Source organism: Myripristis murdjan, chromosome 19 (genome assembly GCF_902150065.1).
Source record: "Myripristis murdjan chromosome 19, fMyrMur1.1, whole genome shotgun sequence".
Taxonomy (NCBI): domain Eukaryota; kingdom Metazoa; phylum Chordata; class Actinopteri; order Holocentriformes; family Holocentridae; genus Myripristis; species Myripristis murdjan.
The window spans coordinates 16,645,713-16,889,505 of record NC_043998.1 but is presented as its reverse complement, the minus strand read 5'-3'; the positions used below and the strand labels follow the sequence as shown (position 1 = coordinate 16,889,505).

The following is a 243,793-nucleotide window of genomic DNA, read 5'->3' as shown; positions in this document are numbered from 1 at the left end:
GTGAAATAGAATCTTAACACTCTAAAAACAGGGTTGAATGTCAGGGTTTTGGTGTCAGTTCCTCAGATTAAATAGTGCAAGGGTTTCTTTGTAGACTCACCATTTTTCAGCAGAGTTCAGCAGTCACACAGGGAGGGATCATTGTAGAATAGGCAGACACACCAATTTCTCCACTGATAGTAGCCACAATAGTCCTGAATGCAATGCAGCAACAAGATATGTTGTGTTCTGAGTCGGGGACACGACTCGCACTTTCTTCACATGGAAAAAAACTCCCTACTAAACTCGCTACTACTTGAGGCTATTTCTACTGCTACTGGTGGAGGAGCATAACTCTTGGAATGCCCTGAACATCACAAATTGATGATATGTAATAGAGTATCAGAAGGTGGATTTTTTTTCTTTTTCAGAGAGCAATGAAAAGAATATTTGTGTGTCACATGTGGTCTGAAAATCATGTGTGCATGTGTTTAACCTAAAGTTGTGTGTCTGCCGTGCTGGAGCCAGTGGCCTGGCAGGGATCACAGAGACAGTAGGGGCTGGCTTGGCTACCACACACGTCTGCAGAGATGAGATACGCATGGAGATGAGGAGCGAGGAGCTGAGGTTCATTCTGGGGTGTTCGGTTCTTACTGATGTAAGCTCATATGTATCGTCAAACTCACTCAGGCACACACACACACGCACACACACACACCTGAGATACAGTGTCTTTAGTAACAAAATTTTTGGGCAAGTTTGTTTCCCTCCAAGTGAGAAGCTAAGCTTGAACTGAGGAAAAACAGCAACTGCAGGACCTAGATAAACTTTAAATTAGTTGTTCTGTTTGAACTGCTTGACGTTTTTTCCTCCAATTTGTCACCACATCCTCCGAGGCTTCATGGCTGTGTGTGATACACAAGACAATCAGGCAAACAATGAAAAAAAACGTCAACCGTATCCTCATTTGCACGTAACAATCAATCCACCAAGGTCTAATGCTTGTGCTTAAAAATCCAAGCTCAGTTTAATGACTTGTTTTTATATATATATATTTATATATTATTCCTACAAATACATGATTTTCAGCACTTTGAAAAATGTTCACTTTCCTCAGTAAATCAAGAAAGCTAGAAATATCCTACAGTGAAAAACAAAACAAAATGACAGACAAACCATTTTTCGAACAAACAAGAAAAAAAAAAGAAAGGAAATCACAAAAAAGACATGAAAATAAAAATAGAATGAAATTAAAAAACAACTTCTACATCCTGTACAAACACTATGGCCCAATAATTTAAGAAAATAGTGTCTCTAAAACGTTCATATTGCTTTGTAGCTCCACTGATGCCCTTCGACTGGGCGAAGTCCACCCTGTGCAACACCAGGCAGTTCCAGTGGCGGCCACACAGGGCTCCGTCTACACATCCCAGGTGCTGATGTCATTCCAGAGGTCACGGGGTCAGCCTGCGGCCAGTGGCACGCAGGTGCAGTAGAAGAGAAACAGTCATATTTGTTGTCTTGTTTCGTCTTCAGGTTACCTGTGTTCTTTTCATGTTCTTGGTGTTTTGGCAGTAACAATACAAAGACAAGGGATGGTCACACTACTACAGTACTGCACTCCTTATGAAACCAAGGATGTTTTTACCGTTTGTTGTAGTTTTACCATTATTACTCTCTACGGCATTATTACTAGGACTATCACCATCACAGATACACCGAGTGCATCGTGTGTTTGAGTGTGTGTGGGCTTTGCACGTGTGTAGAGGGGTGTTGTTCGTCCAGCTCTGTGTGTGTGTGGTGTGTATGTGTGCGTGTGTGTGGATCTGTCTGTTTGTGTGTCAGTGTTCAGTGCTCGGAGCTTGTCTTCTCAAAGGAGAAACTGGGAAGAGTCAATAGCTTGGGGTTGGTGTTGGGGCTGGGCGAGCCGCCGTCCTGCCCTGGACCCTCGCCAACTCCCAGGTCAAAGGAGTCCTTGGAGTCACTGGAGGGCGCTCTCCTCCTCAGGCAGGTGTCCCGGCTGGGGAGGGTAGGGGGCATTCCTAACCCCCCCAGCCCCATGCCTCCCAGTCCTCCCAGGCTTGAGTGCAGGCCAGACTGGGGCTCCATCCCATCAGGAGGGTCCACAGAGATGCAGGGCGGGCTCATCTTCTTCTTGCGTCGTGGGGAGGGCAGGGAGGTCTGGGTGGGCGTCTGGCTCTGGATCTGCAGGCTGTCGGCCCGTGACACAAAGCCGGAGGAGGTGGAGGCGGTGCTGCGTTGGGGGCTGGACTCCACGGAGGAGCACACTTCCACCGAGTGGCGCCGTGGGTCGTCTAGCCAGGAGGAAGGGCGTGGGCGGGTCACCAGGGCGCTGCGGCCCTGCGTGTCTGCGCTGTGGAACCTCTTCAGCTGCCTCAAGCACGGGCTTCGGCCACCTGGGCAGCCTGCGTAACCACGGTAACCCTCGTCGCCGCCGTCACCACTGTCGCCGGCCTGCTCGGAGCCCAGCCCTCCGGTGGTGATGATGTCGTGACTGCCGGCCAACCCGGCCCGTGTAATGAGCGACACCTCCTGATCCACTGAGGCCTCCTCCTGTTGGTGCGGCCTAGGTGGCAGGAGGGAGGGAGGGGGCGAGGAGGGCGAGGAAGGTGAGGAGGGTGAGGAGGGCGAGGAGGGTGAGGTGGGAGAGTAGGAGGCGAGGCAGTGCTGGTCGTGGTGCTGAGTGTGTACGCTGCTGGGGCGTGAAGGTTTGGGGGAGGCGCCTGGCGTGGCGGGGACCAAGCGGAGAGCGGGCTGCTGATGATGATGCGAGCAGGAGGAGGGAGAGGTGGAGGAGGAAGTGGAGGCCGAAGAGGACAGAGGGAGGCCCAGAGAGGCTACGTTCACGAGCCCCTCCTCGCTCTCCGCTCCATCCGAACACAGGGCCTCCTGAGAATCAGTAGACACTGCAACCTGGAGGGGAGGGGGGGAGATGGCGGGAAAAGGGGGGGCAGATGTTGTTTAGGAGGGATGGGACAGGATACAGGGAGGAGATGGAGGTAAATGAGCATTGAGAAGGAGGGAGAGCGAGGGTTTGGGGATGAGGAGGAGATGGGGGGGAGACTCGTTAGTGAGAGGTGATCTGATCTGGTGAGGATGACCAATAGCAGTTTGGGTCAAAGTTCACAGTCTGACCAGCGTGCTCCCAGTGTCCTCTCTGACTCAAATTGGGGGGAAAGTTTATGTTGGGATTGCAGCGTATTTCCATGATATTTACAACATGGACATACAGAGGTCACACCGCGTTGCACAATGGTGGAATTCCAGATTTGAATTTGTCAAGAGTAAGTTGGGTAAACCTCTTGTGACGCCACTGGATTGTATTTTTTTTTTTTTTTTTTTTTTTTTTCTTTCCCGTGCAGTGCTGCTGTTGAAGCAAGCACAGTACGTTGCTGCATTCACATCAGATGGGAATAAAGGCTGGAACATGTTGAAGGTGAAAAGCAGTGACGCATTCTGACTCCTTTGACGACATCAAAGGAGTTGGAATGACTTTGGATTTTCGCCTGTGCCTTCTTCACATTGATATGCACTCATGAATGATACTGTACATTTGAGTTCTTGTTTTTCGGGTCACAAAATCATTAATTTTGTTACATCAAGCTGATATATAATCTCCTAAACTATACAGTTATTTCTGTGTGAGAGCAATAGTGTGTCTGTCGAGTTCCCAAGCAGTGTTTGCCTGATATTTTCCAGAAGGAAGCTCAAATCTCCCATCTTTCTCATTTGATATGAATGCAGCATGTGGCATCATGTGAGTTCACTCCCTGACTGCAGTCAGCGGGCCAGAGGGACTCGGCTTAGTGAGCACCAGCTGATACACTCAACTCTGAGCCAGATCGCTGACCCTTGCCCATTCACACAAACCCCCTGTGAACTGTCATCAACGTGATGTGCCTCCCGAAGGGCAGTCCACTTTTTCAGATGATTTACCAGATTGGATTCTCCTCAATATTTCTTAACTCTATACAAAACCACCCCCTTTTTTTTAAAAAAACTGCCACAGGGTGAGAGGGTAATGGGCAGAAGGTGCACAAAATATGTAGGTAGGAGAGGAAGGATTCGTTAGCACAATGGTTGCTAAAACTCATATAATGTCCCAGTGAACTCATGGCTTGATCTCATCCCTCTTAGACCACTGATTAGAGATCAGAGAGGAAATTAACGGCATTTGTATATAATTATGTTGAATATGATAATCCCAATAAGCTCTTAAATCTATGGAGATGAGGAAACAGGCCATGCATGAGTTTTAGAGCATTTGATAAATGTCTCAAATCATGAGTTCCTCTGCAAGAGCCTGAAACGGTGGGACCACAGGGACACCTAGTGGCCAGAGATATACCACAGCCACCCCAGACCTATCGCTTGCTATTACAGCACATATACAATAACCGTTTCTCACCATGTAACACAATAATCCATGAGAGGACGTAACAGCATGAAAAATCTGTTCTTTACAGAGACTGCCTTGTCCTACTATACATTTAGCTGCATGTACACATTTCAAACAAGTTTTCAAAACTGTACAATAAATACTATACCCAGGGTTTAACAGCTATGTATCATTCAACTGTTACTGAATTCTATTAAAAAAAACCTCACAGGTGCTCTACCACTGTGGCGCTATTTGTACAAAATGGCCAAATGGACAGAACTGTCGCTGTTCTGTTGCAATCCCCTGAGTTAAATAGTTTATTGGTGTAGTAAGTGCACTGTTTTGCGGGTTAAACTCTTCACCTCTCCCTCAAATTACATCTTCATCTGGCTTGAATACATTCCACCAGTCGTCTACTGAAGAACATGATGCAGCGTTACACAGACCTCCTGCTACTTGTAAACAAGAAATGAGACTATACAGAGTCTTGTGTGTGAATTAGGAAGTATGAATGAAAAATCCTATTTGTTTTATGGTTAAGTTTTCTACAAACAAAGCTTCCTGGCATGTAGATGGGATGCTTTGTGGCTGATGGTTAGCAGTAGACAGACAAACATCCAGATGGGTGAGTGAGGAAGGGGAGAGAGGGAGGGAACTTTTTGTCTGAGTGTGTGTGTGTGTGTGTGTGTGTGTGTGTTAAGAATCTGTCTTAGCGTGTCAGTGTGAGTGTGTTTGTCTGTCTGTCTGTTAGAGGATGACAGTGAAGTCCAGTGTTTCTGAAAGGCCCAGTGGTGGCTGTTTTAGTCTGCCGTGGTTTTGTGTTTCAGAAACAGGAGTATCTGTGTTTGAGCAGCAGCTCGGGGTCTGGCGGCTTTTGGACCCAACTGAGCTGAGATCAGTGAGTGACAGATACGGAATGGGAGATGATACCAAACAGACAGACAGAGGATCAGTTAGTAGCATATAGGACACGTAGGAAGAAGGGGAGAGAGAAGGAAAAGAGAAGAGTGAGTAAAAAATAGAAACAGTGGAGAGATTTAGGACAGGTTTGACCATTAAAACATTAATCAGTGACTCTCAGCCTGCAAGTTTTCATTGCAACCAAATACTTCAGCAGCTGATTGGAATGACAGCCTGCATGCTGCTGGACTGAGACCCGCTGAGATAAACAGAGCTACTATCACACAGACACAGACAGGAGGAGACAGGACACAGAGCCAAGACAAAAAGCCTGTGTGTGTGTGTGTGTGAGTGTGTGTTTCACCTGTCTGCGGAGCGTGCGGCTGAATGTGTGCGTGCGTCGGGGCGGCGGTAGGCGTGGTATACTCTCGGAGTCGGAGTGGCTGTGGGGGCTGATGGGTCTGAAGAGGTCTGTGGGGATGGTCAGCTGCTGGGAAAACTCCTCCGGCTGCGAGTGCACTGAGCTACTGGAGCCTGCACACCGACAAGCACAACACCGCCGGTTAACTCTCATTTTGAAAGGTTTTATTTTTCTTTTTAATTTTGTTTTCATAATTTTCTGGATTTTTTTTTTTTTTTTTTTTTTTTTGTTTATGTTTGTTTATGTAAATTTATTTTTTTCCCAAATTTAGGGTAAATAAATTTTTTTTGGCTTATTACCTAATTTTTTTATTTGTTTATTTTTTTATTGTTATTAATTAATTAATTGATTAATTAAGTCATTTATTTATTATTTCCTGGTTATTTTTTTTCCTTTTAATTTTTTTTTTTTTTTTTTTTTTTTGGTAATTTTATGGTAATCTTTCCTTTTTTAAATTTCTTGGGTAATTTTGCAGTAATTGTATAGTAATCATCCTGTACTTTCATTTTAAATATATATATATTTTTGGAAGAGATCAATTGAATTAACAGATAATGGAACAGGGGATGTTGCTTCTCAGAGGAACCAGCCTCTATCTTATGTTAACTTTTCATGCACTAAATGAAAAGTCAAGAAACATACTGGTGTCCTTTAATGTGAGTGTGCCTCTGTGTGAGCTGTCAGCCTTACCCCTTTGTCATAAACAAATTGCTGTTATTGCTTAATGGACAATAAAGTTTTTGAATCATGAAGAAATCAAGAAATGAAAATGTTCAAAAAATATTTACTGGATCAAACCTCATTCAAACATTCTGATCCTAATAATCTTCCACCAAGCAATACAGTCCTTTAGTAGTAGCTAAACAGAGTGGTTGCTAAGTGGCACATAAGTGGCAGTGTGGTGTAAGCCAATCAGAACTGAGGAGTAGAACTGTACATTTTATAGGTAAAATTGTTCCACTGTGTTGTGTTTTATTGAATTTCACTGCAGCAATAACAAAGTAAAACTGCTGACTCCTGTAGTAAAATTGTCTTTTAACTTGTGCATGGGAACAACATAGGGAAAAAAATCTGTGATAGTTTTATTGGTTGAAATGATTTTTTTATTATTATTTTTTTTATATATATGCACAAAACGGCTTTCAAGTAGTCACTAAAGATACACCATTTTCAAAGGAGTGAAAATAACATGATTTTGACATATAAATATTAGCATTTACTTTGTTAAAAAAGAGAAGATTTGTCATTTTATTGGGACTTGAAGTTGGGCTGGACTCCCCACATTACCTGATTGGGCCCTTTGGGAGCCCACTATGTGCTGGGGCCCCGGTGTCTGTGCTAGAAGCTGTGCTGGAGTCAGGCTCGGGTGGCCGAAGGGCTGCAGGGGCAGGAACATGTAGCTGTCGTTGGGCAGGGAGTGTGTGCGTCCCACTGCAGACTTCCTGACGCTCAGCAGGTTGTCCTCCAGTGGCTCCCCAGGATCCAGCTGCTCCGTCTGGGGAGAGAGAGACACGAGTCAGCCTCCCTCTGGAGCTGGACGGGCTGGACTTACCCTTTCACTCAGGCACTCTCTGACTCATTCCAACACACTCCATATATCTCTAGCACACACTGAACAGAGGCAGGAGTCATTAGCATACACACAGCAACAGATGGGATTGCTTTGCACATTGGAGTTGACTGGCACAGAGCTGGCACAGATCACAGAAACAAGAGTAAACTAAGCATGCCAAGTGCTTTCTTTCTGAGGCAAAATACAATTTGAACTCAAACCAAATAAAGATGATGACCACAGTTTTGTCCATATTGATCCCCTCGTTCTATGATAGTGTGTAAGCCTGCTCTGTGAAAGTGTGTCAGCTGGGGCCGCGTCCTGCAGCCTAACCCGTCACAAAACTCCCTCACATTCATCACAGAGCCAATGAGACTCTCCAGCACACTTTCCACTTCCCTATCAAACAGCACATACACAGCAACTAGGAGAAGAGTCAAAACCACTACAATCACTGGTCATGTTGGAAAAACAGAGGACAGTACAAACAAAGAGAAAGAGGACCGATAGGAAACAACTGTGAGAAGGGACGTGGACACACACATAAAGCACATAGGAAAATGACAGAAGACTGCAGAGAACAGAGGGTATAGAGGAAAGAGGAGAGAGAGAGGAGAGAGACGGTGGACTGCGGACTGGGAGGCGAGGAGGCGCACTACTCTACTGGACTGGACTGGACTGGACTGGAAAGTAACACACACCAGGCTGGAAAAGGTGGAATGAGAAAGAGAAAGGAAGAGGGCAGATGGTTAGATACTCCAGGGGCTTTCACCTCCACATGCACCCTTCCACCTCGTCCCTCCCTTCCCTTCAAGCATTAGTCACACCACAATTCAATTAGCAGTGATTTCACTTCATGTGTTCGGTGGGTGGGTGGATGGGTGGGTGGGGGGATTAGCCCAAGTGGAAAAGCCAGATTGAGCAGAGACGTTCATTTTTGAGACTGATGACATATCGATCGATCCGGCTGCATCAGTGGCTTCAACGTGTGACGAAAGCCAAGGTTGCAGTCACCCTCTCTGGGGGAAAAAAAAAAAAACATACGATGATGAGTGTTCATAACGTTAATGAGCCAAATTGGTCGTTAATTATTCCCCGTTGACCCAGATGACTTTGAATTGCATTTTTTTTTTTTTTTTAGAAGAGAGACGTCCTCTTCCTCAATGACGAAGTCTTACAGAACAAGAAATAGTACACTAGAGGAATGTAGGGCGAGGAACCTATCATATGTGGCCGTATGTTTAGTTCAAATTCACCTCAAACCCACATTTTTATATCCAGAACTGAGTTTACTTAGTTTTTAGGTGGTATAGAATGCCCATAAAGTCTTCAGTCAAAGGGATAGGTCTTTTGCTGTACCATTACTGCTGTTGTTTGTAGGCTTTAACCCACCTACAAATGAAAAAAAAACAAACAAAAAAAAAACTGCTGCTATGCCACACGTAGGCAAATAACTCACAGCTGACAGTGATGTGATTTCTTGTAAGATGCACAAACAAAGAAGAAATTGTCCGAGGACTTCATCATAGAGGAAGGGATAACAGCTCTTTGGGAGAAGTCTCACAACTTCTCCTTAAGCCGCCCACCACCACCACCAGCACCAACCTAAGCCCCTTCTACCCCAGTGGAGTGTGAGCATGGAGGGGGGCAAGCAGTTTTGGAAGCACCCTGGGAAGGAAACACTACAAGATACTGCAGAGGAGAAGAGGAAGAAGGATGGAGAAAGAGAGAGAGAGGAACTGTCAGTACATTGCATTCCAGACTGGTTAGAAAGAGGGGGTTAAAATCGTCGGGAGCCGAGTCGTCGGTCAGAGCTAGGGACCAGGATTTCTCAGAGGCCAGAGACAGAGCTTCCATCTCCGCTAGAGGGATCTAGGCAGGAAGAGACAATGCCCTGGTGAGCAGAGAAAACAAACACACACATTCCATGCAACACACAAAATAATGACGGTGCACAGCGATAAGACTTGTTACTAACAGGAAAATACACGTTTGAAACAACATATGGAAAACTGCAGTTAAGTAGCAGAGCTAAACAAGAAAAAAAAAAGACAGTGCATAATTTATTAGCACAGGACTAAAATGTGACTTGAAATTCATTTAAGTGTGCTACTATCCTCATCATGTGGGGGGTACAGACAGCAATATGGACACACCTCACAGTGGGTCAAGATGCATACACATATATAGTAAAATGTGTTTTGAGAACCAACAGGATGACACTGGACAAAACAGATAAAAACATATTGCAGAATAAAACGGTTTGATATTAGTTTGTGCTGCAGAGACAAAGACACTGCTCTCTGATACACAGAGACAAACAGACAAACAAACCAGAATACAATATGATGCTGCCATGGTTTATATACATTACATGTAATATGACACAGACACACATTCAGACGTGCAGTAAAGACAGTAATGCTGGATGATGGGGGCAGCAAACTGACAGGTGTGAGTATTAAACTTGGTGTACCTGTAAGTGTCTGTAGTGCTGAGTTAGCTGAATCCAAGAAACCACAGGTTGGTTTAATTGACGGGACACTGAACTACGCATCCGAGAGCACTGCAGAGTTTGGCTCCCGTCACTAAGTGTTTAGAAACCTTGCGTGTTTCTGGCTTCTGTAAAAGGAGCTGCTGTACACTTGGCCCTGTCCCAACAAGGAGACTTAATAGGCAAAATGCTTTCTGACAGGCAAACGGCTGGGCCAGCCGTGCTGAGAGAGGCAGGGGGCCTTAACTCGCTGGAAGAGGTTTCTGCTAACTTATCAGGAGCAGACACACAGAGAGAGAGGCGGCTTATTATTGCTGGGACAATAACAATGCCTCAATCCTATTTAAAAGCTTTTAGAAGACAGATTTTTGCAATGCTAATGTAATTGGTCAAAGCTATTTCCCTCCAAATGAGCAAATGAGGCACCCAGATGCATAATTCAGTGATTCAGTGATCCATAGCTTATTGATTGAGCCATTATGGCGAAGGTTTGTGTGTGACTGTGTGATATGTAGGAATGTCTTTTGTCAACTTGAACTGGTTTGATATCTCAAAGCTGTGGTTGAAGATTATACAGATACACAGACATGCACACACACACACGCACACACATTAACACAGACACACAAACATAGACACAAATTTGTGGAGAGCGCACTGAGTAAACTCTAAACCATTTCATTGAGGTTGCTGACCCAGACCAAAAACCTGTCAAGCATGGATGAGTATGAGGGGGTGAAGACATGAGAGAGGGAATGAGATCATGGCTGAGGCAGGATATGACGCACTGCACTGTGGCAAGCAACACGGCTGGTTAGTAAAGGAGCAAAATATCCAATGCAGAAGGATGCCAGTGCACAAATGGTAACAGCAGTAGTGCTGCACGATATTTACAAGACATTGTGTTTGCTGAACTCTGTATTTGTATGCGCCTGTGATGTGGACTGCAGGCACATAGGCACAAGTTCCTGTTCTGCATATCTGTCTTCAGCCAGGCAGGTCACAGACTCTATACAATTCAAAAATAGCCATCCTATCGAGCCATTTAGTATAGCATGAAGTCTTGCTTTTATTATAAAAAGTGAAAAAAATCTGCAAAAATGGAAAGATAACTTCTTGATTCAACTGCAGATCACCTAGGTTCAGCAACTGTCTTGGGTCAAGAGACTTTATCTTCAAACTAGTGGAGTGATCTGCCTTGTTTGAGGGTACTTAAAGGACCATACCAGTGATTCTCACTTAAAGGACCATACCAGTGATTCTCAATGCTTGGTTTTGGCCAAGCATTGAGAAAACCATTTTGTAAATCATGCAAACAAACTAAAGATTTCACAACATATAATCAAAATCCCTCAATTTCCAAATATTTTTGGTTGAAATAGCCACCTTATAATGTTCTGCTTCTGTGGCTGATGAAGTCCTCAAAATCCCCAAACCGCAGAACTGATAATTGACTGTGTAAAGGGAACTATTTCCCCTGGCGGGATGGTTTCACTGACCAACTTCAAGTCATCAAATCACGACAGAGCTGCTGCTTTTAGGAAAACTAATGTGGATGAATTTATTACAGTGATGGAATACTGGTGTGAAAAAAGTTTGAAGTTTGAAATACAACTGCTTGCTTTGGGAAAAGATCAGCAGAAACTTGAGGTATATACATTTTGTAGATATGACAGTAAACACCAAACCAAGGAAGAAGTGGCACAACTACCTTTTTTTTCTGAGCCTGCCGAACCCAGCTGCTGATTGGGTGCAGACTTAAGTCGAAGGATCTATCACTGCTCTGTCATTGATTTTCTGACAAGGCGGAGATGTTTACCAACCAGGGGCTGTGGAAGTGTCTGTTTGATTGGTTTGTTCTCACTGACACAAAATTTGGCAGAAAAATATAAACAAACTGGCACATCTCCTTGTTGGAGGGAAAAATATAAAAGGAAAGAGCCGTGACAGACAAGCGGTCCCCTCGACTCAGACTGAGTGACCTCTGGAAAAATTATGTTTGAAATGCAGATTTATGAATTTTTTTTAAAAAGGCGACTAGTGAGCTATATTAGGAGACGGATAAGAAGGTTTTATGTGAAAACTTTTTTTTGCCACCTGAATATTAACTCAAGCAGATAGAAATAACATGCACGGACGGAGAAATCTCTTCAATAATGGATCTATGCATAAGAGCATAGATTCTCTTCAGATTATGAGCTTTTGTCTTTGAACGAGCAGTCCTGCCTCTTTATCTGACAGAGTTGATCATCTCTACTGCACATCAAAACAATACCAATGACTGACACCAAGAGGAAGGTTGTATAGGACATGATGTCCAATTTGAAAATCATCAGCCTCATCGATCATCACTAGAAATTCATCAGTCAAAAGCAAGCGATAAATCAATACAGCTCCTGACAACAGGTGACGTCTACACATAAACCAGGCATGTAATAATCGAGAGAGATGAAGTACACCAAGTCTCTCTCCCTTTACATCAAGAACAGCGGTGATGTATTCTTCTCTGGTCAATAGTAGTAAACACTGTGGACAATTATGGCCCCTACAGTGAAACCTCTGTCCCATAAAGAGACAGACGGGAGTCCCTGCTATTCACCTCACTGAGGAGCTGCAGTGTAGATACTGTATGTACAACATCGACTGTAAGGAGACAAATATGTGCCTTGTGGCTTGGCTACTCTGCAAAAAATCACATTTCAATCTGAAGAGCATTAATTTATGGTCATTACAGTTCATAACAATGAAAATAATCATTAGCCTCACATTAAGGTGTGATAAAGCAAAGGAAACACCTTTAACAATAAGTAACTTGATTGCCTACGAGAAGCCTAATTATTGAGCTGCAAAGACAAGAAAAGAGTCACAACTTTACATCATGACTCAATAAATGTCCAAACTGGTTGGTTATTCAGAAGCCACTCTGTAAGGAAACATGAAGGACCAGTTATTTAATGTCTTTAATGTCAGAGGATATTCTTATATACAGGTTGGTACTGGTGTATTTCTTAACATGAAGAATCTGGTTAAATGTGTTAAGTAATTTAGTTAGATTATACTGAATTAATGTGACACCACAGTCACTCCAGTCTCACATTCTGATTGGCTGAGAGGCATTCTGATGAAAAATGTTGGACGTAATGTTGACCTCAAACTTTTGTCCAAAATATTGACTTATGGATCAAATTCATTTTCTATGAGGGGGAAAATCCATGGAGTTTTCACACAATCACAGTCTGTGATTTAAACTAGCATTTTACACATGTTTTGTGCATGTTTATCTGCAAACGTTTCCTTCTTAAATGGGACTGGATCCACTAAATTAATAATTATTTTAAATACTTATTTTGCTCAGAGAAAGCTAATGCTCCTCCTGGTTCTGTTAACTCAAGGACAGACACAACTGTGAAACCTCAACAAACACAAATATCAGTGACCCTGCGAGTGGATCATATTACAGAAAATGAACACCTTGTTCATTTTCGGTTTTGGTCATTTGACTGAATCAAGTCACACAAAAACATGAAATGTGCTACAAATGATGAAATATGTAGCAATAATGTGTGAATGTTTAGTTCTCTGGTTGGGCTGGGCTGCCTTGTGATGTTGACCAAAATCAGTGGATCAAAGTCAAGAAGGTGCTGTTACACCTGGCTGTGGACTGACCAAGACAAAAGACAGGTTTCAACCTCTGTTCAAATGTTGCCTTGTGAAAAGACTTTCCTATTTGATTACAACTGGATCAGTCTTGGCCAGAAAGCCCAGACATTTTCTCTGCTCATCTGTTGCTGAGCAGCAGAACCAAACAGGTTCTCAGCGAGTCCAACCGGCTCATTTCTGCTACCAGCATCAACTGTGTTGCAGTGCTTGTAATACCACTTTGTAGTTGCAAATTCCTGAAAGAAATTTTGACTGTTTGTTGAGATGTGGTGAACAAGAGATCAATGGACTGGATTGAGGGAGAAGACGGGGCCATCTACAGGCCCATCAGGGTATGTGATCATCTTTTAGTGCAGTGACATTGCAACGATTTTGAGCTGTAATTTTTCAGTTTTTTGTTTTTTTTTTAGTGATTTTGTTGTGTGTCATTTCCTTCATAGCCATTATTCTATGCGCCCGTATATTATCAGACCATAGAGATCTGCTGGGAGGAGAAATACTATCTCTCCCAGGTAAGAGATACTTTTGGCTTCAGGCTCACACCAAAATCAAAGACCTGATGAATTCCAGTCACTGTGTCTCTCATGCTTATACATTAAGAGCTCTGGTTTCTTCTGTTGTGTTGTAGAAAAAAATGATGGTGCACATGTTGCGGCTCCAGCAGCAGAACCAGCTCCTGTCCCACCTGACAGGCGAGGACATGACTGACTGCCTGGTGGATGTTCCATATATATAGACGTATTACCTCTTTCCTTCATTCTCTAACATACATATCAGTGTTGACACACACAGATCATTACTGTGGCAGGGATGGACAGACAATAAATTGTTTTCTTTATAGATATAAAGAAAACAGTCATTATAAAGTGGATTAAGTGACCAAATGTGTGAATATTGGCATTCATTGAGAAAGACATGTATAATGAGAGGCTGACTGACTCATCTGACATAAATACATGTTGAAGAAACTCCCTCTTTTAGTGTTTTCACTAACAACTGAATGACAAGATGTCAAGAAAGTTTGAAGCCTCTGAAAGTTCATTTTCACATTGTAGCAGAATGAATGGAAACCAATAGCTGGATAAAAGGGAGGAAAAATGATACTTGAGTATGAAAAAATACGACTGCTTTGGGAAAAGATTAGCAGTAACATGAAGTGGATGCATTTTGTAGATATGACACAAAACATGCATCACTGGAATGGTCCTTTAAGATGGGTTCTCGGGTGAAACCTCATTGGACACAAGACATTCACAAGATATATACCTTGCTTCGTTTTAGGGAAAACAAGGATCTAAAGCTCCAGAGACTACACCAAATAACTCACCAAGACAGACTTTTTTGCAGCTTGTGGCAATTGCAGTACTGTAACTTTGAGTTTTGTGTGATGAATGAATAAGGAGAAGAGCGAATGGCCCACTGGACAGAAAACATGGAAGAAATGCATTAGCAATGGTGCTGTTTGTGTCTATTGACCTTCTTGTCGGCGCTGTGCTTGCTGGGTTGGGGAGGCAGGGCGTAGTAGTGGCAGATAGAACCTGACAGGTTGTCCATCAGACTCAATTCCCCCTCCATCGAACCCTGGATGACCAGGGAGACGGAGTCAAACAGCGCTCTCCGCTGGGCATACATAGGAAGAAAGAAAGAAAGAAAGGAAGAAAGAAAGAAAGTAGAAAGAAAGAAAGAAAGAACGAAAGCATTGGAGTCGTAGTGACAATAGTTGTAGAAGAAGACAGGGGCAGGCAAAGAGAGGGACAGAAGTCCAGACAGAGATACATGGATAGATGTGGAGAAAAGGGAGGGGAGAGAAAGTTGTTCAGGAGGAGACAAACATAAAAACACAAATAAAACAAATGCAACACATCAGAGAAAGGAGGAGTAGATTATTCTGTTTTGTTTACTGCTGCCAAAAAACAGTCTTAACTTACTACCAAAGCTATCTCTTTACACTAAAAAAAAAAAAAAAAAATTAGCAGCAAAACAACAGCAGTCATTTAAACTTGGTCTCAGCTGTAAAAACCTTCAATTTCCTGAAACAAGTGAAAGAAGAAATGCAAATTAAGTGAGGTAATGTCACTTGTTTAGAATGCAAGCATGATTTCAAAATCAATTAAATCACATTTATCGGTCACTTCAGTGTGAAGTGTTCTGCCTCGTGTCATGACACTGACACCAGTCTACAAAAAAAAGAACATGCTTTGGAAACAAGTGGAATTATCTCACCCGACTTTGCACTAAAACACAAATAAGACTGACCATGAAACTAAATGCCTTTTTTTTTTTTTTAAATGTACTACTGCTGAGCAACTACAACCTCCTCTTCACCGTCATCCAGCTCTACAAGCTCACGCCTGTTACCATTTCAGCCCACAAGGGGGCACTACAATACCATAGTAGCACCCAGTTTTTCACAAGGCTCGAAGAGAGAGTGGGGCTTAACCACACACATGTTTTGGGAGAGCGGGAGGGGAAGATGGATAACATCTTAGAGAGGAACATAACGATAGCGAGACCTCTATTTCCTATCCCGAAAAGTTCCCTGCTGTCTGGAAATAGCTGTTGAAGTGAACAACAAGGCCCTGTGGCCCAGCTTTCCCATGGCACTGTGACCTATCTATGACTGGCATGTCCTCTACTGGGAGCAGCCAGACACACACACACACACACACACACACACACACACACATGCACACACACTTGGACCGGTTACTGTTACTGTAAAGGCAAAAAAAAAAAAAAAAAAAAAAAGAACTATAACTGCCATCATTATATGGGTCAGTAACAACACAACCCATATGCAAAACAATACTTTTGCATGCATTTTAGCATACATTATTACACATATGAATTCTACACAAATCTTTTAAACATATGTACATTTACAGTATATACATTATACGGAGACAGTATATGTCAATGTTGTAAAAATAGTCACTGTCATACAATATTTTTACATGCATGGTACCGGGATACGTATGACATGGAATATATCTAAATTTATGTATACCCAAAATATTTTACCCAAGAGTACAACTGTGAAATATGAGCTTATCCTAGGGTGTATTATACATTCAATACATCCACTGGTATTTTGAAAGGTATGTCAGACTAGGGTGAATATGGCCTTAAATGGACATATTCACCATGGTTCTTTTTTATTTGCTTATGGGTAAGAGTTGCTGCAGCGATGCACTGAGGAGCAGCTATTCATCTTAAACATCACCCCGAAAACTATTAATTTAGCTCCAATCCAACATGCTCAGAGTCGCTCAGCGTGGGCCAGAGAATTAACTAATGGTTTGGACCAGAGTCAACACTAATGACCAGAGACATGGGGGTCATCCGACTGGCCTCACAGCCTGGCCCTCAGCAGGAAATGACCTCAGAGCATCTGTCATGTCACACAGGATCCTTCCTGGCTGACTGAGCAGCGAACGGTCTGACCTACACATTATCAGAATGCGTCTGTGTGTGTGTCTACGATTGATACAACAAAAGATACTGGTTTACGCATGGATCATAATGCCACAGACGTCAGTGATTAAGTAAGTAAAGGTGTATTTATATAAAACTTTTATGGTGCAGAGAAGCTATTTGTGTGATTCTACAAGGTGCCACCTCCACTGATAGTCTAATTTAAGAGTGCTGAGTGGCTACTGAGTGTTCACATGGAAATCATAAAAGAATGACCCACTGCAGCAACATGTGGTAGGTCACAAGCCCACATTTAATGGTACAGTTCACTCAAAATACAATTTTTTCCCCACTTAGCCTGAGTATAGTCTCTCTATTGAGATCGTTTCTGTGGCATTTGGCGAGGTTTCTAGGCTGCCATGACCTTCCTCCTTGTCTCTCTATCCACTCCCAACAGGTGAATAGATAGTTTGCTGGTGTTCTTCAGCTACAAATAGTTCCCGACGAAAGCCTTTGCCCCCGAGGGATGTGGAACACACCAGGTGTATGTGTCAGTCTTTGGAAAAAGTTGTTACTAATCACAAAGAAACTGTCTCGAATCAATAGATGGCGTAAGAAAATCAGTTTTTTCTTTTCTTTTTTCTTTCTCTTGTATTTTAGGTGATCTGCTCCTTTAAGGAAATCTAATCTACACATACACTATTGTGATTATGTTCCCTCTGACTAAAAGCATATTTGCACAAACATAACCAGAATACAGTGTTTACTCCTGCTTCCCTTGCATTATTGTGTTAATCACATCACTGGTGCATTTATTTTCTGTGTGTAAATATGGCCAATGGGGGCGCTGACTTGAGGGGAAAACATGGTATATTGCCTCTACAAGCAAATAAGAAACACACACAGGCATGCAGGCACACAAATACACACACACACACACACACAATATATATATATATGCAGCTCCAGTCAAGTTCCTTACCTCCAGTGGTGGCTCTAGGCAGGGAGGGGGATCTGCTCTGATCTGTACCGAGTCTCTGGTTATATCAGCGGGTGGTGAGTCTGTTGGACCTCCCCTCTCCTGCTCCCTGTCTCCTCCTCCGGCGGACCTCCATGGGGACCCGCCTGAGCTCATCCGCTCCATGCCAAGGGACAGAGGGTTGAGCTGGGGCGACCTCGCTCCCCCGTCGCCCGCGTCCGTCTGCAGCTCCAGCTCCAGCTCGGCCTCCAGCTCTGCCTCCTCCTTGGCCTCCTTGTTGCTCTCTTCCAGGTGCTTCATCAGGACGGCGATGACCACGTTGACGAGGACAAACTGGGCAGTCAGGACGAAGGAGACAAAGTAGATTGGGGAGACCACGGTGTTGTAGCAGGTGCCGGTGTCCTGGGCGCAGTCCCTTAACGTGTCCTGGAGCAAGGATCAAAACACAACATGAGCATATGGGATACAGAGTCAGATACTGGTTTATGTGCTATATTTGTCATAATGAAGGAGGTCAAATTTAGATGTTTTGGAAAGATATTTAAAGGTTAGAAATGCTTTTCAATAATTGACAGTTTCAGACTGGCTCATACTATTTAAGCTGTTCTCATATTCGCATTTAGCACTCCAATGGGGCTAAAACAAAAGTTAAGATCTATTACCAACTACAATATCCTATTATTTGACAGGCTGAAAGATAATAAGTCTCCCTTTTTCAAGTTCTTCATTTTCAGCAATAGTGGATAGTGAGGATGTTAAACATTTCTGCACTCAGATTTGTAGTTGAGGGGTATGCTGCATAGCTTGAGTATATATAGATTATATATATTTGGATCCGAAATGGTGGCATCAGTTTCACCTTCATTATGCCATTCCAGTTGTCTCCGGTGGAAACCCTGAACAGCAGGAGGAATGCCATGCCAAAATTTTTGAATGTTGCATAGCGGCCCAGACCCTCACAGGGGTGGAGCTCATCACAAACTGAGAGAGGGAGAGAGAGAGAGAGAGAGAGAGAGAGAGAGAGCAAAGAGAGAGAAAGACATTTTCATGGCTCTGTAGTTGTCACAACAAGAGTGAGCTTTGCAATAAAATGCTTCATCTCATCGCAGTAATGCAATTTTTATTTTTCTTACAGCTAAAAGCCATAATTACAGGGATCAATATAATATTTCAAGAAGGGGATCAAGACAGCAACTAGCAGCAGACAGATTAAACCCACAAATGGGAGAATTTAACATTGTGCGCATGCCTGTGCTTGGCAATTTGTGTCTGATTTAGCGTGACTGATGTGCATGTGTCTGTGAATCCTGGCGTGTTTTGCCTGAGTGCAGCCCTGCGCATGAGTCCGTGTCCTTACTCAAGTCACCGAACAGCTCCACTCCCAGCGCTGCAAAGATAAAGAAGAGGAGCATGAAGAGAAGACCCAGATTCCCCACCTGCAGAGAGACAACAGGAAGAGAGAGGGATTAGTCAGAGGAGAGAAATCCCAGGCCAAATAAACCAGTAACGATGGACAACAAACAGCACATTCCAGCGAGAAAATAAATACAAGGCCGTGACAAATGGAAAGCAGCGAGGGAAAATGTGAGCTATGCTAATGAGGAGAATGAAACAGTGACGAAATCATAATAATGATGAGAAAATAGTAATATAATGAGCAAAAGAGGGGATTAACATAGTGGAGTAAAATAAGATAATCCTGAATTAGATTATGAGGCAATGTCGCTGATCCTGGACTGCACTAAGGGAGATAATAGGGAATAGCAGGTTTGATACAGAGGGGGGTTTAGGTAATGAAGAGCTTTAGGGTTTGCTGCTGCCGCTACTTGTCAATGCTAATCAGCGTGTGGCGACCTCGGTGCCCCATCCCCATTATCGGATTTATTAATTATGAACAGTTATGACAAGCTCTGCGAGGAATTAGCCTGCAACAACACTCAATCTCTCCCTCGTTCATTTGCGGAGACAGAATCAGAGGCAGAGGCAGTCACAGAGAACGCTTTAAACACACACACACACACACACACACACATCTGCTGGACTTTTATTGTCATTCTCCCTGTCCAAACACTGCAGAACTTTATTCTTATTTTTCTCAGCTTGTTACCGACCCATTCCCAGTTCTTGCAAATCCACCCACCTCCAAAACAAAAAAGAAAAAAAGAAAAGAAAAAAAAAAAAAAAACACAACCTGCACTTCCCAATCTCTGCAGGGGGTTGACTATGCAAATAAGGGCGCCTTGAGTCGGCAAAAAGCTCATGGGAAATGATGCCGAGAGGGAGAGGAGTCGATATTTGTGACAAAAAAAGAAATGCCTCTGGGATATAAGGATAGGCGTAGCTCCAGAGAGACATATTAGGAGAGGAGAGATCCAAAGACAAAGATACAGATGAGGAGGGAAAGGCAGCGTAATGGATGCAGTGGCTGTTTTCGAACGGGGTTGATTGTGTACCTGAGGCAGGGCTTGCATAACGGTGTCCAGCAAAGCTCTCATCCCCACCGCCATCTTCAGTAGCTTCAATACTGTGGAGACACACACACACACACACACACAAAATGAGAGAGCGCCCTAAGAATATTAACATTTCTCAGTCTTACATAACAGAACAGGGACTTGTGCCATCACGCCTTCTTTGAAATTGAAAGGACACTGATCTGCCAGAAAGCTCGAACCACATTTCCTTCACCTACAGTCTAATTCTGCTGGTTACTGTGGTCACAGATAAGGATGTCTTTGTATGGAAACAGTATGCTTTCACACAGCCTGATTGAGGTCACACACTCCTGATTGGGGTCGTGGTTTGATGAGGTCATCAGCACGGCGATGAGGTACTGATCAAGGACGGCTGTGACTTTAATTAAAAAGGCTGGCAGATAGTGCGCGATTATGCAGAGAGGGGTAAGCATGCACCCTGAGATGTGGGGAAACACACCAGCGGGGTAAACACTCACTCCTTTTCTGCGTGCATTAACATGAAAATGGGTGATCAAACTGCTGGCTGAAGAGAACAAAATCACATCAAATCCATTTGGAATTGCACAATACAGATGTGATCATCCAAACCAGCTCGAGAGGAGTAAGAGAAGCATTTGGGATGGATTCATAAATGGGACCAATAGTATGTTAACAGATATTTTGCACACAGGTCCAACCAAGTTGCAATCAGACAGGCGTCAGGGAGAAACATAGAAGCATACAGTATTCATCAAAAACGGATTGTCAGGATACTTGTGGATGTAGAACAAGCGGAATAACAAGTTTACTGTCCATTTTAAATGAAAAAAATATTATCAGAGGAAGTGACATGAGTGGCAATGCGCACTGAAAGCATTTGTTAAAGGGTTTTTTTAGGGAGTTGTTCCTCATCCGACGTGAGGGTCTAAGGACAGAGGATGTTGTATTTCCTGTAAAGCCCGTTGAGACAAATTTGTAATTTGTGATTCTGGGCTATATGAATAAATAAAATTGAATTGAATTGAATTGACGTAAACCTTGATTCTGCCTCTTAAGTATCATGCCATGGTGTCACATATAATGACTTCTACATTTTTGTGTCTTTGCTGTCAACCAGTGCTGGAAAAAAAAAAAAGTTCCGATAGCATAATGGAAAAATACTCCAGTAAACAAAAACATGTTTCGACAGTTTGCCTTCATAAGGGTGTCATTTTTTTTGATAACTATTTCTGGTGAACTTATTTTGCAGTGAAATTGCAGCATTCCTCATTTTGCTGAGGACCCCCTGGGGGCCCCTCAAGGACCCCTGGGGTTCCCCACACCCCACTTTCAAAAGGACTGTAGGAGTTTACATGCTAACAATGTGCCATATTTGATGTTTTGCATGTAAACGCTTATCCTGCAAAGTAAGCAGTAAGTGCAGCTGTCAGATAGATATAGTGCAGTGAAACTATAAAGCAGTGAGTCTCACTAAATGCAAATATCTTTGTCAGTGTTCTTTATCTTCTTCCTCTCACTTTGCTCTTGTATCACTGCTCTGGGAAGCACTTTGTCAATTCTGTTTTTGAAAAGTGCTTTATAAATTAAGTTTTCTATTATTGTTATATTATTATTAAGGACCAAAAAAAAAATGTAGTTAAGTACATTTCCATAGTAAATGTACTTACATTTAATCTCTGCTATGAGCACACTGTGAAATGGTGAAAAATGTATGCATTTGTCATCCACTAATGCATTTTTCCAGCATTAACAGGGATAATAAAGAGGAAAATGAAGTACTGATGACACCTACTTACTGTAGGTGTACCCTCAAGTCGGGTGTATCTATGCACACACACACACACACATGCACACACACAATCACACACAAGACACACAGGAGCAGGTGCCTGGTCTGCTGTGTGCCAGCACTCAATAAGGACTCCCCCTCTCATTTTTTCATTAGATGTTCAGTAATCACACCAAACAGATGATCTTCCAGCCTCTCTTCTTCTCCTCCTCCTCCTCCTCTCACTACTCCCCCCCTCCTCTTATCTTTTAATACCTGGATAGGAATCAGCAGAAAGCACAAGCAGCTCGGCTTTCCCCTTCTTCCTCCCTGCCCCACCCAATCCATCCCCTCTTTTTAACGCAGCCTTCCTAACTCTGTACCCCACTGATACCCTCCTCTGCTCCCTCCACCCGCCTGTAATCCTTTTACTGTCTCTGCAGATATGCCGTATAGGCTCTCTCTTGCACAGAGGCACCCGTACTGTTCTTCCATTCATTTATCTCCCCCTCATTCGCTTCATCTCATCTTTTTTTTTCCTCACTCTAACATCAATTCCTCTCCTTTCCAACTTCTTCCCATCTTCTTAGAAATCTATTTTCAGGTCAGAAGTTATTCATCACTCCTGCTTCCTCCTTTTACTTCTCCTCCCGCTGCTCCGAGTTCTCTCCCTCCTCCACCTGTTCTCTCTCCTGTGTTACGTGTTCCCTCCGTACCTGCTCTCCATTTCTCGCTGCTTAATTCACTTGCTTTCATAATAGCTTGGCTCTCGTCCACCGTCCGCTACCTTTCCTCACCTCCCTCCCCCTCTGCTTTTCCCTTCTGTCTTTCTGTCTCGAACACTTTGGCGAGGTCTCTCTCTCCTCTCTCCTCTCTCTTTCTCTCTCGGTGCTGTGTTCATCAGCTGACTCTGTTTCGTGGTGCCATCTGGTCGACTCACACCCCGCCCGAACCCTGCTGAGACCCGCCAAGCAAAAATGACAAAGAGGGGAGTCCCAGGGACGCCGCTGTTTTACAAGGCATCTTAAAACCACGGCACCGTGAATAAGACCAGAGCATGCGTTTATGTGAATGTCTGGGTGTGTGTGAGCGAGTGTGTTAGGGAGGGCCGGGCAGAATGGGCTACGCACCTCGTGCTATCCTCAGCACTCTCATGATACGGATGATAGTAGGGTTGATGGGCAGTGAAGCGTTGACCTCAATCTCCTCCAGAGTGATGCCCATGATGGACAGCAGCACGATGGCCAGGTCCAGCTGGTTCCACCTATACACACACACACACACACACACACACACATGCGCAGAGTCATTAGTCACTAGCACTGACTCATTTTTCTTTCCCTCCTGACTGTCCTAGCTCTGCAAACACAGATAAACACAGTATTCAAATTACTGCTTCACAGATACAGCGAGTTTTTTTCTTAAACTATCCCATCAGTCATTTTTAAGCTGCACCCAGTCTCCCATCATCTAGCAGCTTCATTTCTTACAGAAACAGCATGCTATTCTGTATCATATTTTGCATTCATTTTATCAGTTTTCTACATGGGGCAGCTTGAATTGACCGTACATTGTTTAAGATTGCTTACAATTTAGCTTTATAGCTGCTATAAGTTCTATTTTTCTCACTCTATGTTCTCATCACTTAACAGTAAGATTATATATGTTTATATATGTTTAGTAAAGCCGATTATTCTTTTTTCTGTTTTCATTTTGACAATGCAAATGCTTATTGTTTAATAGTATATATCAGTATGTTATTTTACTTAGTTGCATATTATTTATATGATTTAACCCCTCTCTGTCGTCGTTGTGAACATGTTTTGTGATTGTCTTGTTTTTGCTGTTGCTTTTGTTTTGAGTTATTGCATGGTGTAGTTGTCTGTTTGCTGTTTGTCCTTGTGATTTTGTATTGTTCTGTACAAATGCTTGTTTACTGTATAGTGTCTTTTTGTGCTGTATTTTCTGCTGTCAAAAATAATAATAAAAAAAATGTATATGATTTAATTCATTTACCGGCAGTACTCGAGTTGAGGGGGGATGAGGGTGGATGGCATCCCCCCCGAAATAAAAACGGTCAAAATCATCCCCCCTGTAAAACTGCCATCCTCACTTTTCATCAAGTGAAAAAAATTGACAATCCCCCCTGAATTTTTTTTTACAACTCGACTACTGTTTACAGGTGATTGGAAACTATGACTGATAGCTAAATTAACCTTTGCAGCAACTTTTAGAAACTCTAAATAGTCAAGCCAAAACTGTCACACACAGTGAACTAACCACATAAACTTAACTTTAAATTGCACATTACAGTTTACTCAGCTCTCCAGTTTACTCCTGCTGGAAACAGAGTGAAATCTTCTCCATTAAAGTGAGTGCATTTTAATTTAGAGGAAGCCCATTTTCTGGATGACAGTGCATGGGAGTGTGCAGATCTTTCAGATAGGTTTAGTCCTATGAGGCAGATCAAGAATAGTAGTCATGAGGCCCTGGGCGCCACTTAAATTTAAGGTGTATTATAAAGCAAGAAAGTACAGTCGGCCCAGAAATCAGCACACACACACACTCTTCCCCAGATAACTAGGGTTGAGATCAAAGTGTTGAGACCAGACCTGTTTTCCAACCCTTAAGCAATAAAGATGGACTGAGCAAAATGTTTGGAACAAGGCTAGTGTATAAAACCTCAGTGAGGATAATGGCTGTTTTTGAGTTTTTGAGTGTGGGATTAGTTGAGTGGGTGGTCTTTGCCTACTTGTCACACTAATCAGGTTTGTCAACCTCCCATGTTTTGAGTCCATAGGCAGGACTTTCTCTCTCTGCCTCTCTTTCTGTCTCTCTCTCTCTCTCTCTCTCTTCTATGTGGGCTGACCCCACATCATAGTTTATCCCTCACGTCCACATCTAAACACTCATGAATCAACACAAGAATACATCAACTTAAAATTCAATAAGATTTTCAAATTGATTCTGGGGGTCTTGGCTGGCCTAAAGTGTGTGTGTGTGTGTGTGCACTGTGGTAATATGAGACTGTGGACCACCTCCAAAAAAGGATAATGGTCCAGTCTGGCAAACAGAATGGACATCATGGGCCCCTCGGTGGCCAGCTCTGGTCCAAAATCACACACACACCTCTGTTGTGGTGTGTGTGCATGTGTGTGTGTGCGTCTATGTCTCTGCCTGTGTATTGTATGTTTGTGCTCTCATGTGAATGAGGCACACCGAAGTGTGTGTGCATGTTTGTGTGCTTTTCGGTGGGAAGCCAGGGATTTTAAAGCTATGATATCATCTGAGCAGAGTGTGTTTTATGGGCGTTTAACGAGGCCGTTTGTATTCATGCAGGCCTCACTGAGTGCCGTCCACTACAGCACCTTACTAAAGCGCACTTAAGCTCCGAAAACTGCCTCAGATTTTCCACATGACTCAGAGGTTGAAGAACGGTGCCCTCGACCGCCAATCTAGGAGACGATCATGTCCACTGAAATGTCAGAAGCCTAAACCGGGGAGGTAAATGTTTACTCTGGAATGGTGGCTTCCTGTTTGATCTGCGTCGGAGACATTTGGGAAAGCTCATTATGCCACTTCGGGGTGCCTGGGAGTTGTTTAAACACTGACCTATCCTTGAAGAAGCGTCGGAAGCCGAAGGCCACCAATTTGAAGACCGACTCCAGAACGAAGATGAGAGTGAAGATGTAGTTGCAAATCTTCAGTGCCTCGTCCAACTCCTGGGGATGAAAGGGCACCAAACAATAAATCATGAATGATTAATACGCTGATAAATATCCATCCTAACAGCACAGTTCATTTAGCATTGAATCTTAAACACTAATGGGGTGTCATTTCGGGCCATTTCACTTGTTTTCCAATGCAAATCTACTTGTGCCAAGAACTTTATTTAGGGTACTGTTTGAGTGAATTACATGTAGAACTTAGTAGACTCGACTTAATTAGTCTAAATGTGTTGCTACAGTGGATATTCTTAGCTGGGCAAGGGCAAAAATATACATTTTCCTGCATATATAAACAAGACCTTCATATTAAATACCAAACAACCCATATTGTAAACTCTGGCTGCTTCCCCAGAATTAGCCATTTCCACAAATAGATCCCCCTCACCTCCCCCACCCTCCCTCATTCTCATTGAAAAGGCCATTAAAAATCAAAGTGTTCATTTTTGCCTGTGGGAGAATTGACAGTGCCCATCTGCATGTAAAAACTGACCTTTAGCAGAGGGACATGTGGGGAGAGAAACGGTGGAGTCAGGAGGGATTTCACTCTCTGGTGGCCACCCAGCGACTCACAACCAGCTCCAGCTTTTGCTTTCACTTGCCTCTACTCCGCCACCTCTGTCCTAATTTAACACCCTCTGTCCTACCCCACTACCCTCTATTCAACCCCAGTCCTGTCTGTCACACTTCACCACCCTCTACTCTACCCCACTGCACCTCCCTCTATCATCCCCAGTCTCCCTGTTGCTGCTCTTTTCTTCAGCTTTCCTCGCCATCTGACTCTAGACTGTTGACCGAGCGGGTAGCCAACAATATGATAAACTGTAGTGAAGCATTTCTAAAATGAATGGATCACAAATCCCAGCTGGCGCGGCTACCTGGCTGTGGCGATTAACAAATGGGTTGTAAATCACAAAGTATCCACAAAGTATCCAAATAGTATTGAATAATAATTTGATTTAACGTGCTGGGACTATCAGAGGGGGGAGGTTTTGCGGCACAGGAAGACACCACATTCAGCTGGAAGGTCACTCTCTCCGAAAGTCAATTTAACACACTTTACTCACATTTATAGACTGCAGTGATCTTTTGTTAATGGTTTTGACTGCCTTTTTATTTTGTTACTACCTTTCTTGCCCTGCTTTAACATTTGTTACCTTTCATTGCTTTTGCTGTAGATGTTTTATCCATGTTTATAGCACTTTGTAAATATGTTTTTTTTGTTTGTTTGTTTGTTTTGTTTTTTGAAGATTATTGACAGCCCATAGCCCAGTAGGTTAAAACTAGAAATTAACCATTATATATTTTTGTGCTGATTTTGTATATTGTGCCAGTATTCAGCATGGTTGGAAAAACATCTCTCTCTCTCTCTAATTTTTTTTTTTTTTTTGAAAGGGGAAAACATCTCCCAAACAGATACAAAACTTGGCCCACGGGACCCATGATGATACACAAGTCAATGATGCAACTGTTTTTTGACCCGGCACTTCATTCCCTCCCCCTCATGTGTCTGACCTTTGGCTGCTGGTAGTGCTCCATCGCCATGGTGATGACATTGAGCCCAATGACGATGGTGATGAACAGGTCCAGGTAGTGGCTGGTGCACATCTTGTGGATGAGCAGGCGGGTGGGGGAGTAGTCGGAGTAGTAGGGCTTACTCTGAGCTTCTGTTGGAAGTGGGAGTGTATTGGGGGGGTGAGGGGAGGAGGGGGTGGAGGTGGGGTGGGGGGTAAGGACGGGGGAAGGAGGAAGGGATGGGGTGGGGGGGTCGGTTGAAAAGTGAGACAGGACGCACTGTACTGGCACGCTGCGCAGTAGACTGGCTGTGTTGAGACTGGCCGCTGCTGCTGCATACGGTATCTCTCGGAGAAAAGGCGATTAGTGAAGCAGAGTGTTATCTCCACACACACACACACACACACACACGCATGTATATTCACTCACAATAGGGGGAGGAAAGGATACAGAGAGGCAATAAGAGCAGGGAAAGCTAAAGAGAAAGGACTTTTATTGACACAGGATGAGAAGGATGACAAAAAAAATGAGAGCAGATGACCAACAGTGGAGAGCTGGAGTGAGAGAGAGGGAGGGAGAGAGAGAGAGAGAGAGAGAGAGAGACAGAGAGAGAGAGAGGGAGAGAGAGAGAACTCCAGCCAAGTTCCCCTGTGGCCTCTAGTCATGGCTTATCAAATCAGATCTCCCCTCCTCTGATCAACAATTACTTAAATTAAGTCTCCCATGAGACAACGTGATGAGGAGATAAACAGCATTGCTCACTGCACTGCATAGGTGTGTGTGCGTGTGTGTGTGTGTGTGTGTGTGTGTGTGTGTGCGTCCTGTCATGAGATTTGGATCTGGCTGATGGAGTCTGGTCTATTTTTGTGTGTTCGCTCTCTCCACCCTCCGTTCCTCCTTCAGTGCCTCTCTCTGTTTCTATCATATCTTGTACTCGGATCATGGCCCATCTCAGCCTTGCCAGATCTCTCTCACTTGCCCCCAACCCCCCCTTCCTTTTGGAGACCCCAACACAGCAGAAAAGTTTTCTGTCTTCATCCATCACTTTCTTCCACACCTCTTTTTTTATTCTTCTCTTCCTCCCATCCACCCAGGATGGATGAATGGACCAAGAGCTAGGAGATGAAGCTCAGCTCCATCTATCACCTCATCACTCTATCAGTGAAGGAGGGGGTCTAGGTCACAGCATGTAGGGAACAACACACACACACACACACACTGAAAGTCCTTTGGGTGTTGTGAGCTTTCTCTCTCTGCCCAATTAGCCCAGGTGTCCTGCTGCTGCAGCTGTGTTGGGCTTTGACAAATCCCAGGAGTGTGTGTGCATGTGTGTGTGTGAGTGCATGACTCATGGTGTCTGCCTAGTGGTTTCCCTGTAGTACCAAAGAGAAACTCCGCTGCTAGATCAGGGAATAAGATAGGAGAGCCGAGTAAGCGCTTGATAGCACAACTTTATCTATCCATCTCTAGCGTTATATATATCTTCGTCTTTCGGGAGGCAAACTTCTCTCCGGAGATAAACCTAATCAGGCGAAAAGTCACTATGAACTGCGACGACTAAAAGATATTCTCAGTATCCGTGGTGTGTTTAATTTCAGCCACTGTGCTGTCTGTCTGGCATTTTTAAGAGTATTTCACCTTGGTATAACATTAATATTTTGGATTTGGAGTTCATGAATAGTCGATCAACACCGGCTGTTGACATCTAGTCAATGCCATTCATTCTTATACAAAAAAAAAAAAATCTTTCCATAAAATAAATATTAATAAATACAAAGAAACAAAGAAACTGACACCCTCCATGAGTCTCTGGTCTCTCTGTTTCTCTGTGGGCCGATCAATAACAAATATGTCACCTTGTTTTGACTTGTAATAGTCACTCTTGGACTAGTCAGTGTAATTTTGCAATACAATGATGGGATGCATAATTTCCACAAGTTTAATCAAAATCAAATCAGTGGTGTGTGATACTGTGTGGGAAGGACAAATGTATGAACAAATGTAGTCCCCTGTGAAGGACAAAAACACTTTTAAATGCCAGTCCCAAACACAGCGAAGAAGACTCGGGCAATTACCCCGGCCAAAAACACTGGAAAGAAGTTATATTTTCACCCATCTGTCTGTGTCTGCATGCTCGCAAGACATCTCAAAATGTTATGAATGGGTTTGGCTGAAAGCTAGTGGCCTGGACCGATAGCTCTTGGCCCAAGAGAGTTGATCAGATGTTGGTCTTAGTCCAGATCTGGGGTTTAACTGTTATGCTGTGTTCAAGTGCTGGTGGGAAACTCTGACATCTGGGATTTCCAAAACAGCGACTAAACAGCGCTGCATTTGTGCTATTTTACTGGAGAATCAAACCCAGCAGACAAGAAAAAACAAACTGTTGTGTCAAGATTGATAATTATTCAGAGTTGGCAGAGGTTTGCACTCTACTAAAGGCTCTCTAGTTAATTATTTGATTCTGCGTTCCGGGGTAGTCTTCGCTTCGAGGTCATTTTTTGGCTGTTAGTAATTATCAAAATTGACAGCAGGGTAGATGAGCCTGAATGGTGGTGCCGGCTGAACCACAGGGCAGCTTAGTGCTGAAGTTTGACTGCTCCTGAGCTACTATGGAGGAGTGTGTGTGTGTGTGTGTGTGCCAGATAGTGAAATTATCGTGTGTAACATCGCCTCAAATCCACTGAGCTTCTGGTCTGCTTGGCTTGTCTTTTCGAATAAAGGCACTAAAACGGGACGCCAGCTCCGGTCACTAATCTTGCCTTTCAGCACCACAGGTCACATAATTGTCTCTAAAACACAAAACAGCACTTCCTCATGTTGCCACTTGCTTTTTATAAATGAGGCAATACTTTTGGAGGCCATTCCACATTTCACCATATGGCCCACCTAGTAGACAATGATGAAGCGGCATTAGAGCGTCTCGGGGGAGTCTGGCCTCATGTCATCGAATCAGGGCAGTTAGATGCAGCTCTTGTGGGAGACAACCCTCCTCCACGTGTAACAGCCCGCTCCATTCACTTCAGATCCACGCAACATCTTTTATCATTTTACCATGAGGGAACATTACTTTTCGGGCATGTTTTGCTCTGTTCTACTTACTTTTTGCAGGTGCACAGGTGGCTAAACACACATGCACACGAATCCTGAAATCATTGTTTTTCCGTCCTAATGTTAAATATATACCTCAACTTGTCCTAAAACTTTTGTGAAATATATTAAAGTACAGAAGCAATAATGAGTATTAGTGTGCCCTATTTCATAATCAGTAAATCCAAAGAAAAGGGCAACTGGGGTCAATGAAAGTGTTTATCAGCTAAAGTTCTGCTGAAGTCCAGTATTTAATTTTTATGGAGGCTAGGTAAATGTATTTAATGTGGAATAACCAAATCGAGTATGAGATGGCTGAATTTCTCCCTAAAAATTAATCGAGGCACTAATTTAAGAGAACTGTTAAATGTGCTAGGAACTGCCCTGAATAAAAAGGAGGGGAAGAGAAAGAGAGAAAGAGAGGGAGGGAAAGTGAGAGAGATCAGCATCTTGGCTAAAGTGCAATTAGTCTTCCACAGGGGAGGGAAGGGAATGAAGAGAGGGAAGGAGAGGTGAAAGTTTAGGAAGCCAAATTACAAATCCCCCGGCTTCCTCGCTCCCACTTGCAATGCTCTTTTCTGCTCCGAGGGGAAAAGAGCAAGGGCAGCTCTTAGATGAGGAATGAAGTTCATTTTGCTCTCGGCGCCAGAGACGCCTACTGCGATTCCATGCCAAGCCTTTGATTCCAGCCGGTGCCCAAATTAGAGGCTTTGTTGAGGTGTGCATGAGTAAGGGAGCGACTGAGGGAAAATGGGGATTAGGGTTGAAGAAATGTGGGAGAGTTCATTCTTTTCCCTCTACTTTCACTTGACCCTACTTTCTCCCGTCTACTTCCACCCTTACTTCCTTCCTGCTTCAAAGATCTGATTGGTAACCGTAGCTCTCATCTTTGTCATCCTTTTTGTGGGGACAAGGCTGGGTGCAGAGGTAAGAGAGCAGAAAGGTCCGTGACTTCGGAACGTCCCCATGCAGGTCACGATGCCTCCTCTCTGCAGCTCCATCCTCATGCACGCATTTAAAAGGCATTTCGTGACATTCATCCTGTGCACAATTAACAGATAATCCAGGAAAATCATTCTGTCGGGAAACCAGGGGTCTTAGATCTCATCTCATTATATGTTGCACTGAAAAACCTTTAAGAGATAATTATTGGTTTCTTGCAACTGCATAATAGAGGTTCTTGTTTTTTCAGGCTGGGATCCAAAAGGAATAAATTTAGTGTTGCTATTTTGAGATGACCCAAGAGAAACAGCCTGGGCTGCCCAGTTTGGGTCTCAGCATCACTGCTGTCTTCTTAGACAGTGTTTTGTTCTGCTTCCTATTAGTTTACGTCTACGTTGTCTCAAAGGAGATCTAAAACCCCTATGTCTGAGGTTAGCCATACATGAGAAGGGAAACAGAAAACATTGTTAGTAAAAAAAAGACAAAAAAACAAAAGATTCCCTGTCCAAAAACAACGCCTAGTGCCCCATATTCCTCTTTGTGTCTTCCACTCACCTTTCTCTCCTCGGATACCTGCAATTTTAAAGGGGGTACAGGGCCGAGGATGGAGCTTAGGAGTTGCTTTAGGACCCGGCCACACTCAAAAACATAATGCATACATTTCCGAGGCGGTCTTTGTTGGGAAATACAGACACAGAAAGGGTCCTTGGTTGTGGGACCAGTGAGTAAAAACACCACAGCACAGCACGATGGGTATACTGTGACCGTGTGGGTGAGCTCAGGTTGGGTTGGACTGGATATGTAGAGTATGGGTCTGGAACACAGCGCACCTACAGTATGTGGTGAAAAAGTGAGTGTCTATGTTGTGGAGTGGAAGGGGCGTCGTGAATGCTACTCCTGACCATGAAGCTCAAAAACAACACGAGACACTCTTATGAGTTTGATTCACTGGCGCACTGGCTTCCGCTTTGCTGGATGTCTTCTGCAAACTGTCTGCAAACTGTATGGATATGGTGGTTACACCAGGCATGACGGGCATATTGGGGTAAGGACTGAGCATTTGATATGGCTGAAGGTAATGACTGAGGGATGTTGGACTAAGGGAGAGAAAAAGCTTGAATCCTGGATGATTGAAAAAAAAAAATATATAAAGCTGTGAAAGCAAGAGCAGGGCATGGGTGGTAAAAGCAGCCATACTGCATTTTAGAGATAAAGACCAGGATGAAAATGAACAAATCGCTAAGGAGGGAATGTCCACATTTTCACATATCACTGGTAATGCTTTGGCTGGTTGCAGTGGCTGCTTTTATGCCCCTGTCCTTCATGGTAAATGGCTTAGTAGTAAACCTTGAGACTCAGTGTCTGCTGGGCAAAATGCTTTAAGCACCGCAATGTCAATGTTCAGGTGTCCAATTCATAAATGGCGACTTTACACCCTCCAAACACTGAGTCAAAAGAACAACCGTTAAAATAAACAATTAAAACAATTGAAAAAGTTTTGACTGGATTTCCCGAATGCTCTGCTGCCTTGCTTTGATATAAAAGAGAGAGAAAGTGAGAGACAAAAAAAAGAGGAAAGAGATAAAAAGGGGAATGAATTTGAATTGGAGCACAGGATAATACAGAGAGGAGGAGCAGCAGAGCAAATTGAGGAGTCCAGAAGAAAAGAGGCAAAGAAATAAGAAATCATGACATCATTCAAAATGACAGGGCGTGATAGCACACACTCTCCATTTCACCGTGTAGCACACATACTTTCACACACATACATTGTGCTGGTTCACATGGTAGACTGACACACTTCTTTCTGAGTCATACTTGAGCAGGATGGACCAATTGAGATGGGCTGAATGGTGACGACAAGCGATTGGACAGCGTGAGTGGAAGGCGGGAGAACAGGGATAACAGTGATGTTGACAAGTACAGACCGATGGGAAGCATTTTAACAGTATAATGACACAGCGCATTCCCCTTGCCTCCTCTGCTGAGTCCATGTCTTGTTTAAAATCCAGAGCCACAACGTCATGCATGGCACCTTTAATCTATTACTGCCACTCTCGACTACACCTGCCAAAAGGAAGATAGCTGTTTTTAATATCATCTCCAGCTAAAGGCTTTTTAAGCTCCATACTTGCCTAGACAAAGATTGAAGGAACCCATCTGAAGCCATAATAGTTCCTTTCTGTCATGCCTGCCAGGACGTCAAGCTTGAGGATGAGAACAATCTATCGCCACACACAAATAAGCACTGCAGATTAGTAGGTAAAATAATTAGTCTTGGCTTTTCCATTCATTCTGGTATAATTCTTTTAGCCTGGCACTAATCTGGTCCAGTCTGGTCTGACCACATGCATGGCTGATCTGCCACTTGGACAGTCTTATGCCTTTCCTGCTGCTGTCATGGCTTATCCTCGGATATAAAATTGCGCCGTGGTATCACACACATCCCCAGACATGTCCAGGGGCAGAATCAACAGGATTATATAATATAAAAGGGTACACACACTGCTAGGAGCCCTTGGATGCTGCAACATGCTGTGCAAAGGTAAACACACCTGCAAATGTAAAGACTCAGGCAGAGATACAAATACACAGACATTTACACACGTAGGTGTCTAACTTGCCAATTTGATCTTGCGAGCTTGTTTTATTATTATGATAGAGAGTAAAATGAAGCACAAATCACCAAGTAAGCCATATAAAATCAAATAAACAGCAACAACGTTCCTTTTTTATTGTGATTGTTTGGTGATTGCTGGTGCCAAGAGATAGTGCGGTGACCTAGATTTAATACGTTATAACACTCACCAAATAATAATATTGCGTACATTTCCACTGATGACAGTTAAAAACTTGACAAACTGACAAACTGCATATTTTAGCCTCCTACCCCTTCAATAATTTAGTACTCTGGACAAAATGATGAAACTGCATCAACGTAGCAATTTATCAAACTGGCTGAATAATAAAATCTTGTCACTCACCAGTCAGAAATTTAGTCAATATATGTGGATGTGGGGACTGCTGCACGCATGCACGCACGCACGCACGCACGCACGCACGCACGCACGCACGCACGCACGCACGCACGCACGCACGCACGCACGCACACACACACAGAGTAAGCTGTCCCTGTCTTGAGGTGAAATGGAGACAAAGTCCTGCTCCAGTCTCTGCCATCACTATATGCTGCTCTGTTCTTGACATTTCTGCAGATGAAATATTCATGGAGAAACTTTCCAACATGAAACATTCATGCTGAATACTGTTCCCCCTCCCCTCACAAATGACTTATAGCTTTTCAGTCAAAGTAAGTAATTACGTGCTTTCTGTGGCAGTAAACATAATAATTAATGTTACAACATTGCTTTCAGTATAAATTAATGAGCTTTATTACTTATTATATCACTTTTGATTTTCCCTTCAAAAGCACAGCAATAATCATGGTTATCCATCATTTTGCAAATTGTCACCTATTTACTGAATCATTACTTATTCACATCACCAAATTTATGGAAGGAAGTTGCATAGTGCGTGTGTGCAAATGTGTATTGTTAGGTATTCACATTAGCTAGTTCATCTAATTTCTGGACAAAAATGTAATATTTTGGGGGGTTGCTCATGAAACTACAGACATGACTAGAATGTCAGCTGGCATATACAGTTTATTCAGTCCTGACATCAGAAACTCTTTGACAAACTTTGACTCACACCCATTGGCAAAGCCCCAAGCTGTTAGAGTAACATGGCTTACACCCACTGCTGCCCCCTGAAGTTATAAAAGATTCATCACATTTAACACTTGCTCTCCACTTATCTGGTGGGTGTCTCTCGCTCTTTCTCTCTCACCCTTGTTTTCTACCTCTGAATTCCCCCTTTCTCTCTAAATTTTCTTTATCCTCCCCTGCTTCTCTCTCTCTCTCTCTCTCTCTCTCTCTCTCACTCCCCCTCTCCCTAATGGCCTGGTGTTATTAATTACATCCCTACAACATGGGGAATATAAACAAGAGGGGAAGAGGGCCAATGTAAAACTTTCGTGAGATTCATCTCTGTTACATCTGACCCAGATAGAGCTACAGGGATTGGCACCGGCAGGCTTGTGTGTGTGTGTGTGTGTGTGTGTGTGTGTGTGTGTGTAAATCACTGAAGTAATAGCTGAGCAACAACAAGTTATGGAAGCTGTCCTAAGTATGTGTACACCCACACCAAGTGTTTGGTGTGTGTGTGTGTGTGTACATGATATTAGAGTAAGGGATGTTAGAGGAGATGATCCTATTACCCTCGTGCTGTTGATGCCTCCTGGCCCTGTTCTGACAACACAGATTAACAGTAAAGCACAGTAAATGGCTCTGTTTACCCTCCTCAAGGTGATGAGGATTTATGAATCTACATTGAAAACACAGCAGCCACATTGTCTGACACAGCCGCTGCTGACTTCATTATCGGTGGTGATGTCAGCTCACTTGTTGGCAACGAGAAAACAGTCACATGTGCAAGAGCCCTTCTCTCACTCTGAAATGATGTAAGTGACCTGAGATATAAAGACTGGCAATATGTGATAGCTTAATATAGTATTTACATGCATTTTGACACTGTAAAAGGGATTGTTCAGCCATTAAAAACACATTATTTTATTTTTACCCTAAGTGCTATGTATAGTAGCACTAATGCCATCCATCATTCTTGCTGTGCTGAGTACTGGCTGGATGGTCCTAAAGCTGACTATTAAACTCCTATCTTTGGGTAGATTTCTTTAAAAATAACCACCTGAATGAATTCAACCAAGGTTTACCTGCACCTTTATAGGTGTGCTTTTACGATAAGAAAATGCAGTTATGATTACTGTTTATGCTCCCATGGAAATAAGATTTCTAGTTTGGGCAGGTTTTATAATGTTGGAAATGTTTGCAAGAAAGCCTGACGTGTGTTTTGAGTAATAACGTGTTAATTAAGTGTATTTTATCTCATCTAACCTATATGTGGGCATGAAGTAGCCTATTTATTTATTATAATGACTGTCTGGGATGAGATGTGTGTTTTGAGTGGAGTCATGAGGGGGCTGACCCAGCCAGAGCTGGTCGGGACACAGTGCTGATCTGTTTGGGAAGTCGAGGGCCATCTGTTAACATGGCAGAGCCGCAACTCTCTCAGACTGACACACACACACACACACACACACACACACACACACACAAACACACACACTACACAATCAGTGGGCATACACAAAAAATATGCATACTTTAACACACGCTTAGATGCACACAAAAACAAGTGTATATACACACAGACAGTCACAGAGAGAACCCTGTTCTAATCAGCCAGGTTACATAAGTTCTCCCCCCCTGCTGACAGACTCTGAGACTATCAATTGTTTCTCTGTTGCTCATCTGACACCCCCTGCTTTCTCTCTCTCTCTCTGTTTGTCTTTAATATCCTCCCTTCTCATCTCCTGCTTCTTTTTCCTCTTCATGCCTCCCTTCTCTTCCACCCTCCCTCCCTGCCTGTGCTTTGTCCCATCTCTCTGAGCGGGCTGACATCGCCATTATGAGGATCACAGCGAAAATATAAACAAGCATCCTCGGGATTTCTGTTCTTTTTATATTCGGTTATTGCTGAAATATGTACAGCGGCTCTGAATCGGGGAATGCAGCGAAGAGTAACCCCGCATGAACTCAGTTTACTGACATAAGATTGACAAGTCTTTACAACAAGGGGTATCATTTTGGTTTAATATGAATTGTGTGGGCCTGTGAAGACATTTGTGACTGTAAATAAACTTCAACTTGAACTCAGTGTAAATTACTAGTCACCAACCACTCACTAGCAGTGAGTCAATGCCCATTTTGAGATGAAACAGCAGGTAAACACAGGTGTTACTAATGATTTTAATGAAGGTTCTGTTCCACTGCGTTCTAACAGAGCCAGGGTCCTGCTGCTGTTCATGCTGACTCACTGGAAACACTCTGGTTCACTTATGTGGGTCACAACCTTAATTAACATTATGACGAACACCTGTGTTTACCTGCTATTTCATCTCGCAATAGCTGCGGTCAAAATGGTCTGCTAGCACTCTTGGTTTACTCACATTTTTATTTACTACTACATTGCTGCTCTAGTTAATGCATATGCATGGAGTTGCACATAAGTATTAAAAGAGATTCATTAAAAAAAAAAAAAAAAAAAAAAAAAAAAATTGAGATCCAAAATTTAATTGATTGCTGGCATAAAAACAAACAACTGTGCTAGTAAGGTTAAACAAGGAACTTTTCTTTCAAAACAGGTACAGTTTTAAATGTAGAATCATTCACATCTTTGAAATACTGTTTGGATGGGTGAGTGAGTGTGTATGTGTGTGTGTGTGTGTGTGTGTGTGTGTGTGTGTGTGTGTGTTAAAGACTGATTGAAATTTCAGCAACTGCTGCTGACGGACTAGGTGCCCCACAGCCTATATACCCCGACAGCACCACTGGAAGCATCATTACACTGATACAAGCTGCTGTCTGTCAAAATATCCAGCGTGCCATCTCCCAGAAAGCATCCTGACACCGGAAGGGTGGAAAGAATATGTGCAATATTTACAATTTGCAGCGTACGTCGTGTGTGGTGTAGCTTCTCCTCATGTGTCTGTCGCCGCCAGCTGACTCTGACTGCAGAGTGCACAGCTCGACACAACAAGTCAACTTTCACACTGACCCCGGGGAAGCCTAGCTGTCCTCTGTGTGTGAGTATGCGATGTGTGTCTGTGTGTCAACCATCTCTCTCTTTGTCTTCCTCCTGCATCTTCAGTCAAAACCTTAATACGCCTCTTCCATCATCTCCTCCTGTCTCTTTGTTCCTTTCCTTCTCGTGGCTGCCACAAATGGCTCCTTCAGTGCGGTGCAAGCTAAAGATAAGAGCTCACACACACAAACACACACACACACACACACACACACACACCTCTGTGCACAGGTGAACACCCTCCTCTCTTCCCCAAAGCTGACTACACCCATGCAATAATACAGTAACAAAATGAGCATGAGACTGTCTGCTGCCTCTGTCTGCCTGAGCATGTAACACATGCAAAAATCTGTGTGTGTGTGTGTGTGTGTGTGTGTGTGTGTGTGCTCCTTCCCATTCTGTAATTTATGTTTGGCCTTGGCCATTCTGTTATCACCTAAGGGTGAAAACATCAAAATAAGCAGTAATATTCTCATGTTTTCTCAACCACCGGGAATTAAAACGAGACAAAGGGATGGAAAAGAGAGACACAGTGTGCGTGTGTGTGTGTGAGTGTGTGTGTGTGTGTGTGCGTGTGTGTGATGGTGGTGGTGGTGGTGGGGTCTTTGCCTCCTCATGCTGACAGTGAGACAGTAACAAGACTGAAGAGGAGAGGGGATTTGGGGATGGAGAGCTACTCCTGCATATTTTACAGCCCGTTCTGCTACCATCTGCTCCCACTGACACACACACGCACACACACACACACACACACGGATGCACACACACATGGACGCACACACGAGAACACAGTCCAGCATTCTCAAGTTTACCTTGTTGTATTGTGCTTCTATTTACCAGACGGCCACAACTTTATTATGTACACACACACGTACATACACAAACATAAACATATTCATACACGCACAGCCTCCGCTACAATCTGGAATTAATCAGCAGGTCGTTTCCATCTAACACTCCTCGCAGCAGCTGCCACCTATCATATCAATATATTAACTGGATCACAGTCGAATGGACGCGCCATGTGGTGTCACAACAAAGTCACAGGTGCCAGCACACCGACGAGAGCTTTAACCGCACCAAAAGCCACTGATGCAGACAGCACTGTGCTCACTGGCAGCCATGTTGGCTCCACAAGCCTGTTCTTTGTCCACTGTCCACTCTTTGTTCACTGTGCTCAGTGTGTTGCTGTAAATCTACCATTAGATCGACATTAATCCATGCTATTTGGCAACACTCATAATTCTATTTCATAAACACATCATGATGCAATCATGGCATCCCACTGATGCACATCTTCCAGCAGAAAAAAAGACTAATTAACCCCGCCTGATGAGAAACAACCCGTTTGGGATGAGAGATGCGGAGATGAAAACACTCATGTGCCTGAATTGGTAAACCATATATTTTAATGTCAGATTAACATTGGATGTCTTAAATTAAACTTCTAGCATTGACTCCATGTGAAATTAACAGAATAACCTTGATTTAACTATGATCCAGTGCCCTTTAATAGAAAGTATTACTAGACAATGTTAACCACGACACAGAAATCCATTCTTTCAAGATAGTGTCCCTTGTGAAGCCTGACCAAACTATTCATCTTCCCTGGCTTTGATCCTACCCAGTACAATAAAAGCGGAGAGTTGAAAGTGCACGACAATGAGAGAGAAACAGATGAAATTAGTCAAGCTTATTAGTCAAACTTCTGCTGAGAGAATTATAAGAAGACTGCAGGGCTTTTGGCTTTAAAAGAAAAACATCCCCCTGCTGTGCCTCGGTTCCTAAATCCATCTCTTTTTCTCTTGAACCCCCAAAAAAAAAAAGTCTGACATTAACTGTTGCTCAGATCTCTGCCCTGTCTCACAACCTCTTTCTCCATCTTCGTTTCCCTGCCACCTTCAGTACAGACTAGAGCCTTCTCGTGGGTGGTGGTGGTGCGGTGCTGTGAGGATGTGAAGGACAAAGAGCCACGACAGAGAAACAGGTAACAGCATGTCCAGCGGACTGAGGGCTGATGGGAGAGAGGCAGGGGGGCGGGGACGCGGGATGGGGCCCTACCTCCCGTGAGCATTGAACTTTGAACCCTAGCCACCATGGTGGGTGGTCGTGGTCGTGGTGGTGTGGGGGGAAAGGGACACACAGAACATGCTGGAAACTCTGTACCTTTCAAAGTGCCTTCAGAGAGGGCCCAACTCACCCCTGGAACCATTATATCTAGAGGAATGAGACCACGTTAGTCAGTGAGAGGCAGAAGAAGAAAGCAAAGGAAGGAAGGAAGGAAGGATGGATGAGAGTGAGAGACAGAAGAGAGTCAAAGAGAAAGAAAGAGGAAAAGAGGGATGGAGTAAGACCAGAAGGAAGCGATGACAGAGTAAGCTGGTTTGTGTTCCTACTTTGTGTCTTTCCAGTGATTCTGAGTCCAATAATTTCGATTAACATGAGTCGAAGTTTTTGAACTTTTTTTTTAACAATTAGGTTGGGACACCTCTCATTCTCAAACCAACATCCTTGACTCTTCAATTCAAAGCATTTTCAAGCAACTTCAACTTAGAAACCCTGTCGTCAGAAATGAACCCATAGCGAACTTTCTCCTGGGTCGTTCTGTCTCACGATAGGCAACCTTGGATCTTTTCTGCATTGCTGTTTTGTTTAAAAAGCCAACATCATCATCAACATCTATCCAGTTCCCACCACAAATGGTATGTCAGTAAAAAAAAAAAAAAAAAAAAAAAAAAAAAAAAAAGTTTCCCAGCAACAAAAAAATATCAAGCCAAGAAGAAAGTAAGACAAATTCTACAACCGAAAACTATAGAAAAGCAAAAACAGGAAAAAAAAGGTAAATCAGTTTGGAAATATGAAGGGTCTTGTGTGGTTTGGGGCAAAAAGGGAAACACCTATTTGAAATATTCAGAAATTTTGATACGAGCAAAAGAGTGTGCGCGTGTGTGTGATTTTTAAAGTGTGCAAGGATCTGGGAGAGTTTCTCAGTCGGTCAGACACCTTTGGCAGGCGCCTCCTGAAAAGGGAAGATCCATTTCCATCTGTATTTCTCAAGAGTTGGACAAAAAAACATTCCCACTGTCAACCACCATTATCATCTAATATAGCAAGAAATCAAAAGCTTCTTCCTGCTTTAAGCAAAAAAACAAAAAAACAAAAACAACAACGTCCACTGCTCCTGGTGAAAATGTAAAGAAAAAAGCAGCAAGTGCCTTTGGAAGAAACAAGTAAAACACTAAGTGTAGGCACCAAAATCCCATTAAGTCCAATGCTAGGACATGCCAGTGCTTATTTTTGGGGGGGGCAGGAGGCAGTGGAATAAATAGAAATCAACCAAGCAGTTTCTCACCAACTCCTATACAGCCGGAGGGGAGGAGGTGCAGGCGGGGAATCAGCTCCAACTCCTAAAAATCACAGCCTTAAAAGCCCATAAAAAGGGGGAAGCCTAAACTGATCAAAGAATCAAAATCAGCTGAGGGAACTGAGAACTAAGGGAAAACTGAACCTCCTTTTCTTCCAGATTTTGGTACATTCCTTCCCCTCCGGCTGTACTACACCACATGCAGAAGAGAAGAAGGGAGGGGGGCTAATCTAATTTTTGACCGGGGAGATAATAATTGTAATATCTCAAACACCCCATTTAATGCCCCCTCACCTTCTAGCTCTTGATACCCACCACCATGCAAGCCCCGCTCTTCAGCACTCACTGGGCATGCTCCAAGGGGCCATCCCAAGCACGGCATCTACGGTAGACCAGGCAAGGGATGGGAGGAGGGAAAGAGAGGTCTAACACCGGTGGTCACCTGTCCTAGATCTGGAAACCCACAGAATGTGCAAACTTTTCTTAACGTCCAACTAATCAGCGAGACTCGGTGGGCTGAATGTGGACTTGAAGAAAAGAGTCCTCAGAGTCTTGAGAACCAGACTAGGTGACCATCGGACGGCACCAAAAACTAACGGAAGGACCTACAGTGAAGGGAAAGAGGGCGGTCGGAGGGAGAGGGAAGGATCTACCGCAGAATAGCATCTATTGTCAGGACTAGCGCGCTAATTGCGTTCCTCGGGCTTTGGTCAAACCAAAGCAAAGGAAGAAACAAAAACCAGAAAAAAAGTACAGGCTAAAATCAAGCAGGACTCAGAAAGATGTGGAAAGACTACCGACCAGCCAGCTCCTTCTCCTTACTCCGTCTCTTTTTCTCCATGCGTTTCAGTCTCTTCTCCTCCCTGCGCTTGGCCTCCTCGGCCTCCTGGTGACGCCGGCACTTGTGGAAGTTCTCCACCACGACGCCCACGAACATGTTGAGCACGAAGAAGGCCACGATCAGCAGGAAGGAGATGAAGTAGAGCAGCATCCATGGGTTGTAGTTCATGATTGGCTGGAGGAAAATGAAAAAAGGCAAAACTTTAATAAAAGTGGACAATAACCCCAGCAATGTTATTTTCAATTTCAAAGTGGCAAAGAATGTATCTTGGCAGTCTGTAGCAACCCAGATAGCACACATAAATCTTCCTGATGTAGGCTGAGGATTTAAGATTGTAAATTGACTGAATATCGGAAAAAGCATCTTGCCTATGTAGGTCTGACTTAGGTTTTTCATTGGAGTTTTGCTACAAAGGTGCGACATTAAAACAATCTTCAGACTACATCAGGAAGATATAGGGAAGATACCAGAGACATCAATCTGATCTAATCATTCATCAGTTTGATGTTGGGTAGTCATAGGGCCAATGAGAGAGTGATGCGAATGTGTGTGTACTACATGGGTGTGCATGTCTATACCTGTTGGTCGACTCCTACAGCGTCCAGTCCATCGTACATTATGTCCACCCAGCCGTCTTTTGATGCCAGAACAAACAGCGACATCAAGGCCTGCGACAGGGGAAAGGAAGGAGACACAATGCTTGACTAAACAAAACAAAACACAACAAAACAAGGCTTGTAAAGAACCTCACCCTCACAAAGTTCATCAAGAATTTAATAGTCTTCAAAGAGATGGCATATCTGAAGCCTTACCTGGCCCAGGTTGTCAAAGTTGTACTTGTGCCTGACCCATCTGTAGTTGGCCTGCAAGCAGTCGGACTTGTTGGTGATGTTTCTTATGTCTTCTCCGTGACAAATAAAGAACTTCCCCTTGAAAAGCTGGGGGGGGAGAAAGTACGGAAACTATTTCAGTGGAAACTGTCAAATGAAAAATATTTCTGTCTTTCTTAGCTTGTGTTGTACAGTAAACCTCAATAGACGGCAGAAATTTCACCCATAAACCTAATTAGGCTGTTGCTTGTAATAAAGGCTGCACTTAGTAGCATTGAGGAAATAATTTAAGTAATAATCCACAATATTTTCATGTAAATAAATGTCTGTTTTGCTACTCTTTATTGTCATCTGAAATAGCACAAGGGTGATTCAGCCTCTTTCCCAATTCATGAATGCTTTTAAATTGGCTGCTCTGAACACTCTGTGTCTGGTAGCTGTTTCCCAGCAAAAATACCTCTGCTGCAACAAAGCAATGCATTTTACATTTTTTTTACAGTGTTGTTTGGAATAAACAGAAGAACATGAACTGACTAGTTAGCATAAGCGTCCACGTCTGAACAGAGAAAGATACAGTAAGAGCGCCACCTACAGAAACTCAGGCTTCCTTAACAGAATACCCAAAGGAAAAAAAAAAGGGCATCAGACACTGGACACACTGTTTGACCGCCAGCTGAGCTCTGACAGAAACACTACAGTAATGATCACTTGGCAACAAAGACAAAAAACAAAAATGACGGATTTCGCAGGTGAAGTCAACGATGAGATATTCAGCTAACGTTTGTAACAGCTACAGGTTAAGGGCAGTGCAGTCACGTCTATAAAAGCCTCTTAACAAGTGGCAGCTTCCAGTCACCGGCCGGGCATCACGGCGGCCATTAACCGCCATGACACCGCATCACTTGGAACGATGGCCTGGACACGCACGCGGCCTGCGCGGGGCCAAGGACACAGCACTCGTTACTATAGATTGCTCCTCAGGCCGTTCGCCATGAAATCTCCATCATGACCCGATAAGCGCTGACATGTGTCCCGAAACATGAGTTATAATGTGGAAACCGAATGGAAAAGCTATTTTTTTTTTCCCACGGCGAGCTCCTGATGTATGACTGCAAGAGACAACCGCGTGAGGGAGCAGGAGAAAGTGGGGGAGTATCTGTGACATGTCGTTGAACTGTTGCAGCTTGGAAGGAGAGAGGAGGGGGGGATAATGTTTCTGTGTCAGGGAACCGTGCCATGGTTTTCTAGAACGCTATTTCACTGCCTCTCTCGCGTCTCAATATTTCTTTCCCCGGTCTCACCTGAACTCCCAGGATGCCAAAGATAATGAAGAAGGCGCAACAGATGACCACGATGTTGCCGATGGGCTTCAGAGAGGACATCAGGGTCTCCACCACCAGCTTCAGCCCCGGAGCTCTGCTGATCACCCTGGAACACAGTGTACAATAGGATATCAGTGCAACGTGAGTGTGTGTGTGTGTGTGTGTGTGAGAGAGAGAGAGAGAGAGAGTGAGAGAGTGAGAGAGTGTTTATGCAGGGCACTCTTAGGTCATTTACAGTACAGCCCAGACCAGATGGAGGAGGGATGCCTGTGGCGTTCCAATTCCCCCCAACGTCCTCAACCCCCCCGCACACACACACCCTGAGGCCCTCACCCTGTCTGCCCCCAACAACCACACACACACACACACACACACACACACACACACACACACACACACACACACACTATTCTGCTACAGTTTTGGCCTTCCCTTGGTTTGTCAACGGTCAGATACCTTCACGGCCTCTTCCTCCTAAGTCAGTCATTTACCCACCATGCATTTCAAACACCGGTAGGCTTGCACATAAACTACTGCTCTACTCACTCTCTCGCTTCTCTCCACACATTATCTTTCTTTCTTTCTTTCTTTCTTTCTTTCTTTCTTTCTCCCCCCATTCATTTTTGCAGTCAAGGAAACAGACACGTCTAATTAAGTCAATGGACTGATGAGGATGTTTAATTAGTAGCAGCATGGCACCCAGCGCTGCACTGCACTGCAGCTGGGCGTCTCTGAGAAAGGAAAACACACACACACACACACACACACACACACACACACACACACACACACAAACACACGCACAGGAATTGATCTGCACACGAACCCATACACACAACAAACAACTCTGTACACTCATTCACACGATCTCTCCCTGTCTCGCACATATTGCACATTCACATTTACGCACGCACTCACACCAGAACACACACACACACACACACACACATTTGCGGGCAGAAAACACATGCGTGAGCATACACACGCACATTCATTCAAACATATGCAAGCCTCTTTGATTCACACACTGAGTCAATAGAATCCAAGGATAAGATGAGACAGTCACATGAAAAGGCCTAAAAGAGATTAGCAGAGAAAACACACAGAGACACACAAAGAGACTGTTATCGCTTCTGTGTCTGTCCATTAAGCTCAGTCTTTGTCAGCATTGTATGTTTTCCAGTGTTTGCGCCCCTGAGCACACAGCTGAGTGTACGGAGAGTCAATAGCACATTAAGACAGGACATGAGATAATGAGGAGCCGGGACTGACAAAAGCCACTGATCGATAGCCCTGATCAGAGCCGATCAGCCACTCAGATACTAACAACAGTCCCCAGGCTGCGCTGCCCCGGTGTTGAAAACATACTGTTGTGCAGTACCTCTCTTGGCCTATAGAGGGCACTGGTGTTCAAGAGCCGCATGTGAATGTGACCTGCAGTTTTTGGACACTGACATGTGCTATGATGTCTTCACCAGCAGCATAAGGCGATGATGAAGCAGAGCCAGTTTTTTTACCTATTTCTGGAAGAAGGTTTACCCAACTTTTAAGCATGGAATAGATATTAATTATATTTTAGTAGTGGCAAACATATCGTATAACAGTGGTCTATAATTGCAAACATCAAGCATGGTGGATACAAGATTACTTGAAAACACGTTAACGCCAGGATTGCAGGCATGAATGTGTTTTCCCAAAACTTTTGGATAGTGTTCTTGATTTTCAGCAGTAAGTTTCACTGTATCTGGGGGGATTTGTTCTGTATATCTGGCTGTCACTCTCAACAAAGTCAAACAAATGAGAGGAAAAAGAAAAAGCCAACTTGAGATGAGCGACAGGCAGAAAGAAATGCGACTCATGGGGGAAGTCGACGCTGCTGCCGAGTTCACCGAGGACAGAAATGTGTCGTGCGCAGCCGTTTTCCAGCTCAGTCCTTGCGTCCTTGCTTGTGTACCACACATTTTTTTTTTTAAAAAAGTTAGGTGTTTCCACACAGCTCCACTTTGCATATGAAAACACCCAGTCAACCTCTTCCTGTCGTCTTCTTCTTTTGGGCTCCACTCTCACAAACATGGGAGAGCGGCGGCGCTGGGGAAGTGAAAAAGGCTTATTAAGGAGGGGGACGAAGAAGAGAAGAGCCTCTTATTATGAGTCAATACACTCTGATGATGCAGGACGTGAAGGACACACACTGTGATGGGCTCCTTTCCGTAATTTGCATATGACACGAAAGGAAGGAGGGGAAGGAGGTGGATGGAGGGAACAAGAGGGAGAAAAGTTAGGTGCAGTTCTTGCTTCTAATCTAGCTCTTTGCATAATTCCATACCAGCTCACAGCGTGTCCTCGTTTTGTGTGCTATACAAAGGAGCGAGGATGAGTGTGCCGCGAAGCACGACACCTGCACACAAACTCACGAGCATGCGCATGCACACACACACACACACACACACACACACACACACACACACTCTTCTCTTTCTCCTCCATCATATCCCTCACACCGAGGAAACGGAACAACAAGTAGGGCAATAAGTGGCAGGCTTGTTCCCACAGCGCAAACACTGGGTGTAATTAAAAGGGAAAGAGAGAGAGAAACAGGGAATACAGAGCGAGGAGGCGGCTTGGTGAGTTGGAAGGATATACAGGGAATAAAAAAAAAATTAGGCAGCTGCTATTTTCTTACTTTTTTTATTGAATAGATTTTTTTTCCCCCTCAACTTGGCTTCTCTCCATCTTCTCTTTTCACCTTGCGCTATCATTTTCCTCTCTTGTCTTCCCTCTCTTCCAATCTCCAACTGTCCTCTCTCATCGGCTGTCAAACTTTAACGCCGCGCCGTTCTCGTACCTGACACCGTAGCGCTAAATGAGGGGAAAGTAAATGTGCATCGCATGCTGTGTGAGTTTCAGAAGCGATCGGTGATAATGCAAGCTAATGAGGCCCCCTCGGCCCCCTCAGACACAGGGCGTGGCGCTGCACAAAACACAAAAAAAACGTGGATGACTACGACACAGGAGCCTCCGGATGAATGCATCATCGCAAAGTGACGGATGAGCTTAAAGACTGAGCCGACAGGGGGTCAACAGTGGGTGGGAAATAATACGGGATTTATCAATAAACAGCCGTGTGTGGCAGCCGTGACCCCATGCTATAATGAATGGATATACCAAGAGAAACGGGGGGAGGGGGTCGATGAGGTGTAGGTGGCGTTAGGTGACATAAAAGTGCCATTTGGTGACATGAGGTGCTAACTTCTGGACCTTCCCTGAGGCCGGCCCTCAGCTCAGGTGGTGGGCTTGATGAACGACTGGAGATGTGTGTGTGTGTCCCGGTCAACAAAGCTGATGCATCATCCTGTCACCCTCACACACACACACACACACACACCCATGGACCATCCTCTCTTGTGCTATGTAATGGCGTCATTAATATCTCTAATGGGAAACAAACACCCGCACACCCCCTGTGTGCAAACATACACACACACACACACACAGAGCAAACAAGGACTTACCAATGTGCCAAAATTATTTTCACACAACCATGTCGGCCTGGAAATTCGAGCATGAGCCGCAAACTCTTCACCTCAAATCATTTTCCTTCAAACTGAGCTGCCTAAATGACAGCTTGTCGGTGATTCGAGGGTGTGGCCATGCAAATGTTGTGCGTTGAGCGCTCTTCCCCGGTCAGAGTCAGAAACTCAGACGCTACCTCTGTGAAACCCACGTGCCCCTGTGTTGCCAGAGGGGGAAAAAACACAGCCAAACTCATATTTAATTCAAGCACCGCTGGACTCAAAGTGTGAGGCTGCAGCAGTCGAACACTGGTAACAAGCTGATGCTGAAATTTGCAACAGCTTATCAGTTTAGGCACGGCAAAGCTGTGTGTGTGTGTGTGTGTGTGTGTGTGTGTGTGTGTGCTGCACCAGTCTCTCATGGATAACAGGTTTTAAAAGTATAGCTATTAAGTGTACATATTGACTGAAGGGTCACTCTTGACAATACCAAAATATAGCTTCAGATACTGCAGCTAAATGTTCAAAGCTTAAAACATGTCTAATATAAAGTGTATTATATAACTGGGCAGCTATGGTTATATAAGTTCATCTTAGGCCAAGTAATCTGATTGAAGCTGTTTTCCAGCCATGTTGATAATTCCCGTTCTTTATAAAAAATGGAACTGGTGGCTGTTCTAACTCTTGTGGTGACCGGGGAGCTAGTTAGCGATCTTTCTTGGTTCTGTTTCCTGTGTTTTTTTTTCTGTTCTTATGCATGTGGACCCAAAGTGAAGGAAACTTTTCAGACAGCAAGTATTTGTCTGTGCTGTTATACCAAAGGCATCATGGTTACATTCATAATGACTGTAAAGGAAACCCTCCTTTGGGTATGTGTAACAGGCGTGCATGGTGTCCATTAAAGGACCATGCTGACTTTTTGAGACTTTGGCCTGTCACTGCAAAAACTATTCATCTAAACAAGTCATTAAGCCTCGTATTCAGCCTTAAAATCTTGTTTTTGTTAAAACAAGTGAAAAAATCTGCCAGTGGGATGAGCTAATCCCATTTGTTTCCAATGCTAATCAACATGTTTCCAGATTCCTCGAATCAAGTGTCATTTTCTTGATCCTACTGGACTGACTTGCCTTATTCTGCCTTGTCTCAACATAATTACACATGTTCAAAATTCCTATTCCTCCTTATACATATTAGAAAACAACTTAAACTACATTTGAAAGTATAACAAGTATGATTATCTTTTCCCACTGGCGGATAGTTTAAGAAAAACATGATTTCAACAGAGAATATGATACTAAATTATTTGCCAACATGGAGCTTTTCTGCAGAGTGGTTCCCTTCCCAAATATGTGGTGAACGATGGGCGCCAAAATCTGCATCAATCTTGCAGATAGCTCTCTCTGTCTTCAGCATATAACGCGTTCAGTAATTGTGGGTTGTAAACATTATCCTAAAAGAACAATGACCAACGGGCCAAACTCCCAAAAAAGTTGGTGTAGTCTTTTAAAGCCGTGTTGTTGTTTTTGTTCTAACAAAAGCACGACTTTAATGAAGGCCATGCAGTAGTTTTCCCCTCTGTTGACCACACTGAATTATCTCTGGCAGGGTTTAAGTACCCACAGTCCTCGACGACGGAGGCACGCACAAAGAGCAGAAAACTAATAGCTTGATGCTGCAGCCTTTAATACTTTGCTCCTCCTTTCAGAGTATAGAGGTTTGGAAGTTAATAACTACCCTCAAAAATGATATTACACTATTACTTTGCTTGTAGCTCATCTGCAGCCTCAGCGGAGGAAGAGGGCCATGTACCCAAGCTCAGCGATTTCCTCCTGTTCCCCCTTTGCTTCCTGTCTCTTCTTTCCAGTCCTGTCCTGTTTCTCCCTCACTCAGTCTTCCTCATGTCTTCCTAATCCTATTTCTTTCTCTGCCACTTCACATTTTTGCCAAATGCAGACATGAGGCTTTTAAAAACTATAGAAAAAAACCAAACAAACTTTCTGTTGCCCTTTGCTCCCAAGAATACTCGCCCCCAAACTTAAAATTAGTCCAATTTACTCCTGTAGCTGCTACATATTTTATAATCTGACTTTAAAACCTTCCTTACTGGACATTAATACAGCCTCAGCCTTGCCCTGCCCCCTGAGGATTAAATAAGTCGAGGCATAAGGCAGACAGAAAGTTAGAGATGGAATATTCAGCAGTTTGAATGAATAGAGCATTTTGTCGTTCAGCGTCTACTTTGTCACAATTGCTACCAATCTAATAAGGAAGCCTCGTCTCTGACAGCAGGGAAACAAATGTTGCTGGAAAGCACGGACGCTACAGGCGCATTAGCATTTATGCATTTTAATTTGTAAGTGAACAGGGTGGACACTGTGCATGCAAGAGCCTTATGACTAATTAAGCACCAACATTGCCACCAAAAAAACCCCCACAAATTTTAAAGTCTTTTGCTCCCTGAAACCCGGTAAGTAAACTTCCTCTGACATTAGATTTCAAAACCCCCTTTAGGATTCATCTGAAACATTTATTAGTAGCTAAAAATGTTAAGATTGGTGCCTTTATCCTCACATGTGGTCATCTCTTGTGGTTGGCGCGTTACAGAAAGAGGTGTTCTGGTGACTGGCACGTTAGACGGGGGAAACAAAAGTCCCCCAGGCATCCAGCAGCAGCAACAGCAGCGTGCACGGAATAAAAACAAGAAACCAGCTAATTAACATGAGCCGCGATAGCCTACAGCCACCATGGCTGAACAGACAAAGAAAAGAGTAACATTTTACATCAAATGATATCAAAGGAAAATCTAAGGAATGGCACAGTACTGGACACACCATTGGACAAACAAAGAACTCTGGGAAGAGTAGTTCAAAACCACCACAGCAAAAACTCATTAGCGTCAAAGATGCTGCCAAAATCAAATGAAATGAGAAACTCTAGGATTACCACTTCAAATCTGCAGCTCACATTCGCGGTTTTGTCATTGATGCGGCCGAGGTTTGTCCAAAGCCACAGGACTTTATTTTACATTTTAGCAGAGATCCCAAGGTTTCCAAAGATGCCAAACATGTCCTGCTGATTTACAAGGAAATGTGTATTAAATGATGCAGATGAAATCTAGATATTTCATTAAACAACGGTCCTAATGTCTTTGGTTTGAATATTTCACTCAATATAGGAATAATTTAGCTTCAAAGAAGCGCTGCAACCAGCAGATACAGAATATGTGTGTGACACTGCTGTACAATATGCAAATAAATGTATTTTTCTAACTCTGAAGCTATGTAGGTAGAGAAAATCCATCAGAGTTCAAGGAGTTAAACATCATTGAAAGGCATTTGTTAGAGAGAGTATTTGACAAAGAAATTTTATTCCATTATGAGGTTAATTATAGATGACTTAATACCATCACCCACAATGCCTCAGCCTGCCTGGTGATCACACTGTCCAACCGGACATAAAAACACTCTTTAGGCTTCCGTTTCCCTCAGGGTGATCTGATCTGACCGGATTGTTTATCTCATGTAAATCTGACATCACAGGGACCTGAAGCCTACTGTGCAGTGTAGGAGACACAAAAAACACCCGTCAGCACGCACAGATACCACATATACATGAACACACACTTCAGTGCTCACACACTCACAGAGGTTAGGAGCTCCAAGATGAAATCGTAGTTTGAGGCGAGTGAATATTTCACTTTCATGTGAAAGGTGAGAGTTAAAAAAAAAAAGGAGGTGAGTAGGGACTGAAGTAAATATCAGCGGCATTTTGTGGGTAAATTGGGCAGGACGAAAATGAATATTTGATTTTCGTGCTCTTCCTGAGAATGTTATAAATATTCAAGCAAGGGCAAAGCCTCAAGAGCTTCCCTTCCTGAGATGAGACACCGAGCATGTGCCAAGTCAAGCATACAGCCGTACACATGCAAATGGATCCACGTGCACACATACACACACGCACACACTCACAAACACACACACACTCACACACACACAAGCACATACAAACACATCTGGTGATGAAAGTACAAAAACAATCCTCAAATTGGAGATTTCCGCCTTCTTTTCACTCAAATAAACACGATTGTGTACCCGCTGATAATAACACATGCATGAATGCATACTAAAATAAATGTGCACACATACACACACAGACGCACACACACACATTCGCACGCACCTCCCTTTCAGTGCCTCCCGAAAGTTTTAAAAGGTGAAAGATATATCAGAGCTGAGAAAAAGGCTCGGCGGGTTCCCGGCTCATCCACTTGATGCTTGCGGTCACTTCAGTCAGCTCTCCTCATCCCACAAGTCTGAAGTCAAGTGTGTGTAATGGGAAGACTTGTACCTCAAGAGATCCAGAGTCAAGCATCATGGACATGACAGCGTGTGGCGTTTTGGGCAGCACTGTCAGGCACAGTGCAGTATTTACCTTGGGGCTAGACTGATATATGGGTTTGAGTCAGTATTGGTTCTTTAATAAAAATCAGATATCGGTAAGTCTGAGTGGAGGAAGATGAGGTGTAACTTTTATTCAACAGCATCAGAAGTGGCAGTCCAACACTATTATTTAGTCAATTTTCTGGTATGCAAGATGGTGGGAAGCCAAAATAAAAAAAATAATTTGATTGTAGAGCCCTATCCACAAAATGAAATAGATTAGTTCACCATAACACCATCAACAGTCCTCAAACTTCAAGCAGACAGCGCACATCATCCAAAAAAAAAAAAAAAAAAAAAAAAAAAAAAAAAACAGTTACACCTGCACGCCTTGCACCGATCACAGGGGACATCAAGGTTACGGCGAGTTTGTTGTGTGTGTCTGTAAATGTGTGGTGCCCGGGAGAGCCGCTCACCGCAGAGGCCGGAGGGTCCTCAGCAGCCTCAGCACCCGGAGCATGCCCAGGATCTTGGTGCCAGAGTTGGAGATGAGCGACACCAGGATGTCAATGACGGAGATCAGCACCAACATGCCGTCCAGAATGTTCCAGCTGCTCCTCAGGTAGGCCTTGTCCCCGAAGCACCAGCCCAAAGCTACAATCTGCACACAGGAGGGACATTTTGATACATCAGTGTATATAACAACAATAATAATAATTTATCTATATAGCATCACTCAAAACACAGTTATAAAGTGGTTTACAATAAAAAAAAACAAAAAAACATTAAAACACAGGAGATTTAAAAGGGTTTGGATGAGCTGGAGGCATATAAAGTATAACAAGTGAAACTGCATCCTAGCACAGACATTATAATGATATATCTGTCTCAAAAGCACAAAGGGCATTTCTGCAAAGGCCATCGACCTATTTTTGCTTAACTGGCTGCAGATTTATTTGATGACAGGACATCTTTTTTTTTTAAATTTATTATGTATACATTTTTTCTTAGATTAGATATTGTCGTTAAAAAATCTATGCGCAGAGTCCCTCATGCATAGCCTATTTACTTGGTAGTTTGACTGTTTATTTTGAGATTGGCAGCTATGAATATAAAAGTTTTGCACAGCTCATTTCTCATTCTATAGATATCTCGTTTTTTTATTCTGCCTATAAAGCAATTTGCATTCCAGAAAATAACACACTGATGTTTTTCTTTCTCTTTTCTCTTCCCTTCTTTCTTTCTTTCTTTTAGCTCAAACTTATTAAATCAGGACAAACAATGCAAGACAACTTTTTTTTTTTTTTTTTACTTTCCGCATTGCTAAACACCTACTGCAACTCAGCAGATAAGAGAGACAGACAGCAGACAGAGAGAGGGAGAGAGAGATGAAATGAGACAGGCAATGATAGAAGGCATGATTTGCATATGTTGTGGCTCATTGATGCATAAAAGCACATGTATAAATAGCATGGTGGAGGATCATCAAACGGGCTCCCACAGTCCTGACAGCTCTTCCTGACTCCTCACTTCCTGCATGCAATGCTAATTAAAGTGGTAATCCTCAAAATCTGCAGTTTTACATTTCTGGCCACATCTTTGGTGATAAGCAGTCATTGCCAGTCCGTGTGTGTGTGGGTGTGTGTGTGTTTGTGTGTGTGTGTTTATGGGGGCCCTAAGTCTGTTAGCTCTGCAATCACATCGGGACCAAAAATAGAGATTGAGGCTTTCGATGAGTGACACCCATGAACTTTCTTCCCCTCTGCCTCCACTCGCCGCTGCCCACGCCGGCATGGACCTCCATTCAGAGCTGGGCAATTTGAATACTGGCGAGACAATCCTCTGCTTAGCATTATGAAACAGCCTGGAGTGTGTGTGTGTGTGTGTGTGTGTGTGTGTGTGTGTACTTTGCATGTGCGCACACTGTTTGTGTCTCAGTTTCTTGCTCTGCATCCATTCTCTCTTTCCCTGTTGTGGTTATGGCTCTGTTCCAGTGATTGACCAATAAGAACACAGCTCTCATAATGACACAGTTCTCTATAATAATGTCATTTATAATAGTACACTGTATTATGTGTTAAGATTACATGCTACCTGACAGGATTTCCTTCTGGATAAATAAAATATTTATCTAGCAGAAGGGAGCTCTCCCACAAGTCCACATATCAAAAACACATATTGTTTTGCATATTAATTCTTATAACTTTGTTTTTCTTCAAGACCATGGGCATAACTTACCTAGTCGTTCATCAGTATCTGCATCTGAAGAAGACTTCACAGTTCAGGCCGATTAATCTGGCCTCCACCTGAACTGTTCTGATATTTTTTTCAAGCCGCTTCATTTTCAAACTTTATCATTTGCTGAGAGTGATACAGACAATATAGAATGAATTGATCAGTGCGACTAACGAACCGTGTACTTGTTCTGTCTCCATTGTTCAAGTTTATCTCCTTACTTTTCAGCGCTTTCATTTTTCCGGTCGGTAGTCATGGAAACATGACGCTCTGCCAGTGATGGCAGAGTGATGAAAACAAACGTGTGTGAATATGAACCGTATTGCTGATTATATGCGTGGTGACATCACCTCCCACCAACGATCAGGCACGCCTCTTTTCACCAAATGTACAGTATAATTGCTAGGGGCCACAGGTTACAGCAGGGGTTCCCAAACTTTTGTATGTCAAGGACACATGAGCAATAGACCACAGTCCAAAAGAATCCCTGCTGATATTTTTTAGTTTTAGATTTGTAGAATTCAGCAGTTGATACCTTACCTTTACTGTCATCTCGGTCACGAAGATCGCCGTGAAAATGTAGTTGGATAACGTCAGGAAGATTCTCTCCTGCAGAGGCAAAAGAGGGAAAGAAAGACGGATACAGATAAGAGAGAGAAGGAGAGACATGAGTGAGTTGAGGTACATGATAATAGCTTTGGTGACCAAATGAAACAAAACTTTATAAAACCAACATTTAAGCAGTGTAACATGTTTTTTCATGTTTAACCACGTACCTGCCCACTCTCTGGGCCAGCTGAATTTTTTTCACCCGTGTCTCAGTTGATGTACAAAATAACATTTTAACTGAGGGAGATAATTTACTCCTACACTGTGTATCTGAAATCATCTGTGTACAAACATCACAATTTTCCTCACTAATGATGGCTGGCATAAACTAATAGGTTTTTAAGTGCCGCAAAAAATATGCAGACAAGACATTTAATCTTGTATTCAGCCTACTTTTGTGAAGAAATCTGCCAGTACCGAGAGCTAGTCTCCCTTTTTCCAAATAAAAATTAACATGTCTCAAGAATTTTTGTGAATCAAGAGCAATATATATATATATGTACTTTTTTTTTTTTTTTTTTTTTTTGTTGGTTATTAGTAGTTTGGTTATTGATTGACTGAAAATGGCATCAACTAAGCTGAACTATCTTGCCTGTTAACTGGCAGAATATTTCACTAGTTTTGAGAAAAACAAGATTATAATGCTGAATATGAGACAAAACACCTCATTAATTTGAACATTTATGAAGACAAGAAAAATAGCATTTCCTCATTTCTTGTATTTCCGTCAGAGAAAGGCAGCTGTTCCAGAAAACAAGGGGTATATTTTTGTTTCTTGAGGGCTCAAGCAGCCCGGTACACTGTGAAGACCAAGTTATTAGTCTCACATCTATACCCACTCACATGCTGTACTCTGCTCCCCATGTAGCTCCCATAGCTCCTGCTGCCTGGGGCAGCATGGCTCAGCGGTGTGTGTGGAAGTGGGAGAGGATGGGAGCCTGTTTACTAAGCTAAACAAGGACTGAGGAGAGAAAACAAGCAGGCTAGCAGGAATGAGATTCTCTCACTGACCGCTTATTTACCCTACTTCCCTTGTGTCTGGGGAGACAAGACCCTCTCCTGCTTCTGTAAGTGTGTGTACGCATGTGTGTGTGTGTTTATGTGTGTGTAGGTGGTTGCCTTTCCCATGACCTTCTGCTACCATCACACACGCTCTGAAAAACACAAAATCACACACACACACACACACACACACACACACACACACACACACACACACACACACAGGGATGGCAGTGCTGCAGACTTGTGACTTATTCCTGAAGTCTATGGGAATGTGAGCCATGACATCACTGGGAAGTGCTGCAGTTTAGAGGGTTTATAAATTCCAGGCTTGACAGCGGCCATTCCGATCCGCTGCGAAAGAGCCTTCATGCTTTCATTCATTATAAACGAACAACCGGCATGCGGTATGGAATGAGAGAGCGGTGGGGAGAGGCAGAGGGCAGAGAGAGAGAGAGAGATGGAGAGAGAGTGGAGTGAAAATACATGGCTGCACACGGGACACAATTTCACCGGGCACAGTTCACCTCCATTCATTCTCAGTGACAGGTAAACAACTGTGTTTGCGTGGCATGATGGGTAGATGGCAATGGAAACCAGGTTTACCCGACATGATGAGAAAATTATTACTAATATTATGCAAAGGAGTGTGATGTCTGCAGCAGGAAACCAATCACATAAAGTGGGTGATTTGCTGGTCTTCTTTGTGTGTATTATTAGTGGAGGTAGGCTTTCAAAGGTTTCTGGACCCCCATTTATACATTTTTTGTAGCAATAAATCATAGTGAAATTGAACTAATTACTCATTTTGTTGAAAGTTTCCTGGAAGTCCCTCAAGGACCCCTGGGTGACCCCTGAACCCCACTTTGAAAAGCTCTTGCCTAAAATACAAGTAGTAATACAGACAGTCTAAACAAAATAAGTTGGCTTGCTCATCTGATTATCCCATCACAAATATTTGCAGTCACACTATCTTGCTATTTTGAAGCACAACACCATGATTACACGTACCATATGTATGTAATTGATCATATTACAAGATGATGAAGTAAATGATGAACATTAAAGAAAAAAATTAAGAATTTGCGCGGATGCTTGTAGCCAAATGCGCCCAATAAAACTAGTGCAGCAAGCCTTCACTGGTTGTAATGTATTCTGAGATGAGAATTGAAAGTTTTAGAGATCATAAGAGACACTGACAGGAATCCAGAGCTCCCTCAAAAGGCAGTGACACACCTCCCTCCCTGTTGCACTCATCTATTTCTCATGCCTCGCTCCTGAGGTGCTGTTATTCCCGGTCTAATGCCTGGCGTCCCGCGTCTCCAACCACAGCTCAGAGACCCAACGGGCCTGAGAACCTCATTCCAGCTAGGCCGAGTTTGAAGTCATTCTGAGCACAATGGCAGAAACCGAGCTATGACATAAACCCAGAGAGTCTTTGCTTAGTTACAAGCCAAGTGTCAGACAACAGCCAATATTAAACACTTCCAGTAGCAGCTACTGGTATCCTTGCATGAGTGGTTAAAGCTGCACTAGGCAATTTCACACACTAATGGATCCAAATGGCAGCAAGAGGTCTTCAAAACCCTGAAATCAAGCATCATGACATGAGTGTCCCTTATTCCAGCTATCACTGGTGACTCTCTGTGAAATAAGAACAATGATAAAAATAAAGCAAACAGTTTACAAATAGGGTGAATGTGTGGATACTCTTTTCTATTGCATTTTTTAGGCTGCTAAGAAATGCATTACATTTTAACATTAAAATCTTGCCTAATGCCGTTTTAAATTATGCAATCACAAGCCCGTCTTGTATTTCTGAACAACAAAAAACACAGACACCCCACACTGAGAGTATCTTTTGCTGGCGAGCCTTCATCCTGGGCTGGTCCCTTCACAGATGAATGGGAGGCTTGTACGGCCACCTCTCTGTCTTCACATTCTCTGGAGAAGATGACGCGGTCGCTGAAAGCTTAGATTGATTGTAATTTGTGAACTTGATGCTGATATAATTCAATTTAGAGCTCGAGACAGTGATGTATTATCCCCCAGCTCAATTAGGAATAATAAATCATAATAGGTGGTATAATCATCCTCAATCATCTCTGCTGAGCTTCAGGAAGGGAGTATCCAGGCAACCTCCAGCACCAAACCAAAACAGCAGAGAACTGAGAGCCAAAGCCAAATTGTCTGACATCACTTCCAGGACAATAAACAAATTATGCAGGCTGCATTCCACACTGAAATGTCACGACGAAAACATTTTATCTCTGTAACAGTGAGCACATGTCTATTTAAAGTAAAATATAGTGTAGCATCTTTGATTAGTGAAGGCACACAGGACCCGTGCAGCAGGTACTGCAAAACAGTAGCTGCACACCAGCAGTGGAGTGATAAATTGCACATGTTTGGCTGTTACACGCTGCCAGAATGGCATCAGCGAGTGGAAATTGACTTACTATCAGCCTCATTTATTCAAAGCAAGCCGTACAGAAAAACAAATAGCGTCTTGCGATGACCACCTGGGCAAATGAGATCTGCAGCGATAAGCATCGGGGCTTGAAGTTGTAATGACTGCTCACTCTCTTGTTTCTTACTACTTGCTGCATCATACATTTCCATCTCATTTCAATAACAGCCTCGGGGCGCAGGCTGGACATGACAGCCAGGGAGGAAACCAGCAAAATACAAAATACATACCCATCCTGAAAAGCTGCTGTCTGATCACAATTTCAGTGTAGCTAGGGTGCGCACTGTACATAGGTAATCGTGCTCGTATATAAGAAAAAGACAGGGAGAGAAAATGAAATCCCATCTGATCTGCAGTATGTGCGTCTCATCGTGCTGCCCTGATGAGCTGGAGCGGCCTGTAGGGCAGCTCCCATTTGTTAAACATCTCCTTTTCTGGACATTAGCCACGTACGCCAGCCCACAGATAATTGAATCAATTACAACAGCGCTGTCTCCTCCGTGTTTCAGTCGCAAAACAAGCAGAACTGAGCGTTCCGGAGAGACCGAACCGCAATTAAGGGCCCGTCCGTGGGAACACTTGCTACCTTGCTCGGTGAGAGGGAAAAAAAAAAAAAAAGAAGTGATAATTAGTGTGTTTATGCATGGAGCGGCCAGGCTGTGTTCAACTGCTGCTTTCACTGCGGCTGCTATTGCGAGAAATAGGAAAGGACAGGAAGGGCGGTCGATTTGTGTGTATCTGTGTTTGTGTGTGTGTGTGTGTGTGTGTGTGTGTTTTGCAGCAAGGCATGCAGCCAACACTCCCAGGCCTGAGGGGCTGGTGCATCAGCCAAGGAGGTGATGGTGTTGATGATGCAGTGCAGCAGCATACAGAGGTATAGCACACATTACCCAAAGCTACTGGCTCACAATCAAACACTAGCGGTTCTCGGCTTACAGAATGTTCTGCTTCATTGCCCTTAGAAGAACTAAATCGCATTTACACTGTTTGTGTGTGTTTGTGTGTGTGTGTGTGTGTGTGTGTGTGTTTTGTCAGAACAGCCATTACGGTTGCAAACGATGACAGGTAAGTGCACTCCCTCCTTGTCTTCCCCGCTTCTCCTCGGAGTTTTGCGAGCTGGTGCTGAATATTCTTTGCGACTGACTTTGTGTGCTTGTTTATCTGTCTGTCATTCAGTCTGTCTTTCCACCTTTTTTTTTTTTGTCTTTTTTATCTCTTTCTGTATTTGTCATTGAGGCCCGTGAAAGCATCGCAATCAATTCATCCATTTTTGTGGAGTTTTGCAGAGTTTCTCTGACTTTCAAGAGTGTGTGTGTGTGCTTCGACACTCACCGCGCTGGTGGGGTCGATGCGCGGCCTCTCCATGGCAATGGTGATGCAGTTGAGGAAGATGATGACCAACACCACGTGATCGAACATCTTGTGGGTGATGATCTTATTGCATGCGATTCGAAACCTGTCAAACAACAGTGGCAAATTAAATGTACATCCTAACAAAAAAAAAAAAAAAAAGAAAAGAAACAAATTCATGCTGCTTTGCATTTATAGTCACAGTCGCAAAATCCTCTCCAGGTATATGGTTCAGTGATCATGACAATATAAATGTTTGCATTGCAATAGGACATGTACTATAAATCCTAAAAGAATACCTAACATAAGGCGAGGGCACTTCCTGAAACGCCCTGTACAGATACTGCAAGTAATGAAAGATCCCATTCAATTTAAGAAAGCCTGTTCCGCATACGGTAACTTGGTAATGAACCATTGTAGAATTAAGAGTCATTAATTATGCTTGACTTTCATTACAAGACATGAAAAGGTTCTTCTAGGCCTTCAGCTGAAGAGAACAGAGAGGAAAGGGCTGTGATATACGGCACTGGAAGGGATTAAACCGTGCATCAAATCCGCTTTGATGGCTCATATCTGTCTGAGTGTACAGCAGGGGACAATACTGTGAGCTCTGGATCTGGATTTTTGGCTTTATTTGGCAATGCAGACACCATTGTGCCAACACTTGCTGAGGTTGTGTGTGTGTGTGTGTGTGTGTGTAAGTGTCATCAGAGTGCAGAGATCATTGTTCATACAGTGCAGGCTGGATGAGTTAATTCCCCTTTGATATCTGCATGCCACAGCCTTGATGCTAAAGAATTTATGCGCTCTCCTCAAAGGGAGGGAAGACACATGGCACACAGGCAAACACACACTTCTCGTGCCAGCTCCACTCCCATGGATGCAAGGGCCATCGCCTGGCTGAGGACTTTAATGTCAAGTTCAAATGCCCCCCCGAGACACACAAACACACATAGAAACCTCAGTTGAAGCACAATTGTTCGCACACATTCAAAAGCACAAACGCCACACCCCGTCGGACCTGAGATAAAAACATGAGAAAGGCCGTTGACGTTATCTTGATGCGTGAAAAAACCAAACGTTTGAGACGATATTTACTGACCTTTTGAGCGCTCTGACATCAGTGCCTCTGAGTGACAGTTGGCATAATTAGCCTAAACATTGGCACAGTGGCTAACTTACAATGGCACTATACTGAGCAGCATATAATGTAATATTTGCATGTCTGGACATATGCACATCTGATTTATATCCCTCAAACAGCCAGTATTTCACAACATATATGGACACATCTGCTTCAATCTGAACATCTGTTGGTCAGAATGTATTTTTGTGCTGATTTATTGTGGCATCATTACTCAAATGTCAATTTTTGCTACATCTTCCTGCACTGCTCTTCCAAGAGATGACATACTAAAAACTAAAAACTACCAAAAACTGTTTGATGTGTCATTTTTTTTCCCTTGGATTTTTGTTTGTTGATTAAGTTTGTGGTGATTCTTGCTCATGCTAACTACCCAGTTCTTCTCCCTTTTCCAGAAAAGATTAGCAGACCCTCTACATTTAGAACAGCAAATGTAGAGGGTTTATGAACTGAGAATAGGTTGAGTAACCATTGTGTCATACTGTAGCAGGAAGTGATACAATGTGGCACAACAGACAGTGATTACTATCAGAATGACACAGATTATTGTGTTTAACTATTTATCATTGCTGATATCTCAGCTGCTCTCTGTTCTGTTTTCATCTGTATGTGATTCTGTGCTGCTGTGATGACCCATTTTCCCAGGAGGATCATCATATCTAGACATAATCTACTGTGATCATGTATCAGGACCTCCTGTGCCAGCGTCAAGATCCCCTGACAGACCCCAGCCCCCACATCGACAGTCTTTTCTTGTGGTGACCGCATGCCATCGGAGCTACTGGATCACAGTATGACCGCACATCCGGCTCGCTCCTCCTCTCATTAAAAACGTCCTCTGCAGTAATCATCAGCAGCAGCAGCACAAAGGCAGGTTGAGGTGAACTCAGGTCCGTGTGAAAGCTGCTTGACTCCGGTCTCCCACCAGGCCGCTGTCTCTTGATGTGATTGTGAGCACAGGCATGCATCTGCGGTGGTTCGGGGCCAGAATGGACGCCACACAGAGCCTGTGTCCTCGGTGTCACTCAGCACTAGCCAAATGCTGCAGCCCGCTGCGCCTGGAAGCCGGCTAGAGGCCCAATTTCAGCCAAGCTCCATCAGTTTCCCTAATACTCTGACAGTAAAAGATTAGAGAGAGCTTTCTCTATTAACCTTTTCCAAATGATAAAATACAGCTAACAGGGGAGTGGTGCATCCGGAACTTTTGAGGAGGCACCAATTCCCACAAACACATCCCCACTGCAAGCTAACAGAGCACTGAGATATAAACATAGGTGTTGCTAGGGATTGCTCGCTCTTTATGAAGAACAGAGAAGGAGGAACGAATCAGGCGTAGCGGATGGTGGTGTGTATGTGTGTTCGGGGGGTTGTATTTGATGTTAATTAGAATAGTGTGGTGCTGCAGCAGGAAGGAAGGGGCCGACGTGTTGCACGGTGTTGCCTTCACAACCATATTCTCCAAACAGACAACAGAGCCACACAGATCAAAACCCCCGAGGGAGAGAGAGAGAAGAAGAAGGGATGGATTCTGCGTGTGGCTGAGAAAACGTGAGGCACACAGGAGGAAAAAAAAAAAGCTCCCTCCCTGCACCCCTTGGCTCCTGCTTACTCACCCCTGACATGGCAGAAATACACAGATAAAAGAGACTTTTGAAGTGAAAATGTGGGAGGGAAAGAAATAATGCTGTATTCACACTGCAGCCTAAATAGCCAGTTGGCATGGCAGGGTGTCAGTCTGACGCAATGTGATTTTAACTAAAAGGTTCAGTCTTTCTATATACTGCACACTGATGGCAGGGAGTGGAAATCATTTTCAGCCTCATGCGTCAGACGACGTCATTCTCTAACTCTACTAGACAGTCACACTGCTACTTTCATTAGCACCAATAATTACAAGAGTCTGTTGCAGCTCTTTTGGTGGACTTTTTTAAATTTATTTTGCAATCAGTACTCTTTTTTTCCAACACATTTAATCTTCCTCTATGATTAAAATTACAGTGGCAGTAATCTGATTATTTATAGCGGTGACAGTCGAATTAAAGTGTCTGGTCTTGCATTTTGTGTACTGTGTGGCAGTTAATAATAATATTAATAAAAATATTAGACACAGCTGCGCATCTCTTCTCCACAGGATCCTGGCACTGCCTTATCAATAAACTGGCCCAATGCAAGATGCTGATCAGACTTAAAAAACAAACAAACAAACAAACAAAAAAAAAACAAGAAAAATATGATACAGCATTAAGTTTTAACATTGGATTCAGTTGCTCTCATCTTCTATCAGCATCCATGTGTATTGTCAGTTTTAGTGTGTAGGCTGTGCCTCAGATTGTTTGACAGCAAATGCAGGAGAAAGTAGGAGCAACCAGGGAGAGGTCAAAAAACAAGAACACTCAATAATTGATTAAAAATCAGTTCCTGACCAATCAGTGGCTCAAACAGCTCACCAGGAATCCTCCCCATTCTCCTGATTAGCCATTTCAGCAGTGATTGATACAGTCCAGACAGATGGGGGCAAACAGTGCTGTGTGACTTTAAATATTTCATTTCAAAATATCTAATTTATTATTTATATTCTGCAGTATATGTTGCAGTTATATTCTGCAGAAACGCTTTCCGATGATTCCCGCACTAAACAGAAAGCCACAAGAATTTCCCAGCTCAACAAAAATTTGGCAATACACTTTCTTCTCACTGAAAAAGTTTTAACTACATGAACACTTGAAATTTCTTGCTTATGCGCTACTATATCTTTATGAAAGATGGGAGGAGGAGAGCAGATGTTAAAATGCATGTGGCTGCATCCGTTTGCCTGGCTATTTCAACATCCAGCTTGTCTTTAGCATCACAACAGGAGGCAGAAGTAGGAAAAAACTTCAGTCACCAAGTTCCATTAACAGGCGCCCTGGGTGGCACCGATGCCACTGATGCCTGAACATTGAACATTTGGTTTGTCTACCACATACCGCCACAGTGTGAATATACCATGAGGCCGCCATACTAACAGCTGAAGAAGCTGCAAAACCGAGGACATGGCCGAGGGATGGAGGGACAAGGAGAGGTGTGAATCCTACCTGGAATCGGGAGGGAAGAGGTAGAGTGACCAGGTGTCTCTCTGCCGACACCAATCTGGCTGCTTCTTCTCCAACCAACGGAACAATCTGGCGAAGCGACCCTACAGCGAGTGACAGGCCAAGAGTTACACTCATGCATATGCAGTCCACCCATTATTCACACAGATTCATCCACCACCAGTCAGTCTTGTGCTCAATAACCATGCAGTTTGAAAAGGGGCTATACAGATAGAAGTTTTTTTTTTTAATTGTTATGACACACACCTACAGACATTAATATTTGTACTTCGACACTTGTCACATTCCTTTACTAAAATGTTGCTTCACCCCATATTATATGATATGGAATTAGTGTTACGATATCTAGTTTCATCTAGTTTCAGTATTGAAATAGTATTTAAGTCTTATCCAGCCTTAACTTAAACATACAGTTGTCCCTCGCTATAACGCGGTTCACCTTTCACGGCCTCACAGTTTCGCAGATTTTTTTAGTGCAATTTTGCATTCTTTTTTTTTTTTTTTTTTTTTACAGCGCATTGTGTTCTCCGTCCTGATTGGCTAAGGGACTGTAGACCATTGTCAATCAATCTCCTCCGTGCCGTGTCTCCTGTACAGTACAGAATGCGTTCATTCTATAATACTGGACTTATTTTTCTACGAAGGTTTGAACTTTGAGAGTGTTTAAACAAGAGAGAAAAGTGAGAAAATGTTAATGCCTGTCTGAGAAAAGTGTAGCTATAAAGTGTGTAGTGAGGGGGTTTACAGCCTTAAAACATCTATGATAACTGTAAAAAATAAAGCTGACTACTTCGCGGATTTCGCCTATTGCGGGTTATTTTTAGAACGTAACTCCCGCGATAAACGAGGGACCACTGTATTCCTAAATCTAACATTACAACAACAACCTTAAACCTAAAGCCAATTCCTAAGCAAGGTGTATTCCTTGTGGAGAATTTTCTTGTTCTTTATGTGCTTGTAAACACACCGGTCCTCATCAGGATAGACGTACAGGAACACACACAGAGACAGACACAGGGACTGACCAGATTGGCCTCCTCCTCTGCATTATCATCCTCAGTGTTGTCCTCCAAGGAGAGCTGTGTCGGTCCAAGGGCGGACGGAGAGCCCTTCCCGTTACAGTCACTGTGCTCTGGGGGCCGCAGGTGGCCCAGCGAGGGCGGCCTGGAGCTGTGCATGCTGGCTGAGCGATACAGGTAGGGCACCTACATACACAGAGACAGTCTGGGGTTAACTTGGGAAATACTATAGCAGCTACCATGTACGTGTAAATGGCAAAGGCTTTGGTTTGATAATCTTAAAGTAGTTACATGCAGTATTCTTAAAGATCAGTGTGTCGTTATCAAATCAACTGCAACACCTTAATCATAAACAGTTGAAGAGAAGATTGGTAACCTCTTTTTTCATACCACCAGTATTGCGAATGTTAGTGTTTTTGAAAGTTAAGAACACATTTTGCAGTTGTTTTCTAGGTCAATTTACCAATCATTTGCTTCATGTGGCCAGGTGAACTCTTTAACTCTACTTCGTTCAAGTGAATAAATGCATCAAATGGGTTGCAAAGTTGATCCAGATGCAACAGTGTTGTTGTGTTTGTTTCCACACTCATGCGTCACTTCTTGCATGCTGTGTGAGTTCAGTGTGGCATCCTCGGCTGAGAATAATACTGCTGTAAGTGCATCAACATGAACAACAAAGGATACCACAAAAATCTGACAAAGTGCTCTGACATTTTTCATCTTGTATCCAGATGGCAGCCTGTTGCTTCTCACTGTCACATCCTTCGGTGAGTAAAGTAACCCAACTATCAACTCAAATAAATTCATGTAAACTAGGGTTATTGATGGAAATTGCTTTAAATGAACTATCACCATACTCTGATTATTCAGAGTATCGGGGAGATGACAAATGAGGCGTGACAGAAGATGATGACTGGTGCACAGTGTCTACCTGCAGCAGAGTGTCAGGGGGCAAATCCATGGAGCTCCGAGTCTCCACTGACTCCATCCTCCGGTGTCGGCGGCCCGTCTGCGACTGAGACATTGAGTCCGTCCTGGCCAGGGAGGCATCATCATCATCCATCAACCCTCCTCCTCCTTCTCCTCCGCCCTCTCCATCCTCAGAGCTGGAGCCGCCCTCCCCAGAAAGGAGTGAGCGTCGCTCTCCGGACTGGTGCTTCTGGCGTTTGAGTGACGGGGCGCGGCCCAGGCTGTTCCAGCTGGATCGACGGCTGGTCCAGCCGCTGCCAGAGCTCCACGGTGCATAGGGGGAGGAGCTACGGGCGCTGGTCTGCAGTCAGAGGACAAGTTGAAATCAACAGGAAGAGGAGAGAGGAGTGAGTAAAATGAGGTGAAAAAATGATTGCTTCTAAAAGTCTTTCATGCTAAGAGTGCACTCTGCATGGAATTGAATTGGAAGTGAAAATAACGGAGCCGAACTGGACTGAACTGAATAGAAATTACTTTGAAATCGTATCACATCGTATCATTTTGTCCCATAATGTAGTGTCCTGTATTGTATCATATCATATGTCATTGCATTGCATCGTCCTACGTTATAGCATAGCATAATGCATTGTATTGTATGGTATCATTTATATTGTATGCCCCCGTGCCGTATTTTATCAACTTGTATTGTATCTTTATCTTTATCTTTATCTTTATTTGAATCTCCATTAGCTTTGGCTAAGGCCATTGCTATTCTTCCTGGAGTCCACACCCAACACAATTATCTTTACATTACAGTATATTACAAAAAAAAAAACACACCACCCAAACAACAACCAAAAACAACTCACACCAATCTACCAAATAAAAACAAAAACATATATACAGTACAGGACCTAGTTCACATTAATTGTACCTCTGAAATGTAGCTATTAACCTAATTCATAAATGGTCAGATGGTCAGGTATATATCAACATACGTTAGATGTGATTCCAGTATATTGCATTTACAAAAACATTATTTGGATTACATAAAGCTCCTCATCATATATCATATATGATGTATCATATATCGTATCAACCTCTATTGACTTGTATCATTGATTTGTTTAATATTATATCGTTTTGTCAAATATTATATTGTATTGTTTCATATCACATCGTGTTGCGCGGCATGGCATCATATCGTATCGAAATGTGTTGTATCATATCATCTTGTATCATTTCGTATTGGACTGTATCATATCATATTGCAGTTGAATTGAATTGAACTGAATTGAATTATATTTGAGCAGAAGTGAGATTCAGTTTGACAGACAGGAGCAGATGTAGAGAACTGGGCTTATTTTGCCAGGTCTTTATCCTGATCATCAGTAGTCTGTCAGATGGAGAGTGGCAGTGGCAGCAGTAAGTGGAGTGCGGGCACCGTTGAGTGTTGGTCTGGCAAGCCACATTAATCATCATCAATCATCGTGACCTCAACACATCAGCAGGACAGATACAATGAAGTAGGAGAGTCATGGGGGGGTATTTATCCTCTCACACACGATATTAATGGTAGCCTTGTGACATGCCTGGTGACTTTTCAAAAGACAGTTACAAATGTAAAAAAAAAAAATTAAATTAAATCGACTTAAACAGACAGCTTTGGTTGCTTTTACTCTCACAAGCAGTGAAAGTAAGGTAAGAAATTTAAAAGCAAGGCAAGAAACATGAAAGGAAACAATAAAGGAGAAGTCAAGGACAATTAATGACTGATCATTACAAAAAAACAAACCTATTTAAATGTAAAGGAGTCTAGAAGCTCTAGTGGTGAAAGCACTTCAGATTGCCACGTTTCTTTTCTCAGGCTTTGAAAAAGCCAACAGGAACCTCTTGTTTTTGATCTAGCCAGTGGAACAGCCAATAACAACCTGTCTTACAAGTCTTACTAGTGATTGTACAAGCTTAAAATCAATTTCTTCCATCGAATAGGTAAACAATAAAAGACGGTGAATCAGAAAGATGTGATGTTGTCTTTTTTGTTCCAGTGGGAAGCCTTGCTGCTACAGACAAGAGAATAAGGCAGAAACTCCAGGGCCTTGTAGTAATACAGATAAAAGCAGGGATGACAGAAAGGCAAGTGTGGATGGAGTGAGGAATCATGTAGAAAGTTGGTTTTAGACCATGGGGGGGTTAAGTGTAGAGTGGAGAAACTGAAAACGGTGGCTAAACATGGCACTGACCGGTGACTTGTCATAGCAGGCCGGCTCGATGGAGACGTTGCTGCCTCGTCGGGACTCGTAGCCCAAGACGGGGTCACCTCCAACAGGCAGCTTGGGTATGGGCATGGGGGTGGCCGCCGTGTGGGTGATCAGAGGAGGAGTCAGGCTGCTCTTCAGGTCCACATGACCGTTTATGGGCACTACTAGCAAAGGGAAAAGGAATGGGGAGAGTTATAGTCTAGTGGGGCGAAGCAAAGAGCAAAGCAGACGGGGGATAGAGGGGATTAAAGGTGACCGGGATTTAATGTAAAGAATTGAGGAGAGAAATGGAGTGTAAATGAGGTGAAAGGATTAAGGAGAGTGGAGGTGAGAACGGGGTCGTGCGTGCAGGTGAGAGAAAGACAAAACTGGGGGAAAAAAGGGAGAGAGAGAGGAGCGAGGGTGCCAAATTTAAAAACATGAGAAGAGTAGAAGCATGGAGGAGGAGCATCGTGGGGACATGAGGAGACCCTATGCAAGAAAACCCGGAGTAAGACGGCACGGCTTTCTAAAAAATGGATGCCTCATACTGTTATTCAGCAACATCAATATTTCAAAAGGGCCTTAATCTTATGGGATGTGTGCGAAGGAATATTGTGTTCAGTGGCAACATAAATACATGACGTACAGTGCGTGCGGGAGGGATGCAACTTTAATAACGCTAATTCCTCCGCCTTTCATTTTTTATCCCCAGCCTAGACGATGCAAATTAAGCTTTTTCGGCGATCTCAGCAGCTTTCCACAGTCCTTCCTAAGAGGGAGAATAGGAGGTGATGCATCTGGGAGTTCTGCTCTGTACAGTGGAGCTTCCACAGGGCCTCTCAGTCTAAAGGATCAGTAATTAGAGGCGATAGGAAACCACCGTATGAGGAATTATGGATGAGGCTGCTGTATGGTTTAATGCAATGCGAGGAGACAGGCACGTGCCCACCCGGCGCGATGGGAAACCAACAGGGAAATACACTGAGAGCAGGGCTGCACCAACATAGAAACAGGTGGGCAATGTTTTAAAAGTTATACTGCACTCCTGAGGCTTTGGGCATAAGTTGCAGTTTCTTGGACAGTAACAGAAAAAAAGGCGGGGGATATTTTCTTGAGGCTTTGGGTTTAATTTGCACAGTTTAACCTGCGTTTTTTAACAAACACAACACAGTATGCAATCTGCAGGAATCTAACAGAGATTAGTGAGGGGAAATGCCAAGCAGTTAACTGCGCAAATACAGATGGTGTAAGTTTTTGTAAAAGGAGCTTTGAGAAATCATAGAGGGCTGATTTAGATCATTTGCATTCCTGTTATAGCATGATTACATTCTTACAGAGTGCAGTCATGCAATGTGTGTGTGTGTGTGCATGTGTGCGTTTGTGTCTGTGTGTGTACCTCACCTGCGGAGGCCGATAAATCCTTCTTGCTGCCGTTCACATCCTCCATGCTGCGAGCGAAGGAATCTATCTCTGAACCCGATTTAGAAGCATCACCCTTTACACGCATACATACAAACACACACACACACGTGTACATGCACACACACACACACACACAACAAGAACAGTGTAAAGTTATGCAACAAAAACACCTGTGAAAATATCATTCTCCCGGGAGAGGGGGGTAAAAAGCAAGCGGGTCGAAGTTGCCTCTAAACACAGATCCCTGCTCAGTTCTTTTTCCTTCCAAGTGTAACTTCAATCGCGGCTCAGATCTGACCTTGGATCAGTCACTAGAGGCAACCTCCCTCTGTAAGCAGGCAGGTGAGGGGGCGGTCTCCCTGACTCCTAAGCTCAAAGGTCAAAGGTTACAGAGAGAGGGAGAGATAGCCCGTCAGTCAGCTCCGACTACACACAGTGTCATCATGCAGGTGGAACAGGTCAAAACCACACTGAAACACATGTGATAGGCAACATGGGGCACAGAGAATCTGGCGGATGATGCATATTGAGTTGCTTGTGTTGTATGGAGACACACACAGCCGTGGCAAATCTCCCAAGGCAACCAAACTGCAAGACTAAACAGAGATATTTATATTCCACTTGGTCACAAATTGACCCTGTACCCACTGTGGCCTGGTAAACAGCCGCCGCAGAGCTTCAGTGTGGTCGAGCACAGAATGAAACTTTCACACTCAGACACGTCTACCACACAATTACCTGCACACACACACACACGCACGCACGCACACACACACACCAAACATACTAAATTTACTTTAGTGTGGTGGAAGGCATGAATTGGAAACGCAGTATGAGTTTTGTCAAAGAGCAGCGCAGCAGCTTATGCCTTTTTTTTTTCTCTATCGTCTTTCAACAGAGGTGCCAAATACACCTTTCTCCTCTCTACTTCTTTATTTCTCTCCTTATTGTCATTCCATTGCACACTTTCCCTCTCCCCGCCCTCTATCCTTCTCCTCCAGCTTTAATTACTTCACCTCGCTCTACCTTGAACTTGAACTTGAACTTTGTTTTTGACACGTACCGCAGTATCAGTGAGCTCAGGGTTGCCTGTATTTGCTCTCTGCTGGAGCCTGCAGCCTCCATACCACAGTGTGTGTGAGGGAGCCAAGTGGATGCTGGGATTAATAGGATACCGACTCAGTGAGTCAGACCTCTGTGGTAGTAAAGTGAATAAACTGTGCGCAGAAAAGCCTCAGGATGCAATTGCCATCCACCTCCTCTTAAACTTTCTTGATACTTTCTGTGTGTGTGTGTGTGTGTGTGTGTGTGTGTGTGTGTGTGTGTGTGTTTGCAAGAAAGAGAGAAGAAAGGGTGTAAATTAGCATTAATTTTGTGTATATTTATATACAATGTGCATGAGTGCAGGCATGTATGAGTGCAGGCATGTGGTGTGTGTATGCATGTGTGTGTCTCTTGTGACTAAGCCACTACTGGTGCCCTAGACTGATTTCCCCAACCTGCTAAGTGAGGGAAAATTAGCTAAGGAGAGCCGGGTGCTAATGAGCTAGCAGGCCAATCAACTCAAGGGCTACTTGGAGACCGGTGTGGCTGCCAAGCTCATCACTTCCCTACTCCACATCTCCATATTCATCACACTGGCACTTTCCCATTTAAAGCCCATGGTTCAGCAGGGAGCAGTGAGAAACATCGAGCACCCTCTGGGGAAGGGAGAGTACCTGGGCATCTGAACTGAAATTGTAATAAATAAATAAATAAATCTCTCTCTCTCTGAAAGGCATTTCCCATAAAATAGGAGTGAAATTGCATTTCATTCCCTCTCCTCAGTTGTTAACCTTTTTACTATCAGCTTGAAATTTATTTTAAATTAAATATGTATTACTATATTCCTGGCGGCGGTAGTCATACAATCACTATTTGTAGTAATAGTCACAGTAATATTGTAATGATATCAATATCCCACGACTCACAAAGAAATGCACAGACAAATGCATGCATACAAGGAACGAAACACACAACCAAACAACAGCAAAAATGTACCACTGCAAATAAAACAACAACAACAACAAGAGCAAGAACAAGAACAAGACATTCAGTTGTAACTACAGCGAGAGCCCCTTTCCCACAGGGCTCATCAGCCCACACACAATCAATCAGAAAGGACAGCTGTGATAGGACAAACCCAGTGGAGCATCAGCGAAAAGCATTGTGGGCGCTCAACCTTTTCCCCTCTCTCATCGTCTCCGTCTCAGGTATGAGGAGAGAGGGGAGGGCGGTTGTCTCTTTAGTTTGGTTTCAGCCTCCTCCGGTGGCATGGTGGCTGGTTTGGAGCTTGTGTGTATCTAAATTAGCCTTGGGGTGTGTGTGTGTGTGCGTGTGTGAGCCTCCGGTCAGTGTGAATATGTGTGTGTGTGTGTACTCACAGAAAACCCAATGCTAGGCCAGGGGCTGTGTTGTGAGGGCCTTGTGGGTTGACCATGAGGAGCAGACCTGTGAGGCTCATGTGGAGACCAACGGGCCAACCTGACCCTCATCTCTCCTTTCTGGGGCACACAGACAAAACAGCTGCCTCAAAGGAATAAACCCAGCTTTAGGAGGTTGACCCTTAGCTAAGGAGAATGCCAAAATCTTTCATGTGTCCGTGGTAAATCTTTGCACTTCAGCAAACACCGTGTTGAATGACAGCAGGCAACTTAGCATTATCTCACGGGAGTTAATCAGAACATGTGGTGCAGTGGCACTGACACAAAATATAAAATATCATTCAAAATAATGTGTGTTTTTGAACTGGCAAAAGCTACTCCTTCCTGCTTCCGTAGAAAGTGAAGGTGTTGGGCAACGGGAGAGTGTACACAACTATCCCTGTGTAGTGAATGAATACATATTTACAAAAAACTAGCTAAGCCATGGCTACATCAGAAATAATCTTGGTTACACTGAGTTTATGATATTACATCATAATAAACATATCTGTTCTTTTATTTGAGCATCTAAAGATTCAACTAATTCAACTAATGATTCAAAAATGAGTCTTTTAGTACGGATGTTGCCAGTTGATCATTCAACATTTCATATGTTTAGGTGTTAGCATGGAGTGCCAGAGCCAATGATCTACTAGGGGTGGCTCTAGCAGATTGATTTTGATGTTTATATCATCATCACATAGCCGAAAAGATGATCAGTTTTCCAGTATCAAAAAAAAAAAAAAAAAAAAAAAAAAAAAAATGGGTGTCCCTTGAAGCATTTTAACTATAGTCCATTGCCAAAAACTGTAAAACATCACTTAATCCAGTATTGTGTCATGAAATGTCATGAAATCTTTGTTAAAGAAGGAAGAAGAGATAATTTCATTTATTTGCAATGTAACTGCTCTTTTGTCACCCCAGATCAGTTGTTTCCTCTTGTTTCAAGATAGTGTCATTTCATTTAAACAGTTGGAAACAACTGAAATCACTTCACCTCAGGCTCTTGTTTTGAAAGAAATGAAATTCTGATACAATACCAGATTGCATGAGCAAATGATTAACTTACAATAACATTTAAAAATATTAAATGAATTATTTGCAGTGTTGGATATTCACGCTATAGAGCAAAAGTACCAGTTCTATTCAGTTTTAGCCCTATTGTTAAGTATTGTCTGTATTCTGGTCTTTAGTCCAACCCAGTCTAGTCTGGTCTGTTTGTTGCAGCACTTTAAGTTTTAACTATGTCAACAGGTGGCACTAGAAGGTAAATATAGAGAGCAGATTAAAGACGCTGACTGTGGTCTGGGAAAAAAAAAGAGGAAGTTTATAAGACCAGGATGTGTATGGTCAGCTCCGCCCTAATCCCTTGATTGACAGGTGTGTACAGTGTGAGTTGGAGGCTGTTTGACGACTGGCTGCTGAGGTGAGGAGCTAAAGTCAGTGAGTGCTAAAGTAGACAGCTAGAGAGAGATTTAAGTCAGCTCAGGCTTGATTTTTATCTGCAAAGTCTCTCTCACTTTTTTTCCCGACTGGCTGCCTTTCCCATCACTGTCTTGGCTATCCCTCTATCTGTCCTTATCTCTCTCTCCCTGTCTTTCTTCTCGTTGTGTCTTTTTGTCGCCTTCTCTATGTATATCTTCTTTATGGCCTGGCATTAATTCTGCTTTCAGAGATCAAATCCTCTAAAAAAGGAACACCCGGCTGGATAAATTAAAATTCAGAGCTGGACCAAAATAAAATAATAATAATAATAATGATAAAAAAAAAGGGGAAAAAATCTTCATTTCCACGGAAGGGCATTTCAGGCGAAGACAGAATTAAATAACACTTTCAGGAGGAGCAATCAACAGAAAAAAAAAAAAAACACTTTTCACTTCGCCTCCACAGGATTAATGGTTTTAATGCTTATCTAGGGAGGGAGGAAATGTTAAATGGATTATATTTCTGACTGTACTCTTTTGGTAAGGCAGTGCGGAGTATCCCAGAATGTATGGGGCTGAGAAGGAAATCAGCCAAGATGGGAAAGGGGGAGGAAGGGATCTCAACCAGGATGGGTCACTGAGACAATGGACGTCTCATCAGAGCAGAGAAAGGCGGAGATGATAGCTTTTGGGCAGGGAGCGTCGGACCCGAGGGAAATCCCTGATCCTGAAATAGTCGGGTTGTTTGGATAGCTTGTTTACACTCTGCCACCCCAATTTGGGCATGGTGCTGGGAGCAGGAGATGGGCCAGACTGGGCCTGCTGCTGATAGCCAGACAATAATAGACACCAGTAGTTCACGGGGGGATCGCAATTACATTGCTTCAAAAAAGGTGTAAATGGGAGACGGAGGGTGGATGTGGATAGGGGAGTGAGTTGGGAGGAGGTTGTGTATGTGTGTGTGTGTGTGTGTGTGTCCACCAAAATTGCATCCTACCACAGCTGCTTCTGAGACTCATCATCCCAGACTTGGATTTGCTGCAGTATCAAATCACTAAACTAAGACCGGCACGTTAGAAATGACATCCACATCCACCAACACATGTGCCCAGTATCTACACGATATACAGTGCAGAGATAGAAATAACAGACAGTAATAAAAGAATAAAACTATAATGACAAGGTTAACTGATAGACCGGCCAGCAGACTCCACTAAAAAAAAAAAAAATCCCCATTCCAGCTCTCACTCAGGTCCCCAGCGAGCCACTGTATTTTCAGCAGATAAAAAAGCTCAGAACAATTTGGAACATTTGCCCATCGGAAAAGTCCTGGATCATTTTTGGATACCGCTCAACGGTGTAAAATTGGAGGACACGAGGACGAGACTTGCTACCATCTGCTTTTCAAAGGCTTCATTTCGCAGAGAGCATTGGCCTTGCCTTAAGTGACTGAGTCATGCAAACAGAGTTGATCTCCCCCGCTCTCTTTATTAGCTCTCATCCTCTAGTCCGGCAGGATTTGTCTGGCTGTGCCGAAGCCTCCCAAAAAGCCCGCGCTCATCCCCTTGTCCCTCTCCCCTTCCCCTCTCCCACTCTCTCCATCTTCCAGCCAGATAAAACACAGACTGAGAGGGAGATTCTTGGCAGCGTTGGCGCAGTGTTCTTACCCCGAGGCTGGAGAGGGAAAGAGAGGGGCGGAGGGTTGGTGGGAGGGGAACATTCAGTCTGAGCAGAGGGAGATTTTCAGTGGTGTCTGCTTTTAAAGAACACATGAAGAAAAAAAAAAGTACACAATGACAAAACCAAAGCAAGCGTTCGTGACATTAGATTTTCCCTCTTGAAAAACAGTCATTCACTGCGCTGGTTAGTCTCAGCAGGGAGGGTATCATGCAGGGTGGGGGTGGTGGGGTGGAGAGGAGTCATAGAAGGCTTTCAGGTGACATAAAGTGTCCTCTGGCTGCCATGTTGGAGGTCCTCAGCTCTGGCAACATGTGGCCTGACAGCATTTCTAAACTTAAGCCTCAACAGTTCGGACCAGACAGGGTTCATTTCTGTGCTGTGTTTAGTTTATTTGTGTGTTTGGTCCAATCGCTGCACAACTGTCACAGATTTGCAGGCTAACAGCTGACAGTAACACAGGCCTGTTGTCTCAATGACCTGAACGAATGTGTCCAAGGAGCTGGGGACCAATGACAACTGTTATTGGTCCTGGTGATGCTTCCACAATGAACTCCCTGCTTGTCAAAGCTTGTGCTGATGACTAAATGCCCTACAGACTGTACGTTTTTTCCTTCAATATGGCCATCTCAGACTACACTTGCCAAAATAAGACAGAGTTTTTGGTCCTTTAATGATTTGGGCCCTCTGCAACCAAAGACAGGCTAAGTCTCCCTTCTGACAGTGTCGGGACTTGTGTTCACAATCGAACAATAAGACTTGGCCATGACCCACGTTTACAAAGCAACCAACTGGAACACAGCATGGGATGACACAGGATATGCATGCCATCATATTATATATGGGGGGGATTTTAAGGGAAATGGGGTTAGAAAAACAAATCAGTTGCTTTTCTTTTGCGTGTGGTTTTTGTTTTTTGTACTAAGAAACAGAGACGGAGTGGAGACTCATCCTTCTTCTCCTCTCCGCTCCGCTGGAGAGATCATGTGGGTGAATCCTGGCCAGAACAGTGGGAGGCTAACGGGACGGTCTGACCGCGGAGATCTTCCTGACAGTGGAGGTCTGCAGACTGACCCTATTGGATCTAAGCGAGCCTCACATTTCACTAAGCTTTGCTGTAATGATTCAACAGGCTGACATACAGCAAACTCTGACTGTGGTTTAAGACAGTGTCAAAGTAAGCTATAGTTTTAAACAAATGTAACTTATTAAACCATTCCATTTTAATTGTAATATCAAACATTTCCTGTTACCTGCCCTGGACCTCAATGGTACCAGCTGTCATTGCTGAGACATTTGTAACTTTAAAGCCTCTATATTGGGGGGGTGAGGAAAATGGGATGGGGAGAAGGGGGTGCAGAAGGACGGAGGGTTAGTCATGAAGAGGAGAGGGAGGAGGGAGGGAAGAGCCGCAGTGCTGTACATACCCCTGAGTCTACAGGCAGCTGAATTAGGCTCAGCTGGGCATGCAAGTCCTCCCGCTTGGTCACTTCCTAAAGTGGAAGTGATCGGTACAGCCGGACAGGAGAGGGAGGAAGAGACAGGATAAAAGGAAGAGGAATACCGCAGCAGCAGACAAAAGCAGAAGAAGTCTGTTAAAGGAGATTCAGCCTACTATAACACTTGACTTTACCATGCAACAGGGCATTAAAAAAGCAGTTGTCCAGGATCACAGTGTGCAGTATGGGTGCTGCACATGTGTACTTTAGCAGCGCTGCAACTTTTTTCAGTCCAAGCAAGGAGGGCCAGGAAACACAAGGCAGCAGTGAGTAGAACTGAGCAGAACGGAGGCAGGTTTTACCCTCCGCTCGCTCCACTGGTGTATCCATTGACGTTGTGTAAATGTCATTCATTCAGAAAGCAGCAATGGAAATGGACTTGACTTATATGCGGCAGTCACAGATTTAATGACAGCGTCGTACAGTGACCAAGCTATGCATTGTTCGGGACACACTGCGCTTGGATGCTTGGAACAAAGGCGCAGACTCTGCAGCTGACACTTATATGAGAGTGTGTGTGTATCTCAAAGTTTATGTTTACTGTCATGCTGAGGGGTGTAGTGTAAAAAAAAAGAAGGGGCAAATAGCAACTTCTTTTTTCTCTCCTCTGTTAATAGGTCTCCATAAAGAAAAGGGCCAGTCTGGATGCGCTTCCTGCAGCGGATATTGGATTTTGTCACATGGACACACAGTCACAAGCTGGCAGAGAGAGAGAGACAGAGACAGAGACAGAGAGAGAGAGAGAAGGTAATAAGAGAAGAAGAGGAAGTAGAAGAAGAAGAAGAAGAGGAGGAGGAGAAAATATAGGAAGATAATAGGGCATTGACTGGAAGAGATGAAGAGGATGGAGTGAGGACTTAAATCAAGAAAATAAAAGCTGGCATAGAGGAATGAAAAACCTTCTGCCTAAGATTGTTTTCGCCGCCTGCCTTTACATCCAAAGCAATATGGACCTAGTAAGGCATGCTTTGTGTATGTGTGTGTGTGTGTGTGTGTGTGTGTTGCAAGTCTTGGCTCCAGAACCGTACATCTCTCCTGGCTTGGCTCACGTCATTCAACCGCGTGTTACCTAGCAACCCTGACGCAGGGAAAGTTTGGCCGACTAAAAATAAACTTGGTGTTTGCAGAAAAGGATGTAAGCTTGAAAACGGAGGGAGAGAATTAAGCAAACAGTTCTCTGATGAAACAAGAGAGCGAAGGGGGAGAACGGGAGAATGCGAGCTAAAAGACCTAAGGGGTTAGCTCTTTGAGACTGGGGGATCTTTTTTTTTTATGTTTGTGCATGTATTGTATGAAAGTTTTTACCTCGCTCCTCCATTCCCTCTCTCATCTGTTGCTGCCTTGCAGCCGAACTTAATGAAACACCAGTCAACTGAACTTTATTCACGTCTATTCAACTGCATTGTGCAGTCAACAAAAGTGCATTTACTCTCGATCTTCACCACAATTTAGATTCAGCGTCTCAGACAGCTGGGGTCAATGTGTCCGACCCCTGTGCGCCTTCATCCACTCTAGTTAAACACTTGCTATTTGTGCAGCCAATAGTCAGAGAAACCCATTCCAATTAATACATATTTTATGAGTCTGTCATCCTGTCTCTCCGCCACCACTCGCCTATTCTCTCCTTTCAGCCAAAGAGCCAAAGAGCTTCGGAGATCAAAGCATAGGTGCTGTCATCCCTTAAAGAACGAGAAAAAGAGAGAGAGAGAGAGAGAGAGAGAGATGACAACACCACACCAAGAGAAAGAGACAGGCTGAATACTCATGTGATTTACTCTCTCCATCTCCTCTCTCCTTCTCTCTCCCCATCCCTTTCGCTCTATCTGTCTAAAATGAAGCCCTATATTCTCCAGGCGGGCCAGGCCGAAAAAAACCGGAGCGAGACAGCTCATTGATTTCCACCCCACTTTACTCTCCGTAGCACCGAAAATGTTCCAGAAAACCTCCATTCTTCCCGGGCGCAGACGAGAGCCACGCCGCCTGTCTCTAAACAATAACAGCAATTAATCCTCCTTCTCTACCCTGTCGTTGCACTGTCTCTCGTTCCTTTTCTCTCCCTGGAAGAGTCACGGCCATGCAGGGGGCTGGATATATGCTGCATGCCTTTTGTTTTAAGCGATAAGAAGAGTTGTACTGTGAGAAGACAGGGAGCATTACCAGCAGGGATTTGAGCAGGAGGGTGAGGAGAGAGGAATGGAGGGAATCGTGGGTGATGTGGCTCCGATGTGCAGTCTAAACTAGTAGACATATTTTGCTTATGATGTGCTGTGTGGTGTGACTGCACTGGCGAATAAGCAGAGGAATAATTAGGATGGCTGCTGAGGTAGGGTGGGAAAGAGTGGGATGAGAGAGACTAAGAGTCAAAGGGAGATGAAAATGAAGAGAAAATGAAAAGTTGCGACTAGTGTGATCTCATGTCCTCACACACCTGCTGCAGAGAGCGTATCTATACAGTGTGTGTGAATATGTATCTGTGCGTGTGTATGTGTGTGTGTGTGGACAAGCACATCTATTCATATGTGCTGCTGTATGTCATTTAGTTGCATATTCATACTCGTCTTCACACTGATTTTTTCTCTAAAAAAATGCAGTTTCACTTCAGTCATTGTCTTGTGAAAACCTTGAAACAAGTCAGAATACAGTAGATCGCTCCTCTAGTATCAAAAAATAGCACTTGACTGAACAAGTGGATTTGCATTGTAAAAAAGTGAAATGATCTAATCCTCAAGGACATTCACTTCATTTGAAAAAAGCAAAACAAAAAAACATTGCACTAAGTAAAACTGCATTGAAGTGAAGACCAACTGGAAAAACAGTGAAACCTTCAATCAGCCCTCAGTTTTGCATAGTGCACCTTTATAGACTCATTACCAGATAATGCACTTTAAACTACATATTTCCTGCAGTACGAGTGCGAGTGTCTGCAGTATGCTTCCCTGTGTGCCCACATCCATCCAAAAATGTGTGCACATCATTCCGTTTAGCATGGGTCAGTCTGTCAGTTTGTGTGTGTGTGTGTGTGTGTGTGTGTGTGACTGTATGGCCAGCTACATTACCTCCGTCTGGAAGCCCTCAACCAAGATGGCCACCAGCAAGTTGAAGAGGACATAGTTGCCAAAGGTCATGAGAGCAATGAAGTAGAGGGCGGCTACTGGAGACGTGGACGCCATGCCGTTATACAAAACCTTGTTCCAGTCCTCCTGTGTTAGGATCTGGAGGGGAGGAGAGGAGAGGAGGAAAGAGAAAAAAGGAGAAGAAAGGAGACGAGAAGAGAAGACGGTAGAGTTGAATAAGTACTATTAAAAGGGCAAATATATAAACTAGCAGTAATAAGTTATACTTCCTTCTTTACAGTGGTTATCCTTTAGTGTTTTTCAGTTGTTTTTTTCTTTCTTTCTTTTTTTGTGTTAGTTTTGGTGATGTCCTTGGGGCTAAGTGATCATTGCTGTGGTATTTCATCACTGCACTTCCCAGGGCTTCAACTGTCTGTCAGTGTGTCCAGTACTGTGGCATCTTTTGAGTTTGGTGGAAGTGAGAATACCCCATCAGATCCTCTGTGTTCACTAGTGTGAGTCACTAGTGCGTTGTTGTGGATTATTACTTTGCATTACAACACACACAGTGCAACCAACTTATTGCAGAGTCAGAAAAAACTACATACAACACCATGATTACAATGTGCCAGTGTAATTACCACAGTGTTTGCTGCATTACAAAATTCAATTGCATGAGCACAGACATACAGTGTATCAGATGTTTCACTGAATAATGAATGGTTACTATTTAAGGGTGACACGGCTTGTAGGTTATGCAGCGATTATAGCTGGATGGATCCCGCAGGGAGGTGTCACACGGCTTCCATGTTAATCTGAGGTGACATGATGCAAGAATCAAGACTGCTTAGCCCGTTTAACATACAGGAGTTGGGTACGACATGGAAATTAGATGAGTAAGACAAGGGAGGAAGATAGGATGGAGGAAAGGCCAGTAGCTGGGCCAAAAAGGAGAGACCGAAGAAAAATATTCCATTTCATATGTTATTTATCGGGAGGTATAGTACGATCATGTGGGAATTAGCACTTTTCAGAATGGTGGATGGTCTCATGTGTTAGCCCATCCCGATGCCCACTTTTTTTTTTTTTTAGCTCATCTGATTCTAGAGTCAAGCATGTAGATATAGATAAATTGGCTTTATGATGGTAATATAGGAAAATGAACACAGAAGGTTGGACGAAGGGGTGAAATGGAGGGAGAGGAGGAGGAGGAGAGTTCATTCTTACCTGGAAGACAGTGACAATGGCCCACAAAAGCGAGTCAAAGTTCTTCCTGTCTGGCAGAGTGTCTCCATCTCTCTCTGAGCCAAACTTACAGCCGAACAGATGCATCCCCAGGATACTGACACCGAGAGAGAGGACGAGAAGAAAGAGATGCTCACACTGAGTGCTTGGCAGGCCAACTTGTTATCTACATTGAAATGGAAATCAAACTGAAACCACTGCTTTGGTTGTTCAATTAACTACTGACTGTACTGTTCCAAGGGGAAAAATCACACACTTGGGGGAGTTTCCAGTGGAAATCAGCTCGGTTCAAGAATTTTCTTGAATCAAGTGACATCATCTTGGTACTAGTGGAGCAATCCATTTTATTATCAACATACTGTCACTCATTTCGGAAAACTTCTTTAATCATTGCATTGGAAACAACAGAGATTATCTCACCCCCATTGGCAGATTTTTCAGCTGTGTTAAGGACATCCAGATTTTAAGGGTCAGTATTGGACTAAATGACTTGTTGACATGGATATTTTCTGCAGCAGGTATTTTTCAAAACTTTCAGAATTGGCAAGAAAGAAAGAAAGAAAGAAAGAAAGAAAGACAAAGTCATGACAAGGCAGAAGATGACTACTCGGGGTTGATATTATTCTGAATAAGCAGACAAGTGAGAGTGTACACTGGTCTTTCTTTTATTCAGAAGCGCAGACATTAAAGCAGAAGTGAAGCTGAAGAATGAAGGAACGGGCCTCCACTGTGTCAACTTGGCAAAACTTCACTCAGATCAGAGGGTGTTTATCTATGCACATACAAGAGCCTCGAACCTCTGCGTGTGCATCAGGCCGCTGCAGAGAACATCCGTACATCTGATTTCATTGAGCTCAGCCAGAAGCCTAACCAAGCAAGAAGAGGGATGCTGATGAAAAGCGGGAATCGCTTGTTCGCGTCATCCCACTGTTCTCATTCCTCTTGTCACATGTCCGTTCTGATCTCTGCTCCTCCACGCTATTTGCTTCCCATGTTGAAGTAACCTTGTACCCATCTTCCAATTCAAGTTTACGCCACACCTCCATGCTTTCAATTTCATCTACACAGCCTATTTCATGCTCTCTGATCCTCTTCTGTTCAGTTTACCTCTTCTGACTTGCAATGCAGCCTCATTTCTACCCTTTATTACACCTCATGTCATTTCACAATTAAGTCCAAAATGCAGACTTGAAACAAAGAAGAATGAAGAAGATCATTAGTAAAGGCAACATTCTAGATTTGGCGATAAGGTGAAATATAATCAGCCTCTGACAGCGATGTAATTCTGTCTCTCCTTCTGGACACCTACCTAAAGATGAAGATGAAGAGCATGAGCAGCATGCAGAAGGTGGCCACGTTGTCCATGGTCTTCATCAGCACCACCAGCTGCCTCTGCAGGGCCGGCATGAAGCGGACCAGCTTCAGCACCCGCATCAGCCGGAAGGTCCTCAGCACAGACAGACCCCCACCCTGCTGGCCCACGATCTCCCACACGCTGTCAAACACACATGTTGCATCATGAAATAGAAGTCGAGCTGTTTTTTTGTTCTGTCGGCATATAACAAAGCCAACTCTTGGCTAATATCCAACATCAATCACCATGATCATCATCATCATTGACATTATCATCACCATCTTATTATTACTATTAGTGGCACTAGTAGTACAGTAAGAGTGGCACTAGTAGTTCATTTGTCATTGATCATTCTTGTCAATAAAAGAACAGAGGAAAGCCCAAGAGGGAATCTCTGTGTGATATCAGATATTGTCAGTAAACCTTTACAGTGTGTCCTGCTGCTCACCTGATGACAACAATGATGCCGTCGAAGATGTTATACGGGTTCTTGATGTATCCAAAGGGCCCATAGACCAAAATCTTCAGCAGCATCTCCAGGGCAAACAGGCTGGTGAACACAATGTTACTGATCTCCAACGCATTGGTCAACTCATCGGGCTGGAGACAAGGAAAGAGAGGCAGACAGAGAAGATGGATGGATGCATTCGACTTGTTATCGCAGCCTTCACCAGATTCTTGTTTTGGAGATGCAGTTTTTCCAACTTTTTTTTTTTTTTTTTTTTTTTTAAATTATAATAATCCTTTACTGCAACTCTAAGAAAAACAGCCTTGTTTCAGTTTGACCACCGTGAAGTTGTGTTTACAGCCTGCAGTTTAACAGGATTTCAGAAGATCAAGGCTGACAGAATTTTCAAAACAGAGGAGAATGTAATCCGTCACTTGAAGCCAAAACACGGAAATTACCAAGACCAGAAATATGACGTTTTCTCATGATGACACCTGCCGGGAGTCGGGTGTGTACACTGCAAACTTTCAATGATAAAATACCTTTGAAAAACTGCATACATTACTGCATAGATTATAGTTGTGTGTGTGTGTGTGTGTACCCGCACACAAACATCCACATAAAGCGCCTATCTCGCACAGAGAGACAGACACATGCTGATTACAGTGCTGTTGAATGTGCTCAGGACATCTGCTTGGAGCTCATCAGAGAATTAAGCTGCCACTCACATCCAGATCAAACAAATGGTGTGTGTGCATTTGTGCCTGTGTATGCATGTGTGTGTGAGTGAGTGAGTGAGCAAAAAGGGGAAAACGAGGGAGGCACTAAGAACAAGCAGACAGACAGAAAAAGAACATGAACAAAAGATTTAACACTCTGTATGTATCTCGGACATCTATAATGAGAATCTATAATGACTGCGGGACAAAAATAGAGCCAGGAGGGGGGGAGTATTGTTGTGTGTGTGTGTGCATGTGTGTGTGTGTTGACTGTGTAACACCACTGACAATCTCCATGAGGCCTTTCATCTCCATGTGACAAACAGTTTACACAACCCTAACATGGTGTCATGTACACACATTTCACTGAGACGACACAGAGGATGGCTAGGTGTTAAAGGCCTAATCCGTGTTTGCGTGTCCCCCGTTCACAGCGAGTGTGAAGACATAGATGTGCGAGCAAATGTGTGTGTGTGTGTATGAATGCTTTTCAGAGTGCGTCATGCGGACACGTGCTCAGTTATGTCTATCTTTCAGCCTCAACATCCGAAAAAGTGTGGAGGGAGAAAGACGTCGTCCGGGCAGAAACATTAAACCCGGGCTGAACCGGAGAGGTAATGTAATGTAATGTAAACACAGCGTGTGTCATTAAGCCCGTCCCGGTGGTCTGCCACTAATCACTCTATACACCCGGGCTGTTAAAGCGCCGATTACTCAACACTATCAGGGATACACAAAGAGAGAACTACATAGATTAATATCGCCGCTTGGATAACAGCTCCTCACGGTGCATTATGGCACCAGTTTGTCTGGAGTACTCAGGCGGTAATGATGGTGAGCCGGTGGGGTATTATGAAATACTGTCACTGGTGTTGCTACGATGTGTTCAGGTCACGCGGGAAAAGTGGTAGACATGAGCTTCACAATCGAAAATGCTGCTCATCAACATCAGCTTTCCGGTTCCGTTCTTGGTTGGTAATGGATTTCTGTGAATTCTGATGTCACACTCAAGGAAATAACTGTGTAGTTCAATGTGGGGACTGATGTGCTGATGTGTATTCAAATTTAAAAAAAAAAATCCCTTTAAGCCATGCTGTGATCAAAACCTCTACACTGAAAAAAATCTGTGAAAAATTCAGTGTCGTATTCAGACTCTAATATTTTGTTTTTCTTCATACAAGACAAAAGATAATCCCACCAATGCAGATTCAGGATTTCTTCTGGTAACAAGTATAAATATGTTGTAACAAAGCAGAATAAGGCAGGTCAGCCCACTGGGAGCAGGAAAATGACACTTGGTTTGAGAAAATTCTTAAAAAACAAGTTGATTAGTGTTGGAAACAAGTGGAATGAACTCATCCCACTGGCAGATTTTTTTCACTTGTTTGAAGAAAACACAAGATTTTTTTTTTTTTTTTTTTACACTGAATATGAGAGCACATGAGTTAAGATGGAGATTTTTGCAGTGTAATACACCATGAAAGGATACTGTACAACAGCTTGCTGAATTCTTCGTTTGTGGATGACATTTGAAGTGTTTGGTTTGCTATAAAAGACGAACTCCAGCCTATCACTCACTAAGTGTGAAAAGCTGGTCAAGGGCAACCAAAGTCCACAGAAAAGTTAAGAAGAACTTAAGAGTAATTGTCAGAACTATGAATATGATGTAAAGGCATCATTAAGTCTTTTACTGATCATATTCATTTAATAACATTTGCCTGAACACAGCCATAAAACTGAATTTCACCGGCTTATGGTTAACTAGTCCCCTTTGTATCATTGGTAACGAGCTGTTGCTTCTGTGCCTAGGTGTGCACATGAGACACAGACATTATACAAAGTGATGAACAAAATATGAACAAGAGAAAACCAGGTGCCTCTGCAGGTACAGTATGAACCATCTGTTGTATAACAGAGATTGCTGTGGGAGTGGAAGGCGAATGAACAAAGCAGATCTTGGTAATAAATGGGAAAAACCTGGAACGATGGGAAATGGGAAAAACCTGGAACGGCAAACTGAGAGGCTGAAAGGCTCGTTGCTTATTATTATTAGGCTCCATAACGGATTACACTCGTCTTCTCTTTTTGCATCCAGTCTTATCTTAAAGTCATGATAACTCTGTCACCTCTCCTGTGATCTGGGATTTGAAGAAGTGAGAGTGCATCCATTTTTCATCAATTTCTCATCTAAGCCAGCTGTCAACTATGAGAATGATAGCTAATTATGCAGAAAAATAATTAGGGGATTAGTGTGGATTAATAGTTTTTGGATAATTCAACTTCAGCGTATTTTAGAGGGGGTGATAACAAAGGTGCAGATTGCTTTTTCACCGGTTGCAGTGGTGGTACTGAAATAGAAATAGTAATTTGTCACACCGCTCTTCATGGGGAAAGTAATCACTCTAAACTATCCAGTATCAAGAAATGCATCTGCCGTGCTGAAGGGAGATTGCAGAGGATGTGTGCAGGGAGGACGGCAACATCTTTTCCCTCCTGGCTCCTTGTTAAAAAGGAATGAATCGCCCAGATCCTGCCAGCGAATCCCGCTTTTTCTGAAAAACGGCTTTTCTCCGTTTCATCTCGCCTCTTTGTCGTCGTCTGTGTCTCTTGTGTCTGTCTCTGAGTTCACAGACACAGACAGACCTATTCCTTTGATGCCGCCGCTTCATTGTGTCCGTTCTTTTGTACACTGACGACTGTGGAAGCGACAAATCCTTCACAAACACACGCCGAGAAGCACATATTGCCGGATTAAGTAAAGTTCAAAGGGTGAACAAAAACAGCAGCGCTCAGATGTTGGCGTGTTCACATAAATGCTCACACACACACACACACACACACACTCTCACACACACACACAAACATACACGTCGAGCTCTACCCACACTCCCTCACACACAAAGCTCTGCACAACCTCACACTCACATCCATGCACATACACACATATACACACAGCTCCATAATAGATGCGGTTGATAAGCCAGAACAAGAAGTACAGTTTTTACGAGGTGAGAGTTGGACTGCAGACATCTGGCCTTGAGATTGAGGTTCAGGTCATTATTTTTCCCCCACTGTTTCTGTTCTGCTATTGTTTCAGCCCGTATATTAGACATTCCTCAGACATCATGCAAGATTACCGCTAGAGAATGGAACCATAAAAGCCTCTCTCATACTGACACACACACACGCACACACAAAAATACACAGAGAAACACACATTTACGGGCAGAAACATAAACCCATCATGCAATCACGCACACACACACACAGAGAGAGATATGGTTGTGGTGAAATGCACGCACGAACATTAGCATCACCAAAGCCTCACAGCTATTACCTTATCAAACAGGAGAAATGTCTTAATTGACTAATGGCCACTGAGGTGTGCTGACTACCTAGAGGGTGATAAATATGTGTGTACTGGTGGAGAGAGAGAGAGAGAGAGAGAAAGACGCTCTCCCTTTCCTAATTGCTTCCTAAGATGGCTGTTTCCTGGGTAATGAGACTGGAGGAGCATTAGGAGGTAGAGTGTGTTAGATGAGGAATAGTGTAATCTGGTTAGTGCTAATTTAATGTCACCTAATCTGATCTGATCTAATCTAAACGGGATGCTGCGCTCCACTCTGCTCCAGACTGTCAATGATGCTGCGCCCCACCTGGTGTGTGTGTGTGTGTGTGTTCAGTTCACAAAGATTTTTTTTTTTTTTGCACGAAATGGAAGAAGACGTTTCAAACATGATATGGACAGAGAGTTTCCATGATGACAGTTGTAATGTGATGACGGTGATTTGTGTGAAATAATTGGACAATTTGCACTGACATGCGCTGGCTAATGACTGCCTGTTGATTGTTGTGCCCGTCAGAGTAATGCTTTTATTTGACGCTGTCCTTAAGGACCATACCAGCTGAATTTACTACAATTTCCCCACATTTTATATTACAGCAAACCATTTTGTTAATCATGCCGGGGCGCTAAAGATTTCACAAGATATAATGAAAATCTCGAGATTTTCAAATTTAAATTTTTGGTTGAATCACCCACCTTATAATGTTTTTTTTTTTTTTTTTTTTTTTTTTTATTCTGTGGTTAACAAAACAATCAGCTTTCATAAACAGAGCTGATAATTGGTTGCATAAAGCAAACATGTCCCTAGGGACTATTTTCCGGTAGAGAGACCGTTTCACTCAGCCCAGTTTTAAGTCTTCAAAACACAACAGTGCAGCTGCTTTTAGGAAAACTAATGCGGATGACTATAGTGATGGAATACCAGAATGAATGGAAACTCAGGGCACCTTTACATGTTAATTGTTAATCTTTTTTTATTTATTAAATAACTGTTTTTTTTGTTTGTTTATTTGTTTGTTTTTTGTTTTTTTGTTTTTCTTTTCCCTTCCCCTGCGGGTTATTGTCTGCTGTTTGTTTTGTATCACCTTGTACCAGGATTAGGAAGATATAAAGATGGTGGTAGCTTTTACCGGTATCTGCTGGTACTTATTTACTTATTGTTCTGTTTATTCATTGTTACTTTATTGTATCTTACCCCTTCCTTTTTTCTTTTTTCTTTTTTTTTCTCCCCCCCCTCCCCTTTTTTCTTTTCTTATTTCTTATTTATTTATTTATTTATTCTCTTGCCTTACCCCAGTAATTTTTTTTGGTTTGTTTGTTTGTTTGTTCATCTGCCTTTTTTCCCGTTTTCTGTTTTTGTTGTCTGTCTGTATGCTCGAGTAAGGTCACATACCTCCCATGCATTTTCTGAGCAAAGCTTTAGTGAACTAGAAGATCTTTGTCGAGTTGTAATGAAATGCATCGTGAAGAAGGATGTCTGTTTAAACTTGATATTATTTATTTCTATTAGACCTCCTCATTAATCACTTTCTGTATTGTAATACCCACAGGGTGTTTCACTCACTTATATAACTATGTAATGTATGTATTAACTATGTAAAAAAAAGATGAAAAGCAAATGATGGCCACAAATGAAGTATTAGAATGAATGGAAACTACTGGGTGGATGAAAGTTGGAAAAATGATACTGGAGTTCTAAAATACCACTGCTTCCTTTGGGAAAAGATTAGCAGAAACATGAAGAATATACATTTTGTAGATATTATGATTCGTGCAAAATCACTGGGAAAAACACATGCTGCTCAAACAACTGCACATTGAGAAGGATAAAGTGGAGACTTTAACGTGAAGACTGAGCGGGGATGAGATAAAACACCAGCAGCAGAGCAAGAGGTGGAGAGGGGGATTTGCTAAATACAGGCAGCGTGTTATTTGGCATCTCGCTGAACCAGGAAATAATTGAATCCATCATTTGATCACTTCATTGATTCCTCCTTTTTGATTTCATGGCCTTTAGGGGTGGAAAAGCCCTCTCTGTGTAAACCAGGATTAGAGGCTGTTGTTTCGCTGTCTAAGTCTCACCACTGTACAAATTAGAAAAACACTTTTCTTAGGCCTATCTTGGAGGGAGGCCAGTGTCTTTACATGCCAGCTCTGCATTCTTTACACAGGGCAGGATAAAAGCTGAATAAATATTGTCTGTGCTTGCAGTGAGAAGCACACTGAGAGGGTCTTTCCACTGTCTCACTGGGTTTGGCAAAGGGGGAAAACAAATGCGTGCATGTGTGTGTGTGTGTGTGTATGCATGCACACACAGAAGCAATAGAATGAATACATGCAGATACACATAAATACCCTCCAACACAAACACACACATGAATACACAGGAGTTGGTATTAGTACACTTACGAGAACCTTCCATTTTCCACTGGAGAACACACCGAAGGAACACCACACCTAGCACGGTTATTGCATCCAGCTAGTTTTTGTATGATCTGGTGAGGTTTCCAGTCTGTCTCCCTTCACCCCAAAACCATGGAGCCAGATGGGAAATGTTTAGTGGAGCTCAAACTGACAAAGATTTACAGCAAACTGTGTCTAGCTGCCCCTGGTGAGCATGAATTACAGGCAGATAGATACAATTTGCTGGTGTTCTTTGGCAGGAAACAGTTCCCAACACAACCCGTCGCCCCTGAGGGCTGTGGATTACGCTGGGTATCCATGTCATTTTTTTATTTTTTTATTTTTTGGGGGGGAAAAAGCTATTGCTGTTGAGTCCTTCACATGTAAATATTTGATGGTGTGAGCCATCCTGCTGCATTGTGCCAGGGTGCCAGGAGACAGGGAAGATCACGGCAGACTGGAAACCTCACCAGATCACACAGAAACTATCTGGATGGATAGAGTACACTAGAGCTAAGTGGAAAAATCACTTTTTTGTATTTTGGGTTAACTGACCATAACTTCTACCTAGACATGCTTTTCAAATTCTAAGACACCACTACTGAGTGAATTTGCCTCTTCTAGCTGCTTCACAGAGCATTTAATTCAAAGAAGAGCAGAGGGGAGAAGTTTCCAAACCAAAGAAGTAGAAATTTTTTATTTATGACTGTTGGTGCAGCATGAGGTCACCATTAAAAATACATTGTTTTCCAAGAAGTAAAAGTATATGAGTTCATTTCACGGGGACTTTAACATGAGTCAGTTTCTCCTTTTTCAATGCACCACATAAGGATGAACAGGCATTGGGAATTTAATCTCCACAACTTTAAAGCCTGTAGGTGTCCAATGGATGTGATGCAATGCACAGCACAAACCGGGCAGTGAAGCAGCTTTCATTGATTTCAAACGGAGCCCTCAATAAGTGCAGCCCCTTAATCTTGAACCCAAGAACCCTAACCCTGAACTACTCGCTTCTACAAGTGAGAACTGGCAAAATGCCCTCACTTTGCAGGGTTTTTCTCATCTCTCTGTCCTTTCGTCCTCACAAGAACAGAAATGTAAGAACACACACACACACACACACACACACACACACACACACATCCGAACATCACGTTTGAGACGCTCTCAGAAGTTAAAAGACCGTCTACATGCACTTGCTCTTTTCAGCGAGCGGCTTTCAAGGTTAAGTTAACAAAGTCAAAACATCGCCGGTGGGAAATGTAGACTAAGTGACCCTAAAGTGACTTCGGATCACTTTGAGTCCATGCAACAGCAACACGCTGAATCAATATTCATGCCGGTGCTAAAAAGCTTCCACCAGACCAGCAGCCACACTTTCCAAAACAGAAGCCCCGCATTCCACCCCACCCTCCGCTTCTCCCTTGACATCTACCTCTCTCTTCTCTATCCCTTTAACTTCCCCTCATGCCTGAACACTTTTCGGCTGTGACGCCGTCCATCAGGGGAGCGCAGACACTGATGGAGAGCTGAAGGAGGAGAAGACGCAGGCGAGGAAAAGTAGCGAAGGTGAAGGTGGATGGTGAGAAGGAGGGCTTGGCTGTCTCGGTCGCTTATAAGACTAAGGGAAGCGGAACGTCTCTTATGTAAAGTGGGAGAGAGGTTGACCTCCCCGAGTAAATAGACTATGGGCTGTGTCACATAGTTGGCAGATGCACAACTATTCCATCAGCTGCACCATAAAAGGTAACACTCTTAAACTGCACAGAGAGATAAAGCAGACACCCTCTCCTTACTCGTCCCGCCTGTCCGCCTGCACTCCTCCACCCATCACCCCTTTCTGTCCCTTTACCCCAAAGTCCATCCACTCTGTCACCCCCGACCAAATTATCTCTTCATCCTTGCACCTCTCGCAACATTTCTGACTGCACTTGCCCTGCTTAGTGGGTGCATACATTAGTATTTGTGTTTGTGTGTGGCTTTAAGAGACAGGAAACAGAAAAGACGGCTCTGTTGAGTGTCAGTGACAGTGAGCCATACACACGAGTGGGCTGCAGGGCAACAGCAACCCGTCTGCGTTTGAACCACACGTGCGCGGATGTTTCTGCTATGCGCCGTCTACTCAAGAGGCCAGCGTGTGTCTCACAGGGGAGGTCATGGGAGTGTGTTTCTGCACGTGTGTGTGTGTGTGTGCGGTCAAGTTAATATATAGCGTGTCCTTAAGCGAGTGTGTCAGTCCCGCAGCTAGAGGGTGATTCTCGGGCTAATGAGTCAACATTAGGATGTATCAGGGCAGGATGTGAAGCCGGTGAGTCAAGGTGTTGCTCTCGCTCTTTAGGCACCAGTCACTGTGACGAGGATAGTTTATATTAGAAATGACTCTATTTGATTGTGTTATTAATAAAAATATTACATGAAAAGTACTGTATTAGACTATTACCTAGCTCATGAAAGTTAGTCTTGTTAAAAAAAGATGTAAGCCTAGTTGAAGCTGCAGCTTGAATCACTGAAAAAGATGCAGCGTGTCATTTCTGCTATTTCACGTTGCTATCATGTGCATGATTACCTTGAGATTGAGCACTGGGCAGGGACAGCATTGCCTACCGTCTGTCAGCCTGATTACTTTAGCCACTAAACAGCCTCTCTGCGGTTCAGTCACCTCCCTGCAGGAAAGTAGAGCCCATCAGCAGTCACTGAGTGTGGTCCTATAAAACTCGGGTCCCAGGACCTGGTTTATAGCAGCTTTTCAATTTGAACAGCAACAACTCTGTTTTATAAAGATTGTTTGTCTGGCCTGGCTCTGTCTTCAGCGTCCCCCCCGATTAGCTACCTACCAAGCCTAAGTACAATAAAGCAATGACAGCTCAAGATAGTAATACCCTTTTAGTAAATACAGCTACTGAACAAGCTGTAAATTCTGTCATCCATAACTGACTACATCCCTTCACATCCATACATAGAAGCAAACATGCACACTGAAGCATAAACCAGATGAAATTATGACTTACCTCCTCTATGTGCAGCCAGCTAGCCAAACTGTGTCAAATTCTACCTACATTTTCACACATGCATGCTTTAACAATGTGTTTTAACATTTTGTCCACAATATGTCAATCAGCAGACAAAAATGTTTGTCATTTGAGACGTTGCTTATTTCAAAAAAACACCCCTAAAAACATTCCCTAAATATTCACACAGCTCAGTAGATAAAAATATAAACATCCCAGAGCTGCAAGGCCAATCAATACTAATGCAGTGATGAAAATTTGTCTTATCTGTAACTACACAACTGCTGTCGAAGACTTATTTTCACTGACTTATATCATTTTTGTTGACTGAAATCATGAGCCACTCAGATGTGAAGTTCATTAAATGGAATCCGTATGACTTGACTAAAATCTGGCTGAATTTAAAAGGCATTTTTTTAGCACAAGACTAAGACCATGGCTGAACTAAAAAAGTGTGATATGGTAGTGTGATTCACACACACACACACACACACACACACACACACACAGCTGCAGGAACCATGGGAGTTCTCCAATTATGACAAATTGATAGCATAGCCTTTTCTGTCAGACACACCCATCCTGTTCATAACTATCATAATTCACCATTAATAAGCACATTATATCTAATTATTGCCAGCAGTAACATTGGTCGGCCTTTACAAAAAAAAGTAATGCATGAAGAGGCTTGATTCAGTGTGTGTGTGCTCGTGTGTGTGTCCTTATGTCCCTCTCCCACGGTGCCATCTATTATACATCAGGGTGAGTGTTTAATCTTGTCAAAATCTCCTTAAGACACAGTCAGAGCTCCGCAATCTTATTTGCAGCTGACAAATACGTCATATCAAATCCACTATGTGTGTGTGTGCGTGTGTGTGTCATCCATCCATATATCGGCACTGCAACACTGAGGGACAACTTCCCCCAAAACATAAAGTATTACAGACTTACTACTGATATCGCCATACATGAATACATGATACATGATAAGATACATGACACATGATATACATTAATTTAAAGTGCATATATGTGTCTGTATATGTGTGTGTGTGTGTGTGTGTGTGTGTGTTCATATATACACATTCAGACCTTAAAGAACTGAACAAAAAAATGAAAAGCATGGACATCACCCTCTTCATAACTGATAATTGTGAAAATTGCACATTTTTTTTTCCATCTTGCATCACTGATGTGCACAAATTAATTAGATGTCCAATTAAATTTTGCTCTGCTCGTACTACAGCAGCCAAGAACCAAATCAAATTTCCCCCCGCACACCTCCTGTGTTTTCTGCTTTCTCTCATGTTCATCCTACTTTAATTATTGCCACTGTCCATTCAGATTTGACTCACTGACCGACCGGCTCACACTAAGGAGGACACACACTACCCTCAGGACCCTCACACACTGCAACATCACCTGTGCAGCTGCTCCACTCTGATCTTTAAAATCAGCCTAGAAGTCATGTAGCATCAGACCCAAGGGTTAGGGTTACCCTGTCTGTCTGCTCGTGCCTCGTCTCCAGCGTTTTTCACAACGGCTTGGTTGCATGGGGCACAGCCTACATGCAAAGCTCCGACAGTAGACTTGGCAGGGGGATGCTGGGAAATCGAAGCCAGGTGGCGCCCAGCCTCCCCTCCGTATGGACACAGTTACAGAGAGAAACAGAGGCTTAGTGATCCCCGTGTCTACTGGAGGTTGATGGGCTGGAAATCAATGAACCATCTCGGTAAAGTTTTCACCAGCCTGTCTGGAGACCGGAGGGATCCGTGTTAGCCAGAGGATGAGAGAGAGAAAGAGGAGGGAAGAAGGAGGAGGTGGAGGAAGAAGAGGAGAAGGGAAAAAAAACAAGGAGTATAGAGGAAAAGTTGAAGCTGAAGGAGATGAAGGAGGAGAAAAAAAAACCTGGAGGCAGAGGAAGAGCTAAACACGACGGAGGAGGAACGAGTGGCGCTGGGGGAAGAGAGGGAGCGTAAGAACAAAAACAAAAGAGCAGCAGAAGAAAGGCGACGAGGGGAGGGGCAAGAGCAGAAGAAGAAGGATAAGAAGTAAACATATGTAATCAAGCAGAGCGAGGAGAAAGAACAGCAACGATGAAATGAAGGCAGAGCTGAAGGCTATAAAACCTCTTACTGTGTGTGTGTGTGTGTGTGGTGTGTGCATGTGTGTGTGTGTGTGTGAGAGAGAGAGAGAGAGAGAGAGAGAAAAAGACAACATGTGTGTGTGTGTGTGTGTGTGTGTGTGTGTGTGGTGAGGCTGTTTGGCATCTGGATGTGTTTATTGGGATTGGGTCAGGGACCGAAAGTAACCCCATAAAATCTGGCTAGTCCTCAGTTTTCTACTACACACTTACACACACCTGTACACAAACAACTACAACACACACACACACACACACACACACTCTCTTTGACTCTTCTCATATGTTATAGAGAGCTGAAAAGAAATAGGAGTGTTGCTCTAGCTGATTTATCGTTGCGTGGACTAAACTTTTGCTCCCTGCAGTAACTAAATGAAGAACAGGAGTTGTTGGGGGAGGATGCGATGAGGTTTAACAATTATGTCACTTGCTGTTGCATCTCTGTGTATGAAAACAGCCGGATGCCAAATATTGGGACAGAATAAACTCAAACACAATGACCACCTCAAAGGTTATAGCCGCACAAGGAGGAATTTTTATGTAGGCTGTAAATCACAAGGTGGCATTCACCCTATTTGCCCAAATGAAGTTCCTCTGTTGGGTTTGATCACTGGAGGAACATTTCCTCCAGAAAGTAACAAAAGTTAAAGTCACCTTGAAATCAGGTCCTAGTTTTACTTCCTGGAAAAAAAAGAACTCATGCTGCATCAATAGGGGTAAAACAAAATTTTAACCACTAAAAACTTCATAAATGTTTGAACAATCCCATCCACCAAACCAATCAAATAAAACAGTGATATCCTATTGATTTACACTTATGAATGATCCCTCCCCACATAATGTCCTGCCAAAACATCCAGTTATAACAGAAAATTATCCATCCAGTTATAATGGCGTTACAAAGAAACGGCGTTACTAACGCCGTTACTTTTATCAGTAACGAGTAATCAAAGAAATTACTGTTTCCCCCGTTACAACGCCGTTACCATTACTGACAATAAAATGCACCGTTACTAGCCATTACTTACTACTACTAATTATTATTATTTTCTTATCCTATTCAAAAAATGTGCGTCTTGTGGAGAAAAAGCGGTGTGTCAATTTTCAAACCGGTTTTTCGTAACTTATCAACATGCATGGAGAATGACTGAGCACAAATTACAAGGCACGTATGTGTTCCCCAACGGCAGAGCAGATAGTATCTCCGCCTGCCATACAGAAGACCGGGGGTTCAATTCCCCACCTGGACAAGCTGGCATCACTACTTTAAACTGTAATGAATTACTTTTTCAAAGTAACGTGCCCAACACTGACAATGATAGATGAAATCTGACAGCAATGTCCACACTGCAACAGCAACGCAAAAATATGTGCATTAATAAGAGGATTTAAGAAAAGAAAAAAAGTAATCGTAAAAATTACTTTCCCCAGTAATTGAATTACTCTTCTGCAGCAGTAACTGAGTAGTAATCAAAATTAGTTTTTTACAGAAGTAATTAGTAATTGTAACTTATTAGTTTTGTGAGTAATTGGTCCCAGCACTGGTTATAACAGACAAAAAAATTAAGGAAATAAAATGCCATTTCAGGGGATCATGAAGAGTGAAACACAAAAGTGTCTGCTGTACATACCAAAAGGTTTTGTGCAGAGAAATCTGCATGCAAAAAATGACTCAAAAACATCCAATCGCAGAGGCCACTAAGGCAAAGAATTCCAGTTTAATAACACTGTGTCACATGATTCCTGAGTAATGAAGTTGTCAGACTACTAAGTTAACTGCTGCAACCATTTGTGTGAAACTGCCTTGTGTTAACACTGACTGAAGTGTCTGAAAAATGGTGTTTTCTCACCAAAAATCCACCTTACCCTTCGAGCTGTGAGAAACAGGTTGAAATTGTTATATTGTGCGTGTGTGTGTGTGTGTGTGTGTGTGTGTGTGTGTGTGTGTGTGTGCATGTGTGAGTTGCAGCAATCCAGTGCTCCCTCGGTTGCATGCAGGCATTCAGCAGAGGAGTAAGAAGCACGGGAGTGAAAAACAAAGGACTGAATATGAAAGTAAGCGCAAGAAAATGTCTGTCAGATGTTATGGGGCCTTCCTCACCCTTTAAATCACCCATGACCCCTTTCTCTCTCACACTCTCTCTGTCTCTCATAATCCCTCTCTCTCTCTCTTTCCTCTCTTTTGTTTTTTTCCCCTCTCACATGGCTGTAATTACACTCATGTAAACAAACGAGACCAAAGAGAGACATCAGGAATTTCAGCTGGACCTGTGGGAGCAGTGTAACTTACACAGTCACACAAAATAATGACACACACATACATGCGTGCGTGTGCACACACACAACCTATAAGTTAACCTGACATCCTCCCACAATCTTTCTAAACTGACCGCCCGTTACACATCATTGTATATCCCCACCATGGACCTTCGGGTTTACTATTATCTCAACAGAGCAGATTTAGACTTCACACGTCCACACTCTTTTCTTAAAGGGTGTACAGGCACATCAAACACACCAAAGACTGACCTGCTCGTGATATTCGATCCCCATGCTCAGAGTATTGATCAAAATGGCGATCATGATCCCTCGGCCGAAGTACTTGCTGTCCACAATCTTCCTGAATGTGTCACACACCAGCCTCCAGAAACGCACCACTTTGGCCGCCGTGTGGCCTAACGTGCGGCGCCTCTTCTTGGGCTGCCGGCTGTCTCGCCTGTCCTTGTGGTGGAGGTCCTGGGTGAACTCGTACACGCCCTCGCTGTCTGAATCGCCAGGGGTCTCGTTGCCCCCGGTGCCCCCCTCCGACTCGTTGGCGAGGGCCTTGGCGCAATAGGGGCAGCTCTCGGGGTCGAAGGTGAAAGCGGTGGCATCCATGGCGCTGCTGGTGGTGCTGAGGTCCCGGGCAGACAGCTGGCAGGAGAGTTGGCCTGCAAAAGAGAGAAAAATGTCCGAAAGAGAGAATGAGGAGAAGAGAGGGAACTGGAGTGCGATCGACACAAATGTGATAAATTAGGTGAATGAAGTGGTTTAGACAAAACGACAAATCCAATGAGAGAGATCTGTTTTGAACAACAACATGTTTGGACAGTTGCATGTGTGTGTCAGAGGGAGTGTGTTTGATGGTGATGGGCAGCGTGCGCTGTGTGAGTAATGCCTGGTCTCCACACGCTGTGCTGTGGCCTGGCTGGCTGGCAGCCAGTGTTTCCACCATCTATACAACCTGAATGGACCTGGCTGGACTTTCACTGAGCCCATCGCATTTTAAGACTTGGCTAGAGATGGACAAGGCTGGCTGCAAGCTACGACATGCTGGATTAACAGTTTTTGACTCTAATTAGCACGCTTGCTCTCTCTCACTCTGAACACTCTGGATATAGTTCTATTTCCAAACTCAGTCACGTCAAATCAATATGTACTGTATTGTACTCTACCTAAGTGGTGATTTGGAAAAACAGTTTCACTTGTCCATTGCTTGGTTTGCTGTGCATAGAAATGAAACAGCAATTCATGGTGAATGAGACGCTATTTGCAAATGCATCATTAGTTCCAGTTTCTTAATCAAATGGTAAGTATGGGTGAAATATCGCCAATGGAGGCAAGCCAGAAATTTTCCATGTATTTGATTGTATTTGGATAAGCTAATGCTATGGAGCTGCATACCTGTGGGACTGTGGGTATCCACCAGGCTCTGTGGCCGTCTCTCCAGGGATATGGGTGGGATGTTGAGGTTGATATGTGTCAGAGTGCTGGCTGTAACACTTCCTTTGGACTCTGCCAGGGCTCTGGCCTGCAGCGTGGGGTAGTTCTTGTGCCCCGGAGCTGCAAAAGGTACTGAGTTCCTCTTCATGACCCGGGACATGGGAGCTGGGGCGAGGGAAAAGGAGCCTGAAGTTGGCCCCAGGATGGTGGGAGAGGGGGTACGGCGAAGAGGGTCAGACTGACAGTCCGCATAGTACAAGCTGTGCACCGAAGATGAATCAGTAGGCCCCGCTATGGGACTGGACAAAATGGCCAGATTTGTGTCAGAGGTTGCTGTCGTTATACCAGGAGGAGGAGCCAAAGCGAGATGGCCAGAGCAGGTGGTTGCTATCAAAGCCCCGCCGTTGTTATTATGGGAACCAGCCTCCACATCCCGAACATCCAGACCGCGAACGCTCCCTCCTCCCCTCACACTGCCATTCCCCAGGTGGTAGTGATGGTGGTGATGATGGTGGTGATGGTGCACCATGTGATGAACCGATACCGATCCCTGCCTGGATGCCTTTCTCCTCCTCCTCTGGTTCTGGCCCCGTTGAGGTTCCAGGGCGGGGGGCGACGCAGCAATGTTGAGGCCAGCGCGACGAGCTACAACCCTGCAGATGTGTGCCACCTGCTTGGCCCCCTTGCGGATGATGTGGACCAGGTACTTGAGCAGCTCATCGTAGCAGGATCCCGGCTCAGAGAAGGAGGCCAGGGTGCTGGCGTTGGACATGAAGCGCACTCGTTGCTCCTTCATAAGCTGACTCTCCCTCTGCTTTGTCTCTGAGAACTGGGTGGCAATGACAACCAGGCACAGGTTGATCATGAAGAATGAACCAATCTAGGAATGAGGAGCAAAGGGCAGATATTAAACATACACTCAGGCATTTGAGAAGGCACACACTCACGTTTACTGACTGACCCACTCGTTCAGTCATCAGCACCGGGAACACACAAGGACAAACACACAGCTGGTGGCGTCTTGAACTGGCACTTACAATGATGAGGAGGATAAAGTAGATGAAGTTGTAGAAGGAGTGAGCATCCATCACAAAGTACATGATGTCCACCCAGCCTTCCAGGGTGATCACCTAAAGACACAAGGAGAGAGAGAGAGAGGAGGGGAGTAGAGAGAGACAAGACAAAGAGACAGCAGCAAGACAAAAACAGAAGAAAGACAGAAAAGCCATAGGGAATGCAGAATTAAAACCAGAGATTAATAGAGACCATATTTCACAGTTCAGACTACTCCAAGCTCCAAGACTCAACAGAGTTGCAAAACACTAATCCCTGACATTTCTCTTTGTGTGCTTTACCCCACCCAGACAAAACCAAAGCAACAGCCAGACTTCTGGGAGAACTCATCTCCAATCTGGCTTTCGTCCCCCAAAATTACCCCACCCCACCTCCGCCAAGCTGAGATGAATGAACACTCTCACCAAAGGCTTTTCAGATGATGTGTAGATATAGAACAAATGGTGTGGAAAAATATGACTCCAGTTTGCTGGTGTGACTGCGTGACCTGCTAATCCTGTAAGTTCCCTGATACACTAGCCACTGGAGCAATTAGGCTCTTTGTCTCCCTCTTCTATTACCGCTTTGTGTCATCCATACTGTGCAATATATCTGTCACTGAGAAATATGTCTGTCTGGTTCCCAATGCTTTTTTTCAGTTTGAAGATTCTTTTTCCTCAATCAAGTGATATCATCTTGATACTATATTGGAATGACCTGCCTTATTTTGATCCACTGTTACCTGATTGCAGAAGTCAAACTGCATTGGAATCAAGTGGAACTATCTCACAGATTTCTGCAGATATATTTTTTAAACTTGTTTCAAGAAACATAAGATTTTAGGATTATAACAAAGGTGAACAACAATGACAATATCTGATTTTTAACATATCCTACATCCTACATTTACCTGTGAGGACGTTAAATCACGATCTCTCAAAAAAGACAACTAAAGCATGATTTCCTAAACCATTTCTGACCAGCAGCATAACTGTAACTCGACTTACAGGACTGTATGCTCACCTGAAAGATGGCGATCCACGCGTAGCAGATGTTGTCAAAGTTGATGGCTCCCTTGAAGGGGTTGAACTGACCAGCGGAGCAGTTGGTGTAGTACTGGTTCCAGTTGACGCAGGTGGTGTTGTCGGTGCTGTTGTAGGAGTCCATGTCCAGCTTGCACTGTAGGCCTCCCTCTTCATACAGGGTGGGCACTGAGCTACACTCCCGCATGCCATTCTCCCTGGGCTGAGAGCAGATAAAAGGGTTCTCGTCGTCGTTCTCGGTGTGGTAGTATTTCCCCAAGTCCACGGACAGAGGGCTGGCGGGTAGAGGAGAGGACAGTCATTCACAGTTACAGCGTTTACATGTGATAATGCAAGACAGGACAATAGTTATAAGGGCTCAGAAAGAAGGCCAGCAAACTGTTAATTGAATTGTTAAATATAATAGATTTTTGAGTCATCAGTTTTTACAGAAACTGGTTCTTGAGAAAGTCATGAAGTCAAGGTCATGTTGATAGGTGAAGTATTTAAAGAGTGACTAAACCCCAAAGCCAAATTGTGATATTGCTAGACTGGCAAGTTAACCTCTCTTGTTAAGTTTATTTGCTTTGCCACTGGTAGTTAATGTATTTTAAGAAAGTTTTTAAAGTGGGTCCAAGGACCCCTAGGGGTTCTTAAGGGGCCTCCAGGAGACCTTCAGCAAAATGATTGTTAGAATAGCAAAAAAGAGATTATTTTAACTTTATGTTTTAATCTCACCACTTCAAATCTATTTGTCAATGTTAAAGAGTAAATAGACCCCAAACCTAAATCCCTGGGAAGCCTGACCTCTAATGGTGAGTAGTGGCATGCCCGGTCTTTGGTGGCAGGTGATGTCACCGCTCACTGTACTCTATAGGTGGGATTTAGCCTTATAAATCATGAGGGGATGGGTCACACTCAAAGTGAATTTTCTTAGCATCAGTGTCTTAAGAAAGAGTAACCACTGTCTTTTAGGTGAGCATTCATCTGTGTCTGGGACAACTCTACAACCAAAAATGTTCTGTCATCACCTACCACAAAGGCCACCCTAATCTTCACCAATAGAGGTCAGGCTTGACAGAAATTTGGGTTTTACTTACTCTTTAAATTCTGCAATTCATTCTGCAGTCCTGGGGGCAGGGAGGGGGGGTGGGTTATTTATTTCTATTCTTATTTATGTTTTTTCTTTATTTTTTATATTATCTTATTAATGCACTTTCGATTACATGACATGAAGATTTTTTTTCTTTTTTTTGTACTCATGGAACGCTGTCTCTTTTTAGTTTGCTTGTTCTTTCATTTTCACTTCTCTCACAACATGGAGACACTATACCCATGGAATGCCAGTGACACGTTTTACACGTGTGTACATACTTAGATATATGTGTGCGGATATGTGTTTGTGCATATGTGCATGTGTATGTATATATTTATGTGCACATGCACATATAGTAATAGTGATAATGATGGTGATGTTAATGATAATTACTATCGTTTTGATTGCATGTGTGTAGTTATGTATGTATGTATGTGTGCGTATGCATTTACATATGTGTGATTGTGTACGTGTTCATATGTATATGTATATATGCATAACCTTTTTTTCTCTCTCGTTTCTTTTCTTTTTCTTTTGAGAAACAAATCTCATTGGCTTTTTATGTTGTAACTGCCTTAAAAAAAAGAAGAAATAAAATAAAACATTTGATCCCCCCAAAAAATTCTGCAATTCACAATGGCAGTCATCAGACCACTCTCCTAGTGTTAATGCCACCTCTCCCTCACCGAAAGAGCAACCTATCTATGGATTCTTCAGTTGATACTCTTCACATTATTCACATTATTTGCACTGTGTGTCATTGTAAGTGCATGTAAACGTGTGTGTGTGTGCCTGCGATGCCACACCAGGCATATCTCTAACGGAGCACTTCTCTGTCAGGGGATAATTGGGCCTTCTGTCAACACACATTCAGCTTACAGGCCATCTGACAGGCTGCATTAGCTGCATAAGTAGCCTCAGATACTTACTGGGACCAGACCCTCCATGCCTATTCACTACAGAGCACACCATCTCACACATTTAGCACCCATGCTTATATATTTATACAGTCTTAAAAGCTTTTGACACTCTGGGATGCACTTACATAACAACTTAACGGAACAGCCACAGCAACACCAATCTGCCTGGTGAGTGCACAGTGAGATACGCGCTCGATTTATCGCACCTCATGTGGTTCCCATCGGGGGTTCCCACATATCTGAATCCGACATACTGTAATTTAATGTAATAAACAGTCATCATCATATCACGTCAGCAAAGTTCATTGCTGTTACATTGCATAAGCTGTAAGACAAGTATCAACGACATAAGTTAAACAGAAATAGTCGCCTGTAGCTCTTCTGATATAAGGAGACATTAATACAGATACATTTATGCCCCAGTTTCCAATTTCCAGTGCCATCTGTAGTTTCTAATTTCTCTCTATACAAAATAAGTGCCAGATATCACTGGATGCAGACAGCTTCAAAATGCAAGAATATCTAAAAATGATGATGATGACAAAAAAAAAAAAAAAAATGCCAGCTCACAAGCCATTATGCATGAACTTCATTTGCAGCTATGAGCTGTCATAAATCCTATAGAGAGTAATAGAGCCAGGATGACACAGGGAACATGAATAAGTCATGTGTGCTCATGTTCCATATACTGCAAGCCGTATGGGGTCTTTCTCATTATCCCACAGCCTGTCTCTCCCCCATTCATCACTGTGATGGGACTCCATAATCTCTGAACTCATTGACTTGAGCATGTGACCTACATCAGCGAGAGGGGTCAGGGTGTACTCATTCTTTTTACCTTGACCTCCTCTAGACCTGTTTGCAATCTCATCTGCATTGGTTGTCACAGCTCTGGCAAGAGTTGGATCACAAAACCGTAAAGTGTCGCCTACAGCACTAATTTTCCAAAACCCTTACCAACATCCGTGTTTTGGGATTGTGGCTGTCAGTAGCCAATATCTCTGAATTTGAATCTGTTAACTCAAAACAATCCCCTAAATCCAAAGTAACACATATTTCCCTCGTTATTTTATTCTTGGCAGGCTTGGCAAGCCTTTGAAACATCATTTTGGGCATTGGAGAATAAAACTCCATTAAAAATAAAGACATCACTACTGTAACTACTATAATACTGTACACTTGCATGGAAGCCAATGAAAGTGTCACATTAGATTCAGTTCAACTTAAGAACTTCCCAAAGACAGCAAATGCAGCATTGATTAATTCTACAATAATCAAACCACATCATATTCATCTCATCAGAGGCAGATGATTGAGACTAGCCAATATCACATAATAAAAGTCCCACATTAACCCTAGAATAAACCCCAGAATAAGCTTTAAACTGGTTCTCAGTGTATGGCACAGACAAGTGTATACTCTCAAAAATCATTCAAAAACCTAGACACACTTAGACACATATACACAGACAAAAGAGGGACACTCACAAGGAGAAGTTGTCTTCCACAAAACAGCGGTTTCTGAGCAGGCCAGCCCACAGCTGGACGCCAACGATGCCGAATATGAAGAAGACGAAGAAGCAGAGCAGCAGCACGTTGCCCAGCATGGGCAGTGTGTCCAGCAGCAAGGTCACCAGGATACGCATACCTGGGAGGGGATGCAAGGACAAGTCAGACAGAGAGGCAGCAGACAAACATCCGAGCAACGCTGGGACCTAAAGCCATGTCGGAGAAATAGTTCGCTATAGTAGCAAGAGTTAGATTTGGCAGCTGATGAAAGTCATTTTTACCCCTGAGGTGCAGTGAGTATTTTATTTTAAGTAGATTGTTTAACACAAGCACCAGTCCAAGTACCTTCATTATAAAACAATTACAGGGACAAGTGCACCAATTGTGTTTCTTTATTCATTTGAAACTGCCCTGGCCATGCAATAACAGCCCTCAGTACAATAAAGAATAAACAATGATAAGTGGCACTAACAATATAGAAAATATACTACAAAACAATACTGTTTTTTTTATTTTTATTGACAAAAGAAGCACGCATCGACTAGTGAGGTGCTATTGACCGAGACATTAACCCTGAAAGCTGCTAAGTGGCCAACAGTAGAGGACTGTGGATCCAATGCATCCACTGTGCCTTTATTTATTTGTGGAAAGGTTGTTGAGGCTGGGCCCTTATTTCCAATGATGCCAATTACAGATACAATGCAAAACAATTCAATAGCATACAAACGTAACAATTCAAAACAATATGATACAAAACAAGTGAATTCGATATGTTACAGGACTATTCAATGTGATACAATACAATAAAATTGATACAATTCATTACAATACTATAAAACTCGCTGTATGACATGACACAATGCGATACAGTACGATACAATCCTTATTGTGCCATAGGTAAAATTAGTCTTGGTACAAAGAGACAGGAGGATACGAGAAAAAAAAAAAAAAAAAAAAAAAAGCAAGACACTAGTTGGCAGCTCCTCTGTGTGAGTGTGTGTGTAACTGTATGAATGTGAGATAGTGTACTGTCGAATAAAGGAGAATATGTGGTGCTTCCTTGGCTAAGTAAAGGTTAAAAATTCTATGTGGATGAGCCATAAATGCCTACCGCCCCCACTGACTCAAAGGGAAGTGCAGAGATTTGATAGCGTGTGTGTGTGTGTGTGTGTGTGTGTGTGTGTGTCTGTGTGTCAGTGGTTCTCCTACATGTTGGGTTGAATTAACACCACAGCACATTGAAAGTCCTGGTCTGCAGCTTTAATACAGTACACCCCCCTATTCTGTCTGCTCTGGACAGTGTTACCTCAACTTTCTGACAAAACACACACACACACACACACACACATACACACACGCACATACACTTCCGACCGCCCACACACTCCCTCTGTGTCGCTATATCTGGCTGTGTCGCTATGCTGCTGCCGCTCGCATTTTGCTTTCACTTACACATTGGTTTTCTTCACCTTTCTGTTGCTCACATTTTATCTATCTATCTATCTATCTATCTATCTATCTATCAATAATCCATTCCACACACTGTACGTTCACCCTGTTGCTCTCTTGCTCTCTCTCTGTCTCTGTCTCTCTCTCTTTCTGTCTATCCCTCTCCCTCCATCCCTGCAGGCTATCCTCCCAGCAGTAACCTGGTGAGTCAGGCGTCAATAACGAGGATAATTTTTCCGATCAGGGGTTTTCTGGGTAATTGGAGCGGCCGGGTCGATCTCCCTGTCGGAGTGCCAGCAGAGCTCGTCTGCTAGGCTGACAGCCACCAAGGAATAAGAGGAGATAGAGGGAATGGGTGTGTGTGTGAGAGAGAGAGGGAGAGAGAGAGACTGTCGATCAAACCCTCTCAAAATCCGATTGGATAAATTCAACAATGCACAGTGGTCAAGCTTTAAAACAAGACTAGTGTGTTGACATTTTGCAGGTTTTTCTATCTCGCTATACAAGTATATGTGAAATGTATTTTGGAAGATGGAGGGGAAAATATGGACGATTTTTTTTTACGAACTTGGGAAGAGAGAAGAAATGAGGAGGAGAAAGGAAGGGGAGGGAGGTGACAGACAGTACTGATGGTATTGTCTAGGGGAGAGGAGAATGAGAGACAAAGACGAGCGTCAGCGGGATAACATGAATGTCTACCGCTGGAGTTCACACCTTGCTGCAGTGTGCCTCTCATAGCCATCAACTACTCAAAGAAAAAAAAAAGATTGGGCGATGAAACCCAGCTGGGAGAAAAAAAAAACAATCTGAGCCACAACAATCTGACATCGGTGAAAACAGAGAAATCCTCAAAGAGCTGATGTGACGCCACGCTCCCAGAACAACACTGTGTTAAGCCGTTATGTTGTTTCACTTGGTGTAATGGCTGCCACTTTAGGCCCTGGATGCCATACTCAATTACCAGCGGAACAGTGTATACAATCACAGTGTGAGATGGAAGGCATAAAGAAAATATTTCTCCGAAGCGCTCGCGATCACGCTGTGAAGTTATTAGATGCTGTGCTACAATGATGTTTACAGGGGAAACATCCTGTCATGAGCGGCTCGGCGCAGGGGAAGTTATGTAAAAATGAAAAAGCGTGAGTCATCGGCTATAGTGATATGTTGGTGCTTGCCCTATGGTACGTCATCCGTTTAACATAATCGCCCTGAACTCTGCGAAAGAAAGAGGGTTTGCATAGATTGAGCTGGCTGCCAGAGAGGTGTGGAAGCTAATGCACTCTGACAGGCCTGACTTTCTGCCTACAACAGCACTTCTACCACCGCTCGCTCTCTCTCTACTATCGCTCTCTCTCTCTACTATCTATCCCTCGCTCTCTCCGGTCATTAATGAGGCGCGCGCAGACACACACATATCCCTTGCCTGAGCGTACACAAACAGAAAATCCACACACAAACACCGCAAATTAAGCATCGGCTCGTTCAAATGATGGCCCTCGCAGAGCGGTGTGCTGAGCTGTTAGGATGCTGCTTAGCGGTGCCTGAGCCGGTGACAGAGGCTGGGATTAGTGTCTGCCGCAGTCACAGGCAAACTGACTGCTCTCATTGGCTGCGATTTGAAGTTGAGATAGTCCTGCGCAACAGGGATTTAATACCAGAACTATCCCACTATCCTGATACAAACACTCAGAACTGGCAGGTTCTCGGGTAATAGCATTCCTTGGGTGGTTATAGCCATGCAGAATGTTTTTTTTTCTTTTTTTTTTTTTTTTCTTCAAATCACACTATGATCAGCCAACTCTGAATGTCAGCCATGGACGATACTGTAAATGTCTTTGTTCATGCATCAGCTTGTTTGAATCTTTGATAAGACAGTCCTTGGAATCCTTGAAAAGATACACTGCAAAAACACAAAATCTTACCAAGATTATTTGTCTTATTTCAAGTCAAAAATGTCTTATTTCTAGTCAAAATATCTCATTACACTTAAAATAAGACATGATCACCTCAGAAGTAACTTGTTTTTCGACAATTGTCTCTCGTTACAAGTGAAAATTTGCTTGAAACAAGTGAAAATTTGCTTGTTTCATTGGCAAAATTTGTTTCTTGTTTCTAGCTAATTTTCACTTATTTCAAGTGAATTTTCACTTTTTCTACTGGCAAATTTTGCCGATGAAACAAGCAATTGTCTAATAATTGTCTAAAAACAATTTACTTCTGAGGTGATCATGTCTTATTTTAAGTGTAATGAGATGTTTTGACTAGAAATAAGACATTTTTGACTTGAAATAAGACAATCTTGGTAAGATTTTGCGTTTTTGCAGTGTAAGTATTGATCATACGCAACTGGTTCATATGCAACTGGTCTGGGTGACACAGCTGGGTGGGACGTTGACGAAGCTCGCCTGTTTCCTTGCACCTCCGGTTTTACTGAATGGAGAGAATAATTTAGGTGTTTTCGTTTCCACTTCAGCCAACCCAGCAGAATATATTTCCCCAGGGAGAGAGTGGAGACAGAAAAAAAAAAGAGCGGTTGATGAAATATGGGACTCTCGATCATGCCATTGAAGACACTTATCATTGGAGCGATTGACAAGGTTCGCTTACCTGTTCAGATTTAGACGGACAAATCGAGAAACCAGTGGGTGATTCTTATTAACTCCCTTCCTGTTTTGCACCCTCTTTCAGGCTTTTCTTCTCTGCACAGAAGAGAAAGCCTGGCAATGAGATTAGCTGGGCTGGAAGGCTATGTCCATGCCAAGCCAGGCAAATTCAAAAATGCCTATTTTTTTTTTTTCTCTCTGTTTTGGCTTTCAATACACACTAAGCTGGGGTTTCCATTTGCAAAAACAAAAATCAAAAATGCTCTCCAAGGTGGGTACATTTGAAAATTCTGGCCTGGGGTTGTATTGAAGAGGGGGAAAACTGATCTTTTTGAAAATGATGACTGCGGATTTTCATGTGATCTAGGCAGTAATCTAGTATTGCCGTCTTAAAGCACTTTGGGGCATTTTTTGGAAAACAATCTAAAAGGTGTGATCAAGTGTAGATCAAACACTAAAAAAAAAAAAAAAAAAACATTTTCAAATTCAGCCGGCATCATGTGAACATGACCTAAGATGTAAAGCAATCACTCATGTCATGATTTCATCCGCTGGCTATAGGGCACACAGAGTGGGTCAGCACTTAGGGACCACAGTGAATTTGAAGGAAATGAGTGATGGCAGTTAAAGAGCAACTCAGCCCAGGGGAGGAGGGCATAAAATATTTGTGGTGGCCGAATGAGTTTTCGAAGATTGATTGTTATTTGTATGACGATATAAATCAAGCCATCATACTGTAGATCAGCTTGAAGACAGCCATGTGAGGACGACAGTTCACTCGGGCAAAATAATCCGAAAAAAAAAAAAAAAAAAAAGACACAAACATGAACATCCTGAACACAAAGTCTGTTTATCTCACAGATAATACAATCATTCCTCAGAGCCTCTCCCGGCCGGAATCGCGTGCTCATTCCAAGTGATCGACATTTCATATTCAATAACAATCATCTCCTCCTCCGCCTGCGCGCCCTCTCCAACCTCGCCGTGGGCGGCCACTCCATTCCAACATGGCTGGCAGGCGGGTGGCTGTGTGTGATCGGGGAGCCATCTGTTAGTAGGCAGATTAGGTCTGCTTCCTCTGCTCTCCTGTCCAGGTCCAGCTCGGGCCCAGCCAGCTTTGTAATCTGTGTACTGTGAACTAATGGGCTTTGTGAGCTGAGGGCTAGCGTACACCTGCGTCTCTTTACTATGTGCTCTGAATGGACGGTAACTAGCTTGATGTCTGCGGCTCCAGGAGGACGAAAAGGGTCGAGACGGTGATGACGGGCCGCTGCTGAAATGGAAATGTGTTTTTGCATAAGCACGTCATGTGGCCCGGAGATAAAATAAAAGAGCGGGGGTGCTGAGGAAGGAAAACCCACCTGAGATCAGTTTAGCCATTTTTTTTTTTTATTTTTTTTATTTGCAGAGTTGAGTTTACTGACCGTTTTAGACAAAAATAAATCTGTAAGGCATAAATTTATAGTTTAAGTAGAAACTGATGTGGCTTTTGTGAAGATAGGGTTTGTTAAGGGGAAACAGAAACATAATTTAATGCTTTTCTGAAAATATAATTGATTGTTTTTCCTATTAGTGGCTGTTTTTCCTGGTGATGATCAAAGTCTGGAGATTGTGCTTTAGCCTCCTTTTTTTATTTCCCATTACATCACCGGGACTACATCATTCCCTTGACCAAAAAACATTTTTCCACCATTATGTGTTTTTTTTGGTACTCAAGAGGAGCAGTTACAGTACTGCAGCTTCATCTCGCTTTCCTTTGATAATTCACGGTCGAGCGAGGGGAGACGCTTTTCTACCTGTCTGCGGAGACAATGGGAGAAGTGTACCAAGACTCCATGTGATCAAAGACGGTTTCATGTCTTATGATATTGTGGCATTTTAAAACTTTGAACTGAAAACAGCTTGCTGCTGAAAATGTCGTCCGTCACCTCCATATTTATATTCTCCTTGCAGTTTTTTTTTTTCTCTCTCTCTCTGAATGAGCTGTTGCTTCTTGGACTGAAAATGCTGAAGCCAAAAAGGAACAGGTTGCCTTCTTCCTTTCAGCAACAAAACATCATTTGCATGCCAAGAGCTTCCGGAGGTTGTGATTGTTGTATTGAGATTTGAGTAACAGGTTCTTTGTTTATTTAGTGAGCAATACACCAATGTACCGACAGCAGAGACTACAGTGTCATTGTGCGCTTTCATCTGCTGGAAAACACCCTCATCCTCCAAACAGGCTCTGACCTTTCCAGTCTGAACGTCCTCTTCGCTTCTCTCTCAGCTCCCTTCACACGACGAGCCCCTGGGATAGTCAGACCCCCCTGCTTCCTCCGAGCTCTCCCTCCAGTCTTCCAACCACAATACAAGACTGGAAGTCAAGGGGTGGCTTTGCTCTAAAACCCCTTCGACCTCCAGCCATCCCCGCCTCGACGCCTCAGCCTGGCTTAGAGATGAATGGCGGCTGGGACGTCCTCGTGAGCTCTTTAATTACAGTACCGAGTCTTGGCAAAGAACGTGCTGTGGAAGGAGAGCGCGAGCAGAGAGGGAGCCGAGAGGTCGATGATGATCATGTTGTTGTTGTTGTTGCCTTTAGGGCTTATCTGCGCGTACGTACAAGACAGTGTGTGAACCAGACGCTGCGTGAACACCGGGGCCTAACAAAGCGTGGAGAACACGATGAAACACTCCACATTACTAATGCCTGGTCGATGATAACAGCGCGTGCATGTGCATGCATGCTGCCCTGTGTGCATGTGTGTATGTGTGTGCTTGTGCTGGAAGGGTGTCTCTTAGTGTGTGGCAGTTCGATAAGGCTTGGGGAAAGGGCACACACTGTGGCTAAACAATGAGAGCGCTGCAAGGCCTATTCTGGGCCCGGGCTCATTAAGACAGCAGGATGGGGATGGGGTGTGTGTGAGCGCCTGGTGGTGGGGGGAGTTGATCATTCCGTACGTGTCCCGTGATAATCACCTATCGACTTGTGTGCTTACGCCGCTGGCTCTGGCCTATCAATCATCATCACCTCGCTCGGCCGGGGCTTTACTTCCAGCAGCAAGGTTTGATTTATCAACTCTGAGGTGGGAAACATGCTCGATGTTTCGTCTTCTGCTCAGCCTCCGGTCCTGTAGACCGTTCATTTACAGGTGCCGGGTAGGAGCCCCGTCACCTGTGACTTCCTCCCTGAAACTTTGGATTCACCTTCCCCACTTAGTCCGGTCTGATTCACAGCCTCCCTTTGTCTTCTCTGCCCCCTCACTCCCGGAAGTGTAGATTAGCAAAGTGGGAAAAACAGCAGCCAAATGAGGAAGGGTAAATTTTTCCTTGTGGCTGGCTGGTTTGCCGACTAGACCAGACACTTTGGCAGGGGCGGAACCATTATTCGAAGGACCTATTCTATTCTAAAAATGTGTTTGGCTGCGGAAAAAAAACAGTCAGTTTCCTGTGGATATTGGAATAAACTAGCCACTCTAGCTGGAGGGTAAAAAAGTTATTTTCCTACTCTTTGCGTAACAATAGCACAATTACCCCTCGATGTACACATGCAGCGAATACCAGAAGTCTTTTTCAGTCTATTAAAGCCGAGTTTTTAGCGCCTTGAGGTTTGGAGAGAAAACCCATTAAATTAGATTTTTTTAACTTTCATTTGCATTTCTAACAAGCCAAAATCAAGGTAAAATACTAATTGCTGACAATGTACAGCATTAAAAATGGAAAAGTGTACACTTACTTCAATTAATAGTTCGTAGAAGCACATTTTGCTTTGAAAACAGGATTAAGTCTATTTGAATGGGTCTCTTCCATTCCTCTTTGCATGCCATCCACTGTGGACAAACACATGCACAAGAATACAATTTCCAAACCAGCGACTAACCTCATGTCTGTGTTGGTGACATGACCAGTGTGTCTAATAAATGATTATTCCTCTCCACAGAGAGATTTTCTCCCCTGTCACCTCAAGGGACACACAGTGTATTCTGGACACATGAGTGACCAGCCGCTCTCTGTGAATATTAGGAGCCACACAGAGGCATGTCACAAGTTGTCATGTCTTGCCTTGCTGTGGCCAATGACAGGCCTGGTACAAGCTCCCTGGGGGCCCGTACAGGACGTGAGGGTAAAAGCCAATCAGGTGGCAGACAGTGGGTGGTGGTGTGGCGGTGCCGCTGCTGCTGCCACCGCCGCCGCTGGGATTTTTGGTTTGGTTGGCAGCCGGTGGACGAGGCCTGCGAAATGTATCTGTCACTTCCACTGGCAGGCCTGCCATGTTAGCACATCAATCAATGCCAAATCCCAGGAAGCGGATAACCGGGCCAGGAACACTGTGTTCATTAAGACAAGTCTGAGGGGGTGAGTGTGTGTGTGTGTGTGTGTGTGTGTGGGTGAGAGTGTCTTAAGATGAGCTCCAGCTTAGCCCTACCAGTAAAGACAAGGAGAAAGGGAAGGGAAGACAGAGGTAAAAGACAGAAGAAGGGAGACCAAAGAGGAATGGAGCGAGGCAGAGGGAAGTAAGTACTAACAGTTTATACATCTGCTGATCCAGGTTCAGGCGGCTCACATTGTTGGCAGCTTCGGGCAAATATCAACAAGAAATGAAACGTAGAGCCGAGAAATGGAAAGTTTATACCACCTTGGACGAACAGACTGAGTGAACCCTGTTAGCTCACAAATAGACACTGATTTAAGCTATTCAGGCTATCTATCAACCGAGTGGTATTTCGCACATCTGCCTTTTATGCGTCTTTTGCTGTATATCAACCTTGGCTGCCTTTTCAGCTGGCATTAATATATACTATAGCATCCAGATTGTGTCTAGATATGATTTAGCAGGATTACATTTTGGATTACGTTGTGATTTTGCTGGACCTGGTGAACAAACTAACTGCATTTCTCTTGCCTTCACCTCAAATTACCTCCTCTTGTCATATTAACTTCTTTTGAAAGTGCTTTTTCGCCATCGACCAGTAGCCTGTAGATCTCTGTTTTTGCAAGTGCAGACGATTAATTATCAATGCTGCCTGCTGCATGTTTCATTTGTGTGTGCCTCTGTGTTGAATTTGCACCTAAAAGTGAATTTGCCATTAGCATATAGTTGTTACATGCAGAGGAGACACTCTGCACTTTAGAACTGAAAAAAAAAAAGAAAAAAAAAGATTTGATTATAAATTTGATAACTGATTCATTGTTTCAGTCATTTAGCAAGTAAAAATCACACTTTCACTAACACTGGCTTATTTTTCCTATTAATCCTTTGGGAGTTTTTTTTGGCTGCTTGCCAGACTAAATAAATAAATAAATGACAGATAAGTTATCAATGAAATTAATTGTGATGCATTTTTGCTCTGTTTGAACACAACAGAATCTCACAGCACTCGTGGAAAAACACTTTAATAATTTTTTTTTTTTTTTTTTTTAACAATGCCAAAACTGTTGCACTGACGCTATTCTACAGTTGTGATTTTATACTTGCAGTGTGTTTAATTAATCTGCTGTCATACACTATGCCGTGCCTGTGCTGTAGGCCCTGTTACATTTTGTCCTGTGCCTCCTGTGTCAGCCTTAAACTGCAATTCTCCTGTAATGTGGCAGCACCAATTAACCAGGTCAAATTCCTTGTGCGCCCGCTGTTTTTCAAGAAACCGGCTCTTGAGAGTAGCTGTAGCCTTTTATTGCCTTGTATCTCACTTGCTCAACAGGTACAGCTGGCTCAAAAATGAAAAACATCTCAGTAAGTGCTAGACATACATCATGCAACATCTCGGACTGAAACGTTTGCAGGAGCTAAGAGCTAGAGTGCTGCGTTCAGGTGCAACAAAATGTACTCCAAAAAAAAAAAAAAAAAATGCCTTGACAATAAACATCCCCACCCAGGGTCATGATGGATGCTGAAAGCTTCTCCACAGGCCTTGATTAGGCTGTTAAATGGTAGGGGAGGAAGAAGACAGATATCAGCCAGGTATAATACCAAGCCCCCCTATGCACACACACACACACACACACACTCTACCCAATGACATTTTCCCTGCAGGGCCAGGACCAGACCAAATCATCCACACATTAATGCTGCTATTAGTCCTGTGATTAGGGTGAGGAATGGTAGGATGCCTAATGAGCGGGTGGAAATGTGTGTGTGTGTGTGTGGGAGCCCTGTGTGTGTGTATGTGTGTGACAGCCCAATGAGAGGTGGCGAACCCCTATGAGGGCTTTGATTGACAAGAGAGCTAGATTACAGAAGAGGTTTGGGGGCGCCACTAAGGGAGAGAGATGAGAGGGGGGTTGATGTCCCATTCACCCACCCGGGGTAAACACCTGTGTAGACATATATACACACACACACACACACACACACACACCATGGGGATCATTGCTCAGTGTGCCGGATAGAGTCAGACTAAAGTAGTCTCCACTGAGCAATTGAGGAGCTAATGACAGAATCAGGATCTGTATTTAAATGAATGCATTGCAGGGGATGGATCAAGGTAAGACTGAATGCACAAAGTGGACCGCTGGGTGGGAATAAAAGCACTTCTGATTTATTAAAACGCTAATGTGTGCTCTGGAAATTCAATCTGCCCTGATTAAAGGCTAATGGAGACCGATGGAAGAACGGGGATGGGAATGTGGAAGTTTTTGGGTTATGGGAATGTTTGTGTGTGTGAGGAGGAGCGAGGCAGGATGAAAGATGGAGCAAGCAAGTGAGAGAATTTGTGTGTTTGCATGGCAATGAACAAGTGTGATAGCCTGTGTGTGTATGTGTGTGTGTGTAACTGTGGTCCTTTAATAAAAGGCAGTGAGGGGGAAAATTACATATAAATCTGTCTGAGTCCAAACGTGGCTGGCTGGCTGGGGAAAGCCACAACAGAGAGACAGAGCAGAAGCAGAATACTAAGCATGGATCGGCTTGTCCCTGACCTACATTCCAGGTCTATGCAGGAATTCAGTCCACCTGCACAATGAAAGATTAGCACAAAGTGCCACCACAGCAGAGGCATCACTTCACTAAACCTTAAGGTATGGTAAGTTTGCACAGCTAATATCATCTGCTGCCAAAACCTCCTAAACCTGCTTACAGCAACTTGGGACTGAGACAACACTGCTACAAACTATCACGGGGGAACATTTGTCCTGAATTCACCTTGGATGCAGCCTCCAAGTTCATTTATGGTGATTAAAAATTAAAATTCAGAATTATTCAAGCTAAGGTATGGTGAATCACTAACTAAAGAAAACATACAGGTGCAGCACTTTTCTTTCCAAACTTTCGGCACTTTTCCCATGTCCTGCATTCACAGCTCTCATTGGCTATTGCAGGTCTCCATTCTGGTTTGACGAGCTGATCATCTCACATCATCGCAGGATATCAAAACCCATCCAGAATCAAACTAAACTTTAAACCAAATCTCTGTGAATCCTGGCCTCTACTGGTGAAAAGTAGCGTGCCTGGTCTTTGGTGGCAAGTGACGTGAGCATCCATAGAGTGCAACAGGTGGTGACATCACCTGTCACCAAAAGGCTAGGTACCTTACCTTTTCACCTATTACACCTCTTCCACACATGTAGCAAGCTTGTCATTATCAGACATCATCACCTTACAAGTGTCTTGATAGGATCCAACAGCGTCATAGTCACAAAAATGGAAACTAGTCGTTTTGCTGTATGGGAATTTACTTATACTTTACTTATTACTTTAAAATCTGCAATTTCCACCCATGCTTCCTTGCAACTTTTGCTGGACACATCATGAAGGCGGACACTTCGCTACCTCCCAGATTAGCATCTCTTTGTCCACCTGTGCTTGTGAACAACACGCAAGTTCAATGCAGTTTCCAGCCAATCACAGTGCTTTAGAGGCTTGGTACACCACGACATGCCGCTAACACAGAGGCAAAGTGGCGGATTTTTTAACCCAAAGTGGTGCCACTGGCTGCAAGTTTGGACATCTTCATCAAAAATAAATGGAAGCCAATATTTACTGGCTGCTGTTCATTTTTGTCTGTGCCGCCCATCCGTTTTCTGGCTCACTACATAACAGGTGTTATAAGTCAGACTTCACAGAGACTTGGGGTTTGGGGCTTAGTTATTCAATAGTTAAACAACTTCCAGCCTGGCTTTGCAAATCAGTCGCGATGGTCCAATAATGACTACAGCTGGCCTAGAAGTCACGTCGTGTGACCTCAGCTTTCAGAACAAAAGAAGCGTGTTTGCTGCTACAGAGAGCCAAAGGAGTCATAATATTCGAGGATTCGGATGCCTCCTTAGTTTGGTCAGACGGCTGGAGGGTGGAAAGCCAACAGGTCTGCACTCACTTGGCACTCTGTTGATGGCTCTCAGCGGTCTCAGCACACGAACCGTCCTCACGGCTGAAAAGCTGACGTTCTGCAGGTTGAGGGAGTACTCCAGCATCCTGCACCACATGGAGAGAGGGAGAGAGGAAGAGAGGAAGTGTGAAAATGTACAGCATCCGTGGCAAAGCACAGCAAGAGCAAAGCAAAGACTTCATTCACTGCTCGCACGATTTATGTACATAGAATCCGCTGCTTGTCATCTGGGAATAAAAACACACACAATATAAAGGCAATATTCTGTAGCCAATTATGCTGTGCATGTAATACATGTTCTCCCACTCTCACTGGGCAAATGGCAATTAATCCACTAATGTCCCAATTCACATTCGCGTACTTCTCTTCAGAGACAAATGTAATGCATGCGTCTTGGCAAACAATCCGCTTTCATACCAGAGCTAATTGGACTTCAAATAAAAGGCAAGATGGGAAAGAAAAGACACTGAATATAATGCAATGTTTGTATTTGTGCTTACAGATAAAGGCATACTGTATACAGCAGATGTGTTTGTGTATTCACATGCGTGCTCACACATGCACAAACGCACACCCTCAAAGGGGTGCATGGCATATGTGTCCCCCCCCACCCACCCACCCCCTTGAGACGTCAACAGTGAGTGAATCACTCGTCATTGAGAGGAGGATGTGGCATCCACAGCGCATAAAAGAGCAGCATCAGATCAGTCTGGCTCTTAACCTTGAGATGGCAGAAAGTCTGAACAGCCTTTTCAGCGGCACTTCAGAGGCTCTCACAGGGAGGTTAGAGGAGAGCTAAAGCACTGGCACGCTCCAGAGTCAAAAAAAGGTCTTTTTCTTGTTTCTTGATCAGTGTTTATCATCAGCTCCCCTCTCTCTCTCTCTCTCTCTCTCTCGCGCGCTCTCTCTTTCTCTCTCTCTCTCACTCCCTGTGTGTGTGGAGCAGATGCTGAGCACATGTGCAGCTTGAAGGGGCGTGCAGATGAAGGAATTCCCTCCTCGCACAAACTCCAAGTCTGTCTGTCTTACAAACTCACAACACATGTCCGACGGCTCATGCATGTGTGTGCGTGCGCATGCGTATGCGTGCAAGTCTGTGTGCCTTAAGTGCAAGAAACCCCCCCCTTAATGACTGAGTATGTGTGTGTGCTCTCCTTGAGGGTATGGGTTGTCCCGGGCCAGTACCAGTCTTTTTTTGTTCATCGTAGCACAGCAGGAAGGGTGCACCAAAACAAGAACACACACTCACATGCGCGCACGCACACACACACACACACACACAGAGAGCTGACAGATGGCCAGCGGGCCGCAGAGAGAAGGTAAATGCGTAAACAGTGAGCAGAAAAGTACAAAGTCGTCCTCCCTTTGCCAGTGGAGAGATACGGGGCTAACAGCGTCGAGCTGCCCCTGCGAGCAGGTACATCACATCGGCAGCTGTGTAATGTTCCGTAATGGCTGCCACCGACTTTCAGGTCAAAGGAAACAGAAGCCAGACTGGTATTAAACTTTTATGATAGGGCAATTTGGAAAAAAGGTGCTTTGGGAGCATGAGAAAGAACTAAAAGATAGTAATCCTATGATCATTTTTTGGAAGGATGCTATATCAAAACTATTGATCCCAACAGGAATACTATAGAAATATAATGATGGGGAAAAAACGCCATAAAGTACAATAAAGTCACTATAAAGTCACTACTGACTACTGCAGATACACTGCAAGTCACTTATACTTACTTATAGCTATCATAGAGAAATTATAGTCATACCATAGTGTAGGTGATAAAAGAAACACCATAAAGTGTAACTCTGAAAAACACTGCCAAAGATAGACTATATGTCACTATAGGGTTGTTATAGTGATATCAAATACCATAAGTCATGAGGAACTCACTATTTAGTTGCACAGACGCATTCCCTATAGGTATTTAATACCAATATAAGAGCAATTTTTCATTAGACTGAGTTATGTAAACACACTGAAAAGACAGATGACAAATGATTTCTATTGAAAAAATATTCCAAGCAAAAGCGCTTGCTGACTCTGATTAGAGCCAGATGAAGTTTGCTGTATTCAGTGAAAACTGACCCATCTGCCCTCATCTGGAATGGAGAAACAGCGGAGGAGAAATGGAGTGTATCAAACAAACGATGGAAAAGGACAGGAAGTCGTGTGTTGTTTTCGTCAGAGCCGGTGCCAATGTTGATGATGCTGATACAGGGAAGGGCGGCGGGAGGAGGAATCAGAAATGAGAAGCAGGAGAGGACGAGGGGAGGCCCAACCTCGGAGGGAGCTTGCGTGAGGAGAATTGCCAAACTAGAAAGTGCACGGAAAGAGATCAACACGCAGAGAAACAGTTGAGTAAGCGGGGGTGGGGGGGCACAGAGGTGTACGACTGTCCATATTGTTATACACGCTGTGATACAATAGCTGTATGCATGTCGTTATGGACAGACCCTTACAAGGACAAACTCAACAAAGCTATGTAATTAGATTCACATAAGTCATGCAATGAAAAACACTCAAAGACACGCACGCACACACAGGCATGCACCACACTAAAAACACACACACATGCACCAGTGTACACGCACTTTTCTGGGCGTGTAGCCAGCTCACTTCTTACCTTGTTTTCTCTTATCACAGAGGGTGAATGTGTGTGTGTGTGTGTGTGTGTGTGTGTGTGTGGCACAGCAGCCAGGCTCATGAAGGATGGTATACATGTACTTTTCTAGCTACAGTTCCTGCAAAACAAAGTCAACAGTAGCTTGGAATGGAATATGCACACATTTGCACATGGATACACACACACACACACACACACACACACACACACTAAATGCCACCCAGACTGCCCTATAATAGGAAAAGCATGAAAGGCAGCTCAGAAATGCAGACCAGTGTCTGCTGTCCGAAGTTTAACCCTTCTTATCCTCACCTAACCCCGATTTGTCTGTCTTTCTGTCGTATGTATCAGTCTGTACATCTTCTGTCTGGGTCTGTGTACCCAGAATCCACTGGGCCTCATATCGAAGATGAGATGAACCAGAACAAATGGACCAAAGACAGACTGTCGAAAATGCTAAAAGACAGTAGAATCAATGGAGAGACTATTGGCCTGGAGCGATGGAGGGATAGATGTGGATGGATGGCATCAAGGAGAAGGAGAGAGGGGAGAAAATCAAAGAAATTTCACCAATTCATCTCTCCGTCTCTGCCTGTTTCATCATTTCCATACCCGGGTCTCCATCTGACTTAACAACGTGCCCAATACAAATCAATTCTTCAAAGGCATTTTTCTTGTGGATGTTTTCTTGGAATTTAAGAAGCCTATTTATTCCATCCAACGCAGCTGATGGAAACGTGACAAATCTGCTGTTTTGTTATTCCCTGGGACGTTGCAAACGTCTGCCTGAATTTCAATTTCACACTTGTATGGAAACGTAGCTTATCTCCCTCCCGCTCCCTGCTTGTGTACAGCGATACACTCGCCTCGACAAAGCCGAGCAGCTAAAAACCGCTACGTCCTCAGTTCCTGTGGATCATCGTCTTCTTAGTCATATCCTGTGAGCAAAATCTTTGTCATTTGGGCTGTCTTTTCTCGAGTGAACAGCTCCAGTGAAAAATGACAGAGCAACAAAACAAACTTTAGCCTTGAGGGATAATTCAGTGAAACACCGCTTAAAGAGTTTATTTCCAAAATGTGCTACAACAACACTGAAAATAAAAATGACGCCTGCACTTGAAAAAAAATAATTGCTTGCAAAACAACACAGCTCATCATACAATGCTTTTGGCATTATTTGCCACACAAAACACTAACACCTTGGAGGCCAAAATCATCCATTAAGTTTCATCAGAATTTTCCAGTAATCAAAAATGATTACGACTGCATTAGCTGAATTTACTCTGCTTTGCCATACAGCTGCATATTTTCTCCAGTATTTTCTGTCCCCTCTCTCGATCATTTCTCACTTATGATAAACTAACCACCAGTCATCTCTCCTGTCCTCTGGTATTCTTTATGTCACGTATTGTTATCACTCTTTCTGCTTCTACTTCAGTGACAGCCAAGCTGCCGTCCTGGATGTTCCTTGGCGAATGAATTGTGACTGACAGATAGCTCTTTCTGTGTGTGTGTGTGTGTGTGTGTGTGTGTTGCTGAAAAGAGGATGACAGATCACTGTGTGCACCATCGATGCAACTCTCGTGTATCAGGAGGAATGAGGATGGGTGTTCCCCATCCTCCCTGCGATCAGAGTCATTACCCAGCATGATGTGAGACACACACACACACACACACACACACACACACACACATACAAATGAAGTGGAATGTTCTTGTCAGCGTATGGAGAGGAGCTATTGACAGGAGTTTGACAGGATTAAAGACAGTGCATGTGGGCTCATCAGAGAGAAGAGGAGAAATCATTGGGACCAGATGGAGTGTTTTCATGCTGAATCAGATTGAAATTCTTTCATCAGCGACACGTTCTACCCTCAGCCCACTCCATCGCTTATCTAACCAAAATGTCAACTTAGTCCTCATAATCACATTTGATTATAGACAAGGGAGGCAACAGAGCTAGCGCCGGGAAGTCCAGCTTTATTTGAATGGAGCACTCAACTTCTGTATTTTAAATTTCACTCGAAGAGCTCATTTGCAAAAACAGATATCTCCATTTGAATTTATTAAAACCTTTTTAAACCTTTTGGATTTTTATTAAAATTTACTTTATATTTATTTCTATTTTTTATATGTTTATTTAGCCTAGCATAATTTTTATTATCCTAAATCATGCTTTGTGTGTGTGTGTGTGTATGTGTGTGTGTACTCTAAGCAGTATCAGTGAAAAAGGTGTATTCATTTTAAGAATGGCTTTTATCTGTTTTTGCAAATGAACTCTTCACTCTTAAAGGAACAGTTCACACCAAAATACAAAAAAAAATATATAAAATATAATCTTTTCCCAAAGCAAGCAGCCATATGTTACAACACAATTTTTTCCCCCTGCCTTTTATCCAGCCACTGTTTTCCATCCATTCCTCTATACTATGATATGAAAATGAACTTTCAGAGACTTCAAACTTTCTTCACACCACTATCCCATCAGTATAATAAAGTCGTCCACATTAGTTTTCCTAAAAGCAGCAGCACTGCTGAGGTTTAATGACCTGAAATTGGACAGAGTGACACAGTTTCTCTGCTGCAAAACAGACCCCCAGAGAAACATTTGCTTTAAACAGCCAATTATCACTTCTGTGGTTTATCAATGCTGGTGACTTTGTCAGCCACAGAAGCAGATCACTGTGATGGGTGCTGCAACCAAAAATTTGAGTTTGAAAGTTAATCATATGCTGTGAAATCTTTAGTGCCCCCCATGATTTGCAAAATGGGTTGCTGCAATGTAAAATGTGGGTAAATTGCAGAAGAAAAGAGGCAAACATTCAAAATAACTGGTTTGGTCCTTTAAGGCTGATGAGGCGTCTTTATATCAAAATGTTGCTTCCAGTGCTGCTTTAAAGCATTCTGGTCACACTCGCGCTGAACCTTTTTCATCCACTACGTGCATCCCTCTATCTCCCTCCCTCCCTCGCTCCCTCTGACTCATAATCTACGGCCGATCTGCTGACCCACTTGTAGCGGAGAGATAATCTAGCTAATGGAGGAGAACCCAGGTGGATAAGGACACCCAGGACAAAAGAAAAAAAAAAACAACTCTGATGTGGTAACAAGAAAACTCATGTCTGCTGAAAGACGGAGGGAGTTTGTGATGGCCGCCCTGCTGCCACACAGGCTTTGAGTATCCCTACACCACACTGCCTGTCCCACACACCTTTTGTTTGGATCACCTTATTTTTGGTTATCTAGTTTATGCACATTTTTGCAGTCACCATGCACATACATACAGCTAACAAATAAATGACAGGACACATAAGACTTTTGTTCATACATCACACTCATAGCTTTATTAATATTTGACATTGCACAGTTTCTATTTTGTTGGCGCGCACATTTTAGTTACTGGTTAATGTCAATATGTTAAAGCATTTGTTCTGTTTAGTAATATTATTGTCTTTGAGTTACCTTTTAGTTCTTGGTGTGGGGTCCAGCCAGAAAAAGAGGAGTCTGTGGGTGCAGCTGCAATAAATCCCCTGAATTCGCTGATTGGGAGGAACCACCCGTGTCTCCCTCCAGGGGAGGGGAATCTCTCATTTCTGTTTTGATTTATTTTTTTCTGGTTTAGATATTAAGCTGATCTTTATTGTGTTGTATAATTTGTTACTAGTTATTTTCTGTATTTTCTTCATAACCTGAACTTTTGTCTATTCTGTTTTGTTTAGTTAGTTTGTCTTGTCTACCCCCCTTTTTGTGTTTATTGGTCTGATCAACCAGTATATAGGTTCACCTTGTGTGTCTAGTAGTAGGTCAGTTCATCTTTTGTTCAGTTCAGGTTAAGTTGCAATTCCATTGAGTTAAGTTCTGTTTAGTTGACCTCATTTTTAGGGCCCAGAACTTTGTGTTAAGTATTCTTGTTTTTTTGGATTATTGAATTGATTATGGATCCTTTTACCTTTTTGGGCTAAATAAATGCCTTTTTTGTCCAAAATTAACTTGCGAGTCCTTGTCCTGCCTGCTTGGTCCCTCACATATGGTGGCAGTGGTGGGATCAGCCAGTAAAGGACGCAAGTTTTTTTTTTTTTTTTTTTTTCTTCTCAACCTCCTCACTCTTCTGGCTCTTGCTGAATAATGAACCGTGGAGGAAGAGCAGGAAGAGGGAGAGCAGCAAGAGGCCGGGCAGGTTTTCTGGACCAACAGACTGAATTGGAGGAGCCTGCTAGTGGAGGGGAAGAAGTGGAGAATGCAGACACTGGAGGACCTCATGGCACTGAGGGTGAAGGTGGTGCAGAGCCAACAATAGCTGATCTGGCTGAAATCCTGCGAACCTATATGGGGCAACAGGAAGTCCGAGAGGCTCGCATGAAGGAGGACGCGGCGCGCCAGGAGCAGAAGTTTAGAGCACTGCAGCAGCAGTTCCAGCTTCTGCAGGATGAGGTACAAACTCTCACTAACCCTGTTCCTAGTTTGCCAGCAGAGTCGGAACCCTTGGAGTCAGAGGCCTATGACAGGCCTCCTGCACAGGCCCGAGCTCCTTCCTCATTAGAAAATGCACACCCTGCTGATGCTTTCTCAGGTCAGTCTCGATTCTCCCTTGAACCTAAGTTGGGAAAGCTGACAGAGAATGATGATGTTGAACATTTCCTTATCACCTTTGAGAGAATTGCAGTAGCATGTCGATGGCCTAAATCTGACTGGGCTTTCCGGCTTATCCCACTATTAACTGGGGAGGCAAGGAGTGCCTATGTACACATGGATATTGATGAATCACTTGACTATGAAAAAGTAAAATCAGCCATTCTAACTAAGTATGACATCAATCCTGAGACCTACAGGCAGAGGTTCCGCTCCCTGGAGGTGAAACCTGGCGAAAGTCCAAAGGAGCTTTATTGCAGGCTAAAAGAGCTATTTGGGAAATGGACCCAGCCCAAAGGTAAAACTGTACAGGAAATCAGTGAAATTCTTATTTTGGAGCAATACTTGAGAATGTTGTCTCCTGAGCTGCAGGTGTGGATTCGGGAGCATGGTCCTTCTTCAGCCTCGGAAGCAGCTGCACTGGCGGATGTGTTCGTGGCTGCCCGGAAGAAAAGCCAGCCCTGGAGCTATAATTCCTGGAAGGCAGGAAAGGAGGCACGCAGGCCAGCTCCCCCTCAAAACCACCAGAGGCCAGCCGCAGGTGTGGGTAAGCCCTCTATGAGGGACAACCAGCCAACCAATGTGTCCTCAAAGCCCCCTAATAGGGTTACCATCTGCTATCTTTGCGGGCAGGAAGGTCACACCAAACCTATGTGTCCTAAGAACCCATCAAAACTTACACAGATGTGTTTGGTGCCACATTGTAGAGCTGAACCCAAGAAAGAAGCTGAGCAATCTATAAAAATAGCATCTGTTGAGGTTAATGGCAAAGAACTCAAAGCCCTTGTTGACACTGGAAGCGATCAAACCCTGGTGCACAGAGAATTTGTACCCCCTAACATCATCTGCACACTTGACACCATCCCTATTTGCTGTGTGCATGGGGATGAGAAATCCTACCCCACAGCAGACATGTATATTACAGTGCAAGGACAGGCATATCTCCTGAACATAGGTGTAGCAGATAATTTGCCTTTTCCAGTGGTGTTGGGTCGTGATCTGCCAGTTCTCTTTGATCTGTTGAACCCAGGTCAGAAATGTAATGTTGCAGTCACCAGAGCTCGAGTGAAGCAGCCAGATGAGCCATCCCTGACTCTCAGTACCTTGCCTTTTTATGGGGCCGAGTTGGAGACAAAACCCGGGAAGTCTCGGAAACCACGCAGCCAGAAAAGACAGGAGAAGTTTAAGGGTACAGTGGTAAAGACACCTGTGGAGGCTGCTCCAGAGCTGCCTTTAGGCTTTGAGCTGCCAAATAATGTGATTGAGTTGCAACAGAGTGATTCCAGCTTGACTACTTTCTTGCAGAGAGCAAAGGAGAAGGAGACCAAGGCTGACACCAGCACAGAGGAATACTTCTTGCAGAATGGCATTCTCTACCGGCAGCATGGGCCAGTTGCACAGCTAGTGGTTCCTCAAGCAGCCCGAGATGCAGTACTTACCTTGGGCCATGCTGTTCCCTGGGCTGGCCACCTGGGGAAACACAAGACCACAGCACGCATCAAGCGGTACTTCCACTGGCCTGGCTTACGGTCAGATGTGGCCCAGTTCTGTAGGAGCTGCCCTCAGTGCCAGAAAACCTCAGCCAAATGCCCCTCCAGAGCTCCACTGCAGCCTCTTCCCATTATTGGCACTCCCTTTGAGCGCCTTGGGATGGACATTGTCGGCCCAGTTGAGAGAAGCAGAGCAGGAAATCGGTTTATGCTAGTGATCACTGATTATGCCACAAAATATCCAGAAGTTTTCCCTTTGAAATCAATTAAAGCCAGACACATTGCTTTTTGCTTGGTGCAGTTTTTCTCAAGAGTAGGATTTCCCAGAGAGATCTTGACTGATCAGGGCACTAATTTTATGTCAACACTGTTGAAACAGGTGTATCAGCTGCTCGGTATCAAGGGCCTGCGAACCACTCCTTACCACCCACAGACGGATGGGTTGACTGAGCGCTTCAACCAGACCCTGAAACAGATGCTTCGTAAGTTCGTAAATGAGACTGGATCAGACTGGGATCAATGGCTTCCGTACCTTCTGTTTGCATACAGAGAAGTACCCCAGGCCTCTACTGGTTTCTCACCATTCGAGTTACTCTATGGGCATGAGGTGAGAGGGCCCCTCTCTCTGCTAAGAGAGATATGGGAGGGAGACCAGGGGAGGGTTGGGCCTGTTAATATTGTCTCTTATGTTGTCCAAATGAGGGAGAGGTTGGAGAGGATGAATGAACTAGCCCAGGCATACATGGTGGAGGCCCAGCAGCGCCAGAAAGCATGGTATGATCGGTCGGCTCGTCAGAGGAGCTTTAGCCCGGGTCAGAAGGTGCTGGTGATGCTCCCCACTGAGGACAACAAGCTGCTGGCAAAGTGGCAAGGGCCATTTGCGGTCCAGAAACAGCTCGGGCCTACCACTTACCAGGTCTCCACTCCAGGCCAGGGGCGTTCCAGCAGGGTCCTTCATGTGAATCTCCTGAAGGAATGGGTGCCAAGACCAGAAAAGAGGGGTGAGGTGTTTTTGATCAAAAGTGTGCAGGAGGAAGAGGAAGTCGAAGACCAATACCTGCCAACACCAAGCCACACTGACTTTGATCTTGGCCACCTCTCGGAAGAGCAGCAGTCTCAGGTGAGAGCCTTGTGCAACCCAGAAATATTTCAAGAGAGTCCTGGTCGAACCAGTATTGTTGAACATGACATTGTACTAAGAGAGGGTGCAACTGTCAGACGTATGAGTTACAGGATACCAGAGCGCCTCCTGGTCTCCCTGAAGAAGGAGGTGGAACTGATGCTGGAGCTCGGGATCATAGAAGTGTCAAAAAGTGAGTGGTGCAATCCTGTTGTTCTGGTGCCAAAAAAGGATGGCACAATCAGGTTTTGCATTGATTTCCGATACTTGAATGCCATCTCAAAATTTGACTCTTACCCAACTCCTCGGATTGATGATCTGATCAACCGCCTGGGAAAGGCAAAGTATCTGACAACTATTGACCTTTGCAAGGGTTACTGGCAGGTCCCCCTCACGCAGCAGTCTCGGGAGTTGACGGCCTTCCGAACGCCATGGGGACTGTACCAGTTTACGGTTCTGCCATTTGGGCTACATGGGGCCCCTGCAACCTTCCAGAGGCTTATGGACCAGGTACTGTGTGACCTCTCTGATTTTGCCTGTGCATACCTGGATGACATTGTCGTTTACAGTGCCACATGGGAGGACCACATGAAACATCTGAAGGCAGTACTGGACCACCTCCACTCGGCTGGGCTGACCATCAATCCCTCGAAGTGCGTCTTTGCCAAAACTGAGACAGAGTACCTGGGCTTTGTTATTGGCAATGGGGTGATAAAACCACAGGTTCACAAGGTCCATGCCCTTGAGTCCTGCCCCTTGCCCAACACCAGGAAGCAGCTGAGGTCCTTCTTGGGGATGGCTGGTTTCTACCACCGGTTTATCCCTCATTTCTCCACCAGGGCGGCCCGACTCACAGACATGACGGGGTCAAGATCACCAAACCAGCTGCAGTGGACAGATGAAGCAGTGGCAGCCTTCCATGACATCCGTCAGTCTCTCAGTGAGTCCCCTGTTTTGCATAATCCTGACTTTGACAAACACTTTGTCTTACAGACTGATGCGTCGGAGAGGGGTGTGGGGGCTGTGTTACTTCAGGGTCCACCAGAGGACCGGCATCCTGTGGCTTACATAAGCCGTAAGCTTTTCCCCAGGGAGGCCCGCTACTCTACAATTGAGAAAGAAGCACTGGCTATCAAGTGGGCCCTGGACTCCTTTCGTTACTATCTCCTTGGGAGGGAGTTCACAATGGAGACAGACCACAAGGCACTTCAGTGGCTGGAGCGGATGAGAGACACCAATGGAAAAATCACCCGCTGGTACTTGGCCATCCAACCATTTCGGTTTGTGGTGCGGCACATCCCAGGCAGAGACAACCCCATTGCTGACTACCTCTCTCGCTGTCCCAGCGAGAGTCCAGAAGAGGGGGGACGTGTGATGGCCGCCCTGCTGCCACACAGGCTTTGAGTATCCCTACACCACACTGCCTGTCCCACACACCTTTTGTTTGGATCACCTTATTTTTGGTTATCTAGTTTATGCACATTTTTGCAGTCACCATGCACATACATACAGCTAACAAATAAATGACAGGACACATAAGACTTTTGTTCATACATCACACTCATAGCTTTATTAATATTTGACATTGCACAGTTTCTATTTTGTTGGCGCGCACATTTTAGTTACTGGTTAATGTCAATATGTTAAAGCATTTGTTCTGTTTAGTAATATTATTGTCTTTGAGTTACCTTTTAGTTCTTGGTGTGGGGTCCAGCCAGAAAAAGAGGAGTCTGTGGGTGCAGCTGCAATAAATCCCCTGAATTCGCTGATTGGGAGGAACCACCCGTGTCTCCCTCCAGGGGAGGGGAATCTCTCATTTCTGTTTTGATTTATTTTTTTCTGGTTTAGATATTAAGCTGATCTTTATTGTGTTGTATAATTTGTTACTAGTTATTTTCTGTATTTTCTTCATAACCTGAACTTTTGTCTATTCTGTTTTGTTTAGTTAGTTTGTCTTGTCTACCCCCCTTTTTGTGTTTATTGGTCTGATCAACCAGTATATAGGTTCACCTTGTGTGTCTAGTAGTAGGTCAGTTCATCTTTTGTTCAGTTCAGGTTAAGTTGCAATTCCATTGAGTTAAGTTCTGTTTAGTTGACCTCATTTTTAGGGCCCAGAACTTTGTGTTAAGTATTCTTGTTTTTTTGGATTATTGAATTGATTATGGATCCTTTTACCTTTTTGGGCTAAATAAATGCCTTTTTTGTCCAAAATTAACTTGCGAGTCCTTGTCCTGCCTGCTTGGTCCCTCACAGAGTTGTTGCATAGGAAAAGGGGAGGAGAGTGAAGATGAGAGAGAGGCTAAGGGCGAGTACAGCCCCCCCACCCCCCCACCACGACAGTGGACAGTTTGTTTAATGGCCATCATTGTTCATGGATGCTGTATCCTTGTCTGTGCCCTCTCTCTCCTCTGGACTGCAACACTTTCTCCCCAATTAGAATCTCTCTCTCTCTCTCTCTCTCTCTCTCAGTTTCTCTCTTTGTTTTTAAATGGACAGTTTTACGGACGTGATGTGCCTGCTCTGTGTTAAATGAAGCAACTTTAATAAAGGCCACTTAAATTCAAATTCAATTCTTTCTCTCCGCCTCCCACTCACATTCTTTCTCTCTCTCTCTCTCTTTTCCATTCTCACACTGTTTCTCCCGTCCTTCTTCCTCCTGTTGTACCCCAGTCGGGCTGGAGCTGGCTCGAAGTGACATAAATAAACCATAAGGAGAAGAGAGGGAGCTTGTACCTCTCTCTCTCTCGCGTCTCGAGTATGTGACTCAATCATGGGTCTTAAATTGAAGAGAACGCCTGTTAGCTACATGCTGCATTTTAAACATCGTTACTTCATGGTCAAACTAATTGTGACACCTTGGTATAATTTCCGTGAATAAATGACACAGTGGTCAAGACAATTGGTATATATATATTTTTTTTTCACACCTGTGGTATTATAAGGGCTGGTGTTTCTTCAAATGAAGACTTTGCACTACGTCCTCTGACAGGGAGGATAACAAATGTGCATCCCCTCCTGTTTCATAAAGAAGCTGTTCTTATGATTGCATATTATGTTGTCCTTGTGTTGCCATGGTTAAACATAAACAGATAAATTATCTGATCAGTAACAACAGAAACTGACTACAGAGAGTGAGGCAGCTTCTGTGATGACTTTTTACCTCTGAAATCTGGTCAGTTGGGCTGCTTCACTCCATCACCCAGTAAACAAGTTAGCCATTACAAGTGAAATGTTAGAAATAATTTTCTTTCATTTTTTTTTTCAGGATAAAAAAGTCATACAGCTTTTAGTAATATGACCTTCGCTTTGTTTTCTACATCTTAATTAGCAAATATTTTATTAAATACAGACACAATTTGCACACCACTGTACATAGTCCATTCGGCTGAATAACATAATTGGTAATTTGTAGCAGGATCTTAGGAATTCCATGGTTTATGATGAAAATTCTGTATTTTTTTGGTATTTTTAATGTAAAATGCTCCACAGAATTCCACAAAACCTCAAAAAGTTTTATGGACTCACATCCATAAAACTTTTTGTTTGCTTGCTTTGTAGCTTTGCTTATTTCATAAAAGTACGGTACAGAAGCAGAGCATTAGATCTCATTACTGACCTATCCAGCCAAAATCTCCATTTGCACTCGTGATGCCCTGCCTTGAACATCAGATGAGGTTAATTATTGAAGGAGTCTGATGGAACGATCGACCCAACTGCCTCTCCCTCTCTTCTCTTTTCTCTCTCTTTCTCCGTCAATCCATCGCCTTCCTCCTGATCCTCTTTTCACTCCTCCCTCTCAATCATCCCATCTCTCTCTCTTTCTCTCTCTCTCGCTCTCGCCAAGAAGAACCCTGCCAGCCATACAGTAAGTGTAAAGAGTCCGATCAATGCATGGATAGGTTACCCTGCCTGTTAAGTGCTTGCCTTAGACTCCCTCAGCTATCGACTGGGGCTCCACCGCAGCAATTCTGAGAGTCAGCAGGGAAAAAAAGAAAAGAAAAGAAAAGAAAAGAAAAAAACTCACTGCCAACTATCCATTTAAACAAGTCTTTGAATCGAGTATGAAGTCTTAAAAAGCATTTTTTATATGTATAAAATAAAGCAAAATACCTGCCAGTGGACTGAGATCAATTTCCTTCTTCCCAGTACAAATCAGCCTGTTTTAACAGTCTTCTTGAGTGAGGTGTTATTCTACCGATACTGATAAATAGAGTGACATGCCTCTTTCTGCCTTGTTTCAACATACTTACATTTCGGGCCCTATTTCATGGTGGCATTAAAGCGAGTAAAGCACATAATGACTTATACCAGTTTCGCAGCCTTTTCAACAGTTTGGGATTTTCATGGTATAAACTGAGCCTGCCAGCGTTGAGACGGGTTGAGTGGCACAGCGGGGCGTGTTTTTTTTTTAAGTGATGCTGTGCAATGCCGTGCACCGATAAAGCCGAGTCTGTCCGGGGTTAGATTAAGCTCTGATTCTTCCCCACTTGTTCTGAGTATCTGACTCCTCGTTTGTTAACTTTGTTACAATTCAAATGAATTACGCAATACACTACATTGCATTTTGGTGATGTCACAGCTCAGGAAGTATGGGTACACAGCCAAACTTACAAGTACCCAAGTCATATTTATCACCAATATGCTGACATGAACTTATACAGGTAGCAAGCTCTGATCTACTGTCCCTTCCTACAACGTGAGGGCAAAACTGATTCAGATTCAGATTCAGATACAGACGACTTTATTTGTCCTAAAAACTGCATCCCTGTTTCCCTCCATCCACCCATCACTGGGGAACGAGTCTTCTCCACCTGTGTGATAGAGCCATCCATCTACTCTTCAGTCCCTTTGTCATGCCCTGTCGTCTCTCACTCCTCCTGACAGTGAGGTGCTCAGGAAGAGAGAGTGCAGACCTGCTGAAAAAGTAGCTCAGCTGTAATTATCGCCTCGGAGAGAAACAAACAGTTCATCAGAGCCTTCCTCCGCAGACCTAACGACTGTTGCCAGGATATATCAAATGCCCGACAAGCAGCCGTTGCCTAGGTTACCATTGTCTCCGTACGGCTGGGGATTCTCCTTAAAGAGTGTTTTTTTGGAGGTCAGAAATGGCAACATGATGAAACACATAAAAAGCGGAATTCACGCACACACTCGTAAACATACTGCCTATAGACCGTGTAAATACACACATTTACATAGATACATTTTTAGACAGAAAGATACTTAATCTCTTGTCGTCAGGTTTTCTTTTTCATTTCATTTTCTTCACGCTCTGACACACACACACACAGGCATGGGAATATCTCTCTCACACACACATGCACACACACATTCAACCTATGTCACCTTAACAGACTGTCTGCAGGCTGTAGCTGTTGAGTTGCCAGTGAGTTTTGATACGAGGACATGAGTGACTGTGGTTATCCTTTATCCATATGCTCTACAGTCAGGCAGGAGTTTACATCCAAGAGGCTGCATGGCACAAGTGATGGGAAGATTCCCTGCTTAAACAATTCATGCATTCACATATCCATGCATGCAGGCAATCTGAGCATATTCCTGCACATATCTTTGTATTTAAACCAGTAAATATTGCCACTTTGTGAAGAGCCAGTAAATATTCATAAACACATCTCTGTACATATCTAAGAATACACATTTGCATGTACTGTGGGGACTCACATCTTCAAACGTGTCACCTCCTTCTGGTGCTGACAGTTCATAGATGCGTGTTCCTGTGATAACATGTATATGCTGTATATATTATCAGCAACGCTGCTAATCTGAATAGCTTACAATGTTACAATATATTTTTGGGGTCTGGACACATTTCTTATCCAGTGTATGGATATCTTTCAACATACACCTGCTAATGTAAATAGTTAGCGATGCAGATTTAAACCCTGCATCTGTCAACAAACATGCTATATTATTGTTTTTTCAAGGTATTATTTATTGTAGTACTGTCAATAAATATAATTATAGATTGTGCTATCTTCACCACTGGCTGTTATCTTGCTCTTATCTATACACTATTCTCTGCTGATGAAATGACCCAGTTTCCCCCAGGGGGATCATTAAACTTCGGTGTCTAAGTTAGAAGCCTCCATTCATCACATCTGTAATTTCATCTTAAATTTCATCAAACATTTTCAATAAAAGGCTTCCACTCTGATGCATGGAGGGGAGCAGAGGAACGAGATGATTGAGGGTTGTGGAAGAAGAAGAGTTCACCAATAATGAGGAGAGATGGGAAGCTCAGTGACCTTCACTGGCAGAGCACAGGTGCAGCTCAGAGTAAACCAATGGACTCAGCTCAGTAGAAGTGTGTTTGTGTGTGTCCAGAGTGTCAGGTGTGCCATAACTTTTATTACAAGAACTTGTTGAAATGTGCCCCACTTCTGCACCTGAAGGACATGCACACATTGCAGGGAAGCCGACGCAGACGTGCACACACAGTGAAGGAAATATGCCGTGTTCCCACTGACGGACAACAGAAGTTGTGGCAGACGGATGGCATTAAAAATCAGCAGGGGATGCAGTGCGATGAAAATGTCAGACCAAAACCAGCAGGCAATATTCAGTAACATGTTTAATCAAATTACAACGTGTGCATGCATGCATATGGGTGTGCATGTGTGTGTGTTTGTGTGTGCATGTATCTGTGTCCATGTGTATACAGTGTGGGCCTGTATGCTGTATGTGTACGCATGTTTATGTGCGTTAGTATGCATGTATGCATGAGCATGCGTGTGTGCCTGTTTGTGTTTGTGTGTATTGAGTTTGGATATCTAAGTGTTATGCGTGAACTCACCCAGCTACTACTATGAAGAAATCTAAGCGGTTCCACGTGTCTCCGAGGTAACACTTCTTCCCAAAGATCCCCAGAGCCACCATCTTGATCACCATCTCAATGGCAAAGAATGCAAAGATAAAGTCGTCAAAATCCTGCAGGGAGAGAGAGAGAGAGAGAGAGAGAGAGAGAGGGAAGATAATTCAGATTATTTTAATATAAAGTAGAACACTGGCTGTACTGAAAGGTTGTTTTGATTATTTTGTGTGATCCTTTGTTCTGTAAAAGAGCTTCAAGTGGAATCGTATCCTTAAAGGTACACTATGAAAAATTGCCAGGGTTGATTTAAATGAGGACTTTTAGACTCAACTGTCAAAAATGTGAAAACCACGTAGACTGAACCATCAAATTATGCACATTTTTTGTCTGCTGAGTCTAAAAGTTCTCACTTAGATCAAGACTGGCAATTTTGCACAGAGCCCCTTAAATAAATTATTACTACCTTAAAGAATAACTCAGTATTAAATCACATAAGGCAGAAAACTTCTGCTGCACTACCCTCTAGGGGCTGAAACTTTCAGGCAACTTTCACGGTGTGACACTTTTTAGGAGCAATCAAGTACCTGGTTTATGCTCGTGAGACATCGGTATAACTACCATAAACAAACAAGAGCATTACTTAGAGGACTTGCTGTTGCTGCTTGCATCTATACTGCAATTTATGTTGTGCGACACAGGGATATTACAAGAAATGTGCTGAATTGCTTTACAACACAAAGGCAATTGCTTTACGATACAGACAGGAGACGCTGCTGTTTTGTACAGTGCAAATGAAGCTAAATCTTTCACTTTCTGGAAATGGCAGATGGTGGGAGGAGTGACAGGCTGTTAGAAAAATCACTTCCAACATGTTTATTCTCCTCAGTGAGGCCAAAGAAAAAACAGGAAGCCAGAAAGCAAAAGGATTCAATGTGGTAATCCTTTTGAAAACCGCTAGCGGTGACAATACCACTAGCGTGCGACAGAAGCTACCAGTCATCTCCACTATGGTCTCATTTGTTTACAATAATTATACCAAGATGTCACAATTAATTTGACAATGGTGCATCATTGTACATTTAGAAGTCGTCCTCGTAGTACATTTAATAATAATGTGATACATTAGGATTCAGTGTCTGTCTTGCTCAAGGACACTTGAGCAGGACAGAAGCTTGCCAACAACACAAGTCGTCCAGCTGAAGGATGGTGTCTTTAACCACAAGGCCACCGCCCAAACACACGGTGAAATGACAAATGGCTTCCTATCTAGAGTATGTACTGTAATGTAATAACCTGGAACAAGCTGCTCATTGTTCTAATCAGTATTCCTGCCCTCATTACTGCCTGTCTGACTGTCTGACAACTCAGGGAGCTGCATCCCCCCAAATCATTACCAAGATCGGACTGGAGAAAACAAGGGAGAGACAAGGGAGCTGGACAGGGATCAAAAGAAGATAACCTTAATTCCTGAAATATGAAAATCAATAAATAAATCAACAAAGGCAGAATTGAGGGAATTGGAGATGGGGAGGAAAAGAATGCAGTGCGAAGTGAAGAAAAAAAGCAAATTCTGGAGAAAGATCAAGGCACAGGACACCCACTGGTGGATGAGTCATCCAAACACGAGTGGAGAAATGTATAAATATATCAAATCCTGTTAGCTTAGGAAGATAAAGTTACCCTTTTGCTCCTCAAAAGTACACCATAAGTAAAATGCAGAGGTTCACGTGGGAAAAGAGACAGCTCTGTGCATATGTATGTTTGTGTGCATGCGCATATGCGGCTCTCAGATCTTCCTCATCCGTCCCAGTGAGACTATCTTTAGAATGCATTCGGATAGTTTGTCTAGAAAATCCCAAAGTTTTTTTTTTTTTTTTTTTTTTTTTTACCCAACACTTTGAGCTAACATCAAGTGCATACAGTGTCAACACAAAAATACCCAAACAGTTTCTTTAGCAAAGAGCTGCCCAAGGCTAACTCCCTAATTTACCGATCATACATGGCTCCAGATGTTTTATACAGCATGCGCTTATGCCAAAGAGGCAGGGGAGGCGCAAAGCAGATTGTTCATTAATGCAAAGTCCCCCAAAAGAAGAGGAAGAAAAGCACATGGCTGTTCAGTCATTTCAGCAAAGTTTTCTTTGAATTGTTGAGTAGGCTATCTGAGGCTCTAGTCCTCAGATAGCCTAAGAACCATATTCTATTTCTTTCTATTTCACCAAAGAACAAAGGTACTAATGAAAAACAGTAACACAATGGTATAGATGCCACACTACCAAGAACTGTATTTATGAAATCCATGGTACAAACACATGTTGTACTGGTAGCATGTCTTAAATTAGATCATACGCTGGTTTTATTTTTGTTTTATATGGACAATGTCAGTGTCATGACTTTTCACATTGTACTACCACTGTTACTGGTTTATACAATGAGCACTACCATAGTAAATGTACAAAGAGTCCACTGTTCTGAAAATGAGTGCAATTCTGATCAGTGTTGAGTGTGAGTGTTTGTGTGTTTACTGGAGAAAAAAAAATGTCCCTCAGTTGTCCTCTTATTTGGTCTCATTTTTTTTTTTCTCACCTCATTTGCCCACTGGCAGAATATTCTGCTTTTATTTTTTTAGAGGCCAGTGCCAATATATTAAAACAAGCCAAAGTAAGGCAGATCACTCCATTGCTATCAAGAAAATGCTACCTTGCTTTGGAAACAAGTGAAATTATCACCCTTAGTGAAAGAGCTTTCATAGTTATTTCGTGGAAAAAAAAAACTTTAGATGCTATGATGATGTTACTTTTTAAGACATGTTTTTGTGGTGTAGTGTTCTCCCGAGGCAAAATAGTAATGATAAATAATGCACTCCCCCCAGGCCTCTCACCCCCCACATGACCCTGCCCCCCTTTATGATCAGGAGCAACAGAGATACAGTGGAGCTAATAGCTCTGGTCCAGAATCTGTAATAAAGAGTGTAATCAGAAGTGGGCGTAACCGTGTGTCATTTAACTCGTCAGCAGCTTCACACCGAGTCAGAGGACCTCCCACAAGACCGCCTTTAGAGAAACTGCAAAAACTGAGGTGGGTGTGGCCCAATCAGTGTGATAATTTAATATGTTTTTCCTTCGCCCAGGACAAACATTGAATCAAAGTTTTGCAGTGTTATACTAATCCATTGGAAAAATTCTGTGACTTTTTGTGGTAGTCCACGTCCACTACTATGCACTCTTTTGGTCATGGTTTTAAAAAGTTAGCTAGTTCTTCCTTCACCCATGACCAACCTCCCACCAAATCTTGGGGGGGGGGGCCATTTGGAAGTGATGGCACTGTGCGGCCAATGGACACACACCGATCATGAGCCCTCCCCCTCAAGTTCACTGGATGTGGGGTAAATACCAAACGCAATTGTTACATCATCTATCACTTCGGAAACCCAGCATGAGAGATAAGACAGCAAATCAACAGTCTGCTGAAAAAAATAACAAGAAACCCCAACTTTTGACAGATGTTGCAATCCAGTATGCGGCGGGTGCAGGGCTGGGGGAGGGGTTGGGGGTGGCTGTATGAAATAAAATCTCGGCATTGCTTTCTCCTACACTACTTCATCCTTCTCCCTCACCCCTCCTTTGTTTAATGGAGAGGCCATTTCTCTTGGCTCTGCTGGGAAGTAATTACTCATCTATTTTGCATTAGATAAAGCCTGCATGGCTGCAGACACCTTAATATAAGAAACCCCTGTGGCCTTGGGCGAACAGGACGAGAAACACACATGCACACCTTTGCAAACACATATACCTAAACGCATGCATGCACACACTGTTTCATACACTCTTTTACACCATATACAGTGCAAGCATGCATGCACAATGTACAGACACGCACACACACACACAAAAACTGCATAAACACCCAAGGAACATATGCAACATGGGACCGAGACTTCAGGCTGTGTTGGTAAATTGAAGCTGATGTCAGCCAGCTCAAGCATCCCGCCTCCCTCTCTCCATGCACAGACACACACATACACACAAACACACAAGCTTTACAAAGCTGGGACTCAATTCATCTAAGTCAACAGGACATTCTGGCCTGAGGCATTCCCATTGTGTGTACTGGTGGCGCAGCAGATGGATGTAGTACAACCTGCAATCATGATATTGATTCCCCTAAACTGATATCACACATCAGTGGAGCGTGAAACATGCAGCATGATCCCTGTGAACAACGTCTGTCTTTAATATCCCAACATATGCATAGCAAAAGCTACATCAAAGCTACCACATCAAACAGGCGAGCCTGCATGCAGATATGCGCACGCACACACACTCAGAGAAAAAAGGGATTCCTCTTCTTCTTTCTACCAGCCTCAAATCGACGAGGTGTCCTGCCACCAAGCTGAGAATTTACCAGAATGCTGAATAGTGTGCGTATGTGAAAGAGACTCCTTCGTCATGGTTCACTGGTTCTCTCCTTCCATGTGGAGAGTAGGGAAGCCTTAAACACACACACACACACACACACACACACACACACACACCCATGCCTGCCTCCAAGGGAACAGACACCAGTGGCCTGTGTTGAATGCTTCAACGCTCACACACTCTCTAATTTCTACCCTCCACTGCGTTCTCCCTCTCTTTGTCTCTGTCTCACTGGGTTACCAAAGGAGGTTTTTTTTTTTTGAAATCCTTTCAATTCAATAAAAATTGTCCACTATTTTGTGGCTCTTTTTGAACAAAAGGAAAATACAAAAATCTGAGTAGTCAAACTGTGAAAATGGAAAAAAAAAAATGTGTTATGCTATCACAGATAATCCCCATTCAATGCAGTCTCACAAAATTGGTCTTTATTTGGCATGACAGCCCCTCAAGTGTAAAATGGGCCAACAAATGAGAGAAGAGAACAACTTGTGGCGAGTCAATCCAATTTAAAACTGTTGAGACACTGAAAAATGACTCCACAGTAATTGAGAAGAGGCAAAATTAGGCGATGAATCAGATAATGAAAAGCGTGTCTGGTTATTGAATGTTCATTGGCAAACAGAAAATAATTTAAACGACATATCATCGCTCAAAATCACTTCAAAGTGGAATGCTCGTTTTCTCTTTTAATTTAATTTCTGTCTTTGGTGCTGACTGCTCATAGCTGTGGTGTTTTTGCACGGCACTTCAGACATCTCCTGCCAATCACACAGTTCGGGAGGGACTGTGACGTCTTTCTCTGTGGATTCTCTGTTGATGAAGTTTGAGTTTTTGAAGATGGTGCTCTGTTCTTGCTGGCTATCGCTGCTTGTGTGAACTACCAATTTCTTCTTCAAAACAAACCACTTTATCTGCTGCTGGGAGGAAAAAAAAAAAAAAAAACATGTCACTTCCTGCGAGTCAAAGGATTTTTTTCAAGAAAAGACCAACCAAAGAACGTGTGTGTCGGATGGCAAACAAAAACACAAATGCTTTCAGCCTATAGGTTGCCACAACGGAGAAAAATAGTTGCAGATTTATGCTTTAAAGGCTTTATTAAGGTCTTCATTAAAGGCCCTTTCACACCTACTTTGTTTGGTCCAGACTAAAAAACGGATCAAACTACAGTGTGAAAACAGCCCAACCAGTGAAAAGAGGCGGGCTCAGTCCAGATCAAAGTGAAGCACGATTCAGTTCATCTCTATTGTGAAAACATTTTTTTGGATGGTTTGGACTTTTGGACCAATTACAGGCTTTTGTCAGAACCAGAAAAAGGAAAATGAGCCGCGGTAGCACATAAGGAGAGGAGGAAACCAAGCTTTTAACTGAAATATGGCGCAAACTGCTGATAGTAACGCCATAATGATATTATTACAGAAGCAACAACATGAATGTGTTCATTCATTTTTCTTCATTAATTCAAATGGCAATAGAAGGCTCCTGCCAAACTGACAACATGCCAACACCGTCTACAGATTAATCAAGTATAGAGATGCAGTCACCATGTGGGCGATGACGACAGCACATAGTTATGTAAAGTTAAGCGTAAGTTACAGTGTGAAACCAAAATTAAATGGATCAAATTTGTATAGAATGTAACAAAAATATGAACCTCGGTTTGGACTTCCAGGTGTGAAAAGGCCCTAAAGCTGCCATATGTAATATTAAACATCAAAAAATCATGGTGGTGGGACATTGGTATAACTTTTTTTTTTTGGCATTTCTGCTTTATTTGACAGTCAAAGCAGAGTGAGACACAGGAACGGCAGGGGAAAGAGGGAATGATGTGCAGCAAATAGCCTGAGGCCAGATTCAAACCCAGGACACTGCAGTAAGGACTCAGCCTTAACAAGTGGTACACACTCTTATCTGTCGAGACACCGGGGCGCCCCGGGACATTCTTATAATTACCATAAACAAACAACACCTGTATAGCTGAGAAGACTGGCAGTCTCGCGCCACCTGCAATACTATAATAATATAAATATATTATTTGCCATCGAGTTGGATTTCACAGAACGTCTGCAGGGTTTTACAGCAGTAAGGGGAAACTGCTTTGTGGTACAAAGGGGGTGTGGCTTTACAGCATGAAACAGGAAGAGGACAGTGTTCTTCCAACACAAACAGAGCTAGAGGTTTCCAACATACTAACAACAATGACAGATGGTGGAGGACATATAGAGAAATCACTTCCAGCCTGTTTGTCCCCTTCAGTAAAGCCAAGGAGAAAACCAAATGTGCACAGAGGAACAAAATCACCCAGGTTGGGTTTATGGGAAATGTAGTCTTACTTTAAAGACAAAGTAGCACTGTTTTAATGCTATAATATATACCAAAACTACTACACATAGCGTCCTTACATTTTAGATTACAACACATCCTCTTTTCCAAATACATGCACTCTTCAAATATCCTCAAACTTCCTCTGGCTTTGATAAAACTCAAGTGGTGCGACACAAACTTTGTCTTTTGCTGTCATCCTCTTTTATCCATCACTCTTATCGCCTCTCCCACTCTCCTCTCCCTGAAGGAAGAAACAGCTGGATGGGATTCCTGTGTGAGCTACTGCAATCTCTCTCTCTCTCTCTCTCTCTCTCTCTCTCTCTCTCTCTCTCTCGCCCCTCATCTCTCTCATCTTTATCTCCTTCTTATCTCCTTCTCCCACTGCCCCGTTCTCTCTCCCACGGAAGATGTATCACTCCCCTATTACTGTGATTATGTCTCCCACAGTCTCCCTCATTGTGCAGGGCCACGTTGTGTGTGTGTGTGTGTGTGTGTGTGTACGTGAGTAATATAAGTTTGCGTCTGCATGTATGCGATATAAGTGCTTGTGTGTATATGTGCATGCATGTGTGAGTAATCAAATAGTTTATTTCTGTCTATGTTTAAGTGTGTGTGTGATCATGTACAGTAAGTGTGTGTTATTAAATGTCTATGTACATATGAAACCATGTAAGTGTATTTTTACGAGTGCACATTTGTGTGTGTATGTTTGTTTAACCTTATAAGTGTGTTTGTCTCTGTATGTTTGTGAATGAGTATGTATGCCTGTCTCTTTAAACTTGCATTTGACCCTACACACACACACACACACACACGGACACATTTATGCACTCAAGCATGTATGCAAATGCACATTCAAGTGCACACAAATGCAGTAATGCCATTACACACACACACATAAACACTCCCTGTGAAGTGGTACTTGGTCAGGCACGTGTGTTCAGTGTGTATGAACCTCCCACCCTAAAGAGTGACAGCACACACACCATCTTAACAGCCCTGTGTGTGTTTGTGCATGCGCGTGTATGTGTGTGAACGCCCATGTTACTTCTCACATTGCCTGAGAGTGAATGTAAACACTTGCGTCCAACAGGCACACACACACACATACACCAAAACACACCGAGCCGCGTTGCATGTTATCAATGTGCCACGCGAGTGCCAACATTTCACTCCCCCGTCGTCACCTCCTGAACTGAGCCTTTATGTTCTAAGTGCACTTAATCACTAATGCTGAGTGCACTTAAAATACTCCCTGATGACTCGTCTCAGCTCTCTCCAAATGCTCACTCCCTAAGTGTCAAAGCGTCTATTAGATACAGTATGTCGCTGAGTGAAAAGTGCGCCGACTCAAAGCAAGCAGTCAAGATCTGGGCATTAAAAACACACACGGGCTATAATAATTTAATATTAGTGCATGTCTCTGTAAATTAGCACAGTCTACTGTAGGTAAATATCCGGCAATGAATCCATAAAGGGTCGCTTTTGGCTTTTAGTTTAAGAGAACTTCCTGCGTAGCCTAAGAGATGGAACTTGTTTCTTTAAGGTGCACCACCCAAAACTATTGAGGGTTGATTGAAGTGACAAAAACATGTGGTAAGCACACAACTTAACTGTTGAGTCTATATGGTCAGACCAGTCACCAGAATAAAATGTTGCCCTTTTACATTTCTGTAAACCAACAAATACACTGGTATATCAATGTAAGCTCATTAGCACTTCTGCTTGCTTTTTATTAGCTTTGTTAAGCACCAACACTATTTGTTTAAGGTTAGGAAATGTTTGTCACTTAAACTAATATGATGCAGTATAAACACTCAGTTTATACTACATCATAAAACTTGCAAACGTGGCTTTCAACGTATTCTTGGTGTGCAGAAATGTAAAAAAAAAAAAAAATGCTAACATATTTTCCTGCTAGCTGGGCTGACCTGATTCTGACTGTGTAACTGATGGATAAATTATGTGTATGTGTGTTTTCGTCAGGTGAGTCTAAAGGGTCTCCACTTCATGTTCACTTCAAACATGTTCACTGATTGTTTTCATGTTTGTGGCTGGGAGGGGCTGGGTAAAGTTACTATCAAAAGTAATTAGTTACTTCACTTTCAAACCCTAAAATGTTACCTTCATTATGAAGTTACTCTTAACTTGTTATAGTCGAGGTTTTCAAAGTGGGAGGCTGTTTGACAGTTTTAGGGGAGACTCACAAAAAAAAAAAAAAAGGCTAAAAGGCTAAGAATCTCTTTTAAACTGATTTTTTTTATTAGTAATCAAAATAAACCTGCACAATATCCTAAATATCTGTCATTTGGTTAAAGAGATAGTTTACAGATAGGTCTGGGTAATTCTATTAACCTACAGTGGACCCTTTTTCTGTGTGCAGTTATGTTGAACAGCAATATTAGGCTCTTTTGGCTCAATTGTTGAATGTCTGTTGGATCAAATAGCAGCTACATGATCCCACAGACATCCAGGAATTCAGCTAAGATAAGAGGGCCACCTTTTTCTAAGATTTATTTGAGGGGAGGCCCACTCTGAAAATCACTGTGGTAAAGTGTTTTGGGGTTGTCATGTTGCTGTAGCAGCATGCCTTGTGCGGCCAAGTGTGCTGTTGATCACTAAATTAAAATGCAATGCAAGATGGTTGCTTTGTTTTTAAAACACTGAGGCAATCTCATTTATAGCTCATTTACACCAAGCAGCTTGATAAGCAGATTGTGTTTGTTTCAATTTCCATTGTGTTATCTGATCATGACACCACAGAATTTCAATAAGTCACTAATAACGGATTACAAAAATTTTAAAACTAACATCTTAAATTACTAATTACCGCAAAGAAGCTGAGCACTGCAACATGCTACACACTAATGCATTACCCCCGACACTGTTGCTGCACTGTTGCCTCTGTCTCGCTAAGTGTTCATTGCAGTGGTGTTTCTGCACTTCCCACAGATCACTTGTCACTCAACCAGTGTGGGTGAGGCTGTTTTTTCCTTGGATTTTCTGCTGATGAAGTCTGAGTTTCTGTAGGTGGCGCTCTTTTCTTTGCCTTCTCAGCCATGGTGGCAATCACTGTTCATGCTATCTATCCAGCTCTTCTGTTTATTCCAAACAAACTGCTGTTGTTGCCCAGGTGTTTAGAGCAGGAAGCATGAAAGCCTTTTTGAATTGGATATCGAATCCCTCTTGTGCTTTAGGCGACCCATTACATGACTCCCCTGAATCCACACAACTAAAGACCGAATCTAGTGAAAGTCTGTCTTTGTTCTTGGCTCACACACTTACTTTTGAAAGAGAATGTGATCCTTGGCCCTGTGTGACTGCTGTGCTCAATGTGATCTCAAAGAAATTTGTGAGATAATGTCTTCATAACGCATTAACTGGTTGCGTTACAATTCCATGCCATCACCATGCCAAAGAGTGCGCATGTGCATAGACAAAACACACAAAACGGCCCCAGTTTGATCAGGCTTAGGCATCAAAACTACTTGGTTAAGGATAGGAGAAGGTCATGGGTTGGTTAAAATACTTGTCATAGTGACAATAATAAACACACGGTTATGGAGAGAACACAGGAACTTTGTCTTGGCATTGCTTCTGTGCTGCTGAAATAAAAACCCACTGCGCGGCACCACCACGAAACGCGTTATTAAGACGTTGTGGTCATTTCTCACAGTTTTGTGAGATTTGGTTGGCTGTGTTCATCCCCCCATTTTAAGCAAAGGGCATCTTAAGAGATAGCACTGATTTTTTTTTTTTCCCTTTTCTTTCTCTTTTCTTTTCCTTTTATGGCTGAAACAAAAGGTGCCATCAATTCTGGGAAACATTTCCCTGCAGCCTTCTCCCCAAAATAAATCTCTGCCACTATGTATGCTAATTCTGCCTGTCGGAAGTCTGAATGCTATTATCACAGAGGTCAGATGCTTCAACATACGCACACGGCCACACACACAACACACACACACATACACACACTTGTAGACAGAGAGGCAGACACTTGTACACACTGATGAAGCCGGAGCATGCCTCATGTGGTGAGTACAATACGGCAGGGTAACTGTAATGTGCCATTCAGTTGAGATCCACTCCCCACAGGTGGAGGGAGATAATATTGTGAGACAGACTTTTCAGCTCAATCAGGCCCATTCATAGCTGCAGAGGTAATGACACACACTCCCATACACACACACACACACACACACACATAGACACACACACTCAAGCAACCATGCATAGACCCATACACCCTCAGACGAACCAAAATCTGTGCTTGCTTCATCCTCCAAACACGTGCCAGGCTAAAGTGGGAGTGATTCAGTATGTGTATGTGTGTGTGTGTGCCCATGTGTGTGTGTGTGCATTTTCCACTCAGGCTTGGAAGCTCCACAGTTCCCCATAACAGCAGCACTCTGGCTCCAGACAAATGTCACTAGCTGCATCTTAGTAGAGAATCTAAATCTACTGCTTCTTCTGCCTGCCAACTCCCAGCTCCTTTCTCTCTCTTTCTTTCTTTCTCTTGTGCGTGTGTGTGTGTGTGTGTGTGTGTGTGTCTGCTGTAACCCAGTGTTCCCTTTGTATTGCCAATGATTTCATTAGCTCTCCACAGTCATCGTCTTATACTGTAGCTGGGGGGAGAGCGGTGTAGGGTTAAGTGTGCGCTCTAACATTCAGAGCAGAAAGCATTCTGCTGAAATCTCTCCTGCAGGGGAAAAAGAGACTATCCTCAACATGAAAACTGCTACTGAGAGGTGACATTTCTTTGTAGCTACTCCATCGGCTAAATCTTTACTTATCCTGCCCTGCATTTTTATCATTCCTCCTCCAACGTGCTCTTTTCTAGTCTTTAGTCCTTCATGGTTTATTTATCAGTAGGGATAAAAGCATGAGAGGAGTGAGAAACCCTGAATAAATGCATGCACCATGCAGTGTTTTTTGCAAATACATGAGCAAGGAAGTGTTAGAACGTAGTCGCAGTCCTAATTTGAGCAAATGAAATCTAATCAAGATCAATCACTGACTTTAGAAAGCGTGGTGTTATGAACAGAAGAACAGATGGCAAGTTGTAGCACTTAGCTTAAGTGACTTCACATTTGAGCTTGTAGTTTTTATTATGGGAGCAAAGATTAATTTATAATAGAAAATCAGCAGAAACATATTTGGATACAGTATCTTAAGAGAAAAAAAAAAAATCTGAACAGTGGAGGGCATTTAGGACCAGTGTTCCATTTAAGCCGCTAGGTTGGTGACTCATGTTTAACCATTTATTACAAACAATTAAACAATAATCTATAGTCAGTCGCCAGCCACTGCTAAAAGTCATTTTGGTGGTAAATTATATCATAGGACTGTAATCCTCACATACAGTACAACTGACTCGCTTACTTTCAAAACTTACTTTCAAACTTGTGTCTTGAACAGCACTCATGCCATTTGATGAATATGTAATTTAACTAAATAAAGTCCCATAATAATCTCTTAGCTTACTCAGTCACATTGCCACTGATATTATCTGGACATGAAGTGATAGAGCTGAAAATAAATGAATTAAAAGTGATTTTCTGGTGGCATTTTAAAAAAAGTTCCATCATGCCCCAGGACAAACCTCCAAATATGCACACTCACACCGCGAGGGCCATCTTCCGCCCTGTCCTGCGGTCACACAAGGGCATGTGATCATTACTGTAACCATTAGCTGTGTCAGGAGATGAGAACTCATTTAGCTGCATCAGTGGAGGAAAGCTTCCTTTGCCATGAACTGGCCTGATTAAACTCCCTCATTAGCCCTGATGCTAACAGGGCCAGGTTGACAGCACAGACCACATCTAGGGCCACAGGCCTTTAATACTGCAGAGAAAGTTTTTTTTTTTTTTTTTTTCACTGCTAAGATAACTAAGTGACAAAGCAAAACAATTGAGCATTTTTTTTTTTCGGCCATTTGCTGATTTACTCATTAAGCAGTGAGAACAAAGACACCAACATCATCCATGTGTCCCTTTTAGATCATTTGCTCTGGTGCTCAACGTGAACATTTTAACATTCACATGTTGGGTGACAGTAGTGGTTAGCATCATCTAATGTAAGGAGGTTGACCTTTTGTGGCATTTGTTATATGCTCTGTAGTCTCATTAATTAAAAAAATATCATTAATCAATATAGCTGATGTTGCCAGGTTTATTTAGGGAATTATTTCAAATGAGCAAACACGAATCCATTCACTGCATAGTGATTTTGAGCTGTACACAGCCTGCCTTTGCCCGACAAGTTGATTTCCTGTAGAACCAGGGAAAGTTGTCTCTGCTAGTTTAAGATATGATAACACATTTCACCTAGTCTCTCTCTGCCTTCAAGTGCAGCTCAGAAACTCTTATTAACACTGGAACGCCTGCTTACAACTTCCCAGGCGTTCGCATGCTTTGGCCAGACATATTGGCTTGCCATAGCAACCTAATGTCAAAAAAAGGACATCATTTGAAACCCGATTTTGTTATATAATTACAAAAACACACACATTCTTGAGATGCTTTTTATATCAGTGGCAGAATGAAAAGCACAGATGACATATGGGCATCATTAAGCACTTTCCCATTGGTAATTACAAGTTTGAGGTTCATGTGCTTGTTAACTCCTAATTACTATAAATATGATATTGCCTACGAGTGCTTGAAGGCTATCAGTCATCATGCATGCATGCTAACATGTTAGCATAGAGCACCAGTGAACACAATCTACTGGGAAGACAGTGGTGAGTGTACTGTGTAAATTCTCATCCCATGATGACAGGACAAACTCCCAAAAAATGTGTTGAATTCCTTTAAGACCAACATGTAAAAGCATCTCCTAAACAGCAGCGAGAGAGCTCTCCATTTATAAGGAGCTGGACTCACCAAAGACAACTGAAACTTTTCATCATCTCCTGCAACAAATTTAGGTCAGAGGAGCGCACGGTTTAAAGAAGTGGCATTACATGATTTATGGCTATTGAGGTCCACAAAATTCAAACAGTTTCCCATTTGGAACCACCAACGTGCGAAACTGCCTAATGCAGCTTTGAAGTCAACCACAGCAGCCACTGAGATGGAGAGACTGGGAGGGCAAGCGATGAGAAAGTAGCGAAGGAAGACGAGGCAGTCAGAAAATCACACAGAGGGAGTGTGAGCGAGAATAGGAATGCAGACGTGTGTGGAGAAAGCAAGCAAAAAGGTGTGAGGGTACGCTCTTGAGAATGGGAAACTAATCAAACAAGCACAGGACAGAGGTGAGAGAGAGAGAGATGTGAGTGTGAAGGTTGCCTGTCTTGAAGATCTTGTCAGACATAGCTGTGGAGATGGCAAAGGGGTGAGGCAGAGATGGAAGGACTGAAAGGGAGGGAGGGTGGAATTGATGAGAGTGCATTTAACCTCTAGGCTGTACATTCATCTGCGCTCTGCAGAAGAGAACCACTGAATTAAATCAGATCTCATATCCTTGAGCGGAGCGATGCAGAGGGACGCAGGGTTCAGCCTGCCCTAGCAACAGCAGCCTCAAACCTCCACTTCTCTTTTTCTTCGCTGTTTCTGGCCTTTTTCTCCTCTCCGATGCTTTATTCTCCTGTTCCGAGCTCACCTTTCATATCCTCTGCTCTCCTGCTAGCTCCTTTTCATCGGCCCTCTCCTCGGATGTAATTTTTAACACCTTTTTCATTTCCTTTGCAATGGTTTGCCTCCTCCCTCTTGACTTTTTCCACTCATCTCCTTCAGTCTCATCTCCTCTCCTCCTTTAACTGGTCTAGTATGTGCTGAATGTACAAAATATCAGGCATTTTATGCAAAGTGTGAATATTTCTGACATGTCTGCTACTTTTTATCTGCGTGTCCTTTACAATTGATAACTCATTCTCCAATCAATTTTCCCTGAGGTAGTTTTAAGTTTAGAAAAAAAAAAAAATAAAAAATCCCATATTGGATGGAAGTGTCACATACAAATTTAGTATCTGCAGGTTGCAATGCTTGAAGTTAGATCGTGCTTATATTGAGTGAAATGGCTGCAGCATTACATCAAATAGAAAATATCGAGATGTCTTGTGCATCTTTTTATACACATTTCTCTGGAATTCAACAGGACATATTTGGTATCTTTGGAAGCCTCGGGATCTCCACTAGAATTTCTTGTAAAGCTCTGTGGGTTTGAACAAAGCAGCGTGCATTTCTAATGACGAACTCTCCAATGGGATGAGCAGTGTTGAAGAGGATAATGAGGGGAAATGAGTCAGGATAATGTCTTACACACACAGGTTTCAGTTCTGTCAAAGAAAATGATGAAGGATTGACATATCCATTAAAAAATAAAAACTTGTCAAAGTTAGAAATCCTGCTCGTCTGTCATAAAGGGTTTTTGTTTTAGCCAATAACTTCGATAGCACTTCATAGTGATTCATTTTTATGCCGACACTCATATTTTTGGCACAAGTCTCATTTAAAAAAAAAACAAAAAAAAAAACGATGGATATCTCATTTTAAAATGAAACTCCTCAATTTTACTGAGTCAGTGGACAAGAAAATAAGACGACTTTCTTCTGATTCAATCTATTTGGAAGCATGAATTATCCCTCCACTGCACAAGTTGAACAATGCCAGATAACACAGATCTATTCTGCTGCTCCTCATCCCCCCTTTGATTCCCTGATCCAACCCAGAAAGAAACGTGTTTTTCATCCTCTGTTTAAAAAAGAGTTTTTCCACAACAATGCCCTGTCATTTGAATTTGTAAGGCTTAAGGAGATCCATAAATGAATAGAAATGTCTGCACAGGATACTGTGATTTACTTTCATTTGAGATAATGGAAACGTAGCGAGCTGCAAAAGCCAGGTATGATGGAAAATATTGTTTGGCCGCCTCGTTCTGAGACTTTATCAAAGGCATTCTCTGTGACTATTTTACCAATATCTCTGAAACACAGAGTTTCAGTGTCTGTGCTTGTTATTTGCCTGTGTTGGCACACTGCAAGTGCTGCCTTGTGATCTACCATGCAAAATGGAGTGGTTTGCCTCACTGCAATGTCTGCTGTTTTCCAGTCATCACTCTGCTTTTGGCGCTCTGGTGATAAGTCTGTGTATCTGGTTGTGATGTCTCTAATGTGTGCTTTCTTTGAACATCCTCTCACCCCATTGTAAGACATCTTGCTTGAAGATTGGCAACCAGAGAAACATTCAATGCATGATACGTTAAGCCAAAGATGGGTCTTACCTGCAGGATCCTGCACCTCTCAGAGTCGCAGACGATGTCCTCACAGGGATGAAACATTCCCAGGGTCACACAGTTCAGCAGGATCACCAGCATGGACGCTCGCTCGAACCACGTGCAGGACAGCAGTTAAGGAATATAAGCAAATTGAATTGAAGCAAACATGAAGAAAACATGAAGCAAAAACACAAGATGATGCACTGTTGGCACCCACATTTTCATGATTACCAGTGCCAATATTCAGTTGGACAGTAGTACATGCATGTGTGCTGTTTGAGTTCACAGCGCTTGAGATGCAAGGGAGAGGCATATGCTTGCATTGACAGGCACAAAGTTGAACAAATATGTATTCCTCCAGGCTTTCTCCAGTGACATCATTATCCCATTCAAATTTCTCAGCCACTCTGAAGAGGAGGGCCTGTGACAAAGTGATGCACGATTATCTCCTCAAGCCCAACTAGCCACCAAAAAAAGTGTTTAAGGGGAAAAAACGAGTAGCAGAGGAATCCCGGGGCGAAGGAAAGCCCACCTCTGCCCATTCTTAGAGGCAGTCATTATTCCCCTTTCCCCCAGTTAACCAAAGATTTGTTTGCGAGGCATGTTGGAAAGTGTTCAAACTGTCGGTGAGGGCATTTTAAAACGACTGTGCGAGGCAAAAAAGACAATTGGAGCAGATGCTGAGAGACCGGTAGGCTGACTAAGAGGAGGAGGAGGCATCCGGTGTGTGAGTGAGCGCTCGTGAAGACATCTTGATGCATAGCACATGCAATTTATTGAGCGCGAAGTAGAAGTGGGCATTCCAAATGTGGTTAGGCTAAACGCCAGCCGCGCTGTGTGACACCAATCAATGATGAGACTAAACAGTTTATCTATAAAGCCACATTAAGCTGATATCGCTGAAATAAATGCATGCACACACACACACTCAGATACACACATGTTACACACATGCATACACACGTCCACACATGTTATAGACTGCTATTGCAGCCACACTCATAACCCTGGATAACAATGTTAAAAGGAACAGACTGTTTGTCATCCAAGCATGTGTGTGTGTGTGCGCACGTGTATGTGTGTGTTTGTCAGAAGTGTGTTAAAAGGGAAACTGTGTTTTTTTATCTGTATGTGTGAGTGTGTGCAGGCTGCGAGGACAAACGACCTGTCCGTCTTTTATCGCGTTAGCCGCCGCTGGCTCATTCATCGTGCTGACCCATAATGCAGCTGGGTCAGCACAGCAACACAGCCGCCACAAATACCGTCTGCCGGACGGGGCTGCTGCAGAACAACAAGACTGAAACCTGGGCTTTCAACTTCGCCCTTTCATGCTGATCAAACAAGCCAATGCATGCAGCTTGCTGGTTCACAGCAGAATATCAATCAATATGAAAATCCACATCCTGTTTTTGCGATTACTGATCCCAGTATTTGATCAGGAACAATTCTCTGCCGAAACCAGACACCATACAAGAGACTGAGTGGGGGATAAAGCCAGTTTTACTACTTTTTAAGGCTCATATACAGTAAATTCATAGTGGACAGCACAGCAAGTCATATCAAACTGATGGAAATGATATGAGGGCACAGATTTGTAAAGATCAAAAAGCATAAATTAATGCAATTTTGAAAATCTAAGTGATATAAATAGAAATAATGAGTGAGCTGTGGACCTCAGCATCTCCCCCCTTTTCTGACAAACACTTTTGTTGAATTTACAAAAAAAAATGTTGTGCATATTTTACAAGATACTGAAAGAGCTTTTGTTATTCTCTCTAAAAAATATATTTTGGAAGCAAACCCTTCTCTCTTTTGTCACTGAGGCTGCACGTCAGATTGACATCACAGGTAAAGGAGTGTGAAAACACTTCTTCCAGCAAATTCAATTCAAACTGAACTGTCACAGGGTATTGGCTTAGTGCAGAACACTCATTTCCATTGGTAATGCCACTACAGTATTCAGTAGGATTCATAAATAACAGAGACGGAGCTGGTGGTGAATTTGAATCTGTGGCCACAAGGAAAACACAGTCGCATTAGCTGGATAATGATCTGGGCATCTGGAAAACATTGTTGTTTGCAGAGGATAATGCAGCACACTGGAGAATGCACAAAACGCATCGTAAGCGTGTCCAAAGGGACACAATTAAAAAGCACAGTCAGGACGGGAGGAATTAAGCGCCTCATGGTCATCAAACAGGAACCAAAAAACTGAGGCCATGCAGAGCAAAGAGATGCAAAACGCCTGTGATGCCTCATTGGCTCTCCAGTTGAACAAGGATATATTTTCAGCATAAACAGCATATATATTCATCCTAAACATGAGCCAGGAGGCATTCGCACTGTCAAAGCCTGCAAGTTATTGACTACATTTTCCTCTTTCTCTGTTCAGTGATGAATCTTTGTTTTCCCCCGAGCTCTGGGAAAGTGTGCTGTAGCCCTTGAAGTTTGTGCTAAAAATGCACTCAAATCCTTCCTCTGTAGATTCCACAGCTGCCTCTATTTCTCACAACAGCAGGAAAATAGAAATTGTGCACTTAGAAAAAAGAAGAAGACGAAAACGAAATTGCATGCCAAGAGCAAATTAACTGAAATATCCAAGAGTTCAATTTGGATTAGCAAGGGACTCCTGACTTTACCAAGTCAATTGGCCTACTTTACAGTATAGGCCAATTGTGCTGGAATTTTTACTTTACAAATTAAAAACATTGCAGATTTACACAAGATTAAAAGCACAGAGACTTTTATTATTTTTATTACTACAATTATTAAAAAAATCACTGAATGTCCCAGCGTAGCAGTAGCTCAGCACAAATGATGCTTTTTGCTAAACTACCATTCCCACCTTCAGGAAGACGACTCAACCCCATCAACATGAGCGGGGTAAACGATGGCGTCAGTGTCAATATCATCACAGTAAACTACCAAAGGAATAATGTCATTCAGCGCCATTGCTGTGAATTGTCAATTAAAGTTAAGTGTCATCAGTGCCTGGTGTTCCTATCGACAAAGTGTTTCACTGAAGGCATTATAATGATCTATGGTTGAAAGCCTATTATCAGTCTGTCTGTCCGTCTGTCTGCACTCTGTGTCAATTAGCAAAGCTGGCATCTGGCCTGGTGAGGCCGCCCTAAGTAATAATCAATAGGCAGAGGCAGATGGGAACAAGAGGTGGACAACCTGTGAGAGAGGCCAGCTGACAGGAACGGACAACTTGTTTCACACATCTGTTGCACTAGCTGGTGCTTTTCAGATGGTTTCATACACCATATAGACACTTCTCCACAGCTATAGTTGGAGCCAGACTGTACACTCCTTCGCAGCTTTTGTGAGCCGATCAACACCATTAAAAAAAAAAAAAAAAAAAAAGTCATGGGAGCACTCTGATTTAGTTACGGAAAATCATGCAACAGTCACGAAATTTTACGCCAGGGTCAGGAGGGAACCCTGCCAAAGTGATGCATGGACCTATAAACCAAAAGAAAATCATTTTTCATCTCTTCCATACTTCGAGACTATAGCAAGGAAGCACAGTTTTTTTTTGTTTTTTTTTTCTTTAAGGCGGATGAGTTAAGTGCTGTGAACTTGGCAGACGCTCTCGCTGCCCTTGGGCCCACGTGTAAAAAGCAGACAGGTTTTATTGGTGTTGTTCAGGCCCTGCCGACTGATGAAATGTATTGTTTATTGGAGGTCTTACAACAGAGTAAAAGAGAATTTATTAAGTGAAACAAATTGTTCATTGAGAAAGGGACAGCAGAGTGTATGGGCTGAGGGATAGACAAAGAAAACATTAAACATGAATAATCGGACTAATTTAATCAATAACTCGCCTCCTCTCCCTCCCTTTTTACCTTCTTCCACCTCAGCTGGTGGGCTTTAATTAAACAACAAAAAAAGTGTTTGCAATGTTGGGCCTTCAGTGTGAAATGCACACACACACACACACATCAGCACACACACCTTCATGGTGTCAGCATATAAACAAATGGTGACGCCCTGAGGGATGGATTCAATTAGAGGCAAAATACACAAGGATATGCTCTGTCAAAACTCTGAAAGCAAGAGCCCTGCTCTATACTATACCACAAGCATACACACACACACACAGATGCATGCACACGCACAGCGATGCTATGCTTTCATCAGAGAGGCAACAGGATCAGGCTCTCATCAACACCTCAAAAACTATTCAGTGTCGCTCTCATGGGGTTCCTACAGCCTCCTCTCTCTCTCTCTCTCTCTCTCTCTCTCTCTCTCTCTCTCTCTCTTGCTCTCAAGTCCCTTTCTTGTTGCCTAATCAAGGCCAAACAATATGCAAGCCTTATGTCCTCTCTTGCCTCCCTCCATCTCTCCCTTGATTCACTCTGATTCTGCTCACTAATCCAACACCAGGACATAAACAACTGAGACCAAATACAGAGAGGTGTAGAGAGAAGAGACCATGTGCATACAGCCTGTATCTGTATGTAAGAGACGGAGGGAGGGGGGCAGAGATGGGGAGGGAGGCAGATTCCAAAGAGCACAAAGAGCAAAGTTTGATTTGTTTGGTTAGAGAAAGTTTCAACTGGTCTCTTCAATTTGACTCCACCTCTTATTTCTTTCATGAGAGCGGGGAAATGAATTCTCAGCAGGAAGAGATGAGGTGCGCACAGTCCGAGAGCAATCGATACAGACAGGCCTCTCTGAATACATATTATTCATTGTGTTTACTATATCTCACTCTGGACGTGGTTCTGCATCTATCTCTGCCATGCCTCCCTCCAGAGAGTCCGGTCTTGACTCTCCTTATGCTCTTTTCCTCGATCTTTATCTCACACAGAGAGGAGATGCATGACTTCATACTAGGGTTAGACTGCTGTAAAATATGTTTCAGTGATGAGTTTTGGTCTCCCACAATAGTCCAAATGTTGTTTCAAAGGCTTTTCCACTATGTTGAGAGTAAAAGTCTGCACAAAACTTTGGAGAGTTGGAACTTTTGGAAGCTTTCGGGGCATGAAAACAATCAAAAGTAAAGATATTTGCTGCTTCAATCCAAACACATTCACATCAGCCTTCAGAACCCCATGTCAGTGGAGCCCTAATTAATACAGAAGGTGAATACAGCTTACTCAGTACAGTATGAAGCCGAGCCTCTCTGGTTGATGCAACCCGGTGAAATTCTGGCTTAATACAGCCCAATGATATTCATGAAAAGAACTCAGATCAAAGCAATGAGGATTCTTGTGGAGGATGTGCACAGTCGCCTCTCCTTGATTGAAACTCACTGTGCCCTTACATTCAACTATGGCTTTAACAAAGGCCAAGTCCCACGTCAGCGAACCTGAGGCACTGGGACCCGTGGAACGAAGCTGGGGGTGGGGTGGGGCGGGTGCGGCGACATTCAGTCACAAGTGACAACGCGTCAGGTTCCCTCATTAAAATCTCTCACTGAGACAGGAAAGGGCAGGGTGGACTGGAACAGAGGGAAGAAGGACGAAACAGATGGAAGATGAGGCAGACGGATAGATAAAAGTCAGCTAAAAGATCAGAGCTGAGGTAAGGTAGTTGGATGTGAGCGGGAGGGATGAAGAGAGAAAAGATAGAAAAGGTTTTAAGGTGAGAAAAAAAAGCCAGACAAAACAGAGAGAAATTCGGGATTTTGGTGTTTTGACACGTTCTTCTTTAGTGATGTGGAACTTTGGCAACCCTTCAAGAGAAAGAAAGGAAAAACAAAGAACACAGAAGGGAGAGAGAAATGCATGGGAGGGCCCAACGAAAGCAGTAACGAGAGGGATTAGTGGGAGAATGGGAAGGAGCCAACAGTGTAATTGTAATTTTTGTCAACCTTATGTCAGAGGACAGAAAATCGTTGGGGAGGCGATTATAAAATGGCCTTCGTGGACCAAGTCAAGAGCGACGCTGACGCCATAATCGCTCGCTCCCCTTTCACAGCCCTTCCTCTCCTTTACCGCCTCACTATTTCATGAATTTTTTTCTCGCTTTTAAGGCTCATGATTTTTAGCCTTTGTTACTGTCTTTCCACGAGAGTACGATGTCTTCCACAACGCAAAGCCGCAGAAAAACACAGCAACGACACGTGAAGGTGTGCAAAACATCACAGAAAATAGCTCAAGGTGAAAAACAAGGTATGTATCTAATGTCTGACACAGCTAAGGCTACATCACCTTTGCTGCTCTCCTTCCATCAACGCTGCCTTTCTCCACAATCCTCCAAGCTCCTACTTCTTGATCACTTTCTTTTCCCTTTCCTTTCACTTTCTGACTGTGCCATCTTATCCCAGCTATTTTTTGGGGAGGAGACTGACAGAAATGAAACTCTTTTTTTGGAGGAAGAGTGCTGAACATGTCAGAATAAAGGAGAGAAAGAGAACTGAAAGAGGAAGGATGTTCATGAAATATTGACGGGGACTGGTTCAGCCCTTTGTTATGCAGGATCCATCACTGTCTTTGTGTATAAGTGTGTGTCTTGGTGTGTGTGCGCCAGCCTGTTCATGCATGCGTGAGTGCGTGTGTGCGCCGTCACGTCTTCATTCATTTGTCTATGTTTATGAGTCCCTGCATGCAAAAGAGTCACTTCACCAGGAAAAAAGGACCAGAGATCTCTAGCTGACTTTGTGTTTCTGTTCTGAGAAAGAGAACATCAAACCACCACTGATCAGACTCTGCATCTTCACTTGAAATCTCTCTCTCGCTTTCAATAAAGTTATCTGTCCTTCAACAAACATTTTTACTCCAGATGACTACAGCGATTAACATATTTCGTCATCCCAGAAGAGGCTGAACATCACAGAAACACATAAAAATAAAGATGCCAACTGGAACTGAAAATGGCTCTACAAGTGATGCCATGGCAGAAATGTTTCTGGCTCCACAAAGAACCTTTCAGACCAAGAAATACTGGTACCACTTTATCTGACGGGGTGTTCACAGGGGTGTCATTAATGTCATGGCAATGTCACATTAGCACATGTCACAAGGGGTCTCTTATGTCACTTTCAATGTCAAGATTATGATGACTACAGATTATGTTTCTGCTGTGTCAAAAATGTGGCAGTGCAGGCAGACTTACAGATGTTTGGATGCGGAGGGGACTCAAACAACGGTTATAGGGTCTTCACCAGAGTATTAGCAACGGTGACTCGAACTTGAGCACAAAGGGAATGAAGCTCAGCTGTGATGTAAGATCAAATGACACCAAGACAACACAGCAATTTGGGTGTTGTGCCAACATCACACTGACAGTAACTGGCTGATTTTGACTTTTTGACGTACTCAATTTATAGGAGAACCATTTCTGATTCCACAAAGAACCTCACAGACCACAATTCTTTAAATCCCTAAAAAGTGCTTCAAAGAGTGCTTCAAAAGTCCTTTGAGGTGGTGGTGTAATTATTCCTGAAATTTCAGAGACACAGACATGCCTACTCGGTTTGGAGTTTGGATTGCATATATCAAGAAGCAAGGACTGACCTGATAAGACAAGAACTCAGATAGCTCCATCATTGTATTATACATGTGTGCTGTATTGTGCCGTTAGATGTCTTTGTTAGTAGTTGATGAAGCCCGAGGAAGAGACAGACCAGCAATCATCAGACTGCTAGTGAGACCAGGCTACAAAAACACCTCCAAGACGCCAACGTGCATGTGTAACTGACTGAGTTCCCAGGAAAGGAAAAACTAATTGGGCCGGGAGTAGCCTAGAGGTTACAGGAGCACTCTCGTGATCAGAGAGTCACTAGCTTGAATCCGGGGACCAGCTGGGGAAATGTAGGCAGGCAAAGTTAATGAGTAGCACTTTCCCAAGCTTCAGCAATGACTGCTGATGTGCCTGTGAGCAACGTGTTTGATCCCCAACTGCTTCTGGGGAGCTGCCGAGTGGCCAAACTGTGGTTGCACTGGGCAGCTTCCAGGTATCAATGTGAAGCAAGGAATTGCTAGACAAGAACATCAGTTGATAAAAAAAAAAAAAAAAAAAAAGTTAACCCTTTATCGGGCAAGTGACTATTTTTGGTAATTTCAGAAATTTTACATATCACGCCCATCCCCTGTCTCAGTTAGTTCAATAATCATTTGGTCTTCACCCAGCCAATCAGCAAAGATCGCTCTACATCCCAGGTCACATGATTGGGGCATTTGACCAATCTCATTGGCTTTGATTTTCTATAGGAAAATGAAAATTTTAGAAAAGTAATAAAGTCCTGTCATGTTCACTAATAACAGTCTAGGGTTGTTTTTTTTAAATTTCAAAGTATTTCAACGAGTGCCCTATAAAGGGTTAAAAGAGGGGGTTAAGAGAAGCAGATTTGATTTAACCATCCCCATCATCCTTGTAACTCTGCGTCTATCAGCTCCAGTAGAACTGCTATAGTGGCGCCAAAACCCAGGAAGCACCAAGAGCGATAGGAAGAGTTTTACAAAACTCATGGGCCTGACCAAAACAGGATTTTCATTCCAATACCAATGTCAATAACTTGGTAGCAGCACTAAATGAAACCTCTGACAGTATGTCTCCCGGCGCGAAGCAATAACCTACTGATGACTGTATCACTGCAATGAGCACTTTGCTTGTGGATGAGCTGCCTCAGCGGCATACCGAGCGGCGCATCTCTTAGCAATAGGCGGCCATGTTACCACACAACGTCTCGACTTGTGGTGTGGAAAATCCAGCTGGTATAACAGTGTGCGCCCCAACTGGTTGCTGACACGGCTTATCAGCACCCTGAGTCAGGCGCCGGGGAGTTATGAGGCCAAGGGAAATAGCGGCATATTGTTACGCTGCCTGTATCAGTGCATACCATATGAGGGACGAGCTGAACAACGGGCAAGAGCCGAGAGGGGATAAGTGGCGGGAGGACAGGAGGAGAGAGAGGGATGAGGAGCGAGGGAGAGAGGGAGACAAAAGGAGAGCGAGAAGTAGAGATAGAGATGCCAGAAAAAAAAAGAGGGGCTGCAGACAAAATGTGCAGAGATGTACGAAAGAGTGAGGGGGAGGAAGAGAGAGCACGTGAGGGAGATAAAGCTGAATATTCACATCCATAACTCTGTAATGTCCTTACAAAGCATTTCCCCACCATTCGATACAGTGACTGCGCTATCAGTTGTGTTGGGTGTGTGGGTGTGTGTGCGGGGTGGGGGCGGGGGCAAGTGATAGATAGCTGACCTAACGATTCCCACAGGGAAACACTGACAACAGCAAACACTATTAAACTTTTACCGCCTTACATTATTGATACGCTCGCAGCCCTCACCCCACAATGCAGTTATACCTCTGTCCATTTAAATACGGAGCAACTTTGTTTCATGTTCCCCGCTCATGAATATGTATGCGTACAGCACTCTGGCTATTACACTGACACAATGGGGACTCTGAGAGGGAATGATATGAGCTGATCAATTTTTATGTGAGAGGGGCAGAAAGAAACAGCTGACTTCACATCCTGGCTGCTTTGTCATTATTCAGAACAAAACGAGTTTATCTTCAGAGTTGTCCCCTTGTGGATATGGTTCATAATTCTGGATGCGGTATGCTTATGAACTGCTGCCTAGTGCTTTTACAAATGAATTTAACCTATGAATTGCATGTGCCAAGGTGGGTGGAGGATTCCTAATGGGCATGATGCACAATCTCCTCCACACACACATGCACACACATACACACACACGGGCATCTCTCTCATCAGCCAGGAAACACCCCTGTATCTTGCTACTGCGGAGTGTGAGTTGCTAAGCAACGCAGTCTTTCATTGGGAAGTATTGGTAAGTCACATCTCTGTCACTGTAGTGTGTGTAGCTGCGGTGATAGGGCAGAGTTGGGGAGTGCTGTTGCCGCCACAAAACAGAACTTTGAGGCAGACATTTTAAAGTCTGTGGTTCGTCTGCCATTCAGTTCAGCAAGATATTTGCTCATCATAACCCTGCAGAACCTACAAATGGCTTCATCTTCTGTCTCACTGCATCAGCCAAGACTGAAACCCGGCTTTGCCATCTCAGTTTACTGGTACATGTTCCCTTCCTTCTGTCAGTCTGGTTGCTTGTATCTCATATTTCAAAAGCTCAGACTATCTGCAAAGACTCAGCATGATGGAAAAGGTGAACTCATTGCATGAACAAAGAGCAGACCCTAATGTGATGCTCCCATATCCGCGGAGGTGAGAGGAAAAAGAAACAGGAGAGTCCGGCCAACACCACAATTACAGCAGAAGGGAACAGTGCAGCCTCCTGTAGGTGCTGGCTTGGTGAAGTAACATTAGGAAGCAGGCTTTTCTCCACTTCAATAAGCAGGAAGGTGGGTGGGGAAGACTATCACAGTGTCAGAAAGGAGGTGCATGAAAAGAGGGAGCAGATGACAGATAAAGAGTGAGGAAAACAGCTGCAGAATCCCCTCAGATTCTATCAGCTATATGGGAAGCTCTTGCTGATAAAAGCAGGCAGTATAAAAATGTCCATCTTAATAAGGCTTTGAGTCTAGCATTGATCGTCCCTGCTGGTTCCATTGCAGATCAGCTTATTTAAAGGGATTTCTCCATTCATTTTCTTAAAATACACAGAGTAAGCTTCCTTAAGCTGTCTTGTTGCAAGATAGTGACACTTGTTTCCAGAAAATCCCTGAAACAAGCAAAATCGCATTGGGGGATTATCACATCCTACTGGCAGATTTTTTTCACTTGCTTTTAGAAAAACAAGATTTGTATATCTGCACGCCCATATTTAACTTTGATGTATGGTCACTATCATGAAACCTTCCTCACACAAAGTGATGAGTCAAAAAGACAAAACACGACTCGCTCCTGAGCAGCAGTGAGGGAGCCCTCTAGAGAAAGTTGGATTGACCGCCATTAGATTTCCTGCCTCTCTCATCTCAAATTTCTCTCAAATTTTCTAACCATTTTACGTGGCTGTCATTTCGAGCTGCCAGTGTACAACGATGTCTAATGCATCTTTAGAGTGAAGATCTCTGCTGTGTAAAAGCCTCCTCTGCACTGACGTCTGAATATCAAATCAGCAACTTCTGAAAAGTCAAAGCAACTTTTTGAATGTCACTTATGTTATGCTGAACAGTGGCATGTCTATAAGCCAGAGTGGATTCAATGGGAATTACAGTACTTTGCTGTTTAGGCAGAGCTGCTGATGGAGAGGAGCTGCATTTCTGTGTTCAGCAGTGACAAAGAACATAAAGTGTCGGTCCACTTATTGAAGCCATCAGCACCTTGGAAACAGACAAAACACACACACACACTCACACATACACAGAGCAGGGCAACAGAGACAAACACCAATATGAAGACACATGTTGCATATTGCACTTTGTACAACAAAATGCATACAGATACAGGGCTATGATTTGTTTTTTAAGTGATTCAACTCGATTCACAATTGCCCAGCTTGTGATTTAGGACATATTTTTGTTTTTTAGAATAATTCATTTTGAATTGGTTTTCTAAACTGTGATTCAATTCAACAACTGGTTACTTTTTCCTCAGAAATGTTAAAATCAGAAAATCAGACAGGATTGCTTAAATATAATTTTTTCTAAAAAAAAAAAAAAAAAAAAAAAAACAATGACAAAAAAGTTACATAAGATTATGCAAATAGCTAGATCAAAGCAAGTATATTTCTTTTAGCAGATCCATGCAGATGACCTGATAAAAGAAGAGTTAATACCTGAAGAATTAATAACTCAATACAGTGAATGATATGTTACACCTCTAATATATGACAGACACAAAACAGAAACACAGCCACGGAAAAACACAGAGAAAGCTCATACACACACACACACACACACACACACACACACACACACAGCACAGAGGAACACCTGCAGCCAGGAAGTGCTCTCAGGACTGTGTATTAGCAGCTGTGTGTCCGTCAGACTGCATACAGCACCAGATCTGTCACTGTAATTGACAGAGATGTATTGGCCTGAGCGTGTGTGTGTGTGTTTGTGAGGGTGAGAGCGAACGAAACACAGCCACAGGGAAAGGAAAAGCACATATTACGGATGTTTGAAGGCAGTACAAACTCCCACAAAAATCAGTCCAACATGTTTTCATGCAACCCATCCCAGGTCCGGTTTTTGGCACGCGCCTGTTTCAAGAAGCAGGAATCGACTAGGAGGAAAACGGGTGGTTGAGCGGAAAGTTATTACGATCTGAGATGCACAGGCTATCATGGAAGTGAAATGAAGCAAACAGAGATGGAGAGGTAAGAAAAGAGGAAATGAAAAAGGCAAAGGGGGGAAGATTAATAGAGATGGAAAAGACAGAAGACAGAGAAAGAGAGAAAGAGAGTGAGACAGAGAGAAATGTGGGGATGAATAATTGATTTGAAGGCCATGTGAGTCTTTAATCCACAGCAAAGTGGTTTTCACAAAACACACACAGATGAGGAGTGTGATACTACCTCTACTGCCTGCTACTGGCTGATCGACTGCATGTAGCTCTATATGACTCATCACTAACTGAGAGAGAGCGAGAGAGAGAGAAAGAGAGAGAGAGAGAGAGAGAGAGAGATGTTAAGCAAGGTCAAAGGTCAGGCAGTGTTTCAATTCTTGTTGCTTTTCATTAATTAAACATGGCTCACTTTTTCTCTCTCCCGCTGTATTTCAATGACGCTCGCCCTCTCTCTCCTTCAGTCTCGCCAGCAAGTCGAGACCGCCATTACTGCCATTCCATTCATAAGCAAAGCTATTTAAAGACCTCCATCCATTCGGTGAAATTGGCACCGAATGCACTCACTAACTCACACACACACACACACACACACAGACACACACACACACGACTGCCCAGAGGAAATCCAGTTGAGTTAAATGCCACAGCAAACAAATAAGCACTTAATCATTAGGGAGAAAACAGAAAAGAAATGCACCTTGCACTGCCCTGGCAGGTTACAGGGGTCATAAGGACAACGAGAAAAGGAGTAAAAGCTTGGAAAAGATGAACAAAAGCAAAAACAGGCAAGTCAGAAGAATGTCCTCAGTGGAAACATGCAAATAGAAGGAAATAACTACATGAGAAAAATGCAATGGAGCGCCAGAATCAGCATCATTAGCAGAGGTCTGCCTTATCAATGCTATCGAATCAGGCCAACAGAGCGCTGGCAAATATGACGGAAGTCGACGGAGGCACGCTACTGTGGTCTGCAAGCACACACGCAAACATGCACGCACAAAATGATTTGCAAATGAGCACACAGAGGCATGCACATACAGGATGTTCGTGAGTGTTAGATAGCGTTCAAATATTTAGGGCAGTCGGAGAAGCTAATGAGCAATCAGCGATAAGATCAGAAAGCAGGTCTAACCTTCTGCAATGACGGCACACACACACACACACACATGCACACAACATAATCCACACTCACACAATCCTCAAGGTCTAGCTAGTTAAAGAAAGTTGAGAAAGATGAGAAAAGTGAGGAAAAAGTTATATGGGACATAATATTTTCCAAACCCCGCCATTCCCTCATCTCCAGGAAGAGCTACATCTATTCTTTATAAGGCTCAGAGCTTATCCCATGCACTTACATCCAGCTCAATATAACTCCCTCATATGTTGCTTTATTATGCGCTGGACTGTCTACTATGACTGCAACCTACTGCATGTCCTGCAGCCTAAATGCACATAGTGACACAGCACTTTTTTGTATATATGTGGGGAAATATTTGTTGTGTACTATGTCTTGCACTGTTTTACTGCATGTGAGGTCCAATTCTCCCTATACCATGTGTTTGTCATGCATTTGTTTCCAAACCATGCATTGAGATTGGACAAAAGATGTTCCATATAATGGCAATAAATGAAATTGTGCTTTATGACTGACATTATGACTGTTAAGGTTAGTGTTAAGGCTAAGTCAGGCTAGTAATACAGATTGGTTGAGGTTAGGGTTAAAGGCAAGGTTGCAGTTAGGTGACTAAAACAGTTTGGTTAACCCTTTGAACTCTGATTTGTCCTTAAATTTTCAAAGTAAAGCAGCTTCAATTAGAAAAAACAGTGACACATCCACATTCTGTATATGCTGATTGCTTCAATGAAGCTACATCATGCTCACAATGACTATTATTCAACCCAAGACACCATTGTTTTAAAGCTGCAGCGTTACGTCAAATAGAAAACATCTTGATGTCCTGCGCATCATTTCATACACATTTCTCTGGAATTCAGATAAGCTTCCTGCTAAGGTTATTTGGGTTTGAACAAAAGGCTGCCATACATCAAGCACAAAACCACCCATATGAGCAGTGGAGAGGTTAATATTAGCGAAACATCAAAAATGGATCTGGGATCAGCATCATTGGGCAACTTCACCCTGAATCATAAAAAAAATGTTGTAAATGCTGGATAAAAGCAATAACATCACCTGTCACTTCATTATTATTGACAATGGAGTGTTTTATTGTGCTACTACATTACTTTTTAACATGTCTATGCATCAATACCAGCAAGTGAACTTAAACTTGAATTTTGTGCAACGCTGAACTTCCACTGACATGCCTTCACTTTTCCAACGCCGATGTGTGATCTGCACTGCTATTTCTTTGTTGTTGCATTTCCAAGGACTTTCAACAGAAAACAGAACAGCCTGTTATCACTGTCTTTATTGTATATATCCTCTCGCCTTACTCTGAATGGAAAGGAGTGGAAGAAATAAAAGTATATTCAAATGTATGTCTGAATGACACTTGAATAACTGAATGGCAGTCTTAAATCACTAACAGTAGGCCTTTTCGGGCCAGCCTGGCAGTGATTTTCCCGTGAGGTAAAGGCTGATTGGTTGGTGTAGCATGAGGAGACTGCAGACACATGGGAGAGATAGTGGAGAGAGTGAAAGCAGCTTATGTTTTTATTACTGGTACTAAAATACCTTTCAACAGTTGAGAGAGATATTACATTTGGTTCTGGGGTTTTAGGCACATCACTATGTGACATCCCCGTGTACACACACACACACACACACACACACACACACCCAAGGACTCACAAAGGGTGCTCACAGGTAGACATCTGTTGGTGTGAGCGTCGGTGTGCATGAGTGCATGCGAATGTGTGTGTGCACAGGTGTGTGCTGATGGCCCCAGGACCAGGTTTAATAGGTGAAAGAGAGCATTGTGCTTATGCAGGTGTGTATTCACCCACCACAGCAGTAAAATGTTTGGTTAAACAGTCAGTAGGGAGAGTTTGGCAGGATTTCCACAAGGATTAGACCAAGCCATTCTCATTATCAAATACCGGCACTTTGTCACACCCCTCTGCACCTGATACCAACACCAAAGGCATCTTTTGGCATCTGATACTGGCACATAAGGCACCCATTAGAGGACAATGGCATCCTTTGGCATCAGGAAGAGACGCGAGGGGTGGTGACTTAGAATGAGGACTGAGAAAGTCGGAGGAAGGGAGGTGGTTGGGGTGGTTGGCAGGCATATAAGACACGGGACCTTCAAGCAGGAGATGCAGGTTTGATTCCCTTTTCCAGAATGAGAAGTGAGACAGTTTCTTTCAAGTGAGACCGGTCACATGTGACTGAGACCACATCCAGTTTTACCAAGACATGGTAAAAGTGAGAAAGCCCAGTAAGTCACACCCTTTGGCATCAGTATGAGATGTAGAAGAGAGTGGCAGTGTTGGCATTTGACAACCTGGGAATGAGAATGTGTTGGTCCAACAGATATGGGCTTTTGACTGCAAATATGACATGAATAATGTATGTAGGTAGAGGGTGCTGATAGCTGACATGATCAGATATCCAGCATCTTTAAAGGGATGGTAAACCCAGATAAAAACAGGGATTTTGTTATTTAGAATTACTCCTGAGTTCTTTCCTCATCGTCATCATCAATTTGAGTTATCCTAAAAGTAAATAAGTGTAAGAAAATGAAGTTTTAGGAGTCACATTTTCTGCAGCAATCCATTCCTGTAGGACTGGGTGGGATTCAGTTCTCCTTATAGGGTAACCATATTGTCTGGGCCCCAGTAACAGCAACCAACTGTCCAGCAAAGTGAAAATATCCAATTTGTTGGAACTAAAAGAGCTACAGGTCTCAGTAGCACTGCAACAATATGTTGGTGCATATTTTCATGGCTACCATTGCTATAGAGCTCACTTGCTAGAAACTGAGAAAGTCCACGATGGTCGCCATCACCAGCTAAAGCTTCATATATTGAGGCTTTTGTTAGCCCTCGCCTATTCTGATACAACATTAGATAAAAAGGTAAAGGTAAAACAATCCTCAGCGTGCCGCGCTAACAAGCTAACAGCTAACCTGCTCTTCGATGAGCTCAGCTGGTTTGTCTCAGGAGAAATCAGCTGACAGTTCTCTCTCTGCATTGAAAGTACTTCTAATTCTTGCAAGTTTCTACACCCAGCAATGGCAATAAAATAAATTTCAATGAAAATTGCATAAATTAATTTAATGTAATTTAATTTGTATTTTTAACTGACAAGGATTTGTGGGTGCCAAGAATTTTCTTTTTGTAGAAAAGCTTCTGAAACAGCACAGTGCTCTACTGAAACCCATGCTAATGAACCTGATAACTTGTTAAGGCAAGGTGAGGCCGGTTTCATGGCAGATTCTATAGACTGAAGCTGATTAATAAGAAAAATGGGGAGCTCCATCATATTTTAGCAGTGTTAATCTTGTCACCGAAATTTTGGACACAAAAAATAGTCAATGACAACCCTTTTCTTCATGATAATGATGAAACAAGGACACTAATGAGTTGCTCTGAGAAAACAAAAAACAACACAAAATATGTAGAGAAATGTGCACTTTAATGCAAGCAAGAGGACTGGCAGGAAATAATAAGCAAAGGAAACTCAGAAAAATGCAACGCTATTTTCACAAGTGTCTTGTCATTAGACTAAATTGATTACAACACTTTGACTAAAAGTGCTTCTGAAAAAAACCTGACAAGGACTAATGTAAGATAAATGACTAAAATCTGACTAAAACAAAAACAAAATATTTCAAGAGATGACTAAGACTACAAGTAAAACTCAAATAATACAAATAAAATTAACTCTGGATCGGAGGTGGATGATTGACTGGCCGATATCCAGTGTATCAACAAATTGGTTCAATATGCTTTACTGGCATCAATATTGGGTGAAAAGTGTTGGCAAAGTTTCTTTGGCATACACAATTAAATTAAAAAGTATAACAATAAATAAGAAGTACAAAAAATTGAGGTCCAAGTCCATATTTTGTTCTCCCTCTAACGCTCTCAGTTCAATTCAGGTCAATTCGAGGCGTTTTATTGGTACAATGAGATCGTTATTACATTGCCAGGGCATTGGTACAAGATGCAACACCAATATATCTCAGCTTAGACTACACAAAGAAACAAGCAAACACGTCTCGGAAAACTGCAACTGTCAATCATGCGAATATAATCGGAAGCAAACCCATAGAAATCTGACTCATTTTCCATCTCTCCCTCTCTCTCTCTGTCTCTCTCTCTCTCTCTCTGTCTGTCTCTCTCTGTCTATCTGTCTTTGTCTAATAGCATATAATATGTGGGGCAGGCACGGTGGTGTAACGTCTGGTGTGTTCTGCGTTTTGTCTGGGTCTTGGTTCACTCAGAGCATCCCTCAGTCTCCGCTTGGCTGCCGACCGTGACCACTACTTCACACACACGCACACACACAGTCATTACAATAGAGACCTGGGGAACCTTAGGCCCAGAATAGCAGAATAAGCAGATCTCTGCTCCCCCCCATCCTCCCCTCGCCTCCTCTTTCTCCTCGCCTCTGGTCTCCCAGCTCTCCTCCCGGCCAAGCCAATCCTCTGGCACTGAGCAGCCTATTATACAAAGCAAATAAGCCATGGCTATAGGCTCCACTAGCACCTCCGAGAGAGAGAGAGAGCAACGCGGAGAGTGAGGGGGAAGGAGAGAGAGGAGAGAAAGCCCATAAACCTCCGTGATTCTTACAGCTTTGCCAATCTCAAAGAATGTCTTGCAGATATTAAGTGCTGGATGACTCAAAACTTTCTCTCTGGCTTTACAAAAACAAATCCCAGGTCGTCCCTGCATGGCCCTTCCAACAGCAGACAGAGACAGATTGAAACAGAAAGCGAGCGAGAGAGAGAAAGGGGAAGGGTGAGGGTGAGAGACTCTAAAGAAGAAGTTGCAAATGTGGCGACAGCATATTTAAATCTTCGGGCTAGAACCAGACATAAGCCTCTTTTTGACGATTTTTGAAGAGGTGGTGACGTTTTGCGTCGCAAAATCCGAGCGCACGGCGAAACCCAATATAAACAGTTATTGAACAATGACCCAAAATAACCTCCCCCCAGACCTGCACGCCAACACAAAGCGATCATCCAGAGCGCTCCAAACCACAACCTCCACAGTCCAGAGCATGTGGAGTCTGCTGGAGCATTCCTCGACCTAAAAATGCACCACACTGTGAGAGCCATAAATTGTTGTTGGTATTAATACGTTACCAAGCCCCAGACCTACTCTCGCTCTCTCTCTCACGCACCCTCAAGCATCCAAGTTCAAATAGACACACATATGCAGCAAAAGGCATTATAAAAATCACATACATGGCATGCAAACAGTCCACGTTCTTCCATGACAACGCGGGAAATGTTTACACTCCGGAGCACGCAGCTCCATCTCATTGGCTAGGATCCGGTTTCTATGGCAATGGTTGAAGTCCGCGTCTCTGTGTTTGGGCATCACAAGCTATGAGTGTGTTGATGTTATGTACAGTGCAGGACTGTACACATATGGCTGTGATTATGTAAACACACACACACACACACACACATTGATGTGCACACGCATAAATGCAGCATAAATATCATGTGTCTCAAAACAGGAAGCTTGACCGATGGAATCATCAGCAGCGAACGTTCTGATTGGCTGTTTTATCCTCTTAGCCAATCGAATGACCTCAGCCAAGGTTAGTGATCATTCACAGTACATTATGTGGCTGCATGCTCTTATTTAAGTGGTTCCATTTTTCTTAGCCTGTGAAAAAGAAAATACTTCTCTCTAAACTCATTTGCTAGTTCAAAGAACTCTCTAAAAATGAATCCTGATGAGGGAAAATCACGAATTTGCAAGAATTAGAGTCTGTGACATTTTTTTTTTCCCTCTTTCCTCCAAAATTTACTAATTACGCAAGTCAGCTTATTAGCTTGTCAGCCAACTGAGCCGCACTTGAAATACATGAACAAACATACAAATGTACACACACACACACACACACACACACACACACGAACACATCTAATCCCTGTGCAAACCCCATAGGACAGTGTGGTGGGAACTGGCCGCCAGTGAGCTCCTGTAATGAGGGAATGACAGAAAGCGCCAGGGGAAAAAAGCAGCGGATGGAAGGAAAGATGGATGGATGGAGGGAGCTGGGGAAAGAATCAGTGATGGAAGAAAATCCAAACAATAGGAAACAAACAAGAAAGGAGCCTCAACACACAGCTCTGTTAAAAGATGGACAGAGAGAGAATGAGGCACATGGAAAGGGTGGAGGAAGGGAAAAAAATGGGTAGTAACTTCAATTAGATCAATATGGGATTTGAAGGCCAGTGCTGCTATTTTTGGGTTTAAACTGCCGGTATCGTTAGCATCATTACATGTGATGCGGCCCATTTATTTCTTTGTCTATTGGTCATGAGCAATATTTCAGAGAGATTTTGACAAATCCTGGAGAAATGAAGCATTTCTGTGTATCAGAATTTTCAAAAATATACTGACGAACCCAAAGATGGTGCTATAATTAGTGGGTGAAGCAAAGAGATATATTTGTTATTTACTGAGTGGGAGCTGCATCATTCATTAGACAGGTTTCAGTATTGGGCAAATGAGTTGAAATGGGACATCCGTATCAAAAATAATTATTTACTGGTTTAGGAAAAAGCAAGGTAGTGCTAGAGAGGGGGAAAGGAGACAAGGGAGATGCGGTGGCGGAACAGAGTGGCAGATGGAGTCAGGACCAGGGGGAATCAAAGGTGGAAAAGGCTCGAGGAGCAGCAGCTCTCTGGGGGCTCCAAGTCGAACTGTGTGAAGTGGCCGAAGCCTTTCCAGGTGCACGCGGAAATAACAATGTGCCTTTCACACCGAAACAAAGAGAACAGCAAGAGAACGGGGCGAGAGCGAGCGAGAGAGTCAGATCTGTACCACAATTAGAGCACAAAAGAGTATTTCTCTGCCACTTTGTTGAACGCCAGGGAGCCAATATTCCTTATTTTCCAGAACGATCAAAAAACACTTCAGCGAAGTCATTAATGGGCTCCTTTAAATAGACGCAGTGGGAGCATATGAAACAGCCTGATCATATGAATTGTAATCTATCCACCGAGCACGCTCAGTCAGTTCACTTGCAAAGAACAAAACATTCTTCAATTTTAATATGGCTGTGTAATGAGCTTGCCTCATGTTTGAAGCAAACACAGTTGCTTCTAGTGGAGCCCTTACCACCTGGCATTAGTCTTGTGTCTGGATTGTGTCTAGATGATTAAGCTGGTTTACAATTACATCTGACATTCAAATGCTTCTCTGGTATACACACACTTAAATTGGATGGCTCGTCTCCTTGCCAAGACATGCACTTCACTTCCTCTCTTGACATTTACGTCCTTCCACACTCAGAGCACACACCTTGTCTCACCTGTTTCACATCCATAAAAATGCATCACGACAGCCCCATGAATTGATGTTTCTATCAAAGCTGGTTGCCACTGTTTGATTTGCATTGGTTTCAATCCAGGTTTGATCTGTTTCTGCAGCACTTATCTGTGAATTAGAGCAACATGCTGTTTATACTTTGAATTTCGGACCATAACATTGCAAAAGATCTCCATCTAAACAAGTCATTTTCAGTGTTAAAGTCTTGTTTTTCCTTCAACCAGTGGAAACAAATCTACCCATGGATGAGACAGTTCCGCTTGTTTTCACATTTTTCTTGAATCAATTATCATTTTTTTTTTATATTAGTGGGCTTATCTGTCTTATGCCTTGTTTCAACATAGATATTCTTGTTCTCCGAAAAAAAAAATCTTGCAATAAGTGCAATTACATTAGAAACAAGGGATTATCTCATCCCGCTGTCAGATTTTCTCACTTGTTTGAAGAAAAACAAGGTTTAAAGACACACTATGAGACTAAATAGCTTTGTTAAGGTGGGGATTTCTGCAGGACAGGGGAGATGGTGAGGTTGATTGGACCTTAACTTTTGTCCTATTTGAATACAGCTGAGTCATGTTAATGCCGTTTCAAAGTGGGTCTATGGGTCAATGACAGGCGTGTGGCCTGATGGCAGCTGACAGCATGGGATCAATAATGGACAGGCTTGAGAACACAAACTGGCCGTGCTGGTGTGAAACATCATTAGCGGCGGCGCTAACAGCCACCGAGCTAAACATGGGTGTCAACGGTGTTAGAGGCACATTACAGATGCATTTGCCGGCGTAGTGGCTGGCAGATAAGGGAACCTAATAACAGACAGAAAGAGCCAGCTGGGGAATGCTAATTAGCCACATAGGCTAGCAATCAGACCTAATGGGTGCTGAGTAAATACCAGCGGTTGGCTAATAGCTATTAATGTCCTACAAGAGAGCCAGCTAACTGTAGCATCAGGCTATCAGATGTGTACATTAGTGTGCATGTGTGAGTGTATGTCTGTGTGCTCCTGTACTTTCATCTATATGAGGATCAAATGTCCTCAGAACAATAGATGAGAGAAAAAGAATGCAAATGAGCAGATTTTGCCAGTCCACACTGAATCTTATCTAATAACACGTTTTTTAAGAACTTAGTTAGCAATCTTTCATGTACAAGAGGAACAGAGCTCAAGTTGCCATCAGAGTTTGTCTTGCCATAATAGGCTGTGTATGCGTTTGAACTATTAGGGTATCATTCATCTTTTTTGCGGTTGAAACTGCTATTCAGCAACAATAAATTCATTTCAAGCACTTTGAAACATCCACACGCTTAAATTTTCTCTCTTGCCAAGAGATGACAAAGGTTGTCACTGCTGTCAGTAGTACAAGGCAAAGAGACATCTTGGAGAGTCAGACACACTGATATATTGACGCAGCATACATATCTCAGGGCGGCGTTTAATTGCATTTAAAAAAAAAAAAAAAAAAAAAAAAGGTCAGGAGAAGTTCATTCAACTTGCAAAGGAAGAAGAGACATTTACCAGCAAAAGCCAATGTTAGTGTGATGTTGCTTGTCTTTGTGGCCCATTTCAGAATTACCCACATGTTGTGCTGACTGGACAACTAAATACAGTAGCAGTAATGACATGCAAACTGCCAGGTCTCCACTTTCCTTTCACATATCCAAGAAGTCCTCCCTCGAATTACAGTTTTTAAGACCAAGTGTTGTTTAAGTGACTCACACGGCTTAATTGGAGTGCCGGCAGCAGCTAGGCTAACCCCGTTAAGTTGTTTCAGATTAGCATCAGCAAGACGGCTTGATTGCAGCTAATTCACTGGGATCACACAACAGAAGACACTAATGGAGCTCCTAATGAGTGATCCATCTGTGAATGAGAGCTGAAGGCCACTTTGTTAACTTTTAAAGGGCTGTTGGCTCTGGAAAAAAAAAAACGAAGGGAGAGAGGAGGACAGGGGTATGACTGAGCAGCAAGGGATCTCTGTCAGCCTTAATCCACAGTGTCTTCCATAAAGATCAATTGTACTTATCATTCAAAGGTCACACCAGTGTTAACTCAACCTTTGGGCCATGACACTCGCTATCACTTATCATTCTTGGCATTGCAGTGCATAACCGCCCCATTATTGCAGTTCATCTGCAGACAGGGTAGATATTTTACCGTGCTTGGCGCTGGTGATGTGTGTGTTTTCAAACTTCCATGCATCTAATCAGTTGCATAACGACACACATCCAATGCTTTTCTCTCCCAGTGACACAAAGCATTGCGGAGCCATATTCGTGCTATCTGGGTCTCAGGGCAGAGATCTTTGTTTATTGTCAGTGGTACAATGGAGCAGATCGATCAACAGGGGCCTTGCTCCGGCGCCTTGTCTAAATGTCACACGGGGCCCCTCAGGAGCCATAGTCGGCTCTGGCTAACGCATGATGACAAGGCTGGCGCGCTAGACCTCGCACATGCACACACACAATTGCGCACACACTTTTTTTTTTTTCTTCCACTGGTGGCTCGTGTGCATTCGTCTGCATGCATTTGGGTGTGCATGTGCATGAATTTGATTTTGCCACATTTCTGAGGCACCGCACGCTCCAACAAGAGCGTCACAGCACATGTATGTAGAAGAGAGCATCAAAGGCATTGCTAAAAGCGAAACAGAAAGAAGTTAGATGAGACGCAGTGTTGAGCAAAAGACAGATGGACAACAGGTATACACACATCCCTGCCCACACACTCGCACAAAGAGACTAATTCTCCTCCTGTCAGAGTTGAGCATCTCTTGACAAGGCGGCAGGGGTGGTAATCAATTCCCATTTGCATTAGAGCCAAAGTTCTCATTAAACTACTGGTTCACACTTTCCCCACGGGAACTCTCCGTGCCTCTATCCCACTCTCCATCCCTCCTCCTCTCCTCCATCTCTTGTTAGAAAGGAGAGCAAGCCATTTGATCCCTGTGTCCAGGCTAGCAAACGGCTGGAGAGGCAAACAGGAGGAAGAAGGGAGCGGCCGGGAGGGAAAACTAATCTCCATAGAGACATGCAATTGATCTGCTCTCACACACACACACACACACACACACACACACACACACACACACAGACACACACATACAGAATGGTAATGTACATAGTTTTGGGAGACAAATGGTAGATGTGATATGGAAAGTGCTCTTTGTTTCCAGACGAACCCTCTCACACCCAGCCGCTATAATTCTAAACATCATCACATATGCACAGCGACCCATCTCCTCTCCATTAGTCTATTAAGTTATTGGCATGGGTTCCATGTTTAATCGATAATTCACTCACGCAGCATGGAGGCAGGTTTAATAGAACCACGCATTGCCTGTGTGATTCAGCCAGACCCAAAGTGCAGATTGTCTTAGCTCTGCAGTTTCCACACAGCGAGAAAATGAAATGAACCCCTCTTTTACACATATAATTAGGGATGCAGTGGAGCGTAAACCCACGAAAACGCAGTTGACCCGCCTTTTTAGACGGACAGAAATCCTTATGATCTGAATTATAGACTCTATATCTTGCTGAGTAGCGTCAAACTGATGTGGGGTAAATCGGGATGAGGGGAAAAAAAAGCCAAAATTAATGCATTACTGTGAATTGCTGAATTATGACTGCCACATGGAGGTCATTGTTTACCCAGCTTTATGTTTACTACTGCACCACTGCAAACAATACACTCAATTTAATCGTCTTTCTTATCTACAAGTAGCAAATGGGTGCAGGCTATCCAGGCCCAGTTACGCGGATGCAGCAGGTATGAAGCCACAGGGCCCTGAAGCATATACTTTGGAGGGATGAAACGTGCTTAGAGACTAAACTCTCTGTTCCATTAGCTCAACAAGCATTTGTTTCCACGCCGCAACGCCAGATTCAGAAAATCCGCCGCACACAAGGTGAATCCTAATTAACGGAGGATTCCCATAAAGCTTTGGGATTTACCGTCAGGCTTGTCGGAAACTCTGAAACCACGCTGGCTAACAAGCTGAAAGGAGAGCGCAGCATGTGACGGGAAGAAGGGAGGAGAGGACGGTGTGTACCGAATTTAATCTTTCCTTCAGCGCTGCCTCCTCGTGCTCTGTTTTTATTTTTGAAAATCAGCTAAAAACCACAAGGGGCCTCCGTCGGTTGCACGGAAAACAAACCTTGGAATCGTAAGCGAAAGCCTTTTTGTCGGCTGCATTCTCCAGGTAATATGCCTTAGAGGAGGCTGTCACTTCTTATGACTGGATGTGTGCAGTTTATTGAACTAGTGAGAAGATCCCAAGCCAGGCAAGTCCCAGCCCAGCATCCCCATTCATCATAGAGGGACAATAAAAGGGTTCCTGCTCATAGGGGAGGACTGCCCCGGGCCAGGATGATGCTATCAGAACTGCAACTGTTGCCTGTGTCCCTAAAGGGCTGGGCACCATTATGGCTCTTTACACATCACACGGAGAGGCTGACCACCTCCGAGCCTGTGCACACAGCACACGCTTTGCACAGATGTAGACAGCGTGTACACACATTTCTGTTCCAAGGGATCAACATGAAAGCCTATAGCTACTCCAAAACCCAGCTTGCCAGCTCTCTCACACACACACACACAAAACACATTGAAACTGTCCATAAACACACCACGCACACACACACACAGGCAAACAAGCTTAATGGAATCCTATGATCAATGTCAATATCACATGACATACCATGAAGTGAATTATTGCCAACATGCATTGATCAATATCTAATTTGCTTTAATGTCACCCTTAACTGGAGAGATGGCCGCCATTCTTCTGGGAGTCGAAAAAGTGGAATGTAGAGAAGGTGGAATTGTAAACGGAGGCTCCATATTTGAGAAATTTCCCCAGAAACAAGCAGCTTGCCAGGATTCAGGAAGACATAACCCAAGCAGACAGACAGGGAAGGGAATAATAATAATGCTAACAACAAAAAAAAAAAAACAATTTTCACACACTCACAAGTTCTTTGCCTCGGTCCAGAATCCATCATGAGGCAGCGTAGATGGAGGGTGAAGCCTCAAGTCCCCCCACCCCTAGTCTCTGATTGTCACTTTCTATCTCTGTCCCCATTCATCCCTCTCCCTCCCTTTTAACGCCTGTCTCTTTCTGTCCATCCTTCTCTACATCATTGTCCCTGCTGAAGTTCTCTGGGCGATCGCAGGGGTGGTCGCTCCTCATTTCAACGCATGCTAGCTTGCCTTGCTGCATCCTTACTCCCTCCATAACTCAAACTATCACTTAATATAAAGTGAATCCGATGACACACTAAGTAATTTACATCTAGGGAGATCCACTGCCAGTCAGATATGTGTGGCAACAAGGATGTGTCAGATGATTAATATTCAGTGCTGCTGACTGTTGCCATGTTGTTGTGCATCTTTGGAGAATCCGTGCTCACATGTTTAAAGGAAAGACGGTCAAACAAGATGATTATTGTTGTAATCAAAAACAGTTCAAGCCGTGGTCGGGCTACGGCAGGACACACGAAAAGAAAAAAGCTAAACACACACAGACACGCTCTCGAAGACAAACACAGATTGGCAGAGATATCAAGGGAGGGTGTTCCAACCACTGAATCGCGACTTCAAGCTGCTCTGAGGGACAGCAAGAGCCATCACATGCAAGCTTACAGATTTATGCATGTGTTTTGACGAAAACATCCACCTCCAGACACTGTTTTGGTTCAAATTGCAAATCTAGATGATGAGCTCCTAGTTCAATATTTCCTGCAGGCAGCCGACACATTCCCTGCACAGCCGAGGCACAGTGCAGTAACACGGCTGTGTGAGAAGCGAAAGTGAGAAAAAATTACTCTGGTGTTTATCTGCTGTCCTGCCACAAGTGTTGTTGTTACAAAAGTTGAGTATATCATTTAGTAGCATTTATGGGTATAATTTTTGTTGATGTGAAATCCAAACCTTACAAGTGGCCTCTGAGCTGAAAAAAAGCACAAAATGTAGTTACTGCTGTTTGCCCCTGCAGGGCAGAATAAATGGGATCAGCATTTCCCTGCATATCGCTACGAGTACGTAGGCGATGTGGAAAAGTCACAATATGAAATCTTGCCCGCGCCCATGCTGTGCACTCAGCTCCAAAAGGATCTAATTGCATGAAAGGAGAAAATGCGGAGCCTCTAAGAGCTCGGAGGAAAGCAATAACAAGTGTCTCCTATACATTTGACGTTAATTTTCAAAGCCATTGAACTCCTCCTATTTGGTGGAGCTAGGGCCGCGTTTTTATCGGCTTCAACCGGGAACGTCAGAAATGATTCTCCACGTGAAAAACACTGTAATTAGTCCTCAACACACACACACTTCAGAGCAAAGCTCATTAAGTGCAGTGTGCATGTGATGTTTCAGACAGGCACACTGGGGCCTATTGTGGTTTTTTGAGGATAGCAAGGAAGAGGATGAGGGGACACCTCTCATTGTCTCTCCATATTTTTTCTTTCATCTCACCTTTACTTAAATTCCAATAAATCCTATATACACAGAAACTTCCCCTGCAACTCCGCTTCTACTGAAACGGTAGAAATGCCCAATACATGCACAAATAGATAGTCTACATTCATAAAGAGATATTTGCACAGACACATACAGTGTATTTTAGCAAACACACACATACTCACACACACACACACACACACACACAGAACCCAACTGCATCTGGTTTGTGTTACCACGTCGACGGTGGGGAAGTGCATTGGCGCCTTGCTCCCATTGGTCCTTTGCTGCCGGCACTGGTTTTAATTGGTCGTCTTAGTGCCAGACCCTCAAGCTCATGCGCACACACACTCACAAACACATGCACGTAGACACACACACACACACACACACCCATCCCTAGCTGGGGGCTGCAAGGGGGAACATTCTAGAAGAAGGGGTAACGGCAGCCAAAGTTTCAAAGTTGAGCTAATTGGGAGCCATTTTCTCCTTGTTCCCTCTTTCACATAGACAAAGGCATTCCACTAAATATTCTACACAATTAGCAGAACTATTAATACCCCAAGGTGTGTGTATGTGTGTGTGCTTGTGTGTGTTTGAGTGAGAGTTCGAAGTAGGTAACAGGCGAGATGGGAGCGCAGGGTTAGAAGGGGGAAGAAAGACGGAAAGACAAAAAAAAAAAAAAAGAAAGAATATTTCCCAGCGTGACAGAACAAAGCTACAGAATGTCACAGGTTGCCCCCCCTTGTTAGGCGCACGTGCACACACGCACGCACTCGCACACATCCTACAGACACACACACATCCACGTGCACACACACTGGGGTCTCCCTGAGTCAAAGCCAGACGGAGGTTTTCCCTTCTGGTCGGAGAGATGCTGTTATGGAATACACACAGCTGGAGACCACATGGCGACCGGCTACACGCTGAACCGGGGATCAGGGATAACGTGGGAGTTCAAAAATGTAATTTAATAAACATGCTCTATATTCATGTGAAGGAATGCCGCTGTTGTCTCCGAGTTAGCAGGTACAAAAGGTGAATTAACTATGACTTCCAGTAGGTGATCGATTATCACATGGCAAATAATCAGCAATATAATCCAAAATTAACTGTATTTTGAGCATTGATTATGCCCAGTATTCCCTTTAATAGAACTTGCATCAGTTTCTACTAATAATGTGACATAATGTGGATTTATATCATATCCACCCTAAAAAAAAAAAAAAAAAACATGGTCAAATCTATTCTGCACTGTAGGTGGCTTTACACTCCACTACATCCCTGCTTCCATCTCCTACTATCACAACACATCTAGAGGAAGCCTGGCTCCTTCCTACAAGCCATGTTGTCATCCGCAGCTATGATTCACTGCGATCTGAATCAACCACGGAAATCATCCCATCAGAAATGCTCAACGCTGAATCACGGCACACATAATCTGTCCTCGGTACCCGGAGCGTTAGCCGCCACGCCTCGGCAGAGCCCGGAGTCCGAAATTCTTCCTCAGTGGAGCACTTAGAGTAGCCTATCACATAAAACTGCAGCGCTTGTCCGGCCGGCCATATTTCTCCGGGAACAATCCGGGGCAAGGATCAATCAATAACCGAGATCTGGTCGGCGGCCAAGTAGGGCTTGGTTCCCCCTGTCGCATCCCTCAGAGAGAGCTACAGATCTGGGCCTGTGAACCTCACTCGACCGCCTCTCCCGCCTCTCTCTCTCTCTCCTTGTCTCTCTGTGAGTGTAACCTTACAAAACAGGGAAACCAAAGGAAGACACAATTATGGCAGGAAGAGAGAATGAGAGAATTGTATTCCACATATTCAAACTGTTTTGCATGTCTTCGTGGTGCAGGGTATTACAATACTTGGCCGGACCTGAGCAACAGTGAATCCAGCTGTGTCCTTCCCCACATATAAAGCCATTCTGTCTGCAACGTTCTCTGATATGACACCCCATCACAGGGCTGTCCCGCACACCTGGCCACCAGCCAGGAGATTCCTCTAAAGATCACACAGAGAGAGAGAGAGAGAGAGAGAGAGCGGCGACTGTTTTCCCTCTGGTTAGTTTGGGCCGATCAACCGAGGGAATAAAACATCCCCATGACAGGACGCAGGAAAATACGCAGGAAAAAAAGAGGGTAGAAGAAAGAGGGAGGAATTAAAAAGAAAGGCACAGAGGGAAAGAAGAAGAAAACAAGCCCCAAAAATGAAAGAACAAGCATAGAGAGGAGAGAGAGAGAGAGAGAAAGAGAGAGAGAGAGAGACAGAGAGAGAGCTCTTTGAAGTGTCAGGCTGCAGGCTTGGCTACTGGTGGCACTTCTAATGAGGGCTGGGCTGCTGTTGGTGTGTGTGTATGTGTGTGTCAGTGTGTGTGTGTGTGTGTGTGTGTGTGTACGTGTGTGTGCATGCATGCCTGTGTGTTGGTGATGTGAACTGAGTCGACTGAAAGGTCTGTGCAGCGCTTGACTCTCCATAAAAGTTCAACAGCCACAGGGCTTTGGAGGAAGGCCATACTACACCACAACACGCTGGCCCCCGAACCTGCCTCATGCCTGCCACACACACACACAAATACACAGACACACACACACATATAATCACCCACGCACAAACATCAACACATGCAAAACAAACCCACAAAGCACGCAACGCTGAGATCATCTACAAAGCCATAAATATGGGTAATCAAACTATAAGTATGAAACACATTGATGCTGACGTGGGCGTGCACTGCCGCACACGTGCACACACACACATCACATACATGCTCACGCACGCATTCACATGCAGCGGCCACAACCTTGGCAAACTGCGACGATCTCATCATACGGCCGGAACCATAAAACTAATCCAAAAACGATGGAAAGTATGAGAATCACACATCCTGACACCCGGTCACCAAGGACAAAAAGCAATTGTGTAAAATGATGAAAATCTTAGCGGACCACTGACAGACAGCTATCTGCATTATCTTTGAGCAGGGAATGACTCAGTGTGGTGCTAACTAGACCATCATTCACTGGAAGGCCCAGTTATCTTCTCTGTCTGTGGTGCGTGTGTGTGTGTGTGTGTGTGTGTGTGTATGACCACCGCATTGCTTTGCCTCTGGCACTTAAGAGTGTCCTGGGTCAGCACACAAGCTCAACTGCTGCCCAAAACCACACACACACACACACACGCACACACACACACACACACACACAAATATTGCTTCACAGCATCTGCAGCTCAAAAATCCCAATAAAAAACATGCACAGTAACGTATTTGTCTTATAAAGGGAGAGAATCTGCGAGGGACCATACTAGTGATTTTTCAATCAATATCAATCAATCAATATAAAATATACAAAATGTATATACTCTCTGCTAATCTTTTCCCCAAATCAAGCAGTGGCATTTTAGAAAGTTTTATCCATTGGTTTCCATTCATTCCACTCCAACAGTGGTTCTCAACCTGAGGTCCTTTGACCCCCACGGGTCCTTAACCCTATAAAGCCATTTGTATCATATATGATACACGTTATCAGATAACACATTCAGTTTTCAGTTTAATCAATACTTGACCAAAATACTGTTGTATACCTTTGGACAGTTCCCCTGTTCACCCTGGACCAAACCATTGGCACTTCAAGTACATGTCATATATGATACAACAGAAAAACCGTATGTAACCGTATGTAATAATGTAATGTAATATTTTTGACTTTTTTTTTTTTTTTTTTTTTTTTTTACATTTTGTTATAGGACTAAATAAAGGGTTCAATTTTTTAAAAAATGGAATTTTCTGCCAATTCTTTCATAGTTCAGGCTTTATAGGGTTAAGTGAGTTCCATGCGGTCTGCAGCAAAATGGAGAATATTTTTATTTCACTATTAGAGGTTATCCCAGTGACAGAATGTGTAACTCTTGTCAGCGTCAGTTTGGGGGGCCTTGACACCAACGAGCTTGTGAAGTACTGCATTATGATATGAAAATGAACTTTCAGAGACTTCAAAACTTACTTAACACCGTAATAAAGACAATACCATTCGTTTTTCTAGTTTTGCTGTGTTTAATGAGTTGAAATTTTAACATCCTTTTGATTCTGTTTGTACATGTGAAGCACTTTGAATCTGTGTCTGGATGAAATGTGCTATAAAAAATAAACTGACTTGATTTAAACTGAAATTGGGCGGAGTGAAATGTTCTCGAACAATAGTCCCTGGGGAAACGTTTGCTTTGCACAGCCAATTATCAGGTTTGTGGTTTTGTGACAATATCGTTAGCAACAGAAACAGAACATTAGAAGGTGGCTGTTTCAACCAAAAATTCAAATTTGAAAATTGTGGGGTTTTGATTAAATGTTAAGCACCCCTGCATGATTTGCAACCTGGTTTGTTGCCATGTAAAATGTGTCATAAATGAGCAAAGGCATTCAAAATCACTGATGAGGTCCTTTAAAGAAACACACACAGACGCACACACACACATACGCAGGCATTCCCAAGGGTAAAATAAATAAGGATAGTATTCAACTATACATCAATGACATCACTCAGCTGTTACACACCTGTATTTATAACTATAACCCACCGAGCTGAATGGCTGCTCAGGGATATCTGCACAGCTTGTCAGTCTGTAACGGCACAGCACGTAACATTAGGATCTCCGTTCTAATAGCTTCCAACTGCACTTCAGAAGAGCTGCTTAGCCCTATCTTGTTGGACACACTCACTTTCACGCCTGCAATAGAGAAGCTTAAGATGATTCATGCGCTCCGGTGCCTTCGCTGCATACACCTTGATGCTGAATAGATGTAGATACAGCCTGCGCCAGTGTAAATATATTGACAAAATGAAAGTCGAGGTGACGCCAGCTGCTAGCTGCATCATTGTGTGAAATCGGGACCGGTTTATTTTCATGATATCACTTCAAATCAGTTGCCAAAGCTGTTTAAATAATTTTCACCGCTGCAACATTATCAAAATGGTATGCTTCTTTGGGTTGATGTTGAAACTGCATGTCATCTGAACCTTTACAGGCTTGACTTGGCCTCCTCCTGCACATCGCCATCCGTTAAATGCTCACTGGGTTATTTTGGATTAAGTCTTTATGACATTACCCAGAGATCTTAGTCTGCACTCACACTCGGCATCAAGCACGCACATACACACACACACACACACACACACACAAACCCACAAACACACTCAATCACTCACTAGCACATTGCCTGTTAACAGAAACAGATGCAGGAGATAATGGTGCAGTGGAGATCCTACAGAGCAGAGCGAGAGCGGAGAGACACTAATAAACGCTGCATAATAAATAACTCTGATGCAAGTTCAGACAGTAATGTAAAATGGAGGATGTGATTGGTGATGGAATAAAGAAGTGAGAAGGAGAGGAATAGACGCCATATGATGCAAGAATAAAAGTGTAGAAGGAAAAATATATAGAAGCAGGAGGGGAGTAGAAGTGTGGGAAGCTTCTGCCCCTCCAGGGAATAAAAATAATTAGGATAATTTGTAATCAGTCACCAACCACAACAACACCACACCCACTCCTCCTCCTCTTTAAAGCCTTCCTTTTTTACCACCCCTTTTTCCTAATCACCCGCCTTGCCTTGCACTGCCGTTTTTGTGAGTCACTCTGACAGGTGAGCAATTGACCTTGACAATAAAACCTTTTGTCTCAATTTCCTTTGTGCTTGTGTGTGCGCTATACCTTAGTGGGGAATGGGACTTTAATGTAGCCCTGAACCCACTGTAATATCATCATGGCTGACAAATCCATCTGCACATAATGGCGAGGTAAATATCATGTTGGCTGCAGCCAAACAGGCGCTGATTGTGAAAGGATGTCAGTGTTTTGAGACAGCAGCATCATGAACAATTCTGTTCGTAACTTATATTTGCAAATGTAAATCATCCACAATAAAGATACCAATTGTTCCTAAAATGCTCAATCATGGAGAAAACAACTGCCATAAAAAACAAGAGGCCTCTGTGTTTCCGGGCGTCAGCGCGTTAGTGCGTTGCGATGGACAGACACTCCATTAAGAAGAGCATTCTGAATGAAATGAGAACCGAGAGTCCCGTCTTTATACAGTTACTGAGGCTTGAAATTAAGATCAGTATATGATTCATAAACTGCAGTAATGGATCCTTCACTTGGTACTGTTTGTTCTTCCTGTAACAGCAGGCACGCGAATACACATACACACAGTAACCAGCCAGTAAACCACCCACAAATCATATTGTCTTTCTCACTGTTCTGCTTTGGTCCCCTAAGTGGTTTTAGATGGTTATTTACATATTGTTAGAGTGGGAGTCTGCAGGTGGGAGTCTCCAGCTAGGCCTGGAAGCCAGGGATTGCACTGATGAATGTGACCCACATGCAGAGACCAGTATCTGGGGTGAAAAGCCCGCAGGCTGTAGGCAGAGCAATGGAAGTCCACATGCTGAGAGTACAGTGCAGGATGGGAAAGGGGGGGAGGATGAGGAAAACAGCTATTGCTATGGATGCATGTGGCTTGCTTTTCCAAACACAAACACACAGTCGGACACTTAGTCCACGTGTGAGAGCAGTCAACCTCAGCAGTGCCACCCAAACAGAGCATCCCCTACGTCGGTATCTCAGGGTAACAGCACTAAAAACAAAGCCAACACAAAGGTGTTTGTATCTGGTTGCTATATCACTACCTTTCATGCCATCAAACAAGTTTTTTCCACCACAAGAACTGTCCTCATGACACAGGAACTCTTTTGAATCTGGACATCTTCCCACTATTTGCACCAGAGGAACCAGTAAGGGTTTAGCTCCTGACCCCAAAACTGCACAAGCAACTGAGGTCATACTAACTCAGAGTGGAGTTTTAGCACCAAACAAGCAGCATGAAAGTATCACCCAAAACAGGAGCGAGCAACTGCACACAAATTATTTAAAGATTGTTCTATCAAGAGATCGTTCCACTGGTAATAGAGAGAAAAACATTCCATTCGTCTCTGTTTGCAACTGATCTCTGCTACTAGAAGTAAAAGTAGTTACCTCTTTTCACCTTTATGTCGCATCCTCAATCTCATTTTTGACCTCCCCACATCTCTTTTCCAAAACCAAACACAACATCACAGTGGCACCATAGCAAGTAATCATGAAGGTGATGACAGCTTTGATCTTCCAGGTTTACTGTTTTCTTGTCAGTCACACACAGAATGACTTAACACTCTGCGCCTCCTAATTTGCATACTGCTTAGACAACCCCACCTGAACCCTCGTCCAGGCACAAGACCCAGGAACGTTTGGCAGAAAATGGGCAAAAGTCTTCACTAAGGACTGTATTCTCGCTAGGCCAAACTAAAAGGACAGACATACATCCAGCATGGTCATTGTACTTTGATATGTTACTACTAAACTATGTAGAAAGAGAGGAATGAAGGAAGGCATTAGAATCACATGGTGCACACCCTTAGTATAGTTTGCATGAGGAGTGCAGCCATCATCACATCATTATAATGATTACAGAATGAGGAATTAACCTGCATGATGTACCAATAAAAACGTAAAAGGGGTATCAGTAGCAATTAACTTTAATGATTTTGCCTTGATTATACAACAGATGCATCTTCCCTATGTTATTTTCCATTGCCACGCTTGCTGTATCTACAGAGGTAGACTGTAGGAGTGGATTAAAATGGTTGTTCTGGATCTCAGCTTGGTAATGCAATAATAGTGGATGTGGAGAGACAGTGCAATGGAGGTGAATGCTCAAAGAGATTGGAGGTTGTATAAAGGCAATGTGGTGAAGGTGAATGTATAAAGGCCAGCCCAAATTTCTTTACTATGAAGGGCCAATGATTATTCTGGATGGAGGGCCACATGCCAAAACAAAATGTTGATGTTATGTAACTGTAATTACATTACATTAAAATGTAAAATTATCATTACCGTAAAAATCAGATTGTGTACTTTTTTGCTGCACAAAATTTACGTTTTATAGTCATTGTGGTTAGGATTTTACAGCACTTTCAAAATAAGAAGAGAATAAGCTTTTCAAATGCCATGACAGGCCAAAACAAAGGAAGCACGGCCAAACATGGTAAAGACTGTGCAGTGGTGGTGAAATATAAAGGCACTGCACTGGAGGTGAATGCAAGCAGGCAGTGAAGGCAAATATGAGCCTGTAAAGACAGTGTACTGAATGTAGGGAAGGTAATTCAGTGGTCTTTGGACTGGAGAGGCTCACAGACAGTGCAAAGCGCCAGGAGATTCAGGGGGGAAAGTGCAGCTGGCAGCACTTCCCTTGCAGGAAAAGCTATTGATGTTCAGTCTGTGATTCAACCTAGCCTGTTTTTTTTCACTCACCCTCCCCTTTGTCTCACCCTTCTCTCTCCTGTCGCTACCTCTCTTCCTCCCTTGTTCCTGCTCCTTTTGTCAAACCGACTGCAAAGCTGTCACCACGCGGCTTTTTGGGAAGCAGCAATTAGAAGAGAAGAGAGATTTTTGGATTTTTGTTGCGTTGAGGTTTCAAGTTTTCTCTAACAGTGGTGTCACTGATGACCTCAAAAACTGTCTTCATCACTTTGAGATAATGTATTCTTAGAACAGAAATAACTAGCTGTGGCTCTGTGTTGTACTGGGTGCATACCATTTACATAAAACTCCACTGTTCCTGTGTGATTGTACAGAGACTGGTGTTACTTGGGATTTCTTGCAGGTCTTGTGATTTTGTGTATGGTGTCTATTCATTGGGAGTGGGTGTGCATGCACATGTCTCCATGCACATGTACACATGCTCCTTTGTCCGCAAGCGTGTACTTCTCTGAGCGAGTGTGCACCTCTTTCCCATACTGATGCACAGGTCTCCACCCACGCAGTCTCTCCATAGCTCTGTGTTATTGTCATAGGAAGTCAGTCGGGTCTCACAGCAGGGATGCAACATGACACATCATATACTGCTCTATAGTTTACCACACAATCCATGATTCATATAGCAGATGGGCTGCGAGCATGACCGTGCATTCTATATACATCTCACACCACTGGGTTAGTGCATTATCAGACAACACTGGAGTCAGTGGTAGCTGCAAGATTTCAGGTTTCTGCCACCACTTCTTGTTCATTTAATTACACGATGGAATAAAATGAGATGAATGTTGTTGATCTCTGAAGGGAAAATGGGTCACTGCCGCTGCAAAGAATTGAGGTGCAGGTTGGAAAACAAGGAGAAAAAATACTAATGATATCAACAAAAAATGTAATAAAGGATATAAATAAGTACAATCAAATAAAAAAAAATAATAAAATAATAATAACGACAGGGGGCCTTTGTGATGCTAATAGAGTTTAAAAATAATTCTCGCTTGGATGAATATTGACAGACTTCCGGAGTTATGGGTGCTTGTAGTGAGCAGGTTTACAAAATGAAGCCAGTAATAGAATGTATGTCTTTTGGTATTGAACAGTACTATAAATTCACGAGGGAATCCATTTATTGATTATCGCTAGTGACTCTACAGCCCACAAGTGATTACCTCATGAATGGGCAGCGGTACTGTGTGTGATGTCTCGATGGGGGCCCGCATGAAAAGAAATAAATTGAGTCAATAAAGAGGTATTCCACCTGTGTGTCCTGCAAATGATGTTTTCAATTTCACAGACAATGCTCGGGGTATTCTGGGATTTCTCCAAAGACAAAAGAGAGTGGGAGGGAGGACACCGCTCTCCTCCGTCTCCCCATAGGAGACTCGCTCTAATACAGTGTGAACATGCTAATGGTCTCACTTCCCCGGCTACACCTGGGCTTCACACCCACACACATACAGACCAGCAGGCACACATAATGCACAAAAACAATGTCACCGACAACAGCAAAAGCAACAGTGAATAGACATATCAGCATCACAATAACACCAGGCTTCCACTAAAGGAGAATTAGCTCTTTGAATCACAAATCGCATTCAAATTGAAGGAATATTTGTATATTTCATTCTTAAATCTGCACACTAATATGCAGAGGTGGAAAGAGTACAAAAACATGCTGCTCAATTAGAAACGGGCTGTTGATTAGCAAAAGCTTTGCTAGCAGTACAATTTCAAGTGAATAATGTTCATTCACCTAAAAAGTAGCTCATTATGTACATAAAGTTTGAGGCCATTTTTTTGTTGTTTAACATTACTAATATATTATAACATTACTATAACATGGCTAAATTGATGTTTCTTTTTCTACTAGCTGTCAATAATGCCAGCAATACTGTAGGTGAAAGTGTGGCTTTTTGGCTAATGTCAAATGAGCTATTGCCATGAATAAATTTGAGCTTTTAATGTTACAGTTAATTAATTTAATATCTCAAATTAGCAGAGGATTTCTGCACATGATGCAATGGACAGCTACCAAAATTTGTACTCTTTAACTGATAAGATGTAAAATGTAGCAAAAAATATAGAGATACTTTTGTCAAAACCTGCCCGAGTAAAAGTATAATTACTGACTTCAAAAATACTCCAAAATGTTCAGCCGTACAAGAGAGTGACTAAATTACAGCAACAGCAATAATCTGTTAAGTCCATCTTTGGAAATATATATCGTTTTGCATATTGCGTGTACTTTTAAAATGGCCCTCCAAATGTGAAACTAGTTCTGCGGAGAAGAGGAGAGGATGAGCACCACAGATGAGTTAAATGGAGACAAGTACTGATTCATTTGTTTTGGTTCAGCAAGTGAGGCAAGACCTTGACACACAAAAGATTAAAGCCCACTCCAGAGCGATGAGCTATAGCCAATTACTGCCATTAAAAACCATGAGATTCATGTGCATGCTAAAATATGCAGGGCACCTCCAAATGTGCAGAGCTGAAGCACATGAGGATGAAGAGGGGTGTGTGTGTGTCTGCGTGTGCATGTGTATGCGGCCACAACGGAGATTGCCCATATGTGTATGAGTGTGTGTGTGTGCGTGTGTGCAGCCTGCAGACACAGTAAACACAAGTTTACGGTGAAGGAGCATCTTCAGTAACCTACGGCAGGCTGACAATGTAACAGAGTTGAGTGCCTTTTGTTGAAAACAAAAGAGCAATTAAGAGCAAAATAATTCATCCATTGGCAGCCCATGGCTTTGTCTGCCACCCCAGCCTTTAGTGTATGAACAAACAACCGCTATTTATTCATCTGATTTCCCCTTCAACCCTGCCGACTAACAAAAGCAAACAAATATGAAACGCTACTGGTGCCTCTCACCCAGCAAAGAGCTAGAGATATGTGTTTTTTTCTATGCAAAACCGCCACAGGAGATGTTATCACAATGGCACAGAAACTGCAAACAAAATCCATGTCACTTAAAAGCCAAGTCATTTATTCTAGCATTGACTATTAAAATTGTATTTTTGTCCGCCCATGGGAAGAGATTCTTTCACTTGTTCCCAATGCAAATTCAAGGATTTTCTTGAGTCAAATGTCATTTTCATAAAACTATTGGACGATCTGCCTTGACTTGAAAATAATGACTCTTTTTTTCCCCCTGAACATTCCGGAAATGAAGGATGAAACTACAATGGAAACCAGTAGAATTATCTCACTGCAGCAGCAGAAGTTCTCATTTTTTTTTTTTTTCAACTTTAAGAATGAATAGGACCCTTATTTTTTTTTTAGTAGAGGAAAACACGACCAGGCACTGTGTTGGCAAGTGCTGAAAAATCAGGTGGGAGGCAGAGGGAGAGAGAGAGAGGGAACACAGCGGCAAAAAAGATGATAGAGGCTGAGAGTAGAAGGGAAACGAAGAGGAGAATGACGAGGGAAGAGATGATTTGGAGGCGAAAAGCTGTGGAGAGGAAGGAAAGGAAAACAGGCAGAAAGAGACAGAGAAACAGACGGAGAGATATGGAGAGATAGAGGAGAGCGGCAGAGGAGTAGAGTGGGCGTAGTGCCCCCTGCGCCCCAGTATGATTTGGTAGAGCAGGGCAAAGCTGGTTAGGGTGATTACGGTTGATGATGGGGGGCACACAGGGTTGATTACTGGGGCAGGGCAGGCAGGGATGAGCCTGGCTGCCTGTCTGTTTCCCTCTGCTGTCTGCTGCACCGAGGCTGCCAGCAAACGAGGCTGCTGCTCCGTAATGTAAATGCTTCCACTGTGGGCTCGCTTGGCATGGCTTCCAAACAGATTTCTGGCAACTTTGCTTGATCTTCGCTCTCTATTATGGTGATAAAACAAGATCAAATTTGTCAAGTGCAACACCTCGCCTTACTGGAGCGATCATCCAGAACTCGGATCATGACCCCCCGCACAAACTGTCAGTCCGCACGATTCAAACCGGTTTGCCAGTGCCAATTTTTGCAACAACACACATCTATTCGGTGGAGCATAAAGTGAGCATGATCTCTGTTTGCTGAAATTTGAGTAAGGCATTCATTGCTGGCCGGCTACTTGTGTTTTTCAGCCCCCTAAACAGTTTATCAGAGGGCAAAACTACAGTTTAGCAGAAATCTCCATCCCCATGGTAACAAATAGCGGCACGAGAAAGGAAGTAGTACCAGGAAAAGAACAAAATATTATCAGCATTATGCCGGCCAAGGTTGCATGACTGATAATGGACCCAGCAGTTTGACTCGAAGGTTATGGCCACTGCATCTGTAATCATCCAACACACAAAACACAGACATACTTTACAACAACAAACAATAGATACATGGATTTAGAGCCACTTTGACCTTTGTGAGCACTGTTTTTTTTGTGTGTGTGTGTTTATTCTGACAAATGTATTCAAACACAATGATACGTCTGTATTATTCACAGATATTTAGTGGGTTTTACTGTGCACAAATGCTTCCAGGTCAATCCAAACACAAGCGTATACTGTAAAATGGCATTGTGCAGAGCTGTGGAGACTGCAATTACTATTGATTTTGCTCGGTTTGATATTTGACAGTGAATGCGGCGCCAGCAATCGCAGCGGCTACAGAATATTACTAAACAAGCGCAGCGTCAATTTCTCTCGTCTGTAACTCAGTCCCACTGTGAATAATCAGGTGTCAGGTAAACAAAAACTTTCCTTTTAAATATGAGAGGAGAAAAGATGAATAATTCATACAGTGAGGTGTTTGCATGTGTATGGATCGTTGACCTAGTTGCCTTCCCCTGCTGTTCAAAGAGGCGGTACTAAGTAGTCTAACAATGTCTAAACTTTCCTATGAGATGCTGTGGTGGTTTGCTGTCCCACATAACACCACCACCTAGCATGTCACACCCAACCTGCTGTGTCCATCTGTATCAGCTCCAAGCATCAAGAGTTTTTATCTGTCCAGACACTGGAACATCACGAGCCATTTGGCCTGTGTATATGCAGTACAGGTTTATGTTTCTGGTGTTTGGAAATTTTGTTCAAAGACTGGTCAAAGGCTTTGCAATCTAAGGATTGCAGGGCTGACCGCAACAAGAAACATACATGTTGTGAAATTGTCTTTGATAGCCTGACCTGTCACTGTTATATAGCATCTAGTAACATTTCAATATCATGAAAGCTTGCATGCGCAGTCTGACAGTGACTCATAAAATCTTGTTTTTCTGAAACAAGTGAAAAAAAAATCTGCCAGTACAATAGTTCCAATGCACTTGTTTCAGGATTTTTGTCTGGGAACAGGAACAAATACACTCAAACAGGCAGATCAGCCAGCTAGTGTCAAGAAAATGACGATTGATTCAAGAAAATTCGGGACCAAGTTGATCAGCATGGGAAACAAGCTGATGTTTATCACTTGTTTCTAGGGGGGAAAAAAACAAGATTTTGACACTGCAGAGGAGACTAAATGACTTCTTAAATGGAGATTTTTTATTTTTTTTTTCAGTATTGAGTCCACTCTAGCTGAGGTAAAAAGAGAAAAACTGGCAGCACACCTCGCTCTCCAAAAGGAGATGGGCCTGCATATTTGAGTGCAGATAAGTACAAGAACATTGTGTTCATTTCCTTCCTGCGCTCTTAGACACACTAACTTTGCCTCCTTGCCATCTTTGTGTCTCACCTCATCTTCTCTGTTGTCCATATAAGCTCCCCTCGTTCTCATCTTCCTTACCCTGGGTTACCAGTAGCAACCACCAATCTTAACAATTCATTAACGTTATCGGCCCCTATCAACTTAGCCCGTTTTTTTTTTTTTTTTTAATTATGAACAACACACACTTTCATCGGCAGACGTTAAGAAATCAAAGCTTTGCCCCATGCTTTACTATTCATTAATAATATTTCATATTACTATTAGCCAAGGTGAATCAGCACTGCACAGCGGAGGCTTTGGGCCTGGGATTATTGTGAAAAAGACGTGTCAGCTGCTATTAAGTAAGGCAGCATTTAAATCCCTGTTCTCTGGTTGTAATGTATACTTGTCACTGCAGGCCTATTAAAGTAATGAGTCCATGTCCAGTGCAGGTTATATAATCAAGGCAGCTCAATAAGGGCACATTGACCATGGCTGGTAATTAACCGCTAGAGCAGCCACCAGGAATCAACCATACTGGGGTCACGTGGGTCAAAGGGCAGGGATCACTGAATATAGTGATGTAAAGGAAAAAGACGCTGCTCGAGAGGGGCTGATGTAGCTAGTGTGCACCAGCGCGCGCGTGCATGCTTCACGTGCGCGTTCATCCACGTTCGCCTGCATGAGTGTGTTTATGTGTGCGGTTGCATGTCTGTGTCTGCGCTCCGGCGAGAGAAAAACGTAGTCCCTAATCAGAACCACATGCACTGTATTCACAACATGCAATAAAGCCCCGCTTTCTAACCAATCGCAGGTCTCCAAAGTCATATATTACCCAATTTTGTGTCTTGTCTTTGCACGGTGGCTTACAGGGAGTTGAGAGACACAGCCACAGCTACTGACTACATGTTAATCAACTGGGACTGCACCACAATGCCACCACGAAGGCTCGAGAAAATGGCTGACACAAGGAAGGGAGATTACTACTCAAACCTGTTTTTTTCTTTAAACTGCTAAGTGATATTCACTCTGCCGGGTGTAAGCTATTTTTCTGGAGGGGTGGGCTTTCCAACATAAGGATTTCTCCACATCAAACTGCAGTTTTTACTTTCAGGGTGCTTTGAAGGTCTCTGTCAACAAGTAGTAAAATATCTTGTGAATGTGTGCTTGTCTATGCGCCAACTCTTTTTCTCGCCTTTCCTCTCTCTCTCTTGCTCTCTCTCTCTCTCTCTCTCTCTCTAAGGCCACCCCCCCACCCAACACACACACTCATCCACTGCGGTGTTGATGCAATAGGACGCTCCGGGCCAGTGTATACATACTGTCCATCCCTGTAGCCAGTAAGCTGCTGAGAATAGCAACAACGGCATTAGAACCGAGCAAAACAAATCACAGCCCAGCCAGATAAGTCAAACAAGAAGAGAGAATAAAGAGAGAGGGAGAGTGGAGGGATAAAAGTACAGGGGGAAGGAGTGAGAAGCAGGAATACTGAAGCGTAGCAGAGGAGAGCAGAACAAATCTCTCCCTCAGGACTTTCCCACTGTTTGGGACTCGTTGGCGCGTTCCCTCCATCTGTCTACGACGATGCCTATCATCCCTTCCTTCATTCCCCCCACCCGGCCTCTCCTCGCCTGTTGGATCCAAAGAGCAACAGAACTGATTTACCATTTGACACTGAAGCTGGGGGAGAGAGTTGGGGCTGGGGCTGCATCTGCAACTCCACTTATAGAGGTTTGGCAACAACAGCATTAGCAGTTAGAATCATATTTCTTCACGCATATTGATTTTAGCGTTCTCTATTAATTGTCATATGTAATATGACACTTTTCATTGGCCCCCTCGTTTGCCCCCTGTGTGGCCATCAGCCGGTGCCTTAAAACAGTGATCCTTCAGGGCCTCCCAGGGGCTCCTATTCAAAATGAGGAACCGTCAAATTTCACTATAATTCAATTCACAAGGAATTGTTACAATAAAAAATGTTGTTGTGGTCAGGGGTCCAAGGCTTGATGAAAGTCAGTGTAATGGTTCACAGCTTTAGAAAAAAAAAAAAAACTTGTGAAAACCCTTAAAAAAATTGCCAAGTGTATTTCTTTGTGGCCAATATTAATCAGTGTGTAAATACTTCACTGCAAAAAAATCTTGTGATCAAGTCATTTAGTTCAGTGTTGAGTGTTCAAATTTTGTTTTTCTTAAAACAGGGTAAAAAAAAAAAAAAAAAAAAATCAAGTGACATTTCCTTGACACTAGTGGTCTGATCAGACTTTTTCTGCCCAGTGTTTTTTCAATTTGTTTAAAATTAAGTACAACAAGATTCAAAGATATAACATGAGACTAAGCTACTTGTGGAGATGGATATTATTTCCAGTTTATTTCCATGTTTCTGGTGGATATGTTTTCTCATGTTAACATTCAAGGGAGACTGTTCCTTTGCTTCAGCCCAGGTGACAGAAACACACCGACTTCACATTTTATGAGACATTTAAAAGGTTTGCTTGAAATTCAGTTGACAGCCAGATGAAAACAGTTCTTATGAGTGAAGTTATGGGACAGCGCGGGGCTACACAGTCGCCGCGGCGGGGGGTAAAGCTCGGGGTGGAGTATGTATACGCGCTCACACGAGTACTTTATCCACGGTGAGTGAAAATGTTAAGAGCAGAGCAAAACAAAAGCCCTTAGAAAAATGGAAACACTAAACACAAGGAACGATAAATCTTCTCGAGCACGGTCATCTGACAGAGTTTAGGCATGTCCGTGAATAATATCCCTTGGAGGATCGAAAGCTAAACAAGCCAGACGCGGGGACAAAAACAGACGGCAGGGATTCACGTTGCTCTCTGTACCAACTTAGACTCCCCCCTCAGCCAGACACGAATTTAACTTGTTCTAATGAAATCCACAGACAGCATGGAAATAAAATCACTTTTTTTTTTTACACAGACTCTGATAACAATTTCAGTTGATTTTTACTCTTTCCTATTACTGTTATTTTCCCTCCCCAAGCAGCGTTTAGGATTAAAGCGTTTATATAAAGATGTTTAAACCACTGAAATGGTGAGCATAAATCCTAGCGAGCTGTAAGCATTGTCAGAGGACAAGAAAGGGAGGAGGAGAGGGCGAGTGAGTGATGATCTTTATCTAGATTACTGTGGGTGCTCAGTGTGTATGCGTGTGTGTGTGTGTGTGTGTGTGTGCATGTTTGAGAGAGAGAGAGATGAGTCATCCTCAACCTTAAACACCCCCTATAATCACAACATCAACACAGCAGAAGACGCTCAGTGCTGGCACAAACATTCCCAAACTGATCTCACTTTGGATGGGAATGTGTGTGCACATATATGTGTGTCTGCATACAAGTGTGTGTGTGTGTGTAGATGATGCTTTTGGTAGTGATACTTCTGTTATTGTTACAGTCAGGGTTTGCCTGCAGGGATTATCCAACACTGCTTTCACCCAGCAGAATCTCCTCTCCATCACTCTAAACACTGGGAAGGAACCAAGTCAGCTGCTCGGATGTTGCCATGTGTTTTCTGCATGTGTTGCATGTGTATGTGTGTGTATGTGCGTGTGTGTGTGTGTGCGTGTGTGTATGTGCGTGTGTGTGTGTGCGTCTGTTTTGTGAAACCGCGACAAGTGCTTGTTGCAAGCAGCGATGCAGTGGCAAATAAGAAGCTGGGTAAACTAGTCACGACAAAAAAAAAAAAAAAAAAAAATCCATCTTAACAAGGGATTTAGGCTCAGAATCAGTGTTAAAATCTTGTTTTTTGTCTTCAAACAAGTGAAAAAAAAATCTGCAAGTGGGATGAGATAATCCCACTTGTTTCCAATGCTAATCAACATGTTTCCACGATTTTCCTGATCCTAGTGGGCTGATCTGCTTTATTCTGCCTTGTTTCAACATTTATATTCTTGTCCCAGAAAAAAAAAATCCCCAAACCAGTAAAACTGCATTGAGAGAGAGAAACATTTGTTAAAAAAATTAAAAAAAAAAAAAAATAAAATAAAAATAAAACTGCATTGGAAACATGGGATTATCTCATCTCAATCGCTGATCTTTTATCTTGTTTTAAGAAAAGCAAGACTTTAACAGTGAATATGAGACTAAATGATTTGTCAGATGGATTTTTTTTTTTTTTTTTTTTTTTTTTTGCCATTTGGTGGTGGTCATCATCGAATAAAAACGCCACCAAAAAGAAACAACTGTCAACAATAATATTTTGCGAAAAATTTTAAAGCTACAATGATTGAAATTGGGACGACGAAGACCATTTAGACATTAGAAACTTGGACCAAGTATGAGTACCATGTGGACTCAGCCATTAAATTAGGCATTTATTCCACACATTTGTCAGCTGAGTCTTAACAGTCCTCACTTAAACTGTCCCTCAGCGATTTCAACGATTTTAACTTTAATTTATGCTGAATTTCCTCTTAAAGAGACCCTGTCCTTCCACACAACACATCAGTTTGACACTAGCCTACTTACTATGATGTAAGTAGTAAGATTTAATTGTGCCTAAATAACCAAGTTTATTATATCTATGGTTTCTTGCCTATGTGTCTTTCTCTGGTGATTCTGTGACCTACTGGGAAAGAGACTGAGAAAGATGTGGTGGCATTGTGGAGAGTAATGCCTATCTGTGTGCATTTGTGTGTGTGTGTGCGTGCTTGTCTGGCAGGAGCAGGCCTGTGTGTGTGTGTCTGGTGTTGCGGGGAGTGTTTGTTTTGGAGATGTGGCGGTGCTGAAAGTGGACAGTGAAGAGAGCCATTAGAGGAGGACCGCTGCTGATTAGGGTTGAACTTCTCCTCCACTTCACTTATCATTGCTCCTCCACACACACACGCGCACACACACACGCACACACACGCACACACAAACGCAGCAGCCAAGAGGCTAAGAGGGGGTAATACAACCACCACCTGCTATTGAACAGAAGTGTGTTAGCGGCATGTGTGTGTGTGTGTGTGCGTGTGTTATCAGGCCTGCTTTAGCTCCCCCCAGGGCGAGTCAGTGTCTTGTGTCTGGGGATGAAGGACTGGATTTGAAGCGGTGGCGATTAGGAGGAGATAAAGAGCAGCAGCCGAGGGACACGAGACAGTGCTGAGACGAGACACAACACCACAACACACACCTCCGCCGCATCTGACCGCTTTAACCTTCGCTCATGCAGAGAGGCCCGACTCGACTCGATGCTGTTTTCCACAAACCCCCTGCCTCACACTCGACCAGCTGTCGGACGGCAAGATGCCAGCGACCAGGTCAAAGGTCATGACACGAGCAAGAACCCTGTGAATGCTTTGGAATGAAATACAGTGTCCACTTCCATTTAAAACAACGGGTTTTTGTTTGGACATAAAGCTTATGTACAACTTATGTATTACATATAACTACAATTACTCACACTGTTATACATTGCTTTATGAAAGAGGACTTTTTCATTTTCAAAGAATTTATTAAATTTGCAAGTTTTTTTTTTTAAATATCAAAATCCCATTCTTTCTATATCCTGGTAAACAGTGAGATTAACATTAAGAGGGACCAGATGTGAACAAAAACCATTAAAACCAACATCTAATTGAACAATCGCACCACTAACATCAAATTAAAATGCTTTTCTCTCCGTATCTGATCACACATTACTTTACACTTTTGAAAGCTGCCTCTTCACGTTAAGTCCCACCCCGTCAAACGAATGAAGCAAAAGGCTCTCAAAATCCCCTTTCATTCTGAATCTAAACATAAAGCGGCATTTCCAGTTACAGGGCTAAGAAATGCATTTTTCTCTGTGCATTGTCTGGGTTATAAAGCGAAGAGGAATCACTTATGTTTCTAACTATGCCCAGAAATGTCCATCTTCTCTCTCATCGGCCATGACAGGGTTAATCACCTTTCATTTATCAAGTCATACTGGATCATAGATTTCTCTGTCAGCACCAAAGCTACACGCTGACAGCCCTCTGACTGATGTGGCTCTATTGGCCCTTTCCTCCATATTGATTTTAGTTTCAAATTTTTGTGCTCATTTCAAAATGTTAGGGCAATAATGGAGACTTTCTTGGCACCTCCATGCTCTAACTTTATAAAAAAAAATATTTAATTTAACTTAATTTTATTTTCGACAGGGCTTTGGGCAAGTTGGGTGTTTTGTTTTGCATGGGCGAGGGCTGTTCCCGTCGGGCTGATCTCACTGGTCCCTTCACAGAGGTCTCCAGGGGAACCAGAAATAATGACCTGTGACCTCAGAGGCAGATGATGGAGGTTATGGGACGGCTGTCTGACGTCAGAAAACCAGATAAACCAGCTCTGTTTACTCAGCTGACCGGCTGGACAGAGAAACAGCGACTGAACAAGAGCGGGAGAAAAAAGTTAAGAGATAAAGAAAGGACTGTGACAGCGACCGAGGTACCAAAATCTACATTTAGCAACAAATGGCAGTGTGACAGAGCCAAAAAAAAGCCAGACACAGGAGTGGGGCAGGAGGAAGGAGGATCCAGAGATGAAAGAAAAAGTGGATGTAATTGGACTGACCCTCTTAGGATGTGAATGAGACTAAACTTAGCGCTTCCACTTTGATCATGAGAGATGGCGCAAATCCCTGCAATATGGAGAAAAAGGACACAAGAGAAGTCGCAGTAGTGATGGAGGGAAAAAGCGGGAGAGGGAGAGAGAGGTTGGTAGAGAGAGGGGTCACATACCAGCCCAAGTCCCAGGGGGAAGGGAATATAGATGAAGAGAAGTGGGCGAGGGGGAGAGAGGAGTCAAAAAAATATGAGACAAGTGTACACCACTTTACCAAACTCTCCAACTATCCCCTCGTGAGGGCCAAGCTGTGCAAAAACTTTACAATTGGATTTAGTACAAGCTGCAATTGTGGCCTATTCTGGTGCAATATGCTGCTGCAAGCCCACAAACCAAAGCTACACTAGATCTTTTTTTTTTTTTTTTTTTCTTCACAGTAACTCCTTTGTTGTTTCAACAATCAAAAGCTAAAAACTCTGATCTTTGGGCTCAAATTCATCTTTTGATCTTTAAATCCACGCTACAATGTAACTGCAAAATAAAGACAATGTAAAAAAAAAATAGCAGTTTTAACAAGAAATTCATCGGCCCGCAGGATGCAATGATTCCACTCGTTTCTAATCCTCGTTGCAACCAGGCAGAATAAGGCAGATCAGCCTACTGGCATCAAGAAGCTGACACTTGATTCACAAAAATTCTGGAAACAAGCTGATTAGTGTTGGAGACAAGTGGGATTATCTCATCCCACTGGCAAATTTTATACCTCATTTAAAGACAAACACGATTTTAACACTGAATATTAGTGCAAATGACTTGTTAAGATGGAGATTTTTTTTTATTGTAGTGGCAGATATTATCTCCCTGTCCCTCGAAAGCTCTGTAACAAAACCTATTTCGCTCATTCAGTCATCTGCATTTTTGCCTTCTATGCATAATCCTTGCAGACTGCCATCTGTAGCTTTAACATGGTTCTCACGCCACTCTGGGACCTTTTCTGGGGTTTTCCCCTGTCTCCCCAACACAGGGCACTGTCTCCTCCTCCTCCTCCTGCGTCCCTCCACGAAGAGAGAGTTTCTCTGGAGGTCTGCTCAGCTTTAATTCATTCAGACCCATGCTTCTGCGGGTCGTCTGGGTAAGCGAGACCAGCCGTTGTGAAGTGAGCCATCACTCACAATCCTCTGCTCTCCTCTCCTCTCCCTCAGAGTGCCCTAGTCCCCAGTCTCTACTCCTATCTATACCAGCACATCAAAACAAACTATAACTCATGATGGGCCACCACAGCCTCCCACTAGTTCCCATAGCAGTGTGAAAGACAGAGGCAAAGGACAGAGGAGGAGGGAGGCAGAGAGGGGACATGAAGAGGAGGAGGAGGAGGAGGAGAGAGTGGGAGGTTAGGGAGGGAACAAATTGCCAGATAACGTTGACATAATGAGAGAAAATGAGAGAGATAGCAGGAGGGAGAATATGGGAGATGGAGCGAGAGGAGAAGGCATGAAGAAGAAAATAGCTGAGGTGAGAGGCTTGGGATCTGTTACAGAGCTCTGTAAAAATGGGAAAATGGAGCACATCAAATAGATGGAGGAGAGAGAGAGAGAGAGAGAGAGAGGGCAGAGTCAGTGTAGAGATGACTGACTCAGGAGGGAATTGATTAGTGGACTGGAGCTGTGGAGAAATTCCTGCACAGCTAAGGAACCACAGAGTAAGAGGGAAGGAGAAAGAGGAGGAAAAAATATAGGGAGAGAGAGAAGTGATGAAGGGGAAGGAGGGAGCGTTGAATGAAAGGAAAGGACTGAGCGTGGTCAAGGGGAAATGCAGAAAATGAGCCGAAAGACTAAATTGAGGAAGGGTTGGAGGTAGGGGGAGGATGAGAGTGTTGTCTGACAGTAATTTAAGGCTGGTCATAGGGGAGAAAGAGAAAGGGAGACACACACACACACACACACACACACACACACAGGGTACACCGTGCTTTCCTCTCATAATAAAACCATAGTGATCCAAGGCAGAGCTACACTCAGACAAAGCACAGCCTCTCCCCGCAAACCAGGAAGTGTATCCAGGCACAGGATACAGCAACGGCCAAGATATGGAAACAGCATCTGACGATATCACACACCGACACCGTGCATTTCATATAGTCTACATCCAAAACATCGAGGGTCAATAAATCACACCCATGTGGAGATCATCAAGTTTTAGAAGCAGAGATGAAATAAAATACATGTGCGTGGATAAACGGAGTCAAAGGACAAAGAAACAGATGCTCAGAGGGGAAAGGAAAGCAACCATCGCCTTCCAAAGATGGAAAACACCCCAAAATGAGAAGCCATGCAAATGCTGCTTTTCTTCTTTTACCCTGCAAGGTTTCACTTGTTTACTAGCTGCAGCCTACAGCAAATGCCAGTATTGTTACGTTGGGCCAGTGGCTATCATGCATATATATATACTCATGTTTCGACAGCCATGTATATGCAAAGCAAACATGCAAGCATTTCATGGCTCTCGGTGTACCGTAAACAAGCCACCTGCATAAACCATACTGCACAAAGCCTCCCATCCCAAACCTCACATAGTCGTAAACCTATGGAGCAATATGACTCTAATAGCCACTTTTTATCAGATTATGAAGCGGCAGCCAGCGCCATGATGGGAGCCAGCGGAGAGGCGAGGAATGTTAAACGAGTCGGAGTCCCGGCCATGAATGAAGCTGAAATGAGGCTGATTAGATCCCTTCTGCTTTGTTTTTCCCTCCGGCCAAGGAAACACCAAAATGACTTGTTATTGTTGCGCCGCAGCCAGAAACTGTTCAATGTCTCTTATTTTGGACAACGATCTTTCTTTCCTGACTTCACATATCACAACTGCAGAGTCTGAGGTTGCCTTGACGTGTGTGCGTGAAAGCAATAGGCGCGCACGCACACAAAGAGGAAGACATGAACGCGCGGTTGTGCGTTATCAGAGAAATGTTCTAGACTCAGACGTCCGATAGCGGAACATGATCTGATCGGATCAAGTCTCGCAGAGGAGAGAAGAGAGTGGAGAAGAAGAAGAAGAGGCCTATGTGGGGAAAGAGAATGGCAGAATCCTACTTTAAAGCAGATTTTACAACCAGCTGAGGAATGTAGACATGAATCGGCTTTTATTGTTCGACATAGGCCAGCGGTGGGCTACCAGCGGTAACTATCACACCTTCTTCTTCTCTTTTACCTTTACTTCAACTCCCCTCCTCTCTTCCCTTTGCCTTCCCACTCCTTTGCCTCTGCCTTTCACTTCATGTGGTGATAAATGAACAGCTGGGTAAACTGACTTCCAATTAGTGATCATGATTCATTGGGCAATTAACCACCAGTCTTCTCAACAAACAGATATGCTTTCAGAAAAGCCCTGATTCTTTATTTTTCTCTTAAATGCACACTTCACCCAAAATAAAACACTTTCCCCTAATGCAGTCCATCCATCCAGATAGTTTCTGTGTGATTTGGTGAACTTTCCAATCTGTCTGCAGTGGGACTGGATGGGTATTCGTTTGCAGAGTTTGAACAGTCAAAAAATTTATAAGAGTGTTGCCGGGAACCATTTCCTGCCAAAGAACACTGGCAAACTGTATCTAGCGTCCCCAAAGACGTATGAACTTGTATCTCTCTGCCGCAAATTCATACTCCTTGAGGGCAGATACAGTTTGCTGGTGTGGTGCAGCAGGAAATAGTTCCTGCTGAAATTCATCACCACTGAGGCATCCGCGTCCCTGTTTTTGGAAAGACCTGTTGCCGTTGAGTTTTTCACATGTAAGAATACCCACCCAGCCCCGCTGTCTGCAACAGACCTCACCAAATCACACAGACACTATCCAGATGGACAGACTGCATCCAGCTAATGACAAAAATATCTTTTGGGTGAGATTATCCTTTAACATTCTTACTTAAATCAGCTTGATACCACTTACTATGATTTACATTATGAAATGGAATCATAAAGATTTACGTTATCCTCAAAAGTTTGATGAACTCCATTATGTAAATGAAAAAAAAAAGGTGACTAAAGTGAGTTTTGGGTGGTTTATCTTCAATTGGTATCATGAAAAAATGATAATACTCCATCCCACCTGCCTGCATGCCTCTTCTGTGAACTTGTTATTTATTGATGCTTATTGCTCTGAACATAAACTGAACAAATGAAAAAGCGAAGAATGATGTGGTCGTGTTTTTACATGCATGAGCTTTTATCATACTTTCAAATGTGTGTGCTTTGTGTCCATGTATGCACTTCCACACTGCAAGCCTCCATGCTTGTGTATGTGCATGCGTGTCATTGATGGATGACTGTGTCTCGGCAGTAGCGCTGAATGCTGAGCTGGGAAAGTGTGTTGGGGTTGACCGAGGCCGTCCCTTAGTCTTACTTCATCTCTCTCTCTCTCTCTCTCTCTCTCTCTCTCTCTCTCTCTCTCTCTCTCTCTCTCTCTCTCTCTCTCTCTCTCTCTCTCTCTCTCTCTCTCTCTCTCTCTCTCTCTCTCTCTCTCTCTCTCTCTCTCTCTCTCTCTCTCTCCCTCTGCCAGCACATATAGTAGCATGTCAGCCATGACAAAGCGAGGCTGCACGATGCAGCGCTCCCTCAGGTATACTTAGCAAAGCAAACCCACCTCACCGACACACTCCGTCATTACGAGAGGAAAGGTGTAAAGGCGAGGCATGCATAGTCTAAACACATACTCACCCATGCACGCATCAGGCAGCACACACACACACGGGCTCCCTTGCACACGCACGCTCTCACACAGGCACAAGAGCTGAATTGACTACATAGTTACTCATCCATATAGAATAGTCCCTGCCACTTTGTCAGTGGGACAGTGGGGGTGTGTCACATCTTCAGGGGCAGTAAATGATTGCATTCCCTCACAAAGGCAATCCATCACAGACACACTCACACACACACTCACACACACACACACACACAAACACACCCTTACTGTAAAATCGCTATACATTGCCGAGCTTCAAATTGGACAGCGCCATTGTCCTGCTGGTCATTATTTTATTTTTGCTTTATTTTTTATTTTATTATTATTTTTTTTAATCAGCATGCTTTGTCTCATTCATTTTGATTACCTTTTTAACTTTGTGACTTAAATTTGTCTTAATTTATTAACCTCTAAATTATTAATTTTGCCTCTTATTATTAACTGTAAAGCACTTGATTGCATTCCCTGCATTCTTTGCAGGAAAAGCAGGAAAAAGACAAATAGAGCTTATTTTCATTAATATTATTGTTATCGTTGCTTTATCAGGAAGCTTTGTTGCCCCATTCTTAACTGACCTGAAAATCGTTCCATTGATATAACACAGAAGTGTTACATTGCATTATCCAATAATGAAGCATTCACTGTTAGACCACAGCTGAAGGGAAATTGCACTAGCTGTAATAAAATGACAAAAACAGGCAAGTTCTTGGATTTCCTCTTATGTAAGGCTGTAATTATCATATAAGGAAAACGTAGGTTGAACTCTGCCTGCACTCGCACACTCATATACAAACACGCACGCGCGCACGCACACAAGCATGCACTTCCTCTTAAATATTCCACCATCGGAAAATGCTAATGAATGCTGCATATTCAGATGGTGTGTTGCTAATCTGCTGGGGTTTCTAAGCCTCAAGCCGGAAATGGGATGTGAGTGTAAAACGGCAGTCGGGTTGCATTTGGCTGAGGGAATAATTCTTTAAAATCACTGTGTAACCGTCCATTTAACACAAAGCTCTTCCCCATCCATCTCGGCATCTCCTTCCTCTTTGTCTGTCGCTCATGAAGCAAGATTTATGCCAAAACAGATGCTGCTGCGTCTGTTGCTGCTGTGATGATGATGTGAATGTGAATGTGTGTGTGTGTGTGTGTGTGTGTGTCTGTGGGAGGTGGAATAAGCTGTGCAAGTAACAAGCCCAATCACTGATACGGGAACAAAAGAAGAAAATCTCCGACACACACACACAAACACTCCTACACACACACATGCACAATGAGAGAGAAAATTGCACCCCAACCCACCTGAACATGTACTTCCATCAGTGCTGTATTCGCATGACAACGATGCACATTTCATGAAACAAGGTCTCCCCCACCATCTTACACACACACACACACACACCTTACCGCCCACACTCATGCTCTAATATTCTTCAACCTCATTGACAGTGATGTTGCTGACTCAGGCCTCTGAGGGGGTGAAAGGCCTTTAGTGTTGCTGAATGGGCTCCAATAGCAAACGCACACACACACACAGACACACGCACACACACACATACAACCAACACCACCTCAGGGAATAGATTGATACACACTTTCCATACACCTGCCATATTCTTACACTTAACACTCACAATCTATCTGTTTGTGCGTTTGCAAGGAAAGGGAAATACAAGCCTTTGATCAAAATCGTTATTAAGGCAAGCTGACACATCGGAGTGTGTGTGTGTGTGTGTGTGTGGACACGTGCTTGCGTGGGCGCGTGCATGTGTGTGTCTGATGGGCAAAGGGCTTTCATGTTGTTCAGCTGTCTGCATAGCCGAGCTGTAGCTGAGATAAATATAGCGAGGGGAAAAATATCATGCAGGGTCTGAAAAATAAAGACTGTCTGGGCTCTGAGGAGCATTTCTCATCTGCGTCTTTACCTTCCAAGTACGTCGACACACGCCGTTCAAACATGTGATGCAGACAGACACACACACACACACACACACACACACACACACACACACATACACTCTTCAATTCAGGGTGTTCAGTGAATTTGACAAAATGTTTTGTGAAAATACAGCAACTCACATTTTAGCATGCTGTATAGGACTTACTGAATGCTGACAACATCACTAAAACACACCGCAACAGTAGTAGCTGTCAGATATGTGTGTGTGTGTGTGTGTGTGTGTGTGTGTGTGTGTGTGTGTGTGCTGTGCGAGTGTGTTTACGTGGTATGACTACCTCGGTATGATTGCTAGTCATTACCGGGTCGAGCCTCGCAGCACCTACTGTGCAAGATCCATTTAGCCATGTCACCGCCAGACAGGTGACTCACCACACACACACACAAACACACACACACACACGTTCACACACACACACACAGGTGCTCTTTCACTCCATCAGTTTATCTTTCCTTTTTGCGTTCCCTCTACTCCGTCATCTTAATCTTTCCCACCTCACTTCCTCTCCTTCTTCCTCTTCTTTTGTCTGTGTGTCAGACTCCCCTCATCTCCATAGGTCACGCTAACAGCTTTCCTCCATCTCTGCTTTCATTTATTTTCATTCATTCATTCCTTTTTTTCCACTTTTTCCCTCTTAACTGCATGCCTGAAACCCCGAGCAAACCAATACCAATTTCTCACTGTTCCAAAGGCTAAAATTAGCACTAAATGTATAGGAACAAATGCAAAATGAATCCTAAAATCAGTGGTAACACAAGCATGGGACAATTTGGGGTTGCACAACAATCCTTTACTCGCATTGAACAGAGCATAAAATAAATCTGGCATCCTTCTGGAAAAAGCTTCAAATTCTACAGTGCATGTATCTTTTGTTTTTGCCAGACATTGTCCTGAAATCCAATCCCAGTATCAGTATTACCACACGCCTACTTGACACAAGCTCTTTTCTCTGGTGTAAGTATCTCTTGACACCCTAATGATGGATGAGACAGCAGACTGATTTTTATGTCTCTCTTCCTGTCTAGGTTTCCTCTTGTCTTCAGGTTGCCACTTAAAAAGCTTTTTTACTCCTCTGCTGCAGGTCAGGTGGCAGCACCGGCCTGGTCAGCATCTCCGCTTGTAGGTCTGTTATGTGTGTTTCGTCACACCACGACGCTTTCCTCATGCCTTTAAGCCTTAGATGCATAGGTGATTGGAACCTACACTCTTCCACGAGTGGGCTTCCAAACAAATTATGCACTTAGGCTGCAGTTTAGTGGCCGTGCAAAAATCTAAAGGCAATGTCCTACAGTAGCCTAGGCATGTAGCTCTCTCTTGCTCTGCTCTGTTCTGTCTACAAAACACCCACCCAGCTTATAATAATGTTCGCAAGCTGCTTTGAATAATACCAGACAAATAAAGCCACTACTATTACTATTACTAACAAGGTAACTTAGCTGCATGGTACCTAGAAAGGCTGATTTGATGATTAAAAAAAATAATAATAAATAAATAAATAAATAAATAAAAAAAGCTGCATGGTACCCAGAAAGGCTGATTTGATGATTTAAAAAAAAAAAAAAAAAAAAAAAACATACACACCCTGTGCAATGTTATGCACTTGTTTTCAATTTAGTGTCATGAAAGAATTCCAGCAGAAAAAAAAGATATAAAAAATATTGATGATATTGATATGATAAGATATAATATAATATGACATTAAACAATCTGTAAAATAGTGTGATAAGTGGTGACTCTGCTGATATTTGAAGTGTGCCCAAAAACAAACAGGCTATATGCTTAATAAGGATCAAACGCTCTTGTGAGATTCCATTGGGAATGCATGTGGGTCATTTTTGACCTACTTGGGCTTGTAATACAAAACATCTATTTTCTTAAAAAAGTACAAAAAGCAAGTAAAAAAATTTGAATGGGACACTTTCAAGAACAAGATTTCTGCAGAACACCTGGAACATGAAAAGATAAAACATTTTTATTGCAAAGATATCGGCAAAAAAAAAAAAAAAAAAAAAAAAAACACACACAGGTAATTTTGACCCACTTACATATCTAAGGCTTAAAACCTTTTGTAGTTTTCTTATTAATCTGGTGCATATCCGCACATCATGTATACTGCTGTAAATTCTCAAATCGCAGATCTGCAGTCTTTGATTTTGATGGTTCAAACTTTCATAATCTACACGTTCAAGTAACAACACCGTTACATCCCACTCACTCACTTTATAATGTCTATGATGTTTTGGAACTGTTGTCTGCATGTGTTTATAAAGCACTAGAATTGCTTTTAACTTGTTTCACTGCTTATCTTTTATTTTCTAATATGCTCATATATTTTTTTTTTCTGTTTTCCACCTGCCATCTGCTATTAATTTTGCTGTTGCATCAACCCAATTCCCCCCGTGAGAGTAATTAAGCCTCATCTTAATCTTATCGCTTTACAACTCAACTCACATCAGTTCATTTTGGCTTTGTGGTGCCGAACCTTTATTCCCCTCGTCTCTCCATAGATGGGGCTTCCCTCGTTTTTTCTGAAGCATTTTTGCTCGCTCGAGCCGCTTTCCCCTTGTTCCCTCGCTGTCGCCCCCCCTCGCCTCCTTGCACGGTGGCGTGCTGCGCCCACAACTCCCTGACAGAAACATGGATAGCTTCACACACTGCACCGAGTGTGAGACCGCGGTGCACACACTCCAGTGAGCTTCATGCACACGCACACAGACACACTTCATGGAGCCAGACGCAGAGAGAAAGCCGACGTGAGGTGGGTGGACAGATGAGATGAGTTGAAGAAGACGAGGGGAGAGGAGGAGGCGAAGGTGGGTGAGGAAATATGCGGAGACAGAGAGAATAAAGACAACAATGGAGGAGGGGGAGAGAGGGAAGGAAAGGACTTCAAGGCGAAGAGAAGGAGAAAACGAGGGATAATCGAAAAGTAAGGGAGTGTTGGGAGGCTACATCAGCAAAAGAAAGCGAGAGAGATACCTGTCAGTCCTACACCACACCAAACCCACCCTCAGGGTTTTTTTTTTTTTCAAAGAAAGAGACAGTTAATAAACACATGCGGCAGCTAAACACCTCAGCCCTTCTCCCTCCAGGGCAAAACAATGGCTGCATCCGCTGCGTAGAAAACAACCAGGCAGAAACAAAGGCAAAAAGGAGTGAGAAGGGGCGCAAAAAAAAAAAAACATTGGAGGAAGCTCCTGCTATATAAGAAAAAAAAAAGAAAAACACACATCACCATAGCAACCCTGGCTGACAAGGGAAGGTAACATACCAGCAAGATGGAAAAAAGCTACCGAGTACAAAAGAGAGGAGGGGAAAGAGAGGACGAGGAAAATAAAAGTGTCCGGAAAGAGGGGATTGATAGAGGATCAAAAATAGAGTGCGGGGGGAAAGTGATGGATGGAGGGATGAAGGGAAGCAGGGAGTGTGTATAACTGGAGAGCAGCTGGTGTCGGGCATGTCGGCGAAAGTCAGTTCAAAGGCTCAGGGGTTGCGGACGGAACCGAAGGCAGGCGGTCACCTGTAATTCAACAGCACACATCACGTCTCTAACCATGTAGAAGTGCTATGGCAATAGCTGCAGGCCTGGAGATACCAAAGAGCACAAAGCAAACAGCACAGGAAGGTTATTATGCTTCAAAAAGCACCACTGAATTTAAAATCCCCTCTCCCAACCGTGCTGAGAAAACCAATATGCCCTCTCCCCTCCCTCTCACCATCTCCCTTCTTCATCTTCTCCTCACCCTTGCAACACTTTCTCCACACTCTTCCATCCCCTAACTATTCTCCTCCTTCCCTGCTGCTTAACTCCATATCTTTTTCCCCATCTTCCCTCTTCCCCCTCTCTCTCTCGCTCTCTCTTTCGCTCTCCATCTCCTTGGGGTTAGGATGTACTGAATAATTCAGGGTGCTGGCTGATTTATAAGTGTGCTTGTAGTGCCCAGACGTCTCAGTCTTGCTCATCAGTGTAGCGGCTCATTATGGCTAAAGGATGACACCGAGGCCCAATCTCCAATGACACGCAGCCGCCTAACTGGTGTGCTACATCAGTGTCCGAGATGCAGTTTGTGTAAGCGCTTGTGTGGCGACGTCGAGGGGAAATGCGCATAACAGGACGCGATCCGACTCTTGATACGTTACTGAAGTCGAATAGGAATCTGTCTTAGCAAGACAAAGAAAAATATCGCTGTTCTTATCCCTCTAATCTTCAAGCTGCAGCTCCAGTTGTCCATCCTTTGGCTTATTACACTTAAACACAATCTTGAATCTACTTACACAGTAGATCACAGTCACTCAAACAGATGCACATTAGTCCCTGGACGCCAGTTTGATGATTTCACCTCAGGGAACCACCTCATTGTTGCTCATCGTTTTTGACTCTGTATTTTTCAGTTTAACTGATGAAAAGGTTTCATAAATCCACGCGTTGTACATCTTTGTAAACCTAGAAATGAGCAGGTAATCCTTCAAAGTCAAAACCAGAAAATCACCATAATTGGAGTTACGGGGTTTTCAGTGACAATATTGAAAGACTTCTGGTGATGAATTGTGTAAATGTCTGTATGTGAGAAGACAATCGCAGTGAGAGTAAAACTTATGCCTGCAACAGTCAATCTTAAAAAAAAAATATTATAATTATGATAATTTCTAGTGGATTAAGGTAAGGGAACTGGACTACTATATTAAAATGACCAGATTGTTGAGAGCAAATTGTGATTTGATCACAACTATTAAACACAATAAACATATTCCAGAATCTGACACAAATTATATGTGCCCATAAATGTTTTTGAAAGCTTTTCACATCTAAACACAAGAATTCTGAGGTTGATCCTGCATCACTGACCTGACATTTAAATAAATTATTTCAATAACTCTAAATTTTCTTGTCATTTTTACAATTTTTTTCTAGTTTTTCTCTTTTTTTCGCAATTTTTCTAGTTTATCTTACTCTATTTTTTTTTTTTTTTTTTTGCTGGTGTTCCTGTAACTTTTTGTTCATTTGTCAAATCGCCTGTCTCTCATTGTTGTTTAACAAAATCAAGTGAATTTGTCTGACGTCGACCCAGCGTCACAGATCTGAGCTGAACTTGTTCCAAGTCTGCAAACATTAGGATCTGTCTTCCACTTTTGTGGCCAGTTACAAACAAAGAGGAAGACGTTATCCTTCCCATAACACAAGCTCTTTAAGTGATGTCCCCCTAATTTACAAGCAGGATAGAGTTCTTGTGGTCTTGAGATAAAAACTACAAATCACAAGATGTCCCCTGGTAATACAAGTGCCATCTTAAGAAAGGGGGCATTTCCCAGGACAGCTCCAACTGGGAACAAAGCATGAAATTATGAGACTGCACCATGAAATTGGGGACATCTGGTCACCCTGTACCATATCACCCTGTGCTATATCAGCCCCCTCTGCGAAACTCTGGACCACTGTCTGAAAACCATACCATTTTGAGAAAGCTACCATCCTTCCCTATATCCTGTAGTATAAACATAATGCAATATGAGTGCAGGTTCTGCATTTGTACAATAAAAATGCACTGAAATTCTCATCAATTTTGTATGACTGTGACCCACCGAGACAAAAACTGATCAGATACACATGCAACTCTAGCCACCTGTCCTGCACCTGACCTGCCCTCACTTCAACCAGCTGGCCTACTGCTCCACTTCAGACCTGCAGGGTGGGAGGGTCAAAGGTCACTGTGTTGAGGTCAAAGTATCATATTCAGCCCAGGATTGGCAGGTGGCTCAGATCAGGGGCAGAAGTCAAAGATGATACCTTTAAGCTTAACAACTGGGTTGTCACACGTACACAAACAATGAACCCTCAAGGGGCGTGTGTGTAAGATGTCAAATTAGACCTGCCTTAGAGGAGCTGAGGTCCTCAATAATGCAAACACACACACACCCAGACCCAGATGCTCACAGTCTGGTGGTGTTGATACTATCTTTGCAAATACAGACAATCCCTGAACACGATCCCAGCAAGGCCTCTGTCTAATCCAGGGCATGAAGCTCGAAGCCTCCCTGAAAGCTGGGAGATAAACTGTGCAACTTCCCAAACACAGCAAGGAGTTGTTCCAATGAGCCAAAGCAGCCTATCAGAAATCACTTCCACTCCCAGAGAAGAAACAACAGAAATATTATGTTCATATAAACTGTTCTGCCTCTCTTGCCAGTGCCTCCTCGCCCTCCTCTCAGGTCATCTCTTCTTTTATTACCGCCCCGATACTTTTTCTCAAGAGATAAAAAATTGCCAAAACCTACTTTTTGTACAGATGGGACTGAAAAGAAAAGAAAAAAAAAACCCTGAGCAAAAGATATTCCCTGCATGACTGATTTTGTCAAACTCCCTCAATCTCTCTCTGAAATTTCAATTAAAGCAATTCGTCTCCGGCAGCAGCAACTGAAACAACGGGTGAGCAAATGAGGGGGAGCGAGGCAGATAAAGTAATGAGAGTGTGATCAATGAAAACACCCTGAGAGCCTGGTAAAGAGTACAGATAAGAGCCATACATCTGAGGCAAAGGTGTGCCCTAGATACTGAAAAGGAAAAGACACAAAGGAGAAAATGATTATAGACCAGGGGGGAAAAAAAGTCGTGCAGCTTGGCCCAACCTGTGTTTCTCTTGTGCTTCACACCATTTAACTAAAACCCAAATCTCCCTCTGTAAATGAGACAGCAAAACTCATCTAAGTGTGTTTCTGCTTGGTTGCTTGCATTGTGTGATAATTTCCTGTCTTTATGCTGTATATCCTTTTTTTTTCTCTGAGCGCTGTTAAACACGGTCCCCTGTCGGCTCATTTCTGGGGCTTGTTTTGAAGTGGGTTCATCAAAAATTCAATTAAAATGCAGCATGTTGGGAGATAAAGACAGAAAAAAAGGAGTTTTTGCATGCACAGTGTGTGTGTGTGTGTGTGTGTGTGTGTGTGTGTGTGTGTGTTTGCCTGCTCAGTGTTGTTCAAGTGACTTCAACCCCCAAAAAGACAAACCAGTAGCTGGAACCAAACAGCTCCAATCTGCTTTACTGATCCAAACTAGGGACTCCATTTAGCGGAACACACGGACAAGACTTTTCTACGATGTGCAATGTTAAAGGTGCCATGATTGTAATTTTAGCATCATCATTACACATTCATTAACCACTGACTTGGTGGCAAATTACCATGTCAGTGCTAACTGTTCCAGTCAGATTTACTGTAAAATTTGATATACTGGAAGAGTGTGCCATTTCCTCCACAGAAAAACAAAGTTTAATGCTGAACCAAGTGATTTTCTGACCACTAGAGGGTGTTGAAAGCACAAACTCCCCTCCCTTTGCTCATCGCAGATTGCTCGCAGAAACCAAAAGTAAAGAAAAATAAATCTATTCTTTGATGTAAATGATGGACATATTTTAATCTAACAAGGCTCCTGTCAGGTTAATTTTCCTCTGAGCTTGAATTCAAAAATGAGGTGAAGCTGAGAAATCTCAGCTACAAAGTAAACTTTGTCCAAAATGATTCATGGCCTGAAAGTTTTGCTTTTATCTGCAGAATGCACCGTTTCAGAGAATTTCAGAAATTTAGAAAGCTAAAACCAGACAATAACAATAATCGACAATGATAAGTCTCACATTGGAAGGGCTCATTTTACTGCAAAATGATACAAGTAATATTGCTCAATACAGACAATGGAAAAATGATTCCAGCGTGATCATCTTTAGTAAACCCGAAGACAAATAGCTTTGATCGGCGGGTGTTCTTTATGTCCAGAAATGTGATCTACATGTGATCTACTGACCAGCTTCACCACGGTCTCATTTGTTTAAAGCAAATCACACCAAGGTATCACAATTTATTTGACAGTGATATGTGCATGTTTAACAACGCTGCGCATGGCACCTTTAATGACCTGCAGCCATTAATTTCCTCCCAAATGCCTTTTGAGATGCTAGCCTGCCTGAGCACGCACGCTAACACACATCAGCAAGATCTACCGCGCAGAATGACAAACACTGGGACACCTCAACAAATAACTAGATCCCAGTCTCACATGGTGGCCAAAACAGACCCAACTGCACTATCAAGAGAGACAAACAAGAAACCAGCCTTTGTAGAACACACAAGCACACAAGAGGGACGGAGGCAAACAACCAGCGCTCCCCTGCGAGCCAACGGCACACGGTTTTATTTATGAATTTAATTTGTGTTTTTCTTAAAGAGGCACTTGGCGGGCCGCCTCGACACAGAGGGGAGCTAGGACCCAGAGGAGGACAGCCAGGCAGCTCTGTAAATTAGAAGCAGACTTCTCCCTCTCTCTTTCCCCTTCTCACTCCCTCTCAGTGTCTCTCTCTCTCTCTCTGAAAGGACAAAAAGAAAAAGAGGAAGGAAAGAAAAAGCAGAGAGAGAGAGAGGGAGAGAGAGACAGAGGAGTCTGGAACTTGTTTTGTAGCCACATCTTGTAGGAAATCCTGAACAGAGCATGTTAACGAGGGACACCGAAACCACGAGCGCCGAGGCTCCCCTCACTGCAGTGTGTGTGTGTGCGTGTGTGTGTGTGTGTGTGTATCAGAAAGAAAAATACACAGTGTCACACACACATACAATATGAACCACACAGTCCTGACAGCCGTACAATGAAAAAAAAAAAACAGGTATACATGCACACACACACACACACATAAACACAAACTAGGCAAGAACCAAAAACCAAACAATGCATAAATACAGGTAAACACACACACACACACACACACACACACACACTGAGTTACACATTGTACACACAAGCATATACATTCAGTACACATTCCAACCCTCCCACTTACTGCCATACACACACACATACTCACTCACTCACACACACACACACACACACACACACACACACACACACACACACACACATGCTCACTCACACATACACACATACACACACACACCTCCCCAGGGACCAGACAGGGTTTCCCTCTGAGTCTACATCTGCAAACTGTATACAGTTACAGATTGCAAAACACACACACACACACACACACACAGCCACACACACACAATAGTGAGATCCCCCCCCATGTGCTTGTATATTAGGCCAAGCTATGCTGTGCTGTGTCGGCCTATAGAAGTATGTGAAGTTTATAATAAATACCAGATCTGAAGGACTGGCACACTACAGAATGCACAGATTAGAAACACACACATACACACACACACACACACACACATAGAGGAGAGAGAGAGGGGAAACGAGGGAAGAGGAAGAATGATGAAGTAGTGACTAAGAGAAAATATTAATGAAGATGGAAAGCAGCTCTCTCCCCCTCTCTCTCTCTCTGCATGTGGGATGGTCTCTTTGCACCCATGGGTGGAGTGCATGCATTTTTCTCTCAGAAATGATATTGTAACATTTATGAATGTTTGCAAGCTGCAGAATGCAATATGTACAACGGAAGACCGGGGGTCTAACTGTTTGCATTCAGATATCAATTGTATCCGTGTGGGAAAGCGAGATTTCCATTGCTGCAAGTGTGTGTGTGTGTGTGTGTGTGTGGGAGCTGGTGAGATTTCAGTGTGTTTTTTTTATTACTTTTTCCTCTGTTTTTGTTATGAGATGAAAATCATTAAAGGTCAAAGTGTCTCTCTCCAGCTTTCCCTCAGCTCGGTTACTAAATTGGTGTGACTGTTGATCAGAGGCAATACTGCAAAGCAGTATCCAACATTTCAAATCCCCAAACCAACAAGGCAACAGGTTATATTTTCAAAGTTTTGCCTATTTCAGGGATTAATTTTTGGTTTGAAAACACATACTAAAGACCTTATGCACCCACATATTTTCATCTTTGTCTTTGTTTTTCCGGTTGCTGGACTTCAAAGATATGAGCCAGCATGGATAAACACCAAACTAAATAAATTCCTAGCATACCTCAAGAACTTAGCTCATTGTCCTTGTAATAAAATTAACAGTAAAGAGAAAAGAACGAGTGGCTTATGTTTCTGTTTTAAATTAAATGCCGACAGATGTGGAAGGCCAACAGATCAATTTCTACACATAACGCTGGAAACAGAAAGACAAAGGCAGCGAGATGGTAGAATCGAGCACCTAGACACACATCATGGATACAGGTAGTGACTAGGCAGCTTTTTGGGATAATCCCATTTAGACGATGGCCACTTGCCAGCTATAAAAAATAAGGAGAAATAATTAATATAGGGAGTGATATGCTCCAAAGATTTAAAAAAAAATCTGCTCACACACTTTTCATACAGACCAGCAAGCCTCGCAATGGAAAAGCTAACAGCTGATCTGGTTAACGTTATTCAGCTTGAGCCATGGTATTGTAGACACTGTGGATTAAATACAGGATGTATAATACAATCTAGGTCAATAATTGGGATGTAAAAAAATTAAAAATAAAAAAAAAAAACACTTCTGTATTGAACTCATGGGACATCATGACAGCATGACTCAGGGACATGTTTCTTATACATTTTTGAAAATCACATCAGTGCAACTATGTGGGAGAGACCAGATTAGATTGTTAAATGGAGACAATTATGGAGAAATTGGATGAGATGTATGTATGTATTAGACCTCAGTCTGTTTCTCTACCAACACAGAGGATGAGCTTCTCTCATTGATTATTATGAGCAGAGCGAATGATGCATGATGATCTGACAGCAGCAGGAGATTTAGCTTAAAAAAACAGAAAGAAAGAAAGAAGATATTGGATATAGGATATAATGGGAAAATGAATATCCATGGCTGGTCTACATTAGTGACAATGTTTAAAAGGCAAAACTCTGCTGTCTGCTGTCAGTTTTTTCCATTTGTGACGGAATTTGAAACAAAATGTGAAACATCTGTTTCCGTCTGGAGACGGTCACAGGAGGAATGAGAGGCTGCAGGTAAAATATAAAAGATTCTCAGACAATTATCTATTAAATATATTACTCATAAATAATACTGACACAAAATTGTCTGTACACACAAGAAAAATAATGAGAAATAAGTAGTACAAAGTTGGTGAGGGCTTGTTTCTATTGATCAAGGTAAATTAACAAGACACAAGGACACAAAACACCTTGCACAATACTAATCAGAAAGGTCTTTTCCATTCTTGTGATGGATGTGTTTTATCTGGCGTTTACGAGGCCTATCTAATTGCGTCAAACTGATGGAAAAGCAGCATTTTTGCATTTTATTTTGTCACTTCTCAAAAGTTCACCTGACATTTGCTTGACAGCTGGATGGGAGCGCAGCCACTGTGCAGCCCCTTCATGAGGATGAATCCATCATCAGGCTCTCCTCTGCAGCCATTTTCTGTTTGCTCGCCTATTAGATTTACACCTGTATCAACTGACCTTACACCAGCTTTTAAATCTGGTTATCTCCAGTCTTAACGGGTGTTGATCCCTCTCTCTCAGCTGATCCCAGAGCAGGTGGAGGTGTTGCACACAGGCCAAGGCTCAGCACTTTCACAAACTGCTATGATCTGATTCTGGAGCAGCCACTATCACACACTCACCCCTGGGACATTAAGCTCTAATGGCTGGGAAACTGTAAATGTCACAGTGATTTGGGCCGAGCGCCGAGGGGGGAGAGCGCCCGAGAGTGTGTGTGTGTGTGTGTGTGTGTGTGTGTGTGTGTGTGTGTGTGTGTGTCCCTACTGTCGTGTCAGCGCCACTGCCTGAACAAAATGGATTTCAGTGAAAGGGCAATGAAGTGAAGCGGAGTAATTACAGTAGGACACACATAAGCACGCGCAGATACTATATGTATACACACGTACACACACACAATAGCTGCAGACATGCCAACGGCACCCGCATATACAACAGATAAAGACACACACACACACACACATGCGCGCACACACAAAACCCACATCATATTCCACATTATAGCTTTGCCTGCAAATCCCCGGGTCGCCCTTGTACTCATAATGCATACATGGATAATTGTGATGACCAACTACTTACACACACATGTACACGCGCTTACACACACACACACACCGCACATGCTCATTGTTACACAGGCACACTGTGTAAACCGGTGTCTCCTTCCTCCTGGAGGGCATTTCTTAATTACACACACCGCAGGGGGATTAAGCAGCAAAGGACGTCCATAATGACAGAAAACACACGCGCACGTGCGCCGACACACACACACACACACACACGTCCCCTCTGGTGGTCAACGCACTGTGCAGACATGACGGTAGAGTTCATTAGGTTCCACTCAGCCTGCACAATATCTGTATTAGCAGGAATAAATGAGGCTTACTGTACATGTTAGCGGACCAGTGCGCTCCGGGCGGAGCAAGACGGCAACTTACGGCCAAAATTAGCCTGCTAATTGAGTGAATTACTATCACGCAATCTGCTGTTGTATGATTAGGGCATGTAATATATTGCATTTACATAACTGGGATGGATTTATTAAGGTGTAGGCTGTGGGTGGAAACGGCGGGCCTATGGGAGCTATAGATAAAAAACTAGGAGGCTCTGGACAGGCCACACATACACAGAGTGGCGCACAGGCGGGTTGAGAGGCCAACGGACATATCATGATTCTTATATAAGCTTTCCACCCCCTGAGGTATTTATATCCCTCGTTTGTTATCTATAATAAGAAATCTCGCTTTTTTTTTCCCCCTCCCTCTTCTCCTCCCTCCTTTGCCAGTGTCCTCGGTCCTGCAGCGGGAAAATCCTGATTAGTGCGCTGATGACTTGACAGAGAGAGAGATCGGGATAGAGATATAGCCAGAAAGAGAGAAAGAGAGAGAGAGAGGAGCGACGTGAGGAGGGTGGATGTGAAGATCAGAAGAAGGAGGTGTGGGGGACGCAGGAGGGTGGGGGCTGATTTAGAGAATGCCAGTCATTCCACAGCTGGGCTGATTTGACATCTTACATGTTTGTGCCTTGAGTGTGTGTGTGTGTGTGTGTGTGTGTGTGTGTGTGTGTGTGTGGGTGGGGGCGGGGGGGTAGTAGATAAGGCCAGGCGGTCAGTCTGGTGTGTGTCAGTGCCACCTGAGTCCCTAGTTAGTAGCATGGCCTAAAAAGGGTATTTCTGTCAGACCTGGCATCCCCACTGTGTTGCTCGCCGACTTATCAATCTGTCTGAGGCAAGAAAAGAATGAAAAGGGAGGAGACGCAATTATCACAGGAACTCTGAACACGGGAGGGAGAGGATGTGTAAAAAGAAGAAAAGAGAGGAGGGAAAGGAGAGGAGAGGAAATGTTAAACTGACAGCCCTCGCTCTAGTAGCTTGTTGTGAAAAAGAGAGAGAGAGAGAGAGAGAGAGGGGCTGTATGAGGGAAGCCAAGGAGCAAATATGTCTGATGGAAACTGGTGGAAGATTGAAGTGGGTGGTGGAACAGAGAGGAGGAGGAGGAGGAGGAGCAAAAGAGAGGCCAGAAAGGTGAAGGAGACGGGACAGAGGCTGAGTTATTAGGTAAGATGTTGGGTAGATGCAGCTACAGTAAGAGTAGACTTAAAGCTAACTCAAGTTAGGTGCCCAATGAGATTTCGCTCTGTATGAGCCAATGTATAATCTGCCCCCCAATCCCTACACCTCCTCAACCCGTCATCCCTCCCTCCTTCACCCGCCACCGCCGCCACCTCCTCCTCCTCCTCTTGCCATTCTGTGCAGCCAAGCCCGAGTCTTCTACAATACCCTAATGAGAAAAAGCTGGTAGGAAAATCCTGGACTCAGTCCTACATAAACTTACAGCCATCTCACGGAACAGCCGAAGGAGAGAGGGGTTGAGGGAAGCGAAGAGAAAAAAATTAAAATAAAAAGGGTCGGTGGGGGAGGAGGAGGAGAGGAAACGCACGACAAAGAAAAGTGAAAACGAGGTGAAATTAGAAAGTTCACAACCTAGAAGTCATCAGTCCCTTCATAATATAAACTATTCTTTTTTGTTTCTTTTTTCTCCCCGGGGATCAAACCAAAGATGTTCTAGGCATGTGTGTCTGTAGCAGGGAGGCCACCCAGCCGCCTCCTTTTAAAGGAACAAGTCAAGTGTTTGGGAGATAAGCCCGCTAGTCACCTCACTTTTTTTTATTGACGAACATATAAACTCCAAGATCAGCCAGGTGTCCCTGATGGAGTTGTGCATGCTAACTCTTTATGTGCATAATGAGTTGAGTGATAGTAGGTGACCAGCATTAACTCACGGCTGATGTAGATAGCTTTATTTTTGGATCTATGGCAGGTTAGCAACCAAATATTTATCCGCTGCAAAGCATTTTGGCAGTAAACTTTTTTCCCAGTCCCCACTACATTTGCTTCCTATGGAAACAAGAAAAGTAGTTCCCAGTACTTCAAACCAGAACCTCATTTGTGCATCATATTTTATGTAATTTTTAGCAGTCTACACAAAACTACCAGCCTTTACTACTCATTATTACAGATTACCTGCCAATTATCTTTAGAGCTGCTGCAATTTTTCCATTTTTATTTTTATTTTTTCCCTCTAACTTGTGATAATGCTAGTCGCCTACCGGGTATACAGTTGTCCCTCGCTATAACGCGGTTCACCTTTCGCGGCCTTGCAGTTTCGTGGATTTTTTTAGTGCAATTTTGCATTTTTTTTTTTTTTTTGCTGGACTTATTTTTCTACGAAGGTTTGAACTTTGAGAGTTTAAACAAGAGAGAAAAGTTAGAAAATGTTAATGCCTGTCTGAGAAAAGTGTATAAAGTGTGCAGTGAGGGGTTTTACAGCCTTAAAACATCTCTAATAATTGTAAAAAATAAAGCTGACTACTTCGCGGATTTCGCCTATTGCGGGTTATTTTTAGAACGTAACTCCCGCGATTAACGAGGGACCACTGTTCTGGTGTCTGTGTAAGCTGACCACTGAGCCAGTCTCCAAATGTGTTCCTCTATTCCTTTAAGATCCTCCTGTTCCCCAAATAACCAACCGGTCCGCCTCTCCTGAAACCACAAAATGACAGAAACATCATTTTGTATGTCTTAATCACAACACGCCGCTGCATGCAGCAACAGTAATTAACTGGCAGGTTTTATCTGCACTAATTGTTCTCCCTGTACAAATAATTGATTGAAAATTACTGACAAATTTGCTGTCTGGAGACCAGTAGACAAATACACACGTATACACAGAGAAAAGGCTGAACACTGAACTGCACACACAATATAGCGGGGAGATAACCAGAGGCAAACACAGAGATTATGAGGGTGGGACACACATACGCACTCTCACACAAACACACACAAAGACGGGTTTTTTAAAGGGCAACAGACGAGGACTTGAAGAAAACACATCTGTAAAATCTCCCCTCCCCTCCCTCCTCCTCTACCTCCCGTCATAAGACCCCTTCATGCCTCCGCTCTCCCTCTCCCCTCTTTCTCTTGCCATGCCTCCATTGGGGAGCCAGCCTGTGGTTTTTACAGGATTCACATTAATTTGTTAACTAGGCCACCGGAGTCACGGGGGTGGAAGAGCACAACACATGTCTGACAAGAGAAATAAAGCAACGCAACAAAATAGCAGTGCATAAAAGCTGGCTGCTGCTGCTACTACTTCACCCCAGAGACGATCAGACAATCGCATGTGAACACACACACCACAACACACATGCATGCAGAGGAGAGTGACACAGAGCAGTAACTCTAAAGCACTGCCAGTAGCTTTCACTCTTTTCTACTTGTTCTCTTTCTCATACATACACACACACACACTCTTACATACGTATACATCAGCACACCCACCCAAACGGACGCATGTATATTTACATGCACCAACACGCACATACACACACACGCATGCACACAATTACAGACTCAAAAGCGCTCGTTTCAGAACAAACTCCTTATACAGACACACTCATTCTTGCTCATGCACGCACCCGTAGACACACAAACACACACTATCACCATCCAAAAAGCACACATACACAGCAGACACACACGTAATTCCAAACTGAAACACACACACATGCACACACATACACACACACACACACACACACACACACACACACACACACACACACACACACACACACACACACACACACACACACAGAGTGACAGCGAGAGTGCTTCCTGCTGCTGTCTGGCAGTCTATAGTGGAGTTTGCGGTTTGCCCCTGAATCACTGTGGTCTGAGTCTCACCGGGTGTGTATCAGGTTAGCTGGTCCTCCCCTGCCAACACATACACACACACACACACACACACTGCCTGCTGCCAGGGCCGACCCACACAGTGATGGCTTTACCAGGGAACAGCCATAAACCGCAGCTACACTCAATAGAGCTCCATTGTGAGGCCAAACGCAGCACTCAGATTCAATCTATTCCCAATGTTTATATTAGGCCACTAAGGCTTTTCGCTGGAGAGACGCTCCAATGTGCTGACACACATTGTATTACTACACTTGTGAGGACCCTCCACTGACTACAGTCATTCCCAAAGCCTGTCAATAACACACCGTGGGCAGGGCTGTGATGTCTCAGAATCAGAATCAGACTCATCAGAATCAGAAATACTTGCTCAATTCTCAAGAGAATAATTGAATTAATAGAAAATAGAAAGAGATACAAAAAATGCGCCTTTCAGATTTTAAAAAGGATGTGCATTATGTATAAGTTTAGGTTTTCTAGTGGTGGAGTTTGAGTTTCTGTAGGTGGCGCTCTTTTCTTTGTCTGTTCAGCCGTGGCAACTGTGACTATTCATGCTAACTACCCAGGTCTTTTGTTCTTTTTATTTTATATAAACATAAAATAAATAAGTATTTGCTGTTGCTGCTGCAAATAGGAAATGCAGCACCACTTCCCAGGACATACATACATAAAACTGGTGCAACAGCAAATGGAAAAGCTTTTATGAACTAACAATTAGTTGAATCACTACTATAGTCGGCGACAGAGGGTGGTCAAAACAGACATCCATCTACAGATTATTACTTCAGATTTTAGCGCTGCGTGACCTTTGATCCTTAGCTTAACCTATATCTACTCTTAAGTCTACCTTTAAGTCAAAGCTTAACCCGTGTAACAAGCTCCTTGCGGCATTAAAGTCTGGCGAAATGGCCTCTCTTTTGAAAATCCCTCTCATCTCCCTATCACAGCGCGGACATTTGTTCTTCATAAAGATAGTAATACCAGAACAAACACTCACACACACACAGGTAAACTGTGCAGAACGGTTTTCTTTGTGCTCAGTCTGTTTGCAGTTTAACAGCTTAAACAAAGCTCCTCATTAAGAACAGACCTCATACTGAGACGTCTACTCACACCTTACTGCAATCTGAGCTCTGCCTCAAACCGCTCTCTCTCTCTCTCTCTCTCTCTCTCTCTTACGCTCTCTGTCTCCCTCGCCATCACTCTCTTTGATTGTTAGCGCTCTTATTTGTCAATAATTGGCTCTTTCACTGTGATGGTAGCCACATCCCTGAATTTCACGTAGCAGCACACGCTCATACAGTACAGTTTGTCACTGCCAGTAAAGTGATCTATCACCGTTGTCAATTAATCAGTGTTTGGATTTGGTTCAAGCACATTATGCTAAAAGAATCTTCACTGCTATTCAAACAACCTTGGTGCTTGTCAGTGTGTGTGCGTGTAACAGATGTTATTTGGTATTTAAGGCACACACACAAACACTCACACACATTAGGGTTGCACGCAATGAACAAAATAATCATTGCAATCATTTTGGTAAATAGTTCAAGTAACATTCAAACTGCAAAATAATGAACAATTGAGGCAAAAGTGTAGTTTCATTGCACGATAGTCAAAAGCCAAAGGCTAAGTGACTGTGACTGTTACAAATCTATACCTGCCAACATGAAGTATTGAATGTAATAAACATTTTCTTACACAATAACAAAACACAGCAATCATGCAATCACTACTCCATGGATGTCCACTTGAATCAATGTTGATTTTTTTATGCAGCTGCATTTGTGCTCTCATTGGAGTTTTCTGGATTGTCTTCTGATTGGTCAATATTTAATTTATGGAGCGTCAACAGTTGGTCAGGGCAAGCTTCAGATTGGTCAACAACTAGTCAAAGGAGGCATGTGATTGGAGAGGCTTCTGATTAGTCTACAATCCAAAAGTTTCTGATTAGTTGGCGCTTAGTCAAGGAGACTTCTGATTAGTCAAGAATTCATCAGGGGAGGCTTTTGATTGGACCGCATTTAGTCAAAGAAGACTTCTGATTGGTCAACAAAGAGCAGAGGAAGGTCTCTGATTGGCCAACTCATCGGAGGTTCCTGATTGGTCGGCACCCAGTCAACGAGGGCCTCTGACTGGGTAAAAAAATAGAAGAGGGAGGCTTCTCATTGGTTAACAACACAGTCCCTTATCTTGGTCGAAGATGTCGGCCAATCAGAAGCCTTACATCTTTGGTACCATTCGTGCATTCATGTACACTATGGTACTATTCTTCAATGGATATGCATTGGTTTAATAAGTTTTACAAAGTGTTTAAAATCAAAAACGGCTTTTTGAAAAATCACAGCTGCTCTTTGTATCACATATGTTCAAACTGCAATTTCCATGTTTAACTTTTTAACTTCATTACTCATAAAGCCCTAAACAAACACAAATATGTCCGCACAGACAGATGCACATTCATCCCCTGTGGCGAACACTTGACATGCAAAATGCATGCAAGTAACATCTTATGCTCAGCTAGAGGTATGAATCATGGACTACAAGGCACACACACACACACACACACATACAGAAGAGGCCTTGCAACCTTGAGTAAACGAATACTTCATCAAATATAATCTTTCAGTGCAGAGGCAGAACCATGCACTGAGACCATGTGTCAGACTCCTTGCGAGTTAAAAAGAACATGCAAATTTTAGCGCACACACACACACACACACACACACACACACACACACACACACACACAGACACACACGTACCAAAAGACAGAGAGATGATCACACAGACACCTATGGTAGTAACTCAGATAGAATTAGCAGCAAGGATCAAACTCACAAACCGCAAGAAGTTGGAAACATCTGAAAGTCTCTGAGGAATCGAGGGGGGGTGAGTGGGGGTGGGGGGATATGAAAGTGAAGTTGTTGGCGGGTACAGGCCTACTTTTTCACCTCTTAAAAAATGCTCTCTGAAATCCCACTCGGCTCTCCAACTGAGCCTTGGTTTTTATGTTTTTTTTTCTCTCCTTTTTTTTTCTCATTTTCTCCCCTTCTTCGTCTTCCTCTGGTTTTTGGAGGCCGTTGGAGATGGCACACACACAGCACTCCTCGCTCTCCGGCTAACGTGAAGCTTTTAACTCCCAGGGATAGGGGGAGAAAAGAGGACAAGACTAGGAGGGAGGGTTAAAAACAAAAAAAAGGCCAGGGGCTTGGGGCTGGGGGAGGAAAGGGAGCAGAACACATTTTCTGCTGATTAAGTAAGTGTTCGCTTCGGCTTCCATTATTTGACATACGCATCAGAATAAAGAGCAACAGTTCCAAAAGCCTCATTTAACTGAAATGCAGAAAAAGTGAGCAAAAGATGGGGAAGAAACCCAATCGGTAGCAGTTTTGCTAAAATCAATACGCTCCCCTGAGAACAGATAGTGGCTTCAATATGATGACAAACACCTAAGCCGGCCAGGTGTCATCCCTCACTGCTATGGGCCATGTAATCCTCTGCTTAAATCAGTGTGAGCAATGAGAGAGGGAGAGAGAGAGATAAAGTGAGAGAGAGAGAGAGCTGGACACATTCCCAAACTCCTCTCCTCCTCAGGCTTGGCACGATATCCAACTCCCCGCCTGAGAGGAGACACCTACGGGAGTCCTGTGGAAGTGTGTGCAACTCTGTGTGTGTGTGTGTGTGTGTGTGTGTGTGTGTGTGAGTGTGCGCGCGTATACCGGCCTGCTTACACAACCTCTCTCTCTCTCTCTCTCTCTTTCCCTCTCTCTCTATCATACACAGCCTCTTGCCCAAATGCAGTAATGATTAGCAAAACCAGCACGGGGAAATTCACACAGGCAACGTGCCGGGCAAAACATCACTCAGAGCGTACACCCGGGGGGTCCTCAATTAGACCCTAAATACCTCAGCGAGTATCCGGGGGTCCTAATTACCTCAGAGGGATGAAAATGGCCGCAAGTCGCTAGGGGCCGAGGGCTTATCGAGGATATGCCTACTTTGAATAGACTCTGGTCCCAGGATCACTTGGGTTTTCCTGCGCTCGCTCGTCTCCAGCATCAGACAGAGGAAATAGCCTCTGTCTGAGCATCAGAACTGAGGCAGAGTGGACTGGTAGTGATGTGCTGGAGATGTATTTATAGCAGGAGCAAGAGAGAGGGAGAGAGAGAGAGAGAGAGAGAGAGAGAAAGAGACCACTGCAGGATTAATTCTCCTAGCAAAGAGATGCGGTGTGGCGAAGCAGCGGTACACAGTGGAGGGCATGGATCAAGAGAGGAAGAGTTAAAAATATAGCAAAAAGACACTCGTTTGCTCTCTGAATCCAACACTTTGGTGTATACACACTCATACACACACAGATAAATGCACTTGAGTGCCCAAATGCACACACACACAGTCTATAGGGGGCAGAGAGACAGATCAATCTCAGCAATGTTACAGCGCATTACAGAACCAGCGACCTTTCCCGAAATTACCACAGATACATATTAAAGGGCAAACAGGGCTGATGCAGAACATCTAAATAAAATCCTCCCTGCCCTGGGAACGCACACACGCACACACACACACACACACGCACCCAAAGACACATACTAAACATATCACAAAGCTTCCCAGCAGTGTCATCCAGGGTCGCACATCCACATTGCACTCCCAAACTTTTTTCGCATCAGGGAATCAGATTCACGTTAAACTGTATACTCCATTTGCTAAGGTTTAGTCTCAAGAATCCCCATCTGAGAGGATTTTCGTAGTCAGATATGACTTGCCACAGAATTATATAACTGTATGAGGGCACTTAACAGTCACTGCGACTTAATTTTGCAGAAATTATTAGTTTGAGAATGTGCAAGAATGACTATTGTAATAAGTTTCATTCTCAGAACCACCGCCCTCTCACTAACCTCATGTATAGACATTTACACAGTTCAATAGCAGAAAAACCACTAAGGGTCCTTGGGACAAAATCTTATCAAACAGGAGTATGTGGCCCTAATGCATTCCTATGTGGGGGGTCTGCAACATGAAAACGTTTGAGAACCCCTTACTGTAATAATAGCGTCTAGAATAGCCAGTCCTCCCTAAGGAGCCACAGGGGACTCTTTGCCCCCACTGCTAAAAACGTCTATTTAGGAGACCTTTAAAGAATTGGCATTTACAGACATGGAAATCAGCTGTGATAGCACAGGGAGAGAGAAGCGGGAATGTGGAGTGGAGGGAAAATGGAGGGAAAAGCAAAGAGGGGAGAGGAAGGATGGGTGAAGGAAAAGTGGCGAGCAGCATCACAGACTGCACCCAGGGAGTGGCAGAGACACCCAGCTGACTTAGCATACCAATTAAAACAGCGGAAAACAGGGAGAGTGAAAGAGAGTGAGAGGGCGAGAGACACTAGGAGTGACAGACAAGGAGGGCAGGGAGGATGGAGGGAGGAAGGGAGGGGTTAATGGAGAGACGGAGGCGTAGGAGAGAGGCGCAGGAAGAAGAGCTTCTGTAAGCCAAATGACATAAATATGCACACACACATGTACAGAGACTAGCAAATGCGCACACACACACACACACACACACCTCTAGTTGTTGAGCAGAAAAACAAAGGCTGAGTTGTGCCCACACTCTGTGCATATAGGTCAAAACAACATTCAGCTACCAAACTAACCTTGCAACACACACACGCACGCAGAGGTGATATCTTGCACACACAACAACAGTAAATCAGAGACAGTGACAAAGAGAAAACAGAGTGAGAGAGAGGGAGTCTATAATGGCTCCGTTCCCTCCCTCTTTCTCTCTCTCCTCACAAGAAAACTGAATCAATGCAGGTTTGTACACTTATGAATCAATAATAGACTTCTGTGGCAGGAATGATTCAATAAGGGACTCAGACTCAGAGAGACTCCACCCATCCACTCCTATTCACTCTGCGAGAGCCCCGAGGAAGGGCGAGCGGTCGATAAACAGCCACTCCAGGTATGTATCAATAACCTAATTATAACACTCAGGCCTTACAGCAGGGCCCCGCTGACACCCAGCCATGTAAGGTCAATTGATCTTCACCACTCGCAATTATTATGAATAATCGATCAAAGCCAAACACCAGACCATGCTGTGGGCAAAACCGGGGGTGGAGATGTTGGACTTGATGCAAAGGCAGCTCTGAGATACTGTAGATCCCCATAGATATGCGCGCACACACACACACACACACACACACACACAGCTCAGATCCAATCTATTTGCAATGCTCATATTAGGTAATGAAGCCAGTGGCTGAATGTCCACTGGATGTTTCAGTATTGGCTTATGATATCGTGCTGTAGGAAGGAAATCAGACAGGCATGTTAACATGCACACACACACACACACACACACACACACACACACACACACACACACAAAGCCTTACATTCACTCAGTAGATCTGGGGATCAACAGGGATCACTTGAGGTCAACACGTGATGCTGCATGGCAAAGCAGTGTACCTTACCTGCTACAGGTGTACATGCACTGTGCAGGCGCGTGCATGTGCGCTCCCTGTCAGGACTCCTATGTCTAAGTAAAAGGATATGGGTTGCAGACCATTTTCAGACACCAGCTCCGAGGCCGGGTGGTTTGCTTCAGGTAGAAGAAGACCACAGGGGCCAATGTGGGGTACGGCAGGCTCTCCCCGCCGCTCGCCGACGTCTCCTCCCCGGCGGTAGACGCTCCATCAGGTGCGGGGGCCGCCGGTGCCGCCGGCTCCACTTCGCCGCGCTCCCCGCTTCCTCCCCCGGCTCCGGACAGGTCGTTGAGCCGGATGAAAGTCCTGGGGAGAGAGGAGCGACCCTCCGCGTCCCTGGCGCCGGGGCCCCCGGAGAGATTTCCCCCATCCTCGGCCATCATTCACCTCCTACAGAAAAAAGGCGATGCATGAGCAGACTGCTTGATAATAAACATAACAAACACATCCAAATGTCTAAGTCAGAGGAAGCCACAACAGATTACAGGCTTTATTGTGTGCGCAAACCGATTCATCTGATAATTGATTTTGGATGATTAAAAAAATATCAGCACAACTTTGCAGTAAAAAAAATGCTGCTCACCAACACATATGCTTACAATTAAATCTAAATATTGGAACGAACGGGTTGCAGTGGGGAATGGGGTAGGCGGGGAGGGGGTGCTTTATTATTTCAGGAAAATATGCATGCAGCTCATCGGAGAATTATTCCATAAAACTGGTTATGGGAAATAAATTTGAAGGTTTATGCACACAATGCGGGCCAAACTGCTCAATATTCTCTCAAGACAAGCTATATATTTTCTGTCAGAATTGGTAAGCAGAATTGGGCTCCACATGAGCGTCCATGCCTCCAATATTTCTAGAGACTCACATTCCTTTTTCCTCGCATAATGCCAAAATCCCTCTCTCATCAGCAACAATAGCCTACAGTTGTCCTAATTCGATTCCAAACTTCAACCTCAAGCGTTTGCTACTAATAATACCTCAATATTCAACTGATTTTGGTTGTATAATTTTCTGAATGACTACAGAGGCATCATTCTGTTAGATTTATTACCTGTAATGGACTCGGTAGATGTGCCCAAAGCGCGCTCGGTCATCGCATGATCAATTTTTGCCGTGGCTATCAAGTCCACAATAGCCCGAAAAAAACACACTTGGCGAGGAGGAGAGACTAAGAAAAAAGAGAGACAGAGAAGAGGGGAGGACAGGAGAGGAGAGGAGAGGGGAGGAAAGGAGAGGAGAGGAAAGAGGAGAGGGTCTTGGGGTTTTAGTGCGTCTGGCGGACCGTATAGTTTCCAGGTGGTGCGCTGCGCGGTTCCGTTTTAACGGGAACGGTGCGCCCAGGCCCAGGTCTCCGGTGTCCAAGCCTCTCCAAGGGGACTCACCAACTCTTCATAACAATCCCCCGTTAAAAAGCCTCAGGATGTATGTCCAATTCTGCAGCGCACAACCCCCGTGCTTAAATATTTCTACACCGCGCTCAAACTTCTTTATATTTTCCTCCTTCTCCACAGAGCTGATGAATTGCCCGGACGAGCGAGAAATAACGGGAATTAAAAATCGCGTCGTGGTCCCGCGTTTCCCTTTGCTTTTCCTCCTCTTTTAAATTAAGAATCCAGTACTTTTCATTGCATCCACAGGCGGTTTTCAATGCATATCCCGTGTCAGTGTTTCAGAGCACAGATCCATGGAGATGCTGCTGCACATCCTTTATGTGAACAGAAATGGGTGCCAAAAACAGGTCTGATATTGTCTACATATCAAAAACAACACCCCTCTCCATTATTGCAAATAAACAACCAGGCGCTCCTGCTCTTTCTCTTGTCTCCTCCAGACTGTATGTGGCCGGATCCGTCCATCAGAAAAGCGCACACAGCTGGATGAGGGATCCTAACTTCTCATTCCCCGCCCAACGAGCGCCACTCCCCACCAATCACAGCCCGGCCTCACTTGGTGCTCCTTCCTCATTGGTTGCACGAGCTGTCAGTACGAGCTCCAAGAGAGGAGAAGGGGGGTGAAACAGCTGGAATCTTATTGTCAACTGTCAGCCAATGAAAACCAAGAAAGTGATGGCATCTAACCAGCGCTGCTCTGTGATTGGTCCAGAGCTTTATTATGGGGAATTTTGAGGGGAAAAAAGTTGCCACATGCTATGTGATCCCAACTCAGTGGGAACTATATGGCCTTCCATTTTTATGTAATATACTAGCTGTCCAAGTCAGGATTCCCAAACTTGTTACTATGGAGAATCATTAAAAAAAAAAATCAACCACAGAAACCCTAACATGTTATTAATAAAGTGTAGTTTTGAATAAGCAAAACTAATGAACTGAACAGTTTTCCCTACATTTTCTCATTGTGGTAAATGAGTAAATATCTAGTAAGTGAAATTATAGTGAAATTAAACTAGTCCTGAGTGTGCTGGGAGGATGGGGGGTGGGAGGGGAGAGGTAGGTGCCTCAAGGGCCCCTGGAGATCCCTCAGCCCCAGCCTGGGAGCAACTTCTCTACTTCCCAGTCTTTCCAATTAGCAGTGAAAATGAGCAGTCAGTGTCAGTTCCCTTGCCATTATATATGCATTCAACAAAAGTTAAAAAAAAAAAAGTAATCCTCATGTATTCATGAAAAAAAAAAAAAAAAGGTGAAGCGCAGAGTTAATTACCAGGTCCGGCTGCCGAGGTCCTTTCTTTCATCTGGGTTGTCATTAGATGTGGGGACCCCGGGCCCTGGAGTGCTGTGGGATGCATGCAGGTGGCCACCAGGGGAAGATGTTTCCCCAGGCCGTCTCTCTCTCTCTCTTTCTCTCTCTTTCTCTCTCTATCTCTCTCTCTGGAGCACACACAGTTGGTTAAGGCAGAGCTGCAGCCTGAGGTAGAGTACATAGTTACAGTCTGTAGCAATAATAGTGTCTCTGTATTACTGCGATGCCCCTTGTTGCCTCTCTAGCACAGAGTTGTGCAACATTGGTTATGTACGTATATGTTTATTTACACACACACACACAGTCTCATCATTTCATTACTCTCTACAAAGCGCTGGCGTACTTTATTTTCATTGTAGTGTACAATCATTGATCTGAGAGTGGTAGCAAATCAATGAGGAGGTCCAATTTCTTTTTCATAGCATCCGTCTCAGCCAGCGCTTATTCAATAGCTGATATGTATCACCTGGGCATTATCACTAGATGTTTACACATGGCTCATTAAGAAAGTATGAAGACTGAAGATCACATGTGCAGACGTGATCTTCAGAACACCTGCACACACCCAGAAATTTAGACAGAGAGTAGAGAGAAAGAGAGAGTCACAGTTTACAACCTTTGTCAATAGTCATTGTTGGGACTGATTACTTAATTGTGCAGCATCTTAACAGAGCACCTATTAAAACATATTGATCCAGCACTGCTTGCACCCATTAAGTGACAAAAGTGGTGTTCTTTTAGGGAATAAGCAGCAGAAAAAAGTAGAAGAAACGTCCAACACACTGAACCCAAAAAGGTAAGGTGCTGTGAAAAGTACACTCAAAGTAGAAATACAGCTTTAATTAATAATAAGCAATACAGTTATGCATTCATTATTCATCAAATGGAATAAAACATTTCCAATTCAATGCTGAGCGTTCATGAACACTTCCCAAGGCAGGCTGTTTTGAGTGGTTGATGAATGATGTTTGTTAGTGCTGGCCAGTTCTGGCTAAGACCACAATTTGTCAGAGTGAGTGATCGCAGCTCTCGGGGGAAAACTCTCTCTCATGGCTACTCCACAGGCCCCCCGACCAACAGTACTGTTTGTACAGACACAAAGCCCATTATGGTTCACCTTCAGCTCAGCGGGGTGACAGAGCTTATTGATAGAAAACCCATGATCCTAAGGAGGGTTAAAAAAAAAACAAAAAAACAATGACTTGTCTCCCTACTGTCCTAGTGGGCTGCAATCCATACTGTACCTACAGCTTCCATATCCACTGGAAGACTTTGGTTCTGAGGGGAGATACCAACTTTTGATTATTATTATTACCATGCGTTGATGTACCGCTAGTTTGCATGAAAACCTGAATACTGTCTCAAAATTTTCATTGTAGTTACCATATCTACGCGCCTCCATGGCCAAAAGCTGGATGACTTTGAGGCTTGTACCACTCAAGGTATTCTCTTACACACAATGAGGAAGAAGGGTGTGTGTATGATTCCTCTCCATCCATGTTATTGAACCCTCATTAACCCTCACTCCCTATATGCTCTGGGAGTAAGGATTTTCCAGGACAAGTAATTACTACATTGATCATTCAGTCATCACCATCTCTCCTCGCTCCACTACTTGTCTTACACTTAACCCTTTACGCAACAGAGGGCAGAGGAAGCTGTCCAATTTCTGTGTTGTACTATATAAGAGTCCTGGGTTTCTTTTACAGCCCAGCACCCAAATAAGGAGCCCATTCTCTTCACTTTGTCACATTAAAAGCAAATGATTACCCCTGTCATGCAGGGAACCTCCAGCAATAAGCCAGTGACGCATTTGGGGTCTCAATCCATAGTTTACAGGCCCTTAAAAGGGAATTTAAAGCAGACCCTCTTCTGCTTTTTTAAGTGATGCAGTTAAGTTGATGCAGGGGTTGGGACAGGCCTTAGTATATAACACACAGAGGACAATACTCTGTTATACTTTGCTATTGCAACATCCGCACTCTCCTCCTGTTTGGGACTGATGACCTCAACATTATCGTGCTGTAAAACTGGCAACAGTTAAGAAACAGTCACGGTAATCAGACCAAATTTATTTGTTCAAACTCTCAGAGGTGTCACAAGACATTAAACAGTTGTATTTCAGCATGTTGGACTCAAGAAGCACCTCAGTAACTAGGATGCAAACATGTAAAATTATTACGAAGACAATAACGGTTTCAAACTGTCCTGCAAAGTTTCCTCATCACTGCGTCTGATGCTAATAAGTGTGAGGGCAAACTGAGTATTGATGGTAAACATATTGTCGTGCACCGTTTCACATTCTCCTATTTGTCACGAGAAATCGAACGATTCCACCTTTTTCCCACGCACGGATAGGTATCAGCTTGCACTTGGCTAGACGGCAAACTAAAATGAAAATAAGGAAAGTAAACAGATTTGTTTCCCTGACGAGTCCTGACGACATGTTGACATGCGCCAAGCTGGTTTCTTTTAATCAATAAAAAACAGCACGGGTTGAATATGATCTCTGTGGTTGCCCTTGATTCCAGGGAGCTGTTGTCTGTTCATGCTTTTTTACTTTGTGCAATTTCTCTTCTGGACGAGCAGCACATGCATTCTTATTTGTAAGTGCCAGCAAACCCATGTTCATTTAGCGATAGCAACTAATTATGTTAATGTATTGTTAATTTAGGATATTATGAAGCTTTGTGCACATATGACCACAGTTAAACTACAGCAAGCCTTCAATTCTGTGTATTTATTTGAATTTCCCAATTTGTAATTGCATTTTTTACATATGAACTGATTGTGTAAGACATTTCAGAATGTGGCCAAGAAATACCGTTCAATATATTGCATGTCAGCCAAACCAGTGTTAAATTGGATCACATAATGTTATGGTATTATGACCATGAGAGAGATGAGGAGAGAGTGGTTGTGATATAAGGGAAAAGGACTCTTCCACTGTATACATTAATGATGTCTCATGGCTGGTGTACGGCCTGACTACCTGGCAATAATGTTTAAAAGAAAGCTTCAAGGACACACACACACTTCCACATATTGGCTGGACTGAACTGTTGGACTGGACATGACAGGGCTGGCAACCAGCGTGAGGAACTGATCGTTTGTCGTGTCATTTCTCTATTCTTCTGATGAACAGCATGTCAGTTTATCTAAACCTTCTGTCAATCCAAAAACAATACAGTAATGGAGCGCGCTTCATGTGACTCATGTAGGTGGTGTGTGTTTGTGTGTTGTCATGGGAATCCAAAGAAGGTCAGAAACAGTATCAGTCATTAAGAAAAATAAAAAACAAGTGTGTCATAAAACCAAAATCCCTCCTAATTGCAAAATGTTAAACACAGAGCGCAGACTATACAAAGCTGTGACTCTGAGGCAGTTCCATCCCGGCTTGTCCACCTAAAAAATCTCCCACGTGATTTCAGTGATCCTGATTTGGACGTTGGTAACCTTGGTTACAGAGCAGAGTGGTGCAGAGTGGAACATTTTGAGCGCTTCATTATTTATATACCAGTAATGACATGAAGGCGAAGAAGAGGAAGGAGAGGAAATGAAACAGGGGTGAAGAAGAGGAAGAAGAGAAGAAGAAAAAGAGGGAGAAGATGAGGGAGGACGAAAGGAAAGGAGGAAAGGGAGAAAGTGGAGGAGAGGTAGGAAATGAACTGGAAGCAGGGGGATGAGGAGGAAGACATGCAAAAAAGCAAAGAAGAAGAAAGAGGATAAGGGAGAGGGGAGGAAGAGGTGAGAGAAGCAGATGAAGAGGTGTACGAGAACAAGTAGAAAGAGGAAAAGGAGAAAGGATAACAGGGAGAGATACCAAAGAAGAAGCTGGCGGAGGGAAAGATGGTAGAGGAGACAAAGGAAGAGAAGAAGCCATAGAGGGGGAAGTGGAAGCGGGGAAAGAAGGAAGAGGAGGAGGAAAAGAGAGGAAGAAGTGGAAGTGGAATGAGAAGAGGAGGAGGAGAAGACGGGGAAGACAATGTGAGGAGGAGAATGAAGAATGAGGGAGGAGGCAGGAGAGGTAGAAGAAATTAAGGAGGAGGAGCAGAAGGTCTAAAAGAAGGCATGGAAGTAGCAGAAGATGATGTCGCTTGGCTGAGCTTGTGAGAGTGATGACTAATAGATTGATGCTGAGACAGGAAATCCACACTCTACTTTTGTTTTCTCTTTGATACGCTTGCCCTTTCCCTTTCCGAGCCTAATTAAAAAGGCTTTTATTCACACAAATTTGATAACAAGCGGTTGTTATTGCAACGGGACAAAACAGAGAGACACAACTCGAGCAAAAAAAGTTGAGGAGGAGAAACAGAAGGGGCCCTCAGCACTTTTCCCCTCTCCCCCAGCCTTTCATCTTTTCTCTTTGAGCGTCCTCCAGCTCTGTCAGTGTCGGCTCCCACAGAGCTCCGATGCTCCCACCGGGGGTCTCAGAGAGTCAGCCCAGGACGAGCTGCCGTCCCCGCGGTGAAGCTTGACAATGTGGCGCCCCTGCTCCGGAGCTGCGGACCTGCTGCGTGACTAATGGCTGAGGGCACATGGGGGCTCACATTGCTACAGGGAGGCAAACTGTGGACAACTGTGGGGGGTAAAATGATCAGAACACTGGATTGTGATATGTTTTTTTTTTTTTTTTTATTTATGTATGTGCGTTATGCAAATGTGACATATGTTACATATGCATGTGGTGGGTTTATCTAATTGTGTGTGTTTACTTGCGCATACACTGTCATGTTCACTATAAGTTGTTTACATGAATCCTCATATTACAGTCATGAAGATCACAGCCTACATGAATAAATACAGCATTCAGAATATTATTCTCAGGATTACGAATACAATATCCAGGAAATTGAACATACAATCGGGATATGAGCTTATATGGCCAAGCATGAATGGTAAACAACATTTACATGTAACGGCTCATAAATTAAATGCTTGTGTGTACCGAATAATATTGAAATATTAGCGTGCATATAAACGCACTCAGTGATGTGCTACCAAAGCTAATCCAAATCACTGCTATCCTCAGAGAGGAAATAAACCACTGACGTATCCCAGTTATCCTATTTTGGCTCCACATAATCGGGTTATTAGCTTATCCAGGAAGGTTATGAGCTCATCCATGCTATTGTAAACAGCATACATTGTACACTGACTTTTCAATGGAAAATTAAAAAGCTTGAATATTAGTGTACATGTAAGCACATTGATTAGTGCATTACTTATTGTAGCAAGGTAATCTGACCTGTTTCCTTAGCCAAACTGCAAACCAGCATTGCCTTGAGTCATTGTGGGAAACCAGTGGGGATCTGTCACCCATTCAAACCGATGGTTGTGGTCGGCTGGTTATGCTGTGTAAAAGCTCGCTGTGCCTATTCACACAGTAAAAGCAACAGCGATCACGGCAATTGATCAGTCCCACAGGGTGATCGCATTGACAGGCAGGCTAACCCTGGACCCTGGACACAGACATCCATCACCTACACAGAGAACCCACACACACACACACACACACCAGCTGGCCAGCGTAAGGTTGCATTGTATGCCTCAAATATTCTCTTTGCAAAGGGAGAAAAGGGAAAGAGATGAAGGTGTAGTGTGGGTAAGGTCTTTCTGTGGTGCTCTTCTTCAGACTTTGCGACTCTTTTTTTGTCTACATGATCAAATTTTTAAAACTCTTGCCACAAATTTCCACCCTTGTGTCTAGACGTCCGTCTGAAAGGAGTTCCGTTCAGCCCCTTCATTTCCGGGAGAAAACTAATAGGCTGGTTTGACACTGCAGCACTTGATGAGTGTGTGTGTGCATTACCAACCTCTGACCCCAGAAGGCATTGCCTGGAATCATCTACAGCTGCTACCTGCCAATTGCATTTGACAAGCAGGCCGTCCACCTGTCTGTCACGCCTCCGCACACGCCTACACGAAAAAGAAACACAAAGAGGAAAGAGAGCAAACACAGACACTGTGAGCATGTTGGTGGTTCATTTAAACTTTACAAAGAGGCTGATTCCTCTTTGTTGAGAGAGGATAGGAAACATATGAAGGTGTTTACATCTGTGTGACTGAAAAGCATCTCGGCCGCCGTCCCTGCAGTGCTCAGTTTGACCGAATGCTGTGACGTTTCCATCGCACACATCCAAAATAGCAGACATTCGTCTTAATGTATATACGTTTCCTCAGGGAGGATTAAATAAAGGAACGGGGCCCTTGCATTTGTCTCAAGTTATTTTCCCCACTGAAGTGAGCGACCGAAGGGGAGATCAATATTTCCATCCGTGTGATGGCTTGGGTGGGTGTTTTGAATTATTTGAATGATGGAAAAGTGTAGGAGTGAGGGAGGAATGTGTGTGTGTTTATGAGAGAAGAAGAGAGCCTGGAAAAGACCGCTTGCTTATTATTTACACAGGCATTCTCGCTATGCATGAACATACATATTTTTCTAAACCAAGCGACTGAATGCAATTTCCATATGTTTCCCCAGTGCAGGCACCAGCTTCCTGTTGGTGCGATGCTGTAATCCTCACATTCCCCCCGTCCTCTCCGCTGAGATTTAGTGGTAAATAAAAAAGACAAACTATGAACTCCAGGCTACATTCTTACGTAACTTACATCAGTTTAACGTTACAGAGTATGAGCCCACTATGAATTTATATCAGATGCATTTAATGTAGCAGACAAGGTGGGTAAACTCTATTTCATGAGGAAAAAGAGTGCCTAGATGTGCATGTGTGTCTTTTCATGGACCTATTCATCTGAATGAGTATATTTTTTGCACATCCTGGAATTTCACATTTTTCTTCAGATTCTTTTCATTTGTTTTTTTTTTCTGGCATATGTTTATATTTTCACATTTTTTTGTACATACTTCACATTTTTTAAAATATTCTCATAGATATTTTTGTACACTTCATTCATTCTTTAATGATTCCTTCTTGCTGATTTTTTTTTTTTTTTTTTGCCTTGGTATGTTTTACTGTTATTATTTTGGAGACTTTCATAATTGCTGTACTTATTCATACTTTTTTTGTTTTAGTGGGTTGCATGTTTATGTAACTGTCATTGGCTCTGCTCTTATTTATACGGTGTGTTTCTCGCTGACATTCCGCTTTTCTTTGTTGTATTTTATTACAGCTTGCTGCTGCTGCAACCGCCTAATTTTGATGATGATCAAATTATATTTCATATGTGAAGATAAAAGAAAAAGATAATTATTATAATTTCACTGTCAAAAAGGTGACTAAAATCTGTTTCACTATCATAAAAGATGGCATGTGTTCTGTTTCATGAATAAAAAAGGGTGGGGAGGGAGGGAAACCTGAGTTCAGGTGTGTTGTCCCTTCATTCCTGTCTCCCTCTCCTGCCTACAGTATGTAAATGAAGCCATCTCATTCATCATGGACTGTGATGGAGCCGGCCAGGCAAGAATGTCATCTGGACGCAGATCAGAGAGAAGGCAAGGAGGGGAGTGGCACCGGGGGAACAGATGTGCTATCGTAGGTGGGAGTAGATTTCCATAACCCCCTGAATCCCCGGGCCTCCAACACACACACACACACACACACACACACACACACACACACACACACACACGGATGTCTGGGACTGATGCCCTCAGATGGAAAGAGGGATCAGAGGTATTCCTGGGTGCTGGAGTGTGAATGTGCGTGTGTATGTGTGTTTCCCCTTGAAATATGGATGGCCAAGTCTCCCCAGTGAGTTTGAGAAGCGGGTCTCTCCTTCTGTCAGAGCGGTCACAGATCATTAGCCTGTAGCAGAGAGAGAGACAGGGAGAAATAGACAAAGGGGGAGGGAGGGTTGTCCACAGTTTGGCCGGCCTTCGGCTTTTTTCGACGGTCTGGAGAGAGTTACAGCCACAACAGCGAGAAGCCACGCAAGTATTCGCTCTCTGCTGCGAAACGTCCAGAAGAAAAATGATCTGCAGCTTTTATCCATGTTCTCTGTGGTCACAGCGCTGTTTGGAGTTTAGATGTTTCATCAAAAAGGAATTCCACTTCCACTTTATCAATCTTATTTTCAAGGGGCCGGGAGCCTCTGGAGTAGTTTGCAGATGTAACATGGCCGCTGGAGTTTCAGACCCAGCTCAATCATTAAATATAGACAGATCCATATAATGGGCCAAGGCTGTAATTAAGGCAGAGCTTGTGTAACTTGGTGGAATAGCACAAACCACTGTGCTGCATAAATTTAAAATATGGTGTGAGAGTATATCATCACTGTGTGACCACCTGAGGAAATGATAAAACCATGACACTTGAGGCATGAAGCATAACTCATTATATTTGACCTGGATTCTATTTTCCCATCATTTTCTGATTCTGACCAAAATCTCATCAGCTACTTCATTTCAGAGACTACTTGTGTCTTGCTTACCTGAATTCATTGCTTTCCAGCACAACAGAGTATCGGGGCTGCACTGGACAGCAGCTCACCCTGGCAAACAAGATGTAACTCTATACTGAAATAACTATCAACATTTTGTTGAATTAATGGGTGGAAATATATGAGAAAACAGGTTTCAAGTCAAAAATGACCAGAGTTATGCTTTGAAGAGGATTAGTAGTTGCCTCTGTCCAAAGATCTTGGGCTAGCAGATCTATTCTAGTAAAACTGGTGACCACAGAACAGCATGCGTTCCACAGTACACCATCAAATTGACATTTTCAATAAAGTTTGAATTTAATCCTGTTGAGAATGGAAAAGAAACACCAACGGAGATCCGGAGCAATGGGATAACACTGAGCCAATAAAGTGAATTCATCTGTACAAGCTCTGTTATTACAGTAACCTTTCCAGCTGTATAGCATGACAGCCAGTCGATGAAAGTGCAGCAGTAATCAAATCATCAATACGCCATATGCTGCTCGCAACACATCAGAGCTGTTATCTGTATATGTACGAGCAAAGATTAATACAGTAAATCATTAGGGGGCTTGGCTTTAATGAGAATCAGTTTGTTGGTCACTTAGGAACACAAAGGAAAATCAAATGAAAAGATTCACACTTAACAAGATGGATGGTGGTTTTTTATGCCCATATGGTTGCTTTTAATATTGGCTTTTCAGGAATTAGCGACTGCCGTTGTGAGGATGATGTAATAGATCAATACCATCACTGTATGCACTGACACAGCCTGGAAGTTTATCAATTGTGCACAAATCAACTGATATCCCATCATCATTTCCTTGTCCCATTTTAATTTATTCCCATTCCTTGATCAACTCATGCATTTATCCATCTATACATACATACACATATCCTTGTTACAGGTGCCATTCATTCTCATGCAACCCCGTCTCTACACAAGTCTCAAACCAACCAGTTCTAAGTCTGCTAGCATATTATTGTATCCACAACACCAGTCAAGCCAATTCAATTCAAATACGTGAACACAAGAGAGAATATCAATACAATGACTTCTTCCATATTTACTCTCTTATTCAGGCTAAATCCAGCCATCCTTCCAGCCATCAAATGTTTCATCTATGTATCTTGGTATAACTAAGTGGTCCCACACACCGATGGATTACACACACACACCAGCACCAGAATAAACTGGAAGCCAGGGCTGTTTAGATGGCAATAATTAAAACTGTAGTAAGTTAATGTATGAAAACCAAAAGAACGTCCAAGGAAAATGCAAAGCAGTATATACTCTGAACAATAGAGGTGAGGCCGCACACTTTTATCCAAACAGCAAATAACTGACAACACAGGTCAGGAAGTCACATTTCTGTCAATGTGCTTATCGGGATCAAATTGCAAACAAGGCTGCACAATTTTGCATACACAATTTAGGGCGAATTAATGCACAGCATGAGTAAAGTCTCTCTGGGACCCCCTAGCCCGTGAGACACCATAATTACAAATATGACTGGTTACCGCTGCGTCATTGTAGTCCAAGTTAGGATCACAGATGCGAAGGGAATGAGGACCTTTGGCCTGTGGAGCGGTAGCTGGACACAGACTGCCATTACAAGGATAGAAGCATACCGAGTGCCATTAATATAACAGTAAACCAGTGGAATGTCTTTATTTATGCTGTAAACACCATTTAGATGCTGTACATGTCAGCAATATCACTCCATGGCCTAGTCCCACTGCCCCAAATCAAGGGGAGATTCAACACAGGAGCACGCTAAACAATATGAACTGAATGCAGGGAAAATGCTTTTTATGCCCTGTCCTATTCAACTGTGTCCTAACACCTGTCAGCTCTCTTCCCGTGAAGTTTCCCAGTCCCACCATTCTGACCACTATGATCTCGGTGCCCCATCTCTTTGTTGCAACGTCATCTCTCAATCTTGCCACATCTATGCTGTAATCCCTCCTCTGATGAAAAGAAAGAGGGGGGGTGTAATGCTTCTTAAGGAATTTGGAAAGTTCGAGTGTATTTATATCAGTTCCTCACTCACATCCAGTGGGGCTGACTGGTAGATTACCATATGCTAACAATAATCGTCTCAGCTTCCGACATTCAAAATCCCTTAATATCGTTTCCATCAGGGGGGCGAGCTGGTTGTAATTTCACTGACATAATGTAGGCAAAACTTTTGAAAAGAATGTCTCTTTGAGGTGATTTGCTGCTGATAAGGAACCTTGTATGGTGCTAGCGTGCGAGGCTGTGGTAAATTTACCTCTGCACAATTAAAATGCCTTCAGCAATCAGAAGATAGAAACAGGGCCGGGCCACATGTGTACGTGTATGCGTGTAAGAGTTATATTCCTTTGAAATGGCTGTTCATTAATCTTCAGATTGGCTCCTTCTGCCTTTTCACATGACTTATGAGCGAAAGACCCGCTTGCTTCCATGCCTAGAGTATTTACAGTGTTACATATAAACTGGGCAGGATTACTGACTGGGCAGATGAGACACCAACCTCAGGGCCCTAGACCACCAGGGGCCCTGACTGTTGATTGTCTGGTTGTTTTGTGATAATGCGAAGATCTTAAATGCAAAGTCAACTCATTAAACAATATACAGCCTAGGCCAAAGCTTCTCAAAGTCTGGACCTCGGCCCACATCTGGTCCAAACAGCATGTCAATCCGGACCAAGCTCGTACCTGGTGTTATAAATATATGTTATTAAGTGTAACATAGTGTGTTTGTTGTTGCTGCTGCTGCTGCTGCTGAGTTGACACATTAATGGTACCAGAGAATGTGCTTTGGGGGTGGAGTGAAGGTTTATTGCAGTAACATAATGAGCGGAGTTGTCATCGAGTCAAGTAGCGCTAGTTTCGCTACACCTGGTTCTCTGTCTCTCCTATGCTGTGTGTGTGTGTGTGTGTACGTGTGTGTGTGTGTGAGGAGAGTAGGAGCCCAGCCCTCGTTGAAACACAGACAGCATAGGAGAGGATGGAAACTAGCACGACCATAAATTACAGTAGCGAGTAGCCTACTGGTAGGAAAGTTTTTGTTATGGTTAGAGCTAATCAGAGGCGGGTCTTGGCAGAACATTTAGTTGCCATTCTAGCGAACAAAATCTGTTGTTGGTACTTCTAACTTGGTGAATTGGCTGATGAGGTGTATGTGTATCAAATGTACTTTGGCGACCTCGACTGTCTTCAACTTGAAGGTATGTTGTTTAGAAGCTATGAGTGAGTTGACTAAATGTTATTTTGTTATCGCCAATCATTCTGTACCTCTGACCTGAATAAAAATCAAACATGGACCTCTGAGTAATCTCCTTTGTGATGTGAGCAGTTTGTTTCATCATTAACTTCAATCTTGAGGTGTACTCTTATTATAGCATAGAGAACTGGACACCAAATGGGACTAATAAATGAATTGTCTCATCACAGATGCAGAAACTACTCACGTAGTAATTTCTGCACAACTGTCCTACACTTTTCATGCTTTATTTCAATGTTAAGCAAGCACAGCAAACATTACGTCATTTGTAATCGGAGTGCATGAATGTTTATAAACATGATATAGCCAATTAAGTGGAATTTTAAGATTTTAGCCAAGAGTCAATAAAGGTCTGCTTTGTTTAGATCTTTCCCCCATGTATTTGCAGGCAAACAGTTTAGAGACATTTTCATTTCTTTTGACAATGTAAATGGCTTGATTTGTTTGAGTACATAGTCATCATTTCTTTCAGTGATGGTCATGGTGGAGGGGGGCCCACATGAAGTTTATGCACCAGGGCCCATAGCCCTGTGATCTGGCCCTGTAGTGGGTACTACTTATCAATCTCAACCAAAACCATCCTTCGTCCATTACTGACTAATCTCCATATTGCCTGTCTTGTGCCGTGTACTGTGTCCAAGAAGCCAATTTCTGCCGCACCCAAAAGTGGCAATATTACTCTCAGCCATGACACAGCAGAGGTGACCACGGCCCCGCTCTCCCACAGGCGCTTCACCTCAGTGGCGGAGCCATGATAACAGATGGCTGAAGCTTGTTGACATTTGGCCATCACAATTCTCCCATTTTTGATAAACTCTCAAATCCTCTGGTTTACATGTGTCCACAAATGTCATCAAATGTCGAGGAAATGTCAAGGGCTCGGACATGAAGACATGGACACTTGAGTATGTGTGTGCAAGTGTGTGTGTGTATGTGTGTGTAAGGCTACATGTTGACCTCACTTCACCTCTGCTGGGTGAATGAGCGAACCATTTGGCTGGACTAATTTTTCCCTGTATTGATCCAACATGTATGTGATCCGTAAGCCCTTGCTTTTAAGCGCAACTTAACCTGGAGTGACCTCTGCAGTTTGACAGTTTGGTTCAGCAAATGAGGAAACCAATAAGGATCACATAGGATATCAGTGACAATGGGTTTTACCTTTCACCGGCTGCGATGTTCATTTCCACACACAAAACTGGATTTTAAAACAAGAAACAGGAGGTATAAATTGGCCCATTCTTCCTGTGCAGAGGTTTATGTTTCACTCCAGTGGAGGGCGAGATTTCCAAGCACGACACAAAACAGAGGGACTGAACAAGAGGGGAGAGGGAAGAGTTAGGGAGGAAAAGGGGAGATGCGGAGCGGGGTACAGGGGATAGAGGGATTTAATGAGGATCCCTCTCTTTGCTTTCATCTAACTAGGCTAACATGATGAACTAGTCCCCCTGTTACCCCATAGCCTCCATCGCTCTAGTTATCTCCCTACCCACCCCGCAAACCAGGCCTGGCAACACATGATAAATCTCTAGGTCTTACAGAGAAGGAGGAGAGAGGAAGAGATGGAGAGAGAGCGTCTGCTGCTCCAATCTAATGTTGATTTATTCTTTCATGTTTCCTGTTCGCCATTTTCCCTCGCTCCCTCTCTCCCTCTCTCTCTCTCTCTCTCTCTCTCTCACTTTCTTTCTTTCTTTCTTTCTCACGCCATCAGCTGATATGACTGCATCTGAGTGAGCAATCACCAACATCTGTTTTTCTTTTGGCTTCCAAACAGTGAATCAAGACCTGGTTGAATCACAGCTATGGCTGCTGTACTTTAATTGCCATCCAAGTCAAGCCCTTCCAAGATTTCTTTTCCCCCACCAATAACAATAAAACACCAAGATCAATGTGGCTGAATTTCACCGCAAACTAGAAAATATGAGGTCAATTTTCTCTTTCGCTGATGTCTGTTTAAAACTCAACCGTGCACATTTCGATAAATTAAGTCACAGTTTCTATTATAAACCATGTTTTTGGAACACCTAATCGATAGCAGCGCCGATTTTACTTGGCTGTGAGTGAAATGAGCTGGATGATGATTGAGGCACAGATGACTGCATGCCCTTTACATTTTGCTTTCAATAACCTGCCCTTAGGGATTCAGCGCAGTTCATGCAGGAATACAATATGCACATCGGTCACCTCAAGCACCAGATATTACCCTTTCTTAGATGCAAATGTTTGAACTAAACACACTTCTCGAAATACCAAACGCCGCACCTGTTAAAATCATTACTGTCAAAGAGAAACATTATCAAGTGTAGACTGTGTATCAGCGCTTCCGAGACGGGTTTTTATGCCTCTCATGAGCGGACGGTCTCTCCAAACACAGTTTAAGGATATCACTTCTGTAACCGCAGTTTATATCCACTGGGCAGCTTTATGATGCAACGTAGCAGCTGGCAAAAGGCAACACAACAGCAAAAGGCAGCGATAATGTTGATGTGAGGTGGCTGAACAGCAGCTATAAACAAAGATCCCACCTTGGAAGGAAAGGATTCAGTATTCTACACAGCACTAAACGTGATCTAGGGTACAGTAATAAAAATCAATACGACCTCTGGCAACCCACTTTATATTGTTTTCTCCCCCCCCCTGCCTCTCTCTTTCAATATCTGACCTGTTGGCTCCTTCTTCCTGTATTTGCCCCTTTTCTCATCACTTCATCACATCTTCATATCTTCCCCCGTGCCTTTTGCACGCTCATATTATTACTTCTTCGTCAAGAAATGAGTTCGTCTCTGTGAACGGAGTCGCTATTAACCAGGCTATCAGGAGCTGTCTGATTTAATATCAACTCAAGAGGAAAGGTGAGACAAACCCACACACTGGGGCGGTGAAAGGAATGGAGAAAAAATGGGAGAAATGTGTTCATTCATTTGGGAATTATTACTTTTTTTTTTTTTTTTGCAATTGGGAAGTTCTACCTTGCCACTATATCTGCACTGGATTGAATGGTGGAATAATCCAATGCTGGATAGCTGGACACTGTTTATCCAGTAATTTCAAGGACCGATTCAATGTTTTGTGTCTAGACTGCGACAAAAAAACATGATTACCTCTCCAAGCAACCCCCCTCCAACACAGCCCAACAAGAGTCTGGCTGGATGCACTCGACTGATCACGGCCGCTTTTGACACGCTGCTTCAGCCGATGTAGCCTCAGCCATGATCCAACACTACTGCGCTCCCCGGCTCCACCATGTACACGCAGTGTTGGCTGAAATGTCAGAGAGAGAGAGAGCGCGGGAGAGGTGAGGAGAGAGACAAACAGAGTGGGAGAGGAACACACTGTTTGGGTGTTATGTATTGGTGCCGTGCGGTGGAAATGGGTGGATTTATAGCTGTGTGCCAGGATGCTGTGTCTGTTTCCATCCCTCTAGCCCTCCCACTGACCTTCTCCAGGGAGAGTGATGAATGTGGATGGATAGATCTTTCCTCACCTCCGTCACCACCGCCCACAACACCAAACTCCAATCAATCCTCCCTGGCGTCAGCCTGGGCATTTGGATAAACTGCATCTCCTGGGCATCTCCACGCACGGTGACAAGGAACAGCGAAAAACAGGCACTTAGGGAGGAAAGAGATTGGATTGTGAGCACCTGTGTTCAGTGTTTAGATAACTGAGGTGCAGAGAGTATGGG

The 243,793-nt window shown here is 43.3% G+C and overlaps 1 protein-coding gene across 1 annotated transcript; it reads right to left on the bottom strand.

Annotated features, from left to right (window-relative positions):
• Positions 1-992: 992 nt before the first annotated feature.
• cacna1g (calcium channel, voltage-dependent, T type, alpha 1G subunit) lies at positions 993-225,847 on the bottom strand. Its single transcript, XM_030077890.1, has 39 exons — positions 225,819-225,847; positions 148,852-148,963; positions 132,872-133,005; positions 116,183-116,280; positions 103,822-103,981; positions 100,320-100,614; positions 99,281-99,373; positions 98,205-99,123; positions 97,071-97,471; positions 82,923-83,074; positions 82,430-82,615; positions 81,103-81,217; positions 79,879-80,034; positions 69,740-69,833; positions 68,339-68,517; positions 66,118-66,456; positions 65,193-65,372; positions 64,150-64,250; positions 59,914-60,037; positions 55,041-55,109; positions 52,742-52,926; positions 44,354-44,480; positions 43,035-43,160; positions 42,801-42,890; positions 42,183-42,396; positions 40,214-40,234; positions 39,098-39,130; positions 27,266-27,417; positions 25,638-25,747; positions 23,156-23,289; positions 20,255-20,325; positions 19,159-19,237; positions 18,661-18,782; positions 17,805-18,227; positions 14,885-15,028; positions 9,004-9,126; positions 6,990-7,197; positions 5,646-5,815; positions 993-2,913 (listed from the first exon to the last, which is right to left on the bottom strand). Exons 1-39 carry the CDS (start codon positions 225,830-225,832, stop codon positions 1,828-1,830), a joined length of 7,539 nt encoding a protein of 2,512 aa, XP_029933750.1. The 5' UTR covers positions 225,833-225,847; the 3' UTR covers positions 993-1,827.
• Between the last annotated feature and the right edge of the window lie 17,946 nt (positions 225,848-243,793).

Bases quoted from the DNA above. Each gene is read 5' to 3' on its own strand.
- cacna1g (XM_030077890.1), bottom strand. The intron at 133,006-148,851 runs GTAAGACCCATC...CTCTCCCTGCAG, and splicing joins AGAGGTGCAGGATCCTGCAG to GATTTTGACGACTTTATCTT. The intron at 66,457-68,338 runs GTCAGTGCCATG...CTCTGACTGCAG, and splicing joins CCTGCTATGACAAGTCACCG to ACCAGCGCCCGTAGCTCCTC.